Source organism: Pelodiscus sinensis, chromosome 21, assembly GCF_049634645.1.
Source record: "Pelodiscus sinensis isolate JC-2024 chromosome 21, ASM4963464v1, whole genome shotgun sequence".
Classification (NCBI taxonomy): Eukaryota; Metazoa; Chordata; order Testudines; family Trionychidae; genus Pelodiscus; species Pelodiscus sinensis.
This window is the reverse complement of record NC_134731.1, coordinates 7,307,365-7,522,679: the sequence shown is the minus strand read 5'-3', so window position 1 is coordinate 7,522,679 and position 215,315 is coordinate 7,307,365. Positions and strand designations below refer to the sequence as shown.

The window sequence follows — 215,315 nt, the reverse complement described above, 5'->3', positions numbered from 1 at the left end:
TCAGGGCAGGGGTGTGCGGGAGGGGGCTGGGGAGGAGAGGGTGCAGGAGTCTAGGCAGTGGTGCAGGAGGGACTCAGGGCAGGGGTGTGCGGGAGGGGGCTGGGGAGGAGAGGGTGCAGGAGTCTAGGCAGTGGTGCAGGAGGGACTCAGGGCAGGGGTGTGTGGGAGGGGGCTGGGGAGGAGAGGGTGCAGGAGTCTAGGCAGTGGTGCAGGAGGGACTCAGGGCAGGGGTGTGCGGGAGGGGGCTGGGGAGGAGAGGGTGCAGGAGTCTAGGCAGTGGTGCAGGAGGGACTCAGGGCAGGGGTGTGTGGGAGGGGGCTGGGGATGAGGGGGAGCAAGAGTTTGGGCTGCGGTGCAGGAGGTTCAGGAAGCAGGGCAGGGGGCTGGAAGTAGAGTATGTGGTGTGGGGGGCTCGCTGGGGCCGGATTACCTCACCTGGCCAGGGCTGGGCAGCAGTGGCTTGCCGAGGGGACAGGGTCACCGTAGCTAGATCGCGGGGCCAGGATTAGGGCCGGGGACAAGACGCTGCCCACTTGGGGCTTTGTTGGGCAGCCGCCACCAGCTTCCCTAGGACTGGAGTGTGGCCTGGCTCCAGCTCTGGCGCATGGCTCTGAGGAAACAGCGCTGTCGCCTGGGCAGTGCCAAGAACTGACAACCCTCATGCCTGGGGCCACCAGCCGTGTTTCCCCCCCTGGACCTGGGGCACATAGTGGCTGGTGGCCCCGCTAGGTGCAGCAGCAGGCTAGGAGTGGTAGTCTGGCCATGAGGAAGGGTGCAGGAGCTGGATGGGGGGGGGCTCCAATCTCTGTGGGGGGGCAATGAGTGGGGCCCAACTCCACAATCCCAAGCTCCAGAGGCTGATACCGTCTCCATTAAGCCACCCTCCCCCCTCTTCAGCTCCCTCCTTCAACCAGCAGGGCCAAGTGGGTTAGTTTAATCTTGGTCTTCAAGCGCGCTCTCAGCGTTGCCTCAGCACCAGCCTCTTGCTCACTCTTAAAAGCGCCACTCGGGTTTTAGCCAAGCAGCCCCAGTTACCAACAAGCTTTTCCTCTCGCACTGTTGCTTAGTGGGCGAAGCCACCCGAGGGACACCGCACCCGCTCAAACGCAGCGTCGCGCCGCTCAGTGAGGAGACCGGCTCAGCCATTCTGCTGCTGTTTTACTGAACGTTCTTCCCCCGTTGACAAGCATGGGCCAGCGGGCGCTGGAGCGGTTCTGGGGGGAGCTCTCCGGTGACTGCAGCAGGGCGCGGGCCAGCTCCTGAGGCGCCTGCGAGGAACAGGAGCCGATGAGGTTCACAGCCCCAGTGCACAGGGACAGGGCTGGGTGGGAAGAGGCTCTGGGCAAAGCAGGCCCCAGTGACTCAGACTCGGCTTCACTTCGTCCACGTCAAAAGTTCTAACGTGTGTGAGGAGACTCATAATGGCAGCCAGCGCTGGAAGGTCGGGACCTCCCCCCCCCCACCGCGGTGGCCACCTCCCACCTTGGGCAAGACACCTCAGGCCCACCCCAATCTCCCCCCTCACCACCAGAGCAAATGACTTGCCCTAACCCCCACCAGAATACCCCAATCCTCCTCACTGGACCCATTCCCAGCTCCCAAAGCAGATTGGGGCCTGTCCTCTGCTACACTCACCTCCCACACCCAGCCACAGAGGAAAGGGGAGTAGGGGCTGCGGCTGCCAGTATATATAGTTCAGGCACCTCAACAGGCACCGCCCCTTCTCACCAGCAACCAATAAAGGTTAAGTCCTACCACGAGCAACGGTTTGACATCAGCAGCCAGTCTTCATGGAGTCTGGCCCATGGGGGGGAGAAGGGATGAGAAGAAGGTTGGTTTACATTGGGCCAACTAGGCCCGAACTGGCACGCATGGGTCCCGCTTGGGCTGTCCTTGGTCAATCTACATCTAGCCCCCCTGAGATAACGGGTCAGGCTCTGCACCCCTCTAGGCTGGGCTCAGAGGAGCTGAGATGACCTAAGCAGCAGGGCCATAGGTTGGAGCAGCCTGGGTTGAACATAAGGGAGTCGGGTTGTGCCAAGCCTGAGTCAGATCGCCCTCCTGGAACCAGTGGGAGCTTGCTCAGATTTGCCAACTCCACACCCAGCGCTCTTTGCTCTCTTGCCTCTAAGCTGAGGCACTTCTGCCTGCCTGCCTTGTGTAAATGGGTGAAATGTCAGCCCGGAGAGGCTGGGAAATGGGTATTGTACCGGGCATGAGTTTCAGCATTATGACACCTAGATGAGAAGAGGCCTAAATCCCATTGATCAGCCCAGTATTACCCTGACAATTCTGAATTCTGCTGCCTTGATAAATATTATTCTCCCAAAGGCATTTTCCCTTTTTGCTCATTTCCCGTGAAATTACTTCATCTCTGTGGTCAGTTGCCATTTTGTTATCTGCTTACACAGACGTCTGGGCATTCTCTGAAGACTATCTATGACCAGGCCTTTACATGGCTGCTAACAGGTGTGACCTTCCTTTTGTATGAATTTAAGTCTCTACACAGCTCTAAATCAATGTGAAAAACAGGAAAGTGGTATTTTGCCTTCTCTTGCTAATCTGCGCCAGCAGCTGCATATGTTACAAGATTCTACTAATTTGGCTTCTACTAAAATGTCATTTTTGTGTGGAGGTCAAAATGTTGATTGTTGTTTCAGTGCTTTTTACTATGATGGGAAAACACCAGCGATCATCTGTCCATGTATTTTTTCCCTTGACTTTTAATAAAAAGAAGTTACTCACCTTGTGCAGTAACGATTGTTCTTTGAGATTCGTGTCCCGTGGGTGCTCCACTGTAGGTGTTGGGCTTGTCCCGGTGCCGCAGATCGGAGATCTTTTCTAGCCGTAGTCTGCCAGACCACGCATGCGCGAAGTACGGCTCGTGGCTTTTCGCGCCGTTTGAGCGTTGACGGTCCGGCTCCCGCCAGTTCCTCCTGCCTCTTGCTCTGAAAGACATAAAGTAGAGAAACTCCGAAGAGGGGAGGAGGGCGGGTCGTGGAGCACCCACGGGACACGCATCTCGAAGAACAATCGTTACTGCACAAGGTAACTTCTTTTTCTTCTTCGAGCAGTGTCCTGTGGGTGCTCCACTGTAGGTGAATGTATAGCAGTAGCTCGCGAATGGAGGAGGGTTCGGAGCTAGCATGCCGTAGCTGAGGATAACACCGCTGCCGCCACCGCCGAATCAGGTATTAAGAGATTAGGGATGGCATAATGTGTAGCGAAGGTTAGGTTGGAAGACCACGTAGCAACTCTACAGATCTCTATCAAGGGAACTCCCTTGAGGAATGCAGTGGACGTAGCGACCACCCGAGTCGAATGGGCCCTCAGGGTCGAAGGCAGTGGTTTCTTTCGCAGTTTATAACAAGTTCCTATGCATTGCACAATAGTGGAGGAGATGCATTGAGCGGACAATGACCGACCTTTAGAACAGTCCACCATTGATATTAATAGCGAGTCCGCCACTCGAAAGGGTCTGGTTCTCTCAATATAGAAGGCGAGAGCACGTCTGACGTCCAAAGTGTGCAAGCGCACATGTTCTGGTGAAGCATGTGGTTTGGGATGGAATATAGGAAGAATTATAGGCTCGTTGATGTGAAAACGAGAGATCACTTTGGGATGAAAACGCGGTTGCGTTCGCAATATCACCGCTTGGTGTGTAAAAACCGTATCGGAAGGAGAGACTGATAGTGCAGCTAGCTCACTCACTCTCCTCGCAGAAGTAATTGCCAGCAAGAAAATGACCTTCATGGACAGGTCATATTGATTGCATGTTGCTAACGGTTTGAAGGGTTTGCCCATCAGAGTATACAGGACCATTTCGAGGTCCCAAGGATCCACCGGTTGAGTATAATGTGGATACAAGTTGGACATTCCCTTCAAGAACCTTTTCGTTGTCGGATGGAAAAAAACGGAACATCTGTTGACAGGCTGATGAAAGGCTGCTATAGCAGCGACATGGACTCTAATGGAAGCACAGGTAAGGCCCGAATTTTTGAGGTGTACAAGGTAGTCCAGGATACACTGCAGAGGTGTAGAAACTGGATTCAGAGCCTTTTGGAAACACCATGATGAGAAGCGTGATCATTTTGAGAGGTAAGTAGTTCGCATAGATAATTTTCTACTGTTTAGTAAAATGTGCTTGACAGATTGTGAGCATAATATTTCTGACTGTCGGAACCAACTAGGTACCATGCCGTGAGTGCGAGATGGTCCACCTGCGGATGGAGAAGGGAGCGATGATTTTGCGAGAGCAGATCGTGTTGAATTGGTAGAGGACATGGAGGATGTATCGACATGCGATGGAGGTACGGATACCATGTTTGCCTGGGCCAGGCAGGGGCTATTAGGATTACTGTGGCCCTCTCTCGAATAATTTTCTCCAGTACCCTGGGAATCGGGTGTGGGTGGAAAAGCGTAAAGTAGGTGACGTCCCCAGTTGTATAGGAAAGCGTCGCCTTTTGAATTTCGCCCAATTCCTGCTCTCGAGCAATACTGAGGACATTTCGCATTGTGAGAAGTGGCAAAGAGGTCTACTAGCGGAAATCCCCATCGTTGAAATATCGCCGAGAGCACTGTGGGATGTAACTCCCACTCGTGATTGAGAGAAAAATGCCTGCTGAGGGCGTTGGCCATCACATTGTGGTGGCCCAAGAGATAGTCTGCGACTAAAAAGACATTGTGGCGATTGCACATGTTCCATAGATGTACCGCTTCTGCGCACAAGGAGTGGGACCTGGCCCCACCCTGCTTGTTTACATAATAAACGGTTGTCATATTGTCCGTAAGGACTCGTATGACCTGTCCCCGAATGATGGGAAGGAAGTGTTGACATGCTCTGTACACTGCCCTGAGCTCCAGGAAGTTGATGTGCATCAATGATTCGTCTGGTGACCATAGGCCTTGTACTTGTTCGGGGCCGAGGTGTGCGCCCCATCCGATGAGTGACGCATCTGTTGTCAACTGCGCCGACGGCTGAGGGCGATGAAAGGGTACGCCCGACAATAGATTGTCTGGACTTGTCCACCAAGCTAGTGATTTCTTGACCTGGGTGGGAACCGTTATTGTCCTGTGGATGTCGCGTACATTGGGGGGACAGATTCGTGCCATCCAATGTTGAAGGCATCGAAAACGTAACCTTGCGTGTTTGACCACATATGTTGTGGAAGCCAGGTGTCCCATAAGCAGTAGGCACCGTAGTATGGGAACCGTTGGACTGTTGAGCAAGATCTGGATCAAATCCTGCATCGTCTAGAACCTTTCCATTGGTAATGGCGCACGCTCGGTCATAGAGTCTAGACGAGTGCCTATACCTGTATTGTTTGGTGCAGTTCCAATGATGACTTTGGAACATTGAGAATGAGACCTAGCTCCTGGAAGAGCGTGTGTGTTGTCTCGGTAGCATTGCGTGCTTCCTGCAATGATTGGGCTCTGATTAAGCAATCGTCGAGGTATGGAAAGATCATTATGTGTAGATGACGAAGATATGCGGTCACCACAGCCAGGGTCTTGGAGAAAACCCGTGGAACCGATGAGAGACCGAACGGCAGGACCTTATATTGGAAATGGTCTGTACCGATTTGGAAGTGTAGGAATCGTCTGTGCGCTGGATGAATCGCAATGTGAAAGTATGCATCCTGAAGATCGAGGGATGTGAACCAATCCCCGTTCTGAAGTGCTGGGATGATTGTAGCTAAGGTAACCATTCAAAACCGTTGTTTTCATAAGAAACGGTTGAGGTCGCGAAGATCTAGTATCGGTCTCCATCCCCCTGATTTCTTTTCCGTTACAAAGTACTGGGAATAAAAACCTCTGCCCTTGAACTCGTCCGGAACAGGCTCTATTGCTCCGACAGCGAGTAGACAGGTAACTTCTTGCCTGAGCAAGAGCTCGTGAGATGGGTCCCTGAAAAGGGACAGGGCAGGGGAGAATGGGGGGGGGGGTAGTGATGTGAATGGGATGGTGTAACCGAGGCGAATTGTCTGAAGGACCCATTTGTCGGTGGTGATGTAAGCCCATCGATGGAGGTACGGCCTCAGACGGTGGTGAAATATCGCCTTCGTAGCACTCAGAATGGTAATGGTGGGAATGGTTCTCAACCCCTCGAGCGTCAAACTTGCTGTCTGGTACCCTGCTGGGAAGTTGCTTTGGGCGGTGGAAGTCTCCGCTGTTGCCGCTGTCTACCTGTTTGTTGGTCTTGAGGCCTATACTGAGGAGATTGTTGTAGGCGGGGGGAGCTCTGCCTTTGGTAGGGGGTGTATCGTTTTCTACGATATGGAGGAGTGTACATGCCCAGTGTTTTAAAAGTGGTTCTGCAGTCCTTCCCCGAGTGCAGAAGTTGGTCAGTCTTATCAGAAAAGAGATTCTGCCTGTCAAAGGGTAGGTCCTCGACCTTCGAGAAGAGGTCTTTGGGAGCAGAGGACTGTTGCAGCCAGGATGCTCTGCGCATAATGACCGATGTAGCAGTCGTGCGCGCTGCAGCGTCAGCTGTATCCAGGGCAATATGTAAGGCCGTTCCAGAGGCTGCGTAGCCCTCTTGTATTACAGCCTTTAAAATGTCCCGTTTCGCCTCTGGAAGATGTTGAAGCAGTGGCACAAGCTTGGAGTAGTTGTCGAAGTTGTGATTTGCCAACAATGCGGAATAATTAGCCATTCATAAAGTGAGTGTTGCCGAGAAAACTTTACGTCCGAATAAATCGAGATGCTTACTGTCTCTGTCTGCGGCAGTAGGTTTGTGTTGCGGCATCTTAGCCTTTTGCTGTACTGCATCCACAACCAAGGAGTTAGGCTGTGGATGGGTAAAAAGAAATTCCATCCCCTTAGCGGAGACGAAATACTTTTTATCCACCTTATTTGTAGGCGGGGCGGATGCCGGCAGCTGCCAAATATCATCCGCAATTTCAAGAATGGCCGCATCTAGTGGCAACGAAATCTTGGGCTGGTGAGTGTGTTTGATATTACGGAGGAGATGGTGTTGTTTTTGTTCCACGTCCCCTAGCTGCACCAAACCAAATGTTCTAAAAAAAGCCAACATAAAAGCACCCAAAAATGATGTATACCCCTATAACATTGTAAATAAAAAGCAAATTAACAACCCCCCAAAAATAAAGCAAACACTTATCAGTTAAAATAGCTATAATATAAAAAACCCAACTTCAAGCACTTGTCAAATGGCAATTAATTACAGCATAACAATACAAAACTTGAATTCCAATTAAAAACGACTATAAAAGGGGCTGTTTCGCCATGGTTTTTTTTGCTAGGAACCAGTTCTGGATGCCACAGGCCTGTCATACCACATTGGTGCAGCAGATGGTGCCATACTGCTGCTCTGTGGCTGAGTTTTCTGTTTGCTCCATGCCAAGCTATGAGGCTCAGGTCAGGTCTATACTAGACCTGGAAGGTTGGCTTAATGCATGCAACTCCAGCGATGTAAACACCACCAAACTCAGCTTACGGTAATCCATCTTCTCAGTGAGAAGTCGACAGGAGCAAACATGCCCATTGACTTTCCTTAGATGCTTACTGGTGGCACGATCAGTGTTTGATGTAGTGGGTCTTTACTAGATCCCCTAAATCAAATGCGAGGAGATCAATGTTCTCTCCACCATTAGAAGTTTTAACCATCTTGAAGAAAAAAAACTTTACTCCTTCAAGTATCCCACTCATTATAAGATTAGTGTATAATAAATCAAGCACATAATCCTCTGGCTTGGAGGATGATTGACTTTATCACTATGGTCTATCACTACTAAAAATTCATGGGGAAGGGGAGATATTTCAAGAATTTCTACCAGACTAAATGACTTCAAAAATGCTTTAATTAAAGGCAAATTATATGATGTATCCTCAGCAGTTATTTCCCTTGCAGCTCTAGAACACAAACAAGCATCACCGTTTCCTGAACTGATAATTCTCTCAAGTGCTTGGTTTCTTTTTTTTTTCCATTTTCAGAGGAAATGTCACATGAGGATAAGAAAATAAAACACTCAAACCGAAGCAATCACATGAAAATGTGATCCTCAAGCAGCTAGGACACCTGATGCTTTCAAGAACAAATAGGAACTGAATTTTAAACAGCATTGAATTAATGTCTCAGGGGGATAGGATAGCCTTGTTAGTCTGTTACTTTCAAAACAAAGTTTTTCTTTCCCCTCTTTTTTCTCCTCTTCCCCTCCCTCAATCCCTTCTCTGTGCTATTTATTTGAAAACTCAATTCCTCAAACTCCATTCATCTGAAGAAGAGGGCTGTGCCCAGGAAAGCTCACGATACCACCTACACGTTTTGTTAGTCTCTAAGGTGCTGCTAGACTATTTGCTGTTGAAGTTTTTCTAGTTACAGGCTAACATGGTGACCCCTCTCATGGCATCTTAGAGACTAACAAAAATAAATATGACATCATGAGCTTTCATGGGCAAAACCCACTTCTTCAGATGAGCAGAGTGAAGAGGGATTTGCACACAAAAGCTCACAATACTACATATATATTTTTGTTAGTTGCTAATGTGCTACAGGACTACTCATTTTTTATTGAATTAATGTGTCTTTTAGTTAAAGTGCCCTTAATTTCAATGGCAAGTTACAAAATAGCCTCAACAGGTTTCATTTTTAATCTTCAGTTAGACTTGTAGAGATTAAACTGGGGAATCTGAGGTGATCAAAACCTGTGTGCAGGATGTGTCTCTCTGGCAGCAGGGGCACTTTTTGATTTTTGAGAAAGCCTCATGTCCCCCCCCCCCCCCGCAGGAGCAAAACTTGAGGGGGGGAGGGAAAGGAGCTGACTGAGGCCGAAAAACAAAAATAGCAGCAAAACTTAAGAGCGGAATACTTAAGAGGGGAATTGACCGGGGCTGGGTCACCTTACACCCCCCCTGGAATTTCTTCACCCCTCCCCCCCAGTTTGGGAACCCATGTCCTAGATCTTTCATTTGAAAGAACCCACAAACCAAGTAACCTTGTGACCTGGCTCAGTCAGTCCCACTGCCACTGAGGCAAATTTGCCCTGCCTAGAGTCATCTCCATCTGGGGAGCAACAGACAGGCCAGACCTGAACATTCCTGTGCACCAGACTACAAGCCCAGGGTAGCAAACTGAGCTTGTCCCATGGGGCCAGGAGCCACCATTGCAGGGTGTATGTGAGATGGAAGAGCGTGACACAGACTAAGGATTTAAGCGAGTAGTTGATTAGTCAAATCGACTACTTGCATTTGCCCCCCCCTCCGCTGCCTCTGTCTCAGAGGCAGCAAGGGGGAAGGAAGCAGGAGCTGATGCTAGGGGGCAGGGAGAGAACCGGCTTAAAAACCGGTTCCTCCCAGCACCATCTCTGTGGTGTCACCTGCACCCCTGCCAGGTCTGGGACCTACCCCTGTTGTGGCTCTGCAGTTTAACTATAGTAAGAGATGGACTGCCTGCCCAGCTCTTACTACTTTGAACTGCAAAGCTGCAGCAGGGGTAGCTCCCCCTTCCTCCCTTATTGACTAATTGTGTAGTCGATAAAAATTCTATCGACTACACAATTAGCAAATGAGCTGCCTCTTAACATCCTTAGTACAGATTTGATGGGCAAGGCCCTGCAGTGACTGGAGAGAGGACAGGGATTGGCAGTGATGCCTGGGATCTCTCTGGGTCACGTGCTACATGGATGGATCATGGGAAGGATTTCTGGGGGCACTCCTGACTGAAACTAGAACCTCTTGCAGTGTATCATGAGTTTGTTTTACTCAAGCTAAAGGACTTGGCAATGTCTTCACTAAGGGGAAGATTGACACTGCCATGATTGATCTTCTGGAGTTGGATTTAGCAGGTCTAATTAAGACCTGCTAAATTGAACTCAGAGAGCACCTGTGTCAGTAGCCGGTGCTGCTGCTCGTCCTGTTAGGAGTAAGGGAATCTGATGGGCGCATTTGCTCCGGTCGACCTCCCACTGTGGGGATGATGGGGAAACTCGAATTAAGGTACGTTGATTCCAGCTACGTAATTGATGTAGCTGGAGTTGCGGATCTTAATTTGATCTTTACCATAGACCTGGCCTAATTTCCCTAGCTGACAGATGTAGCAGACTCATCTGTTTATGCAAATCAGACTCTAGAAAGGAACAAAGACCCATCTGGAGGGCTGGCAACAGTCTTTTCCAGGTCCTGGGAAATGTAGGAGGCTCAGTTCCAGGGGCCCTGGAAGGGGCGGGGCCTCAGATGGAAGGGGCAGTGATTCGTCAGCAGCGCCTGGACCACGCCATGCCCACCCCACCAGTCCTCAGAGCCAGACAGGCAGCGTGGCATGGGACACTGGCAGCAATTTAAAGGGCCCAGGACTCCGGCTGCTGCAATAGCAGCAGCCCAAAGCCCTGAGCCCTTTTAAATTACTGTCACCAGGCCCCTAGGCATCTGCCTCCTGTCCCCCTTCCATACAGAAGCAATGTATGAACACGTTAATATGAGACCTCATGACAGCGGTTCCACCCAATTCCCTCGTGGCTGTTACATATCATTCCAAGATGGCCCCTTCCATGGGAAGGAAATGGGTACTTCGCACTCTCTCAATCATAGGAAAGTGGTAGTCACATCAACACTTGCACCGGAAGCAAACTGCTCTGTATCCTTTATTTCAAACTGAATCATTAACACAAACAAGCTGAACTTCAGCAGCTCTGATTTTATTTTTGGCGTGGAAAGCCAGCTTTAATAAAGAAACAGAAGGCAGATTTTTTTGGGTAATAGATAAAGTCAACTTGCTATTGACTTCAGCAACATTTCTAGAAATAGAGGGATTATTCCCCTTTTTAGTCTTGCTGAAAAAAGGCCTCAGGGAAAATCCTAACATAGTATTTGGAGTTTTGGTTTCCGGAATAAATTGCTTCTATTTGCACCTATGGAAAAACATTAGTAGTCAACACTGCCGCCATGTGGTTCTAAGCTTGACTGCACTGTGACACTGATAAAAACTTTGAATTGACAGAAAACTTTGCATAATTATGTTAAATCCTATTTATTCTAAAACAAAGATTTTCAGTGCAAACACTTCCCAACTGTGGGAGCAACCCAACCATCATAATATTGTGCTAGAATTGTGAGACCCTGAAAGTGCCTAGAAACTATTAAATCTATTTTCATTGTCCAAAGGAAAACAGACGAGTAAACAGGGGCCCAGAATGTAGAGAGATTGGAGGCTCCTCCAGTAGCACAGTGGATAAGGTACCCACCTCTGGAGCCAAAGGGTCAAGAAATGCAAAAAGTAGATTACATACAATTAGATTTTTAATATTTCGCTTTAATAATCTAAGATAGGTATGGACAGGTATGGAAATTTACTTTTTAAAAATATGGTTAATCTAGCACATTCAGAAAATAAAAGGAACACTGTCAGATTAAAATAATCCAAAGTAATTAAAAGCAACAGAGAAAAACGTTTAGCTAATTAAATAATTGCATTAAAAATATTTCCGAGAAATACTCATTCCATTCAATCCATTCCAACTAATCCTTGGGATCCAAAAAACGGATAGAAATGCTTTGAAAAAAGTGCTGAAACTTCATAGTAGAAAAAATAAAACTTTCATTAAAAATTAACTCTGACAAAGAAATTATGACACTTGAGCTGCATCCACAGTATTTAATTTGTCTGAATAATATAGTTACAGATAAACAGGTTCACTCCATATACAATTACTGATACTTTTTTTATACAGTTCATATTCCAATACATCAACACTTTTATTTACATGGTATTTATGTACATTAACATCTTTCTAAAGTCAGTGCATTGTCAATATGTTTTATACAATAATTTACAAAGAGAATGTAGTTAACTTAATAAATTTCCTGCTAATTTATTAATTAAGTTAAAAATTAATTACAACCAAGGTAACAAACACAGAAGATCAAATAACATTAGTAGATTGTGCTACCTGCTTAAATAAAACCTTTTAAAGTAAATAATTTGAAAATCTTTCAAATTTTCATGGAGTTTGGCTAGGGAGATATAGACAAATGTGATCAAAACATCCCTACATAAGAAATTCCACTATTCATACCATTTGCTTTTCTTCAGCCTCACTCATTCTAAAGATAAAAGAACACACAGAAGGGAGACACCCCTTAGGTCAAAGACAATACTTATTACTTCCATTTCAGATTGAGGGGGGGAAGAGGGGAAAGAGTTGCCTGAGTAAAGACTGCACAATCAACTTAATATGGTTTCTTTAATGGATAAAAATAACCCCTTGCTGATTTGGCAGTGTGGTAGAACACACTTCAAGGAGGTTGAATGTTAACTAATTTTACAGATCTACAATATAATGTAAATTTATTTAGTAATTATGCCAAGTCTAATGAGGGTGCTTAAGGACATGAATGATGAAATTACTAACTTGCTGAGGCTCGGCTGAAGAAAAGGCTGAAAAGAGCGAAACATTTATCTCGATTCAGATATGCTAATAATTTAACACTGCTAAAACACTAAAAGAAATGCCTACTCATAAATAACCTTTTTTCCAGTCTTGAAAAAAAACCCCAATCCTGCATACCTTGCTCATGCAAAAGCCGCACCGACTTAAAAGTGAGTTTTAGCTGGGCAAGGAAAGCAAAAACTAGCCAGTGAACAACAAAAGAAATGCCAAGTGGTAGCAAGTTTGTTGACTGATGCTGTTAAAAGGTGGGGTTTATTAATGCCTAACCTGTTACAGTAAGAAAATATGAAAATGCAAACCAATTGAAAAACCAAACCCAGTTGGAATAATGAAATGAATAACACAAACCCTCCTTGACACAAACCACCATTGCTTACACTTGTTTTGAAAGACATAGTAGATAACAGTGACGCCCATTCACACTAGAGCCCTTACAGCAACAAAAACAAACAATGCTTCTGGATTTTAATTGTATGAATTTTTTTTTAAAAGTGCAAATTTAAAAGCTACACTAGTAAGGAAAGAATGTCTTTCTTTCCAGGAGTTGGGAGTGCACATTCATACACAATGCAACTAACCACAGATAGTCCCTCCAGCCTGCACCGTCTTTTTTGGAGACCTCTCAATTGTCTAAACGCTAGCGTTCCTCAGGCCAGACAGCCATTCCTGAAACTTGCCGATTTGCACACAACATGAGGAGAAAACAAATGATAAACTATTCAAGTGCCTAAATCAATCTGCTTTCAGATTATGACTTGGTTGTGCTCCCAACATAGTGAAAGCAGTGGCAAAACTGGACAAGTTCCATAACTATTCTTTAGGTTTTGTGCACTTTTCATCTTCTTACTTTCCCTGCCTTGCCAATAAAATAGGATAAAACTACTGGAAAAAGGAGGTAGCAATATCATGTTGTCAACAGACAACACTACATTTTTTTCCCCATCATCTTGAATCTAAGGAGAACCTTAGGATTTTGTTAGAATAATTGGTAAACTCTTCACTACTCTGTTTAGCTCTTATTTGGACTATTTCTTTTAGCTCTTATTTGGTCCTCGTTGGCTTTCATGAAACCATTTTATTTAAAGGCCGGTGGCAGTTTTAATCTGATGTCTAACACCAGAATTGTTTAGAGCATGTAGTGAGATATTACAACAAAAACAATGTTTATGTTAACTGCTATCTAATTCGGTTTTTCTTTTTGTGCTTTCTGATCACAGGATAAGACAACTAACATTTAGCTCATTCACTTCAATAACACTGTCGCCAAATGTGAGTTTCAAAGGGTCATCCTGAACACTCAAACTGTCCATGGAAGATCACTTATTTACTGTAAAACACAGTACTTTTTATAATCAGATTCAAAATCTTCATCCATGCTGCTTGTGTCTGCCATCTTTTTGCCATCTATCTTTGGCAGAAATTGTGCATAGTCTACCCCCTGCTGCTCATAGAAAAGAATGTAGGCAGAATCGGTGTCAATTTCATCAGGATGTAATTCCTGTAAAGCAAAACAAACGTTTAAGAAACATGCAGTTGTGCCATTGTGCTATCACCACTGAATTTATATACCTGCACTTACTATAGAAACAACCATTTTAAATGGATTGTTAGCACAAGAACACTCACGTTTTCTCAAGCTGATTTTATTCATCAGGGCTTAATTATTTACTTGAAAGTGAGTTGACTTTTATAAGGATTAATGAAATTACTTAGAAAATATTCTAAGCACAATCACCTAATCGCTTCAATTCAAGATGTCTAGCACAAATGACAAAACACACCCACACTATTATGAAGCAATTTTTTCATTTTGGTTCAAAACCATCAAGTATGTCTCCTTACTCTGATGAAAAGTAAGAGGTAGCCGTGTTAGTCTGATTGCGGTAAAACAAAAAAAGCAGTCTTGTAGCACTTTAAAGAGTAACAAGACGGTTTATTAGGTGATGAGCTTTCGTGGGGCAGACCCACTCCTTACTCTGATAGCAGCTGCTATCCAAATTTTAATATGACAAGGTTTTCCAAGTACAACTTCAGGCCACCATTTTAACGCTCATATGTTACTATTTTTCAAGCAAATCATATTCCTAAACAAACAATTCTCATGATATCCAGTTTGTGCACCCTCCCTCCCAAACTAATCAATCATGAAAATAAAATATTTACCTTACAGCTGCTGTCATTATAACAGTACCACTTGTTATTTGGGTTTTTGGCATAAGTGACATAATGACCTCCTCCCATAATTCCTGAATGGCACTAAAAAAAGATTTGGTATTAAAGATACAGCATTCATTGCGATTGAAACCAATCTGTGTACTGTTGCCCAATGGCAGTGGCTCAAGATGTCCCTTGAAATCAATGATCTTGAAATGCTTCGACGTTACAGGCTCTATTTGGTCAAAGCTCTTTCCCCTGAAGGGGTCAATGCAATCTAGAGGGGATTCTAGCCACAGTCTAGCTAGGACTTACCAATGGCTTTCCGTAAGGGACTGAGAGGTGCATCATGGACGATCTTCTTGCAGTTCCAACTCAATCTCGCTAAACTCCATTAAATTTGTCTCACCCCTTTCCTGCCTTCCTGTCTTCATTATAACTTTAGATTCTGCCCCCATTTCCCCATCCCTTTTATCCTTGAAATCACCCAATTCCTTTCCCTGCCCAAGTAGGACCAAATCATTATTTTCTACAATATCAAGGAAGTTGGATTCTTAATTGATACCACAGCTAAAGAACAAACCCGTCACCGTTTTCAGATCCTGGTCATCCTGCCCCTTGCTTTATTGCAGCCTTTCTTTTTGGGTCTCCCTGGTGCCTAGATCACTCGAGTTGAGTATGTTTCAAACACAGCTGCAAAATTTATTTCCTTTGTCTGTTGGTCTCACCACATCACCTCCTCCTTTGAGCCCCATCACCGGCTACTCCCCACCTAGCATAGGTTGCTTGAACACCTCAGGCCTGGAACAATTTTCACTAGTCTGCACCTTTTAGTCCTTGAGTGAAATCCAGGTCCATCTCAGTCAATGACAAAACTTCTGGTTGCTCTTAAGTAAACAGAACTTCTCCCCTTTTCCTAGTAGCGTCCCTAAGCATCTTTTGCTCCAGTAAGAATGCTATCCCCTCGGTGTCCCCTTTGTGTTTCTCTCACTGCTTCCCCATCATCTTCATCCTTCTCATAGCTGCACCACATCCTTAGACAATTCCTCAAATACAGAATGCCACGCTCCTTTCTCTCTGTGACAATCTGGAGAATCTTGCTGTACAACTTATGGATTCTGCTAAATATTGTCAAGTTATGAAATGGGTATGTTATGGAATTGCCTCTCTCTAGGTGTATGCACCAGTGGTGTCTCCCTAACCACCCGAGATCAGGCACGATGGTAAACTCAGCGACTCAGGGTGCAACATGTTGCGACAATGAGTTTGCTGGAGCTGAGAGGAGCCAATTTCTTCAATTTTTCTGCAGAGCACTGGCTTTCGGCATGGAGACTCCCCAAAGAAGAGAAACAATGGCTATTATACAGAAGAGCTCTCAAACCGAGTCAGGGAAAAGACTCTCAGAGCCACACAGGGCACTTTCGAAGACCAGCCAAGGTCTCCTAAAACACGGAGCCTTCTCTGACAAATGAAGCACTACCGCAGACGGGCCTGGAAGATACTCAGACTGTGACCACAGCCCAAAGAAAACTGTAAAATATCAAGGAAACTGAGGCAAGGGAATGTGTGCAGGATGTACTACCTGCGTATGCATTTTTGTATTCTGCATGTTATTAAGTGAAGAGCAGTGGTGTTAGAATACTGAGCAAATGGTGTGTGTGTGAGTGTGTGTGTGTGTGTTACACCCACCATGTAGGTACAATGTAGCCCCCAGAATACCTACACCACTGGAATTTTGGAAGAAAGTGTAATTAAGCTGGGGGGGAATCGAAAAGGTCCAGGGTCTGAGTAGAGGGCCAGGTGGTTCCCAGACTACAGGGAGGGTGCAAGAGCATCTGCACTGCCAGGACATGCCTAGAGTTCCCAAGGCAGCAGGTAGTTCTAGGACTTCGTTTGGACTCGGGAGGCTTAAAACACACGGGATCCCTTCGCAACAGTTTAGCAAGTGCCCAGTAGGGCAAGTGTGTCTAGACTTGATAGTCAAACCTTTCCTAAAGAATCATTTCTTCTGAAAGGCCTCCAAACACTCATGAATCAAACTCAGTAAGAGAAAATGTAGTGAGAGAAGGGAGGCGTTTAAACAATATCACACGGAAGTGCCACGCAATGTGCACAACAGCCCCCAATAACCAGCTCACCAACTTATTTCATCAACTCTCTACTGTCTCACCCCTTCATGAGGAGAATGCTTCTTCCACTTTAGATCCTGCCAGTATTAATAATGGAGGGAAATGCATCAGTTTGGGTATTTCTAGATTGTCAGACAAATTGATATTCCCTATGTCTATATCTATCTAAATACATACTCCTCAAACATGAATTTTGCAGGTCAGTCTCTGGGAAGCATTTTGAAAAAGTAAAGCTTTATGTAAAGATATATTAATCACTAGCTCTAGTAATAGGAGAGAATTTAAATCTGGCAAAAATCAGGTTAGATAGGATACATTTAACAATAATGTAACCGAATATACTCAAGGAAGCAGTTGAATCCCTATTATTAATAATTTTCAATAAACATTAGAAAAGTTCCCAGTGGAAGCAGAGTACAGAAAGATCTTATTTGATATAGCAAGTGGGAATAGGCGACTTCAGAAGTCTCGTCCAGTCCTAACTCCGTATGGAGTGTGCTGTATTTCACATATTTTTGAGTGTCTGGGCTTGGCATCCATCACTACATGAGGGGGAATGGAAAGAGTTTTCCCCAGGCCAGATGGCCAGGGACTTTCCTTTCCTCTACAGTGTGGAATAAAGGTTGCTTGCCAGGGATCATCCGGGTATCTCTCCCAATCAGTTCCCTGCCATGACAGGGGTCTCAGGCATCAATGCCCCACAGTCTCTTACCCTGTGGCATGCCATTTTAGCGGCAGGGTGTCCTGTGTAGGAGGGATGTTAATTAACGTTTAAAATGTTCACTTGGTTAACCGCTAGATTTAACTGGTTAAACCTGAGCAGCTCCCACCCGTGATGTGACAGGCCACAACAGGGGAGAGGAGCCTACTCTGGCCCCGGCCCTGCCACCACTACATAGGAAGCTTGGTCCAAATCTGACCAGGGATGGCAAGGGTTGCTCGGACCCCGGGCCAGGCATGGCCAGGATGTGGGGGAGGGCTGCTCCAGACTGGCTGCGTGGTCTGGCCCTGGCCCGGCCCTGGCCCCACCACAGCCAGGGTGGAGGACGCTCTCGGCCAGGCAGCAGGGTGGGGGTGGAGGAGGAGAAGAGGGGCGGAGAAGAAAGAGGGATTGCTTTGTTTAGGTCTGCTGCGGCTGCAGGCAGGGTCCAGCCAGCCAGGCCGGTTCACTGGTTATCTTGTAAGCAGGCCGAGAAGCTGCTTGCTTACAGAATAACCAGTTAACCTCCCAGTGTGCAGGGGTTAGTGGTCCTGTAATGCAAAGGTCAGACCTGATGATCCTGCCACCCCTAATCCCCCAGCTCGGCAATTCCCCTCTGGCTTTAAACTTTATGGCTGACTCATCTATTCAAGCAGAAAAACAGTGTGCAGAGATTAACTGTCCAGTTATGTTCAGCTTCACTGAAATTGAATTTACTGAGGATAACTCCATTTAACTCTCCTTTATGTTATTCTTCTCAACAGAAATCATTTACTTCAGGTGTATTGCACAGGAAAGTTTAAACTTAGTAACAAAACTGTGGAGTAAACATTTTATTTACACAAAAGGTCAACTTACCGAAATTGCATATAGATTGTAAATAGGGTTAGAACAGACTTCTCTTTGGTCATCTGTAATATCTTCCTCACTGTGGTTATCCATCACACCATTGATACTGCCATGACTATATGCATTCTGTTCACAAATGTATCCATTGGCTAACATCATCTCATCCTGAAAAATGAATAATTCACTCTGGCTACCTCCCAAAACGTGTCCTTTGCTCATGGCATCTCCTTGGTCAGAATTAAGTTTCTGTTCCTGATCGGTACCATTCTCTTTACTTGCATCCAAGTTTTCTTTGCTATTTGATAGTTTGTTTTTACCTATCTGTGGTAGCCGCAGCCGCCCTTTACCTCTTCCTAAAGTCCTTGGGCTACTATTTGGGCTACTGCTTTTACTTGAAGGACAGCTGGTTCCACTTTTCCTCCCTGGTGATGGAGATGCTGGAAAAAAAAAAAAAAAAAAGTTAAAACCTTCTAAGGTAAACAAGCTGAAAGCCTAGATTTTCAAATCTAGATTTCTTCCAATACCCAAAACACTAATGAATTAAACTTTGGGGATGGATAACAGATTCTTTTTAGCAACCAATGCATAGTTTATAGTTAGGACTACAAACTGAGTAGCCCTCACAGGCACATATACCAGTTGAATAACTACAAGCCACAGAAAACTAGAAATGCCAATATACACCAACCCTGAATAATTCAACTTTTTAACGAACTCTGCAACTAGCTTACGATGGAAGACAGTGTCAGAAATCAATATTTCAGAATAAGCAAATTCTGAATTTTTAAAACACAAATCACCTCACTTTTACAGTGAGTACCTGCTTCAATTGGCTTGGGTTGGAAGAGATCTCAGGAGGCCATCTAGTCCAACCACCTGCTCAAAGCAGGACCAACCCGCAACTAAATCACCCCAGCCAAGGCTTTGAGAAGCCAGGACTTAAAAACCTCTAGGGATGGAGATTCCACCCTCTCCCCAGGAACCCATTCCAGTGCTTCACCACCCTCCTAGGGAAATAGTTCTCCCTAATATGAAACCTAAGCCTCCCCCACCACAACTTGAGACCATTGTTTCTTGTTCTGTCATCTGCCACCACTGAGAACAGCCTCTCTCCATCCTCTTCGATACCCTGCTTCAGGTAGCTGAAGGCTGCTATCACCCCCCCCCCCCCAACCGCTTGCTTTTCTCATCTGCAAACTAAATAAGCCGTTTCCTCAGACTCTTCTCATAAGTCATGTACCGCAGCCCCCTAATCATTTCTGTTGCCCTCCACAGGATTCTAATTTGTCAACAACCTTTCTGTAGTGGGGCCCCCCCCGAACATGTTGCAACACTAAAAATTAATTCAAAGACAATGATGATTTTGAAGAAGGAACTATTATTCTTGCTAGAGGTCAATAACTGCTAATTTCTACCAAAAGACAGGGAGACTCTTTTCCTCTATGTATTCCCTACCTTTAATATTATTCAAGATGCTACTAGTGTTAAATAAGGATGGACTCCTGTTCAGCGAATCCCCTTCGCCTGATGCACAAGTGTTTTGGAGATCTGCTTTTCTAGGCTCCCCTTGCAGAATGCGTGGCTCAGAAAGATCATCAATCTGGGGGGTTAGTTGCTTCCGTTGACAATGACTTGGATCCCTTTGTACCAGAAAGGCACTTGGGTCAAAGTTTTCACGAGGAAACTTAACAATTTTCTGAGATTTTATCCAGCGGCCATTTACAAACTGAAATCGTTTCAGGTGAATTATCTACGGTGAAACACATTAAAGAAAACAAGGTGACCGTTATATCGCAATGACCCAAACTAAGAATCTAAATGGTGGTTTTTATCCTTCCGGAGATATACACGCTATATGAGAACAGCACAAATTATCTCGCCTTGTACAATGCGGGTGGTATCTGCGTCTACAGAGGCAATATCTATCAGCCAACAGCACATAGGAGATAAAGCCTTAGTAAATAAATAAATAGGAAAATGTGCAAATTGAAAGGCAGCAAACATAGATGCTGCATAATTTAAAGAGGAGAACAAGGCTGTGTCCCATAAAGGCAGAAGAGAAAGTGACAATGCAATGAATATTTTAATCCTTTGTTGCAGCAAAAAATGCTTTTACGCACAATGATAGCATATTTTTTTCATTTACATTACATAAAATGATCATGCATGTGTATGCAAGTTCAGGCTGGGTCACATATAAAAAGCCATGATTCTGTTGACACAGAAGCACACACTGATTACTCGAACCCAGGGATGGGCAAGATATGGCCTGCGGGACAGATCCAGCTCACCATGCCTTTTGATTCGGCCCACAGCCTGCCCCAATGGGACTCCTCCATGTGCTTCTAGGTGCTTTGGCCCCTTGCAGGGTGGGGCAGGAGGCTTCGCATGCTGCCCCCACCCCCACCCCAATCATCGCAGTGCCCATTGACTGGAAACTGGCCAATGGGAGCTGTGATGATTGGGCTCGGAGTGGGGGCAGCACATGAAATCTTTCCCCCTCCCCCTCGAATGGTGCAAAGAGGTGCACAGAGGGAGAAGCCAGTCGTTTTGAGCAACGTGGGGCTGTGGCAGACAGGGAGCCTGCCTTAGGGTCCCATTGGGCTGCTGGCCAGGAGCCACCTATGTTAAGTGTCTCCTGGCCAAAGCCTGCCTCTGGCACTCCAACTCTCAGAACCAGGTCACCCCTCCCCAAGCCCTCTGCACCCTCTTCCCCCAGGTCACAATGACCTCCTAGACACTGCACCTCCTCCTACACTCCTCTTCCAGGCCAGAATCCTTTCCTGCATACATACCCCCTCCCGGACCCTGCATCCCAATCCTTTACCCTGAGCTCTCTTCTGCACCCAACCTCCGACCCAGACCCTGCAACCTCTCCATAGAAAAGTGCAGCCCCTGACCACTTATCAAAATCTTCAAGTGATTCTCCCCCCAATCAAAAATTATTGCCCAGACCTTCTTTAAATATTCCCTATTCTGTGAAAGTAAGGGACATGAACCCAGCAATCTGAACTCTTGTAATGAGTGTACATTTTTACTCTTGTCCAAGAGAAAAAGATTATTGAAATTCGTACCAAAATAGGGGGAAGCCTCCAAAGGTCCAGTTTTTTAGTGGCCAGGCAATGAGTTTTGCACTTGGAACAGTAATACATCTCGTCTTCTCCCAGTTCCTCCTCAGTGGTAAAAGCTCTTAGACAGCTATCCAGATTGATGGGTTCCGCCTGCGCACGCCGGCTTTGCTCAACACTTTCATGTTCTTCTACAATCTAAAGAAGTTACCAGAGAAGATGAACTTTGCATCTTAGCAACTTTCCTAATACAGCAGAACCTCAGAGCCACAAACTGACTAGTCAGCAACATATCTCGTTTGGAACCGGAAACACACAATCAAGCAGCAGCAGAGACCAAAAATGAAATAAAATAAAAACAAATAAACAAATACAGTATAGCTCTGTGTTAAACTACCAAAAAAGGAAGGGAAAGCAGCATTTTTCTTCAGCTATGAAACTCTACTAAGCAGTATTCAGTTATTTTTCAGTTGTAAACTTTTGTAAGAATAACCATAAAGTTTTATTCAGTTACAAACATTTCGGAGATACGGACAAACTCCATTCGTAATTCTGAGGTTCTACTGAACCTGTAAAACACAAAACATACCTAGAATTATCTCCTCTTTGGGATTATCAGGTAGAGAGATGTTACTATGGATTTTTTTAAGAGATTCCCATTTCTGTCTGACTCCTCTGTTTCATTGTGTCAGAAGGAAATAAACAGAAGGCACATACAGTGTCTTACGTCTGAGGATTTAAAAGAAATCCTTTGCCTCAGACACATGAAGTACAAAAAGTATTACACATTCACTCTACATACAGGCAAATTGATGTACACTGAAGTCCATAGCAATTTGATGGCAACCATCATAAAAATAAGATCACTTTAGGAGATACAATTATTTTACTGTACTATGTAATTACTGGCTTTTCCAATCTTCTGTTAATAGAATATTCATTTTTCCTCTCAAAGTAATGAGATGTACAAATAGTTCTAAGGATGTTTTATTAAGTTGCATTTTTTTTTTTTTAGTTTATCCTCTAGAATTTACTCATATTCAAAACTAAATTTATTAGCTACCTTCTAAAGTTTCCCAGAACTTTTAGGAAAATTTTATCCCTCCCACTTGACATTCTATATTAGTGTTTCCTATGCTATGTTCACACATACCATGTCCTTTAAGTCTGGGCATGGTCTCCTGCTGAGCTCCACAGATGGACACCCACTGAACCATGGATTACATCATACCTACAGAAGCACCAGCTGCTCTTTCTAGTAGCAGCCGACAGCAAAACAACCAGCCTGCTTGTGCTAGGCCCTGGGCATGGGGGAGGAGGGACTTGGCTCATGAGGTACACTGGCGATGCAGCTCTCATGGCAAAATGTTTCTTAGCTGTGCTGCTGGAGCACTCTCCTGCCCTGTCACCCTTCCCCCGACTTCCTGGGTATTCCAAAGGTAGGGCTATAAAAGACGCTGTGGCAAGTCTGGCTACATCACTTCTGTCTCCACAGACCCTAGACAGTAATTAGGACCCCAAGGAAGATGGAAAGGTGGGTAAGGAATGCGCAAGTGCACAGCCCAGGCACTCCTGACATCTGCAGAAAGTGCAATGTGAAGTCCTAATTCAACAGTACGCTTCAAAAACAGCAGCCAATCAGAAAGCTAGGCCTAGTACACAATGTTTTATAAGCGTGTGAACAGAGCGTCACGCGGCAGCTCTTCAAAACTCTACAATGGGAATATACCTAAGGCATGCCAAGATATTTGTAATGTAAAGACCTGACCGAGATATGGAAATATGCATCCCATAAACAGGGAGCCCCACCAAACAAATCTTGGGGCAACTGGAAGAGATATATGGATGCTAGGGTCAACACGCAGGACCTGAATTTTCTGATGAAGGAATTGAGATTTGTGAAGTCTAAGATGGGTGAGAGGCATGGCCCCTGCTCCTGGGAGTGCTACTTTTAGTAGATTCTCATGGAAGGGACACACTAGCTCCTGCTGAGGTAGCAGAGCCGTGGTTTCCAACCAGTTCTAAAGCAGTAGCCATTATAATGGCTACTGCTATAGCAAACTAGCCATACTGTTCTGAAAATGGTGGAAGACTCCATCTAGAAGATGGGTAAAATTACGGAAAAGTGGCTTTAGAATTTAGAAAGATCTTCTGAACTTTTTTTTATTCTCTGAAAGTTTCTGTTATTTGATTTAAAAATTTTTTTTGAATGCAATGATTTTTGAGTTTTTATTGTTCAAGCCAACGAGCTGCACTCAACTGGCCAAATAGCCACATGTGGCTAGTGTGTTGGCCACCACGGTAGTAGAGCATGGAGATACTTTTCCATGCCCTGTGAGCTCTTGGAGTAAAGGTGTAGCAGACCACACACTGTAAAGGAGAGAGTCCTTTCACTACTCAAGCCAGACACCTCAACGAAAGCAGGGACTACAACAAGACACGAGGCACACCTCTTAAATCAGGGCCTTCTCCCCTTTGCAGCCACAAGAGGATCTGTAAGCTTTCACACCAACATGTGGGAACTAAGCAAATTAATACTTCAGAAAACAAAGAAGTTAAAATTTCTAACATTAAGTCTGCAGCGGAGGCTAGGTCCAAATTGTATCTGCCTGGAGAGGTTCCTGGTCTATCTGCTATGCCAGTTGAACGAAAGTTACCAGCACACCCCCTCCCTTTCATAATCTTGCCCTTATTTCACAGAGACAATAAAGAGAGGGATGGACAGGAGTGAAGACCCTTCCAATGGGCACTGCGGTGAAATGTTCCACTCAAAAGCTGCACTGTTGGGATGTCCAGTGGTCACTCAAGGAGGCATCTGCTCTCAAAACCCTACAATCCAAAAGTTAATTGCACATTTATTTAGGATTAAAATGACAAGAATTGTCAGTCAAGTTCTGTTTGTAAAATACTTAAACTATGCACAGAGAGGTAATGCGTTCTTGTAATTTACTAACTGAGCATGTGTACACACGCATGTGACCTTGGAGTTTATTTTGGATTTTTTGCTTAAAAGTAACCCATGAGGGCGCACAAATATTTTTATAGGAATAATTTACAAACAAATCACAATCCCACAATCACTTACACACGCTCTCTTTCGTCATGTAAGTAAGTAGCCCCAATAAGCAAACAAGACTATTGACATGCATAAAATTAGCTTATGTGCAAGTGCTTTCAAGATTGGAGCCTCTCTTTTTTGTGGGTTTTCTTCTATATTTAGCACATTTATGGAGACAAACGAATATCGTGGCATCGGGACACACAAGAGGCAGACACCTTCTGTCGTTATCAAAAGCTTCATCGCTGAATAAAAAGGTCTATGGATATGCCAATGTCACACAAACTGCCTTTTGCAGGCAACCTTTGTTTTAGCTCTTTCCATTATTGATTTTTATTCATTATTTCAGAAGAGGATGAAAAATAAAAGCATTAATGCAAAGCAACTAAATACTGAGCATCTGTTTCTAATCTTGCTCCTGCTGAGATGAATAAACGATGAGCACGCAAACACAATGTCATGGTAAAATGGGATATATTTCAGAGCGAATAAAATACAAGTAAAAACCACAACCTAACGATGTGCTGCTGGGTATTTTATAAATTATTTTACCCGTTCCTGTGATGTCTGGTAGCGGAGATGGAGGGCTGTCGGATCCCAATCTACGGCGATAGAAGCATTTCCAATATAAGCCTGGTCTTCTGCACACTCGATTTTACACCCACGGCAAAACCTAAATGAAAAAAGTCTTAGCAGCAATGGTGACAGATGAATTACCAATAACTTAGCTTCCTCTTAATTGGAAAGATTGTTTGTTCTCCTTCCCTGACCATCACCGTAATGTCTAAGGCTTTGTCTTCAGTGCAAAAAGGTGTGTTTTTATAGTAGAATAACCCACGCACATTAGTGATCTTCTGTAACAACCTAAGAGAGACAAGGGCACTGTAGTTTTTACCATCAGGTAGTTGGACAAAGTCAACATTATGTCCCCACCCTAGCTGCCCTGCCATTAAAAATGACAGTGCCCTATCTCCACTCAGATTTTGCAGCGGGATAGCTAATGCACACACTTCTTGTGAATGCTTTCCAACTGAACATTATGACCAGCATCTGCCACAAGTGGCTCTCTTCCCCTCTCCAAATTTTGTGTAGGCTATTGTATTTATATGTGATTCCGTGTGGATTACAAATTAAGGCAAGGTCTTCCTCTGCTATGACAGTTTCTCTAAGTTTAGGTTTAAATATTATTTGCAACACACAGGCCTGTTTTTTGTTTCTCTTCTTGGGTGCAGATGTATGGAGTCTACAAAGGACTTAGGCCTCAAGAGGCAGGATCTCAAGGTAAGCCAAGCACGATCCAGTATAGTGTCAACATGTCAATGCGTTCTAAGGGCCCGTCTGCAGTACCAGTACAACCACACACCAGCTGGGTTGTCTCCTACAGTCAGAGATGTACCTGTTCCAATACATTTCATTTAATTACTTGAGGAACACAGCAACATGCAGTTATACAATTCAGCCTTAGGTGAATAGTTATGCTGGTAATATGGACAGGTCCTCAGGTAGAGTTGTGTCTTAAATCTTAGAGAACATTTGGTAATTTTTAAGTGTTTCACACCCTAGGGACAAGTCAATTTTTGATGGCTTTTGGGGACCTGCAAAGATGTGGCAGACTAAGGGCTTGTCTCTATTTACCAGCAGAGCAACGCTGCAGAAATCAATCTCCCCGGGGTTTGTTTTAGTAGGTCTAGTAAGGACCTGCTAAATCAACCACTGATCGCAACCTTGTCAACTCCTGTACTCCACTGGGTTGCAAGGAGTAAGGGAAGTCAACAGGGGAGTTGCAGACCTGACTTAAAAGGTAGAAAGGTTTCTGGCAACTGGGAAAGACATTAAGGCTTTTGTCTACAGCAGTTCATACATGTCTTTCCCCAAGATGAACCGCTACAGTCACTGTCAATTCCTGCTCAAGCTAGAAGTCAATGATTTATATTGAAAGGGTAGGCCTGAACTACAAAGAAGCTTTCTCCATGCAGAGCAGCAGAGAGAAAGCAACCTGGTTGGATGAAGGTAAGTAGGAAGGGCTTTCTGGGTGGGCACTGATACGTTTTGTTTTGTTTGGGTCTTGACTTGTCCTGAGGAATCTAGTGGGTTAAAATGTACAGGCTGAACTTCTCTAGTCTGGCAACACCTGTGGTCTGGCATGATTTTAGTTAGCTGGACGTCCACTTATCATGGGTGCAGTCCCATAAAGTTTGTTAACAGCCACCAGTCCTGGCTCTCACTTTTCTGTGCTGTTATTTAGCTCTAATTTACCCCTAAATGTCTTCTAAGAGCCCAGTAATCAGTTGCATTGACTACTCGACAGGCACGTCCACATTCCTCCTTTGAAATGTGGAAGAGTCCGCACTGGCGCTATTGTACATTTCAAAGGAGGAATGCAGAACTCCACGTGCAGCCCGGGGCCAGTGGGAAGACCTGCTGACGCTGTACTGCATGCGGGTGTACAAGCTTTGAAGTGTACAAGAGTCCACAGCGGGGACTATGTGATAGAGACAGCAAGAGGGGAGGAAATAGACTAGTCAACTGATTATCCGATAAGCATTTGCTTATCTGATAGTCGACTAGTCCTTATCATCCTTAGTTGGTAATGCTGCTAGATAATATTGACCTCCCTTGGTCTGGCAAGTTCTCTGGTTTGGCACCAGTGAGGTCCCGAGGGTGCCAGACTAAAGAGGATCATCCTGTATTTGAAAACTTAGTGTGGGTCTCCTACATTGAAACTTGTGTGTGAGAATAGTTTTCAGCTCAGTAAGTCATAAAAACAGTTCTGCAGTGAAAGCCTGTCACTTGGGGATTTTGATTAAATTCCAAATTCTCATTGTTGGATATTACCCCTTCAAGTCCTGAAATCTATCACTAATCCATTATGATAAATTACATGTCTGCTTAAATTATCTCTTATTTCCTGGTTCAAGTCCAGAAAGAACAATTCACCTGTACCACGGACACCAAGCACAAGAATTTCCATCCTTCTGTACCACTCTAAGGGTAAATGGATACTGGTACCCCATGCTGTCGTCACTGAAACAGAACAGAATACACCAAGAAACATAAGTACTGATCTAGTCTGTTGTATTCCTTGCCATATACTTTTGCATAGTACTTCACTATGCCGTTGACATTTGATATTTTGCTTGGAAGGAACATTTAATACAGTAAGCAAGCGTGATGGTGCTTAAGACCACCGCTTAATGGAGCAGATTCCAAGCCATTAAGAGCCGCCTAACAAAAGAAAGATACTTCCCTGTCTTTGGAATTTAGATGACACACACCCTGTTATGTTTGCTTTGTACTGCTCCCCAGGAGAGTTACGTTAAACTGCACCATATTTTTGAGGGAGAAGCCCAAAATGCAGCAGGCATGATTACAAATCAATCACACAATCATACCACAAGCCTCCTTTTAGCCACAGTAAAATAAAGCTATTGGACCACTTCCTGAGAAGGACAGTAATAAACTACAGAGATGGAAATTCATAAATAGTTTTGAAGATCCTGCTGGAATAATAGATCTCAGCTTAGGGTTGTTAAAAATCAGTTAACTGAATAGTTAATTACCCTGATGAATTCTTAGTGGTCATTTAACTATTCTGTAGTCCCTGGAAGCCAGGATGGCAGCCAGTGTGCGCTGACCCCACTCCCAAGGAGCTCCCTGCCACATTGCGCTGCTGCCTCTATCAGAGGAAGCAGCACGGGGTGGCAGGCAGGAACTGGTCTGCAAGGGGAGTCAGTTTAAAAATCAACTTCCCTCCCGGTCCGGCTGCCTCTTGCCCCATGCTGCTGCCTTCGATACAAAGGCAGGAGCATGGTGTGGCATCAGCCCCTGGCCGGGGATGGGGGTCTGAGCTCCCAAACCCGGCGCAAGCTGGGCTGCCTGCCCACCTAGCTTCTAATACACTTGAAATGCGGAGCCGCAGAGGGGGTAGGTCCTGGACCTGGCATGAGCCGGGACTGAGCTGGGCTGCGTAGTAAGATCAAGGCCTAAAAGATAAACCCGTGTAGCACAGGCCTGGTCTGAGGCCTAGCTAACAATGGACAAAACATGGCTAACAAAGCAAAGCTAAGCTGTGAGCACTTTAAATGCAGAGCCACAGGGGCGTAGGTCCCGGATCCATTGCAAGCCAGGACTGAGCTGGGCTGCTGGCCAGCCTGCTAAAAAATTTGCTGGTGGCGGAGTGGGGGGTGAATGTGTGTAGTTTATAGCATTAAATCAATAAAATTTTGCTTATTGGTTAATCGACTACACTATTACATCCTATCTCAGGTAAGACTGTAAAGCAGAAGAATTCTCTCAGCATAGACTGGTGGATATACTGAGCCAATTAAGTACCAGTCCAGATTATCAGAGGTTCACAGCAATACATTAAACTGGAAAATGGACACTCATCTCATGAATTGCTTTACATGCTGAAATACACTAAAATACTCAATTCACTATATTAAAGATAGAGACTTGTTTAAGCACTTATAATGCAGCAAGAAAGCATCTGATGTGAACAAAGGGATATAGCAGAAAAATTGGTAGAGGCCACACAAAGTTGCACAGAGTCAACTGAAAGGTGAGTATGTATATATCTATGTAGATATGTAGATAATTAAATCTATACAAAACCCTTCTCTGTCACATTTCATTCCTCTTTAAATACATTTAATAAAAGCCAAACCTTCATCCTAATTCGAGTCAAAAGCTAAATTCCTACTGACTTCACAGAGAGTAGAAAAGCTATTGCCAGAGTACTCTTTTACTCACCCTAGTGAATATGGAAACAGACTCATTTGTTTAAATTCACTCAGCAATAAATTAATCTGCCACACATTACTTATGCAATTAATTACATTTCCTCAGTCTAAAAATCACTGCCACACAATGAAAATTTTTTGCAGTATCTAATTCTTAAAATAGATCAACTATACCCAGAGCTAAAAAAGTAGATTATTTTCCTGAGCCAGGTTGCACAATGAATTACCAATGATATCAAAGAATATGGAGTAAGTAAGAATTGAAACCTAAAAGTATAAGATAGACAACTATATTAAAAGGATACACAGCATCATTATTTAATTTGTAAAACAAAAGATGACTTGGTTACAAAAATAACCTACCAGATGGAATCTGCAGGCAACAAAGCATTAGAGGTAAAAATATATGCAATGGTTTCCAAAATAGTTGACATTTAGAGTTTAATTGAACATTAAGACCATATTTTCATGCCTTATGGAATATGTCATGCCAGCAATCAAATGGAAAAAGAAAAGTTAAGCATCAATACTTTTGAATCCTTACAAGGAAGTCTAGATCACAGTACAGGGTAATCCCAAACCATAGTTAAGCATATCCAACTCACCAGTCTTGTGCATGGTTACTAGCTTCCTGGGGCGGGAGAGGGCTGGCAAGTCGGGAAACCTGAATCCAGACGGCGTCATACAAGTCTTTTTTCCGAGTATGAACAGTGCATGGAACAATTAATGGCATTCCAAAGAGACTGGGACGATTCTTCTGAGATGACAGGAAATATAGTTCTGTCCGCATCTGTATTTGCAAATTAAAGGAATGAACACAGTGTATGTGTACGCACATTAACTGATATTATGACCATCAGAAAGCTGACTCTTCCCACTTGTCATTCAGGTCAGTATTTTCCTGTGCTCTGTTTGATCCTGAAAGCCACTTAATTCTATATTAAATCACTGAGCATCTCGGAATTGCGCTAAGTCATCATTACAAAAAAAAGTGTATTTTTTTATGATGAGCTACTGTCTGAAAGCTAAGTCACTGAATTTTATTTACTACAGCAAGTGTCGTATAGACTGACGGCAATTGCTAGGCTATATCAGCACTTCCATCACAACCCATATTAAAATTAATTTCTATTTCATGTTACTTTTGTCTTTCCATTCCCTGCCGACTGGCAACATTTAAAAACGTAAACAAGCACTTCTATGTAGAAGTGATCAGCCCCACTGTGCAAACCCTGCCCATTGTTTATCCCTTGGGAAAAAAGATGCCATTGGGAAGTCAGATTTGGTCTCTGTGGACACTGTGTGATCCTGGGCAAGTCACTTACGCTTTATGCCTTATTCTCTGCATCTGTAACAGTGGTTCTCAAAGTGTGGTTCCGCTTGCCCCTCCAGCAAGGAGCTCGCACTTGTGCTCCAGCCTTGCCCCCTCCCGCAAGACTGGGGTGTCAGCACCAGCTTCTTGCTGCAGGAGTGGGGGGGAGGAAGGGGCAGAGCCCTGAGCCTCGCAGGCCAGACCCAGCTCGCTGCGGAGGAAGCAACTCCGCATGCTGCTGCCCCTCCTCCCCCAGCAAGAAGAATGGCAGCACAGAAAACCTCTCGCTTGGTTTCATCATTTTGTCATCATGGGTGGCTGGCAGCAGTCTGCGGAAAGGTTTGCATTGAGCGGGGTGGGCTGTGGGCCAAAAAGTTTGAGAACCACTGATCTATAAGAAATGGAACAATACATCCTATGTAACAGATTTTGAGGCTTAATACATTTGTGTCTGTAAAATATATTGAGGTCCCTGGATTAAAAAACCCAAACAAACATTAGCCAACTGATCTCCAATGCCAAAAACAGGAAGCTCTAAGCATGAACTTTTGGTGGAGTTTCTGCAGGCAACCTGCTTTGCCTTACTTCTTTGGATCTGCTAAAGAACATTATGCCAATTCTCTAAAAGATCCCCTACCAACCGTTAAATGAGGCCTGTGGTGAGGTTACTGAAGAATGATAAAAAGGCCACATGCATATACCCGGTAAAAAGGGAAATGATGTAGCCTCCTAGCCCACACCCCACTGGCTGTAAATGTCAACAGTTTCCAATGCCTGAGGAAGTATATCCAGGACAGAGTTACGAGAGGCACTCGGTCGACCAGCACTGACATTTGCAAAGACCAGCTGACATTAGTGGAGTGACCTGCCAATGTACCATCTGCCTTAACTCTATCTTGCTTCTGTGAGGAAGATGATGCAGCTCCAGGTAAAGGGAAAGAAAAGAGTTTCAAGTCGCTTCTCAGATCAGATTTCTTCTGACCAAAGAGAGGATAATTGAAAGCAAGATAGACCGGACTACAAGGAATTGGGATTGGTCCTGCTTAGCAGGGGGTTGGACTCGACCTCTTGAGGTCTCTTCCAATCCTATGACTCTATAATTCCATGAATGGTCAAAAATGTGTCTTAGCACTAAGGAAAGATGCAAAGAGTCACTGAGGAGAGCAAAATGCCTGCATTAGACACTGTGGTTAAAGTTTCAAAGGTGCACATACAACCTCACATGTATGCCTGTGTAACAGGAGACTTGCACGTACAAATGAGCATTTGTGTGCCGTTCCTTCGACTGCAAATACACATTCATTCCCCACAGCTCCATCCAAAAAACCCACTGCCTGTTGCAAGAAGCCTACCCAACAACACATCTGCAATCAGTGAAGCATATACCAACCATTTTCCTGTGCACTGCAATGATGTAGCCTATAAAAGGACTCTCAGAAAACAAGGACATAGGGCCATTCATCATCCCATTGGCAAGGTTGTTCTCTGTTCCACATGGCACGACAGTATTTGGCATTCCATTTGGAATTAGTGTTGGTCTGGGGAAATCCCCATTCATCATTATGTTGAGCATTCCATTAGCTGATGGCCCAGTAGAGAAATCTGAATTTAAATACAAAGACATGGTTAGTGACTTATGATACTTGCACCATTAATATTTATCAACTATGATTCAGCTGCTTTGGCTACAAATCAATCTGCTCAAACTTGCTTGTGCAGTGTGATCCTGAGTAGCATGCCAGGAATCTATACACATGGACCATGGACAAACATTCACATCTATCCCTTAGTACCGCTTCAAAAATGATTAAGTCTTTGAGAAGCAGATGCAGCCAGTCCTGTTCACAATACACTTCCCACTGTTAGCAGCGTATCTACAGGTCAGTATGAGAGGGTACATCAGATTCGGTTCCCAGCTCTACCAAAAGATTCATTAGGTGACCTTCAGCAAATCATTTCTCTGTGCTTCTGTAATCTTAAATGTACCTGTTTTAAAGAGTGTGATATGCTGTGAAGTTTAATCAATGTTTATAAAAGTGTGTCAAGTCCCTGGATAAAAGTCATGGTACAGATACTAATGTCATTACTTAGGCCAAATTTAATTAAAAATGCACAATTTGGCAACAGCAACTAAAACTGGTAACAGCAGCTTTTTTATATAGAGAGAACATTTCTTTCTGCAATGAACAGAGTGTATGAAATAGTCTTTCCTCCTCCAAACCGTGCTCTTTCTTTAGCCCTGCCTTTTCCCCATTGTAAACAGCTAGCTCTCTCACATACTTCTCCATCTATACCTGAACTTGGGTCAATTTAAATGAACAGGAGAACTGATCATTTTGTTTTACCTGTTTGCACAGGACTAGAAGCTGAAGTAGGGGATCCTGGAACGGGTATCTCAAATGCACACAAAAACCCACTCACTGATAATCGGACTTTCTGGTTGTCTTGAGGAAAGTTCTGTAGAGAAAGAATAAAAGGAATAATACAACAACACAACAGCAATTAGTATTTTCAGCTGTGATCCTGGGGATGTTTTCTTTGTTGAAAATCTTAATAAAAATTGTCTGCTTCTGCTTTTCATTGAGTCTGCCTCTTGCGTCCTTTGCTGCAGAAAAAGAACCAGACCCATGTTTCCACAGACTACCACTAAGTGCTTTTGTGAACTACTGACAGTCCATTCACCAGTGAAAGCCCCCGCTCTCTGTAAATATAAAACAGCTTTAAAAATATTCTGTGATGGCAGAGCTGATTTTAAAGTATATACATTTGGTTTAGAATTCATAGGTTATTTTTCGTCAGACTTCAGCCCTACAATATTTGGTAGCATTTGAACACGTCACTGCTTGTCTGAGTTAGGCACAGTCAAATGAGAAACTTGTATATTGTTACCTAAAAATGTAATTTTTAAATCAACTAGCTGGACTTACCTGGCGTTGCTCGGGAAATCGGAGGAACAAAATTTAGGAAATGTAGGAAAGGAGGGGACCCTGAGCCAGGGGACCCCCAGAGCCACAGACCCTGGGGGCTGATGGCTCCTGACCCACACTTGACCCTCCAAGAGCAGCAGGATCCTTCTCCCCTCAGGACCGAGCAGCCAGCCCGCAGGAGAACAGTACACAGCCATGCAGCCAGTAGCAAGGGGACTTCTCTTTGTCCTGCCTTGGCAAGCAAAAGCTCAGAGCTCACATCTGGCTGGAACCAGACACAGAACAGCCCCACTCACAGTGTGAACAGCAGCCAGCTGGCTTCACAGCACTGTAACGCATCGAGGGTTTAACCTGGTCCCTCCAACCTGCACTGCAGCAGGCACACGGATTCCTTCTGCTTGGATAAGCCCAGAGAGCTGAGCAGAAAGACTGGTTGGCTTTGGTTTCCGGAGAAGGGAGCGGGAGTGGCAGGTGTGGAGCGACTCCGGGTGGAGAGGAGGTTACACACAGGAGGGGCGCCCCAGCTTGCACCCGGGGCTGCAGGTGCCGTGGGGGGCAAGGCGGGTGCCTGAGCCATTGTGCACATGGGGGTTGGGGGCACTGCGCGCTCGCAGGGGGAAGGAGGGAGGGTGTTGGTTATGTAACTTCACAGGCGGGAGGGGGCAAGTCCTGGGAGGCTACACATGGGAAGGGCACCCCAGCTCGCACCAGGAGCTGCAGGTACCGGGGAGGGCAGGGCAGGACCCTAATCGGGTCCAAAAGTACCTTAAAACCTTCTCGTGGATGAAAGGTTATCCTGTGCGAAGTTTGGTTGCGGTAGCTCTTATAGTGTCCAAGTTATTAGCGCACAACCTTACAAACATTCTCCTTTATATATCAGATTTAGTTTAACTGATGCAAGTAACTTATGGGGTGCGTCTAGACTGGCAAGATTTTGCGTAAAAGCAGTTGCTTTTGCGCAAAAACTTGCCAGCTGTCTACACTGCCCGCTTGAATTTGCGCAAGAGCACTGACTTTGTAATGTACAAAATCAGTGTTTCTTGTGCAAATACTTTCTCGCTCCCGCTCGGGAAAAAGCCCTCTTACGCAAGAATACTTGCACAAGAGGGCCAGTGTAGACAGGGAAGAATTGTTTTGCGTAAAAAAAGCCCTGATGGCTAAAATGGCGATCAGGGCTTTCTTGCGCAAAATCGCATCTAGACTGGCCACGGATGCTTTTGCGCAAAAGCAAATCTTTTGCGCAAAGGCACTTGCCAATCTAGATGAGCTTTGCGGAAATACTTTTAACGGAAAAACTTTTCCGTTAAAAGTATTTCCGGAACATCATGCCAGTCTAGATGCAGCATGGTGTTTTGGTCTGGTATAAGAGTGGTTTATTCAGGTTCAGCTTAGACCAATTCCAAATTAACCCTGGCTTAAAGCAAAATAAGAAAAGTTCACATGGGTCACACCACAAACTAAATTGATTGAAAAAAAATCAGATCTTCAGTTCACTTGGTGCAGTGTTCATGTAGATAAGATCTTATGTTGGAGAGATGTGAAAGAACTGTCACATGTTCATGTACAGGCTTCAGTAATTACTCTAAATGGTAGCAATTAAAGTATGTTACCTTGATATTAGAGCTGTGTACTTCTGCAAGAAGAATCTGTTCTGGTTTTAGCCCACAAAGTTCACTTAGCTGCTTTTTTAAACCTGTATACTTTTCATCCATGTTCAGTCTCAACCCATATCGAACAGGGGTAGAACCATCTAATTTAATAACTTGAAGAAAAAAAATACACTTTAGTCAGCAAAATGACAATGTTTTTGTGAAAGAATACGAGTCCTTTTTCCAGTGTATTAAAACACTATTGTTGCTTCCATTTTAAGACTTGACCTATTCACTAACTACTAGACACTCTTCTAGCATTTCAAGGATATTCTTTTATCTTAATATCTCATAGCCCCTTCACTACCCATTAAGTGTGGGAACAGCAGTTAAGAGCATTTTTTAACACTTCATTTTCATATTTTAAAATCCAGCCACAAACTATTTTTTTCCAGTAAAAGGCTTGAAGATAATGATGCAGGTCTACTCTGAGCAGACTCCCTCAGAGACTACTTGCATAATGCAAATTGCTACTGTCTTAAAAGTTGTCTAGAAGCCCACAGATTTTGAATCTGACAACTTCAGGCATTCAATCTTTCAGCTGAGACAAAACAGATGACAGAACCTGAGCTATTTGCTACGTAAATATTTGTTACTGCCAAATCTCTTTTTTTGTTCTAGTGTAAATTAAGCCACTGAAATGAGGTAGTTTTTAATACTGTAAAAGAGTGCATTTACACCAGAAGATTTTACCTCAATTCCAAGAATGGTCTAGCTCAGTGGTCACCAACCAGTAGATCGGGATCTACCAGCAGATCTTGGAGCCTCTGACAGGAGATCCTGACTGGTTTGGCCAGGAAGCTATCAAGTGCTGGGACTTTAGTTGCCCCTACACCCACTGTCCTGCCGCTCCTGCCCTCAGGAATCGGGGAGGAAGCTGGATGGAGTGAGTAGGGTGAGGCCTTGGAGAAGGGGTGGAGCAAGGTGGGGCCTCAGAGAAGGGGGGGGGGGAGGAGAAGGAAGCCGGGCAAGGATATTTGGGTTTGAATTAGATCTTACTTTGCACTTAAATTGAAAAAGTGATGTTGTGGTTAAAAAAGTCGGAGACCACTGGTCTAGCTGCTTTACTACAAAGTGCTAGTGTAAACAGGACTCTGACTGTATGTTCTGAAAACCTGTTCCGAATCATTGCTAGAATATGAGCATGTTTCTGGATAGGCAAGAATAGAGGGATTTCAATTTGATTACCCACCTGTAATTTCTAAGTGCATGTAGCTATCCATTGGAAGAGGCAAGGATAAAAAATTAAAAGGGTCAAATCGAACACTTATGTGCCCACATGTTTTGCATTTTACTTGGGACCTTAACTGCCCATGAAATAAATCCACTACGATTGATCTGTTTCTTCTCAGATGATTTTCCCAGGCCTGAAACAAAGAGTAAAAAAAAGTTAGGAATGTAGCACAGGTTCCTGAATTTGGCAGGGGGAAGTGTTTTAGAGAAACCCAAAATATTTATTAAACATATGGTGTTAATACATGCAGTACTATAAGTCACTTGGCCAATATTGTAACAACCAGGAACAACTTAGTTTTAACATTAAAGAAAATGCTTGTGATTTAGGCCAGGTCTATACTAAAGGGAAAGGTCAAATCAAGATATGCAACTCAACGTTCCTTGATTTGAGTTTTCCCTCCATCCCCACAGTGGGAGGCCAACGGGAACAAACTCTCCTGTTGGCTTCCCTCTTCTCCTCGCAGGAGTACAGGCCGCTGATGGGTGTACCCTCTGGCTACGTCTACACTGGCCCCTTTTCCGGAAGGGGCATGCTAATTTTTCAGATCGTAATAGGGAAATCCGCGGGGGATTTAAATATCCCCCGCGGCATTTAAATAAAAATGTCCGCCGCTTTTTTCCGGCTTTTAGAAAAGCCGGAAAAGAGCGTCTACACTGGCCCCGGTCCTCCGGAAAAAAAGCCCTTTTCCGGAGGATCTTATTCCTACTTTGAAGTAGGAATAAGATCCTCCGGAAAAGGGCTTTTTTTCCGGAGGATCGGGGCCAGTGTAGACGCTCTTTTCCGGCTTTTCTAAAAGCGGAAAAAAGCGGCGGACATTTTTATTTAAATGCCGCGGGGGATATTTAAATCACCCGCGGATTTCCCTATTACGACCTGTGAAATTAACATGCCCCTTTCGGAAAAGGGGCCAGTGTAGATGAGCCCTCTGAGTTCAATTTAGCAAGTCTTAATTAGACTCTCTAAATCAAGCTCCAGAAGATTGATCGCAGCAGTGTCAATCTTTCCCAGAATTAAGACATGTCCTTAAGATAATCAACCAGGGCAACAAGTTCTTCAAGTAGCTGTAGCACAGTCACTAAGCATCTTTTCAAGTTTTGCTATACAGTTTTTGAAAAGTGAATTCCTTAAGATGACATTGTGAGGTTCCATGTTTATAGTCTCCTCAATTTTTAGGTCAAATTTCCTCAGCTTACCAGCAAATAGGGATGTAAAAAGGGTTAAAAAATACTAACTGTGTAACTAATTACAATTCTATTGGCTACATGGGCTCCCAGTGCCACCAGCCTGCAGATGCTGTGGGCTTCCCAGTGGCACCCTCCCCCCCCCCCCCATGGGACTTTAACTGTTAACAGGAACCAATTAGCATCAGCTTTTCAGTTAACTGGTTAAACTCTTACATCCCTACCAGCAACTGTTATTTTTCGTATCTGCTTTCAAATACAACATAATATTTGAAAAGATCAGGCTGTGTTTATTCTGCCACTTATATCACTAATAATAAATATTTCACAATTTGAATTTAATGAGCAATTTTCTTAAAATACAAGGCAGAACATAATCCAGCTTGCTTCTCCACAGATGTATTAGCTCGGCAAGAGTAAAAATCCGTATGTGTAAGACAAAGAGGGAAAGTTCAGACACAAAGGAAGAAGACTGGCTGAACAGGAAGGTAATATTTGTACAAAAGTCAATGTTCTGTTCCTGAAATAGAGGTACAGTAATGGAAAGCCTGTTTGAAACCAGTCCAAAACATCCTTTCTAAATTTAGCTATGTTTGTGTAGATAAGCATAACATATATATCTATGTAACACCAACAAAGTTTGGTAAGCGAAGAAAAAAGGGGACAGTCTCATTAACTTTTATTTGACATCCATGTGACTGAGAAGTCAATAGAAAGAATTTAAGGGTCTTTCCTACAAAAATATTTTATCCCAGCATTTACAGTTTCTAACAATCCAAATATGATCCTATGCTCAGTTCAAAGGTGAACGCTGTACAGATCAAGTATGTATGTATATGAAGAAAACACACTAATAGTAATGAATGTTAGTGTGTACTCGTACACGCTTAAGTGATAAACCTTGACTCAAATTTCAGTGGTAACACGTTTACAAAAATAACATTTGTTAATATCCCTAGTAATAGTATTATAATGAAAAATATAACCTTGAACTTTACTAACAAAGAGCGCCAGTACTAAAATCACCATTAAAAAAGTATTTATCAAACTACTAAAATTATGTATAGCTACCAGAAATTCCACAAATATAATCTGTGGCTTTCCTTTTATAGTGCGTGGCTTATATAAATTTCATCATGCATGAAATCTGAAAGTTGAGGGCATGCTGCAGACTCCAGAAAATGAAAGCAAAGGTCATGGTTAGGAATGAACTACAGTTTACAAAAATATACTTTTGGGAAGTTAGATAATGTTCTGTTGCAATGTAACATTCATATGTAACATGCTTCAGTAAGGACAGACATTTTTAGGGCTCCTGTTGAAACTAACAGATAAAATCATCTCTTGCTAAAAGTATTGGGAGTAATCCTACATTGTATTTCAGTTGGATTAAATATTACTTTAAAAAAATCTTTATTTCAGAGGCTCTAAAGTGCTGCTAGAAAACTGTTGATGCAGATCCTACTGGCCCAGTTCATACATACCTCTGCTGCTACCTCCCAATCGGGTCGACCATCACTATCTTTCAGCTCAACATATGGCTTATCATGAACTCTATTCAGATCCTCATGAAGACCATCCAGAAGAAAAGCCAGAAGCTCCTGTGAATCCTGCTGCTGGAAACCATTAAATCTAGGAGCATATTTTGCTATCGTCCACTAGATTTTTCAAAAAAAAAAGGGGGTAAAAACCAAGACAATATTTGATAATGAATTATAGAAATCTTATAACTTTAATACCAAAAAATATTGTTTCCAGGGCAGAAATGAGGCCCACGAAGTTGTGCATGGTGTAGTGGTGTGCACATAAGCTAGAATTCCCATCAACTTAGTGACTGTTCTGAAACTACAGCTCCCACACTAGATTATGGCATAGCCCACAAAAAGGGCAGAACAATGACCATCACCCTGTGTCATATTCGTGACACATCTGTACGTGCTTGTGAGACACATCCTAAATTGTAATTGAATTCCCTAATAGATTTCTGAATTACCATTCCTTTAAGTGGGCACCTTACTATACACATGGTATGCTAAATATTCAAACTCCCTCCAAGTCCTATAACTCTCTTTTCTCCCAAGAGTGCAGGTACAATTTACTACTGGCATTACTGCCTCTCTGACACTTAAGCTGCAAACCTGAGAAAAATTTAGAAGGGTGAACATACATCTTCACTCAAACTTTCACATTCAAAGCAAATATGTTAATTAAACATGCTGAAGTATCATTAACGAAATTTTTCAAGAATATTACTAACCAGACATCATCAAGAAGCAGAAAAGGAAACACATTTGCAATTTTTTTGGACAGTAACATTTTGGTAATTGCACAATACTTTGCTAGCTATAAATAAAGAGCATTAAATCCTTACCCGTAGTTTTAATGGAGCGATGTTCTTTTGAGTTCCACTCCATAGTTCCTGAACCAAATCTCCATAGCACTTGGCCATATGTCCTTTCATTCCAATTGGATTTGTCCTAGAATTCAGAAAGGCCATTCATTGATGTTTCACATAAAAGGAGTCCCCCAAAGTATGGGGGGGAAGTGTTGTCAGGGTAGCTCGTATTGGTTTATCTGGTTCAGCAATAAAAGTCTCCCTTTTCAGGTACGTCTAATCTAGTATCTGTTCCCGAGTGGCATTTGGACAGGGCGGGGAAGGGGCAACTTTAATCATGATTCCAGGGGCTACTTAGGCACCTGAAAAATCAAGGGCTTTTTCCAGCTAATAGGGGAAAGGGCTGCAACCACAAACTGGAGGGGCTCAGCTCAAGCATTTGTAAACAAGGTGCAGGCAGGGGCTGTAGCTCCGGCTACAGTGAGAATAGTAACTAAGGGAATGTCTACGCAGCAAAGTTCTCGAAATAACAGCCGTTATTTCAAAATAACTTTACCAGCTTCTACACAGTCAAACCGCTATTTCGAAATTAAATTGAAATAGCGGAGGGCTTATTTTGAAATTGGTAAACGTCATTCCATGAGGAATAGCGCCAATTTCGAAATAAGTGCTGTGTAGACACTTATTTTGAAATGAGGGGCCTTCAGCCCTTCCCAGGGTGCCCTGGTGGCCACTCTGGACACAATTAAGAAAACTCCTCTCCCCACTCCATTCCTCAGAGCCCTGGAAGTGTAGACTCTGGCCACAGTGCCTGTGCCAGCTCCGAGCCTGCCAGCTCCGAGCCAGCAGTCGCACCACCTGACCCAGTAGCCCCAGCATGAGCTAGCCAGCCAGCCCTCCACCGCTCCCCAGGACCAGTTTGCCAACTCCCAGGAGCCTGCCAGGGGCCGGAAAAGGTGGGTGCCTGCCTGGTCCAGTGCAGAGATCAGCGACCTAATTCAGGTTTGGGGGGATGCCTCCAACGTCCATGATCTCCTCACTAAGTGGAGGAACGCAACCGTCTACAGGCGGATGGCTGTCAGCCTGGCCACCAAAGGCCACATGCGAACCCAGGAGCAGGTTCACATGAAAATAAAAGACCTGCGGCAGGCTTATGCCAGGGCCTCAGGGGGCAGCTCACAACCAGGGGCAGACCCAGACCCCTGCCCCTATTTTGATGCTGTGGACCGCGTCCTGGGGGGCAAGATGACCCGTGCCCCCCAAGTGGTCATCGACCCCGGGGCAGAGCTTGCTGCCTTCTGCTGCTCCAGTCCCTTCTGCCTCCCCAGCTACGGCTCGTCCTCCCACTTCTTCCTCTCCACCCTCCCCACACCCCCAGTGACGCCATGGTCCCCGCACTCATGGGGCTGGAAGACAGTTGGGCAGGAGAGACTCCCAACCCTGAGCTTCTCCTCCCTCTTCCTCCCCCTGCCAGCTCCCTCCTCCCAGGTTTCCCTCTCCCCTCTACCACTTTTTCCCCCAGTCTCACCTCAGTTTCATTCCCACCCCAGTATTGTTCAAAAAAGAGGCTTCGTTGTAATGAACACTTGTGTCTTTTATTGTACAGCAGGAAGAAGGGTAGGGAGGGGTAAGTGGAAGGATGTGAGGGAGGAATTAGGCATAAGCCCCAAGTGGGGCACACCAGGGAGACTGTTACTGCCTGAAAAACGTGCTGCCAGGCTTGCAGCAATACGTCCAGGAGATGCACCAGAATGCCCAGGGGCAGCTCTGGCTCTATGTTGCAGAGTGCTGTGGTTGTCCAGAGGGCAACCAGAGCAGGCAGAGAAAAAAAATGCTTTGCTGTCCCTCAGCGAGGTAGGCAAGCAAGCAGGGAAACCTTAGAACCGGCTGTCCGGGGGGGGGGGGGGGGGGGGGCATTTAAGCATAGGTCTCAGATAGCCTCAGGCAGCAGCCACAAAAGCTAACTCCTGACCTGATGCCCTGCCAGAACCGGTTCCAGCTGGACTTAAATGTGATTCAGTGCCTATCAGTGTGGACGCGCTATTTCGAAATGCATTGTGTGTCTAGACACGTTAGTTTGAAATAACGCTGTAGTGTAGACATACCCTAAGGGATGAGTGCATGCAGGAGGACAGGGATGTAAATGGTTAACTAGTTACCCATTCACACCCGTACTCCCTGCCTGCATTCAACCCTTACCAGGTGATGCTTACCAGTTACCGGTTACTGGTACTCGGGAGCAGCCCCTTGTGGGTAGAGGGCTACCCCAGCCCTGCAGTGGGGCCAGCAATAACAGCCCTGCTCATAGGGGAGCCAGGAGCGGGAGCCAGCAGCGCCGGGGTCTGGGAGCTGCTCCAGCCAGGCTGGAGCAGACCCCCCCAGGATCCTGTTTAATTGGGTTTAACCATTCAGACATCCCTAGCAGGGAGTGCAGGCAGGGGCTGCGTGTCGGTGTGCTGCTGGGGGGCCATTATGGAGATCTGTGCAAGGCGAGGGCTGGGGTAAGGGGTGTGCTCTGCCCACTCAAGCACACAATGGGCAGAGGAAGAGACACACATTAGCCTCCCCCCTGCCCCACCCCATACAGCAGATCTGGAGGCAGGCTCCTAGTTCGCAGCAGTGCAGCCAGCGTTGGCTCCATAGCAGGGGGGCATCTTCCCTGCTACTGCCAACTTCCTCCAAATACTGGACAAAGCAAGGAAGAGCACATCCCCACCCCTGGCTCCCCCTAATGGCACCCCAGGCCTTTTGGGAAGGGGAGTGCTGACAACAGCGCGACTGGACGCATGAACTCATGCTGCCTACTTCTGAAGGCAAGAGTTTAAAATTATTAAAACATTTACATGCCAAAGGTCTTCCATAAGCGTTACCTGTTGAGTTCATAAAGATGCTTTCCTGAGATGAAATACTGCGTTAAGGGCTGCGTGTTACTGACACACTGGATACTAGAATTCATGAAACACGTGTTACCCAGATTACTTAATCCAGTGGCACCCTTTTCGGTTGGAACTGACGGGAAAGAGGAATGGATAAGTCACATGACAGATTTAAAACATACTGAAGAAATACAAAAGATGACAAAATAATTGAGATGAAATTTCACCAGAGGATTCCAACCTCCCTGCCCTGCTCCCGCTCCCAATTACAAGATGACAATTAATGTAACGACAACAGGCCTCTGAGGCCTGGTCTTCACTAGGGAGCAACATCAAACTAAGGTACTCAACTCGAGCTACGTGGCGGCTGGAGTCAAAGTCCCCTAGTTGGAGTTATTGCAGTGTCTCCACTGTGGAAGGTAGTCTACCATTAACTCTCCTTACTCTTCTTGAGCCGGTGGAATTCCGGAGTCGACAGGCTCACAGAGGTCAATTAACAGGTATTTGCTAGGGATACTTTCCTGGGTAGCAGTTAATGGGAGCAGCCCCACTCCCAGCATAGGACCAGAAGCCAGCCCCAGTCATAGCCCCAATGAGATCCCGTGAGGTTAACCTAACATTTAACAAGTTAACCGATAAATTGGGATTTTTCATCCACAGTCTTTACTAGACACACTACATCAACCCCCAGGAGATCGATCCCCACAGCACTGATCTCCCACTCAGCGTAGGTAAGATGTGAGACACTGACTGTCCTACATTTTCACTGAAGTCAACAGAAACAGAGGGCGCCTGGAAACTTGCTGGAACTGGTCCTATTATAAACCATGGACAAGACACTGGTAAATCAGTGGAATCCAGGTTATGTTTCTGTATCAGTAAATAAATGATTTTCCTATCCTGCAGTAGCCGGATATCACCGTATCACTGCCATTTTTTGTGGTGTTATTCTTGTTCAATAGCATCAAAGTCTTCTTTCAACTTAAAAAAAACGTAAAATACAGACATATGCAAGTCTTATACACCAAGCAGAAAGGAAGGAACAGATTTTTCAAAAACTGATGACCTAATGTCAAGATTAGCTATATTTAGAGTTTGCTGAAAGCTACAAGCTTATTATCAATGTATTCAACCTCCCCGCCCTCCCCCCCCCGACCCCAAATATTTTTAGGAATGAAATCCACAGCACAGAATGCAAACAGCAGCATTGGGGTAATACATCGGTACCACTATTTTCTATCAAAACCAAAATGGCTCCACCACACAGAATATTTTATTCGGGGGGCCGACAATTGCCGGGCCCCTGGGCAAAGAGGTGGAGTCTCTGGCAGAAGAGGCAAGGCTAGGGGGCAGCAGGTCCTCCGCCCCGATCCCATCTGCCAGCCCTTAACACCACCTGAGTGTGCTTCCTGGGGCTCCAAAGGTGATTTAAAGGGCCCAGGGCTCTGGCAGCCACCATGTCTGCTGCAGTAGCAGCCGTAATGACCAGGAGTCCTGGGCCCTTTTGTATAACTGGGCCCCAGGGGGGGGGTATCCCTCTGACCTACCCCCACTGGCAGGCCTGATTTTATTCTATCATAATTGAATTACTGCCCTTGAACACTTACCTTTATGTCTGTCTATCTTACTACTGTTTGCAATAAATGACATTTCCTCTGGCCAGCTCATGTCTTTGTTTCGAACTAGAAAGAAACAATAAACCGAGTTTTATTTTTACCTCCTCCACAGAGCTGATCATGCAATTAAAGTGATCTCATTCATTTCCAGCTATGTGTTAAGGTTTAGAAACTGGTTAGTTATTTTCAAGTTAGTATTGGTTCTCAACTTTGTTTCCACTTTAATAACTATACATCAAGATACCATTGGCAATTTTGAGATTTCTTTCCTATTGTAAAAGCCAGTTTTCAGGGTTTATTGCCTTAGTATTGTCAATGGCATCAGCTAATGAGCTAGATTGATTATAGGTCCAGACGCAGTATCTTTATCTTTATCAGAAAGCTCATTTTTAATTACAAAGGGGTAATAGATTCAAATGCTTTATAGACCTCAGTAAGAGGGGAAATTATGACATAACATCATGCCTCAAGGTGAGAACACGATTTAATTTTCATCAAATTTTAAGCCACCGAACTCAGTCATACCCAAAATTAAGTTGAACATGTGCACATAGAGAGTACGTCTACATTGCAATCAGACACCCGCAGCTGGCCTATGTCAGCTGACTTGGGCTTGGACTCGAGGCTGTTTAACTGCATTGTAGACTTCCAGGCTTGGGCTGGAAGCCAAGCCATAGGACACTGATGTGGGACGGTCTCCAACTCCAGAAATCTACACTGGACTGAAACAGCCCTGTAGCCTAAACCATGAGCCAGCCATGGGTTTTTCATCTGCAGTGTAGATGTATCCAAAGAGCGTAACAAGCAAATATGTGGTTTTTCAAGTACAATAGCTCTGTCGTCATTTTTGTTCAAAAAGTTATTTCCAGAAAGGTGTTTATGACCAATTATAATCTGTGCTAACACATGGCTGGAGGCCAAGTGTAGCATGGATTAAGTTTATACTTGCTTTGTTCCCAAACGTAAGAGGATAGCTCAAAAGTCTGGCATTAGGATAGCGGACAGTTCACAAATCTGTAAGCCTTTCTGCTATTGACAAAGGCGAACTCATTTTTAACTCTAGTTTCCAGTAGTGCCCAGTGTGATGCTGCTAGAGCAGGTGCTGGTCCGTGCCAAGGCCGCTGACAAATACACAGCTGCAAAGCACCTGACTTGCCGATGTGTTTGTGATGTTAAAATGGGAATTCGATTTAGAGACATATTTGGACTTTATGAAATGCTTGAGAGTCACTCGATGCATTAATCTCACTTGCATTCATATCCCATGTTATAAGGTAATATTTGAATGTTTGCTCTGGAACCATAAAAGTGTTTGCGGAGAAACTCTTGTGGTCAGGACAGATGCATTGCCAAGTATGAAATTCTAGTTTATAACATGAGGTGTCATCTCCTGCCCCAAAAAGAGGATCTATAGACACCAGGCAAACTATTGTCAAATGACAAAAGACTATTGATTGTTCTCTCCGTACCCATGAAGAGGGGACACACACAAATGCTCATGCCATCATTGCTTGACAGCTTCTATTCTCCTTTGAAGACTAACTTATTTGTGTTTGCATGTTTACCTGCTTTAAGCTTGTAAATAGTTCTTTTTTGTTTCTCGTTAATACATCCTCCTTTAGTTTACTAAAACACTGGCTACATCTTTGGCGAGAGATATAAGGTAAAAATGACTTGGGGTAAGTGACTGGTCCATTGGGACTGGGTGTAACTGGAATACTGCTGGGATTTTTGGTGTCAGAGACAGGCTTGTCTGGGTAGCAAGATGGACCGGAGCGCTCCAGGGAACAGTCTGCGACTCCATGTTAATATTGCTCTAGGGCTTCTGGAACTCACCGTTGGTATTTGGTTAGTGAAATATAAAATTTGGGGTTGTGCCTTGGTTTGTAACAGTCAGCCCGGCACACCCGTTTGTGAACCACTCCAGACAGCTTGACACCCAAAACGTGCCAGGTGCTTCTGAAACACAGAAGACAACATGATGCATGCCCCGCAGAAGTTGAAAAGCTAACCCATTAGGGCCTGGAACGTGCATTGCTCTTTCATAGTCGGCTGTTTGTTATATATGCTGAAGGGACACAGAGTATCCCTCCAAAACTTTCTAAATAAATACTTCTCTGTGCTTTTTTAGGTGGTGCTGCTTGGGGATGTGGGGCTGCTTGGCTTTTAATTAGCCAAGCCTAGCCTGTCCCTGAGATTTTGGGCTCTTTTTCCTACAAGCCAATAATTGTAAAATGGATGTATATTTTTCACTGCCAGAGCACTACATGTGTTTGACAGAGAAATTACATATTTGTTTAACATGTATCTGTTGATCTTCATGCAGAAACTAATAAATGTCCATTATCCATTATTATACCTTCTATGACTAAGTGCTGCTCATCTTGGATTTTCAAATATTCTAACATATGATCTTCATCATCCAGAAGAGTAAGATAGTTCTGCAAAGAAGAAAAATCACCATTTAGCTCTAGTCTTTTTAAAATAATCTGAGGCAGGTTTACATTTTTATCTTAAAGCAACAGGACTTGTTATTTCAGGATACATATTGGTTGTCAGCTCCCCACTTGTATACGTTAATGAAACAGAGCTACCTCCTTGCATCTCCAAAAGTATCCACTGGCCTTTCAGATACAACTTAAAGCTATGTATGTTTTTTTCTTATCAGGAGGGTAGCGGCATACTGGATGAAACTTTAGCTAATTCATAATCAAGAGTAGGTTTTGAGAAATGTGAGCAAGAACAACCTTGTCTATGAAAAAGCAAAGCAGGAAAAAATGACCTCTCTCTAAGAAAAATGATTTCCAATGCTTAAGGGATTCAAGAGAACATCCACTAACTCTGAATGGGACTGGTGCTCCTAAATCCTTTCAGCGCATTTCAAAATGTTGCTGGCTTCCTAGAGCTGATGAGACTTCAACATGTGGTCTCAGAAGTTACGATCAGAAAACTACATTGTGTGCTTGAGAATAACTTCACCTATTTCTGCCCCCTCACTTAGCGTAGTTGACTTTTTTCGGAAACAAATCCTGCTGTGAAGGGCAGGAGTCAGCTTATGAATGGGTTCTTCCTGAGCCGTGGGAAGCAGTGTGGGTTGAGGGACATGCTGGCTGCAGGCATGGGAGCTGAGAGGGTCTATGCCTGCAGCTACCAGTAGGATCACAATGGCAGGCAGGCAGGGCAGACTGTATGGCTGAGCTACATGCAGCCAAGGCAGAAGACCATTGGGCGGGGCCCATTAGCCAATGGGAGCTGCGCGAAGCAGCACAGGCCAAGGGACATGCAGGCTGCAGTTGCAGGCACGGAGCCTCTCAGTTCCCATTGGCTGGGAACAGCAAACAGCAGCCAATGGGAGCTGAGAGGCATGTCCCTCAGCGTGCGCTGATGAGCAGGGACAGAGTCTGTCCTCTGGAGTTTGCTTATAAATGGGTCGGTAACTTTTAAACTATTTTTTCTCTGTAAGTTTGGGGGGGGGGGGGGGGAGGGAGTCAGCTTATAAAGAAATGGGCTTATGTTAAAATATATGTAGTAAATTTTGTTGTGAACAAAACATTTATTTTCTCTTGGGGAAAGGAGGTGGTAATAATCAGGGAGGGAAAATCAAAATAGAGTTGCTGAAAATAAGCAGCACATAATATAATATTCCCACTTCAGCATATGTTAAATACAAACTCATTAGTTACTATTACTTTAAAATGCTACCTACATTTATTTACCTTAATAGAACAGATACATTTGTTTTTAATGCAGCGACTGATCATTTTTATGAAAAAGTCTAACAAGGAGCAAAATCATGTGCAGGTATGCTCAGGATGCACTCAAGCAGCATTGACGTATATAGGGGAAAAATTATATTGAATGAGACATTATATGTTGCTGTTTAAGCAAAGAAATGCTAGTCTATTAAATTCCCTAGTTATCTGTGATTCACAAAATAGGTCCAATACATCTGGAACGTTAACATGAATAAAGCTCATTTGGTTTTGGTCTGCCTTCCCCCCCGTGAAATCTGTAAAAAAGCTATATACGCTGATTAAACATTTAGGATGTTATCCAGTAAAAAAAAGAAAAAGTTTTTTTCAACAATTACCTGAAAATTTTGGGTGGACTTGATTCTTGTGTGAAATGTGAAAACAGGCAATACGCCTACAAATAATTCCGTTTCCAGACACTCATTTGAGATAGTAAGAGACAAACAACCACTTTAGTCAGAGAAATCAATCTGTTCTTCTGCCTACTCCAGTTCTAAGCTAATGGACACATACTACCCAAAATCTAATGTAGGTAGTTCTTGCCAATCAAAATAAATATCAGAGCAAAAATGCCATATTAGTTAATTCCTGGGACAACATTTCTTATTGGACTGTCATGGTTTCTTATGTTCCTCATAAGCATATAGCTACACAAGGATCTCCATATTTAACATCACAGCAGGAGGCATAAGGGAGCTGTCGAAAAAGGCTTTCTTTCTTACCAGATCCCCCTCTAGACTGCCTTTTTGCCGACAAAGTGCTGAGTTGGCAAAACGTGGCGGCCATTTTTATGCAAATTAGACACGGCATATTTAAATCCCTGCCTCATTTGCAATGTCGACCTGCCTAATCTGCATCCCTCTGCCGACAGAGGGATGCAGTCTAGACATACCCAGTAGGTTTGGAGACAGCTGTGAAGAACTAAGTTCACTAACGTGACACATTTACAGACATTGTAGATCAAGGCAAACTATATTCCTCATTTCATGAACTCTTAATTCTTCTCTGACATATTCTAATGTTAACATTCCACCACTCACTAATTTCACTTTACTATCTACACCCCTATGTATTATGACTTGTACATAAAAATCATTTAAAATGCAACCACTTGTAGAAAGAATGGTACCTGGACTGCTGCTGCCATAATGCAAACAGACAAGCTACACGTAACAGGTCACATTGGAAGGAAACAAAGCTTTTAATCTACCTTTAAAGTGGGTGCTGTAAAACTGGAAATTAGCTCTAAAAATTTAATAGGAGGGCTGAGTTTTAATTACATCAGAAAGCACACCAAACTATATGTAACACCAGTCTCGCAAAGAAAGATTTGTTATATTCTTCACCAAGCAAATTGAAAGATTCCAACTTCGTAGCTGGGAGCACATATAGAAACTAACATTTAGGTGGTGGCTCAAAGTCTTTAGCATCAAAAAAAATTCTGGTCAAATTTTCAGACTCGTGTGTAAATAGTAGCTATAGCAAATGCCTCTTGAATTTGCATGTTTAGCAGTTTTCTGAAGAGTGAAGATATACTTAAAAGGTTAAGTTACCTCACTATTGTATAGCCACAGTCGCATATCCTCCTCTTTTATACGTAGCCTCTGGGACAGATATTCATGTATCTCTTTAATAGTTTGCATCCGACTAAAGCAGCCTGTGTAAGCCAATACTCGTTTTAAAGGAGCACTGGGAGAAGGTACATTCCCTGCATCACAATCACAAGAAAAAAGCAAAGATGTTCATAACACTTAGATCTGTGCATACAGTAAGAGGCAGATGAGTTGAATAAGGATATTCTAATACACACATTCAGATGAAGACATTTGGTGAAAAAGCAGTACACACAGAGCTATTCATGTTACTGTGTTAATATGGCCCATACTGTAATCTTAACAAATATTAACACTTGGGAAACTTCTCACACAAAACACACACACTACAACTTGGCTACCACCCATCCAGAATTGCCATAAACAGCAATCCCTCCCTCTTTGCTAAATATTTAATAGCAGTGCACTCGAGAGAGGCTATCATTGGCAAGACTTCATTACTTTTACAAAATACACAATTACCACCATCCTGTGAAGCAGCATAAATGAACTTATCTGCTTCTTTAGAAGACAAGATATGGAAGGCAAGAGGTAAATTATTTTTAATTAAACTTTAAAACATTCCTTCATGAATTTCACTTGGAAGCAGCACCACCTCACTGCACCTCTTCTATGGAGATGAATGTTGATCCATGAAGATGAAAATCAGACTGGCAGCTTCTGAACAGGGTTACTCTAACAGACCAAGTCTGCATAACACATTTTGTGAAGATACTTAGGAATTCAACAGTTTCTCAACATGCACTTACATTTGTCTACAAAACTAATTGACTTTGTCAAGGCAAAAAAGTTATTGCAGGTTGGACCTCTCTAGCCAGCACTCTGGTCCACCAACATTCATAGTCCAGTATGATTTTAGTCAGCCAGGTGTCCACTTACCATGGATGTGGCCAATTTTTCCCCGGTCCCATAAATTTTGTTTACAGCCACCAATTCCTGACTCTCAGTGTTCTGTGCTGTTATTTAGCTCTAATTTACCCTAAATATCTTCTAAGAGCCCAGTACACACTGGAAGTTTGGTAATGTACTAGACAATCTTGATGTCTCATGGTTTGGCACCGATCAGGTCCAAGAGTGCAGTATGAAAGAGGTTCAACCTGTATTTGTAATACAGTAATTCCTCATTTAACCCTATAGATGCTTTTCTGAAAATGTTCGTGCTAAGCGAAAATGTGCTATGCGGGGCCAATTTTCCCATTAAAAATAAAGGAAAAGGTGGGGGTTGCGTTTCAGGTGGTGGAGGCAAAGTCAATTTTTTGTTGGTGCTGGGTCGTCAACGTCAACAATAGATATCTAGCAACACAAGTCGGCACGGTTTGTTAAAATACAAAGATAAACACGTGAGTGAAAAGAGGAGCGCTGTGACTACGTGTATTCATCTTCTCATGTGTATTACCACTGTTTTCACCAACTTATACCGCTGCACAAAGTAGTCGGCCACTTGATTATTTTCGTGTTATTTTTGGGGATGATCATGTTATTCAAAAAAAGGCCCTAAAAAAATCATTCTATTGTGAAAATGTGTTAAGCAGGCACGTGTTAAAAGAGTAATTGCATCTTTGGATGATGTACTTGTATATCAGGTTTGAAAAATCATAACAAAGACTTTATTTTTCTGGAGCTTTTTCCATTTAAAATTAAAACTTTTTTCCTCAATGCATTTGAAACACATTAATGCGGTAACATCCGTGTCATAACCGTAACTGAACAGCTATATTACTTCAAGTAAACTCAAGGAGCAGCAGTTACAGATCAACTGTCCAAAGATTAAATGAACCAAATAAACAGCATTATGATATGAAATGACATTAATTACATGCTATGGCACTGCAGAGCAAAACTGAACCACAATCATTTTATATATCAGCAAAGCATTGTTTTACCTTAAATATCAAGCAAAAGAGTAATTTCTTTAAGAACACAAAAAAGCATTTTCTGCAATTAAAGATGAGAGGATTAGTTCTAAGATTACAGCAAGAAAGCATATTTGAAAAAACTCAAAAAGATTAATATTTGATTGAACAAATAATTAGTGCAGTGCAAAATAATTCCAAATCAAGATTAAATTTGGCATATCAGAAAAACCCATGTTTGAATTAGAAATGTTTAGGTACCAAATAAAACAGTTTTCCATTATATAAAGTTAAGTAGGAAAAAGAATTTGGATACCAGGCAGTTTCTATATCACAACTTGATCAAGCAGGCAGCCACTATAATTACACAGTAATTTTGAGTTTGTAATATTAACATATTTTACACAATTTGTCAAAACAGTGAAAAATCAAGCATCTGCAGGAGTTTTAAATAGACTCTGGCTAAATGGTCAATGTGCTTCCAGGTTCTAATTTCCAGTGATCAGCTCTTCTTGCGTATATACATACATTAATACACATGTGCATGCAAATCTCAATTTGCACATCTCCTGCCACACAGCATGCCAACACTGGAGATTTGCTGGGACACAAATTGTAGGAGCAAGAGATGCAACTGTGCATACATATCTGACAACTGAAAATCAGACCTCTATATTGCCTTCTCAACTCTGGCTGTAAAATATTACAAAAGTAAAGGCTACACATCAAATCCAGGACCAGTGTGATTTTAAAGTGACAATAGAAATTGTAATTATGATGTGTGAGCTGAAATCTAGATTATCCACTGATCTCACCTTTACATATCTTTGTTTTGCACAAATGTAGCCTTTGTTTGTAAACTGTATCAATTAGAAGATGCCACGTGTCACTGGCCCAATTACTTCTTCACAAGTATTAAATATTGTGCATCAGAGGCTAGTGACCTGGTTAACTCAGAATCAGTCCCAGTTTGCTGTCAACCAGCAGCTGGATGAACACTGCTGATTTATTACAATACAGCAGTGCATGTTAGGGGACTACATAAAATAAATTCAGATATAAATATTCTGTAACTACACAGAGGGCAGAGAAGGCTTTCCCCTGCTGTTTGTGTTAAGCAGTGCTTGTTTCTCACTCCCCCATCGCCAATCTGAAACACAAGTGAAATTACTTAAAAACTGCAAATGCCCTTAGTCTCTCCTCCTTGTGCATGATTTTTGATAAAAGCTCTTGAAAGTTTTACCAATCACACGTTCTGCTTTACAATCGATTAGCAGATGGAGAAGCAACAGTGGCCGCAAGCTTCTGTTGACCTGGGTCTCGCTTTTTAGAAACTGCAGAGTTGTGTTCTTGCTGCATTCTTAAGTTACCTCTAGGTAAATGATGAGGAAACGTTCTCAGGCTCATCATACCCATATTCACCCAGATGTTGGACTGCTGCATTCGGGTGGCAGGCTGCTGTCGCAGAAAGAGTAGATAGCAAGGAAATAACTCGAGCTCGGCCACGCCCGTCTTGCTGTTTTTGATCACCTACAGAAGAAATTTTAAGAACATTTCAGAGGGACTGCTCTTCTGAGGTTTCAAGAAGTCTAAAATGAATCTCTGTGGGAAGCAGATATGACGTGAGGCCTGGGAGATCCAAGGACTACCGTGAAAACGTGCAAGATAACAATGGACTTTTGGGACAATAAAAGTGTTGAGTAAATTTACTGGGGTTAATGCAAATTTCCCACTTCTGGGTTATAACAAACAAAAAAACCCAGCCTTTGGAAGCTACTCCTTGAGAAGTGAGTCACTGTCTACTGATTGCCTGTTTCCTAGAGATGAGATCAAAGGCCAAAGCCGTACAAAGAAAGCAACTGAATTGACCAGCGTTTAGGCTCTTGTTCTGAGACAGTTATGACCTTCACAAATCCAATTGTGGGTTTCGAAGGACTGTCACCTTACCAGAGCCCGATAGGAGGGCTGGGGGTGACCTCTACTAAAGCTTTTTAGCACGTGTGTGGTCTCTTTTCTTGTTTTAATGTTTTTAAGTCAAGAAAAATTGTGCTTGGTCCAAAACAGCGTGTTAACTTTTAACTGGAGGCAAAAGACTGATCACAGCTTCTGGAACGAGCATAATACACGCACTGGCCTTTTAGGAACGCTGTCTTGCTAGAGATATCACTGTGCAGGCAGGGAATTATGAAGCCTTAAAGAACACCTGGAAAGGAGGGAGTGAGCAGAGAAAAGGGTTGGGAGCTGGAAACCTTTAAGACGGTGCCCTCCAGCAGCCACAGAGGGCAGGGTACAGGTGCAGTTAATTTACGTGTGCCATAGTTAGACCGCATAATATAGCACTAATAGTATGGCCTGTTAAAAGAACGGCCATACTGGGCCAGACCAACGGTCCATCCAGCCCAGTGTTCTGTGGTTAATACCAGATGCCCCAGAGGAAGTGAACACAACAGGTAATCCTGATGTGACCCACCTCCAGAGAAACAGAGGCTAGGGACACCATTTCTACCCATCCTGGCTAACAGGCATTGATGGACCTAACTTCCATCTATCTATATTTTTTTGAACCCTGTTAAAGTCCTAGTCTTCACCACATTCTCTGGCAAGGAGTGTGTGTTCACACACACACACACACACACACACACGTACACACACACACACACACACACACACACACACACACACACACACACACACACACACACACACACACACACACACACACACACACAACACCGGTAGCTAAAGGAGTCTTGTGAGAACTGTATATTTCATTAAATGATTCCCTTCTGCTTCAGCAATACTCTTGCGGCATAGCTATTGCTAAGTTGTCACTCTGTAGGATAACAAAAGATGTCAACAACATCCGTTTATACTCAGATTTATCTGTGGTAGAAAGTTTTTGGTAATAGGAGGCTGGACTCATGGATCTAGAAGATCCCTTCCAGTCCTACAGCCCTATGCTACATTTGAAAGTAAAAGATATTTGAAGATACAAGGCAGAATGTAATTGTGTAGAAACTGCGATGTCTGAATACTGTATAGTAAACGCCACTGATATTTACACACACCTTTATTTCCTTCTCAGTTTAAGATTACATTCGGAAAACGTTTAAAAAACAGATACAGGAGGACCTTGCTGAGTAAGGGACACATCACTAACTAAACTTTTTACTGCAAGTTAGTAAGTGAACATATGCTATAGGAATTCCATGAACACTGATTCATCATGACACCAATTCATAAAAGACAAGGTTGCTCTCACCTGAAGAAAGAACAATTATTTCTACTGCTTCTTAATCATCATACCATAGTATGTTTGTAAAAGTAACTGCTTAAGTAATGGTGAAAACTCACTGCAGCTTTCTGCTATCAAGTCTTTGCCGAGGAATGGTTATGCTACCAAGTGAGATGCAAGAATGATTAGGCTGTACATTAGGAAGAGGGAAAATTAGGAGAAATAGTGGTTTTAGTGGTTGTTCATTTAAAAGAAAAAGGACATTACTGTTCTGTAAGAATCATTGATGGAACAAAGCAATTTCTACAATGTTAGCAGTTAACCCAACAAAAAAGAAATACAAGCGCTGACAGTGAACACAGGATCTGTTCAAAATACAAAGTGTTATTTATACTGCATCAGCACCTAATGGTTACAGAGAGGATTAAGAATCAGATTCTAACTTACACAGCCAATACAGCTGTTCTTTGGAGCAGGTGTTATAGAACAAGTTGATGGTTTAGTCTTAATTAGATTTTATATAAAATCTGACATTCAGATTTTCATGTTGCATAATACTGTGAACATTCATGAGAACAAAAAAGAACAGGATGTGAACAGTGACACAGCAAATATGATGAAAGCAACTTGATTGCATTGGCCGTCTAACAAGGACTACAAACACAAGGCAGAGACCATGCGTTCCCATGTTCTTTATAGTGCCTAACACAGTGGGACCCCCTAATTCCAATTAGGAATCTTTGGGTGCTGCAGCAATATAAAACAGCCCCAGGAGACCTAACTGTAGACCGCATGCATCCCTGTAGAGAAGGTAGCTGAAGTCTCTGGAGTGAGAGCAGTTTACACCTGTCTCCCACTTCACATCCCTTGCAAGGAAGGAGAGGCTGAGAGATTTGGGTTTATTTAGTCTATAGAAGAGTGTGTGCGGAGGAGGAGATTTGTAGCAGCCTTCAATTAGTTTCAAAGAGGGTGGAGAGAGGCTGTTTTCAATAGTGACAGAAGATAGAATGAGGAGCAACGGACTCAAGTTGCAGTGGGGAAGGTGTAGGTTGGATATTAGGAACAACTATTTTACTAGGAGGGTGGTGAAGCACTGGAGTGGGCTACCTAGGGAGGAGGTGGAATCTCTATCCCTAGAGGTTTTTAAGTCCCAGCTTGACAAAGCCCTGGCTGGGATGATTTAATTGGGGTTTGTCATGCTTTGGGGAAGAGGTTGGACTTGACCTCCTGAGGTCTGTTCCAACCCTATGATTCTGTGAGATAACTTATGGAAAGATAATGATAGCCATAGACTGTCTGATGGAAGCAAGGTTGAAATGAAGAGAAAATCTAGAAAGAATAACACTTCAGATTAATTCTGAAACCTTTCTTCAACTAGTTGAACATTGATATTTGCCCCAGAGGAAAAGATCAATAAGTGGATGTGTAGGCATAGAAAGAACCATTCACATATGATTTCAGAGTCGGTCCCAATAAACAGTTTCAACAATAATTACTTACCGGTCTTGGTAACGGCAGGTTTGCTCCATACCAGTGGTAAAGGGCTCTCCACACTGGTTCTGGTACCATTTTATAATCCCTCCCTTCCATCAACTGTGGAGATCGTTTTAATCGTCCTCCTTCCAGTGTTAATGATGCAGCCTTTAAGCAAAAAAGGATGGCGACAGAAAAGAATGGTAACAGATCTTAAACAGAGAAAACAGCCCACAGCTGCAAAGATTTAAGCTCAGGAACAGTAGAACAAGTTTTAATTATTGAAATATGCTAGCAAGTGGCAATTATCACCCGTTTTTCATACTGGAAGAAAGTATTCAATGTAACAAGTACGTTTAATTTTTACTAGTAAATACCTCTCTAACAGAACATAAAATTCCTTTTCGCCCCAGTTCTTCATTAATAATAGCTTACATTGAGGGTAGTAATATTTCAACGTTTATATTAACTGTGTGCTTGAACTGTGAAACTAGACTGGTCAGCTTAATTTTCAATATGCAATCTACTTCACTTTCTGATGCATGTGGACTGGTACAACAGCGTTATGATTGGGTTCACAATGCTGCAAGGAAATGTTTAAATACAAAAGTGTTTTCAATATAATTTTTAAATTATTTTTATGAAAACATTTCCACCTGTTTTATTATCTTCTGGAAAGCCCTTAAACACAGTTGTACTTTTTCCCTTTTGGAAGTACTTCACAGTGGCCCTTTAAGCAAAAAGTAAAATAATTTATGTAGAAAGAGTCAGAACACTGGTTACTACATTGTAAATGGTAGACAATTTTTTACTTTGTGGCTAACAAAATGGAGTGAATCATATTAAACTAGAAATGAAGTGATAACTGAGTGCTAGTTTTGTCCTATTGCTTAATTATCTAAATAATAAATTTAAGTTTTTACAGCTAGACAATTGGGATAAAGATTGGGATACAACATTTTCCCAAATTTCCATAAGCACATTGCATTTACCTTCACTGGATCTTGTGTTACTAGTGGCTGGTTATCAATAGCTCCTGGTCTTTGTGGGTTAAGTTGTAGCAATATATTTCCACTGGATCCAAGTAAACACTGATTATTATTGTCCGAAGTGTTATGCTGCCTAGCAAAACACATATCAGCTGCTGGAGAGCTCGAGTGAAGAAAACCTGTGGCAGAAATGAGTAATGAATCTCAATTTTAATTTTAAGTTGCATCCTGTGCACATCAGTTGGAAAATAAGGAGGAACACCTGTATTAAGGTTGTGGAGAAGATTCCCCTCAAATAGCGCTTGAATGGATCCAGATAACTGAGCACAAAACATGCCTCTATATCTGGAAAATTGGGACCTGAGTGTAAGATAATTGCACTCCCAAATGAGTATTTGGGCATACAAATACCGGTTTCAAGTCATGGTAATTGGCAGTTCAGGTAGGCTGTTAGCTAGCTGTGTGAATGGTAAGCGATATCTGTGTTTCACAATTTATGCCTGCGCATAAACCCATGCACAGTAATACTGTCATATTCTCAGCTTTGGACAAGGCGAGTGCCTGTATTTATAGAGAACCACCTACTGGCTGAATTATGCAATACCTAAATCATGAGGCCTGGGTTCTGGCTCACAATCACAAACACATGATTTGCTCTCTCAGGGGGTAGCCATGTTAGTCTGCAACTGCAAAAAGCTTAAAAAACAATGAATGGGTCCTGCAGCACCTTTGAGACCAACAAAAAACGTAGATGGGATCAAGAGCTTTCATGGGCTTTTCATCTGAAGAAATGGCTTGTGCCCAAGAAAGCTCATGATACCACCTACATGCTATTTGTTGAGTGGCTCCTGCATGACAAAGAGAGAGAGCATGTTCTGGTCCAGAGAATACACTATCTATAACCATCTTATTCTCGGACACCACAAAAGATTCAGTTAGCTTTCAAGAAAGAAAATTGGTTTCAAATTCTGTCAAGATTTTGTTACAAACAAGACAGCAGCATTTTTTCTGAAGCTGAACTGCAAACACTGAAGAGGGGAGAAAAGAGAGGACAATAGGTTATTCTGTTAATACTCCTAAAAAACAAGATTAGAGTATCATTTTGAGTGACTGTTGATGCGTTGGAATTGAAGAGTGGAGGTTTACAGCTTGACTGCCTTTTTAAAGAGTCAGTTTAGCTTGAGAGCTAGAACAGAGAGCAAGATTTTCGTCCAGCTAGACAAAGGCTTGTACTAACCATGAAGATGTTTACTTTTGCTGGGCGACATATTATGATGATACTACTACTAGAATTTTTGGAACTTAATTTTAGGTCCTGACATTATTGTATATATTTTTTAATATCTGGGTCTTTTTCTGCTCCTTTTCCCTCTATAGGGAAAGTGATCTGAGGGCAAATCATTGTGTGATGACAATGGGAAACTGAAAACAGTATTTTGAAAAAATACAATGATGGGGTGATTAAAGCAATTTTGAGAATAATAAATAGCATGTAAGAAGAAATGAATTATTTAAGTAATCCTGTCTTCTTTATCAAATAGACTCAAATGCACTATTACACCAACAGTACATATGCAGCTCATTTTATCTAAAACTTCAATTGCGGTACCTTTTACCCATGTAAAATTCAGGTCCCTTGAGACCCATCCTAGATTAAACCTCTATAGGAACAAGATTTTATGCTTACTGCTGTTAGTAGTCTCTGAGGCTTCTGATGCAGTAGAAATATTATCTGAAAACTTTTCTTCTGTGACAGAGAAGTAATTTAGGCCTCCTGTTTTGTCTTCTCTCTGTTCTGATGTATGGGTTGCAGCAGCTACTAGCGAATTCTTACCTCCACTCAAGACAGATGAAGGTTCTATCACAACAGGGTTAGCATCCTAAAATTGTTAGAGAAAGAGAAAGGTGAAGTACTGGACAACCTAAAGCTGAAAATGTAAAATCACTCTCAGACAGAGTTAATACAACCCAATACATGGTATCAAATTACTTTTAATGATCTCAAATGATTCTATAAAAAGATGTTTTCGCATCTACAAGATGAGGATAAGAGAATTATTCACCATCCAAATTACTGGAACATTTTTATTCTGTTGTATGTTACAGAGGACTATAAAACAGATAAGACTGTTTTGTTCTAAAAACCTGGAAATAACTGTAGCTGCTTAAAAATAGGCCATCAGCTATAAAGATTTTACAATCGTATCATTGATCATTGGTTCCAGAAGTTGTCTCTGTTGGGGGGATTAGATTGCTCAAAGCGCCAAACAGCAATGAAAAGTTCACTTCAATTAAGTCTGTGAATAAACGCAGAGCTTCTGAAAGTGAACAGTTAAACCCATTGGGTTAAGTCAGTGTTAAGCCAACTACATTGGCAGGTGGGATTAAACCTGGGACCTACCACATGAACTAAAAGGCTCTCAACTAAGGATGTAGAGAAGACTTTACTCTCTCTTTCTCAGTGGTCTCAGTGCCTCTGGATTACACAGGCACATATATACTCCCTCCACACCTACAGCTGGGAAGGAAATTGTTTTCTTTTTCTGTCAACATTTTCAAGATGAATACATTTTTTTGTTCCACACTGAGACACAACCAAAACATTTGGAAGTGTTGCAGAAAAAACAGACACGGACCAAGAACAGATCCAAGCTCAGTGAATAGGGGGAAACCCAAGTTCAAGTTCCTACACCGTTTGAATCCAAGCGTGTCCCCATCTTAGGTGAGCTTCCTAACCACCACTGTGTTTAGATGTTTTCCATTTTGAAGGTTTTGATTTTAATAATTTCAATTACACTTTAACATCTCAAAAGGCTGGGGAAAAGCAACCAGTGAAGGAACATATCAGAACTATTCTGAGACCATAATGGAAAATTTTGGATAGGAAAATAAGTAGGTTATTATGGCACAGTGTGTCTACTAGCAGCCATGGAAAAGTAGGACAAGCCCATAGTTTTACGGCTCTATAACAGATGCAGTTTGAGCCTACACTAATTTAATTCTAGATCACTTTACATTTCAATTAGATTTCTGGAAAGTTGCAAATAGAGTTGTTTAAATACGTGTTAGATTTTCCTTTAGGACAACTTTCTACTGTGTGGTCAAAAGCCATCTTTTATTAAACAAAAATATGGACTTGAATTCTCGGTAACAGTTTCAAAAGAGGACGTTCACTATATCTCAGTCACAGCTACAAAATGCACTAATACTACCCTAGACACCCAAAGAACATTCTCAAGAAAATGTAACTTCATTCCTTACTAATCTGCATTAGAGGTAGGCAAAAGCATGGACATCACAAAACGCTGCTTCACTACCCATTACAATACCCAGCAGTAGCAAAAGATTTTGTATTGGCTAAAGAGAACTGTCATGTTATGCTGGCCCAGCTATAAATCTTTTCAATGCCAGCATGACATGAAGGTTGGATTCCTTGCCTTGGAAAAGGCTATTTTGCTTGCCCTTGTGGGAAGGTGAAGGGGAGACCATATCGTCCAAAAGCAACACGTCTGCCCACTTAAGAAAAGGTATGAAAAAAGTCTCATTCAGTTCAGGACACTAATAGCCACAAGAGAAGATCCAGAGATTAGAAAGAAGAAAATAAATCAGCTGTTAAGAGGGCCATGGAATCCCCTTACATCCCCAACAAAGAGAAAATGAATGCAACAGACACTATAGAAAAAGAGGAGATCTACTTAAAGTTGCAGCTGAGTAAGATTTACTTGCAAATTCTTGGCTTGTTATATGGCAGAATCATGCAAAAGTAAAATTAACATAAAAAAGCAGTAAATTCAAACCTAAGTGAATAATCCAAAACATAATCCTCATGTATGTATCTGTAAAGTCCTATGTAGTTCTTGAATATGTTCTTTACTTGGCAGCAAAGTATAGACGGCCTGTAAGACACTACTTTGTATAGAGAATCTCAGAAGTGCTCGTGTTAACCAAACGATTAGGTACGAAACCTTATATGCCTCTGAATAAGCACACTGTAACAAAGATCAAATTACTCAGCGTGTCAAGCAAGCCAAAAATGTCCAGTAAGTCAACATTTGTCCAACTCTTCAGGAATGTACGACTAATTAAATCACTAATTAACAGTGAACACTTTCTGACCTTTGAACTATCTTTATCTATTTGCCTTTACAAGCAAGTTACATGTTTACTGAAGACAGCCTCATCTAACACTTAAAATATCTCCTCTTCTGAGGAGCAACTTTATTCTTCTCCATTTGTGGTTGAGCGAATTGCTAATTTTATTTATTCCCGTCTCAAACAAGTCTTAAGTAGATTTCCCTCTGCCCCCCCATGTATATGAAGTAGGCAAAGATGCTCTCATTATATGCTTTTATGGTCAAGTCTTCAAGGAACATAACCCTACCTCAATTCTCTTTTCTGAACACGAACACATACTTTGCCTACTTCTGTTTTTCCATTATTGCTACTTATCAGGACATTTCTATGTAAAAAAAAAAATCATAATCAAGCTCCCCCTTGATTCATTCAGAAAAGGCTCAATCTATTACTTGTGGCATGAAATATCACATCCATTACTATTAAGGCCCTACCAAATTCATAGTTTATGTTGGTCAATTTCATGGCCATGGGATTTCTAAAATTGTAAATTTTATTACTTTAATTATTTAAATCTGAAATTTTATGGTGTTGTAAATGTAGGGGTCCTCACCAAAAACTGAGTTGTGAGAAGTTGCAAGATTACTGTAGGGGTGTATTGTGGTACTGCTATCCTTACTGCTGGCCAGGAGCCTAGTTCTGAAGGCAGAGTCACTGTCAACAGCTGCACAGAAGTAAGGATAGCATGGTGCCTTTTTGCTGCCCTTATTACTGCACTGCTGCCTCAACTCAGCAGCTGCCACTCTCCAGCCCCCCACCTCTGAAGGCAGCAGTACAGAAGTCAGGGTGGCATGGTATGGTATTGCCACCCTGACTTCTGTGCTGCTGCTGGCAGGGAGCTGCCTTCAGAGCTGGGTGCCTGGCCAACAGCCACAACTCTCCAGCTGCCCAGCTCTGAAAGCAGTGCAGAAATTAGTGACAATACCACAACCACCTGAAAATAACCTTGCAATCTGTTTGCAACTCCCTTTTGGGTGAGGTCCCCCAATTTGAGAAATGCTGGTCTCCCATATGAAGTCTATATAGTATAGGGTAAAAGTGCACAAAAGACCAGATTTCATGGTCTGTGATGTGTTTTTCATGGCTTTGAATTTGGTAGGGTACTAATTATTATCCAATAGTTTTGTCAAAAGCCAAGTGGGTTGTGAGATCACCAAATAAATCAGTTAGAACAAGGAGGCTGTGCCTTGGCAAGAGGACTTTTCTTTGACAAGTATCTTAAAAAGCAGCAATGATTGAAAAGAAAATGCAGAAGAAATAGGACAGCCTGATGGGACCTTAGTGAAGAGCTTAGTATGCAACAGCAATTCTCTAAATCAATTTGTTTCCGCTAATGGATGAGGGCTATTTCATTTCTGGCATTCTTTTTTATTTACTTATTGGTTTATTGATTAAGCAGGGATTTGTTCTTCCCTTCCTGTTTTGTCAACACATGCAAAAATGGAATATCAACATGTTGAAACCTCAGTGTTAACAGGAGCTACTTACATATTTGACATATTCTTTCCATTGCTGCCACCATTGCATTGCGATGAGAAACCAGTTGTGCCCCAGCTGGAGACCATATCTGCTTTCCCGTTCTAACCAACCCCTACATACAAGAATTAAGAAAATAATACAATCAAAGTCATGTCTTGAAACAGGGCAGTGACAGGGAGAGAAAAGCCAAACACTAACATGGTGTTAATGCAGAAATCTATAAAAGGCATTTTTTTCCAATAAAATGCATACCTAATAATTTGTCCTTCCTCTTCTGGAGTAGCAGGTCTTAAACCCAAAACTATATGGCACACCTAAATAGAAAGAAAAGGGAGACAAATCTTACCATGAAATTGTAAGATGCTCAAGGAAACAGTAGGTAAGAAGTACTAAAGGCATTTTCTTCTATACGGAGACCTCTTTCAGAAACAGCATTTGGATGGTGATAGAGGATTTCAAATCAGTACAAAATTCAGAGCCAAGTTTAGTTTAGGTAGTTTTAAGCCAAGCAGGTTACTAAAAATCATATTCTCAACTCACAAACTCACTGGATCCTGTTTGTACTATTCAGCCAGAGGTAAGCCCCAACATGGATGCCCAAAGGGGAAGGAAAAAAGGAAGGAGTAATAAAAATGTTTTTAAAAGGTCTCTCTGCAGCCGTTGCACCACACACAGAAAGACAGATTCCAATAATCAACTGCAATATAATTTACCCATAAACAGTAACCAATTTTAATGGCCCAAAGACATCCAGTGACAGAATCAGAATTAGAATCCAGGTCTCCAATTCCCAGGCCAGTGACTGGTTAGGGCTCTAGACTATGCTGTTTCTCACAAAGTAAGGAAGAGGTGACCATTCTGCTGAGAGAAAAGTTCATAGTCACATGCATCTGACGAAGTGGGTCTTTGCCCACGAAAGTTTATGCTCCTACACTTCGGTTAGTCTATAAGGTGCCACAGGACTCCTCGTCGCTTTCATAGTATCTGCGGTTTATCCCATTCCTATTTATTTTAGTTGGCACAACAAAAATGTCAGCCTCAGCTTAAGTTTTCTGTGTAAGCTTGCCTGCACCTAAGGTTTCCCTGCAGAGAGATTTATATCCCTAGAGCTCCCTTCCTTCTATAATCAATCCCATCTCCCTGATCATCTTCCGTTGAGTAAGCTAGCTGTATCATACAGCAGAATTTCAACACCTTGCTCAACAGATGAATCCTGCCCACCATATTATGAGGGAGGAAAGAGGAAAAATCAGAGAGAAAGTAACTCAGTTTCAATATAGTGTCATCAAAATTCATTTTATTAATGTATATCACAATAATGCTGATTATTAATCATGTTTATTATAATAATCCCTAAGAACAAACCAAGAACGAGGCCTAATCGTGCTTGGTACTGGGTACACACAGTAAAAAATAATCCCTGCCCCAAAGAATTTACAGCCTAATCAGATGAGACACAGCATGGGGGGAAGTGGTAGAATGTGCGGCAGAAAGACCAATGTGAAATACCATGTTGGTTCCAATATTATTTCTGAGGCGGATTTGTTTGGTAGGGAGAAACTGCAGTGGAAAGAAAAGGGAAGGGAGAGAGGATGCTAAAGGGAGGCGGCATGCAGGACAGGGCAGGGGAAAAGGCTCCCCTCTGCAGTTTCGCCACCTGGCCTGTATTCTTTGTAAGATGAGCGCTTGAGAAGCCAACCAGGAGAGAGTCAGGTGCCACCCAGCTGATTAACAGAGCACCCACAGCAGGCACCATGTGTTTCTATTGGGCACACTGAGGCATGCATCCCTCAGTGCACATAATAACATTTATTCCACATATGGATGGAAAAAATCAGAGGGAACATTGAAGATGGTTGTTAGTTTCACGAGAGGAAGGGTTCCCCCTGCATCCTCAAGTGTGCTGGGGAAGGGATGGCTTTAGCTGGACCCTATTTTAATCCCCATTCCTCCCACTGCAGCAGTCGCTGATTTGGCTGCTCCTGCCTCTGCTCCTATAGGCTGGAACCTCTCTGCAGTTTGCTTCCCAACATCACTTAAGGAAAAAGACCACCTGGGTCCTCCTTTCCCTAGAGTGGGAGAAGGAATGGGTCTTCCCTGACAAATGGCTTGGTCTTCGAGCTGGCTTCCAGAATGGTTGATCCTTCTTCCGCGTTTTACATCCTCTTTTCATGTGTCTTTCGAGGGTACCAATTTGAATCTCAGTTGGAGATGTCTAATGATTGGTGGAGCAACTGATTTCAATTGGTATTACAACGAGAGCTGGTATTCTAATACTCTGAATAAAAGAAAGATCATTAGCTGCTGGGAAGGGACAGATTTCCCAACAACTATAACACAGCTGGCTCTGATGTTAGGTTTTGGGGTTTGTTTGTTTTTTTTTAAACTAATGCTATAGTGAACTAGCATCAATGTCTTCAAAATAAGTCACCCTTTTTGTTATTAAACCAATAGGTTGAACGGCTTGATTTAAAGTAATAAAGACTAAACAAATAAATACTTCACACTTCTACAGCACTTCTTCATCTGTACATCCTGAGGACGTCACTAAGGGTGATAAGCACTATCACTATTCTACACATGGGGAACTGAGGCACAGAGAAGTTAAGTGACTGCACAAATACAGCTATGGCAGAATTAGTGTCCTGGCCTCCAATCTAATGTCTTGTGCAGTGAGCATGCTGGGCTGGAGATTGTTGCTTACATAGTAAGTGCCTGGAGGTCCTTACAGTGGATTCGTGAAGAGAGCATGGAGGTGGCACAAAACAAAACTAAAAAAATATAATGATGGGAACGAGAGTTCTGAACATTTACTGAAGAACACACACAACTAACCTATTGCTAGAGATACTTATCATGGACAATAGTTATTACTTTTAGCTCTGATACACACATTTATTAGACATTATTTATTAGTTAAGCACTGACAAAGTGTTAGTGCTCTACAGACCTGCGAACGGGGAGAAGAGCTAAGGAGGCAATTGTCCTGGGGCCTGGAGATTCTACTATTCGGCAGTGGCGGAGGTGTCCAGAGCCCCAGGGCCTTTAGAATCGCTATGGGAGTGCTGCCACTCCTCAGCCCTGCACCATGCACTCTGGCAAGCGCTGAGGGCCAGGGGTGCCATCTGGGTGGTGCGGGGAGCCCCAAACCCCACTCCCTGCCCCCGAGGCTCCACCCTTTCCGGGGTCCAGCGGCCCAGCTATCCTGTCAGCTCCTCTGGTGCTATAAAAATAAAGACACCTGATTCTGAGGAGATTACAATGTAAGAAAGAGCGAGAACGTACTACAACTAATTATAAAACATTTATTTAGAAAACATTTATCTATCTATCTTCTCTGAATTAATTATTTTTACCAATGAATCCATCTGATAACTTCCAAAAAATGGGGATTGCAACATCTCCACCCAAATTTTGGTAGAAGTATCATCATCATCATATTTAAAATTACCTTGGAAAAAAATGTGTGTAAGAGATCTTGAAGAAAACGCTGACTCATCAGCCCAAGACTTGGCAGGAAACCTATCCTTTTCTTTGCTGCACCCACAGACTACACACACAGCCCCTATGGGAAGGAAGATGTCTCTGTACAATTGAGGCTGTGTAATAATTATGAAACTGCACTGAAACTCAGAATGGAGCCGCCCCGCCTCCCCCACCCCCAAAAAACAAATGGGGGGGGGGGTTTGGGGAGGAGGGCTCCATTACACAATAGGGACCAATCTTGAAATAGGGCTGTACTAAATTTTTGGAATTGGACGAAACATTCAATACATATTTGATCACAAGCTTCTGAATTCCAGGTTTACCTGCCTTGTAAAAAGGATGTTATATCATTGCTTTTTGGGCACTATTCTTTGATATACAGCAATAAAAGACACTTTAGATGCTGTCTACAGAACATGGCAGAAGTAATTACTGTATGCTGTAGCGGCAGATTTTCTCATTTCTTGTATCACTTCCTTAGGGAAGATATGGAACACCATTTCTAATGGAGACTGTAACTACTGTTACACTTTAAATTTCTTTCCATTTTATGTACCGTATACTCCATTTTTAATAGCTTGCGCTTTAGGCATCTCAGGACTCTTAAGTGAATAAGCAAGTACTGCATCATTCAGTCAAGGTAATGCACTTGTACAAAAACACACTATTTAAATAGACAAAACTCTACATGAGTTGACACAAATGCTGATGTTGCACATTGCGATGGTGAACAAAAAGCTGAGGAGTTAATTACCATACTGTTAAGGTTTAAATTTGCACTAAATGTACCTGAAAAAGCAGATTTAAAAATTCATTGGCAAGAGCACTCTTCACACTCCAGATCTGATAGTCTTCCAGAGTGAGGTGTCCAAGCTAAGTTAAAAAGCAGAGAGAGGAAATAATGAGCATTATCAACTTAACCTCATTTCTGTGTGAGCTGCACATAAATCCACCATACAGCACATGGACAGTAAGTGTCTGGGAAAAGATTAGCATACATCATTATTGCTTTATAACTTCATCATAGATCACAATAATGAAATGAAATCCCAATACCAGTTTTAGCTTATCTGTAGTCAAAGAACATGAGTGTCCCAAAAGAACCACAAAGAACTGAACCTTGTACAGAATGAGCCATGCAAAGGTACCAATCTTTGTTCCCGCCACAAAATCCTGTAGATTTAGTTTCCAATGTCCATCATAAACATGCTTTCTGAAGCTGTGACCAAAACTGCACTGAAAAATCCAGATAAATGGCCAGGATAACTATTTCCTGCTAGACTACGTTTCTGCAACCCACAGAAATGTCCCGCATTCATACAGAACAGCACAGAAGTCAACTGCAGGCAGAGGGTCTAACTGTCGTAAGATCCTAGTCATCTTAATCTACAATCTTCCCACAAAAACATGGATGGAATGCAAGGGGCTCTTAGGAGCTAACAGAAAGCACCTGCTTGACTTAAGTCCTTGTATGTCCAACCTGGATATGTTGAATTCTCCATTAAATTGATCCTAATAATTCTTTAAATCAAAACATAGATATCAATCACGTGGCAAAAGAGCAGAATTTCCCTAATGTCTGATGGTTTCAAACATTTTCAAGGAGAAAACAACACAGTTCCTTCTTGACAGTCAGGCTGACTGGGCCACTAATCGTGTCTCACCTACAGAATGTCTCTTAGCATGCTGGTGCAGTATTGCAGCAGTTCTCTTAGCCAGGGCTGAGCAAGAAGCAGCCAGCGGGCCAGATCTCGCCTGCCAAGCCACCAGATTCGGTCCACAGTGCTTTCCCGGAACCCTTAGGCAGAGAGCAGCTCACGCTGTGCTCTGAATGGTGGGGAGGAAGGAGGGAGGCTTTGTGCACTCCCCCCCCCCCCCCAGCAAAATCTCTCAGCTCTCACTGGCCAATTTCCGACCAATAAGAGCTGAGAAATTTTGCTGGGGGCTGCGGCAAGGTGTGAAGCCTCCCTCCTGCTCCTTCATGCCTAGAGCAGGGCCATGGGGAGCAGCCAGCCAGCCAATTAGCCTGGGACTACAGCAGACAGCCTGACTCAGGTTCCTGCAGGACTATTGGCTGGGAGCCACCAAGGTAAATGCTTCCCATCCAGAGCCTGCCTCTGCCACCCCAGCTCCTCTCTCCCCTCCAACTACCTGCCTCAAGCCACCACCCAAGCCGTCTGTACCCCCTTCCCCCTCTTCTCTCAAGTCACTACTCCCTCCCAGACCTCGCACTTCCTCCTAAAGCTCCTTTCCCAAGCCAGAATCCTCTCCTGCACCAAGACACAACCCCCTCCTTCACCCAAACTCCCCCTCAGACCCCACATCCCCCTTTCCTGCAGCCCAGTCCTCTACCCCAAGCTCCCTTCTGCACCCAACCTCCACCCCAGACCCTGCACCCTCTCCATAAAAGTGCAGCCTCTGCACACTTGCCAAAATCTTGGAGTGACCCCATATCAAACATTATTGCCCACCCCGTCTTAGCCAGGCTATGACAAATAACTCTTATCTTTCCCTTGGGACTAATCAGTCCTCCCCTTCCGAGCAGGAATTTTCACCCATCAAGCCCTCTTCCTGAAGGTAGGCTGTGGGGGTGTGAATGGGTAACTGATGAACAGATTACACGGTAAGCATTATCCTTAATGGGTGATGCTGACCAGTTAATAGTTAACCGCTACCTGGGAGCAGCCCCCAGCTCACGGCCCAGCTGCTCCAGCCAGCGAATTGCAGCCTCACAAAGGGCCAGAAGCAGCAGCCCGAGGGGGGCACATGAGGCTGTGGACTCCCAGCTGAGCCAGTCGCTCCCACTCCACCTCCACCCCTGGCTGCCGCTTCTTTGAATTTCAAAACCCCGTTTCAAAGGGTGGTATCTGAACTGGAATTTCTTTGTAAATTCAACACGATCAGTTTAATATTGCGTTAGGACCTCAACTGGTTAATGCATTACAAAGGCAACTTCCCCTCTCTGGATATTCACATCTCCACACCAAATACTATGAATGACCCACTTCCACCCTGACTTGATTAGCTTCATTAACACAAGCAACTTCTTCCGTGTGTGTGTGTGTGCGCGCGTGTGTGTGCGCGCGCGCACACACACACACGGCTTGACAAATTCTGGAAAACCCTACTCACCAGACAAAAAAGGGACTCGCCACCCTCCCCCCAAAAAAGTGTTTTCTAATAGCATAAATTCCTAAGAAGAGTAAGAACAGTAATTACTAATAAGTTATTAATAAATATCTTATAAACCTCTACCTTTTCACTCTGCTGCCATGTCTCCTCCCCTTGCTCCATCATCTCCCCTGGTGCCTGCTGCCCCCCCAACCCCTCACCCTCCCCTGCTGTCCTGACTCCTGCCCTTCTCACTGCCCTCAGCCTTCCTGAGACCTGCCCCCCTCCATCAGCCCTTCTCTCCCCCCTGTGCCCACTCCTTCAGTAGCCCCACTCTGATCATGTGAGCTATCCCTCCTCATCCCCTCTCCTAACACCTCCCTCTACACACCTGTCCTACCTCTCTCCTCTGGTGCTGGTCTCTCCCCTGCAGGTGTCTGCCCTCCTGCTTCATCCCCAGAATCCCCGGCACCTGCACCCTCCTGGTGCCTCCCCCTTCCCTCACTGCCCCTGCCCCCTTTGCTCTCTTTTTCCCTGATGCCCACCCCCTCACCACCCTCTGCTCCCGTTCCCCTCATAGCCTTGTGCCCTCACACATGCCTTGCTCCATCCCCGCCTTCCTCACACCCACCCCTTCTTTCTAGCCTTCTCCCAGCACCTCCCCTTCCCCCCTCTAGCCCCCAGTGCCCTTACCCCCTCCTCTCCCAGCATCACCCTGTCTCCACTGACATCTCCCCTCCTGCCCTTTACCTCAATGTCTGCACTTGGCCCCCGGTGTTTGTCTCTCCTGCACCCCTCTCCCTTGGTGCCTTCCCCTTTCTTCTTCTCCTGACCTTCTCTCCTCCCCTCCCCTCAGCACAAGCCCCTTCCCCATATTTTTCCCCTCTCCTCCCCTCCTCTCCCCACAGTCTAGTCCAGCCCAGCTCAGCCCCTTCCCCTCCTCCAGGGCCAGCTCTAGGTTTTATGCTGCCCTGAGCAAAACATTTTTGACTGCCCCCCCCTTTTTTGTTGTCTTTTACAAGTTTGCATTTTGCAATAGTTTTTTTTCCCATTTTTGTCACAGCATTTTAGCCCTATAAATAGCAGATAGCATTTTCATTTGTTTTTTTACATGAAGGCAAAGGTGCTTCAAGTGAACTCCCCCTTTCACTTGCTGCTGGATCACAGAAACCTTTTCCCTGCCCTGTCCAGCCCCTCCCTATGGACAAGCACCCCATCACTCCAGACCCACAGGAGAAACAGGGTGCAGGGACAGCACAGAGCCAGAGGGGTGCAGGGAACAGTGGTGGGGGATTACAGGGGTGGTGCAGGGAACGGGAGGCACAGAGCCAGAGGGATGCAGAGTGCGGGGTGTGGTGGAGGCACGGGGAATGGGACGCGGAGAACGGGAGGGGCAGAAGGATTGGGGTCTAGGGGCAGTGCAGAGAAAGGGCAGCACAGAGATGGGGGGCAGGGATCAGAGGAGAGCAGGGTGCAAGGATGGCGCAGAGCCAGAGAGTCACAGGGAAGAGGGAGAGCAGGGGATCCAGGGGAGCAGGGGCAGTGTGGGGAACGGGCGGCGCGGAGACAAAGGGATACAGGGTGGGTGCAGCGAGCCAGGTGGCCGGCCGGGAGCGGTCTCTCACCGGCGAGGGGGTTGGGTCTACGGCAGGACTGGAGCCAGCAGGGCAGGGCCTGGCTGCGCCACAGCCAGCTCCCGGGGTCACGCAGCCACCGAGCTGCCCTGGCCCTTTAAAGTCAGCGGGGCCATGTCACGCCAGCATCCTGGCATCTGCTGGTGTCCCACCCTCTGGCTTGTGCCCCACCTCCTCATGCCAGAGCTGCACACAGGCAGCCCGGCGCTGAGAATCACTGTGCTTCCCCCTTCCCAGCGGCACTCCGCTCCTCTGCCCGGCCGGCAGATCGGATGGGGCCGCGCCGCCCGTAGTGCGGGCTTTGGCCAGCCCGTCACAACCGCCCACCGGGGCAGTCTGCCCCTGCACTCGCCAGCTGATAAAATCTACTCGCCCTGGGCGAGCGCATTTGCCGAGCCGTGTGTGTGTGTATAAAAAATACACTCACTCACTCTCCTGATTCTCCACTCCAATTCATTTGATGAAGTGGGTTTTAGCCATGAAAGCATATGCTCTAATTAAACCTGTTTAGTCTCTAAGGTGCCACAGGACTCCGCGTTGTTCCTTCAGGCAGGACTTTCCCCTTTAGTCCTCTCTCTGACTCAGGCCTTAGATTTACCATTTTTATCCTTATTCACAAGTTCCTACTCCAGACCTTTCCTGGGAGCTAGGGCTGTGACTTAAGTTAGCTGCAAGGCTTTTCCCAGTTCCCTTCAGCTTAACATCTTTTCCAGTTAGTTTTCGTGAGGGGTCAACAGTGTCTGTTCTGCAGTGAGAGAGAAGGCAGCCTTTATACTGTTCCCCTTCCCCCAACTCCTTCCCAACTGTTTGGGTGAAGCAGGAACAGCAACAAAATGCCTTTGCAAAGCACTATTCATTCCTGGGGCTGCTTCCGCTCTATGCCTGTCCCCAGTTGGGGTCTCTATATCAGGGCTGTTTGTTTGCAGCCCGCGGAGTAATTTGGGTTTATGCAGGGCTCAACGTGTGGACCACGGGTGGGATCCTTTGAACATGGCCTCCACTGGGAACATGCTCCACAACAGCGAGGTGTCTTCCAGGTGGGGTGAACACTGAAATATGCAAGCAGATTGGCCGGGTGGAATAGATGGGTACAGGGTGTCGGCATTTCTAGCCCCCAGGGAGCCGGTGCCGGGAGCACCAGGGCATTGTGGGAAGTGCTGGCTACTTAGCCTTGTGGGCAGAGCCTGGGAGGTGCTGACTGGCTTACACTGGCCACGTTTAGGTCCAGCACCGTGGCTTAAAGCTTAATCTTTGTATTCATGCCCATCAGTGTGAAAGAAGCTATTTGCATATAATCACATATATATTTGCATGTATATACCATCACACTCAAGTTGCGGCCCTCTGTATGTGTGGTGAGTATCATTGGGGCCACTGGGGCTTCCAAAGTTGAGTAGCCTTGCTTACATCTTCTTACTAGGCCAGGCCAGGTTGTAGGATGCGCTGACCAGGAGACAGGCTACTCTATCACAGAATCCAAGTGCCACATTTTAAAACTGCATTACCATTTGGTAATGCTACACAGTTCTGCTTTGTTTCCCCCTCAAGGTTTTTACCATCAGTAACATTAATAAAGCTCCCTTTTCATGTCAAAATACTGCAAGTGATAAAGCAAAGGTCAAGTTGTAACACAGCTTTGCAAATGTCAGTTACACAAAGTATATTTTAACTGTCTGCCGTTGCTGACCACAGGTGAATATAAAATACATCCAAGCCAAGAGATTAACAAGAATTCAGATTATAAATATAAACAGGAAATGACAAAGTAGCATAGTATGACATTGCCCAGCTCCATTAAACTTTCTGATTTTTCAATTGCCTGATAAAAAGGCTCAATTTGATATGTTCATGCTGGAATGCAACTGCATAAACCCTTACACAGTAGGGGCATTAATAAATCTCTGGTTACAACCTTTTTTCCCCCCACAGTTCAAAGGCCAAAGGAAATAATGTATATAGGATTTCAATAACTTAATTATTGCATCAGCATCTTTTTCTACCACTATTTTTATAATCTATTGGGAGGCTCCATTATTCTACACGTAATCTTTGCTGAGAAGGTAGGGTCTCTTCCCTTTCACTGAACATTTTGGAAATGGGTCATTGATGTGCTTAGCTACAGACTACCCCTCAGTGGGGACCAAACCATAAAAAATTGAGTGGATGAAGGAAAGAGCATCCTAAAGGCCCTCTTTCCTATCATCAGAATAACTAAAGAATCTTTTCTACCGGAAGATGGGCCAACAACTTCACTGGAACACAAGTGGGTATGGTATACATTTGTTCAAAGGTAATTAAGCACTTCTTGGTATCTTGATAACTTTCATAAGACACTTTTACTTACACAATATATATGTGTGCGTGTGTGTGCGCACACACACCCATAGATTCACATATATATACACACACACCCATACATACACACACAAGTATATCAAAAGGAGGAAGTTACTTATCAAGTGTAGAACCAGTGTTAACAAGGTCAATTCAGTCAGTGTGAATGTGACTCATTCCCAGCAGTTGATGGGGAGGTGTGAATACCAAGAGAGGGAAAACTGTCTTTCTAGTGAGCTAGCCATTCTAACTCCTTTATTCTGTCCTAATTTGATCATGTTAAATTTGCAACTGAATTACAGTTCTGCTGTTTCTCTTTGTAGTCTGGTTTCGAAGGATTTTTTTGTAAAAGGATGGCTACATTTAAATCTGTTACTGAGTATCCAGGAAGGTTACAGTGTTCTCCTACTGATTTTTGTATGGTCACTTTTTTGATGTCTGATTTAGGTTCATTTATCACTTGGCACAGAGACTGGTTAGGTCCTGTGACAATGCCACTTGTATGGATGTGTGGACAAAGTTAGCAAAGGGGTTTGTTGCAGGGATGGGTTCTTGGTTAGTGTTCCTGTGGCGTGGTATGTGGCTGCTAGTGAGTATTTGCCTACAGACAGTCCCTCAACCTGAAGCAAGGACTGGCCTGCCTCCCCAACTCTGGGAGAGTGAGCCATCATTTTCCAGGATAGGCTGTAAATCATCAATGATGTGCTAGAGGAGTTTTAGGCAATAGCCTGTGGCATTCTGTTATTTTCCTTGTAGTCCGTCCTGTAGTGGGTGACTTCTGGGTACTCATTGGGCTCTGTCAATCTGGTCCTTCACTTCCCCAAGTGGGCATTTTAGTTTTAAGAGCTAGGTATTATTTTTATTATTTAAAGACTTGAGTGTCCCTGCTTAGAGAGTTTCAACCTGTACATGTCTCTGGAAAGATCTGATGAAAAACTGACTTTTGCTTAGTAGAGAACACAGTGACAGAGCTGTGCACTGAAGCCAAATGTGGTAACTTTACTTCTTTTTGTATTACTTATAAATAATCTGAAATAATTGGGTCTTACCTACTTGCCACGTATTTTCATTTGTATCCAAGCTAATCAGTTCCTACATCCTTCAGGATTCAACCTGAGCCCTTTCCCATGTGTGTGAAAATACCGTTGGGAAATCTAATAATTGACTGACTCGGTTCAGTAAGCTCTCACCTTCGTGGTGTCATGTGCATTCAGAATATCTTCTACAATTTCAGATAAGTTCATATCCAGCTCCTGGACAAACAGATTAGAAAAGACAGTATTAAGTGCCTATATATTATTCCAGAGTTATCCATGTAAAGAAGAGGAAAAGAGCAATCATTTCTATTTCAATTATTTTTATTAAGAATCTGAATTGTTTAAAATTTGGTGTCCCCATGTTAGACATATTTTTATATCTAAATATCTTTCTGTATCATAAGCAGCAGCAGAAATTACAGAGTGGGTAAATTAGCTAAGGTCATCTGCATACATCTCCTTTCTTTAATTCAGACATTTAAAGAGGATCTTTTAATGACATGTCTCCAAACACAACATTTGTACTTTGAAACCTAAGCCTATTTTTGAAAGGCCTCTATACAAAACAATAGCAGGTGATTTAAAACATGACTTACAGGTATCTTATCAGTACGGTTATCTTTCCAGACCTCTAAAAGTGCAACTACCATTTCTTTAAGTTCAATGCGAGACAAAACTCCATCCCGGTCGACGTCAAAAACCTTAAAGCAAACTGAGGGGGGAGAAAAGGGTTATTTTAGCACGTTAAAGCTAATCAAAAAGAGTGTTCTAATTAGGACTACAGAACTTGGTCAACTTCACTGCAGAACAAAACCCAAGGAAAAGTTCAATGATGTGACTTCACAATATAATTGGGTGTTTCTCGGTTGTAGTGGGAAAGAGGACCTCTCTGCTCAACTTACATTCAGACTCTGCCACTTCCTTTCTATCTGAGGTAACAGGGCATGGAACAAATGCGTATTCAGAATCTGTAGCTTTCTAGCGAAATGTTAATTTTTAAGCTACATAGATGCCTTAATTTTTTCAACTACAAAGGTATATCACAAAATACAGGAAACCCATAAGAAGCCAGGTGAATGAAACAGACAGTAAAAGCAAACTGGTTCATGCTAATTACAACAGAAAATAAATTAGCCAATGGGAGCTGCAGGAAGCAATGTCCTGGTCTGTGAAAATTCCTACAGCTCCCATTGGCCGAGAACAGCAAACCACTGCAAAAGGAAGCTATAATCACCTCTACTTGTAGAAGCTCAGGTAAATATAGTGTTGGCGGCTTGCCAGGATCTAACCCTGGTGAAATGCAGCCATTTTAGTGCCCACCCTTGCTCTAGATAATCTGATGCAGACATTAGCATCATGTACTCACTAATACAGTGTGTGCATATGAATAGTTAGCAAAGTTCAACTACAAAAATAACTTACTGAATACCAAAAGTTTTTTCTACAGAGGTTTATAACTGGAATGAAGCCACAGAATAACTCACAAGAATACATTGTATTAATAAATATTAACCATATTTACCAAAATAAAGCCTTCATATTCAAGATGCAATTTTCTAGGGCTTCCCCCCTCCCTCCTCCTCCGCAAGTACAAAATTGAACAGATTTTTTTTTTAAATTAGAATCTTAATGGGCAATATTTTGCACACTCACATTTTTGCCTTTCTGCCAACGGTCCCCTGCAACATGCTGACAGCCCACAGGAGATTTCCTTAAAGTCTATGTGATTGTCACGATTTTCATCAAAGGCATTAAACAAACCTACAAACCACAGAAGCATCACCACACACGGAGTCTGATCAGACAAACTCACAAACAATATTTAGCACTTACATAATGCTTTACAGCCAAATACAAACATTAGTTAGAGTAATTAACCCTCAATACCTGCAAAGCAGATAATTAAGCCCATTAAATAGAAAACCAAAAAAACATAATAAGTGACTTACCCAGGGCAGGACTGCACCAGGAATACAAAAAATTCAGGAATTCCTGGCCAGCAGTCTCATTCACAGATGATGCTACCTTCCTAATGTTCAATGAGTTACACAAGTCTCTTGTGTATCTGGGAAATAACTAATTGCCAAGGCCATTGGGGAACATTTTTCAAAAGTGTTCAAGGACCAGATTTTTAAAGGTATTTAGGCACTTCCAAATGCAGATAGGTCTCCGTGGGATTTTCAAAAATGCCTTGGTGCCTAACTCCCATGGATTTCCACTGGCCCTGCATGATTTAGGACAGGAGTTCTCAACATTTATCTTTGAGCCCCCCCCACTCCCGACCATGCTATAAAACTCCCCAGACCACCTGTGCCACAAGAACTGGTTTTCTGAATATACAAGCCAGGGCTGGCATTAGACGGGGTTAGCAAACAAAGCAATTTCTGGGGCCCGTGAAGCTACATTGTTTAGGTCTCAGCTTCAGCCCAGTGGGGCCGACAGCCTCGTCAGGCCCCTGAGAAAAATGAGGGACCCTGCTCTGCACTGCCCCCCGCTACCCCGGGAAGGGTGGGGCCCTCAGGCAAAAGGAGCGAGGCTGGGGCTAGGCAGCCCTCCATCCTGCCCAGAAAGCACCATGTCTCCCCCCAAGCAGCCCTCAGTGGCGCTCTGGCAGCAATATAAAGGGCCCTGGACTCTGGCTACCACTGCTGCCAAGACTTAGTGCCCAAGACTTCAGTCTGACGTGGTGGGGCTTTAGCTTTCTGGCCTGCGATCCAGCAACCCTAACACTGACTCTGTTTGGTGGCCCCCAGGAACCTGCTCACAGTCCCCATATCTTTAAGAGCTACTGACTTAGGACTATCACTGGGGTTTCGATACTTAAATCCTTAGGCACTTTTGAAAATCCTTCTCAAAATACAATCTTGACTGAGTGAATGAAGTGTTCCATTTTACAAAATAAAGCAAGCAGGTACAATCGTAGATCAGGACTGATGTGGAGAAGCCTAACTAACATTCCCACATGTGGCCTATCTGGGTTTTATGTATGGCCTGTGAGACATTTTATTTACTGTTGCCCACGTGCATGGTTGCCAGATTCCATTGTTTTCTGTTGACCTAGATTTTCCCTACCAGTATGATTAAAGTGACATGTATGTAAAGCAAGGGTATGTGAAGGGAGGTGCAGTGCATGTCGACTGCACATAATATTGACTGTGAGAGCTGTGCGCTCACTCTACCCAAAGTGCTGTTACGGTTTAATTGGCATACACTGCAAATTCTAGGTATGGAAGAGCAGTTAGCAAAAACTACCCTATCCTGGGAGGCCATCTTGGTTACAACAACCTTGCAGCTCATTGAGATGAAGGACAGCCACTATTATGGCCCACTCAGTAGCCTAGGTTGCCCACTGCTGCTTTACTTGCCAACACTTGTCAAATAGCAACAATTCTGGTAAAGTTTTTGTGATATGGACACCAGTTCATAAAGAAGGGGAGTGAGACCTGACCATGGAACACCCAACAGATATTAGATGGTTACAACCTTTAGTCACTACCAACCTGGTTGGGATTTGGAAGGGCCAACCTAGTTATGAATGGTTCTGTGTTCCCATTACCAAGCTTCTGAGCCAACTAGTCACTGTCACCCTCTTTATCTGGAGCTGTTATAAAGAAAGGTCACTTTAATTGACTATAGGACGACCTTTTGACTGAGCACACTGAAAATCCACTTTAAAGTTGAAATTACTTAGCAGTAAAAGAAAAAAATATCCCATATTCCTGGCTAAAGAAACAGAGGAATATTTTTTCATCCATTAGATAACTTCAAGAATGACAAAGAAATTTCAAGGAGTAAGGTAATGTACACAATATAGATCAGAATGTTTTCCAGCTTTCCTGCAAGTTCAGAAGTATGCATCAGAGACGAACTACTACTTCTGTCATTCTACATTTGTCAATAAACAAGCTTTCACAACTGCTTTCTATACTTTTTTTAGAGCTCAGAGAAATAAACCTTTTCCCCAAAAAAGCCTCAAGAAAAAGGCTGGTCTCAACAATAACGGGAATTGACGCTGAAGCAATCAATCCACTGGCTGTCAATTTATTGTGTCTAAACAGACACAATAAATCAATCTCAGAGTGCTCTCCCATTGATGCCGGAGTACTCCACCAGGCTGAGAAAAGTAGCCCGTGTTGACGAGAGAGCAGTCCCCACTCACCTGATTGCACATAAGATGCTGCAGTAATCATATCAACTTCAGATACTCTATTGATGTACCTGAAGTCACATATATTAGATTGGCAGCAGGGGTTATTGAGAGACCTTGGCTTTTTAGAGTTCTGTAAATAAGCACTTCTGGAATGAAATTAGCTAGACTATTGTAAGCCCTACAGCACTATAACTTCATAGAATGAATATTTTTATCAGTGTCCCATACCTTCACTCAGAGATGGATGAATGGGAGGGGAAACTAAAGGGCCAAATGTCTCTAAATCAAAACGTCCAGTTCTTGACTGAGCCTTCAAAAGCCAATATCGTTTTTCAAGATCGATGATGTCTGATTCTTCCACTGTATATAAAAAAATAAATCAAACAGAATAAGGTCTTTAAAGAAAACATTTAATTTGTACCAATACAAAGCAAATGTGTACACAACTCTGTTTAGATACTTATAAAAAAAACTTCTAGTATAACAACATTCATTTATCAATATAGCGAAGAGTTGTTAAGATTCCTGTGAAGTTTGTCTGCAAATGTTGGAATATTTTGGACAGATAAACTGTTGCCATTCATACAGGGAGCTAAACTTAGCCCAATGAAAACAGAAGATTGCTTCTTTAAAAAAAGAGAAACAATGAATCATTTTATGCCTGTTTCCCAAACATACAAATTCATAGTAACAATGGAGAAAGAAGCTGAATTTAGTTTCCTTACATACAGAATCATGGCACATCACCTCCACTACATCAGAGATTAAAAATCAATTACATTGTGATCTCTCTCAGTGTCACACATCCAAAGGTATGACAGAAGTCAATTTTTGCCAGCTGCTGAGTTTGCTGAAGTCTCTTGTTCTATGTGGTCATTCCCCCCCACTGATGTCTAATTCCACAGAGTGCCTATTTTCTCAATGCTAGCCCTCAACAGGACATCATACATTAGAATATTGAAATCAGGATGTAAAATGAGCATTTCTACACACAGTATCATGAACATCCAAGTATAGGACTTCGTTGCTCTACTTAGGCATTCACGTTTGAAAGCTGTACGTTAACACTAGAACAAATACCTGTACAGAGTACCATGGAATTAAAACAGTTAATGAAACTATAACTTAACCTTACATTTACACATGACAATATTTCAATGTTTATTATTTCCAACCCTAAAATCATTTGCCTTTATTTATTTTTCTTATTTATTGTTTTTATTACAAAATGACCTGGAGACACAAGGAGTGAGGCTCACTGCCCAAATTCAAATTTGAACTCTTTGGGGCAAGGATTATACTAATTTGACAACAGAATGCAGTCATGAATATAACAAGGAATAGGTAAGAGATGTAGAAGAAAACAGTCACAAGAATGTGCATTAACATAGGCCAGTGACATGTGAAACTAGCTAGTTTCTATTTTTTCAATTTTAAGATAATTATCAGATGAAAGAGATAAACATGCAAGTCACTAATAACCAATTCAATTTTAAAATAGCCAATGGGAGGAGTAAAGGGTTTCCACAAGAAAACATGAGTAAAACTCTTAAGCGCAAAACAGCAGTCTCTAGAAAACTGAAGTCTTGGATAAATTTCTGTGCTTGAAATAATAATCTATTCAAGAAATATTTTCACCAAAGTATTTTACCCATGTGTTGCAAGTGTGTCAACAGTGCTTTAGGTTGGTGTGAATTAAGTGTTTCTCAAATATCTATTTAATAACAAAGCCGTCTATATTAAGAAACACCTTGTGTGATCTCATTCCCAGATGGTTCTAAGCCCTTAAAACCATGCCAGCTTTCTAATAGGATTTAACTTCAGTTAGACTATAGAAACAAAACAATGACACATGGACTAAAAACAGAAGAAAAACAAAGAAGTTTTAACATGTCATCTTTGCCTCAACTCCAGGTTTTAGTGGATCAATATAGGCCAATATGTACAGGCAGTCCCCGACTTACGTGGATCCGACTTACGTCAGATCCCTAGATACAAACAGGGCTTTTCTCGCCGTGGAGGACTCGGGAGGCGGACCACCCAGACGCACTGCGGTCCCGCTGCCCGCGTCCTCCGCAGCGAGCAAAGCCGCTCCGCGTCTCCCTGGTCTGCTGGGGGCCCCCCCCAGCAGACCAGGGAGACACGGAGCGGCTTTTCTCGCCGCGGCTTTGCTCCGCATCTCCCTGGTCTGCTGGGGGACCACCCCCCAGCAGACCAGGGAGACGTGGAACAGCTTTTCTCGCCACAGAGGACGCGGGCGGCAGGACCGCCCGCGTCCTCCGCGGCGAGAAAAGCCTGGTCTGCTGAGGGGGCACTAGCTGCACCCCTCCCCCCAGCAGACCAGGGAGACGCAGACAGCGGGACCGCAGAGAGGCGCCGCGGTCCCGCCGCCCGCGTCCTCAGAGGCTTTGCTCCGCATCTCCCTGGTCTGCTTGGGGGGGGGAGGGGCGCAGCTAGTGTTTTCTTGTCGACGCCTGGGTTTTCTTGTCGACGCCTGGGGTAGAGCAGCTGGGGCGCTGCCGGGTTGGTCCAGTAGCGCCGAGGTGCGGCGCTGTTGGGACCTACCCGGCAGCGCCCCAGCTGCTCCGTCCCAGGCATCCAGATTCAGCCGCTGTTGAAACTGATCAGCGGTTGATTCCAGGAAGCCCGGGGCAGAGCAGCTTTGCCTCGGGCTTCCTGTAGTCAGCCGCTGGTCAGTTTCAACAGCAGCTGAATCTGAACACCAGTTCCGACTTACATACAAATTAAACTTAAGAATAAACCTACAGTCCCTATCTTGTACGTAACCCGGGGACTCCCTGTATTCCAAACTTAAGAATCTGGTTGACCTTAATGGTATATAATAAAGTAAATAGAAAGGAACAGTTCCTCATTCCCATTCTGGATTTTGACAGGCAACTTACACTGTCCTATGAATGCAACTGTCAGCTGCTCTTTGGTTTATGTCCAACCATAAGCAGCAATAGTTACGGATCACAGTCCCAGGTTAAGGTTGCTGGTCTGTATTTCTTGAACACCAATCATTGGTGCTTTGCATTATACTGAAAAGGAGGTGAATGACAAGAAAAATGTATTTGTATTAAATGTACTCTACTCAGCTCAGTTCAGAAGAGTAACAATCACATTAACATTAGTGTGAACACATTTTAACATCCCAGCAGGCATAAAGTCCAATGTACAGCAAGCTACTCGAAGCTACCTTCATCACTGCATGTTTGCAGAAAGTGTAAAAAGGCAATTACATTTGAAGCACAGAGGCTGAACTCCTGTCTTCTCTGGGTATCCTCCAACAAAATATTTAAACAAATTAACTAGAAAAAATGTGCAAAATGAAACTATTACATTTCTTCTCTCTACAGTGCATGTTCGATAAAACCACAACATTCCAATCAGAGCCGTTAGAATGAGCAGTGCATGACATGTGAGGAACCCATTACACTTTCGATGGAAACAGCTATTATATTTATACTGTCATTATCCACAATAAATACTGCACTGATGCATCCACTAACCGTCTAGTTATTCACCGTCCAAATGAGAGAGACATGTAAAAAGCAAAAAAGCAGAATAAAGCTTGTAAATATGATTATTAAAATCTTTTCAGTTTATTAATGTTTCAGAGTGTAGCAATAACAAACATAAGCTTTTTTTTTTTTTTTTTTTATAATGGGCTTTGATCCTGGACTGCTCTAATTTACAGCAACTTCTCACAGGTGCCCCCAGGCTACTCTGTGACCTACTGCATACTTCTATGTCTCAGGAAATTTCTTGCAGGGAAGCAAAAAAAATTTCCCAGGTTCTGGCTCCACTGCCATCTTTTTATCTTTACAGAGTTTCTTGGCTTTCATTGCATACACCCCAGGCTAAAGTCTAGGTTTTTGAAAAGGTAAAATTTAAAAGCAAAAAAAAAAAAAAAAAAATAGTGCTAAACTGACAATTCTGAAACTTAAAGAAAAAAATAGTTTAAAAAATATGCAACTGCACTATTATCCACAACATGGTACGGTCCTCTATAAATTCAGAAATGTAATAAATACCTTTAGAACTGCACGCTACGTATCGGCTTTTGAATTTAAGAATAACATATTACATTTCGGAACAGAAAATGTGTGTGTTCTTTCTTTGAATTTGCAAACAGAACTATCAAGGCAAAAATGTTTGTTTCTATAATTCATGGGAATAATTAATTGTTGCTGCTAGTTGTAGATACGAAACTGGGGACTACCCATGCAATAAACTAGGATTGCCAGATGGTTTCAACAAAAATACGGGACACACTCGACATTACATCACAATCTACATTACATCTTATTTAGAAAATACCGGACATTTATATTTTCTCAATTAGTTTTCCGAACAGAAAGCTCAAATACTGGACTGTCAGGTTCAAAACCGGACACCTGGCAACCCTACAATAAACCTTACATCCAAACAGGTCCCGTCTCTTTGCTTCTATTTTGGTGGCTATCAGGGATCTCCAGGGGAGCTGTCTGGCTCCACACAGGAAGGCATGACGGCAGGCGGCCGCCGGCAGCCTGTTAGCGCCAAAAAAACCTCAAAACTGTTTCTTAAAGGGGCCACGCTTTTTTTTTTTTTTTTAAAGCTTAACAACTCTCAGGATCCTTTCCCCCCCCCCCCCCCTACTTTGGTCTCCCCCTTTTTCCCTCAACAGAATTTTCTCCCCTTTTGGGGGAGGGATGTCAGTATTTTTGGTTAAACCATCTGGCAACCCTAGCAGAGCCTACACTGGCAGCTGGGCCTGCTGTGTGGCGGGGTGGGCGGGGGCCCTGCCCCAGTGAGGAGCCACGGCCTGCCGCATAGCAGGGAGCAGGGCCTGTTCTGGGGCCAGGGCCTGCTCCGGCACCTGCGCCTGCCACGTGTGGAGAGGCTCCGTCTGTTCTATCAGCTGGGCTGCTTTCCCATGGCTGGAGCCAGGCTGTGGTACAGCTGCTCCTGGGAATGGGATCCCACGCATCTCCATCCCCCCCTACCTTGCCTTCTCCCCTCAGAGCCCCCTGGTTTCCAATCCTCTCCCTCACCACTGCTCCACATTTTATTGCTCCCAACAGCACCTCACTCTCTACAAACCCTGGGCGCTGGCAGCAGCTTCCCTCTGCCCCAGGTGGGGGCTCATGCCCTCCTCCCCCCGCAAGAGGTAGCCCACGGCATCCCCTGCCCTGTACACAGGCTGCCTAGGGAGCACACGTCTCACCTTCTCCACACGAGGTGGGGGGGTTACTATCTGGGAGAGTCTCAGGGAGCTGTGGCAGCCATCTAAACAAGCACACGTGCCCTCATAGCTGGCGCACACGACAAAAGTCACTCCGCTCATGGATGGAAAATCTTAGAGGGAACACTGGTCAGGACATCTCTTAGGCTGCGTGGTAATGCCTCAACCTCCATGCCCAAGTTCACAGCCATCCTTTGCAGGAATTGTTCCCGCAAGGAGGGCGGGGGGTATGTTCCAGCAACTGCCACAGGCAGCAAGGAAAAACTGGGAGGGGAAAAGATTGGTGGCACCCTTTATACTGGCATGCGATTCCAGAGGGTGCTCGAGTCGACCCAATGGATACAACTGAAAGAAAAATCTCTGGCAACTGTGTATGAGGCACATACATACCTAACGTGGACTGGACGTGAGCAAGAGACTGGAAGAAGAAAGTGTACTTTAAGAGCTAACAAAACAATGATTATTTATTAAACCAAAATCTTCTCAGTATGCAGTAAGTGTACATTTTCTGTGCTCTGGGATTGTTTTCCCACCACTTTGGTAGATAAGCACACTAAGGACCCTATCCTTCAAGAGGTGGGAATTGAGGGTACTCAGCATCTGGCGTAGCAAAGGAAGACAGATGCGTAGAACAAGAAAGCTTAACAGGCATTTCTTCCATTTTTAGAATTCGGTTGTTCATGCATGCAAGGCAGACCAATTCCTACTGACACCTTATTGCCCATAAGCAACATCTATCATTGCGCTACCTCCAATTTCTTTTCCCTAAAACTCACATCCGTTATGAGCCAGTGACCCTTGCTTAACTACCTCCTGACTGTCAGAACTGAGCTTCAATCAAGTTATTTTTTCTTACAGTAACATTATTTAGGGCTTAAATATGTTAGGTGATTCTGTAACAATCCAGCTCAACTAAAAAACAAAAACAAGCAAGCACCACATTTCAGGTTCATGGCTTTGTTTTCTAATGCACAGTTTCACTAAAGTAGCATAAATGAGTGACTTAATGAAGAGTTACAAATTTTAAATTCCAAACTTACAGGCTGAAGATGTGGTTCATTAGAGTGAGGAGCAAAAGATGAACATACGCTTGAAATTTAATGTTGTTCAATTCAGACAATCCTAAAGCTCAGCTTGCAATCTAGAAAAAAGGGATATGCATATCTATATTCCACAGCAGACCATGAGATATATCTGGGGAATAAAGAGACGTGGATGACCTGAAGTAAGAGGATTTATCTTAACCAAAAAAATCCTAGTTAAACCACAAAATTGCAAAAGGTGACAAAGTTTTGACAGAAGAAACCCATGATTTACTTTCTTGAAGAAGGCATGCCAAAGATTAGTTTAAATGAAATTATTTGCTTTTAATGTAGGTTTATTCTTTCCCTATAAAAAAAGGAATACAATCTTTCTGTGGCTCAAAAATCAAGCTCCCTGGAAAGAGCAAGAGAATCATACCCAAACCACTCTGGGTTTCCAGAGGGCATTGTGAAAACATTTTGTATCCTGGGTATGAGCATGCAAAATGGCCGCACCTATTGCCCAGAAGAAAAACAGGATGCTCTGCATGCCTGATAAATGGTAAGAGCCTGAATGTCCTTCCATCTCAGAGGTGTTTCATAGTACAGTGAGTTTCTTTCTTCCAGGATGAGAGATTTAGGTGTGCCAATAAGTACAAGCTGTTTTCCCTGCAATTTGCTAGTGCCAATTCTAGCACACTTCCTTGTCTTTATCCTGTATATCACTTGAGTATAAACAACATACAAAAAGAGATTATTCTAGTTATGAATCAAGAGGAAAACAGGTAAACTATTTTCAATAAGACTATTGTAGCTGCAAGTAATTTCCCGAGTTTGCCTAGAATATTCACCTGTGATGAAACAAATAACTCGGAACTGGGTCATTCTAAAGAGCGATATTATTGGATTGTCACACAGTTAACACACCAAGATAGAGGTCTAAGATTATTAGAGATTAAACAGATGGGGGAATGTCAGAAGCACAGAAGATACAGCTGAGGAAAGGTGTACTTTTCTTACAGGTGTAAGTATAGTGGTGTACTGAGAAGAGGGTCTCAAAGTTACTTGTGAGGAATAGAGTACAGTAATTCCTCATTTAACACTATAGATATGTTTCAGAAAATGATCGTGTTAAGTGAAAACGTGTTATGCGGGGTCAATTTTCCCATTGAAAATAATGGAAAAGATGGGGGTTGCGTTTCAAGCAGTGGTGTCTGTTGGGGCCGGGACATAAGGTTGGGGGAGAAAGGGGACTGGGTTACAGCAGGGAGGGGAAGTGTTTGACTCTGGGAAAGGGAAGGGAACGAGAGGGTACGGGGATTGGGTTGGGAGTATGCCCCTGTGAGGGGTCTGCGGGGACTCATACTGTGTCCAGCGAGGAGGGGTTGCCGGGGAACGGTGCGGCGAGCAGCAAACCCTCCCCCGCACAGCCGCCGGTGACGGGCCAGCTGGGGAAACCCAGCTGCCGGCCTGCAAGCAGGGGCGGAGAAGAGGGGGCAAGGCGTCCTGTGAGGGGGAGTCAGTAGGGAACAGTGTGGCAAGCGGCAAACCCTCTGCTGCTTTGCAGGGAGGCGGGAGAAGCCCCATGCAGCCGCCAGCGATGGGCCAGCTGGGGAAATCATGTTATTCTGAGGACGGTCATGTAATTCAAAAAATGATCCCTAAAAAAAATCGTGCTATCGCGAAAATGTGTTAAGTGGGCACGTGTTAAATGAGGAATTACTGTATTACATTTTTCTACAGAAGATATGGATTAAGAAAACATTCTTGTAGCTTCAACACCAAAAATAAATGTTTGAAAGAAGAACAAGATTAGAAGAAATGTGCTACCCTACCGCTATGTCTAGACTGCAAGCCTCTTTCGAAAAAGCCTCTTTCGAAAAAGAGCATCTAGACTGCAAGCGGAACTTTCGAAAAAGCAAGCCACTTTTTCGAAAGAGAGCACCCAGGCAGTCTGGATGCTGTTTCGAAAAACCCGTTTGCATTCAAGAATGCCTTTTTTCGAAAGAGCACTTTCGAAAAAAGGCTTTCTTCCTCGTGAAATTAGGTTTACCGCCGTCGAAAGAAAAGCCGCGTTCTTTCGATTTAATTTCGAAAGAACGCAGCTGCAGTCTAGACGCAGGTGAAGTTTTTTCGAAAAAAGGCTACTTTTTTCGAAAAAAACCCTGAGTCTGGACACAGCCTAAGAGTTTTGAGCAAGTGTAGAAAATTGAAGAGTAAAATCAATTTATCGCATTATGTAATGTGAATGACAAGTTCTTCCTATGAAGATTTTTCCACATATACGTTGTTCCTATTTCTTTGTTAGCAATCACGCCAATACTATTTACCTAAGAAACTAAAGAGAGTATATAGATCAGTTCCCTTCTTTCAACCTACTTATTTAGAAACAAGGAAATACAAAAGGAAAACAAGGAGGCCAGTTGTCATGCACGATCTAATGGGTGGCTGGTAACACTTGACAATTACATAAAAAAAGATCAGGGAGTTAACACAATGCCTTAATCATCTACCAAATAAAGAAGAGCAACTATTGGCAGCATTGAGGCATCTACACCATTTATGTTTAATTAAGGGCTAATGGGTAAACTTGACTGATTAGATATAAAAATAAAGGAAACTTAAAATGGCTTATGTTTCATTTAATAAAATATGTTTGGCTTACTTGGTTTCTTCAAAGTTATCTTAATTGCTTGTGCCTATTTAACCTTGGGAAAGAATGATTGCCAACTCATTTTTATCAGCATTTTTGTCAAGCAGTGCTTTGAATAGCAAGGTCATTGAAAAGATTGTTTTGAAAACAGTCATCTTTAAAAGGATTGCTAATAAAATGAATATGAAACTGCTACACTGATAACACTAGCCAGACAAGTCATTGTATTGATTAAACTTGCATACATTAAATATTTTAGAAACCAAAAAGACAAAGCAGAAAACAATTCTTCATTTCCTATATAACCAAGCTTTGGAGAATTCCCCATCAATTTTGCATGAGTAAAACTGAAGAATGATTGATTACAGTACCTGAGACCCTTAGTTTCAAAGGCATAAGGAGTAGTTTGAGAGGGTCAGTGATTAGATCATTCCAACTTGTGTGTATAATCTTAAAAACCAACTACAAGGTAGAGTAGATCAAGCACAGAATAATATTCCATATCGTATTTTTTTTTCATCTGTGTAGTAATTTCAAGTTTGTTTGTTTGATTTTTTTTTTAAACTTAAATGCCTCCTTTGAACTATTTTTTTTTTAAATTGGGTGCCCAATTTAAAATCAGTTTTTACAATTATTGAGCACTCAGCCTCTGAAAACACAGCCTCTCTTCAAGGAGTCTCAAGTTGAGCACCCAAAAACTGGCACACCAAAGTCACCAGTAACGTCTGAAGATGCAGAGTCCTTGGCCATTAATTCTGTTTCATGTCCACTATTTATATTGTGCAACTTGCAGTACATCATCACTGTACTGTCTTTTGCAACTGAAAATAATGAACACAAAAGATTTTGTATGACATGTACAGTGTCTGAATCTCAGTGTCTCCCTGTAGAGGGGTGGAATGGCCGCCCTCTGAGCCGGAAGCAGAAGAAACCCTCTGGGAGCCATTTTGGGGCCAGCCTAGCTCCGCCCTCTCACCTGACCGGAAGTCAAAGGGCGGGGCTAGGACTATAAGAAGGCTGCCTGGGAGCTCAGTCAGGGGCGAGCCTCCGAGGGAGCCAGAGGCCTGGCTGGAGCTCCTGCCTGAGGAGGCTAAGACCCGGGCTAGGCCGCCCTCAGCCACCTTCCCAGAGGCGGGCCAGAGACTCCCTGCCCCGGCTACTAAGGCCTGGCCCGGCCCGTCAGCTGAACCACTCGCGGGCCCAGAGGACGGGACCGCACCGCTGGACCAGCTGGACCCCCGGTGGGTACGGGAACGCCGGGCTGGACAAGCCCCACGGGACACTACAAAGCTCCGACCTCTTAACCCCTGGGTTGGGCCGCCAGCCCCTGCGGAGACGACGTGGGCCTCAACTCCCCAACAGGCCGCTGGGGCTACAGGTACTGGGGAAGGGGGGGGAGACAAGGAGAGGCCCAGGGGGTAGCATGGGCTGAAAACAGCCCTAGGCCAGCAAGTTGCGGGCTGGAGCCCCTGCTGAGCCTGTAGCAGCGGAACGGCTGCATCCAGGGCCCCTGGGCCGGGGCGCAGTGGAGTGGGTGGGCCTGCGCCCCCTGCCACCCACTAACCGGGTGGCAGTCTCCCACCCCCCTTGCCACTGCGACAGCTGCACTGCCGGCCCCGCTCTTGAACTAGGAGCTCCTACAGACCTGTGGGTTTGTTTGCGGCCCGCCTTGCGTTGGGGTCTGGCCAGCAGTTGCTGCCCTGCCCTGCTCGAGGGCCTGGGCATCCGTATAAGGGTTTTGGCACCCGGCCAGCACCCGGATCGGACCTTTTAAAGGGCCAGGGCTCGGACTACTCTAAGGCACGGTAGGGCCATAGGACGGACTAGCCATCCAGTGTACCAAGGCGGAGGATCCGCCTCCTAAAGGCCGGCTGGCCTATAACGAACCATCCCCCGGAAGGGGGGGGAAAAGCTCAGGCTATTGTGGACATTGCCGGAGGGCAGTGTCCCGAAGAGACCGCGCCACCTGCCGGCAGATATAATTCCCTGAGCAGACGGCAGGGGCGCTGTGGTGGAGCGGAAACCCCGCTACAAAATGGTGGAGAATGTGGGCACTCCGACCCCGCCCCTGATGTAAGGGGCTGAGTGTGTGCCTCAGTGGGTTTAAAAAAAAAAAAAAAAAAAAAAAATGTGGGGTTAGGTTTTTTTTTTTTTTTGGTGGTTGGGGTTTGTTGGGGTTTTTGTGTTCTGTTCTCCAAAGCCAGGATGGAACTGGACAGCGTGGTGAAGGCGGTGGCGGAGTGCCAGAACCAACAATTGCAACAACTGGTGGCCCGACACTGGCAGATGGCTCAGCAACTGGTCACACAACACGGGCAGTTGGTACAGCAGCTAGGACTTCAGTTCCAGCACCTCCAGGCGCTGCAACACCAACACCTCCAACAATTGCTCAGTTCCTGGACTCAGCCCCACAGGTCAGTACCGGGACCGGCCCCTGGGCCCGCCTACCCGGCTGGAGGGATTCGGGCCCCGAGGGGTGAGGCGGCAAGTCCACCCGAAACTGGCATGGGGCAAATGGACGAAGTGGGGCCTAGCGACGTTACTAGTCTAGGGGCGTGCTCTGCAGCACCCCGACCCAGGACGCTCAGTCCCGCACCCTCTTCCCCGTTGCGATTCCCGACAGCCCCCGAGAGGGGACGGTTCCCTCCGAAGGGCTTGGACCAGGGGGTGACGGAACCACCCAAGGGGTGGCAAGGGAGCTGTCTGGAGGTAGGGTGCGACTACGGACCAAGGGGACCCGAGCAGAGTTACATCCTACCGGTCAACCAGGTGGAATTTGTGCTCCAAGCGCCGACGGATACAGATAAGGTGGCCGTCCTTCTGGACTCCGGCTGTGCGCAGACTCTGGTGCGACACGACCTCCTGCCGGAGGGCCTGAAGCCAGAGGGGGAGCTGTACCTGCGTTGTGTACACGGCGATGTGAAGGCCTATCCCCGTGCAAAGGTCAGACTTACCATACAAGGGAGGTCAGCAGAAATGATCATAGGGGTAGCTGCGACACTCCCATACCCGATTGTCCTAGGCCGCGACTGGCCCGGATTTGCAGATTTGATGCGCGAAGTCACTCGCAAGGGAGCGGCCGGTCACGGAAAGGTAGAGGGAACCCTGCTGGGAGAAACGCTGCCGGCGGACCAGCCCGAAGAGGCAGCTGCGGAGGAGGAGGAGGTCCAGGAGGCCCCGGCAGGTGAAGAGCTCGACAGGGCGCAGGCGCCAGTGGAGGCCAGTGCCCCGGCCCTGGCCCTGACAGACTTTCCCCGGGACCAGAGGGAGGACCCGACCCTGAGGGCAGCATATGAGCAGGTAGCCGCGATCGATGGCAGCGTGGTGGACCCCCAGAGGGCAGCCCAGTGGCCCCATTTTGAAATAAAAGGCGACCGCCTCTATCGGGTGGTACAAGACCCCCGGACTCAAGAGATCAAGACCCAGATCCTTGTGCCCCGGGTCCATCGCCGGGCAGTATTGCAATTGGCCCACGATATTCCTGCCGCTGGGCACCTGGGAACTGAAAAAACATTGGCGAGAGTACTGTCCCGGTTTTTTTGGCCCGGGGTGCACCGGGAGGTACGAGACTATTGCCAATCTTGCCCAAACTGCCAGTTAGCCTCCGACCCGGGAGTGCCGCAGGCCCCGCTCGTCCCCCTGCCAGTAGTAGGGACTCCTTTTGAAAGGGTGGCAATTGACCTGGTGGGCCCGCTGCCCAAAAGTAAAGCGGGGTTCCGCCACATTTTGGTTTTAATGGACTATGCCACCAGATTTCCTGAAGCCATACCACTGAGGAACACCTACGCCCGAACCATCGCCTCCGAGCTGGTAAAAATCTTTGCTCGGGTTGGGCTTCCTCGAGAGCTCCTCACGGATCAAGGGACTAATTTTACATCGCAGTTACTCCGACAGGTGTGTGCCATACTGGGGATCCGTAAATTACAAACCTCAGTATACCATCCCCAAACCGACGGGTTGGTGGAACGCTTTAACCGGACTCTAAAGGGGATGCTACGGCGGTTTCCTCAAGCAGAGTTGCAACAGTGGGACCTGCTGTTGCCTCCCCTGCTGCTTGCAGTCCGGGAGGTGCCCCAAGCGTCGACCCAATTCTCCCCCTTCGAACTCCTATATGGGTATCGTCCCCGGGGAGTCCTGGATCTCGTGAGGGAAACATGGGAGCAAACCCCTTCAACCTCACAGGGCCTATTGCAGTATGTTTTTCAGCTCCAGGAACGACTAAGACAAGCCGGCGCCCTGGCACAGGAAAACCTACAAGCGGCTCAGGCCCGCCAAGAGCTGAACTACAACAGACGAGCCCAGGAAAGAAGTTTTAAACCGGGGGATCGGGTACTACTCCTCCTCCCCTCAGAGGAGTCAAAATTTCTAGCGCGTTGGAAAGGACCCTATGAGATCACCCGCCAGGTTGGGCCGGTGAACTATGAGATTTATCAGCCGGACCGGAAAAAGAAAACTCAGATCTTCCATGTAAATTTCCTGAAGCCTTGGCGAGAACGGGAGGCCCTGATGATCACCCCCTACCCGTCAGAACCTGCGTTAGGGCCTGAAACCCCCGAACTGGCAGAGGAAAAGGAACCACAGCTTGGAGACACCCTCTCGGAGACCCAAGTGAAACAAGCCCGCCGTCTCATCTTTGCATTCCAGAAGACCTTTACAACCCGACCTGGACGTACCGTGGTGATAACGCATAGGATTCAGACCCCTCCAGGCCAGGTCGTGCGGGAAGGGACTCGTCCTCTCCCTCGCCGGATGCGGGAGGTAGTCGAGAAAGAGGTACAGTCTATGCTGCAACTGGGAGTGATAGAGCGCTCTAAGAGCGAGTGGCGTAGTCCAATTGTACTCGTACCAAAGCCGGACGGTAGTGTCCGCTTTTGCATCGATTTTAGACGGGTAAACGCTATTTCAAAGTTTGACGCCTACCCCATGCCACGAACGAATGAACTTCTGGACCGCCTAGGGACGGCCAAATTTATATCCACCCTTGATCTGACAAAGGGATATTGGCAGATCCCCTTGGATCCAGAGTCAAGAGAAAAAACGGCTTTTTCAACCCCCTCAGGACTGTTCCAATTTACACGAATGCCCTTCGGACTTCATGGCGCACCCGCAACCTTTCAGAGAATGATGGACCGTTTGCTAGCACCACATACAGCGTATGCTGCCGCCTATTTAGATGATGTGGTAATTTATAGCCAAGATTGGGAGGAACATCTCTTGCGGGTAGCGGCCGTCATGCGGACCCTTAGAGATGCAGGCCTGACCGCCAATCCAAAAAAATGTAAAATTGGCTGTCAGGAAACAACTTACCTGGGGTACCAACTGGGAAGGGGCCTAATCCGGCCGCTAGTGGGGAAGGTGGAGGCAATCCAAAACTACCCAGCGCCGACCACTAAGAAAAAAGTACGGCAATTTTTGGGTTTGGCCGGATATTATCGCCGCTTTGTGCCGCAGTTCGCGACCCTAGCGGCGCCCCTCACTGCGCTCCTTACAAAAGACCGGCCTCAAAGGGTCACCTGGACGGCCGAGTGCGAAGCCGCTTTCCAGAACCTAAAAGCGGCTCTTTGTAGTGAGCCGGTTCTATTTAGCCCTGACTTCTCCCGACCATTCATTGTCCAGACAGATGCATCGGATTACGGACTTGGAGCGGTGCTGTCTCAGGAAGTTGACGGAGAAGAACACCCAGTGCTGTATATCAGCCGAAAATTGTTTCCTCGGGAACGCAGTTATGCCGTAATCGAGAAAGAGGCCCTAGCGATAAAATGGGCCATCGAGGCCCTGCGATATTACCTCCTTGGAGACTCTTTTATCCTTTTTACAGATCATGCACCCCTACAATGGCTCCATCAGATGCGGGACACCAACAGCCGTATTATGAGATGGTACCTGTCCCTCCAACCGTATGTATTTACAGTGAAACACCGAGCGGGGAGGGACAACGCAAATGCAGACGCCCTGTCCCGCATAGAGAAAGAGCAGAAGCCCAGTCCCGGAAACCGGGAACTGGACTTAAGGGGGGAGGAGTGTAGAGGGGTGGAATGGCCGCCCTCTGAGCCGGAAGCAGAAGAAACCCTCTGGGAGCCATTTTGGGGCCAGCCTAGCTCCGCCCTCTCACCTGACCGGAAGTCAAAGGGCGGGGCTAGGACTATAAGAAGGCTGCCTGGGAGCTCAGTCAGGGGCGAGCCTCCGAGGGAGCCAGAGGCCTGGCTGGAGCTCCTGCCTGAGGAGGCTAAGACCCGGGCTAGGCCGCCCTCAGCCACCTTCCCAGAGGCGGGCCAGAGACTCCCTGCCCCGGCTACTAAGGCCTGGCCCGGCCCGTCAGCTGAACCACTCGCGGGCCCAGAGGACGGGACCGCACCGCTGGACCAGCTGGACCCCCGGTGGGTACGGGAACGCCGGGCTGGACAAGCCCCACGGGACACTACAAAGCTCCGACCTCTTAACCCCTGGGTTGGGCCGCCAGCCCCTGCGGAGACGACGTGGGCCTCAACTCCCCAACAGGCCGCTGGGGCTACAGGTACTGGGGAAGGGGGGGGAGACAAGGAGAGGCCCAGGGGGTAGCATGGGCTGAAAACAGCCCTAGGCCAGCAAGTTGCGGGCTGGAGCCCCTGCTGAGCCTGTAGCAGCGGAACGGCTGCATCCAGGGCCCCTGGGCCGGGGCGCAGTGGAGTGGGTGGGCCTGCGCCCCCTGCCACCCACTAACCGGGTGGCAGTCTCCCACCCCCCTTGCCACTGCGACAGCTGCACTGCCGGCCCCGCTCTTGAACTAGGAGCTCCTACAGACCTGTGGGTTTGTTTGCGGCCCGCCTTGCGTTGGGGTCTGGCCAGCAGTTGCTGCCCTGCCCTGCTCGAGGGCCTGGGCATCCGTATAAGGGTTTTGGCACCCGGCCAGCACCCGGATCGGACCTTTTAAAGGGCCAGGGCTCGGACTACTCTAAGGCACGGTAGGGCCATAGGACGGACTAGCCATCCAGTGTACCAAGGCGGAGGATCCGCCTCCTAAAGGCCGGCTGGCCTATAACGAACCATCCCCCGGAAGGGGGGGGAAAAGCTCAGGCTATTGTGGACATTGCCGGAGGGCAGTGTCCCGAAGAGACCGCGCCACCTGCCGGCAGATATAATTCCCTGAGCAGACGGCAGGGGCGCTGTGGTGGAGCGGAAACCCCGCTACACTCCCAAATAACTGCCAGATGGATAAACAACTTTACGTCTTGGTTCTCCAAATATAAAACATTATAATAAGACCTACTGTACAATCATTCAAATCAACAGGAATCTTTAATGGGTGCTGAATCAGGCCTTCTAGGAGTTGGTTCTACCAAATTAACAGTGTTGTTCATGATGAAACAGACAGGAAGTTATTTTTATATACAAAGAAAATGCAATATAGCACAATCCTTGAATGAAAATACAAATGCAAAATTTCTGGACAACACAACTATGCAACTTGCTGTATACTGTTAAGGTTGTTGTTTTTATAAATTTGTGGTGAGTCTAGCCTTATATGCTGAGATAAATCACACTGTGTAATAGATATGTAATATAATAAGATTGGTAGCATAGGTCAAATACTATGCATATATATTTTTTAAAGTATGGGACACATCTGGGATGAGACCCTCCCCCCTACAGTACCAGATGTTATACAAATATAAAATAAAAGGTTGTACCTGCCAAAAGAGCTTTTGATATCAGAGTCTCAAAGGGGATGTCGGAAAGCGTGTGTTCTCAGTTCATTATATTAAATACTTAGCTAAATTACTGAGGCCCACCTAAGAATTAGATGTCAGTACATTTAAACCACAGTAAGGATAAAAAGTAGTCATTGTTCTAGTTTACAGTTCTAAATTCTTTTGTCTTAATGCTTTTTATTTCTTTGTATAACTTTAAAGATGAATACTTTGTAGATGTTTAAAAATCTTTAAAAACCCCAAGTGACTTTTTAACAGCAATTCAACAACTACAATCAGAGTCAAGTTAAAAATGTCAATTGGCTATCAAATTGTAACCTTCATAGAGTATAAACTACTAAGTCACAGCTGATAAACTTAAGTCAAAACCCTTGCCACCCTTTATTATTCAAAATATAAAATTTCTTGAACTTACAGTAACAATACTATTGTTTCTTTACAATACATATAATCAGAAGATTAGCAGAATATTTTCTGCAGAAATGTGGTACCTGTAGATTTGTCAATCTACTATACACAGTGAAATAGTTAGAAACTGTACGCACATTATTGCACAGAAAAAATGTTAAGATCATATTCATCCAGTATTGTATTTACTTCTTAAATATTGTCTACAATTACACTAATTAGTCAGAGTTATAAATATTTCAACATGCACTGAAAAACAAATTAATTTTTACCCACCTAAAGGAACAATATTCTCTGGTTCACAACAAAAGCAGCATACCATATTCCCAACATTTTAACTAATGCTTGTCTTATGTTACTGTTTACCATAATACTCTCCAAGTAAAATCCAGCTCCCATCCACATACACAGCTCTTCATCTCCAAATAGCTTGGCTTCTACCTAAACAGCAGGTGACTGAACACAAGTATTTTTGCACAAACACAGTTGTTTGTCACTTTCAAATTAAGAGAAGATTCTAGGGCTTCCGACAGAGAGAGCAGCTTAAAGTGACATACAATGACCCAGCAACTAAGAGGATAACGAGGTGGTGAGGTGAAGATTAAACCACACCAGGGGGTTTTCATATTGGCCTAAAGCTTGCTTAAATATCCTTTCCTTTCTATTATCGAGCAAAATAAGATGTAGATGGGAAGTTCTGTTTTCTTTTGTTTGTTCTGTTGTGCCGGTTACCTTCATATCTAAGCACCTAGGTTGTAGATGCAAGTGCCTATCAATGGTAAGAGGAATGTAAATCCTCTAACTTCACAACAAACATGTCCTGACTAAAAACTGAAGGCATATGGCAAAATTCAGAACACTGGTTCACACCATAGTAGGAATGTTTTCACATTTACTGTGTTACTCGCCCAGAGCTAAATATATATTTCAAGGGAAACTTCATCATTTATAACCAGCATCCACTTGAGTATCATACAGAGATACTGATGTTACCAGTGGGGTTATAATAGTCAGAGAATAATGTATGTAAGTCTGTTCCAGACAGTCTTTAACTGAGGGTGAAGATGATGGATCATCTCATTTTCCTTTCCTGTTATATCTTTGCATAAATATTTCTAGGATTTTCAACCCACTCTCTCCAGAAACAGTTCCCTTTCCCAAACACTGTTTCAAATGCATGCTCTCTTATCTCCCGTTTATCAGTCATAGGTTACCTCTGGCTTCAACTAAGGCCTTCTTTTGTATATGAGCTAATTTTTTGGGTAGACAAGCTATTGCCGAGACATTTCCCAGGGCCAAGCGAGGATCTCAGTAATCATTCACTTTCAACATCAGACTCACCTGCTCTTATTCGTTCAGCTATCACATGGAGCACCACATATTCAAGTGCATCGCTGTAGAGATGGGATTATTCATGGGTTTAAATTTAGGCATGTACATAAATACATTACTGAACCGAAGACAATGTAACTGGCTGACTAGATTACCTCAGAATTTTTTTCCTGCTCCTGAGTCAATATATTTACTTATATTTATTCCAAACATGTTCAAGTTTTATGAATCCTGTATGGTAAACCCTAATTAAACAAACAAAAGCCACAATTTACATCTATAGTGCCATCCTGAAAACCCCCCAAATTGACTTAAAATGATGTTTTTACAGAACTAACTCATCTACTAAGAATAACCACTGCCATTGTGCAACGGCCATAGTAAGTCACAAGCAACTAGTGCACCTAGGTGCTACAAAAAATAGAAAAGGGACAAGTTTAGGAGGAAAGTAGGAAACAATTTCAGTGTAACTAGAGGAAAAATTTTAGGCAGTCCTAATCCTTGTACAAACACAGAGCACTAAAACAGTGGAGTGACAGTCAAAAGTGGCATTGAATGGCATAATGTTACATTAATGACCAATATGTAAGGATTTAGATTTCTATACTGAGAACAGCTAACCAAAAATTTGCCTTGAAGCAGCCTATGCTTGTGAAGCAAGAGGATCTCTGTTCTAACACTGCTGCCCTAGTAAGACCTTGTCTACACCTGCAAGTTTTGCTACCAAACCCCAGAAAGTGTTCACACTGCAACACAACAAAAGTTGCAAAAAGCACCCAGTTTTGGTGACAAAAAACATCCAACTCTACAAGGGACTTTTGTCTCTCCCCCTTCCTTTACTGTTAACAATCAAGCAGCATATACTACAATAGGTTTTTCATCGAGTTTATTGACATCCAGCATGTTTCCCAGAATGCCCGTTTAGCCAATTTGCCCAGCGCTTTGAATTCTGCTACTCTGCAGCCACCTAAACAGGTAAACAAATGCGCCTCTCCCATCTGCAAACCCCACGAACTTTAAAATCCATTTCCTGCTGGCTGCCTTATTGTGTAGTGGCCCTCGTGGCGTTCTTGGGGAAACGGGTGGCTATCGCTCCAAACGCTCTCCTGCTTGGAGCAATGCAGAGCCGTTGGATCTTAGCAGCATGTGGGGTGACGAATTGGTGCAATCACAGCTGCAAGTGACCTGTAGGAACTGGGACTCGTACAGTCCTATTTCTCAAGCCCTGTGTGAGAAGGGCTATGAGACACCTTACAGTGCAGAGCCAAGATAAAGGAACTCTGGTAGGCGTACTAGAAGGAGGCAGCAGCAAACGGCTGGTCTGTTGCTGCATGCAAAACATGGTGGTTTTATAAAGAACTGGAGGCAATTCTGGGTGGGAACCCACATGTCAATCAGGAGTCCTTGCACCGCAAGCCAGGGCCAGCTCCAGAAAGGTTGCTTTATGCATCTGAAAGTTCTGTAGCCACAGGTCTTCATCCCACACCTGCTTGACAATGCGATCCCACCCCTCAGTGCTGGTTTCCCTAGCCCAAAAGCGATGCTTTATAGTGCACATCTGTTCTGTGACAGTCCAATTCAATGCTGTCCCTGCAACTCACATGGTCATCTGCATCAGAGCCTTTGTCCTCTGCTATTAAGTGCATAAATGTTCTGATGCAATGCACAATGTCCTAACCACATTGAATACAACATGGAAGAGAAGTCTGGGATCGATAAATTCTCATAGCAGATGGACTGTCACTCAAGTGATGTGAAAGTAAGCTAGAAACCCCAAGAGGGCTGGGAAGCAAAGAGGTGGTTGATGGGATGTTTTGCACATTCCCAAAATGCATAGCGCTATGTTGGGCACTCCCACAATGCTTAGCAATTGAAGGTGTTGCTAGGCACCGTGGGATATCTACCCAAATTGCTTTGTTCTTTCTATCTGCACGGGTGCTAATAATGTGGCCATGAAATTTTGACAAAAGGTGGCAGAAAAACAGGCTTTGGCGAGTTTTCAGCTTTGGTAACTTTTGCATGTCAACAACACTTTCATCGCCAAACCTTTCCAGAGTAGAAATGGCCAGTACTGACCAGCCTGGGTGTGTCACATAGTGAAGTCTTATATAGCTAAGAATGCTTTTACTGAAATACTGTACTTGGTTCCTAGAAACTTCATTTGTAATGATGAATTATTTGCAGTGCTTTGAAGGATATTTCATTCTCTTCCCACTGAGCATTTGGACAGCATTATAAACACTGCATTTTATTCTGTTTTGGAGTGCAGAATAAGTATTATATACTTCCTCATTCTTAACGCTGCTTTGTAGACTATGGAATACAAATATTCTTTTAAATACAAAACCATGCAGTATTAAAGAGAGATATGCAATCATGTTAAACAAAGAAATACCAGTTGAGAGCCCTGTTAACCCTGCTGTTAAACGCCACTCCTGATTTATGGTGTCACTAAAACTCCCTGACAGGATTACAGTCTTGTGTATATGCTTATTAGCCTTACATTCAGTATTCAGGAAAGTCATGAGGTATGTAATATCCAATCTTATGCTGCACAACTGAGATGCATTTAACGTTTGTACTGCCAGCTGGGTACTCAGTAGGAGGAGAGTGTAATATTCCTCAAACCACTGTAAGTCAAATAATATTTCTCTCTCTCACACACTAATATACTAGGCTAAATGTTTCTCTCCTTCTCATCCCAAAACATCTTTTAAACACTTCAAAATTAAACCACAAAATTATTCTTCTAACTTTTAACTGAAGTAACTACCCTTGCAGAATATTTATGATTTAGGTGAAATGGAACAAAATTTGATTAAAAATGGCAAGTGTGTGCAACTTACTGTGACTTCAAAATTTCATTTATAATTGTGCCAAGGAATGTAATTAAACTCATCTGCATTCAAACAAATGTTATTTACAAGTGAAAAATTATAATTCTTTTTATGTTTCCTTGATATCGCAGCTCATTAAACAAATCTAAATGGATTCACTGATGCTTTACAACAAACGTTTGCTGTGTGTTTCTAAATCAACGTTAATAACTTGCACTATTTTTATCACAGCAATTTTTCATGTCTGTGCCACATGATTCTAGATGTTTAATGGAAAATAAGAAGGGCTGGAGTCTGTTTAAGCTAAGCACCTACAGTCTGTCAGCATCCAAGAAATAAACTAGTTAATGTTTATTAGAAAGATTCACTGAATACACTAGAACAGAATTTAAAATAAGCAACTCTACATTATACTTGGCTAACCGTATATACTTGTGTTTTTAAAATATCCCTTTCAGTGACTTGTTCTGTCAAAAGGCAAATAACCAAGCAAGAATCACCAAAGTCAGTCTCCACTCACAGAAAAAAACCCCCAAAAAAACCACATGCTCTCACAGCAGCACATTTTATAAGCACAACTATATTAACAACACATGGTTAAATAATCTCTACTAAAAAACTACAGAAGTTGAGTTGTGCTCTGTACATGTCAAACTGCAAAGAATATTCTCATGTGCTGATATAATCATCTCCAAACTGCTCAACCCCACTTGTATTTTCACTGATGCTGAATTAGTGTTGTTTACATCATTCAATGACATTTCTTTTTGACCTCTGGGACCACTACGGAAATCATCAATAGAATAATAGAAAAGAAATGGTGCACAACCATCAGCAGAAGGCAGAATAGTTTACCATCTTCTGGTTGTCATCAGAATGTTCCAGTCCATTTTCCACATTCCAATATTTGATGCGATATTTACAAATAAAATACGACAAAGATAGATTCCTAGACCTTAAGGCCAGAAGGGACCATTATGATCCTGTAGTCTGACCTCCTGCATAACGCCATCCATAGAATTTCAGCTAGTAATTCCGAAAATAAAGTCCCAAACTAAAAACTGGCACTTGATTTTCCTCATTTGCTACACTCAGTAGAATAAATTCGGCCAATTATTTTACCCATATTTCAGTTTTATCCTGAAACTACAACTTACTCTCAATAATTAGTAATTATGTAGAGGTACTAGATTAAATTAAATACAGCTTAACTTCTTTGCTACACAGCTGTGTGTTCTACAGTTTGAATCATTTTTATATGGTCAAAGCCATACACAGAGTTTTAAGCTGTATGATTCACATCTCAGGTCCTACATACGGCTGAATATTTAGAGCTACGTCTAGACTACATCCCTCTGTCAGCAGAGGGATGTAAATGAAGCATTTCAAAAGTGCAAGTGAAGTGGGGAATTAAATATCCCGTGCTTCATTTGCATAATCACGTAATGGTGCTTTTTTGAAAAAGTTATTTCGAAATTGAAACCACAGTCTAGATGCGGTTGTTTCGAAAATGGGGCACTTTTTTGAAAGATCCTGTAAACCTCATTTTTAGACTGCAGTTTCCATTTCAAAATAGAACTTTTTCGAAAGAGCGCCATTATGTGATTTGTGCAAATGAAGCGCGGGATATTTAAACCCCCGCTTCATTTACATCCCTCTGCCAACAGAGGGATGTAGTCTAGATATAGTCTAGGAGAGCATCACCTATTATACTTTCTATACAATTTTTGCTGTTTCTTTTAATCCTAACTAGGGGTGTAAAATTTTGTTTAAAAAAGGGAAATTCAATCAGTTACACAGTCAAACTCTTTGCAGGATTGCAGTGGCTGGGAGTTGAAGCAGCAAATAGGGATGAAAGAGGCTAGTCAAGTAGTCGACTAGTCGCTTCCCCCCCCCCCCCCCCCACTTACTGCTTCTACAAGAGGCAGCAAGGGACGGGAAGCACGAACCAGTGCGGGGGGGGGGGGGAGCTGGCTTACGAGCTGGTTCCCCCCAGCACCATCTCCGCCTCTGAACCTTTTAAAGGCTCTTACTACACTTAAAAGGCAGAGGTGTGGCAGGGTTAGCTCCTGGCCGCAGGAGCTAACCCCGCTGTGGCTCTGCAGTTTCCCCCCCTATCGACTGAACGAGTAGTCAATGAAAATTCCATCAACTACTCAATCAGCTGATGAAACGAAATGTAACATCCCCAATGGCAAGGATAACCAATAAGCTAATGCATATCAGTTAACCAGTTAACCAATTAAACTCTTACATCCCTAATCCTAATAGTGGAAATACGATTTTTAATCAGGTTGTATTGCTGGCAAATGACTCAAAAATTGGAAATCAAGGACTTGACCATGCTGCTAGTTATCCAGCAATTATTAATTTAGACATAAATGGTTCAGTTTCCTGATACTGCCTGCTTCCCACTGAAACACTCGGTAAAGGTTTACATTTCACAATAAATATCTGATGATGCTTTAAAACAGTGGTCCCCAACACGGTGCCCGCGAGCGCCATGGCGCCCGCTGGGCCATTTCTGTGCACCCACCAACTGATCAGGGCCGGCCCTGCCTCCGGACCCATGGGCGGTGCCAGCCCCTGGACGCACAGTGTACCAGCAGCCCTGCCCCCGGGTGCACAGCACAAGGGCTGTGCTGGCTCCGGGCGTGAGGCACAGGGGCAGTGCCAGCCCCGGACACGCGGCGTATGGGCTGTGCTGGCCCCTGGGCATGCGGCACAGGACCGGCACCAGCCCCAGGTGCGTGGCACATGGGTGCTGCCAGCTCCTGGGCACAGGAGCGGCGCCGTCCCCGGACATGCAGCGCATGGGCTGTTCCGGACCTGGGTGTGCGGCATATGGGCGTCCCCGCCCCAAGCATGCAGCACAGGAGTGACGCTGGCCCCGGGCGTGCGGCGTATGGGCAGCCCCACCCCTGGGCATGTGGCACAGGAGCAGTGCCGGCCCCGACAGTGCGGTGCATGGGTGGCGCCAGCACCAGGCATGCGGCATACGGATGGCCCTGCCCCCGGGCACATGTGCGTCCCCGCCCCTGGGCATGCGTGCAGCTCCGCCCCCGGGTGCCCGCCGCATGAGTGGCCCCACCCCCAGCAGCCACAAAAGGCTGGGGACCGCTGCTTTAAAATGCTGCTTCTTTTACCAGCAGAACTTTTAGCAACAGCTAACAGCATAAACTGCTATGGTGTAGTCAACAGAGCCTGAAAGTTCCTAAACAAAACTGAAGTCAAGGCTCCAGCTTCTCCCAGGACATTTGCTGCAATGCTTGTCTGTTAATATAAAAAACCTTCGGCAGTGAAACGAACATTAAAATTTTATCAGTATTAACTCTTTTGTTTAAGACGCAGAGAAGTTGACTTCAAGGTTAACACTTTCAGTCAAGAAAGCAAAATCATTAAAGCTAACAGACAAATGTCAATGCTTATGGAAAAGGAGGCTGGGGTGGAGGGAGGGATCGTGACTATCTACAAAGATGAAACTGGTAAATCGGAATGGAGATTGTGTAGCTGAACACCTGAGACATCTGAGAAGTATAACTTGAAGGTGAAGGGGACAAGAGCCAATAAATGGGAAAAATAAACTACTGCACTTCCTCTAGAAGTACAACCAACCAAACCAAATATCACATTGTTGTTTAACCTCACCCTAGTATGACAAACTTTCACAAGAAAAGCCCATAGACACAGGTACTTGTGACCCAGGGATTTGATAGAGGCCAGCAAATTAATTGTTAGAAATTGTGATTTTGATAAACAATGGCAAACATGCTGTGCATGCAGCCAAAATTAACATCAATACAACCAAGCGCAAGGCGAGCTTATCTAGACAAACTTTTCAAAGAGTCAGTCAAGTTAGGCTACCTACTATATTAATTTGATTTAATCTGCTCTTTTCTCTATCTTTCCTGTTCATCTTCTTAATTGCACTATTTGTGCATTGAACCTTTTAAGGAATTTCGTAGTTATCAGAAAAGTGAGTTATTCAGTCTACAATGATAGGACATGAAGGGAGCCTCAAACCAGGAATTTGGGGGGATAGTATAGTGCCAAAGGAGAATGGGGATCTGGCACTGGCAGTACCAAATGAGAGACTCATCAGTACTAAGGCTAAGGGCAATACCTAACCAACATTGAGGGGGGTAGCACTGGCCTCAGCTCCACCATGTGAGGCCCGAGCAGTGCAAGCTCCAGTGTGGACAATCCTGGTCGTTCTGTGATGGGGCCAGAAGGTGCGAAGAGCACAACAGACGATGAGGCAGCGGAAATATGGCACAAGCAAACTTCTGAAAAGTCTAGTACTGTCATTCAACACAGGTCTAATGCCACTTGGTAGGCTGCCAGCATTGAGACAGTCAGTGCTGGTACCAGTGACTATGGCACTGGACTCGATAGATGCCCTATGGCTGGAACCAACGTTACCTGTAAGCTGTGCACTTGTGCTGCCACTGAAGAGATATTCCAATGCCGCCCAGCTGATTAGCAGAGCACCCACCACCAGGTATGTATTTCTCCTGGTGGTGCACATTTGCACATGCCTTGAGGCACACAACAACATTTATTCTGCAGATGGATGGAAAGATTAGAGGGAACATTGGCTGCAACCTGAGTTGAACAGGGGAGCATTTCAGATGATCAAAGAATCATAGCACACTAGAACTGGAAGGGACCTTGAGAGGTCATCGAGTCCAGTCCCCTGTCTTTATGACAGGATCAAGCACCGTTACCATCCTTGACAGATGTCTATCTAACCTGCTCTTAAATATCTTCACTGACGGAGATTTTAAAACCTCTCCAGGCAATTTATTCCAGCATTTGACCACCCTGACAATTAGGAAGTTTTTCCTAATTTCTAACCTAAACCTCCCTTGCTGCAGTTTAAGCCCATTCCTACTTGTCCTATCATCAGAGGCCAAGGAGAACAATTTTTCTCCCTTCTCCTTGTAATACCCTTTTAGATACTTGAAAACCACTATCATGTCCCCTCAGTCTTCTCTTTTCTAAACTAAACAAGCCCAATTCTTTCAGTCTTCCCTCATAGTTCATGTTTTCTAGACGGTTAATCATTTTTGTTGCTCTTCTCCGGACCTTCTCCAATTTCTCCACATCTTTCATGAAATGTGGTGCCCAGAACTGGACACAATACTCCAACTGAGGCCTAATCATGCAGAGTAGAGTGGAAGAATGACTTATTTTGTCTCGCTCACAACAGTCCTGTTAATGCACCCCTGAATCATGTTTGCTTTTTTGCAACGGCATCACATTGACTCATATTTAGCTTGTGGTCCACTATGACCTCTAGATGCCTGTCTGCAGCACATGCTCCATTCCATATGCCAGAGAAAGTCTGATGCCAATCAGCACTCCTTTCAGAAGATGAAAAGGAACCTCTCTGTGCCCTAGAGTGGTCCTGACTTATTTCATGTGATCTCTTCCTCAGCGTACCAGAAGAAGGAAAAGAACCTCTCTTCCTCCTGGGGGAAATGCCCAAGTCCTCGCGAGCATGGCCACTCCTGCCAGATCCAGAGGAGACGCTGGCCAAAACAATGGCCTCGATGCCAAAGCAGGCCTCATGATCTGCTCCAGCAGATGCTCCTTCAGCAGCAAGTTCCTTGTCACCTGTGTTCTCTTTGTGAGTGACCAGACAACGGACTACTAGCCTCTTGTGTTCTTCGCTGAGATACAAAAAGCACCTCGTGTGGAGATCACTGGTAGGGATGGCCACTCTACATGACAGACAAGCATGAATGCTGGTGAGGGGATCACACAGGACAGCCAACTACTCTCAATCTATACTATATAAGAAACTTAACTCAAGATGCAACTAAATACTACATACAAGGAACCATTTCTTGGGACTGAAATTGAAAGCTGTGGCTCTAGCCATGGGCAGGGAGAAGGAACTGAGGGGCTTGGAGCAGCCCCACCCTTATGTACCCAGAAAAGGGGCAAGGCCATAGGACACCAACACCACCCCTATGGGTACCATCCAGAAAAGCTCTCCATCTCTGGTGTACTGGATGCACACACAGCTAAGTACAAATCACAACTGCATCCATTCAAAAAACTATTCTAGTTTGCTGTTCTAGTGATAAAGAATTCCAGATATTTATGATCATGGTGCACATAAAAGGGAATCAAATTAAGACTTTTAGTTAAAGCTTGTAAGAAAAAAGAAGGTACCAAATGGAAAACACATTTTGAACAAATATAGGTAGTTGACAACATCCATTTAAAAAATAAAAATCTTGTGACCTCCGTAATGTTTCCTTTAAAACAATTTTTTTTAGCATGGGAAACATTCCTCACCAGTAGAGATATTAAAATGATTTATTCTAGTAAACTTTCAGCGGTTATACATTTACACACTAGGGGGAGGTGGTTCTCTGGGAGTTGGCTTTTAAGCATCTCCCTGCACATATTGGCTCTCACGGAGCCGCTTGTATCCCCCGTCATGCTGCTGAATCAGAGGCAGCAAAGCAGAGGGAGAAGAGGGAGGGAGCCACACGTAACCATCAAGGTTAACCAATGAGCCCAAGCACGTCAGTTAACCGTTTACACATTTATGCTTTCGCATCCCTACTCACCAGTGGAACTGAATGTAGCTTAACTTAATAGAGCAGTATTGATCTGAAGAATGACCACAGAGAAAGGCAAAAGTTAAGCTTTATGAATTCAGGTTAGCAAAGGCTAGGTCTATAAGAAAGATACCTGTTTACACAACAAGAAATGCCAATTACTTACAGTGTGTGACTCCGGCTAAAGTTTGATAGAAGGTAGGGGTGTCGCTATCATCGGTGAGCGTTACATACACTCCTCCAGAAAGCAGCCAACGAGAGAACGTGAAAGCATTTTTGTTCTGCAATAACCAATTCTTAAACTTTTCATAGTTCACCTTTTCACCCTGCAATAAAAGGAAGGAAGACTGAGTAAGTCATACTCCTCTTCTCCTGGAACAGTAGTAAACATGAAATATCAAGCTTTATGAACGAGAAGATGTTGCAACCTTCCTCTAAAACACAGGTACTGAAAAAGTGTCCATGGGACCAGATCAATTCCTTCCACCTTGCCCTGAAATCTACCATAAGACTCAGAAACGAGAGCCATTTCAGCTCTGCTATTAACTCAGTGTGGCCTTGGCAAAGACATTTAAACATGGTTCTCTCTGTAAAATAAAGATAATGTTTTCCTATCATTTTCAAGATTTTTATCAACTTTAAATGTATTTTTATTGTAGCTGCTAAAACACTGAGCTCCCCAAATAATACATTGTATTAGTGCACAAACAATTCCTGCTACATCCATGCCATGAAAGTGTCTGGAGTCCCTTTATCAGCAGAAAACTGACAAATATTAATGGGACTACTGAAGTTTATGGGTGTCACTATTACCAACACATTAGATTTAGGCAACATCTTCTGATTCCAAAATATTTTGAAATATATGTACAAATCAATGTACACATCACACCCAATGAAGATCTCATCCATCACTGAAGTGCAATTACTTGCAAGTGTAACACAGCAGCGAGATAACATACAGTATAAACTCGACAGCGTACAGGGAGCAAAAATGTAGAAAAATACTGTCACTGAAACTACAGAGAAGGAGGTAGGCAAAATGTCACTATCCAAGCTGGAATCTGGTTAGGTCCCTTAGATTGATGCCCTAATTTGCAGTTCCTTGGAATCTTAATGACCACAAGCAGTCCAGATTTTTGGGTTCCTTAAAGGCTAGACAAATGGTCACTGACAATATAACTGAATGGTGTCTTCCCTATTATTATAGTCAATTATTTTAAACTAGTTCATTACTAAAAATAGTTTATACAATAAATAGCAAGAAAGGAGATTTAGCTGTAAACAGTGTCTCTGAGCTGCACGCTATGGCCTGGTCTACACTACATGGGAAGGTGGAAGTAAAATACGCAACTTCAGCTACATAAATTATGTACCTGGAGTCAATGCATCTTAAATCCCCGTCCACGCAGCAGGAGGTTGATGGGAGCAACCACTCCCATTGGCTTCACTTATGCCATGTGAGGAGGAGGGGTATCAGCACCAAAAGGGGTACCTTTCGAGTTTGAACTTGCACGTCTATACTACACCCACTAAATCGAACACCAGAAGATCGAGGTGTTTAAAAGGGAGTTTGACGGAGAGAGTCTTAATAGGGTTAGGAAGACCCACAACACCTGTGCCAGCACTGCTTCTGTCTCCTCCACCTGCGCCTGTAGCCAGACAGAACACGTACCCGCATTCTGGTGTGGTTTTGCAGGGACTGTGACTTGCAATTCACACTTACTGAAAAACCATGTGGGGAGACCATCCAATGTGAAAAGTGCCTGCTGGTGGAATCTCTCAGGAAGCAGGTGGGAGAGCTACAGGAGGAGGTGGCTAGGCTGAGGAGCATCCCAATCCCCAAGGAATTCCTTGAGTATTCATGAGGAGACCACTGAGGCTGAGGAAGCTATCCTACTACAAAAGACTGCTGACACACCACTGGTGGAGGATGACATGGCTCTGACTCGGGGGAACACTGGCAGCTGGTCACTTCTGGTGATAGCTAAGAGCCAGCATGGATGTGTAAGGAATAAATCATGCCAAACCAATTTGATAGCAAGCCTTGGAGATAAGGGAGAAGCAGTGCATGCAGTATACCTAGATTTTAGTAAGGCATTCGACATGGTGTTGCATGCCCTTCTTATCAATAAGCTAGGGAAATACAACTGAGATGGGGCTACTATGCAGTGGGTGCATAACCAGCTGCATAACCAGTCTCAGAGTAGTCACTAACAGTTCACAATCCTGCTGGAAGGACATAAGTGGGGTTCTGCAGGGGTCTGTTTTGGGACCCGTTCCTGTTCAGTAACTTCTTCAACAATTTAGATGATGGCATAAAGAGTATGATTATTAAGTTTGCAGATGATACCAAGCTGGAAGGGGTTGCAAGCGCTTTGGAGCACATAGTCAAAATTCAAAATGATCTGAACAAACTAGAGAAATGGTCTGAGATAAATAGGATGAAGTTTAATAAGGACAAATGCAAAATACTCCACTTAGGAAGGAACAATCAGTTTCACACATACAGAATTGGAAGCCACTGTCTAGGAAGGAGTACTGCAGACAGGGATTTACAGGTCATAGTGGACCACAAGTTAAATAGGAGTCAACATATTTAGAGCTGTGAGAGACAGCTGCCAAAAAAGCCAACATGATTCTGGGATGCGTTAACAGGAGTGTTTGTGAGCAAGACACAAGTCGTCATTGTTCTGCTCTACTCTGCGCTGATTAGGCCTCAATTGGAGTACTGTGTCCAGTTCTAGGCACCACATTTCAAGAAAGATATGGAGAAATTGGAGAAGGTCCAGAGAAGAGCAACAAAAATGATTAACCGTCTAGAAAACATGAACTATGAGGGAAGACTGAAAGAATTGGGCTTGTTTAGTTTAGAAAAGAGAAGACTGAGGGGACATGATAGTGGTTTTCAAGTATCTAAAAGGGTATTACAAGGAGAAGGGAGAAAAATTGTTCTCCTTGGCCTCTGATGACAGGACAAGAAGCAATGGGCTTAACTTGCCGAAAGGGAGGTTTAGGTTGGACATTAGGAAAAACTTCCTACCTGTCAGGGTGGTTAAACACTGGAATAAATTTCCTAGGGAAGTTGTAGACTCTCTATCACTGGAGATATCTGAGAGCAGGTTGAAGAGATGTCTATCAGGGATGATCTAAACAGTGCTGGTCCTGCCGTGAGGGCAGGGGATTGGACTCAATGTCCTCTCGAGCTCCCTTCCAGTTCTAGTTTTCTATGATTCTGTGACCACAGCAGAGTTGACCGTCTGTGTAGTGTAAACATACCCTATCTATATTTTTTTTTGAAGCAGGTAACTTTTGTGTCTATCGTGATTCTTACTAAACTTCACAGCATATGAATTCTCAACTAACTGCTGCTTAAAGCATATCTGTTCATTACAGACTGCCATTCACACACTTGGGGTGACTATCAACAAACTCCCATCTGTTGATCCAAGCACTTTATGGGTACATACTTTATTTTTAGGTCTATTTACACTGGCCAAATTTAAAAAAAAAAAAAAAAAAAAAAAAAAAAAACAGCCATGAGGATCCCCCAAGGAGGGCAATGTTTCAAGGTTAGTTTTAGGATTTTTTAGACTGAGTGTTAAGGCAAGAACAGACATCTTCTACTCCAACCTCCTGCACATGACAGGACATTAAATTTCAGTTACTCCTATATAAAACTCAACATTTTTTGTTTAACTGCTGAAGCACATCTTCCAGAAAGCCATCCAGTCTTGATCTGAAGACATCAAGCAATGGCAAATTCACCACTTTCTTTGATGGTTTCTTACAATGGTTCATCACCTTCATAGTTAAAATGTGTGCCTAATTTCTGTTCTATGTTTCTTTGGTTTTAAATTTCCAGCCACTGGCTCTTGTTCTTTCTTCGATAGATTACAGCGTCCTTTCTGAAATCTGGTATTTTCTCCCCATCAAGGTAATAAAATGCAATCAAGACATCTCTCAATCTGTTCTGATGAACTAATTAGATAGAAATCTGAGCCTTTTCATGTAAGACATTGTCCCGAGCCCTCACATCATTTCTGGGAGCCTTTTCTACACCTTTCCTGTATTATATATTCACAGCACAAAGTGAAATAAGCTAAACCCAATTAAGGTAATTTAATGCTAAATAAGGATTTTCATTCAAGCAAGGGGTTTAATGCAGTTTAACCCCCTATCAATTCACACCTTTAATTAATTTGGTTTAATTTTCCTGCCAGTCCCCATGGGCTCACGTGTGGTATGTCATAAACAAATTGAATCAATGTGACCAAGGAACTGAAAATAAATTTATAGGAGAGTGAAATATCCCTTGAAGAATACCTGCATGTTTTAAAAATAAATACTTTACATGCTATACTATAATTTCAAATCAGAACTGTACAAAAAACATTCACATTTTCATGTATTGTGTAGTCAGTGGTAGTAAGAAATATTTCAGCTGCATTACATGTATTTCCAGAGTTATGATCATTGACTAGTAAAACAGTCTTGTCACCTCAATTTCTCCCTTACGTGAAAATAGTTAATTCCCCACTGTGCCTCGCTAAAATGCACAAATTAAAGCAGAATGCAGCAGAAATGAAACAATATTATATTCTAAAATTAAATATGCCCACTTGAGAAATATTGAGTTAGTGTTAAACACAATTCACTGGATACAAGACCAAAGTGTGCAAGAGTTACACCCTGTGCAATCTTAATGATGTCAGTAGAATTATATTTTATAGCTTCCCCTCTCAAACATTTTCACAACAGAGTAAATGGAAAAAAGCCTGTAAATCAAACTAGTAAAAAGTTGATATAGTGCACGTTTTTAAATGGTACTTCTACATTTGAAACCATAAATCCTGAGTTCTCATTTCAATGTTTTTCAATTTACAATAAATCATGTACAGCAGTTAGCTTCTGAAGCTGCCTACAACTATTTTTAGCATAACAGGATCCTTCAATTTTCAAGAGATTTTATTATATTCACATTCAGTATTCACTGATTGGCATCTAGAAAGATTTGGTTTTTAACTTTTTGGCATCAGGTGGCCAAGTTTTTCCTCACCCCTGTAAAGAAAGGCAGCCACAACAGACAACACAGATAAAGCACAATAGATTATTTCTCCGTGAAGTTAATTTTAATGGGTTTGTCATGGCGAAATCCTTGTGCATTATGCCAAAATTTTATCCCTATAAGTCTAACTTACCTGTAAATTTGTATGAACATCATAGTTAAGCCTGTAACATGAACATTATGGATACAATGTTTTTCTTCAAAAGTAATTAAAATGGTTAGGGATGTGAATGAGTAGTTGAGTAGACAATTAACCAATAAGCCTTCTCGGTTAATTTAGTCCAGTGTTTCTCAACCAGTGGTACGAGTACCCTTAGGGGTAATCGTCTCGGGGGGTACATCAACACAACTGAAATTTGGAGAAAACTGAATTTTTGTTTTAAGTTTTACAGCGCTTATTGTTGTACTTTTTACACCCAAAAATTTCATCGCTGGCTACGACTAAGTTGTTTAAACAAATGTGTTGTAATGGTAGAAAAAAAATTGTGTGTCTGAAAACTGTAGGTACTAGAGGTACTTATAATTTTTTTTTAAAGGGGTACTCTATAAAAAAAAAGTTGAGAAACACTGATGTAGTTGACTGATAACATTTCACACGCACCCACCCAATGCCTCTGTATCAGAGGCAAAAGCACAGGGGAGGAAGGGAAGCTGCCCCGAGCTCCCCGTGGACAGAGGTGCTTCATGGCAGCCTGCCCCCCCCCCCCCCCTCTGCCCCCCAGAAGGCACAATTTAAGGTATAAACACAATACTCTTTGGAAAGTACACATACTGTAATATAGCTTTGTTGAAAACACAACGTAATTAACTGTCCAAGTGGATATTTAGAATAAATATATGAATACGACTTAGATCAGAACATAGTTCCACCTAAGCCGTGTGGCTGCAGTAGAAGAGATGTCCAACAGAGAGCAGACGCGGCTGGTGGAGGGGAGCCCCTGCCTGTTGGCCCCAAACCACTGCACCTCCTCAAGCCCTCCATCCCTGAGAACCTTTCTACACTCTAAAGCCTATACCACCAGGCCAGAGCTTGTACCCCCTCCTGCACTCTAACTTCCACTCCAATCCCCTCCCCCAAACCTGGAACTCCTCCACCGCACCCTAAACATGCCCAGTTCCACCTCAGAACTTGAACCAGCAGCCAGAGCCCTTGCACTCTAACCCTCTGTCCCAGCCCTGAACCCCTCAATCCGAGCTCCACTCTAAAGCCTGCAACCCCAGCCAGAACCATCACACTCCTACTGCCTAAACCTGGAAAACTGTATTGAGCCAGACAGATTCTTCTCCGGAAGCATTTTCATCAAGTATCCTAGACAATTTTAAATTAATTTCTTCATATACTTCATCATGCTTTACAGACAGACAATTTATAAGTAGTGAATAGCAAACTGGTCTTCACCATCTACATCTGTGTGGCTTCTGCCAAGAATGAAAAGCTTATGAATTAAGTATAAAGTCAACACAATATCATTGCCAGCTCAGTTGAGGCACACTCAGTCACAACCAGTTTCCTTCTAGGACTCCAAAAGCATTCTCTTTAATAAAGTCAGACAGCCGTAGGACACTCTTCTCTCATCGGGGCAAAATACAAATCACTTCAGTGAAATGTGACAAGTTGACTAAGCTTCACTATTCTGAAGTGATCTGATAGTGAACAGATGATAGTAGAGCAACTAAATCAAAAAATGGCAGATTAAGATTATTCAACATGGAGAAATAGAGACTAATATTTTGCTCCACAAATCCCTATTGTGTGAGAATCACCATTGGTTTTACAAAGATTAAACCTTTCAAACCACTTAGATAGTGGTCATATGTCGTACCCACTTTCATGGTGGGTGAAATGAAGCATAGAAAAGGTTAAAGACTTGCCTAACTAAGGTCATATTACAAATCATGAACTGGGAATGGCCACAACAGGGATAACTGCCAGCTCCCCATTTTAAGGAATATTTAAGGAGGGAGGTTATTTCAATTTTATCTTGATCCAGTAAGATGCTGGCTTTCTGGTAGAATCCAGAAGTTATGCTCTATATCAGAAACTTAAAACTGACCCAGTATTTGTTCAGAGCACATGGGGTTCCCACCAACAAGCAGAAAGACCCTGAGGGACACTGTAGGTACTTAATTTCCTTGTTTGAATCTACCGGGCAGGAATGAGTTTTTCAATGAAAAATTGAATGAATGAATAAAATTGAATGAAAAGAAGCAAAATATGAAGTGAGCAAGAGTTTCATATTCTTTAGGAATATGTCCTTATCATCCAGGGAAAGGGATGAGTCCATTTCCCTTCCAAGCATTCTTGAAAAAATAAAAATAATTCTATTTCTGGATTCTTCATCAGGAAGCTATTTCACTGAGTTGAGCATGTTATAGAATTTGTTGCTGGGCCTAAACTCTAAGGAGACAGAATTTTCTGACTAGGTTTTGAATTAACAGTGCTTGGATATGTTTTAGCAGCATAATTTCATAGAAATTTTTAGGTTGCTGTTGTTGAATGCTTCACCACCCTCATTAGAGTTAGAGTTGAGATAGGTTAAACTTTCCCACAGAGAGAAGATACGATTATTTTTCATGTTCTACCTGGTAAACAACCTCTACTCTTTACTGCATATTTATTTACAAGAAGGAAAGAAGTTATTACATGTTGATCTGCTGTAGTCTGGCAATGTGTGTGGTCTGGCTTGATTTTAGTTAGCTGGATGTCCACTTCCAATGGGTGTGGCCAAGTTTTCCACAGTCCCGTCCTGGCTCTCAGTATTGTGTGCTGTAATTTAGCTCTGATTCACTCCTAAATGTTTTCAAAGAGCCCTGTAAGCAGTTGCAGTGTTGGTAAGGCTGCCAGACATTATTGACCTCCCGTGGTCTGGCACCAGTCAGGTGCCAGACTAAAGAGGTTCAATCTGTAGGTATCTCTATCAAAACCAACAGGAACTCCGTGTGGATAGCTCTTAGCTTTCTGAGATGGGGGCAAAATTCATGCACTCAACAAGACACCTTTTGACCCAACAGGAAAAGTGATTAAAAGTTTCCTAAAGGAGCACAAATCACCACAGAACATGAGTGGGGGATAACCAGAGTAATCCACAGTTTCTGCAGAAAACAGGATCAGCTGAAACAGTGTGAGGGAGTGGGAAATAAGCATAGATCTGACCCATAAGACTAGACATCTAGAGACTGGGCTACTCCTAGTTTTAGCCCTAACCCTGAACTGACTTCCTAGGCATTATAAGGATGCAAGGTACTTCCAAGAGCATAGGACTACTTTTGGTACAGGGGTGTGATTAAAAAAAACAACCAACAGGAATCTAATCAAATCTGTATTGTTACACTGACATAACTCCCCTCCCCTTTTTTTTAAATAACTGCTGTGATGATTGCAGGATGAGTTGTCAGCTAAACATCTGTTGGACTGTCTATGCAACTTCTTGAATGAGAAATTCAAAATCTTATTTGGGAAAAAATCTAATATTAAATTGATATGTTTTCAAAAGGTTGCTTTTCAATTGCTTGCTCATTTCTGCAGCTAGAATAGAAAGAATTGTAAAGGGAGCAGGGCACACCCAGGAATGGGCCTTAGAAAGCTTTGCACAGACGACTGAATTCAATTTGCTTTTGGAAAAAGCACCTTTAATGCTTTGAAAAATAGTGAGCTTTCTATCAACTTTCAACCCTATATCAGAAATGAAAAGCAAAACACATTAAAAACCTAATTCTTACATATGAAAGAAAACGTGTGTCTTTTCTCCTACTGATTTTAATGAAAAGACATTTAACTGGTTGTATTCTTGAACATAGGGTTAGAGTTGTATCAGTGAGTTCAGTGTTAGTAATCCAAATGAAAAATATGAAATTTATAATACCTCTAGTAACCCACATAAGAATTACCTGTTATTCCCACCTTTATATATAAATCTATAATTACTAGAAATTTCTCTCGCATATAAGCCAAACAAACTCAAACAACTATTTTAAAAATGATTTCACCTCATCTCTTGAAAAAACTGGAGAGATGTTACATAGTATGGTAGTTCAATAGAACCCTACATAATAATGTGGTACCTGAATTTTCTTTTGTTCACAAAAGAACAAAGTTTTGGTCTCAAACCCAATGCTAGTGATGGCATACTTCATTATTATTTTAATTAACACTGTATTTTCCCCATAATAGACCAGGTGAAGATGAATACCATCCATTCTCTTCAGATGTGATCACTCTATTTAAAGGTGTGCTAGCTGGACCACTTTCTGACTCAGTAATGCAACAGACAAATCTTTATGCTGACGTATTGAATTCTCCAATTAACCAACATGGTTATTCTCAGCAGTCTATCTGAAACCATGCTAAAACCATGATTTTTAGACAGAGAAACACCGCTAAGTAGGGCCTCAATCAATGTCTTTGTGAGAAAGATTATACCATTGTCTTCAAAAACAAAACAATCTGTGCATGCCCTGGCCAAGGAGACCCTCTACAAGCAACATCTGTGTTCAAACTAGTCAAGAGCCTGGCTTTAACAACAAGTATTGACATTGTAAACATATATGTAAAGTTAAGCATGTGTGTAAATACTGGATGATCAGGCATGGGCAATGCTTGCATTTTTATATCTATCTACTACTATCAATGGCAGTTGCATATATAGATTTTAAATTTTTAAAGCTTATTAATAGCGTACTAGCAGATTTATCGGGCATTGCTCAGGACTGGAATTCAGGAATTCCAACCAGTGTTTTTTTAACTTCATACCTATAAATTCTTATTCACTATGTTGTTCTTGCTGTTTTTTGTTTTTGTTTTTAAAAGAGTTATAGTCACTTTGGTTTTCAATAATATTTTCTTCTAAGTTTTCAAACCATAAGCATTGATTTGGCTGTGACAAAACAGAGCACTACCGTAATTTACCGAATATAACCCACAGGTTATATTAGTTTTTATAAACCCCGCACACCCCCCCACAGGGTATATTCAGGTGCAGAGTATATAGGGTGTTGTTTTTTTGTTCTTTTACTCACCAGTGGTGTGTGCGTTGTTGTTTGTTTAAAAAAACAAAACAAAAACAAAACAAAAAAAACACACCCCTCACCGGAGGCTAGTGGTTCCTGCGGCTGTGCAGGAACGGGGGTGGGGGGGGAGGCTCCCCCGCCTGGAGGTTGGTGGTTCCTGCTCCCCCGCCTCTTTCTGCAGCTGCGGAGGAACCAGGGGGATAAGCACTCCCCCCGCCCAGAGGCTGGCAGCTGCGCAGGAACCAGGGCGGTGAGCGGTTGGCTAATTCTCCCTCTCCCTCCGCCCCCCACCCCCCCGGCACCGTAAATTAGCAAATATACCCCCAGCACAGAAAAGTCTTGTATACCCCGTGGGTTCGTGAGGTATACACGATTTTTTTTTTTTTTTTTTTTTTTTTTACTCAAATAGAAAAAACCACGGGGTATATTCGGGTGCGGGTTATAGTTGGGTGCGGGGTACATTCGCTAAATTACGGTACTCTCCAATTTCTCCAGTTTCTCTCTCTTCTGTAAGGTTTATTGAGAAGCAATGCTATTCCAGGTTCATCCTATTTTTCTGGCTTACCTCAGCTCAGTCTCTTTCAACGTTCGCAGTTATGTCTATTGTGAGGACTGTACGAGCTTTCGTGATTCTGTCTCGTTTCTGTTTAGTTTTATGAGAAGCAATTCCATTCCAGGCACAACCCATTTTCCTGGCAGAACCAAACTCTTACACTGCTCTAAGTGATGGTAAGAAGAAGCTGTATACTCAATTTGGTGATCCTAGCTCTAATGGTTTAGGAGGACTTCTTGATCAGACAAACTCTCTAAAATATACAGGAGAGTTAAACTTTTTTAAAATGTGTACATGCAAGTATATTGCTAAGCACTAAAGCAATAATACATTCAACACTTGTAAATTCTGTAACAAAAATTGCATGACATACCTCTAAGAAACATCTCTTGAGCGAACCTGGGACTTTTCCATCAACTATGTGAAGCATCCTCTCCATCTCCTCGCGGACAACATAACTCCCAGATTCATTGGAAAAGAGACTGAAAATGTCTGGGTAAGAGGAGACAGATCAAAAGAGATGTAATACAAAAGTTACGCTCATTTTGCACTGAAGCTTTCAAAAATTACTTTCCAATCTACCTTAGCATGCTAATAACTGTATTAACTCCATACATAATAACTGTATGGTAATTGAAGCACCAGTGTCTTATTTAGGTTCATTTCACCAAGATCTGGTATTACTCAATAAGGGTGTTAACAAATATTTCCTTCTGTGTGCTATTACTTGCTAGCCAAAGGGAAACCAAATACTGTCAAATCAAATTAAGAGGGAGACAAATAAACAAAACTCATTATGCAAATGGTTTAGTTCTTTGTGAAACAGATTTATTAGTCTAAGACCCATAGCTCTTTCTGGCTCTTCCTTAAGCACATATAAAATAGCCTCAGCAGCCTTTCAACAGGATTCAGACATGCCTGGGTGTCTACAATGTAACATCGCATAATTTCATTTTAAGTGCTACACACACAAACATTCTCACTGTGTATTGAGATCTGCATTGTTCAAAAAATTCTCAGTCTGACACACTTGAATTAAACAAAAACACTTTATTACAATATTTTCCAATATCAATATCATTTATTACAATATCTGTTACCTAGATAACTTGTGCTCTGATTTACACATACAAATCAAGACCTGCTTATTAAAAACCTCAACTTAATCTTAGCTTTATAAAAGCATGTTCTACATATGTTAATACATTCTACACACATTGTTACTCTGATTACACACACTTGTTACTCACATTTTGCTTTTTCTTCATCTTTGCCTCTTGTAAGTAGGACTAATCCCACTATCAGATTATTGAAATGTAGCCCTTTGGATGTTCCCCCAAATGAACAGTAAATCACCTAGAAATAACAAACAATCAGTTAGTTTCATTATTTAACTTACGGGAGAGAAACTGTAAGGGGAAGGTTGAAAAATAAAGCAACAAGCTACGTTTGGGAGCTGTTTTTGTTTCAGGCTAATCAACTTATATTCACTTTGAAGCTTTTTCTCATCTTTGTTGGTTATATTAGGTTTGTTGGGGTTTTTTAATCTCTCTCAATGCCTACAAAAGAGCCTTTCTAAGAAGGACTAAATCCAGGAAAGAAATTTTGCCTTGAGTCTTTATGGAAGGCACTTTGGCACATCTCCCCTTCACCAATAAACAACCATTTCAGAGAGATTTATGGACATGTTGCAAATCTATCGTCCAGGTTATTCAGAAGGGAGGTGCTGTTTCTATCTTCCTGGGAACTTTGTTAAGAGAATCCTGTGGTAACCTCCAATGCCAAGTAGGGGGTGTTGGAGCAGTAAATATAAGTCTGACTGGGGGTAACCCCTTCATTAAGCTAACAGAGTTTATCTAGGAACACGTGACAGAGCCAACAACCAACACTGATGCTCTGTGCACTAATGCTGCTGCTCTAACTATTCCGTGGGTAAACCTCTCGCTATGTTTTTAAACATTAATTTAAAATGATCAAATACAAAAACTTTGTGCCTTCATTTTCATCACTTGTCTATAATTTTGGTTTTCAAAAACAATGCAGAGTCCTGTGGCACCTTAAAGACTAAAAGGTTTATCTGGGCATTAGCTTCCGCAGTTAAAAACCACATGGTCAGATTCATCTGATGTCAGCTGATTCTGATCTGCATCATTCATGTTGCATCTGATGAAGTGATTTTTACCCATGAAAGCTTAGGCCCAAATACATCTGTTTGTCTGTAAGTGACACAGAATTCCTCATTGTTTTTGCAAATACAGACTAACAGCTCTGAGACTTTGGTTTTCAGATATCTTAAATAGTCCATCAGGGTAATATCCTCAAGAGAAGATGAGAGAAAGCCACAGGGACAACAGAAAAATTACTGAATACAAACAATTCCTGCCCATCTACCTTTTTTAAAAAAATTGAGACTAAATTGGCTATTTCCTTTAATAGTGTACAGAGAGACACAGGAAACCTGCATCAATAGTCCAGGCCTGTGTGAAGAGACTAATATTCGAAATGAGAAACGAGTGTAAAGCAAGAGTTGGAAATTGCTCCATGCTCTCACTGGGAAAGAAAGCACCATGACTGTCCTGATAAGGGAATTCATATTCACCCTCATTTAGGGCACACACTAGGGATGTTACATTTAGATGAATTAACTAATCGAATAGTCAATGGGATTTCCATCGGCTATTCAATAAGTCTATAAGGGCGCTGCTCTTTAGCCATTTTATGCACTGCTCTTTAGCTAGCCAGTATATTTAAACAGTGGTTGAATATTTATAGAGGTGATATTCATGCAGGAAGTCATTTTAGGACAAGCAACAACTAATTTTAGTAACCAAGAATCATGAACTCATTTATTCCAAATTGTCTCTAACTTCACCGTCCTTCCAGTTTCCCTTTGTTTCTCCCAACTCTGAGTGGAATGAAATGCGTTATGTGCAATCCACCACTTTCATGTCGGGGCATGTCACAAAATTCATGTGATAGTGGTGGGGCCATGGGGGTTTGGAGTGTGGGAGGGGGCTCAGGCCCGGGGTAAAGGATGCGAGCACAGGAGCGAGAGAGCTCTTGCCAGAAGTGCAGGCTCTCAGGAAAGGCCGGGGCACAAGATGGGATGCAGGGATTTGAGAGGGGGACTGGAAAGCTCTGGAGCTTGGCTCTCTGGTTGTAGATGGTGGGGGTCCAGATTGCCCCTGCCTTGACCAGGGAAGGGGAGGGGCAGGCCACAGCGGGCGAGGGGAGCATTTTAGAGCCAGGTTTCAGCCACTGCAAAGTCAGCGCCCTACCTATGCTAGATTTGGGGCTAGAGGTGGGCCGTTCCATCTGTGGCAGAGTCCAGGCTGAAGCCATTCAGCTCCAGCTGCAGCAAGTTGGAGGGCAAGTGGGCGTGGGTCAGCCGTCCCCCAGTTGCCACAGGTTCCCATCCTGCACTGCCTGCTGAATGGCCTATGCGGGACCTACTGGTTTCAAAGCGTCCCTCAGCGTCCCTTTAACTTTACTTTTGTAAAGGAAAAACTGAAGCTATGCATGAAGTGATTTCTGTAAAATACACTTCCAGCTGCACTCTTCTGAAAAAACACCCGCTGATTTAGAACACTCACCAACTACATTATCTAAAGGACACTGCCGCTATTAGGAACAGAAATCTATGTTAGAAATTCAGAAATGAACACACTCAGAATTTATAAGTGACACTCTCAGAGAAGTTACTTTAAAACCCACATTTCTCCTCATTTGTTTTTCTTACAGATACTGCACAGTGCAACTAACCATGGACATGAAGACTAGCTGATGGGGAAATATTATTGTCACAGACAGCAGAACAAATGATCTTGCACTGATCACAGTCTGGATGGCAAACTATGTTCAGCAGCAACTGCCTTAAGTTTCCTTTTACTCTGCAAAAGTTCATTACTTCCAGCCGCTGTATTTGACAGTGCTAAAGCCATCAACATTAGAGTTTAGCAGGTGTTATCTTCTATTAATATTTTAGTAACCTTAAATAGTACATTTTAGCTCATCAGCAATACATATTTTAAATAAACAACTTCAAAAATTAAATGTAATGCAAATTCAAATGTGCACAAACAGCTATCACGGACTTCAGAGAAGCCAAGAATGCATTCCAAACGTTAGAATTGTGCATAACAGCATCAGCATATATATCTCTATCAAATCAATGGAACTATACATTAACATAGAAATATCCTGTACAGTATAATTAACACGGTTGTGTGAACTGTTATATCCATCCATTTGTTTCCCAAATGGACAGCCTGTTACGTACCTCTGGCACGTGAAACTCAAAGAAGAGGTACAAGTGACCATATGAAACTAATACAGACCTAAAGCTACAACATACAAACAATTCAATGACAAAAGCATCTGTAAGATTTAGGTGTGAGCTAAGCATCTGCTTGATGCGAGGCTGGAGGTTCCCAAGTTACAGCTGAGTTGTCTGAGCCAACCACCCCAGGGAGGCAAAAAATACCTGAAAAAAATACTGGCAGTAGGGCATTGCTCTGTGTCAATCACTGATGCGGAAATGTGCCCTATAACTCTTGCGGGGAGATTTTATAAAGTCATTAAGAAAAGGAAACTGCTGTTCCACCTCCTGGAATGGCAGCTAGGTTAGTCCTGAGCAGTTTACAGTCATTGACAAATTTCTGCAATGCTTATAGCACCAAAGATAATTTGACCGTATTTTACCTGAAATAGTCTCACTAATTGCTTTGACAGCCCCTTAAGTCTCATCTACAATAGATTAGTGTGAGGTCTCTCTGCCGCCCTTCCACCAGGCACACAACACAGGGCTAGTCTAGCCAGAGGATGGGCTTTCACTTACATTTGTATTGCTGCGGTTTCTAGATCTACTCCAAAGAGGATTAAGTAACATGGTGGTAAGTGTGCTAATGTCTTCCTGGTATCAGTACCCAACAGGGGACCTGCACCAGATAGATGTCCAACAACAAAAAATCAAAACCTTTCTGAAGAAGTGGATTGTGCCCACAAAAGCTCAGGATACTATCTAAATGTTTTGTTGGTCTCTAAGGTGCTGCAGGACTATTTGTTATTTCCTATGTTTCTTCATTACAGTCCATGTAGCTAAGTTCTTTGCCATTCCCCACCCTCCATCTATTCTCTTCAAGTTCTCCACTGAAGTAGTTGAAGATGATAGGTATGTGCATTCTAGTGATATATGAATACAGATGGAGTTCATTCTAAGGAAACCGTTATACAGAACCTGTCATTTCATTCCACATCTTGTTGCATAATGCTATAAAACCAGATGAGCTTCCCAGAAGATGTTGGGCTTGTCCTCCCCTATTAAGGCAATTTAACCCCTTTCCAGATGCTCCAGGCAGTACATTATGAAAGCTAAACACGTGCTTTTTTGGATAACTCATTGTAGATGTTCCATGCACACTGCCATCAAGTTTGAAATCTCACACCTCCTACACTTCTTTGGTACCCCACACAGAGCTGCGCCTGTGCGGCAGGGTGGTGCCCCCCGCAAGGTGGGCAAGCTCTTCCACAGGCCATACCTGCAGCAGAGCTGAAGTCACCTTATAAACGGTCAGTGGCTTTTCACCATTTTTTCATGAGTAAGTTGGAGGGGGTTGGCTTATAAAGTAACGAGCATATGTTCAAGCTATACATGGTAGGTCATTTTCCTTTAGCAGTAAAAGGTAATAATTCAGAGCACTTAAGTCATCTGACTATGTGGGAGCAATCCTGGCTTTCAAATATGAACGTGTTTACTTTCAAATAAAAAACCAATTCCAGATGCACCAGGAACTATCAAAGCCCTGTCCCTCAAATAAAAATCACAATTACATTTTACAGGGACATCACTGTACCCAATTAAAAGCCGGAGAGTGTTTTTGTTTTTAAATAAAAAGCAAACAACTCTTTTGGATGAGAACCAAATATAATGCAAACAGCAAGTCCGTTAATAAAGTTCCAAGTGAAACAAGACACATGTGTACTGATGCTTCTCTCGATTACAAATTGAATTTGTTTTGGTAAGACACTCTAAGCTGAAAAAACCAAGAAAGGCAAGTTTAAGCAAGTCCAAAAAGCATGTAGATCATATAGTGTAGGGGTGGCCAACCCATTCTGGGCAAAGAGCCAAAATAGCATTGAATCCAGCGCGAAGAGCTGGGGCAAAGTTGTTGAGAGAAAAAAAAAGGACTGCGCCTTTAAAAGGAGCCCCCAGTCACGTTTGGTTGAGCTTCCGCCTGCCTGCCACCATCTTTATTTCTTCAGCGTTCATGGCCGCGCTGGATGGCTCCCCTGCCCAGGTCAGCACAGGGAACTGGAAGGAGAGGACCGTTTTGGGGGGCACGGGGGCGGCTTTCAAGCCATGGGGGTGGGGTTTTGCGAGCCACACCTCGGGGAGGAGAAAGAGCCTGATATAGGGCCTTTTCATTCCTAAAACCTTGTAGGTAAATGTTGGCCATCTTAGACAAAGTCAACTTTTTACAATTTGTAATTCCCATGTTATACTTTTCAAACCTGCTCCCTAACAGAATGAGAAGCAATACTTCTGGCAGAATCATGCAGGCTAGAACGTAAGAGGTAAGGTTCTGACATAGAGGAGGTGGGAAAAAAAAAATCACGTTTTCTCTTTCGCTACAGGTGATAAGTCTTCTCTCTCACCTTTATGTCCCACACAGGGGAAGACGAATGGCAGCTGATATGCACCAATTCAGACAGATACTAAACAATAACTAAGTATAAGAGGGCTGACCATAGTCACCTAAAATAGCATCCTATTAAGTGGATCTGTGGTCTCATTTAAGCACGTGGGTTGTGGCCTCAGCCATAAATAAGGGACATGGGAGTTATCCAAACAGCGGTCTGAGTAGTCCTGAGAAAGGAACATTGCAAGCAAACCAGCCTCAGCAGATGGCTAATTTCTTTGGCCCATTCTACACTAGACCAGGCAAGTCGGCTTAAGATACACAATTCCAGCTATGCAAAATTTGTAGCTGGAGTCGGCTGACCTTAAGCTGAGCATTGGCACTCCCATTGGCTTCCCTTACTCCTCGCTAAAGAAAGAGTACCGGATGCTTGTGGGGCTGCTCTCAGTGTTTGATTTATGTGTCTATACTAGACCCACTAAAACGAATGCCAGAAGATTGACTTCCAGAGTGCTGATCTTCTGATAAGTATAGACGTGGCCTTTGTGATTAAAGACAAAACCTCAGGAGAAGGGTGAAGTTTTGACTACACAGATTTATGGACTCGGTTTCAGAACTTAGTGGGAAAGGCACCTGCTCACACCAAGCAACTAATGTGGCTGTTGTAGGAATTACAATCCTTAACTACTGGAAGCTAAAAGTACTAAGATTTGGCAAACACCCTGGAGGCGGCAATGGACAACCCTGTTCTAGACCACTAACCACTGTATGAGCCTACTGGTCAAAGTACAAGTGTAGAAAGACTGGAAGCAATGCTGTCATAATTTGCATCAGAAATCTATAATGATCAAGGCCTAATTTTATGGACCGTCTCTGATTCCTTATCTGCTCTCTTCACACTTCTCAATGCCATTCTTTCCTCATTAAAACTTTTTTTTAAGCTGACATTTAACAGTAAGGTAACATGAGTGGACAAAATAGGAACATGTTGTTTCATCTTTCTCTAAGATAAAAATCAGCACACCACCTGAATAGAAGTGGGGTTAATTACTGAAATTATGACACTGTAAAGATCTACTGGAAGATATTTTTAAAGTACTGAAACAACTGAACTGACGTGTATACTGTATCAGCAATCCTCTGGGGTGACCTTCACAGTAAACAAGAATAACAGAGCATTTGCCCTAATGTCCATTGTCTTGTGAAGTAATTCTGTTCTCCTGTTATTTGTTTGTATACATGTCCAAGACATAAGGTGTAGGTATGTGAAGTATATTCTTCCTTTGCTGCAAGACACTCCTTAAAACACCATACTGTCATGAAGAGGTCAGCTCCTGAGAAAAAGGCTTACTAGAAAGTCATTTAGAAATACACGCTTCACTAGAAGAGTATTGGAGGAAGAATTTAATACGCGCTTTGTGTGTTGCCTTTTTTTGACGTTTAAATAATACATCAAAATATAGCACAGAAAGCCCTACAAAAATTACACTTTTTGCACTGAAGATCTCTTTGCAACATCTGCTTTGGTATCTTAGAATTTCATTTCTGCTTACAGGGATTAGATGTCTTTTGGTACCTTTTTGATAGTTACTAAAGTTGTGCAACTTTTTGCAGTGTTAACAGCTGTTCATTTGGGATAGAGGCAGCCAAACTAACTTGTTTTGTCTTGAGTGAGACCAAATACTAGTTATACAATATACAGTAAGTGCCAAGCTTTTTAATGTACAAACAACATATGCATTTTGCTCCAATTACCAATACAATACAGCTATATGTATGTGAGTATATACAGACAGACATATCTCAACACCATTAACCTACATCCTTGTGTAGATAGTAGTTAACATACATTAGCATAAAAAGCTACCATCTTCTTAAGATAATGGTAAAGAATAAACTTAATATTGTACATGAGAGGTAAAATTCCACTGAAGCCAGAAGATTTGTCCACAATTCCAACTGTAACTTTACGTATCATTTTGGTTTTAACTTTTCCATCTTTCCCAATAAGAACATAACATAAGAATGGACACACTGAGTCAGACCAAAGGTCCATCTAGCCCAGTAGCCTGTCTCCCAACAGTGGCCAGTGCCAGGTGCCCTGGAGGGGGTGAACCGAAGACAATGATCAAGCGCCATTTGTCTCGTGCCATCCGTCTCCAGCCTCTGACAAACAGAGGCCAGGGACACCATTCCTACCTCCTAGCTAACAGCCTTTTACGGACCTAACCTCCATGAATTTATTGAGCTTCTCTTTAAACTATGTTACAGTTCTAGCTTTCACAGCCTCCACAGGTTGGCTATGGAGTTCCACAGGTTGACTATGCGTTGTGTGAAGAAGAACTTTCTTTTATTAGTTTTAAACCTGCTACCCATTAATTTAATTTGGTGTCCACTAGTCCTATTGTTTAGGAACTACCACTATTGTTTTCACATTATACAATAAGGACATCTGGTTTTCCATTCCAATTTTAGTCCATTATACAACTTAGCTCTCTACCAGAGTTTATAAAGCAAATTAAATGTGGGGAACCTAAAATAAATACAGGCAGTCCCCGGGTTACGTACAAGATGGGACTGTAGGTTTGTTCTTAAGTTGAATCTGTATGTAAGTCGTAACTGGCGTCCAGATTCAGCCGCTGCTGAAACTGACCGCCAGTTCTGACTTACATACAGAATCAACTTAAGAACCCCAAGTGTCCCCAAGTCAGCTGCTGCTGAAACTGATCAGCAGCTGATTCCAGGAAGCCCGGGGCAGAGCAACTCTGCCTCGGGCTTCCTGTAGTCAGCGCTGGTCAGTTTCAGCAGCAGCTAAATCAGGACGCCTGGGGAAGAGCAGCTGGGGTGCTGCTGGGTTGGTCGAGTAGCGCCCAGAGCGGCTCTGCGGGACCAACCGGCAGCGCCCCAGCTGCTCTGCCCCAGGCGTCCGGAGAAAAGCCTAGTCTGCTGGGGGGGGGCGCGTAGTAGCTGCGCCCCCCCCACCCCAGCAGACCAGGAAGACGCGGGCGGCGGACCAAGACGCACCGCGGTCCCGCCGCCTGGGTCCTCCGCGGCTTTGCTCCCAGTCTCGGTCCGCCGCCCGCGACTTCCTGGTCTGCTGGGGTGGGGGGGGGGCGCAGCTACTACGCGCCCCCCCCAGCAGACTAGGCTTTTCTCCGGACGCCTGGGGCAGAGCAGCTGGGGCGCTGCCGGTTGGTCCCGCAGAGCCGCTTTGGGCGCTACTCGACCAACCCAGCAGCACCCCAGCTGCTCTGCCCCAGGCGTCCTGATTTAGCCGCTGCTGAAACTGACCAGCGCTGACTACAGGAAGCCCGAGGCAGAGTTGCTCTGCCCCGGGCTTCCTGGAATCAGCTGCTGATCAGTTTCAGCAGCAGCTGACTTGGGGACACTTGGGGTTCTTAAGTTGATTCTGTATGTAAGTCAGAACTGGCGGTCAGTTTCAGCAGCGGCTGAATCTGGACGCCAGTTCCAGAGACTGGGAGCAAAGCCTCTGAGGACGCTGGCAGCGGGACAGCCGCGGGGCGTCTGGGCTGTCCCGCTGCCGGCTTCCCCCGCGGCTTTGCAAAGCCTCGGGGAAGCCGACAGCAGAGCAGCCCAGGCGCGCCTGGGCTGCCTCGCTGCCCGAGCCCCCCCGCGGCTTTGCAAAGCCTCGGGGAAGCCGGCAGCGGAGCAGCCCAGGCGCGCCTGGGCTGCCCCGCTGCCCGAGCCCCTCCGCGGCTTTGCTCCGCGTCTTCCTGGTCTGCAGACCAGGGAGACGCGGAGCAGCAGCTTTTCTCGCCCGGAGTAAACGGGCGGCGGACCGCGAGGTCCCGCAGTCCATGTACTCTGGGGCAGCCCCGTTCGTAACTGCGGATCCGATGTAAGTCGGATCCGCGTAAGTCGGGGACTGCCTGTAGTGATAGAAATGTAGCCGTGTTAGTCTGGGGTAGCTGAAGCAAAATGCAGGACTTTTATCCTGCATTTTGCTTAAAATAAATAGATAGCTGGAAAAGAAAAGCCACAAAAAGAATTTCCTATGTGGCCAACTCTTTGCATTAATCAGGGCAAAAGCAAATCATACTCTAAGTCTTGAGGCAAGAGCTACATATCTGGGCTACGATTTGTTATCATCCCTCCTTATATTTTCCACTGGAAGCACAGTTTTAAAATTATTTTTTAAATGTTAAAGCATGGAGAAAAAACAATACCAATATACTAAAATGGCAAAATTGATGCCTTCATTGTGAAGCTATGATTTAGATGACAGCCATTGTAATTAAGGCAGCTTCCTCTGCAGAGAATATCAAACATCCCATGAGAGTAGGAGCAAAGTCTCCACCTTTCTCAACTAGAACCAAGCCTAGCAGACATGCAGATACCAAGGTCTTCCAGCCAGAGGCAAAGGACTTAAATAAAATGACAAATTTCACAATGAGACTGACATTAATACACACTGCACATCAGGAGACACAATCATTGTTAAATGACGGGAAACATGCACATGTCTTCAAACTAGAACTGTACATACTTAAGCCATGATTTATGTTTAGAACTAATTTCTAGACAGAAATCTGTTTTTAAATATTAAAATATATGAAAGGCTCTTAATACCTAGAGAGGGAACTTTAAAAGCTCTTGTTTTAAATGGTTTCAGAAGATGAGGTTGGATGCGAAGGTCAGATGCAAGCAACGGTTTCTTCGTTACAGGGCAGTGGTGTGATGTAGACCTGATATCAACATGATCTGGAATTGTTTCTCATTTCAGAGGGCCATAAATCATAGAACTCATACTGAGATTGAAACGCCAAAGGGGGTCATTATCCCCCAAATTTTCAAAGATTGCCTGGGGATTTAGCTTTCTAATTTATTACCATCAATGAAAGATAAATGGCCAGAACCACCCCAATGAAATCTCTGAAAACAGAACAAAGTCTCCTGCCAATTCAAGCATAGGAACCAATATAAATGCCTTGACATAAAGAAAATCCACCTAATACTGTGTGCAGTATGGCAATGATCATTTTTATCTTTAGTTAAGTGGATACCTCCCAGGTGCCAATGTTTTATACAAATTACTGTACTAGAGATTATTTTGAGTGTTACTCAGAAACTTAAGAATGTTGTTCACAAGTTATGAACTCTCCAGTATGTGCATCCAGACTTGATATCTTCATCCTGCACTTAACTACTAAATATTTATAAGCCCCAGGCATCTGCTTAAGAAGACTAAGAAAAAAATAAAGTTGGATGTAGTATCTTTTCCAGTCCCATTAGTTGTACACTTGAATCTCCATTCTCCAGATGCCCCTAATCTGGGAACACTCATGATACTGACCCTGGCAGGGGGAGGAGCAAGTGGCTCTGTGCGCTGCCACTGGCCCTCCTCAGCAGCTGGGAGAACAGTAGTGAAGGACTTGGCCAGAAGCTTTTTCTACCGCTCGCAAAGTGGCAGGGGACAGTGCTTGGGAGCGGCAGGGGGGAGCAGAGCCAAGTGTGCCTCCGGAACAAGGTGCCAAGTAAGTGCCCCATCCTATCCCCACAATGCATTCTCCCTCCCAGAACCTACCCCAGTGCCCTCTATAATCTGCAAAACTTCCTTAATCTAGCATACCCTGTTTCCCAGGATTGCTGGATTAAAGAGGTTCAAGTGTACTTGTAATGAAAGCATGTGGCATGCCTAATGTCGAACAGAAAAAGATTAGCAAACAAAACCCAGCTGGATCCTCTCCAATGAAGTTTAATTTACTAAATTATTTCTAAGTCTCCCCATAGTAAAAGCCACCCTGTCAGGTGTTTACTTAGTTTTTAATAGCATTTTGTATACCCCTTCCACTTCAGGTCTAATCAGAATCACTACTGCACCTGTATCTTTTGTATATAAGCAATTAAAAGGTGAAGACATGTGACACAGAACCCCTCTAGACAAATCAATACTACTTCTAGATTAGCCACATTGCTTGCTACAGAGAGGTACTTTGTAGCAAGTGAAGTCATAAACTGCCTGCTTACATTGGTTTCAATACATCACTCGTGGGTATGAAAAATCCCCCCCCCCCCCACCCTCAAGCACAAACACTACTGTGTCTACGGAACCGCTTCCCCCATCAACACAGCTAAAACCAATCCCAGAGGTGGACTGACAGGACAAAACTATCCCACCATTGGGGTGGTTTCATTATTCAAGCATTGCAGTCACACCATTGCAGCATTTAAGTGTAAACTTGCCCTAAACCAAGTAATCAAACCTGAGCTGATGTAAGTATTTGAGCCAATGGTCAATTTCATAGACCATTCACAGATATGCACACATTGTTCGACTGGCCTGAAGTCAACCTAATAAGCTATTGTTTTAACTGACACTATTAAACAGCAATAATTCAAGCAGGCGAGACTTCCAAAGATCTTGGAAGCTTCGCTGCGCTTCAGTGAATCAATTCTGAGTACAGCCCCTTGATCACATGACTCCCTCTAGGGTCTTTGCCAAAGAACACTTGTCTTTCATCTTAGAGCAGAGTTGAAGAGAAGGGGAGGACAGTGCTTAGAAAACCCCTCGAGCCTGGCAATTTCTAGTGGTGCTGCAATGGCTCCATAGTAACTAACAACATGACAGAACAGATGAGTTTATCTGGTTAGGTATTAACACCAATTTGTTAGTATTTAGATTTTCACCAGTTTTTGTTTTATCAATGTCAATTGTTAAAAAAAAAAACACTTTTCTAGAACAATTATTTACTAACTAATTAGGCTCCTGTGATTCTGCTGACAACAGCCATGTTGCAACTGGATTCAAAGCTAAACATGCTGTTAACCGGTAACAGACAAACATGTGCAGATGGAAGAAATATGAGCATCTGAAGTATGTGCACTTCTCCCCATCTCACGTGCTGGGGTGAATAATGATCAGGCCTTTGCAAACTTAGAGAGAATAATCGTCCCCCAAACTGAAGAGAGAGATGAAAATTGTGGGAGACGGGCCAAATCCATAGTCCCTGAAGGAAAGTATTTTATGTGTAGCGTTTTTAAGGACACACGAGGTGTTTAACCAGAATACAGAGTATGAGATTACAACTCAAACTTTACATGATTTTTTTTACATCCTAGGTGTGTTTTTGAAAGATGCCAATGAGCAGCCTGGAAACTGAAAGTTCTTTATTTAACAGCAGGATAGTTAGAGCACAGACACACTAAATTCGGCAATCATTCTCATACCTCAGAGTAACTGTCCATAATTAGTCTAAAATCAATTTATGGCTTCTCGGAGGAGACTGTCTGTCAGGTTGCATATTTGCACCAAATGAAATGGTGATTTTCCTAGAGTATCATAATGTATTTATGTTTTATATATGTGTACACACACACACACAAAATAATTAGACGTAGAGACCAAAAACCTTATTTTACTTAGATCAGAAAGTTTACGAACTTCACTGGCTCATAGGCAACCTTCTTTAAAAAAAAGTTGTGAATAAACAATTCAACCTACTACTTAACATACCACCAGTGCAAACATATCACAATTTGGGAATCCCTAATGTAGACAGCCAATGGTCCTTGTTAATCGTCTTTGTCTCCAAAAGCCTGATATTACGTAATGAGTTTCGCATTATTTATCTGCCACCACTCTAGCAAAAGACTGCTCTGCTATGCAGAAGACCAAGATTCTTAAGCTATGCTCAATTACACTTTGTGACATGCCCATGCTCTGGCTTTCCAGACTGGCAATGGATCATGCAGGCAACAAGTATGATCCATGGGCAACAAACTGGCCAAGCCACTTTTCATCCCTGCCCTTTTTTAAACAAAAATGGGACAAGTTTCAAGAACCCAGACCACATATTCTGCCACAGACGGGAAAAAGTTTGGGGAAGAAGAGAAAAACAGCACCAACGTGACAAACGAAAGATAAAAAGGAAAAGTGAAAACAAAAAAAAAGGAACAATGTCCATGTGCAACAAAAAATGAGAAAGCAAAACCGAGGCAGAAAATAAGGGTTCAGACAAAGCTTTCTCTTGCCCACTTAGCTGGCAGGGAGAAAGGATAGAAAGCATGTGCATGCACGGAGAATACCTTCATGGCAGTTAAGCATGAAATATGGGTTGTTTTAATTTTAAGGTGAACACAAAATTTCTGCAGCAACCAAGTAATGGTGACAGAAGAACATAAAAACAGCCATACTGGGTCAGACCAAAGGTCCAACTAGCCCTGTATCCTGTCTGCCAACAGCGGCCAAAGTCAGAGGGAGTCAACAACACTACAGAAACCTGAATGTTAAAAACCAGTAGATGCCTTAGGCTGAAAGAAAACTGGAGGAGCCAACTTCAATGCCTCCACTTCTCATTCAGCTTTGAAAGGCTACAAAAGGCTATTTACAATTGCAGGCAGAAAAGATGTGACTTCTGAAATAATATTAACTTATAAACAGCGGAAATTTTCAGACTACCCTGACAGTATTGAAAGGATATACTGCAAGAGCAAGCTTACGGCTCACAAAAGTCATTCCCCGGTGCCGTCACCACAATCACCAAGAAAATAAGTTATTTTTGCTAAGTGGTTTCTCAATAGTAGTCCTACCCAATAATAGTCAACACCATACCCACCATTCTGTCACATAGCTCATATTCTCCTTTAGACATTTTAAAAGCACAAGGGTAGACTGAGTGAAATGCTGGACAGGGAACCAGAAAACCTGAACTCTACTTCCAGTGAGGTCAGACAGTTGCTGGATGACTCTGAGGAGCACTTTATCTTTGTTTGCCTATTTGTAAAATAGGGACACTTTCCTAGGTCATAAATAGGTTGAGATCTAATTAATGAATACATGTATAGTGCTCTGAGATCCTCAGACGGAGACACATGAGAAGTAAAAGGCTACGTCTACACTGCAGGCTTCTTGAACAAGAACTGTTTTGCTCAAAAGGTCTTGTGCAAGAGTGCGTCCACACTGCCATGTGCTTTTGCGCAAGAGAGTGCATAGCAGTGTGGATGCTCTCTTGCACAAGAAAGCTATGATGGCTATTTTAGCCATAGGGGTTTCCTGTGCAAGAAACCTCTGTTGCACATCTATCTACACTGCCTTCTTACTCAAGAGCTCTTACGCAAAAGGGCTTATTCCTTGTGGGGTGAGGAATAACTCTTGTGCAAGAAGCTTTCTCTTCTGATGTTTTACTGTAAATTTACTCGCGCAAGAACATGCATGCAGTGTAGATGCTCCGCAAGTTTTTGCGCAAGAGCAGCCGTTCTTGCACAAAAAGCCTGCAGTGTAGACGTAGCCAAAATGTTTTATATCTAAAGGGAAAGCAGGGCTGAACCATGTGCGGATAGTAACTCTGAGGAAGAGAGGGAGGGATTGGATTGGATCAAAACAAATTAGCTTTTTTGCCTCAGAGCATGGGACTGCACTGTAAAGATAGTAACAAAGCTCCTCTCTTTCGCCTAGATTTCAGAGGACTGGATAGACTGAAAGAAAAGGAAGAAAAAATATACCTTAGATCAATGGAAAGAAATCCTAGCTACTAGGGATGTAAAATCCCACGTAATTGGCTAACTGGTTAAACCAGAAGTTTACGTCACATTTAACCGATTAACCAAATTCAAGGAGTGCAAGCACACCCTTCGCCGCAGCCAGGCAGTCGCAGCCCACCACTGTAGCCAAGGGCTGCTCTGGATGCAAGGAGCAGACCCTGTCTGCGCTCCCTCCCCCCAGGCCTCCCAGAAGCAGCTCCTGTCTGCAGTGGGCCCCATGAGGCTGGAGCAGCCCCTTGCCCATGGCTGGCAGAGAACTACTCCAGCCCCCACCAGTTAACCAGAAGCAATAAGCATCACCTGTTAAGGGTGATGGTTACCAGTTAACCTTTTGCATCCCTAATAGCTACGCTACAGAAACTACATTCACAAATGGGCACTAAGGAGTAATGAAACCAAAGGGCTACAACTGCACCCTTCATTCCTTTCCAGACCCAAGCATTGCTGAAGGGGACAGACATAGCTCCACGAGCCCAAGGGATGAGTATCACCCTCCCGGCTGCCGCTGAAAAGATCAATAGGCAGGTGAAAGTATGCAGGCTGCAAAGAGGATTTTTCAGAGGGAGCCTGAACACATCTGGGTGATGTTGCTCCGGGGACTGCAACTCTCACTGGCTAAGAAAAGCCCCTTGGCAGGGGACCAGAAAAACATCACTGGAGTTGTATTTTTTTAAGATTGGTCCGTTAAAAAATTAAAGTTGACAGCATCCCTTTAAACTTCATGTGAACTGTGGTTCATAAGTGTGAATTATTCTCTAGTTCCTGCTATTACTCACTCCTACAGCTTACCCCTTTTTTCACTTTACTCTTAGATCTTTTGTTGCCTGGCTATAAAGAGTAATTCAACTAGATGTGTAAGCGAGATGGGAAAGGCATGTTGCAAGGACATCACATTTATGTTACCCTGTGTGCCACGCCCTGTTCCCAACTCATTACAGAATATATATTGCAGCAGCAGGCTAGTATATTTGAGGGTGTATCATTAAGGAGGAAGGCCAAGAGGGAGGGATTGTCATTCTTTGATGATGCTTTTTCTGGAAACACAATCTACACAACCAGCTGCTACAAGCTGGGCTATCATTATGTTGACATTGTGTGTAGAAATATAGCTATTTGGTAAATGTAATAATTATTGCAAAAAGAAGACTGTAGGGCTGAGTCTCTGCTGTAAAAGAAAAAATGGATTAAGAGAAATACCGTATGAATCCCAATGTGCAGAGAACATAGAATAAAAGACAGCCTTTTGTTATACTGTGAGTTCCTCAACTCATAAGCAATATAGATTGAGTCTATGTAAAGTTTAATAAACTGCAGATTTAATCCTTCCCAATCCTGCAATTCACAATGCATGAGTAGACTGCAGTTCCACAGATCGTCCAGAGACCAGAACATAGGCAAATTACAATACCTGCATGCTGTACAATGCGGGACTGGGGGTCCAATTAAGAATTTTATAATATTTATATTTTAATTAGATAAAAATTGCACTTTTCAATTATGCATCAGATTCTCTTTAGCAACAACTCAATACACTTACACATGTATTATAATTATGTAAGAAAGGTGGTTTCTCCAAATGGCGCCTGAACATGCACATGAAATTTAAAAGGCTAAATATGTTACACAGTTAAAATATGCCACTCCACTGCAACGCTCATTTATAATCAGAGGAGGGTTTGAAAGACTAATATACTACAGAACTCTTTCACCCTCTGGGATTCCTGGGTGGAGGAACCATTTCTATGCGAATGTAAAAAAATCCCAATTCTTTCTGCTCTAATGCCTTTTTCTAAACGTTTTTTCTGATTACCAAGGTTTTTTCCCAGCAGTGACAGAAAATCCCAGAAATGAAGTATATGTGCAAAAGGGGGAGAAAATACATCATGCATACGAGAAGTGAAAATTTTATCACCAGCCATTTTCTCAAGTGAATATATTTATATGAAAGGCATAATTCATTTAGTTAGATATAAAGTTGAATTATTTTTCAAAGTATTAATTAGCTTGATGGGTGCTACACTCAAAACATTACTGAATATTTTTAAACTCATGACATTTAAAGAGTTCTAAATTCAACTCATATAGTTGTATACTTTAACAGAACTTCCTGCATTCATAGGCCACAGCTTTTACTTTGCCCTAAAATTAAGAGAAGTGGTAAGGCATTTCAGAGAGCTGACAGATCTTGAAAACCTATCAAATTATATTTACAAAACCTAAATAAAACTGAATCCCATATTACTGGATAATATTTTAGTTATTTTGATTCTAATGAATTGTACAGTAATTGCCATAAGGAATTAATTTTATGTAGGTTATATTGACATTTACTTAAACTACAGGGCTACGTCTAGACTGGCATGATATTCCGCAAATGCTTTTAATGGAAAAGTTTTCCGTTAAAAGCATCTGTGGAAAAGAGCGTCTAGATTGGCACGGACGCTTTTCCGCAAAAGCACTTTTTGCGGAAAAGCGTCCGTGCCAATCTAGATGCGCTTTTGTGCAAAAAAGCCCCGATCGCCATTTATGTATCAACCTGTATATATTCAGTGTCAGCAAGGAAAGGTTCCTTGTAACTACACTTCTCTTCTCTAACATTTCTTACACATCTTCATACATTTTGTACATTCCGCGTCAGTATCCTATGGCCATAATAAAAAAAAGGCTTTACTGGTGCAGAGTATCTGCTTCTCTTGCAGTAAGTAATCTCACTGCAAGAGAAGCAGATACTCTGCACAAGTAAAGTCTATTTTGCTACAGATAAATAGGCTGCTCTGAGCTCTCAATTTTACCTAACACAGGTATCTTTCTCAAGAGAAATCAATAGTTCACAAATCAAAAATGGCCTACAGGCTGAAATAGTTTTTAATCATTTTTTCTCAGCTTCTACACAATTTTTTGGACATGCAATGAAATTTTTTCACCTCAAACTCCTTTGGCCACTCTCTTCAGCTACTTTGAGCACACAAGCGTACACACAGCAATTATGTAGAAGAAAGCAGAAGCTCTCTGTGTGGTTTCTCTCTACCCACAAGACCATGCAACGTTGCATGAAAATGCACTACGGGCACCACTAAGCCAAGCATAGCAGAAACCAGGAAGAAACAGTTCAACACAAAAAGTTAAACTAAAAGGGGAACAAACTCTCAAGCAGAAAGATGGCAGAAGTTAAAGTGTCCATAAGCGTCACATGCACATAATCTCTACAGGCTTGTCCACAGCATAAAATTTTATGTTTTAACTACTTGATCACAAATAATCAAGTCTGCTGCCAATGTTGACCATGACTTGCCAGTTAGTGTAGGCCTGTTAGACTCAATCATGATCCACTGATGTTACCCTAAACAAAATCTGTCCTGGGTCTACGTCGAGAAATAAATCACGGTCATCGGCATGCCAGTTAACTCAATTTCTTATAATTGTGTCCACAATTCAGTAATCTAGACAATCTTTAACCTCAGTAGGAGTGCAGCCTCACTAAATCTTGCTCAGGTCTTGAGAAATAGTCTTTCCCCATCTGTATCCATTAAGAATAGCACTGGCAACATTTCCCTGTTACCTTCACATCACCCCTTTCTTTGCATCCCTCTACTAGCTCCCTTTCTTTATAGCATCAGACAGCTGCAGAGAGAGCTGGGGGGGAGGGGGGAAGAGGGAGGAGGCTCCCCACACATACCAGATCCTGCAGCCCTCCACTGCTGCCTCTGATAGAGAGGCAGTAGTGCAGAGAGTGAGGGGGCAGGCAGATCTGGTGCTCGTGGGGAGCCTGCTTAAAGCCAGCTCCTCACAGGCATCAGCTCCCATTTCCTCCCCCTATTGTTGCCTCTAATACAGAGGCAGCAATTGGGAGGGAGTGTGTGTAGTGGACAAGATTAAATGCTAAACCCAGGCTTACCAATTAATTGTGTATCCAACTATGCATTGACATCCCTACTATTGACCTCCATCAGCAAAGGTAATTTATTCAGTTTAAGCATTTGTGAATGAAATGTTTAAAAGTGTTCATTCTAGAATCTGGAGAACTGCATTGCAGTCCCCGGGTTACGTACAAGATAGGGACTGTAGGTTTGTTCTTAAGTTGAATTTGTATGTAAGTCGGAACTGGTACATACTGTAGGGGAAACTCTAACCAAACATTTCTCCAGAGCTCAGTTTTATTCTCCCACACCTCACTTCCCTCAGTTCTTTATTCTCAAGCTGAGGTGTCTGCTGAGAAAAGCCGCTCCGCGTCTCCCTGGTCTGCTGTGGGGGGGGGGGAGGGAGGCGCTAGCTTCGCGTCTCCCTGGTCTGCTGGGGGGGGGGCGCTAGCTTCGCGTCTCCCTGGTCTGCTGGGGGGAAGCAGCTAGTGCGGGGTTGCCTCACCCTGTTTGTAAGTAGGGATCCGATGTAAGTTGGATCCATGTAACCCGGGGACTGCCTGTATTACCAGGCTTGCCTAACTACTTCACAGGGTAACACACTGGCTTTACTATTTCAACAAATGTACAAAGTAGATACCTCCAGACACAGACCTAGATTTTCAATGCTATGCATTGCATTTGATCTATCCAGTTCACATTATCACTAATGGGAGCTGACTGTCTAGATTTTTGTTATGAAAATTTTATCCCCAGAGTCTCACTACATTTCTCTCTCATGCGAAATATTCTGTTAGCAAACAAAGCAAGTTAAACTCTTGTTTAATAGGTTTAAAATTCAGAGTTTGACCGAGAGTAGAGATATTGAAAGCCAATAATAGTGGAGAAAGGATATGTAACAAGTTAAGAGAATTAATGATTGCAAGAGGTGTGATCACAAGGTTAAAAGAACCAAGAGAGATTACTGAAAATTCATCATGAGAAAGATTTAAGATTAGCCTTAAAGCTCAAAGGTAAAGGAGTTGCAAAACAATAAAATTCAAATTTGATTCAGTGTACACCATTAGAATGTCAACATTCAGTATAGCTTTCTTTATTCTAACATTCCCCTACCTAGTTGCATGCAGGCAAGGAAATTATATTAGTCTATTAATTATATATTTCTTATCATGGCTTGAATACTTCTGTTAAACCCAGGCTAATAAAACTTCATTATATTTATTTCTTATGCCCGTATTACTCTTCATTTCTGTAAATATTTACTTCCCATTTCTTTCCAACATCTACAAGAGAATAAATCAACAACTTCCGTACCCACATTTTTATTTGAATCTTCAATAATATATCTGATCATAATAAATATGCATGCAGACAGTGTCACATATAATAGGATTCCAGCTACCACTGAGCATCAATATGACGAATTTCAAAAACAGAGAGCGCAAGATTTAAAGTCTCCATTATTCTTTTCACATAAACCTCTTAAGAGTCTTTTACAATGGTCTGTTTCAATACTTTATTTTAGTTCTCTCTAAACTAACACTTCAGATATTTCTTTTAAAAGCTATTTTAACAAAACCTGATGCCTACTCAGCCCTTATATGGTGTATTAGCCAATTACCCCTCTTAAATGTGGTAACCCTTTAACCAAATAACATTTTTTTACCCAAATCCCCTTTATCTGTGATCTTCTGAGAAAATTAGGGAGGTGAGAGAAGACAAGCTAATACTGTAAAGCTTAACAAAATACAATAAAAAAATAAAAGATTTTGTCTATGAGCAGAAGTAACGCTCACTTTCAAAGTTCAATTTTTGCTCTCCTGGAAGACTTCCCCCCCTCCCCCCCTTAACTGGGCAAATGAGGGTCAAACAACATGTTTATCATGTAGTCAGACAAATGCATACATCTCTTCACCTCTTATTACATTACTACATTTTTTAGTGGTACCACAGTGCAGTGTTTGGAACATCCCAGATCGGGCTGTATGGGTAATGAGAAAACAGCTGAAGGTCAAACTCAATCTTTTTCTCAAATTTGTACTTTTGTCTCCAACAATTAGTAATGTCCAGTTTCTGTACATCATAGTATCGGTTATATATTTTCAAGAGTGAGTTTGTTTGTGCAAAACAAAATCATACTTCAGGATTACCTGCAGCTACAAAATTTTGCATAAACAATCCTGCCTCAAATTAGCTGAATGCACTACTTTTTACACCAGAATATGCTGGGTGAAAGGTTTAAATAATTATTTTTGTTTTCCATCAGAAAAAAGTCAAGACTATTATGATTTGAGCTGATAAAAAATACTTGCTAACAAAATTAAAATTGATTAGCTTATTCACTTGTCGTTTTAGTGCAAAGAAAAATGTTACTGTTACAAATCACAAAATAATTCAAATTAGTTACAGAAAGAGTAATGGAATCTTTACAAATTTCTGATTTAAATTTATTACAGTATGTATAGTAATTAATAAAATGAATGATGTTTGAAGTTGAAATCCTACGCATTTAAAACTGTTCTTTTACTTCCCTTTTGCAAGCACATTAATAAAAAATTCTATGACATGTATTTAATTTATTGAACTTTCCTATAAGTGTAATCTATGCAAAATGACTTTGTCCGGTCATCGATGGGCCTTACCTGATAATAGGTTATATTCTCTGGACAGTTTCAAAAAGGCAAAACCATTTTACAAATCATAGAACACCAAACAACCCTGACAGCATGCTATTTATGAGATTGCTTTAATCACTAGTCCATGCACCTATAGCAGAAAGTCATATGACCTTCAGAATGAGTCTAGTATGAATATGAAGTCTAATATCCACTCCTAATGGAAACAGCACCTTACCCATCTCATACTCCCAATAGGGATGTAAAAAGAGTACTCAACTATACGATTAACCGATAATCCTAGGCTTCCTGGTTTATCTAGTTGACTACTCGCATTCCCCCCGCCCCCTTGCTGCCCCAAGCTCGGGGTTGCAGGGGGGAAGAAGGGAGAAGAGAACAGGACCCGGTGCTGGGAAAACCAGCTTAAAAGCCAATTCCCTCCAGCATTGGCTCCCCAGTGCCGCCCAGCATCCTCCACACACTGCTGCCTCTATCAGAGGCAGAAGTGTGTGGGGGGAGGAAGAGGTGTCACAGGAGGCTGCGGCAAAGCAGCCTCTGCCCGGGGGGATTCCAGCTCCAGCCTCCCCCACCTATCCCCACCAGCCTCCTGTATCAGAGGCAACAGCGCAGGGTGGCAAGCAGCTGGTCTGTGCGGGGAGCTGGTTTTTGAACTGGCTCTCCTCACAGACCGGCTCCCAACTGGCACCCCATGCTGCCGCAATGGTAGGGGGTTCCTCAGGAGTGGGGCTGGATTGTACTGGCTGCCTGCCTCCCCAACCCAGGGACTATAGAATAGTCAAGAAACCACCAAGATTTCATGTAGTTACTTGACTATTCTATTACCCAATAGCTAACATCCATAATCCCCAATAATATTTTTATTACTTAATTTTTTGGTAGTTTAGTTGCATCCATTGAGGGCAGGGAAGTAGAGCAGTGGTCCCCAACCTTTTGAGCCCCGAGCACCTGGTGGGCGCATGCAAATGCGCCCGCAGGTGCCATGGCGCCCGCGGGCACCGTGTTGGGGACCATGGAAGTAGAGCATTAGAAAAAAAATTAACTCAAGAGCAACTTTTAATCAGAAGGTTCAAACACTAAGATGTAGAATAAAACAGTGAGTGTACAATGTAAGCCCAACAAGAGCAAAGAAGAGGATCCTATAGTGGGTGTGTGGCATAATGAATCACAGAAGTCCCCTCGGGGCTGTCCCCTTGGTGTGCTGATCTCACCACTGACACCCACCTTCCTTGCCTGTGGGGATCCCCACCACACAGTCCTGCTGTACTAGAGCCTCTGGTCTTCCCCAGCCAAACCACAGAGTTTGGTTACTGCTCCCTTGCAGAGCCACACGGACACACTGGATAGTTCAGCACCAGGAGGGCTCAACTGTAAGGGATCAGCACCCAGGAAACTAACCCTTACAAGGGACCAAAACCCCAAATAAATGCAGCTAGCTCTGTGTAAAAGCTTTGCACAGTGAAAGCTCATAAGATCTGCCCACTTTAATTAACAAACGAGATATGCATGGTGGTTGCTAACCATCCTCCAGGTAGTAAATGATTTACTCTGGGCTTGATCATAAAGAAGTGTTTTTATTAAGTAAAAAATAAGGATTTAAGTGGTTGCAAGTGAAACAATCAGATCAAAGTAAGTTAATAAATTAAAATGAGCAAAAAATACTTAGCTAGTTCTAATCCATTAAGCAACTTGTTACATGCAAATTCTTACCCTGAAGAGCTGCTCTTATCTCAGTTAAAAGCTTCAAGCCAGAGTTGATTTTTACTCTTACTTGGGTCTACATGTTTTTCAAAGTTCTTTGTATCCTCTTAGGGTGGCCCAGGCAGTTTCAAAGGACTGATGGTTTCCCGCTGCTTAAATAGACTTTACCCCTAGGGGGGAAACCTTTGTTCAGCACCCCCTATTCCATGGGAAAATTCCAGGTTCAAGATGGATTCCAATACCAGGTGGCATGGCCACATATCTTTCTAGGACCAGCCATAGTTTGGGATACAAGATAAACACGACCAAGCACAGGTCACTGCTATAAGTACTGAGTTATGTTTCCAAAGCATCTCTAATGACCCTTACTAGCACATTTAGGCTACGTCTACACTGGCCACAATTTCCGGAAAAGCCATGCAAATCAGGTAAGTCAGGATAGGGAAATCCGCGGGGGATTTAAATATCCCCGCGGATTTAAATAAACATGGCCGCCGCTTTTTTTCCCGGATTGGGGAAAAGCCGGAAAAAAAGCCTCTAGACTGGCGCGATCCTCCGGAATAAAGCCCTTTTCCGGAGGATCTCTTATTCCTACTTGCAAGTAGGACTTACTTGCAAGTAGGAATAAGAGATCCTCCGGAAACGGGCTTTATTCCGGAGGATCGCGCCAGTCTAGAGGCTTTTTTTCCGGCTTTTCCCCAAGCCGGAAAAAAAGTGGCGGACATGTTTATTTAAATCCGCGGGGGATATTTAAATCCCCCGCGGATTTCCCTATCCTGACTTACCTGATTTGCATGGCTTTTCCGGAAATTGTGGCCAGTGTAGACGTAGCCTTAGAATTACAAAGAGATTATCACTTCTAATTTCTAATTTCACATACAAGAATGATACATGCACAAACATAGGATATACAGATTCAACAGACTGTAACTTTACTTCATGGAGCACATAAATTTTATTTTGTCTAAAGCATCTTCAAACTACGCATATTCATAAGACCATTTTCATAAAGCACTGGGGGGGGGGTCCCATGACAGGGTGAAAATTTAAGTTTCTCAAACAAACTACTATGGGATGGGAAGTTTGTTTTAAGCTTCTTATACAAGGTTTTAATCAATGAGGGTGTGACTTGGCATCTGAAAGGTCATATGGTAGTTGCTAACAAGACTTCCCAGGTGATAAGACTTCCTAGGAATCAGTACAAAATTAAGTTTAAGTTTCAGGTGTGTACACTGTTATAAGAAAACTAGTGAGACACACTGTGAGCTGATGCTATATGGAGAGCAGTGTTCCTGCTAGTTTTTCCACGTATGTGCAGAATAAATTTTGTAGTGTGCACTAAGGCACATGCTGATGTGCACCATCAGAACAAACACATGATGCTGGCTGTGGGCACTCTGCTAATCAGCTGGGCAGCATTTCAATCTCTCCTGGAGGCTGCCAAGAACTCAGCTTATATAGAACACTGGTAGACAGGTCTGTTAATTCCATGGCCTGTGTATACAGGCAGTCCCCGGGTTACGTACAAGCTAGGGACTGTAGGTTTGTTTTTAAGTTGAATTTGTATGTAAGTCGGAACTGGTACATATTGTAGGGGAAACTCTAGCCAAACATTTCTCCAGAGCTCAGTTTTATTCTCCCACACCTCACTTCCCTCAGTCCTTTATTCTCAAGCTGAGGTGTCTGCTGAGAAAAGCGGCTTCGCATCTCCCTGGTCTGCTGGGGGGGCGCTAGCTTCGCGTCTCCCTGGTCTGCTGGGGGGAAGCAGCTAGTGCGGGGTTGCCTCACCCCGTTTGTAAGTAGGGATTCGATGCAAGTCGGATCCATGTAACCCGGGGACTGCCTGTAGTAGAATGACACCCAGCAAAGTTGAAACCTTATCATAGGCATGCTTCATACAGGACTTCCAAGAAAGCAGGAAAAAGATAAATACTAATCATGGACAAACATTGTTAAACAAATTAAGTCAACTATTTAATGAGAAATGATATTCTGCTCAACCTGACTGCCTGAGGTTAGTTTTTTTAGTATTTATAACAGTATTTATTTAATGACTAATGTAATATCAAAAAACATAATTAGTAGGCCAGAAGAAATCTAGCCAGATGTCATTTTGTAGTACTAATCAATTAATATCATTTTAATATAACTGAATTTTCCTTGTTCTACTCAAATATTTTAAAAAAATACTTATAAAAATTGCCATTGAAATGCTTTACTCTCAAATACATAAAAGCTGTATTTCTAACATTAACTTTTTTTTTTTTTTTTTTTTTTTTACACACACACACACACACACACACACACACACACACACACACGGAATCGTTTCAATAATTTAGCCAGTAGTAAGTTGGTCAATAATTTGATTGTCTGCCTTCGGTTTTTCATCTAAGCACTATTTAGTTGCAGAGGCCCTTCATACTGGTATTTCCTAACTTTTGAATGCTTGACGTTGCATTCTTCACAGAGCTTTTAAAGGACTGTTTTTAGGTGTCATTTTCTAGGTTTTTAAACTACCAAACTGAAAACACAAATTCCAGCATGTGGAATTAGATGGAGACCTACATGGTTCATTAGATGGGTTAGAATCTTTAGAGAGCATTTATACAGACTGCTGCTACTTGTGCGAGTGGAGTAATTGATAGTCAAAATACTGATGTCAACTTTCACATCATTTCTATCAATGGTAACTAATCATTTTGCTTGCCTTTCCCACTTCGAGCCATGAAAGAGATAACTTCTTTAAAATGCAGGTTTAACCAGGCGCTGATTTTGTTTGAAGAATCTAATCAAGGCATTCAGTTCACAGAGATGAGTCACAAGTGTATCACCTAAAGTATAATTGCCATTCAGGCAATAGTAGGCATATTTGGACATTTTAACGCAACATAGTTTAGAGGTGCCAAGGTTTCAGCATTTGTCATGTCAAGTTAGCCAACATAATCCCAGTTCCTGCATTGATCTTGGCTGGTTCACTGACTGAAACCTGAGAATTGCTGTCAGGTGGCAGGCAAGTTAAAATAAGATAGTCATGACGCAGTCTGTGCCAGTGAGCAAAGATTTAAAAAAAAAACGAAGACAAGCAGCACACATTATTTGAAAACAAAACCCACTGCCATCTGTGATCACGGAGCTCATCAACAGGACAACAGTTTAACTCTTAAGAGTGTACTGTAAAGGGAATGAGAGGTGCAATCTGACAAAGCAATTTTTGGAATATTATTTTAACCCAGTAACTCATAGGACAAGATACAGGTTTGTTACTATCCAAACACTTTATAGGGTATTAATAGTGAAAGCATCCTGACTATATATTTGGAAGTTAGGATTAGAGAGCTATTTCAAATGAAGAGCAAGTCATACACGTTTTTAATGTGTATTATGTATGTAACTATTTCCTCTCAAACATTTAACAATTTGCATAAGAAACTTCGGAATATACCATCAAATTGAATAAAACAGTCTGGCTACGTCTACACTGGCCCCTTTTCCGGAAGGGGCATGTAAATTTCATGAGTCGTCGTAGGGAAATCCGCGGGGGATTTAAATATCCCCCGCGGCATTTAAATAAAAATGTCCGCCGCTTTTTTCCGGCTTTTAAAAAAGCCGGAAAAGAGCGTCTACACTGGCCCCGATCCTCCGGAAAAAGCACCCTTTTCCGGAGGCTCTTATTCCTACTTCAAAGTCGGAAAAAAGCGGCGGACATTTTTATTTAAATGCCGCGGGGGATATTTAAATCCCCCGCGGATTTCCCTACGACGACTCATGAAATTTACATGCCCCTTCCGGAAAAGGGGCCAGTGTAGACGTAGCCTCTATGCTTTCATCATTGGGAAAGAAAAGAGAGAAAAAAAACAGATTTCTCAGGGTACGTCTACACTGCACACTTATTTCGGAATAAACCATCTTGTTAGTCTTTAAAGTGCTGCATAGTCCTGTCTTTTGTTTCAGCAAGACCAGACTAACACGGCTACATCTCTATTATTATTTCGGAATAAGCTATTCCGGAAGATATATTCCAAAATAGTTTATTTTGGAATAGAGTGTTCACACTACAAGGAAGCCTCAAAATTAGTCCGAGGCAGGCTCCCCTAATGTGGATGCACTCTCTCGATTTAGAGCCCCAAGAAGCACTAGGGAGTAATGACTTACAATGGCCCTGGTGAGGAGCTATTTCAAAATAGCAGCAGTGGAGTGTCCATACTGCAGCTATTTCGAAATAGCTATTTCGGAAGAGGAGATATTTCTCATGAAATGAGATTTCCAGAAGTCGGAAAAAGCTGCCCTTTATTTCAATATTATTTCGAAATAACAGAATTGCAGTGTAGACGTTTGCATTACTATTTCGGAATAACGCTAGTTATTCCGAAATAACGATGCAGTGTAGACGCACCCTAAGAGAAGAAAGCTGTTTCTTCATGAATATGGGGATTCTCTTGGAGTAATCTTGAGAGACTGATGTAAAAGAAAAATCTGTCATATCTGACAGGATAAATAAACCTTTTGCATTAGTATATATTACCATGCTAGACAAATGAAAACAGGTTCTCTAGTCGGAAGGGAAGGAGAACTAAATTGATGACACCAAGAGGGCTGGGCTGTTGAATGACCATTCTACTTAAGTCTACACACACAAAATGTTAATAGTGACCAGCTAATCAACACAATTAATATTAACAAGGGGGGAGGAATGCAAGCCAAAACAGAGAACATTTAGGTAAATTAGATCAATTCACATTGGCTAGGCCTGATAAAACTTCTCTTAAAGTACTTTAGGAACAGGCTGAAGCAATCTCAGAACCATTAGCAATGATCTTTAAGAACTCATGGAGAACAAGAAAAGGGCAAACATACTACCCCATTCCTAGAAAGAGGAACAGAGAACCTGGGGAATTTTAGACCAGTCAACGTAATCTTGATAACTGGAAAGAACAAATTACTGAAAAATTTGTAATTGCCTTGAGAATAACAGAGTTTCAAGGAAGAGCCAGCATAGATTAGTCAAACACAAATAAGGTCAAATCACCCTATTTACTTCTTTGACACAATTGCTGAGGATAGGGGAAAAGCAGTAGATGTGATAGATCTTGATATTAATTATACTTAGAATCATAGAACCATAGAGCTGGAAGAGACCTCAGAAGGTCATCAAGTCCAGCCCCCTGCTCTAGGCGGGACCAATTCCAACTAAATCAACCAGCCAGGGCTTTGTCAAGCCGAGAGACTTAAACACCTCTAGGGATGGAGACTCCACTACTTCCCTAGGTACTCCATTCCAGTGCTTCACCACCCTCCTAGTGAAATAGTTTTTCCTAATATCCAACCTGGACCTCTCCCACCATAACTTGAGACAATTGCTCCTTGTTCTGCCATCTGTCACTACGGAGAACAGCCTCTCTCCATCCTCTTTGGAACCTCCCTTCAGGAAGTTGAAGGCTGCTATCAAATCCTCCCTTACTCTTTGCTTCTGCAAACTAAACAGACCCAACTCCCTCAGCCTCTCCTCCTAGGTCATATGCTACAGCCCCCTAATCATTTTGGTTGCCCTCCGCTGGACCCTCTCCAATGCGTCCACATCCTTTTTGTAGTGGGGGGGCCCAGAACTGGATACAATACTCCAGATGTGGCCTCGCCAGAGCCGAATAAAGGGGAATAATGACATCTCTGGATCTGCTGGCAATGCTCCTCTTAATGCAACCTAATATGCCATTAGCCTTCTTGGCTACAAGGGCACACTGTCAACTCATATCCAGCTTCTCATCCATTGTAACCCCCAGGTCCTTTTCTGCAGAACTACTACTTAGCTGGTTGGTCCCCAGCCTGTAACAATGCTTGGAATTCTTCCGTCTCAAGTGCAGGACTCTTTACTTGTCCTTGTTGAACCTCATCAGATTTCTTGTGGCCCAATCCTCCAACTTGTCTAAGTCACTCTGGACCCCATCTCTGCCCTCGAGTGTATCTACCTCTCCCCTTAGCTTAGTGTCATCCGCAAACTTGCTGAGGGTGCAATCCATCCCCTCATCCAGGTCATTAATAAAGATATTGAACAAAACCGGTCCTAGAACCGAACCTTGGGGCACTCCGCTAGAAACCGAACGCCATCCTGACATGGAGCCGTTGATCACTACGGCTGGGCCCGGCCTTCTATCCATCCTTCTATCCATCTTACTGTCCATTTATCCAATCCACAGTCCCTTAACTTTTTGGCAAGAACATTGTGGGAGACCGTATCAAAAGCCTCGCTAAAGTCAAGGTATATCACATCCACTGACTTTCCCATGTCCACAGAGCCAGTTACCTCATCATAGAAGCTAATCAGATTGGTCAGGCACGACGTTCCCTTTGTGAATCCATGCTGAATATTCCTAATCACTTTCCCCTCTTCCAAGTGCCTCAAAATGGATTCCTTAAGGATACCTTCCATGATTTTTCTAGGAACCGAGGTAAGACTAACAGGCCTATAGTTCCCTGGATCATCCTCCTTCCCTTTTTTGAAGATGGGCACTACCGTATTTTCCGGCGTATAAGGCGACTGGGTGTATAAGACGACCCCCTAATTTTTTAGTTAAAAGATAGGGTTTCGTCTTATACCCCAGCGCCCCTCTGCCTCCTTTGCTCCCGGTGTCCCTGGTGTGCTGGAGACGGTCCCCAGCAGACCAGAGGCACCGGGAGCAAAGCCGCAGCAGCGGTGGGGTCCCGCGCCTCTGAGGCTTTGCCAGAGTAAAGCCTCAGAAGCGCGGCACCCTGCCGCCGCTTCGGCTTTGCTCCCGGTGCCTCTGGTCTGCTGGGGACCGTCTCCAGCACACCAGGGACACCGGGAGCATAGCCTCTGAGGACGCCCCATCAGCAGGACAGCCCCGGCGCGCCTGGGCTGCCCCGCCGCCAGAGCCCCTCCGCGGCTTTGCAAAGCCTCGGGGGAAGCCGGCAGCGGGGCATCCCAGGCGCGCCTGGGCTGCCCCGCCGCCGGAGCCCCTCCGCGGCTTTGCAAAGCCATGTAGGTCTCCATCTAATTCCACATGCTGGAATTTGTGTTTTCAGTTTGGTAGTTTAAAAACCTAGAAAATTACACCTAAAAACAGTCCTTTAAAAACTCTGTGAAGAATGCAACGTCAAGCATTCAAAAGTTAGGAAATGCCAGTATGAAGGGCCTCTGCAACTAAATAGTGCTTAGATGAAAAACTGAAGGCAGACAATCTAATTATTGACCAACTTACTACTGACTAAATTATTCAAACGATTCCAAGTGTGTGTGTGTGTGTGTGTGTGTGTGTGTGTGTGTGTGTGTTAAAAAAAAAGTTAATGTTAGAAATACAGCTTTTATGTATTTGCGAGTAAAGCATTTCAATGGCAATTTTTATAAGTATTTTTTTAAAATATTTGAGTAGAACAAAGAAAATTCAGTTATATTAAAATGATATTAATTGATTAGTACTACAAAATGACATCTGGCTAGATTTCTTCTGGCCTACTAATTATGTTTTTTGATATTACATTAGTCATTAAATAAATACTGTTATAAATACTAAAAAAACTAACCTTCTCAGGAGGGGCTGGGAAGGGGCTTTGCAAAGGATGCCCCGCCGCCGGCTTCCCCCGAGGCTTTGCAAAGCCGCATACCCGGCATATAAGACGACCCCCGATTTTGGGGGGATGTTTTTTAACATCAAAAGTCGTCTTATACGCCGGAAAATACGGTACATTTCCTTTTTCCAATCATCCAGGATTTCTCCCGACTTCCACGACTTTTCAAAGATAAGGGCCAAAGGCTCCTCACTGACATTTACCAACTCCCTCAGTACCCTCAGATGCATTAAGTCCAGACCCATGGATTTCTCTACTGCTGATAGTTCCACAACATTCTCATAAGCCAACAAAGGAAATGTGATCTAGATAAAACTACTAGGAAGTGGGTCCACAACTGCCTGATAACTATTCTGAGTACAGTCTATCAAAGAGCTTGTTGTCAAACTGATAATGCGGGTCAGATAGCAGAATGTTGGTCAGAGTAGTCAGTCTTGAATCTGGGACTACTCAAAGTTTTCATCTGACTTGGTAAGGAGAGAAGAGTATATTTATAAAATTTGCAGAGGCCACCAAACTGGGCAGAGGGGGTTACAGACACTTTGGAGGACAGGTTTAGGAGTCACAGCTACGACTTCACAGCAAAATTATTTCAAAGTAACAAGCATTATTTCAAAAGAACATAATGTCGAAATACTGCCAAGCTGAAGGACTTCTTACTCTGACTCCAGTAACCCTCATTTTGAGTAGTTATCACTCCAAGTCGGAGGAAGAGTGTTCTATTTCGAAATAAGTGTAGTGTTGACTAGAGATGTGAACCTCTGCTTATCGGATAGTCGACACTCTAGTTGACTAGTTGCTTCCCCGTCTCCTTGCTGCCTCTATCAGAAAGAGGCAGTGGGGGGGAAGGAGAGGGTGCTTCAAAGTGGCAGCGCCGCATGGAGCCTGGGGTCAGCCGGGGACTCCCGCACTGAACCCAGGCTCCATGAGACACTTCCGCTTTGAAGCACCACGGGGGCCAGCAGGGGACTGCTTGAGTCCTTTGCTTGCCCCATGCTCCCTGCAGTGTTCTTGCCTTTCAAGTGTAGCAACAGCCCTGGGCTGTTGCTACACTTCAAAAGCGGAGGCGCCCTTATCAACTAATCGAATAGTCGATGCAAATTGCCAATTAATTAAAATTTTACATCCCTAGTGTAGACAGCACCAAAGCTCAACATAAGCTACACAATTGACGTAGCTCAATTTGCATAGCTTATTTTGAATTAAGCCCTGCTGTGTAGGCGCACCTAAAATGCCACTGACAAATTAGAGAAAGGGTCTGACATCAACAAAAATTTAATAAAAACAAGTGCAGAGAACTACTCTTAGGAAGCAAAATCTAAAAGCACAACTATAAAATAGGGAGTAACGAGCTAGGAAGGAGAATTGCTGAAAAGGGCCTGGGGGCTATAGTGGATCACAAACAATTCAAATCAACAATGTGATGCCACTGCAAGAAAAAGGCTAACGTTCTGAGGTGTATTAATATGACTATCATATGTAAATCATGGGAGGTAAGTGTCATGCTCTAGTCGACACTTTTCAGACTTCAGCTGGAATATTCTGTCCAATTCTGGGCATCACACTTTAAGGTGTGGACAAACTGGAGAATCCTGAGGAGTACCATAAAAGTGATAAGAGACTTAGAAATCCTGACCTAAGAGAAGAGACTATTAAAACTCGGAATGCTTAGTCTTGAGAAAAGAGGTCTGTGATAACAGTTTCCCATTATGTTAAGGGCTGTTATGAAGTGGACTGTGATCAATTGTTCTCCGTGTTTAGTGACAGCAGGACAAGTAGTAATGGTCTTAATCCATAGCAAAGGAGATTTAGGTTAGCTATTATGAAAAACTTTCTAATATAAGGGTAGTTAAGCCACCATCATTGGCCCTCTTAAACAACAGCTTGGATAAATACCAGTCAGGAACGGTTTAGGTTTATGTGGCCCTGCCTCAGCACAGAGGACCAAATTTGATGAATTCTTCAGATCCATTTCAACCCTACATTTCTAGGATTTTCTCTTTTTTTTTTTTTAAATGAGCTTATGTACTGTCTACTATGTTGACAAAAAAAAGACATATTAGAAATGACAAGAAGCAAGACTCAGCTTACATTTCTGGCTAATTTTATTCTTTTTCCTCCAGCATTCAGTATTTTATTAATTTCTCTCTCAAAGCACTTCAACACTGTAAAATAAAACATTGTTCTGAATATGCACATTAGTGCACAAGACGGCAGTATGGTGTTTGTTGTGGGGAAGAGAGCTTACACTATTTTTATATATGAAACACTTTTTTTCCTGGCTACTTTCCTGTATTATGCATGTGTGTTTACAAATACAGTTAAGTCATCTTCTTTGATTAATAATGTTTTAAGATACCTAAGTTGCCAATAGAATTCTGGAATAACCAGAAATATGGGTACCTTTGAAAATAAAGAAAATCTCTTTGTCATGAGAGCCCTAAGGGTTAAGCTCCCCACCCAAATCAACATCAGTCTAGTATTTTGACTCCTTTTCTAACATGTGGTTTGCCGAAACATGGAAGGTCAATATGGTCTAGTAGCATTACCAACATTTCCACTGCTGCTAGAAGACATTTAAGGGTACATTAGAGCTAAACAGCACAGAACGGTGAGAGCCAGGATTGGTGGCTGTAAACAAACTTTATTGGACCACGGGAAACTTGGACACACCCATAAGAGGACATCTGGCTAACTAAAATCACGTCAGACCACGGATCTTGCCAGACCAAAAATAGTGCTGGATTAGAGAGGTTCAACCTGTACCTCATTGTCACTTGACAGCTATTGCGCTGGCTTGATTAAGCAACAAGGATAGTCAGAATTCTGGTCAGATACCAATTGCCCCCAGCCAGAAAAAATGAGTAGTAAAGTTTCCATTGAGGAAAACAGTAAACATATAAATATAGATAGATTATAATTACCTCTGCAACTTTTGGAGGCACTCCATCACCAAGCACTTCCTTAATGAAGCACTGCTGGCTCATGTAACATAAGAGTCCACAAGTTCTCTTGAAAGCATCTCTCAGACGCTTTAGCTCTACATCTGTAACTGTATTAAGAAAAAGAAATTACAATTAAGGAAGATGACCAGGAAAATGTAACATCAGTGTTAACATCACTATCAAGAATTTCTTTCATAGAGAAGTCAAAACTTCAAAAGCACATCACTTTGTCTTACAACGAAAGTGCTAGATAAAGTGTTTGCACAATTTCTTTAATTTATTAGCTGTCATTAGACATCTGGGAAAATCTTGCAGAAAAGGAGTAAAAATCATGCAGGACAAAAAAAGAGTACATAAGTCATTATAACTGAATATTCTCTGAACACAGTAGTGTGACGGGGTATGGTCCTCCTGGCACAGCAGGACAAGGTGGTGAATATCAGTGGCTTTATCAGCACACCACGAAGCAGCCCCAAGGGGTCTTCAGTGACCATGCCCCATAACAAATAGTATATTGTAATTGAATAAATAGTCTCTGAACACAACAGAATACTGTAATACTTATCATAGAATCATAGAATACTAGGACCGGAAGGGACCTCGAGAGGTCATCAAGTCCAAGCCCCTGCCCCCGCCCCAGGACCAAATACTGTCTAGACCATCCCTGATAGACATTTATCTAACCTACTCTTAAATATCTCCAGATATTTTACTAAGGCAACACTGATAATTATAATGCTACAGGAAAACAAGCTGGCATGATATGCAAATTTGGTCTGAGTAGAAGTGATCTGTAACTGATAGTTGCAAACATGTAGTAAGTGTGACTGAGCTAGTCAAATGTGCTTCATGTAAGCACCATTTTCATTTACCAAAAAGATCTGCTTTCGTGCTATGTAAAACACATTTCTTCATAATATAAACCTGTAGGTGATAATTTAATACATAGACCATTAATCAAAAAACAGATCCAACGATATTATGGTGAGGTTTTGGCAGCAGTGGAAAAATCAGTTTTTCCTCCACAGCAAAAGTTACCAGCTGATGTCTCTACTGCAGCATATTTACACCTGTCTACCATGCATGACAAAAGGATTGATGGGTCCTCTTTTTACATGCACAGGGGCTTTCTCTCCCTTGAAGAGCTAGTCTTTGATTTTAGCATTTTAAACTTCCAGGGTCTTTCTAATGAAGTTCTTCAAGATTCTAATTCAGCTTGTGCTTAACTCCTGTGCTCCAGTGCCTCCTTTGAATGGAAGCCAAAGTGGGCTGACAAAATGACATCTCAATACCCTGTAATTTACCATTGGAAAAGGTTCAAGTTCAGAAAAGGGCAACAAAAATTATTAGGTGTTTGGACTAGGTCCCACATGAAAAGAGATTAAAAAGACTTGGACTTTTCAGCTTAGAAAAGAGGAGACTAAGGGGGGATATGATAAAGGACTACAAAATCATGACTGATGTGGAAAAAGTGAATAAGGAAACGTTATTATTCCCACAATATAAGATCTAGGGGTCACGAAGTGAAATTAATAGGAAGCAGTTTTAAAACAAACAAAAGGAAGTTTTTCTTCCCTCAGACCACAATAAACCTGTGGAACTCCTTGCCAGAGGATGTGGTAAAGACTAGGACTTAACAGGGTTAAAAAAAGAGCTAGATAGATTCGTGGTGGTTAGGTCCGCTAATGGCTATTAGCCAGGGTGGGTAGGAACGGTGTCCCTAGCTTCTGTCTGTAAATGGGTGACAAGAGAAGAATCATGTGAGGATTACCTGTTGCGTTCCCTCCCTCTGGGGCATTTAGTATTGGCCACTGTTGGCAGACAGGATACTAGGCTAGATGGACCATTTGTCTGTCCCAATATGGCCATTCTTATGTATTCTATATCCATTTTCTAAAACTGACGTCAGGCACAGAAAAGGTCCATTGGCCAAATCCCAAAGTGGGTGAATATGCATGTAGCTATAGCCCTGTGAGACCCAGGATATGACACACAAAAGGCAGGTGAAAGAATACCTGTTAATTGACCAACTGCCATTGGTTGGGGATGTGCCTGTGCGCATGCATGTGCTTCTCTCTCTCCAAAAGAAGTTGGTCTAAAAAATGGTACTTCAACCTCCTCTCTAAAACAAGTACATTGCGAAGGCGGGAACAGAATTATGGCGTTTTGATTCCTACTACATCAGTTTCTTTACCTTAAAATCATCTGAGCATTACCCCCACCTTAATCCTGAATTTAAATAGCATGTTAAGAATTCCTGCTTACTTAACTAGTAAAAACCAATGGAACTGAGGGAATGAAGTGTTTTGTTTCTATCCATGAACAAATTAAACTAGCCCATATCTAAACTTGATAATTATTGTATCCAAGACCATTCCTTTGTCAATGTAGGAATAGTTTTAGCAGATTTTTCGAAAGCACATTTATTTATAAGCTACAGGTTGAACCTCTCTAAACAGGGGGTATGTCTAGACTACATGCCTCTGTCGCCAGAGGCATGTAGATTAGGCTACCCGACATAGTAAAATGAAGCGGCGATTTAAATAATCGCCGCTTCATTTAAATTTACATGGCTGCCGCGCTGAGCCGACAAACAGCTGATCAGCTGTTTGTCGGCTCAGCGCGATAGTCTGGACGCGTGGGTGTCGACATCAAAGGTATTTGTCGACCACCCAGGTAAATCTCCTGGGATGAGGTTTATCTGGGTGGTCGACAAATACCTTTGATGTCGGCAGGGGAGCGTCCAGACTATCGCGCTGAGCCGACAAACAGCTGATCAGCTGTTTGTCAGCTCAGCGTGGCAGCCATGTAAATTTAAATGAAGCGGCGATTATTTAAATCGCAGCTTCATTTTACTATGTCGGGTAGCCTAATCTACATGCCTCTGGCGACAGAGGCATGTAGTCTAGACGTACCCAGGGACTCTCTGCTCCAGCAACATCTTTTGTCCTACCCAACAAGATGTTCGTGGACCACAGAGTCTCAATGGAGGGCTGGAGACCAGAGACCTGTGAAGGCCGGGAGTCCGCTGCAAGGGGGCTGGTGGCCATGAGCCTTGCCATGAGAGTTTGGCTGGGCCGGCGAACGTCAGCAGTCTCTGGCAGGGCAGCGTGCTGCCATGGCAGGGCCAGGAGCCTAGTCTGGCATGGCAGTGGGCTCCCTCAGTGGGGCCAGGAGTGCAGCCCAGCATGGCAGCAGGCTGCCGAGAGGGCAGTGGGTAGCAGGGGAACCAGCAGCCCCGTTGAGGTGGGGCTGCAAGCCCGACTGAGGCAATGTTAGGAAGGAGCCAGCTTGGAGGCCGGCAGCCAGCCTAGGAACAGAGCTGGGCTGTGGGGCTGATGGCAGGGGTGACAGAAATGACCTCCCATGGTTCAGCAAAATCCCTCATTCAGGATCAGTCAGGATCTAAGAGTGCTGGACCAGGGAGGACCAACCTGTATCACCAAAATCCTGAGTCTCTCCTCACCCAAGTATGTGTTCTAATCATTCTCCATTTACACCCTAAGAGAGAAATAAAACTTTAACTGCAATTCCCATCCCTAGGCCGTGCCAGACGGAGACAGGTTTGTGACCCTATTCTGCCATTAAAAGACTACACGACCCAGATCATGCATCAGTGACATTGTACTGCAGAAGAGAGCTATTTTTCACACTGAAGGCACAACACAAAGTATGCAGCACTGAATGCAAAACTTTACCACTAGGGCATCTTTCATCAACTTCATAAGATTGAGCAATCTCCCTTCTTAAAGGTCTATAAATCAGCAAGCTAAAAATAACATATATGCCTGAATAGTTATTAGGGTTGGGGCTTGTGTGCATTAAAAGCATACCGCACACCACAGAAATTTTAATTCCAAACCATGTCCCTGAAGATTACAACTTGTCCTTAAATCACTGAGAATTCACAAACGTATCAAAATATTTCTCACCAATTTAAAAATGGTCCACATTTCAATTAAAGCTCTACCCCTTCATGAATAACTCTGTTGATGAGAAGTCACCACTTTGCTTTTATTTTCATATACATTATTGGTTGAAAGCAATGCTTTTTAAATTTCATACATCTTGTTTAAACTAAAAACAGGGTTTTAAAGGAATGAGAAATAAGGTGATAAGGAAACAAAAGAAGCTGTTTTGACAGCATAAACGCTGCCGTGAACAGATAGTTTTGCTGTAAGGATTTTGCTTGCTATGGCCGCTGCGTATCATACTGATAAAACAAGACCTGACATATAATTAGGTGGTCTACTGGTGACGGCATTGTCATCTGGAGCATAAAGCAACATTTAAATTTCACACTTGCATAATAGTTGCTGACTACATAGTCATTCCCAATTTTTATATCTTGAGAGAAAGCAGGATTCTGTGGAAAGCCTCACTAGAACACTACGGTCTCATTAGAAAATTCTCTCCTAAACATTTATCTGGGCACAGCAAATGGAGCCCAAGGAATAACCTCCACAGCTCTAGAGTGCCCCCAACCTCCATAAGAGTGCAGAACAGGAAACAAGGCAAGAGATTCTGCATACCTGACCCTCTGTCCCACCATCACCTTCAAACATGTAAGGAATTCATGTAGAAAGGCTCCATAGAAAGCAAGGAATTTCACCCCTTACCTGCCTCTCTCCCCCAGCTGTTCCACACACAGTATCACCATTGCTTCTGTTAGATAGGTCACTACAACTCCAGAGGAGGGAGCATAATGAACAGTTACGTTTTTAAGTATATCAAAGAAGGGAAACCTGCCAAACAGGCAGTAGGGCCCAGTGGTGTAGCCCAGAATAGACATTTGGGTGGGTCTCAACTTTTGAATGGGCGGGCCACAACAGACTGTGCCTACTAGGTAAATTTCCATTCCTAGCTAGTCCACTGGCCTGTAGGCTGGGATCTGGCAATGGGGGAAAAAAAGGGGAGAGAAAAGGAACCAAGGTAGAAGCAAGCACAGAAGCAAGGAGAGGAGCAGATAGGAGTAGGCCACACACATGTGTATCCCAGGCTTCCCTCTGTCATGTGCCGCTGTGTGGAAGGAAAAGCACATTAACGCACCACCACCCAAAACAAAAAACAGCCACTTTTTATTGATGTTTTGCAGGCTTTGGGAAACTAAAAGCAACTATCTACATGTCCAGTTACTCTGCAACACTGACCGTTTTGTGGGGTGATAGCAGATAGAGTCAAACTTTCAGTGCCACTGACCTGGCAGCTCCCTCCATCCTGCCCTCACAGTGTGGGTGGAGAATCTTGTGACACAACGACAGCTGGCCAGGGCAGGGCAGCCCGGGAGAGTAGATGTGCACTCCAGCGAGCGAGAGAGAGGAAGAGGAAAAGAACCAACCTGGGCTCAACTCCTCCCAGTGTGTTGTGCTGCTGCTTGCCTGACGGGCTCCGCACCTCTCCCACCCAACCCGCCCGACTGAGAACAGAGAGTTGTCAACAGGGAGGGAAGGACGCAGGCTGCAGGGTGTTTACTACTCAAATCTGAGTGGCTCTGAATGCTAAGGGGGTGGGCCATCGCCCACCCAGGCCAATCCATAGCTACACCCTTCGTGGGGCTGCGAGAGGACAAAGTTCTTGAAGGAGCACCCAGGAAGACAACACCATTGCAGAGAAGCAAATTAATTCTTTGCATCAGTTCTCACTACAGACTACATGAGAGCCATGAGAGCTATTCTTTTTGGGAGAGCAGGGGGTAGGAAGAGGCCTGGCACGACCTGGGGGAAAGTGCGGAGGGAAGGGGTAGGGGGTTTGTCCCAGACCCTGCACCTGCCTAGGGATGGCTACACTTGGAGTCATGGTGGATAGTTCTCCCAAAACAGCTGCTGCACATTGAGTGGATAACAGTCTTGAGAATCATTAGGAAAGTAATAGCTAAGATGACAGAATATATATTGCCTCTATATAAATCCATGGTATGCCCACAACTCAAATGCCATCTACAGATCTGGTCACCTTATCTCAGAAAAAGAATACTGGAATTTGAAAGGTACAGAAAAGGGCAATAAAAATTAATAGAGGTACAGAGAAGCTTACATATAAAGAAAGATTTATCTGATTGGGATTTTTCAGCCTGGAAAAGAGATGATTTTTGGGAGATATGACAGAAGTCTATAAAATCAGGAATAGTGTAGAGAAAATAGACAAGGAAGCATTATGAGTGGTGAACACCTCAAGAACTAGGAGTCATCAAATGACATTAATAAGCAGAAGATTTAAAACCAAAGAGAAGGAAATATTTCTTCACACAACACACAATGAACACATGGAACTCTTTACCCTAAGATGTTGTGATAGCCAAGACAATAACAGAGATCAGAAAGACCTAGATAAGTTCATTCCCTTTGGGGCACCTGGTATTGGCCACCGTCAGAAGAGAGGATGCTGGGCTAGATGGACCACTGGCCTGACCTAGTATGGCCATTTTATGGTAAAGGTGAGCCAGGGATACAACATACTTGGATTTTCAGAAAGCATTTAACAAGGTGCATCAACAAAGGCTTTTAACCAAGCTAAGTATTCGTGGTATAAGAGGCAAGGTCCTTTCATGGATCAGTAACTAGCTGAAAGATGGGGAGGGAGGCGGATAATGGCCAGTTTTCACAATGGATGAAGGTGACTACTGGGATCCCCAAAAGAGCTGTACTAGGAACTGAGCTATTCAACATGTTCACTACAGAATGTAAGAAAGACCATAATGAAGGTCAGACCAAAGGTCCATCTAGCCCAGTATCTTGTCTTCTGACAGTGGCCAAGGCCTGGTGCCCCAAGGAAACCAACCGAGCAGATCATCATCAAGTAATCCATCCCGTGTCGCCCATTCCCAGCTTTTGGAAAACACAAGCTAGGGATACCATCCCTGCGCCATGCTGGCTAATAGTTATTAATGGACCCATCCTCCATCCATTTATCTAGTTCTCTGACTCGGCTCCAAAACTGCAGATAAACTTTAACACTGATAATTCAAAGAGATGCACATTGAAAAAAATAATTCCCACAATTCACATACAATGATGATTTCTAAATTAACTCTTTACCACCCAAGAATAAGTGCTTGGAGTCATTGTGGCTACCTCTCCAAAAACATCCACTCATTGCATAGAAGTGGTCATTAAAAAAAAGCTAACAGGCGGTTAAGAATTATTAGGAAAAGTGATAGAAAATAAGACAGAAAATATCACAATCACTATATAAATCATGGTGCACTCAAATTGAACAAGGTCCAGTTTTAGTTATCCCATATCAAAAATGATATAGAGGAACTGGAAAGTGTACAGAGAAGGGCAACAAAAATAATTAAGGCTATGGAACAGTTTTCAGAGATTGGGGCTTTATGCAGATGGTCAGTATTTACATAAAGATCAGCTTCATTAAAAACAACCAGAGGGGTAAATATGAATTACTTATATTGAGCTCTTTTCAAATCACACTAACAGGAATATATATTCTGTCTACTAAGCAGAAACAGAGCAAAGGAAAGAACTCCCAGTCCACCAACCTAGTAGTTACCAAGATAAGAACCTTATCAGCGGTGGTCTATAATCTATCATGAAGGACTATAAGCTTCAGGCCATATTCCAATCCATTAACATTGACAAGAGAATGCATTGATTGAGAGCAATATTACATAGACTTCTGATTCAATAAAAAAGCAACTTGGTACATTTCCAAAGATTTAATTTTCTTTCTTCCTTCCCTTTCTCCTAATGCCAATATTAGTATAAAGTGTCAAATGAGAACTTCAGGGTAACAGCTTTATCTTGTAACTTGCTGCAACTTCTCACTTCCCTTCTATTTTTTTAACTACATCTCAGACTTATGCTTCCAAATCCCCTCATTTTCTGTCTTCCCAATTTGTGTCCTTCTTCTCTATCGCATGACAACTCCAGACACTTATGAAGAGACTAGGATCACGCAATTCCAGTCTATTTCCAAATGCTTATATTGGTGCTTCTGCAGGTTGCACCTCTGAAAACCGGTACACTCTGGTCCAGCAATATGCATGCTCCAGCAGGACCACGGATGCTCCTGGACCAGACAGCCCAGGAGCCTAATGGCAGGAGGTCCAACCTGTAGTTACTGTAAAAGCACCACAGAAGAGAAACACACTCAAACCCCAATGAATTATATTTAAGATTTTCCTGCTTGGTTAAGTGAAAAAAAGGCAGCATACCATGCTCAATTTAAATCTTCAATTACTGTGGTAACAAGAAATTTCATTTATCTGATAAATGTAAATTGGCTGCATATAATATGCTAGAATTAAAGTGACTTTACATTTGACTAAGAAAGTACTTGGACGAGTATTGGCTGCTTTTTCATAAGATTTACCTGCTTCAGTAATTAAAACAATTTATAATTTGGCAACCTTAACTACAGCCGCCATTAGCACTTCTGCTATAATTTATATAGCATCTTTAAGAGAATGTAGAGGAAGATTTGGCCTCCTTCCACCATTGCCTGAACCTCCTCTTCTCTCCTCAGGTTTCCTCTCCTTCCACCCGCCTGATACCCATGTCCCTGTCACCAAACCCCTCCAAATTTGAATGAGTGGTATTGTGATCAGGTGCCTGGCATTAGAATGCTACTCTCTGTCAGCCCAGCCAGCCCCATCACAGCCCCCGGCCTCCACAGCTTTTGGCTTTCATCACAGAGTGATCTACAAATAATGTATTTATAAGAATTTAGGAAAGTCTGAATTTGACTAGGAAAGCAGGAATAAAAATCTAACACTTTAAACAGTGTGGTGAGATATTAAGCTGTCTACACTACCAACATTTATTGACAAAACTTAGGTTGACAAAACAAAAATTGCCAGAGGGTGTTCACACTTGCTCTCTGTCAGCACATTATGTCTACACCATCAAAGACAGCATGAGTAATGCATTGTGGGTATGCATCCCACACTGCAGTGTTGTGGGAAGGTAGATCTGATCCCCGGGTTTCTTGGGATTCCCTCCTGAGTTCTCCTAAGCTCATGGGACCAGCATCACGAGTAGCTCTTGTAGTAAGTTGAGGGTCAGTAACGTGGAGTCTGCAGGCCTAAATAGAGGCCTGTATCATGGAAACAGCAACAGGCCTGCAATCTAGTGAGCAAGACTTTGGTTCAGTAACACAGGAGCCAAGAAAGAAGCCCTATTGATAATTGTGTAAGTTAGGTCGAGCATGGAAAGACACAGGGAGGCACTGGGTACAGACTGTAAGCCAAAGGGGAGTAATGGAACATCTTAATAAGAAATGTCTTAGTACAAAAACGAATGCACATACCGACCTAGGTTCGGGCCCAGGTCAAAATTGACAGCATGAAGGATAGTAAGCAAGCCCCCCTTCCATAAGGTGAGGGGTGGTAACTAGTCAACAGAGGGTGGCAACCTGGTACGTAAAGAAATGATGTAAGTTGTTTGTACCTGTCTATAAAAGGACACCGCCGAGGATGCTCTCCGGCCGACCTTGGGGGGGTGGGGGGGGCACACTAGGCGCCTGAACGGCAGGTGTCATTGCCTAAACTTACAAAATGCATAGTAACTTAACTTTGACTAAGTGCTGTTAATATCTGATATATGGCAATAGGCCTGCCCGGTGTTGGTACCTTGTCAACGCGGGCCATATTGCCCAGTGGTGTAACATTGTACTGATCTCTGTTACCAACTGGTAGAGCTTCGCATTTGACAATAAACCTGCTCGATTGATTTCAAACCTTGCCTGCATCTGTCGTTTCCGGGGCCTCTCAGAGATCTCTTGTGTTGACCCAAGTGCACAGGGTCTAACACTCTAGATAAAGGGAGTACCGATTGTTACGCACGCAGCCGAAAGTTTATCAACAGAGCAGAGGTCCTGTCAGGAATGCACCAGGACGACCCTGACCAGACAACGCTGACACTGACAATCCAGACCACCGAAGGTACCGAGGTACGAAAACACCGAGGTACAACAGCTCTCAGAGCTGAGGAATTTCAAAGCAGCACAGCATCTGTCTCCTGCCTCCTATGTCCTAGTGCATGACAGAACAGGAGCAGTCCAATGATTTTTTCTTTGTTTCCCCAACCAAACAGCTCACTGAAGCTTTGAAAGGGGAGGAGCACACACCTGCAGGGCAGCAGAGATGACAAAAAACTGAGCAAAGCCATCATGTCAGGCATTGTGGGATAATAGTGGAAGCCAGTTCTCTCAACAAAACAAACAGCAGAATCTACACTGGCTCTCTCTCAACAATCAAGGGAGGGGCAAAGATAAAAGTACCTCTACACTGCAGCTGGGAGTGAGCCTCCCCAGGCAGGAAGGCAGATGCGCCGCTGGCCCTCTCTGAGCTACTCCTTTCGAAATAGTAGTGTGAATGCTGTGGCACATGCAGGGGTTTAGACAAGCCACCCAAGCCAGCCTGACTCCCTGGATTCAAGTTTGGGTGGTTAGCCAGAGTCCCCTCCCATGCCACAATGGCTGCCCAGCTATTTTGTGCCCACTAACTTGAGAGAAGTTAACAGTGGGTCTGTCTGCCCAGACTGGGAAGCATGCTCGTAACTTCAGTGCAGGCATACCATAAGTGGTCAGGATCTCTGTTCTAGATCTCACTCAGAAGGATACCTGCAGCATACAGACACCTAATGCCATGAAGCACAGAGGGTAGGTCAACACTTCAGACCTCACAGCTACACTGATACAGCTGCCTGGTTGCAAGATTCTCCTGTAGCTGTTCTATGCCAATGGGTGAGATCTTATGTAAGCTTGAACTTAAGTCTGTAGTCACTGTATCAAATAGTTAATCATCTGGAGGTATAAACACTCTGTCACAAGGGTCCAAAATGCTACCATGACTTAAAAAAAATTGGAATTTTGGATTACTTTTTCCCCCCTCACTGTGTTTGCTGTTTGGCAGATACATTGCCACTGCCCATTCCTGACTGCAATATGAAACTGAAAAAGATCAAAATTTCCTCTTGCCTTATTGATCCCCTACACCAGTGTATTTCTCTACTACTGAAAAAAAAAGACAAATTTAACACATTTGAAAAAGCTCTTCCATTTTAAGGGCATGTGGACAACAGTTCAGTTCAATAACTGTTCTCCTTGTAACATGCCTATTCCTCCTCTATGCTGCTTAACATCATGCATAGTTGCACACCTACTGAAACTCTTAACATGTTGGACACAGGCCTGAAGGCCCGAGAAATCTTCAAAAGAGTGAAAACAGTGCACTTAATCTGCTCCTTTTACATTTTCTCTATGGCTTCCTCTTGCTTTCTTCTGCTGGCATTTAACCCCTGGTAAACAGGAGGGTGATTTTAAATGTATTATTTGTATTACAATAGTTACTAGAAATAGCCACGACGCTGAGGAGTTTACTATGCAAGTACTACTCAAGACGCTGAGGATTTTACTGTTTTTCTTAGGCTATATCTACACTGGGAAGGTTTGTTGCCAAAAGTGAAAACCAGTCAAGCTGTTTTTTCTGCTTCCCACTGTCAACATTTCACGGCCATATTGCTGACAAGTCAAGACCACATTGCTAGCACCCTTTCAACAGACAGAGCAAAGCAATGTGGGTAAGCAACCTACACAGTGCTGTGTTGCAGGAAGGCAAAGCTGATTCTCATGTTTCTTGGGATTCTCTCGTACGTCTGTGAGCTCTCCATGCTAAAGAATGTCAAAATAGCACTGCAGTTTCTCCAGCCCTCCCCTTGCAGCAAAAGTCTGCCTGCCACTGTTCTCCTAGTGCAGGAAAGAACAGGAAAACTCCAAAGATTTGTTCTTTGTGTGTTCCTCAAAGGGAGCAGCTCACTCAGCTGTCACGTGCTTCCCAGAGCTCTGGAAGGGGAGGGGCATATGCCTGCAGGGCAGCAGAGATCACAAAATACTGGGCACAGCCATCAGGCCAGGCATTGTGGGATACTGGCTGAAGCCAGTTCTCTCAACAAAACAAACAGCAGAGTCCACACTGGCTCTTTGTCAACAATAAAAGGAGGGGAAAAGACAAAAGTCTCCTGCAGGGGTGGAAATTATCATCAAAACTGGTTGTTTTTCCCTGACAAAAGTTGCACTGCAGTGTCAATGTGCCAGTGTATACAAGGCCGTAGGCTCTCGTAAAAGATGCCCTTTCAAATCTTTTGCTCTATTTTTTCCGAAGATGTTCTAGAGGGTGTTTGGTTCTGCCATGATGGCAAGGGACTGGACTTCATAACCTCTTGTGGTCTTTTCCAGGTCTAATATTCTATAGTGCTACGTTCATGAGACATTGGGAAAAATTCAGCTCTAAGCACCCAGGAATCATCATGTTGGAGCTAAAGGTTCGTTTTTATTACTTTATAAATATTATCTCGGGCATACACCAATATTTGTTCTAACATACTCACAGTTAAGAATTGTGCTCTCCTTTATTTATACCTGATCTACTTATCCTGTCAAGTTGGCCTAGGTGAAGTAATGAATTTTTCTTTTGCTAATAACTGGTTTTGCTTTCATTAATACACAAAATATATTGTGCTCACTCAACACTAATATATCAACTATTTAATTTGGTTATTCTTCCCAACTTAGTGACTACAGCCTGGGCCAGATGTGTAATATTCCTTCGAAGACTACTGACACGCTTCAGAAAGCGATCATTTACTATATCCATCATCCGTCCACATCTCAGCACACATCTAAAGGGCTTCTAAATACCAGGCATGTTCAAGTCATGCAGTCATGATCTAGTTATCTAATCTTCAAAAGTCTTGTGAATTCTAACTTATGAGATACTGGAAAAACTTAAGAAACAACAAATAGTCTAGCAACTTAATATACAACAAATAGCCATTTAAGTTTTTTCCAGTTACAGACTAACACAGCTACCCCTCTGAAGCTTGTGAGATACTGTGTTTTGTAGTACTGCTCCGCAACACGCCAAAACAAGTATGAGTCCATTGATATAACTTTTCATTTAATATTTTCACAGGAAACCCAAGAAAATAATTGGATAACTTCCTTCTCCCCAGAACATTTATTTTGGTGTCTCAACAAAAAGCTGTCTGTTTCTGCTTTTACTGAATCTCTAAGAGGAGGAGAACAGGAGTTTTTCACCTGCTTAAAGATACTCCAAATCACATACTATCTGTTTAGTTTTAAAAAAGGTTACCAGGAAAGAAGTGCTCAAAGTCTCCTTCACACTTTTATACCAGATGACAAAATAATGCCTATGTAATTTTACAGGTAAACGCCATACTAGTGGCTCCACGGTCTCTCTTTTTAAAGAACAAAAGGAAAGGAGGAACCTCACAACTTATTTCTAGTATCATCCTCCCCTCCCTATCTCCTTCCATCACCAGAACAAGAAAAAAAAAACCTCAGAGCCCATCCACCTTTTCTGGTGGCTTAATGTCAATGCTCTAGGACTTCAAGAGTTAAGAGCTCTGACAAATCAGAAAGCCTGTACAAGCCCAAGCAGTTAAAATTAATTTCTTCACAACTGGTTATTAAAGCTCCTGAAATCATTGTAATTTCTGCTGTGTCCAATGCATCTCAAACCGTATTTTATTTTCGTCTTGCTGGAACATTGCACATTGCTACATTTTAAGAGCTTTTTTTTACTTCAGAAATAGTGTTTCTATAATTAAACAAAAATAGCTGACACCGAGCCACGGTTTGACATTTGAATTAAACCAGCACAAACAAGTGAACAGAAAGCAATATATGATAGATACTACCATCTCCTTTTCTCACCCAGTTATGCCTAAACCCTGGGTGTATGTGTCAATATTTTGCCACTGAAAGAGGTACTTAAGGTTACTAACCCCCAGAGTTTCACCTAACTTCTATTTTTTTATGTACTAGCCAGTAAGAGTCCATAGAGTCTATTTAATTTATAGTGTACTTATTTTCAAATACTTTCATACTTTTTATTCCTTTAAGTATACATTTCATGAAGTCACTGAACAATCAACCAATGTTGATAAATCTTTATTCACTATTAATTTGGGTCAGATTTCCATCAGTCACCTAGAGATGAAAGGTTCTAGATGTTAATCCTGAGCCATCCCATTTCAAAACTTGATACCCCATGAGGCACAGAAGTTATTGTGTGTCAAGGAGATAAAGGGAAACCAGTTTCACTAACACCATTCTGTACAAAAGTTCTATGCTTGATACTCACTTCAAACAAATGCAACCCTAACACCTGCCATAGACTCTGATCTTCGATTTATTAATGAGAACTCAGATACCTCTACCTACTCAATGAGATGGAAAAATACTTACTAAACTACTACATATTTTGCATGTGATAAAATGATCATCCCTGACAGCACACAAATTAGTTACGCCTTTCTCATCCTGTCTCTTACACTCCCTTTCATTTGCCAGGTTTTCTTACACAGTAGAAACACATGTAAATTAAGTAATGCAGCATGACTTCATGAGAACGTCTTTTTTAGATAAAATTATATAAAATTGGTGCATTTTACTAACAAATGTGAAAGATTTTGGATACTTTAATTGCGCATCTTCAGCCTAGTATTTTTGCACTTCTCAAATCTGGAATAAGTTTAACAAATCTATTTAAATGTCAAACTTCCAATTTCTCCTTACTATTTGAATCTGAAGTGCCGCTTCACGGGGCTGCTGCTTTAACAAGCAGATAACATTGTATCACAACTCCTGGCACTGAATGACTAATTCAACATGGAAGTTCTTTACACAGATGATCTCAGTCCGAGATTCCAATGTCCTTGTCATTTAAAAACAAAAAAAATCTGCTCCTAAGGAATAGCTGATTGCTAGCCCTTCTGAGAGATACTGATATACTGGTCAGCTAGGGCTTCAAGGTATCCTTACATAAAGTGAGGACATTCTATACCTAAGGCTTCTTCTCCCTCCTTAGCTTCATAGCCTCAGGCTCTTTACCTTGAGAGAGCTCCATTTGAAAAAGTTATGGCCCTTTCCAAGGCTGGCTTCAGTGGTAACGATTACGGTATGTGTGCAGGAAAGCATTAATTATGTAATGCTACATTATTCAGCAGCCCTGCGTAGTCTGCCAGATAGAAACCAGAAATTGAGAGCAGAACAATCCATCTCAATAGCACGTACCGCCTGCTTGTGATGGCAACTCAGTGTGACCCTTGGAGTTGTTGGAAATAAAACTAATTCTGAATCAGTTTTGAGGTCTATGTTATAACAATTTATTCTAATTTTACGTTATTGCCAACTTGTGTTCACCTTGAATGAATTTTGACATGCACAATCTCTGGTTATGTCATTCTCAGGCCTCCACGTAGACATTCCCCATAGTACTGAAATGGGCTAGTTATTTGTTATGAGAAAGGGAAGTGGAATGAAAAGCAGAAATGATTTTCATTTTAAATAAGCACAATTGTGTACATACTTAACAAAAATTTTGTGTTGAACATATGGTAAATGAGACTGTATATTTAATGTCTGCTACATAGAGTCACTTGTTCAGAGAGATCCATTTTACTGGGGAGTTCATGAAACCTACAGGCACGAAAGGAATGTATACATTACTACACACATCTGTCAAGTAATGCAACATTAGTAGACCATAGTGGTAACCAGCTCACTCATCTCCTCAGGGTAGAAACACAAAGGTAGTGAGTGACCGTCCTCAGACTAATGCTGACTGAGATTTATGAATGTTTATACAATGATTTGGAGTTGAACTATTTGCTTTCTGTAATGTACATTCTCATGTTAAGCAAATTAGCTTTCAAAAACAACCAAAAATATTTTCTCAGTAGATAATACAAGGACTATAATACACTTTATATACACAGAGCATGCTGTGTACAGATATTTTCTCAAGTATATTGTTAATGAACAATTGTACAGTAGAAGCACTGTACAGCACAAAAATCTAGCATCGTACAAGCCCTTAGACTAAACTCATCTTAGCCAACACTGTAATATTATTCAAGCGAGTGGTATGAAATTTGAGTGTTTTGCAACGGAACTCCTATTACTGTTAATTTGGAGATGCACATACAGTTCCTTACATGTCACACTATAAAGTTATTCAGTGTATATTTGAAATTGTAATTCAAATAAATACAGATTTATATTCAGATACTGTACCTGACATAAAATTATAGCTCTCTCACATTTAGCTGAATCCAAAGTAATATCTTATAAAAAAGATTACTCCTAAATTACACTGAAATGAAATGTTCCCGAACAAAATGCTAAGTCACACAAAACTCTTCTAAGAAAAGCCATCCTAATACTGTTTTTTGCTGGCAGATTTGCTATAATTTAGAAGACAGTTTAACAAAGGATTAGCACTGCATCCCTTTTCTGGCTCTCTGCAGGGAATGCTGGAGCTCTAGTCCTTTGGAGTTTAATTAAATTGAAGTGAAACTGCATAACCTCTGTTAAAAATTCTATTCTGAAATACAGCAGTTATAGCTTCAGTCAACCCAATTGTTGGGAGTATTTTTCATTCAACAGTTTAATCTCTCTCAATATAAAAACATTTCCTGTGGGACAACAGAATGACATCATTACATCACTCTGTGACCAGCCTGTCGTCTCCCTCTGTCCCCACTCACCTTTCCCCAGTGCTTGGGAGCCAGGGCTGCAGCACCATGGCCTGCCTCCTCCCCAGTGCTCGGGAGGTGGGGAGCCAGAGCAGGTGAGGCCTTGCCCCCCCCTGCAGCTGGGGGGGGGGGGAACATGGGGCCTGGTGAGGCCTCAGTCTACGCCCACCCCCCTTCCACTCTCTCGTGGCCAGGGGAAGAGTGCGGAATCTGGTGAAACCTCGGCACAGCTCCTCCTCCAGGGCAGCCTATCCCCAGAGAGGAGGGGGTTTGCGAGTGTAGTGAGCAGCGGGCACAGCCTCCTAATTTACATGACAAACTTGGGATTTTAGGCTACGTCTAAACTTCATTGTTAAATCGGAAAAAGATAGATACACAATTTGCGTATCTTTTTCCAACTTACTTTCAAAAGAGGCTCTTTTGAAATTTGGCACATGTACATGGTGCCAAATTGTGAAAGGAAGTGCTCTTTCAAGCCATCCCTTATTTCTCATAGAACGAGGTTTATAGGGATGGCGAAAGAGCACATCTATTCTTTCGAAAAAAATTTGAAAGAGCAGATGTGTTCCTTGGATGCGGCGTTATTTCGGGATACCTCCGATAGTCCAAAAAAGCAATGCAGTCTAGACATAGCCTTAGAATCATAAGTTTTCCGATCTGTAAATACCTAGCTTTAGCATTTTTAAATATTTCCTAGAGTGAAAATTATTGTAAAATAAATGGAGAAAATCCCAAGCGATCCCCCCACATTTCTTACTATGGTGTCAAGGTTTGTTTTTTAAAGGGAAAAGGTCAGGCATTTGACTTAGAGGGCATGGTCACCCACAAATCCAACTTATAGAAACGAGAGCTACAAGTACTAAACATCTCAAAAAAAAAAAATCAAGCTACTTCTAGTGAAGAGCCTGATGTCAGATACTAAGATGCTAGACCAAATATTTAACAGCACAGGGGGAAAATTAAGTTAACAATTTAAATTTCACTGTTTTTCTTCTCATCTTATGTAAGTTTATTTTGATCACACAGGTATAAAGACAAGTTCACAGCCTAAAACCTCATTCCTGTGAACATAAATAAGTGTGTAATTTTAATGGAACTGCTCATGTACTTAAGTCAATAGGACAAGTCAGATGCGAGTTAATGTGCAATGTCTGAAGAACTGCATGGAAAACAGCTATTTTAACTTACAGGATTTCATCTTCAAGCAACAGATATCAAACTTCAATTGCATACTCTACAGCAGTGGTCCCCAACACGGTGCCCGCGGGAGCCATGGCACCTGCCGGGGCATTTATGTGCGCCCACCGAGTGACCAGGGCCAGCCCAAGCCATTCTTGCACCCCGGGCACGCGGCACAGTCACTGCCTCACCCTCGGGCACGCGGCAGCCCCTAAAGGTTGTGGACCACTGCTCTACAGTATCAAAACTATTTAAAATAATCTCTACATGCAAACATCATTTTCTTTAGAAATCTAAATCAACGTCTAACTAAAAATCAGAAGACAACCATTCTTACTGTCAAACAGAGCGGAGCAGGTTTTGAAATTAAAAAAAAAAATTGTCCTAACATTTTAGAAACTCTTCTCTTTTCCTTCCAGCAACCTGCATTTTTACCCCTCCTCTTTTGCCTTCCTTTGAAAAGCTTTATGATGAACCAACTGCTGTTCAGGATGTACTGCCCCTTTTTAACTAGTGGATCTCAGACTGAAAAGCCTGGACCCACTTTGGCTCAGTCATATCCATGAAAGCCCACCTAAGTGGGTTGCACGTACCAATGACAGCACGTTTACTCTATAATTTTAAAAATAACTTTTTAAAGACTTTGATTATAAAATTTCAAAATATTTTTAAAAATCTTCATCTTACCACCTCTGCTGTTCATTTTTACATTTCACTGTGCCTCAATGGAAAGAGATTAAGTAAATTAGTAGGTTCTTACATATTAGCACAATCTTGTCGTGAGTGGAACACTATAGGATGATACTTAAATCTATACTAGAAGCACTACAGCAGCACCACTGTGGTGTGACACTAAGGGTAAGTCTACACTGCAACACTACTTCAAAATAACTAGCGCTATTCTGAAATAACTTAGTCCATGTCTACACAGCAGGCAGTTATTTCAAAGTTCAAAATACTGATAAACTGGAGGACGTCTTACTCTGACTCCTGTAACCCTCATTGTCTGAGGAGTAAGGGAATTCGGAAGAAGAGCGCTCTTTTTCCAGATAAGTGCTGTATAGATGCTCCCTATTTCAAAGTACGTCATTCTGAAATAAGCTGTGCAATTGACATAGCTCAATTTCCACAGCTTATTTCGAGTTAAGCTCTACAGTGTAGACGCACCCTACCTGTAATGATGAAAGTGGTTCTTCTAATACCGCAATAAATAGGTCAATGGAAGAATTTTTCCACTGACTTAGCGGTTCTACACCAGCACTTTGGTCAGTTTAACTGCTTCACACAGGGCCTGACACTCTGCACCGCCCTGAGCAATGAAGTAAGAAGATCTCATGTTGTAGTGTAGACCAGCCTAAGTCAATAGATATCAGTGGAAAGATCATGACAACTGAAATTAATCCCAAAATTTTGCACTTCAGGTGCACTATAATGTCTTTTTTAAAAGATCAAGGTCCATCTTGCTTGCTGTTAACCATGAAAGTCAAACTACTGAAGAAACAAATGTACTGTAGCAATACCTGAAAAACTGAACTCTCAATTTTCTCCCCAAAACTGACCTGATATCATGAATGTAAGGTGGTCCAGACCATGTGATAACACCAAATCATGTATTTGAGCATTTCTGGTAAACTATGGCATTTGTATACTGATTCTTGGAAAATATCAGTGACAGAAGCTCTATTTTCCTTATAAATAACAAACAAAAACCATGCTTAGTAATTCTGTCCCAGAGATTTTTTTTTTAAATCTTTGAAAAAACCCTAACCTTTATTGGCTTTTATGAAGCCCTTTGGATTATTCCAGCTCTTCTGTTAGAAATCTAACTTACACCTATTATCATCCTGGTTTCAGACACTTGAAGCAGAGAGGAATGTGTTGCTGATCCACTGTGGAAACATTAAACTGCATATACAATTTCAAACCTACACAAACATTCGAACTCTAGTCTATCAAACCCTGGCAAATATCCCAGCCTGTACGATTTCAGCAGTTTTTGCCAAAAAGATAACTGCAGCAGCTGACAGAGAGTCCTTAAAATACAGACAATATTTTTATAGCAAGTTAACAAAGATGACAAACAAAGACAATCTATGAAGTCATGTTGGGAGAAGTGATGTCTGCTAAAAATGCTAAGGATCAAATAAACATTTTCATACACCACTGTTCTCTGGTTGATGCCAGTAATCATTTTACATCTAAGTTAGAAACACCGATACAGCCACTTGTACTTCCCATTTTTCAGCATTTGGCTGCTCTACAACACCCTTGCAAAGAAGATTAGATTTTGCACATCTAAGGCATTTCTAATGGATGGAGAGCATCAGAGTGTAAGACCAAGTGCTGCTACTAAAAATGCTAAGAAGTCATGCTTGGACAACAAGCACCATAGCAAAGAAAGATCAGGTACAGAGAAATTCTGTATGGGGTAAAAGCACTGGATAGTCAGGATTAAAGGTCTCTACCGTAGTACACAGAAACAAGCCCATGCTGTGTTTATGCATAGGTGCTGATGGTAAGCACCACAGAAATGACTAAAATATTAACTTTAATCTGTTTTTTTAAGTGATTTAGTTTTACAGGTTCAGTATCAAACTTACGGATCATACGATTTATCTCTAAATAAAGAATTATCTTCCCAGTAATCACTTGCTTGGTATTTCCCTCTAGGAATCTTTGTCCTACTTATACACCAACATTTTATTACTTTTTTCATTATCCGTATTTGGACGCCACAGCTGTTATGAAGTTGTCAGGAACCAAATCAATTACAGAGAGGTTGCACAGTGGCAAAATGTTCAAGTTAACAAAGTATTTTGGGGAACAATCCCAATCAGGAAAAATAGGGGCTGTGCCCCCTGCTCGCTGCACTCACCAGTCGTCGTCCCCCATCTCTGTGGCTGCACCAGCCTCGGTCCCTTCTCCCTCTGCGCCCCCCACCAGTCCAAGCCCCATCTCCCTCCACTGCTGCGACAGCCAAGGCCCTGCCTTCTTCCTCATCCCCCCGGCCCTGCCAGCCCAGATCACTTCTCCCCCCCTCTCACCACCAGCCCATGTCCTTTCTCTCCCCCTCCCCCACCAGCTGCAGCGCATGGCAGGCCCAGCTCTAACCCCAGCAGGCGGGGAGTTGGAGGGGTGCCTGCTGCGCACGTGGGGCGCAGCGAGGCACAGGTAGTGCGTGTGCATATGGTGCTGTGGGGCACTGCAGCCTGCTGAGGTAAGCAGCAGCGGGGGGGGGGGGGGGGGCCGTGCTGTCCCAACCTCTCTCCAGTGCAGTCCTACCTGCGCTGCTCGCTGCCCCAGCCCTACCTGCAGAGCCCAGCATCGCCCATCTGCCCGCCGGGAAAAGAAAGGAAGGAGCAGACAGGTTGGTGCAGTGGCTCCCCCAGGCGGCTCGGGGGTGCTTTGGCAGACGTATATGGGAGTGAGTCTCCGTGGGAGACAGCCTGACTCCGGACAATCAGGCTCCTTGCTCTGGCTTCCCAAGAGCCCACTGCTGACACATAAGCCTAGCTGGGAGCCCTGCTCATAGCGCCTGTCCCTGGGCTGCTGTCCTGAGCATTGTGCCCGCTCCTCTCCCTGAGCTGTCACAGCTGCGATATGGGGTCTGCGGGCTACTGTGTCACGTTTCTTGGCATTCAAAGCCCTGTGGAGTGGGGGTGAAGGAAGAGGAGGAAGGGCTTGGTTGAAAGTATAAATTCCAAGTGACACTGTCCACACTGCACAAAGTCAAAGGCAGAACACCCACTAATTCAAACCATAAAAGATCGATAGCAACAGTTTCAATCTTCTCTGTAGTATACACAAACCCAAAGTACTTAGAACTCTGTTTAGCTGCATCAGAATGAAGTAGTAAGAGGAACGGGCTAGCTACTATGGACAGGGCCAAATCAAGCGACAAGAGGGGCCATCAGTAAGAAAAAAATACCTGGCTAAGAATATTCAAGCCATATTTTGAACTGTCCTTGACTTCTATGGTAGTTGATGAGTCAGATCTTCCCATGAATTTTGCTGTATTTCTTGGAATTCACAATTTCATTTTAAAATAAGACTTTCACACCCTATGGCTGTGATGCACATTCTGAGTATAAGTAGATGCACTGTTGGTTTGGTGAGCCTGCAGCCAGATCACAGCAGCAGCAAAGAGAAAAGTGTGAATCTTCTTTTATTCCTTTTACTGAAGCGTTACTTTAAAGCCTAATTACTATCATGGAACTGTTAACTGCTTTTCTGCCAAATGAGATTCCAGATATGTAGCAAGGGCCTTTGTGTACTGAGACTGGAGATATTCACTATGCCCTAATGTTCTATTGAACTATTACTGAAATAAACGCACATTAAAGCAACAACAAAGAAAGCTGTAAGAAAAAAGAGCTGCAACCGCAGCGTACCTTTGACAAATAACACATGCAAATATGAGATGAGAAGGACAACTGTCAGCAAAATACAACTTAAAATAAACACCTACACACTTAATATGTGCTTAGATACTATAGCGATTAGAAGCATCAGAGGGATTAAAAAAATGAGAAGAATGAAGGTACAGAGCGCAATTAAATGAGAACAATGTGTATGTTATTTACTTGTCAGATGGTTGTGCAAGTGTAGAAAGTGCACGACCTTTTAACAACGTATCTACCACGAATGGAAAATTTAGGATTCACTTCTATCCTTAGCCTTTCTTTACAACCCTCTATATAAATCTATTGAGAAGAAATCTCAAATGGAAATGCTGAAAGAATATCCATTTTATACTCAAGACACATTTCAGAACCCAAGCTAGTTACATTAATGTTACGATGGCCAGGCCCAAATTTGCAAGGGTTGCAATTCTGTTAGGGAGCCTTAGGGTGAGGCTGAGGAAATTAAATCTCAAGTACTGTAAAACCATTTGAGAAGTCAGTGGTGAAATTCTGCAAATGGCTGATAAAAAAAGGCAAGATTTGAACTGGACAGGATAAAAACTGATAGCAAACAAATAACTATTTGAAAGTCTATTTCTGCTGTTGCATTTCCTGTTCTGAGTGCCCCGCTTTGAGCACTGTAACATTTTAAGCAAACATTGTGCAATACAGCAAAATGTGGCCCAAGATTAGCTTATTATCAAATATAGCTAAAAACATTCACTGTTACAGGTACACTGTTTTTAAGCCCTCAGTGTCCAGCTATGCTTAGCATGTGAGCAAGCACACACAGATCCTGATGCAATTCAAGACACACAAGTGCAGATCCCGGCCCCATCCAAAAGACCTAAAGAAGGGAGAGAGAGTCACCCATGATCAAAGACCAAGCCTGGGAAAGAGCAAACCATTGATAACACTTTCTTTAAGCGTCAGGGGGTAGCCGAGTTAGTCTGTACAGAAAAAACAACATATGGTCTGGTAACACTTTATAGACTAACAAAACAAGTAGATGGTATCATGAGCTTTCGTGGGCACAGCCCACTTCTTCAGATGAGGGATGGTATAGCAAGCCAAATTTTTCATCATGGGGAGTAGAGTGGCCCTGACACCAATGCTACTTTCTCCAGAAAGAAAGGGGTGGGGGGACAAAATATCCCTGGAGCTATTAATAGGACTATGAAAAGTATGGGAAAGGGAAAAAAAAGACCACCAGAAGAGAACCTGGGGGTAGTAGTCTGCTGGTAAGAGGGCAGATGAAAGGGAAAGAGAATGGAATGTGAGGGAGAGATTTGATGAGGAAGAGAAAGGAAAGGAGGAGTGTGAAGGGAGAAAGCAGGAAAGGTAGGAAGATGGAAACAATGAACAAAGTACAGTAAAACTCCATTGGTCCGGCATCCAATGCTCCGGCACTCCTGATGGTCCGGCACCATCAGGAACCCAGAAGTGCTCTGGCTGCCGGACAATTGGAGCTGCTCTGCGCCAGGCTTCCCCGATTCAGCCGCTGCTGAAACTGATCAGCAGCTGAATCGGGGAAGCCAGGGGCAGAGCAGCTGGGGTGTTGCCCCTCGGGGCTGCGGGACCAACCCGGCAGCACCCTAGCTGCTCTGCCCCAAGCGTCCCGGATTCAGCCGCTGCTGAAACTGACCAGCAGCAGCTGAATCGGGGATGCCTGGGGCAGAGCCAGACTATCAGAAAGGGGGGCTATGAGGAGTCTGGGGTGGCATCCCCCCCACCGCACCCGAGACCCCTCACAGCCCCCCCTTCCGATAGTCCGTCATATCTGATAATCCGGCACCCCCTGGGTCATAAAGGTGCCGGATTATCGAAAGTTTACTGTAACTGAATTAACATGAAAGGGACTTGGAAAAGAATGAATGAGGTTATCTCGACTGAATTTAAGAGCAGGACAATAAGTAGTAATGAGTAGCCAAGAAAGTGTATAAGAAGGGGAAATGAAGGAACTGCACTCAAAAAAATTACTCTTGCATCCAGTCTAGGGATGTTAAGAAGCGTGTAATATGTTAATCATGTAGTCGATAGAATTTGTATCGACCACACAATTAGTTGATAACGAAAAAAGCAGTTAAAGCACTCAGTCCTGTAGGTCCCGGACGTGGATTGAACCAGGACTGAGCCAGGCTACCTGCCCACCCACCCAGTACCTAATACATTTTAAATGCAGAACCACGGTGGACGTAGGTCCTGGACCTGGCGCAAGCCAGGACTGAGTCAGGCTGCTGGCCAGCATGCTAAAAAATTTACTGGCCGAGGGGCAATGCATATAGTCAATAACATTAACCGATAAGCTTTTGCTTATTGGTTAATCAACTACACTATTACATCCCTAATCAAGTTTACATGTCACTCTATATGCAATTAAAATTGCAAGCCCAGAAGGGATCACTGTGACCTAGTCTAACCTCCTGTATAATGCAGGCCATAGAATTTCCCCTCCAAATAATTCCTAAAGCACGTCTTTCAGAAAAACACGCAGTCTGGATTTAAAATTTGTCAGTGATGGAGGACCCACCATGATCATTGGTAAACTGTTCCAACTGGCACAACATGAATTCCTCATATCGAGAGAAAATCCTCAAGACTTACAGGACAAGGTAATCTATTAACGTCACGAATGAAGACAAAGAATTTCTTGCCTTGTATCCTTAGTAGAAGTCAGAAAGAACTTCTGTTTTCTTCCAAGTGTATCTGATCTTCATAAATAAAAGTTATTTAAGTAACTAAGCATATGAATCAAAAAGGGTAGGAAGATTTTATACTAATGCTGACAAATTGCACTACAACAGAAAAATAGTAATTTGGGGAGCATGATTGGTGTCCCCTACGGCTACGTGGCATGGTTTCCATTTTTATTATATGTGTCTTTTTAATAGTACAACACTAAAGATTTTTATCAATAGTTTGAACACAAGATAATCAGTGAAATAATACTTCACCCAGATCAACATAACAGAATAGGGGTTATTTAGTAGCCAGGCCATTAAGTTGGTAGAAGTTAAAAAAAAGATCTTGTGACAGTCTGCAGAAAGTTACCATGAAATACCAAAAGCAATTAGCCCCTATTATACAGTTTCACCCATCATCTACCATTCTTTATACCAATTACCATAAAACACATTAGAAACAAATTTCATCAAATAAGGTATAATGACTCATACTAATGCACCAATTGCTTGACAATTATTTTTCCCCCCGAAAACAATGCTATTTCATTGATACCAACTGAAAAATGCACCTAAATCCACAAATCTTGTTTTTAAAAAAGTCACACTTGGAAATCAAGGAGTCATACCACATTTTTCTTAGCTTTTATCAAATGTTCTCTCTCTATATATATATATATATATATATATAAGTTTTTATCCAAATGCATCACTGACATACAAACTGCTAGAAGCAGGAATTATCAGAGAAAGTGCTGATACAGTTTAAAACATAGATGCACGTAGATAACAAAATCTTATTTACACAATGGACTTGATTTGTGAAATTGAAGGTTTTTTTACACTATTATCTATCCCTGTGTTTTTGTTCCATCTGCACATGCTCAAACTCACGCATAAGCCCAACATAAAATGTTTTGCTTATTTTTCCAAGTTAGTTTAGGCAGGGTTTCACAATTTCTGATATTTCCAAAATTAGCATTACCACCATGCTCATTCATGGCAATTGCCATAGATTCAATTACAGTACACCTTTCTTTCAAAGGCTGTTAAATTATTTCTAGAGCACTGAAGACGGAAGTCTTTCAGAATATGTAGCTGGCAATGCACCATGAACCTTTGGCCAATACTTACAGTATCTTTAATGTGAATGAAGTCTGAACACCCCTGAAGCTAAAAGAGATCTACCTGTTCAGCTAACTAGTCATGACTGCTAGTGAAACTCATTTACAATTCAGCTACCAAGGTATCTATGTAAATAAATAATCCAAGAAAAAGAAAAAAAGGCAACACTGAATTTTCATCTACAATGCATAAATAGTATTTTAAAGACCACCAACTAAGTACTAGAACATCCTATACAATAAGGATGAAGTGAAACTCATGGTATGAGGACCAACTCAAGCACTTCTGAGACTATGCTCAGTTTTTAAATGGCTCAAGAACACATTTAATTCTCTCCTGTACTGATCAGATTTTTATTTGTTTGAATCTTCATCTCTCCTTTCCTTACCCTTCCCTGTATCTGTTACTAACAAAGAAAATTATTTTGAGTATAAATCATCAAGTTTTGGGCTATCTTTCCAATCTCTGTCACGCACCACACAAATTTACAGCACTATACTTATTTGAACTTTAAGAATAAAGCCCTGCCTTTTACTGGTTTTCCCCCCATTTTTTTCCCTGTTTTTCACATCTTAATAGCAATTATGACCTCGAGGTCAGCTATACTTTGTAAGTCAATAATAAAAAAGCTTGGATTTTGTACAGCATCAAGATTCACTTTGGAGATAAACTGAAGTTCTTCTTTTATCCAAATGTTCTGTCATTTTTAAACAAGAAGCCTGACGTTACTTAAAAGGTGGATGAGACAGTTTCAAAGGATTTGGGCATAAAAGGGAAACTATGGGTTTTCCAGTTCTGAATAATTATTTTCAAATTAATACCTTGAAAAGTATTTTGTTCTTTCTTTCCTAGACAGTTCATAGCTAGAAGCAAGTTCTCCTCAGATGTGTGACTTCGTATCTTGATCTTCAAGGTAAATTACAATCTACTTTTCATTATAATACATAAAACAAACCTGACAAAAGATTATCAGAGGGGAAAATGGAATAATGTTTTAAGGTAAAGAGAAATTGTTTCTAGTAGGCTAGAAGATCCTGCACCCAGATGAGGATTAAGACAGCTAGCAAGATCTGAGGCTAAAGGAAACTTCAGCTCGGTGTTCCAGTTGGGCAAGTCCCATCCACTGATTTCCTTTTCAACACATGAAACCACAACATCATCCTTGAGATAGCAACTCAGATTGCTGGTTCACAGTTCACCCTGCTTCACTGAGAAACCCACTAATCAGCACAGCCTACAAATTCTATTGCAAGACATAGGTTTGTTTTCTTTGCCCCTGAATCCACAAAGAGGCATGCGACACTTCTGTACGTTTGCATCAGTCCAGAGGTTTACTGTGTCTGATAGGATAAGGGAGGCAAATGTTTGCGAGGTGAGGGATTTAAATCCCTTGAGATAATTTTGTATAACAAGTAAAAGTCCTAATCGTGAATGGGTTTGTAATGGCTATAGAGAAGATAGTTCTCTTTGCCATTTCTACAGTAAATATTCATTCATATCATTATTTGGATAGAGCCAACACCAGCCTTCCCTGTAACATCTGGGATGTTTGAGACAATTTTTCACCTTTTCATATTTACAAGATATACAGAAGCCTCCCAGATCCAGAGAGAACTTCCATGCAAATGGTTTAGTAGCAATTACAAGCCTCTTCTTTTTTTTTAAACCAAAAGACATTCTACAAATATGGATCCCTTATTTAAGGCTTTGAAATCATGCCCCATTTCCAACACTTTGGTTTTTACCATACTCATCATCCTTAGTAGGGAGCAGATATTTTTTCCTGACACTATGCAGGGTGTTCTCAAATAGTATAAGCATAAGAACAGCTACATTTTTAATCCAAACTCTGGCTTTTTAAGCTTTTTTTCCATGCAGAAATTTAATTTGTTTAAACCGGTGTAAGATGATTCAGGGTTTTCAGGTAGGTAATCTTTTATCCTTCCTCGGACCATTTCCCACACCTGTGGAAGAAGAGCTAGGAACTAAGCTCCCTGTCTCATGGAGATGTTAAGATTCATAAGATAAAGAGGAAAGAGCTATTGAAATGTATGTTTTATGAAACCACACTGAAAAAGACTAAAGCTGAAGAAAAAATAGTTTCCAACTAACAAAGCAAGAGGTCACTGAATTAGACACAAAAAGGTAAGGCACATTTTGCCACAATTTGTGTAGGGTATTTTTAGACTATCACTGACTGCTAAAAATAACATGGCGTTAGAAATTTTGTGCATTAGACCCTTTCAAAATCTTTGGCAAAAATCTTCCTTTAATGGGTTTCTCTTATTTTACTAGAAGGCTTAATTGTTTTAATATATGTTACCTTTTGAGATGAAAACAAAATGTTAAGGATTCTTTTTTGTAGTTCTTCAGTACTGCAATTATCACATGGATATTCCCTAAACCTGAAGAGCTCCATGTAAGCCTGAAAGCTTGTCTCTCTCACCAACAGAAAGTGGTCCAATGAAAGATATTCACACTCTGCTTTTCTTTAATGGATATTCTAAGTCATTTACATGACTTTTATCAAAGAAAAAGCAAGCAGTTCAAGAACTACAGTAACAGTATAGTGAACTGCCAATTAACTTGTTAGAAAAAGCTATAGACTTGCATTTAACAATGATATTTAGAACTCAAACTCCAAAGGTTTATCTTCTGCTCTTGAACCTAACCTGCCAAACCTTTCTTTTTATTACAGAGAAAAGATAAGGTTCTACTAGGTGGTTCTGGAAATATATTCAACTTTTATTTACAAAGCCAGGTAAACACACACCATGGCTTTCCTCCCAATGTTTCACGCCACATCTAGAAAGCTGGTTCTCTTTGCAGCTCAAACATAAAATTCAGTCTCTCAGGCAGCTCAGTTCAGGGCTCACCTGAGCAAAGCTTCCGATTTAGCTTACTGGTAATTATGAGATTGTTTTGTGACGCAGAATGCATGCCACTGGGCAACAAACCACTCTTTATTTTCCAGCTAAAAAAGCAGAAGGAAGTTTGCTCACTGCAATTCAACTATCAGATAAGGACACATTAAAACTGTTGCCTATTTATGATAGAAAATGCCTTTTTCTCCCCAAAACATCTTATCGTTAACTCACCTCAAGGTAGTAACATGTAGAACAATAGTGGGGAATGGAAATGTTGCTCAAAGATATTAGGGAAAACCCAGAACTATTCAGAGATCAGACAGAACTTCATTTCTGAGGTCTCATCAGAAAGATCTATGCACACTGCATACAAAAACTTCAGTAGGTTAACAGCCTCAGCCAACCTTTCAAACAGTGGTCACCAACCAGTAGATCAGGATCTACCAGGAGATCCTGGAGCCTCTGACAAGTGATCATGACTAGTTCGGTCGGGAAGCTATCAAGCGCTGGCACTACAGTTTCTCCTCCACCCACTGTAATGCTGCTCCTGCCCCCTGCCTTGGAGCTGCCCCCTGGGAGCCGCCTGCTTGTTGTGCAGGGTGTGGGGGGGGGGGAAGGGGAGCACTGATGTCAGGGTGTCCCTCCTCCCCCCACTCCTGTACCTGATCTCCACACAGAGAGAAGGGGATGGATGCAGCTTGGCAATGTAAATCTCTGACACTCTTACACAGTGTGAGTGTCTCCATCATTTCACAAACACACACTGTCCTTCACTCTACTCTCCCTACCCACCACATATGTGGGGGGTTGTTGTTACTTCTTTTACTGCTTACAAAGTGTGTTATTTGTGGTTTTGACTGGTCTGTGCATTTCATAACTTTCATTTCTCTCTTACGCTTAAATTTAATTCTTTGAGTATTGAGTTCTAAAATGCCTGACCTGTCATGGCTGGAGTCACTATCCCTGTGGAAATTGCTGCTCCTGGAAGGGGCTGGCATATCCCTGTAGCCCCTGAGAAAGTCAGAGCAGGGGGTCTCCACATGCTGTCCTTGCCTATGGACACCACTCTCCTGCAGCTCCTATTGATCAATAATGGACAACCGTGGCCCATAGAATCACAGAACACTAGAACTGGAAGGGACCTCGAGAGGTCATCGAGTCCAGTCCCCTGCCCTCACAGTAGGACCCAGTACCATCTAGACCATCCCCGATAGATGTCTATCTAACCTGCTCCTAAGTAGCTCCAGAGATAGAGATTCCACAACCTCCCAAGGCAACTTATTCCAATGTTTAACCACTGACAGGTAGGAAGTTTTTCCTCATGTCCAACCTAAACCTCCCTTGCTGCAATTTAAGCCCATTGCTTCTTGTCCCAGCCTCAGAGTCCAACAACAACAATTTTTCTCCCTCCTTCTTGTGACACCCTTTTAGATACCTGAAAACTGCTATCATGTCCCCTCTCAGTCTTCTCCTTTCCAAACTAAGCTGTGGAATCGGTGCCTGTAGACAAGGGCAGCACATGGAGCCACTGCTGTATATGCCAGCTGCTTTCGGGAGTAGTACAAGGCCAGGGCAGGAGTAAGCTGCTCTCTGGCTGTTCCCAGGGTGAGATGGTGCTCAAACTCACAACCCTGTACTCCCCAGAACATGCCCTATTCCCTAGGCCACTCAAGAACCCACCCCCTATCTTCAGAGGGTTCCTTATCCTGCCTTCCTAATACGGGAGCCAGCTCCATCCCTGAGGCAGCCTGTGTTGGCCATCCAGCTGCTCCCAAGTGGGTGGAGGGGGTGGCAGGACTCAAGTCCCCAACCCTACGCTCCTCAAGCAAATGTTGTATCCCCTATGCCACTCAAGAACCCACACCACCTCCCTACCTTCAGGTCGTCTCCTCCCACACTCCAAACCCCTTGGCCCAAGACCAAAGCCTGCACCACAAACCACTACCCCAGTATGGTGAAAGTGAATGGGATTCGGGGAGGATGGAGTGAGCAGGGTGAGGCATCAGAGAAAGGGTGGAGCAGGGCCTCAGAGAAGGGAAGAAGGAAGCCAGGCAAGGGTATTTGGGTTTGAGGTAGATCTTACGTTGCACTTAAATTGAAAAAATGATCTAGTGGTTTAAAAGACTGGAGACCACAGGAATAACCTATGACCACGAAGAGTCCAGAACTTTCAAAATCTGATGCTTCAAGCATTTTCTTTTTCTATTTTCACATCTTGGATTCCTGGCTCGACTTATTCAAAAGTGATACTTTGTTTTTAAAAAAAAAAAAAGATAAGATAATTGGGTAACAAGAATAGATACCTACCAGAGGATTTACAAAACCAACTGATCAAGTACAGCAGAAATCAAGTTGCCCTTCAACAGCAATTCTATTTTAAACTTCTAAATTGGCTACATGCCTAAATTATAATTTCTAAATGATTCCTCTAGGATATTGTCAGATTCAGGCCCCAGCAGATCAAATTTCTCACAACAAGGTCTTAAAGAACCCCAAATGAACAGAACTATGTCTAAGGATTTGCTGTGCTAATGCAAAAGAACCAGAAAGTGAAACCAACTTAAAATACTTCTAGATTACACTAATATTTAACATGATTACCCACTCAACATAGAACTTCTTGAATCTATATTTTTAACATTTGTTCCGTCACTAATTACTCCCTTTTTTTAATCCCTGTATTTCTCTGGCAGATCTCTTAACCTTTTTCATTTTAATCTCTAATAGCAACTTCACAATGTTAACTTTCATGTCATCAGGATGTTATCACTTACAGACTGATATTATGCTTCTGAATAGCAAGGACTCTTCTTGCATTCACCATATCAATTACAACCAAACGCATTTGCAATTTTTTAAAAGAAAAAAATCATTTCTCATTTATGAAGTACTTGCCTTGCCTTCTTACACTTTGTCTATGCTAAAGCCTTCCACACAATTTGTCTAGCACCATTCATCACATGTAGCACTGGAAGAACTGTTCAGATGCTAGGCAACTGAGCCAAGAGTCCTAAAGAAAATGCACCCTAAGTAACTTCTTTTGTACAAACACTTACCATGTCTGGAGCATCCATTCATCTCAGAGCACCAAGCATTTGGAGCAAAGGCTACACAAAGCACCTGCAGTTCCTACTGTTTAATTTACTCCTCTAAAACTGGAGCTGTAGACAAGCAGAAGTCCAAGGAGGAGGGAGAGGAAGGTGGTTACTGTGTATACACAAGACAATACACCCTAACTACAACTGCAGGCTAGAAATCTCTTTGCTCTGAGAATAGTCTTTATATATCTTATTGCCTCTATATAAAACCATGGTACACCCACATCTTGAATATGGTGTACAGATGTGGTCACCTCATCCAAAAAATATACTGGCAATAGAGCAGGTTCAGAAAAAGGCAACAAAAATGATTAAGGGTTTGGAACGGGTCCCATATGAAGAGAGATTACAAAGACTGGGACTTTTCAGCTTAGAAAAGAGGGGACTAAGGGTGGGGGGAGAGAATAGAATAGAGGTCTATACAATCATGACGGGTGTGGAAAAAGTGAATAAGGAAAAATTATGTTCTTGTTCCCATAAGAACTAGGGGTCACTAAATGAAATTAATAGGTAGCAGGTTTAAAACAGGTTTTTCTTCACATAGCACATGGTTAGCCTGTGGAACTCTTTGCCAGAGGAGGCTGTGAAGACCAGGACTATAACAGGGTTGAAGAAAGAACTAGATAAATTCATGGAGGTTAGGTCCATCAGTGACTATTAGCCAGGATGGGTAGGAATGGTGTCCCTAGCATCTGTTTGTCAGATGCTGGAAATGGATGACGGGGAGAGATCACATGAGGATTGCCTGTTGTGATCCCTCCCTCTGGGGCATCTGGTATTGGCCACTGTCGGCAGACAGGATACTGGGCTAGATGGGCCAGTATAACCATTCTTATGTTCTCTTGTGGCAATTTATTAAAGACTCCTGAAGCCACTGAGCTCAGTGTTGTATTGCTGCTTTAAAACCATAACAAAAAAAGGCTATCCTCCCAAAAAAGCCTTAGGTTTAGATGCTAAGTTGTCAAACACTGAGTAGTACCAAGTGAGTTTATGAACACCAGAGAGCAGATTTATAAACAGAAACATTACACAACCATGCATTATCTCTCACACACAAAATGAGAAAAAGCCCCGGAGCCCTCAGTGACCATCACCCGGAATGATGTTTAACGTGTCTCAGTACAACATTTATCAAAACTGGTTAGATTATATCTTCACCCTACACCAATGTCCAAAAGCTACACCTTTCTAAGTGTCTGCATCCTTGGAACAGGTAAGAATTCAGGTGAGATTCAGTCAAAGCCTATGATACAAGCTGCAATGAAGAATTATTACGGATTTAGATACAGGACAAAATCATCTACCTGGATCGAGAGATCTGGGTGACCACTTGAAAAGAAGAGAGCTTTCTGTGAGACCATCAGGAAAAAGCGTATACTATTTTCTAGGTCCCAGGAAAAACAACTAGTATGACCAGAACCCTGTTTTGTCAGATGGACAATTAGTGAAATTAGTGGGCGGGAAAGGTATAAAGCTCTTTGCTCCAGTCTAACTGGTACCTAGTATAAATTGTCTTGAACTGGAGCAAAATCAAAGGCACTCTGCATTGCGGCTTGGTGCAAGGACTTCTACTTACATCAATAGATCTACCACAACCTGTTGTACAGAATATCTGTTCTGGTCCTACAATCTACAGTTTAGATTGTGGACATAGTTCCTTTTCCTTTCAAAGGGAAGGCCACGTGATGCACCCAATCAGCCCAGTTCCAGTCCCACAGGCAATTATTGCCCAACAGAGTAGCCTGTCATAAACCAATGCTGTTGTGTCAAACACCAGTACTTGGATCATTCAAGCCTTGCCCAGTGCCAAAGTACTTTAGATGATTCTTAGTATCAGAACAGTTACAAGAAGGTTGGCTTCCCACATAGGCACCACAGTGCACCATAAGATCCCAACAGTGAACCACCCAGAGCAGATAAGATACATCACGGATTACAACCACAGGAGATACCCATATGCTCCTACCAACTAAAGGAGCTGGGCATTGAACACCCATTCTCTGTCTTCACTAGTCATCCTAACACTGCTGCTAATAGTAAAGCTGCAATGGAAGGAGATTTGAAAAAATAACAGTTTATATGCAGCTTAGATGTCTCACTGTCACTTGTGGTAACTTAAAAACAATGCATTCATATGAACATTTCCAGCTCTAGAAATGTACATAAAAATGTAAAATGAACTTACAATTTAATACCACAATCATCTCATTAGCCTTGCTACTGTTAAATCCCCTTTTTCCTCGGTCAGGATTACTGTGAAGACAACAGCATTTCGTCCTAGAGATGCAGGCAGAAAGGCCATTTTGCTTTGCTCTCTAAGGGTGTGTCTAAACTACATGGCTCCATCGATGGAGCCATGTAGATTAGGCTGATCAGCACAGGGAAACGAAGCCACGATTTAAATAATCGCGGCTTCATTTAAATTTAAATGGCTGCCACGCTCTGCCGAGCAGCTGGTGATCAGCTGTTTGTCGGCAGATGGGGGCAATATGGACGCGCCGCTGTCGACAAGGAAGCTTTTGTCGACTGGCGCAGGTAAACCTCGAGGCTTCCTTGTCAACAGCGGCGCGTCCATATTGCCCCCATCTGCCGACAAACAGCTGATCATCAGCTGCTCGGCAGAGCATGGCAGCCATTTAAATTTAAATGAAGCCGCGATTATTTAAATCGCGGCTTCATTTCCCTGTACTGATCAGTCTAATCTACATGGCTCCATCGACGAAGCCACATAGTTTAGACACACCCCAATAGTAAAAAAAAAGAAGGAAAAAAACCCAGGATATTCTGATAGATCCTCCCTCAGACGCTGAAAATAAAAATCAGACACCACCACTTTGCTTTGGCACCAGAGAAAAGCATCTTGGAAATACTCAAGTTGGAGAAAGAGTTTTTAGAAATAAGTTAATAAGGATTACTTTTTAGAGCTTTTCAGTACTCCCAATATCTCACAATTTGTCTCGAATTACATCAGCAGTCATTTAAGTGCATGTAAGTTTTTGGAAGCATATGCTTTTTTTGTTTTTTTCTGACTACAGCTTCCTTGTCTACAAACACCAAACAATGAAACAGACAACCTATCAACAGCTGTTCATCTCTCCAAATAGTGTGCTTGCCGGCCACACTGTGATGCCATTGCATTTCTCCCTCGCCCCCGATCCCATCATAAGGGAAACAAATTTATTTTCGTTTTAGAATTGTCTATGCCTATGCATAGCGAAGTTAGCTGACTAAATATTCCAACTGTATAGAAGCTGTAAATAGTCACTGTCTTAACATGCTCTTGCTCTTTAAAAAATAAATTGCAGTAATAGTTTTGCCTTCCATTGTCACAACTTCCCAACTTATTAACAACGTTAAGTTAAGGGCATCCTACAATTTTCCACAAGTTAATCAACATGAACAGTTATACAAAAACAGATTTATGAAGGAACTAAATCAATTGGAGAACAATTAATTCATCCATCTGCCCATTTCTCTGCTGCAGAGTCCTTACTGCCCAGATGGCTTTAACATATAGTAACAACAATGAAATTATTATATTTGTGTACTTAGTAGGGATGTTAAATATCGGTTAATTGAACAGTCGATTAACCTCATGCATTCTTATCTGTTAGTTGACTATTCTACAGTCCCCAGGGTTGGGGCCAGAAGCCAGTGTGCTCCAGCCCCAATCCTAAACAGTCGCCTGCCACTCCACACAGCTGTCTCTGTACCCTGGTGGGGTGCCAGGCGGGAGCTGGTCCACAAGGAGAGCCAGTTTAAAAACCAGCTCCCCTCATGGACCAACTGCTTGTCACCCTGCCTGCTGCCTCTAATACAGAGGCAGCAGCACAGGCTGACAGCAGCCCCTGTCCAGTGGAGAGGCTGAGCTCCCAGACCCAGCACAAGCAGGAACTGAACCGGGCAGCCTGCCTGCCTCCTAATACACTTTAAATGCAGAGCCACAGCAGGGGTAGGTCTCAGACCCACCACAAGCAAGGACTGAGCTGGGCTGCTGGCCAGCCTGCTAAAAAATTTACTGGCAGGTGGGGGCGGGGGGAAATGTCTGTCATCTATAGCATTAACCTATAAGCTTCTGCTTATGAATTAAACGGTTAATCAACTACACTATTACATCTCTAGTACTTAGTACATGGGACAAGAAGAGAAGTTTTACAGTTTCGTAGTTTTTCCCCCCAATTCTTAGAGGGGTCCCCTGTGATCTCCCAAGACGTTACCCACATAGGAGAAATCTTAAAGACAGTCTCACAGACTGGAAAATATTTCGAGGAGACAAGGACAAAACTTGAATTTTGGATCTGTTTTTTATCTTAACCAATTTAAAATTTGGGAGACAAGCATGAATGCATGATAGATCTACAACCTACCACAACTTTAGGGGAAATACTAGTCCTTGATATAATCAATGGTCATTTAAACTTTCTGCTTATGGTTTATGCTGCTGTCAAAACCACTTTGCACCTTGTACAATAGGTCCTCTGGAGGCTACTTAATCATAAATAAGGATTTTTTTTTACAGTTTAACAGTACTAGTACAACTAGGAAAATACTGGAGATAGTATTTAGTACTCTTTAGTCCTCAGATTAATTCACAATAGCACTCTACATCCAGGAGCAAAAACACACCTCAGCCTCTCACACTCTGATGCCCAAGTGGCTGAGTGGTCATTAAGCAGATTTTCCTTAATTGTATTTTTGGGAGGAGAGAAAAAATAAAGTTTTCACCACCAAATACCCAGCCACAGAAACAGACTTTTCCCTTTTTTGTTCTCTATTTAACAAGGTACCAGAAGGAATCAAACTGCTGCCATTCATAATTTTATTAGTTTGAATTAAACCTCAAATCTGCAATTCTCAAAGAACCAAATGAATATTTATTTCTTGGAAGAAAATAGTACTGGACACATTATAACAACTTAAACTGCAAAGTACTGTTTCTATAAAACGTACTTTTAACAGCATTCTGAGAGATTGTTACTTTTGCAACCAAAAAGACGTGTAGTCTAAACAGATTGTGTAGATTTAAAAGAAGAAGATTAATTTATCACTGTTGAATAGCTGAATAAAAACGTTGTAAGGTTACATATAACCAAACAAAAATAAACTGTTATAGACTTTTTTGGTGGTGAAGGCGTAGCTATGTGTTTATAATTCATTATCCGTGGTTGCAATTCATCCCTACAGAAATAGCACCGTATTGATACACAATACATAAATGAGGATAACTTTAACAAATTATGTTTTGATAACAAAACTGCTTTGCAAATACAATAAGTCACTAGATAAATAAACAAATCAGTTGTCTGGCAAAACATCAATTTATAACAAAAGAGCCTAGAACAGCCTTTCTAGTCTCCAAAAATGTTACTGAATTCAAAACTCACAGGGGAGGAAAATTGAGGAGGAAAATTAGAATCAGTTCACCATAAACAGATTGCATATCATTAAGCTCAACATTAAATAGTTAATATAAAATGCTTAATTTACAGAAATAAATCTTTCATTCATGAAGTTACTTTTAAAATTAACTTTGCCTTTGAAGGTACTTCACAGATTTAATTTTAAAAGGTTAAGAGCTCAAATTAGTACTATTACTACGTTTTACAAATATGAAAAGTTTCCACACACAACTTGATCAAATGAATTTGTTCCATCAAACAGCTGAACTCAAACACTTCCTGCTCAACTGCATATTCAGCCTGTCTCAAAATCTAAGCAGGTTACATTAGTGATTCTTCCCCATGGAGACACATTTAAATACCAGAAGTTATAAAAGGACTTCACATATTCTTAACAGAAGTTAAATAGATTTCTAAATCCCAAAAACTTAAATCTAAACTGAAAGTCAGTTCTCATACATTCATTCCTTCTTACTTCATACCATTTAGGGTATATTATTTTGTTTATGGGGTTGCTTCCCTAGCAATTCCCAAACCTTAAAAATGCTTTTCACATCTTCAATCAACCCACAATTTTTCAGACACTCCCAGATCAATCACTACTTACTACTCTGAGTAGGAAGGAAAGAACTAAGGAACCATATTTTTCTGACACTAGACTAATCCTGTGAATTTCGTCAGTCTTGTATATATCAAACAGGTGCACTGCCTAGGACCCTCAAGGTCCTATTTATATTACATCACCAAAAGATGCCTACAGTCCCTCAATAACAAACAACATAAAAATTATCATAAATACAATGCATTTAGCACTGAATATTATCATCCCTCTTTGTCCTTGGACTTGGAAATCAAATCTAGAGAAATGCAGATGACAGGGCATACTTAGTTCATTGTTTTAGAACCCTGCTAGCTGTCAGTATTCACCATTTAATAAGAGTGCTTTCACTTCTCTATTCTGTCTTAATATCTTCCGAAAGGGATTCAATAAAGATTAAGAATACAACAAACATTATAAGCATTAAGAGCCACTCCTACCTTCCAACCTAAATAAGTGTGTGTGCAATATCCATTTTGGATAATAACGTCAAGTAAATGTGGGGTGGGGGAAAGAGATGTATGTAGAAACCATATTCCCCATCTTGGTCAGCAGCAAGTAATGGTGCTAATATACATGCAGGGTTAATATATAGGTGAAAACTAGGAAGTGACAGGCAGTGCCATGAAAGGAAAAGCAAGGTAGCTCCTATCACATCAGAATGCAGAATTCTCTGACATTATACACTGTAGATGGGGGAGCTAAGAAGTGACAAGCAAAGGAGGTGCTGACTGCTGCATAAGAACAGTAGCCTGGCAGTATCAGCAGCTGTCTAGACCCTTTGCACATCACAACACAATCTGTGAATGATCCAAAGCAGCAAAACCCACACAGAACAGTAAAGGGGGGGGGGGGAAGAGAAGAGGGGAGCGCAAAGGACAGTATGTTTCTCCTAAAACTGACAGGTGCAGTAAGACACAGGAAACAGGCTTGACCAGGAGGTATACAACAGCTGCCGCTCAGCCCTTTGTAAAAAGGAAGAGTAAGCAGCAGCCATGGTACAAGACCCAGTGTATGGGAGGTGTAGAACTCCGGAGTCAGGAAAGCCAGGCACTTCGGGCCACTTTCCCGACACACTGACAGCTCCAAAGACAGATATTGACAGCTGCCCCTTCCTTCCCACTGCGATCCCTCTCCCTCGACACCCCACACCCTACTACCCTGCCCCGCCACTTCCTGTTTTCCCATGCAACAGTCACCGGAGTATTTACATAGCCACCCCCCCCCCACACGGTATTTACACCCCTAGAGCCCTGCCTGACACCCCCTCTGTCCGCCCTCCAACAGCCCTCTGGCATTTACACCCCGACAAATGCCAACACCCATGACCGCTCCCGGAGCATTTACACCCCAACACCTGCCTCCCCACCCCCGTGATAGCCCCCGGGGTGCTTACACCCGTACACCCCCTCCCCTCCTGACAGCCCCCGGGGTGCTTACACCCCGACACCCCCTCCCCCCGTGACCGCCCCCGGGGTGCTTACACCCCGACACCCCCTCCCCTCCTGACAGCCCCCGGGGTGCTTACACCCCGACACCCCCTCCCCTCCTGACAGCCCCCGGGGTGCTTACACCCCGACACCCCCTCCCCCCGTGACAGCCCCCGGGGTGCTTACACCCCGACACCCCCTCCCCCCGTGACCGCCCCCGGGGTGCTTACACCCCGACACCCCCTCCCCTCCTGACAGCCCCCGGGGTGCTTACACCCCGACACCCCCTCCCCTCCTGACAGCCCCCGGGGTGCTTACACCCCGACACCCCCTCCCTCCGTGACAGCCCCCGGGGTGCTTACACCCCGACACCCCCTCCCCCCGTGGTATCTGCATCCGCCCCGCCCCCTCACTCACCGCCCTGCCCCCCCGCCCCTCACTCACCCCTCCGCAGGGCCTCGTCGTAGCTGAGGAAGCCGATGCGGGACTCCTTGGCGCCCATGGTGCGTCAGTCCATGGCCCCCGCGGGCCGGCCGGCTCGGAGCCCGGGACGCGCCGCTAGCGTCTCCCGAGCAGCAGCAACAGCGGGAGGAGGAGGGGGGGGCCGCGCGTCGTCTCCGCCACCGCCTCCATGCCGAGTCACGTGACCCTTCCCCCCGCCCCGCCGCCGGCCCTCCGCGGGTCACGTGCCGGAGGGGGGGGGGGAAGAGAGTGTTGTGGTTCGGAACGGGCGCCGCCCCCAACGGACGCGGCGCGCTGAAGCCACGCAGGGGACTCCCCCGAATGGGGGCGGGGCCGGAACCACCTGTGTCACGAGGTGCTGAGAGCGCCCCCCCCCCAATCGGGGCGGGAGCCGACTCCGCACGCTGCGCGAGTGGGCGGGCGGGGGAGACGCGCGGGTACTTGGAGTCCGGCTGTGGGGGAGGAGCGAATGGGGGGAGGGGCGGCGCTGACTGAAGGGAGGCGCGGCCCGGGAGGGGGAGGGGCTTCTTGGGGGGGGCGGGGTGCAGTGGTTGGGGTAGGGGTACTCTGGAGGAAATTGGGGACGCTGGGTGGGGGGGGGGTTGCTATTCAAACATAGTGATACTGGCTGTGTCACTCCCTCCCCCCCCCACACACACCCCCAAAATTTTTTTGCCCCCCCCCCCCCCCCAGGTGGTAAATATTGGAGTTTTTCTAGGGAACGGTTCAATTTCTCTAGTCCGGCACCGTCAGGACCTGTCCGGTGCCAATGCAGAGAATTTGCCGGACCACGGGAGGTCAGTCTTGTCTAGCGGCATTACCAACACTTCCACTGCGCACTGGGCTGGGAGAAGACATTTAAGGGTAAATTAGCGCTAAAGAACAGCAGTGGCAAAAAATATGCAAATGAACTCATTTGCATGAGTTGTGATCTCATTTACATATTTTCTGCCCATCCCTTTTTGCACTGGGGTTTCTGCACAAAAACAAGCAGCGTGGGCATTTTATTTTTGAGCTAAAAGCCCTTTTTCTGCAAGATCCTAATGCCCCAAAAAAGGTTTCGCGATCTTACAGAAAAAGGGGTTTTGTGCAAAAAGAAAACGTCCATGCTGCTTGTTTTTGCGCAAAAAGGGATGGCAGAAAATATGCAAATGAGATCACAACTCATGCAAAGGAGTCCCTTATTGGCATATTTTTTGCTGAGAAAACTTGTATTGTAGACATAGCCTATGGGCCGGGAGTGGGGGCAGTAAACAAACTTTATGAGACCTAAGGAAACTTGACCACACCCATAGTCAGTGGATCAGGCCAGGCATGTTGCCAGACCAGAGAATGCCAGAATAGAGAGTTTCAACCTATAGTGAGCTCATACCTCAATACAGAGGGCAGGAGTGGGAAGAAACACTGAGCTAGACTGGATTCTTCAAAAGTGCCTGGGAATGATCATAAGCTGAAAGAGGACCAAAATAATAAGGGAAGGCTGGCTGGGAAGAATAGAATCTAAAGAACTATACAAGACTCCCCATTCTTCATAGGATTTTCCTTCCATGCAAGTCTATCCGTTTTGCCGTGTCAGGCCTTAATCAGTCATTCAGCATCACAATCAGGTTTTCTGCAACACATGTTTATCTGCAGGTTGTGGAAGGTATGGGGGCAAATTAAGGAGACCACCCTTCTTGCTAAATTAGTAAGGGACAAAAACTTGTGTCCATGGAAAGGGGCCATTCAGCAGAGAAAGCAGAATCAGGCCCAGACAGATAAAGCAAACAAGCAAGTGAGAGTGGGTAAAAGGTTTGGAGCCCGGAGGGCATAGTGGCAGGAATATAGGCATTGGAGATTTGAATTCTTGCAAAATTACTTGGAATGGTGATGTCTAAACTAATGAAGTTTTCATTTGAACAACAAAGCAAGTGATTAAGGGAAAGAGAGTGAGAAGTTAACTCTGCGGAGTCTGGAAGGAATTGAGCAATTGTTGTAATATGCTAGAAGGAAAAGTGTTATAAGAAAATGTATGCTAATGTTATTATTTAATCCTGGGATACATTTAATGTTTATAAAGTAACCCTATAACAATTTAGAATGATTATGATTTTGTTTTGGAAAAGGAAAACCCTTTGGCTATGCAAATGCAAATATGCAAATGAGGTGAAGCATGCAATATCGCTGCACCTCATTTGCATAATTAATGAGGCTCCATTTTTGCACAAGAGGCTCCTTTTCAAGCAAAAAACCCTGCTTGTGCAAGGGCCGTTCTTCCACATTTTTTTTCAGGAAGAACACCTCTTGCTCAAGTGGGGAGTTTTGCACAAAAGCCTATTGCGCAAAAATGGAGCCTCATTAATTATGCAAATGAGGTGCAGTGATATTCCACACCACCTCATTTGCATATTTTTTGCGCAAAACAGGGACAGTGTAGACATAGTCTTTAAGTATGATGAAATGGTAAAGTATACCACCTTATTAATTTAATGATCAAACAGTGGGATAATTCATCCTCAACCCATAGAGGGAATATTTATTAAAACTTGGTCTGCTTATAAAACAAAATTATAAGGAAGTATTGGGGATCTGCAGGCAAATAAAAGCATCAGCAAGAATATCTGTAAAAGAAAGAAGTATGTTAAGACATAATGTGCCACCTCCATGGTGGTAGAAAAATGTTTTCCTTTGTCTTTCAGAACATCAGAAAGAGCTGGTACCAGCTGAAGAACAAGCAAGGATAATACGGATTTATTGTTGCAACAAATTGTTTCATATATTGTTGTCTTTTATCTGTTGTGGTGTGTTATGTTTGTTGTTTTGTGTTGTTTGTCTCAATGCTAGCATTATTGTGTATTGTTTTGGGAAAAGAAGGGATACTGTAGTAAGCAGAAAAAAAATCAATTACTTCCTAATCAGACCTCTTCCTTTCCTTACCCACCTCCTGCCAAATTGTTTATTAAATACCCATGGTGGTCCACCTAAAGAGCAAGGATCGGGCGGTGACATGGTTGTAGCAAACTTGCTGTGTTTGGCAAGCTACTAAACTTGATTCTGAAACTATGTAAGTAAAGCAGAAGTTGGAGCAGGTAAGTACAAAAAAGAAATTGTGTAGTAAGTAAAAAGGATGCAGGCACAGGAAACTTAAATTCCTGTAAATGGTAACAGCCTAGTATGGTAATGGTTTAAGTTAGTAAGTAACATTTTAAAGAATAGGCAGTTACCCAAAGTGGTATGAAACATAAATAACAGATACACCACATGTGGAGAGGTGTCTCTCTTTGTAAAGAACACGCAGGGGTGATAATGGGAAACAACACATACCCCCTCTGCTGTAACCCTAGGAAAGGCTGCTAAACAGGTTGGCTGTGTCTACACTGGCCACTTGCTTTTCCAGAAAAGCAATGACTATCTACTGTAAAATTGTCAATGTTTTTCCGGAAAAACTATGCTGCTCCCGTTTGGGCAAAAGTCCTTTTCCGGAAAAACTGTTCCGGAAAAGGGCCAGTGTAGACATCACAGTAGTCTTTTCCGCAAAAAAGCCCCAATCGCGACAATGACAATTGGGGCTTTTTTCCGGAAAAGCGCGTCTACATTGGCCATAGATGCTTTTCCGGAAAAAGTGCTTTTCCGGAAGAGCATCCTGCCAATGTAGATGCGCTTTTTCTGGAAATACTTATAACGGAAAACTGTTTCGTTGTAAGCATTTCCGGAAAAGGGTGCCAGTGTAGACATAGCCGTTATGTATCTGAATCTCCAGGCTAATGCTTGGAGAGAGAGCGTCATCATTGCCATGGGTGCAGGGCACACCTATTGGGTCTTGATCCTTTATAACAACTTACTTTTTGTGCCAAGGTATATTTAAAACCCCAAGAATAGTTTTGCATTTTCTCTGCAAATGCTTTTAATCCTATGCCCATGGATGGTGGAAGTGTTTGAAGGTCAACATGTTGTTTGAACAAGAATACATGTAAAAACAATTGCTGCTCCACATCTGATATCTGTCAACTTGACCTGTCCTCCCACGGCTCAAATACTGTATGAGGCAAGAACCACTCTCTTCCATTATCAACCATCTACTTATTGGGTAACTTCGACCACTGACAGCATCTCTAATGTCACCTTTAGAGTAACAGGCTGTATTCAGGTCCATCATCACACTCCCAAATTGAAATGAGGGTATTCACATCCCTAGCCGAGGTAACCTTATCTTTGAGTTCAACATCTCAGTCTGAAATAACATGAACTGGACATTATGGGCAAAAGATACCGAATATGTTACTGAAGTAGTATATTATTTTCTAATGCAAAAGGAAAAGGAAATTGAAATAGATGCTACTAACATTCTAGATTTTGATTTTTCCTTGGGAATAGATTGAACCAAATTGTATGGATGGGTCTATAAAAATCAGCACATCAGCAAATTGATTAAACTACACGACAGAAAATTCAGGCTAGAAGCATCAAGGAGAAGAAATACTAGAATAGCAGACCAGGCTCAAAAATTAAGTGTTGATGTATTTGGTCTCCCACCTGGACCATGGCCTTAAACATAGCCTTACACCCCATCATTGTTATACCAATACTGATAGTGATTATGTTTATCATTGTGTTGTTGGATCAAAAAAATGTGTTAAATTGAAACCACGAGTCTATGTAATGTCTTAATATATTGCCATGAAACAGTAAAAGAATTCTAGGCTTCTTTGCAGCCTTTCTGAAGGAAAAATGGGTCCCTTTTCCAAAGGACTGTCTGTAAGGAATCCAGGTAAAACGACAATTACAAAATATTTTAAAATGTGACCACTCAAAAATAGTTCTTGAGGGGTCAAAAGGGGGACAATGTAGTCTTGTAATTGTTTAAGTACTAAGTTAGTTACAATGAATGTATGTTATAGCAAAAGGTTTGGATTAAACTTAAACATGGAGGCTGTGTCTACATTGGCATCCCTTTCCAGAAAAGGGATGCTAATGAGACCAGTCGGAATTGCAAATTCCGCGGGGGATTTAAATATCCCCCGCAGCATTTGCATGAACATGGCTGCCGCTTTTTTCCGGCTCGGGGTTTTGCCGGAGGAAAGCGCCAGTCTAGACGGGATCTTGCGGAAAATAAGCCCTTTTCCAGAAGGTCCCTTATTCCTACTTATTCCTTATTCCTTCCTTGAAAGTAGGAATAAGGGATCTTCCGGAAAAGGGCTTATTTTCCGCAAGATCCCATCTAGACTGGCGCTTTTCTCCGGCAAAACCCTGAGCCGGAAAAAAGCGGCAGCCATGTTCATGCAAATGCCGCGGGGGATGTTTAAATTCCCCACGGAATTTGCAATTCTGACTGGTCTCATTAGCATCCCTTTTCCGGAAAGGCAACCAAAATGTAGACAAAGCCAAGATGTTGGCCTCAGACACGCCAGGCAGCTTTGTTAAGTTAACTCCAGCTCTGTTTGATGTTAGCATGTTCTGATATTAAAACAAAGGGATGGAATATTGTAATACATAGTGATGTTAATATTAGGTAAGGCCTTGTAACAGAAAAAAGTTTAATGTTGAAAGACTTTGTAACTTGGTTAAAGTGACTAGAAGTAACCTTTTGTCCCACGCTGCAATTGTGTAAATGTATTGTTTGTGTGAATGAGAGAGAGAGACTCTTTTAGGAGAGATAAGTGTGAAGGCCACTGCATGCTCAAATGGTCAGAGGAGGGGCTGGAGACTCAGAAGCACCAAATAATTATCAACTAAGTGAAAGCACACTGAAGATTGATGAACCCTGAAGTTAGTGGCAAGCACCCCTTGATAGGGAACCAATAACAAGTTTTTCCAGAAGACAACACCAGGAGGGGTCATCAGTATACTGATATCAGATGACTGTGAGAACAACCTCCAGCTAAACATATGTTACAGAAAACCTGATTGTGATGCTGAATGACTGATTAAGGCCTGACAAGGCAAAATGCATAGACTTGCATGGAAGGAAAATCCTATAATGGATGGGGTGTCGTATATGGTTCTTTGGGTTCTGTCCTGCTAAGACCATGGAGCATCAGTCCAGACTGACAAGAACCTGGCTCCCCCCTTGTACTCAACCTATATGGCCCATAGGTTGGGTCAAGCAACAGACTGGTAACTGTTTCACCAGCAGGACATGTGTATGTGTGTGTGTGTGTGTGTGTGAATGCATATGCTACTTTGTTATATTACCAATAAATGTGGCATGTTGCCTTATCCCTCTGAAAAAGATCCCATGTGCTGCTTTTAGGCATAACACACACGAGGAGTACGTCTATACTACATCCCTCTTTTGAAAGAGGGATATAAATTAGACATATCGAAATTGCAAATGAAGCAGGGATTTGAATTTGCCGTGCTTCATTTGCATAATCACATCAAGGCGTTTTTTTCAAAAAATATTATTTTGAAAGTGAAATTGCAATGTAGACGCGGTTCTTTCAGAACAAAAAGCCTTTTTTGAAAGATCCTGTACTCAAAAAATTAGGTTTAAAGGATCTTTCGAAAAAGGCTTTTCTTTTTGAAAGAACCTCATCCAGACCGCAGTTTCACTTTCGAAATAGTGTTTTTTGAAAAAAATGCTGTGATGTGACTATGCAAATGAAGCGTGGGAAATTCAAATTCAGAATTCATTTCAATATGTCTAATTTACATCCCTTTTACAAAAGAGGGATGTAGTCTAGACATAGCCCTGGAGTATTGCATCCAGTTCTGGGTCCCCCACTATAGAAAGGATGTGGATGTATCGGAGAGGGTCCAGCGGAGGGCAACCAAAATGATTAGGGGTCTGGAGCACATGCCCTACAAGGAGAGGCTGAGGGATTTGGGCTTAATTAGTCTGCAGAAGAGAAGAGTGAGGGGGGATTTGATAGCAGCCTTCAACTTCCTGAAGGCGGGCTCCAAGGAGGATGGAGAGAGGCTGTTCACAGTAGTGCCAGATGGCAGAACAAGGAGCAATAGTCTCAAGTTATGGGGGGGGGGGTTACAGGGGTTGGATATTAGGGAAAAACTATTTCAGTAGGAGGGTAGTGAAGCACTGGAATGGGTTACGTAGGGAAGTGGTGGAATCTCCATCTCTAGAGGTTTTTAAGTCGTAGCTTGACATAGCCCTGGCTGCGAAGATTTAGTTAGGGTTGGTCCTGCTTAGGGTAGGGGGCAGGACTCCATGACCTCCTGAGGTTTCTTACAGCCCTAGAATGCTATGATTTTCAGGACAGGGACTATGTCTTATTCTCTGTAAAGTGCCAACCACAATGGGGCCCTGTTCTCAGGAAACCACTATTCACTACCATATAAATATGATTTTTTTCAAAAACCTGTTCTTCCACCCCTGTTTGTGTAACTATTTAGACTGTAAATTCTTAAACACGTGGGCTGTGTCTACTGGCACCCTTTTCCGGAAAAGGGATGCAGATTAGCCAACTCGGAATTGCAAATGCAGCTGGGATTTCCATTTTCCCTACTGCATTTGCATGAACATGGCTGCCGCTTTTTCCCGGCTCGGGGCTTTGACGGAAAAAAGCGCCAGTCTAGACGCGGATCGTTCGGAAAATAAAGCCTTTTCCGAAAGATCCCTTATCCCTCTTAAAATAAGTCTGTTGAATAAGGAGAATCAGGAAGGGTGTAATCTAATCATGGAATAAAGGCTGGACTCAGAAATGTGAGTTCTAAGCCCAAGTCACTGTCAACAAGTGATTCCTCTCCTGTCATCCATTTCCAGCCCCTGACAAACAGAGGCTAGGGACACCATTTCTACCCATTCTGGCTGATAATTATTGATGCACCTAATCTCCATGAATTTAGCTAGCTCCTTTTTGAACCCTGTAAAAGTCCTAGTGTTCACAACATCCTCTGGCAAAGGAGTTCCACAGGCCCACCGTGTGCTGTGTGAAGAAAAACTTCCTTTTGTTTGTTTTAAACCTGCTACCTATTAATTTCATTTGGTGACCCCTAGTTCTTATGTTATGGGAACAAGTAAATAACTTTTCCTTATTCACTTTCTCCATACCTGTCATTATTTTGTTGATCTCTGTCATATCCCCACCTTTAGTCTCTTTTCTAAGATGAAAAGTCCCAGTCTTTTTAATCTCTCTTCATATGGCACCCGTTCCAAACCCCTAATCATTTTTGTTGCCCTTTTTTTAACCTTTTCCAATGCCAACATATCTTTTTGAGATGAGGCGACCACATCTGTACACAGAATTCAAGATGTGGGCGTACCATGGATTTATATAGAGGCAATAAGATAGTCTCTCTCTTATTCTCTATCCCTTTTTTAATGATTCCTAGCATTCTGTTTGCTTTTTTGACTGCTGCTGCACATTGAGTGGATGTTTTCAGAGAACAATAACTCTGTTTCTCAGTTTTCCATCTCTAAATGGGAAATAATACCACCTGCCCTCTTCATGGGGTGTTTTAGCATTAATTGTTGCTTATAAAGTACTCGGCATTTGCACATTTTTGTTACTTTATGATTTAGTCCATCCCTACAGGTATGGATGATCAGGGCTCGACAAATCAGTGAATCTACTCGCCCATGGCGAGTAGATTTCAGCCGGTCGCCCCATTCACCAGCAGCGCGCGCATGCATAATGCGGGTCTTGCGCATGTGCAGTGCGGGATTGGCAAGTAGATTTCGCCACGGTTTGTCAAGCCCTGTGAATGATGATTGAAGAAAACATGGGTATCATTTAGGATTTGTATATAACACCACATAAGTAGAGATGGCGCTTCCAAAGAGAATACAGTCCAAGATAGAAGTCCAAGTTTTTTGGAATGTCGTAAAACAACTTAAAGTGAAGAATTTTTTTCCTGCAGCTGATTTCCATTTGCACAATTTTTTTTTACGCGTGTGGCTTAAGAGCTGACAATGGGAGGACTAATAACAGATCAGTTCTTACAAGTGTCAATGACTGTAGTGCAGAATGGATGTATACAGCGGTGACTTACAGCAAGGACGCCCTGTACATCAGTGATAGAAATGTAGCCGTGTTATCTGGTGTAGCTGAAGCAAAATACAGGACTATGTAGCACTTTAAAGACTAACAAGATGGTTTATTAGATGATGAGCTTTCGTGGGCCAGACCCACTTCCTCAGATCCTTTTGATCTGAGGAAGTAGGTCTGGCCCACGAAAGCTCATCATCTAATAAACCATCTTGTTAGTCTTTAAAGTGCTACATAGTCCTGTACTGTACATCAGTGTCACCCATGGGGTCGTCAACATCGATGCAGAAGAGCAGTAAAGAGACCCAAAGGCACAATGAACACTGCTATGGCTGCTGTATCAGAAGAGGTGGCGAGACAGATAAATACCTACAAAGAGACTAAGTGGTGTTTTCATCTAATGAATAGATGAGGAATTTAAGATATTGACAAGATCCAGGGAACATGAGATAAAAGAATAGGAATACCCAAACCATCACCACTGATACTAAAGATCAAAGACAACAGTAAACAGAGGAGCTTTTCATTTCTACACTTAAACAGGATACTGGGGGATGGCACTGAAGATTCTCTTGTTTCCAGGCATTCCAAGGTATTCCCCTTGATGAGTCTAGTATGGGAATTTTTTCCTCACCACTCCAGCACAAGTGCATCCAACTATCAAATATATTTGTGAATAGTATCCACAAAGTGGAGCTTGGGAATTCTGAAAAAAATAGTGCTGTAAGGTTTGATGTTTCAAATGTCCCAGGAGTTAAAGAGCTTTTAGATTTTCCTCCCTTTCCACTAAATAAACCCTTCTTCACTGTCTCTACCTTGATCAATTTCAGATTAGATAAAATCAACACACAAGCCCAGGAATCAAGCTGCCTGATCTTTGCAGCCTTTTCCTTTTACCTAGGTAAAAGTCATTAAATGGGCACATCAAGGTACTTTGGACTTTAGACCCTGGCACTACCTGTACTTTTAATAAAGAGCAAGTTTGTGATATGACAAATGCTGCCAAGAGCTCTTAAACTCGCTCATGCTGAAAATATGAAATGACCTGAATGAAACAGGTGCATCAGAATTCCATGCTGCATCATGCTTTGCATGTACGGATTAGGGATGTTAAATATCAGTTAACTGAATAGTCGATTAGCCTCATGAATTCTTACCAGTTAGTTAACTATTCTATAGTCCCCAGGCGTGGGGCCGGCTGCCCATGCGCTCCAGCCCCATTCTCGGGGAGTCCCCTGCCATCCCGCACTGCTGCCTCTTTACCAGAGGCAGCAGCACAGGGTGCCAGATGGAAGCTGGTCCACGAGGGGAGCCACTTTAAAAACCAACTCCCCTCACGGACTGACTGCCTGCCACCCTGCACTGCAGCAGCCCGTCCGGGGGTGGGTTTGAGCTTCCAGACCCGGCACAAGCTGGAACTGAGCCAGGCTGCCTGGCTCCTAATACACTTTAAATGCAGAGTTGCAGCAGGGGTAGGTCCCAGACCTGGTGCAAGCCGAGACTGAGTCATGCTGCTAGCCAGCCTGCTAAAAAAAATTATTGCAGGGGCATGGGGAATGCATGTAGCCTATAGCATTAACCTATACGCTTTTGCTTATTGGTTAATCAACTAGACTATTACATCCCTAGTATGGCTACAACATGCAAGAGAGACTAATTTAGATTTCTCTCAAAGGTTCTAGATGTTGTAGAGCCATCAGCTGCTGACTTCCCCTCCTCATACTATGAAATCAACTAGTTACATTAATTCATAAGGTATCTTCACTAAATGCTGAAAGAAACCCTTTGCAAAACACAAACTTAAAATACTGTTTGAGATCCTTTTAAAAATATCAAGTAGAGGTGATTAATGAGGAGAAGAAGCTGTTATTTAAAGATCCATTAGGATGTAGTTTAGATCCACAGTTAGGATTTGAAGAAAATCTTACAAAATGTGATATTAAACATTTTTAAAGATCTTTTGAAATGAACAAGCTTCCCCGCCCCCCCGCCCCCCATTGGATCCATGCTGAAAGTGTAACATACCAATCACAGATAATGCCTGGAGAAATGGAGAATGGTACTTTCAGAATGATTTATGCTGTTCTGAAGCACGTCATATTAACTTTTATTAACCTTAATGCTCTTAAGTCACTTAGGATGCATCCACACTGCCACACTGATGGATGTGTCAAAATAGACTCTTAATCCTCATGGAACGAGGGTAACCGGGACATCCAAATAGCGCGCCTGTTATTTCAATTACACTTCAAAATAATGGGCACGCTGTCAAGACACAGAAAATGCTATTTGTGTCCTGAAATAGCACCGCAGTGTAGGCGTACCCTTAGGATATATTTACATTGCACTTAAAGACCTGCTCGCTGAATCTCAGAGCCCAGCTCAGCTGGCTCCAGGTTATGGAGTTCAGGCTGTGGGGCCAGGAGTGGCCAGAGGCCGGCTGCAGCAGCTGGCGCCTGCGCGATCAGTGGCCCCGCCTTCATGGCCATCAGTGGCCGTGACGTCATCATCGGGCACCTGGGCATCCCATGACGTCATCATCGGGCGCCCTGGGTGCCCTGATGAAGGCGGTACCCTAGACGACCACCGCGTCTGCCAATGCTCATGGGCAGCCCCTGTGTGGGGCTGTAACATAGACAGTGCAGCTAAGGCTGGAGCCTGAGCTCTGAGATCCTCCCCCAGTTTCAGAACCTAGGTTCCAACCCAACCTGCAGCATCTACACTGCTATTTTTAGCCCCATAAGCTGGAGTCAGCTGACTTGAGCTCTGAGACTCGGTGCCACAGATTTCTTTTTGCAGTGGAGACATACTTCTAGAACCTTTGGCAAAAACACAGCAAACAAAGCTATTTAAATCCCCCCAGTCTGGAAAGAAACTTGACAAAGAACTGGAGGCATGGATGATTATTATGATAGTTTGTATTACTTTTGCCAGGAAAGGAGAGTGGGACAGCAAGGATGTGTGTTAACATAGGCTATCTATGTGCATACTGAGAGGGTTTCATGTTTTTAATGATCAGATATAATGATGAATGAGGTAAATATGTCAACTACCTGCCAATCTAGTCTAAGCATGTTTCCTGCAAGAAAATACGAACAAAACTCCATAGGCAAATATTAGCATTTTGCAGCACATTCCATATTCTCCAGGTGATGAATGGTATTGCACAGAAATCAAACAGTGAAATCCACCACAGTGATACATGTGACTAGGGCCAGGAAATAAAAAAAAAGAGCCTCTTGCTAGCGTTACTATGCGTCACACCTTTATTACATAAACATTGCCTGGGTACTGTTTGCAATCTTAATATTGCAGCATTGTGCTGGTACAGGAAAAAAGCAGAAAAGGAAATGCTAGTACAGAAAACTTCATTAATGGTGTAAAAATACATTTCTATTAGTAGAATTTAAATTTTAATAACTAATTGTTATTAGGAAATAGATAAATTGGGTTTTAAAAATTAGATTATTTTACAATAAACTCTGTGTTTTGAAATAAGGTTTCCTGTTACAGTATTCAGATCTTTTATGTACTTATTAACCATTCTCCCATGTTAAAAACAATTTTTTTCATTAATCTAGTGTTCATAGCAAAAAACAAAGAGAATGGTCTCCAAAGTATTAAGTGTTCTGGTGCATCCTTCTAGTTGCTTATAATTCTCATTAGAAATCTTTTTTTTAATTATCTTAAATTTTAATTTGTGATTTAGTTCAGGGTTCGGACTTACTGTATTTCACTTTAACAAGATAAATCATGTTTGCATTTGTGTTCTTCAGATTTCCTCTGGATTAGTTTGTAGGTATTTTCATGGCAGGCTTAGACAGTCAAAATGTTTTGTATTTCTCCATTTGGTACATCAACACAGCTTCCATTAATTATAATAGAAACTATATGAATTAAAAAAACTCTTAGCTGCCTCAGCTTTAGTGGTTGATAAACCTCTGCTACACAACAGAAGAGACAACCCACACTTGAAGCTCTTATTCACACATTTAGTCTTCTCTCATAGGAGTAAGCGTTACACAATCAAGCCTAGAGGATTTGCTAACATGGAAGATAGCAATAATTATTCTTTTCTTACTGACTTTGCAAATGTGTTCCTGTACCAAAAGAAAGGTGCAACAATTAGTAGAGGCCACAAGGCAAGAGTAATTTACATATTAGCAAATTATGTAGCTTTCACATTTGCTTATTTTGTAGCAACTTGCGTGATTATAACGGGTGTGCAGAAGTGCTCAGCACTGTGATAAAATTAATCAGGCTGCTGGAGTGAACTCTGTGGGAACAGATGAACTTGGCAAAGCTGTTGCTAATAAAATTTCTCTTTTCCCTGACAAAGGAGAAAATGTAGTCCTGAATCCAAAAGTAAGACATTCATAAAGTGAAACACTCTGGAATTTATCAACATAATTGAAATGGATGGGAATAATGGATCTCCCAACTTGACGTGTGGTCTTTGTGTAAGAGAATAGCATTCTCTCTTGCCAAGAAAATCTGTGATGTAAAAAAATGTTTAATAAAAAGCAGTTCCGTATTCCGTCTGTCATACAAAAATACTGCGTCACTAGAAACTGAAGGATTCCTCTATAGTAACATCCACAGCCACAAAAGAGGAAGTGCTGTGAAGAGAGGAAGCGCTGGTAATTAATAATACACGATCACATGGAAAGATTTAGTACAAAAATGACTGAAATGTCAACTCTCATCTCAAAAGAGTCAAGCTGCAACTCAACATCGCTCCTGCAGGGCAACATCACACTCTTCCCCAGCAGGCCCTGGCTCACCACAGTGCACAACAGGGCCACCTCTTTCCATAACAAAAGAAGTAACGTCCCCCTCACATCCACCCCTGCTGGATGCCAGGGTTGTAAAAAAACCTCTTGTTTGTTTTGAAGCAAAAAGTTTAAACAAAACAACAAAGTGGAACATTTTGCTAACAGTGGATCGAGTGGTAGGTAGGATGAATACAAACTTTCCCCTTCATTGAAAGCCTGTTGGGGGCTTTTGGAGCAAAGTGTCCTTCCCTCTTGCCTTTATCTACTGGGCCCGGTCTTTTACTCCCCTAAAATTAATAAAACAGATTTTCATTTATCAGTTGTCTTTGCTAAATCCAATTACTTTATAGATCTGAAAAGACTGTGGCAAGCTTGGGCTAAGCCCCCTGGTGGTGCGCTTCCTAGTGGGTCTTTGCATGCACCTCAGAGGCTCGCGGTGTCCCTATCACTGCCGAGAAGGCAAGGGTCACCCATTACCAGAGCCCTTTTCATCATCAGCCAGTCCAGGGTTTTGGAGGTCAGTCCCTCCATTAGTTCACAGGGTCTCCCCTGTTCCTTCCCGGCAGGCCTCCATCTGGGAGGAGGGTTGGGGGGAACCTGGCCCCAACAACTTGCTCCGGGTTCCAGCCCAGGGCCCTATGGGGGGGAAGTAGACCCAAGTGAGCTATGGGGCTTGGCCCTTGCCCCACTGAACAGCAGCACCTCCCTGGGCCACTTCCCCTACCATTCCTGGGTTCCTCCTCCTCAACACCTTGGAATAGACCTTATTGCTGGGTCAGCTGGGCTGATCCATCCCTTTTCTTCTTCCCCTTGCCTTGCCTGAAGGAAGGTTTTTATTGTGTGCTCACAGCCTTAACTGGGGGCAGCTGCTCTAATCAGTCTACCCTCCAGATGGGCTTCAGGTGTTCTAATTGGCTTGCTGGGCTGCAGACTCTGGAAGCCTCCTCTAGGAACAAACCCACACACCCAGCTGCCCGTGTAAGTGCCTTCCACCTGGCTTCTGCAGCCCCCTGTTCTCGGGCTGCCACAGGGCCTACTAATGCTCATAGAGCTAACAGGTTTGGAAGTGCATTTGCTGCCTGAGGTAGGCCTCCCTTTTCCAGCTTTGGTACTGTAGCTGATCATTTCTGTGATGCGTCTCTGCAGCTGAACTCTGGAGAGTGTGAGGTTCCAATGTCCTATAAATCAAAATTTTTAGATTTGCCTTGAATGTGTCTCTTGACTGTGAGTACAACCACAGCCTATACAGAGCCAAAGAATGCTTTTTCTCTCCTTAACAGGTGAATCTAACACTTGATAAGGGTGCCCAAGTGACAGCCCTGTGAACTCAGAAGGCTTCCATTTAGTACAGCATCAGTGCAGTCTGACTCACGCTACTTCACTAATGAGCATAAGAATCGTTATTTAAGGGTCTCCATAGCACAGTATCTGGTCTAAGAGGTGTCTATAGCTAGACCGCTTGGAAATAGTGACCATAATATAATTAAATATAACATCTCTGTCATGGGAAAAATACCACAGCAGCCCAACACTGTGGCATATAATTTCAGAAAGGAGAATTACACAAAAATGAGGATGGTAGTTAAAGAGAAATTAAAAGGTACAATGCCAAAACTAAAATCCCTGCTAGTGGCATGGAAACTTTTCAAAAATACCGTAATAGAGGTGTATCTTAAATGTATATCCCAAATTAAAAAATACAGCAAGAGGATCAAAAAGATGCTGCTATAGTTTAACAACCAAGTAAAAGAAGCAGAGAGACATAAAAAAGCATTGTTGAAAAAGTGGAAGTTAAGCCCAGCATGACTGTGAACCACTGATAACTCCATGGGAACTGTTATCCAGCCAGTGATACACGCGCCTTATAATAGTCCCAGCTATGTATTATTTCCCTACTTTATTTATAAGAAAGTCTTGTGAGACTATATCAGATGTCTAGGTATACCACATCTACCGCTTCCCCCTTATCCACAAGGCTGCTTATTCTATCAAAGAAATCTGTCAGGTGGGTTTGACATGATTTGTTCTTTACAAATCTTGCTGGGTGTTACTTATCACCTTTGTATCTTAATACGAAGTCATTCCACTAAATGACTGTTGACAAAAGATAGATGGAAAAAGAGCAGATGTACAAATTAATACAAATACAGGCACAGTATTTAATTTTTCTTTGCTGGTAAATAGATTTAGAACAGTATTTACAGTAGTTCAGAGCTGAAATTTTGTTCCTTCTTTCTGCTCTGCCAAGCGGTAACTGATAGCATATAATGTTTATTCTTTATAAACAGACAAGCAGGTGTTTAAAAAGCCTATGTTTCAAAAGATTTAATGGCAGAGTTACATAATTCATTCCCCTCTCACTAGTGTAACACTCATTTTCAAATCCAATCAAATAAAGAAAAAATATTTTGATTGTTTTTACCTTGTGGCTAGTGGACAAACTAATCAGTTAGGCCATGTCTTCACTCTGGAGAAAATCCATGCTGCTGCAATCGATCTTCCAGAGTTTGATTTAGTGGGTCAGGAAAGACCTTCTAAATCAAACACAGAGGGTGCCCCCATAGGTGGCCAGTACTCCTGCTCCTGCAAGGAGTAAGGGAAGCCAATGAGAGTGTTTGCTCCCATCAGCTTCCACCTGTGGGGGTGGCAGGGAAGCTCAGTTAAGGTACTTAATTAACATACCTGCAGTTGCATATAGTAATTTGACCGTCCCCTTTAGTGTAGATCTGGCCTGAGTTAATCCCAATGACAAACCCCACACATGCTTAATCACAGCTGAAGGACACACCATAGCAGTGCCCTAAGCTATAGTAGCAAAGATATTGAAGATCTGGACAATGGCATCTTGGTGGGAAAACTCACCGAGAGACTACCTCTGCTATGTCTGATTCTAACGATAATTTTACTGTTTATTTTTAAAAGGACTTTTGAATAAACATGTTTTTCCTTGAATAAGATATGCCTGTCATATGTATGCTATAAGCAGTATAAGTGCACCTCTTTCTTACTAACATCTTGTGAAAAGTCATAAAAGCATTTAATATATTATTTAAGCCTATATAATTTTCAATTCTTGGAAACCATCAATTAAGCTACCTATCACAACTTCAATAAGTAGCAACAATTTTCCAAATCCCCATATGCCTACCAAGGGATCATATTTAGCATTTTCAGGCTGGCAGGAGGGAACCAGAATATTGCACAAATTACGTGTCAAACAGTGTTGGTTCCTTCTGCCGATTGCAACGAAGTGTACACTACACTGATATTACTATAGTCACTACACTCACAGCAATATTAATACATCAGAGTAAAATAGATCTAATAAAAATATGGTTTACCTATTATTTTTATATGGCACCGGGGTGTCAAGAGCTCTACATGACACTGAAGAAAGCAAGGTTTGCTTGCCTGAATCTGAAATCCAATAATTCTGTGACAGCTTGTCTTTTTCCACTATCCGAAATTGGTCCACTAAAAGATCCACCTTATCTCATCCACCTTATCTCTCCAATCTGAAAGAGATGGACACTACCAAATGGACACATTTGGAGGTCCAGGAGAAAGTTCCTCTTGTTAGGCCAGGTCTACACTCATAGGTGTTGGGAGTGATTTTAAGTGGTTTTGATTGGACAGTGTAATCAGGACTCCATCTTGGATTACTGCCTCCATTTTGAACTTTAAGAGGACAGTTTGAGGTAAACAACTACTGGTTTGGACTGGCTTTTCCCACCAAAAGGACAGGTTGGTTCCATGTACCTCAGAAGTTGGGTACAGCTGGCGCCGTCAATCACTCTGCTTTCCCGCCATGAACTAAATATAAGAACTGCCCCCTTGGCATGTCTCTCTCTCTCTTGCTCACATTGTCTGGGAGCCCATGAAGAAGCAGACACATCAACCCTGTAGTGAAGACTCAGGACCAGCCAAGCTGCTTCATTCCACCCCAAGCGTGTCAACTGAGAGTGTCAACAACTCATTCCTGTTCAAGATCACTAGGGTGCAGTCTCTCACAAATCCATAGTGAAAGCTTGGATTCTGTGGTGGGATTCTGCTACCTGCAACGCATGCTGTTTACCATCTGCACTGAGAAACAACAACTCTTCCTGGTGTCCATAGTGAAAACTTGGACTACCTCCAAGGAACTGTACTGTTCTATGTTCAGAACATCTACCATCAAGTAACATCACAGACTATCTGCATGGGAATACCTAGCATTCCTCCCCGAGAGCTCTCAATCAGCGTAAGGGTAGCAGGTCCTAGGCTCCTCAGCTTGTCAGCTTTTGCCATCACATCAAATTGTAAAGTTACTTACCTTGGCTATTGGGAACTTTTCTGTCTTCTTTCTTTCAGCGGGCGTGGGTTGTTTTATACAATACCGAGCATTTTGGGGTTATTGTTATCACTATTTATCTTATGCTGTGTTTCAAATTTCACAATATATATTTGTTAAACTATTTTAATAGTCTGTCATTATTGCGTTAAGATCTCAGCCGGTGATTGAGATATGGCATATCAGGGGAACCGCACATCTGGGGCAGAGACATTTACCATCCCTCAGATTCAAAAGGCAGCTAAATTATTTATAATTACTGGTGTTGCTGAGTCTCTGGTAACATAGGGGAACGTCGAATGAAGATACACAACTCCAGATACCTTAATTATGTAACTGGAGTCAACATACCTTGTTTTGCATTTCCCTGCCATCTCAAGCGGGAGGCTGATGAGAGCAAATGGGAGCTCCCATTGGCTTCCCTTACTCCTTGCACAAGCAGGAGAACCATCTCCAGAAGAGGGCGTGGAATGCTCTCTGAGTTCAATTTAGCAAGTCTTAACTAGACTAGCTAAATCAAATTCCAGAAGATTGATCACAACAGTATCAATCTACCATCTAGTGAAGATATGGCCTTACTGAGGGCTTGTCTTCACTATTTGGTGGATCAACACTGCAGTGATCAGTCCACCATCAGTCAATTTATCGCGTTTGCTTATATGCAATAAATCAACTTCCGAGCACTTTGGTATTCACCAGGATAAGAAAAATAGGCAGAGTTGATGGGAGAACAGCCATTGCCGACCTTTCCAGATAGACACCACTGCAGTAAATCCTTCAACTTCAGCTGCACTGTTCACCTAGCTGAAGTTGCATAGCTTAGATCGATGAGGGGAAGCGTAGTATAGATTTAGGTTGAGTTAAGTTTATCAACTTCACAGAGGAATACATTTTAAACTAGAATTTAAATGGGGTGATGCCTAGTTCATTGAAATAGGCACAGTATTCGAGGTATAGGGGACAGTATCGGGGTAGCTGGTTATAATTCTAAAGAAACTACGTACAGAACAAATACACAGAGAACATAACAAAATGGAGAATGACACCAATCTCCTGTTCCCACAAGCTTGATTGTTCAGAATGAATTTTCCAAGGCATTGACAATCCCCATCTCAATTCTCTCCCTCATTTATTTCTTTTCTCATTAGTTCCTGTGTCCCCCAGTTCAGGGGCCTTAGGTCCTTTGTTCCTTTCACCTCTTTCTAGGAGTTACACTTTTTCATTTAGTTAAACAAAAAGTTAAAGGTCAGAACTCTGCTACCCAAAGTTGTCCCTTTCTCTCTGGCACCATTTCTCCACTGACATTCTCTCTCTTTCTTTGCCCTCAGGCTTTTGCCTTCTGTTGCAAAACTACTAAGAACTCTCTCGCTGACTCCAGAAGTTCACAGGCCTCCTTTCTGCCCTACGGCTTTTCTCTGCTCTTTCACTCTTCCTTCCATGCAACTCAGCATTTAATTCTCTCCCTCTCTCCTTACCACTCCTTTTGCTTCCTACCTCTGCTTTTCTATTTCCTAGCTGGCTTTCATTCTTCATGATGTTTCTCTGCACATCTTCCCAATCTCCACCTCTCCTGTGGACAGGGACACTGCAGGGACACTGCAGCCTTTTCTGATATGTTCAATATGTTTTCAATTAGTGATTCGGGTTCACCCCTAGTTCAACTCCCATGATGTCAATGGCATTGTACCCATATCCCCCAGGGCTGAATTTATCTTCTGGCTTTCAAAATATAAAGACAGTGCAACTCTCTGTTTCAATGGTTTCATTTACACGTAGCAGAACACAGGGCTAATGTGGGTTTAATATTAAAGGGACACCAGCAGACAGGTTAACTTCGGAATTTCAAATAAGAATAAAATCTTTAAATGTATTTTAAAAAACCTAATCTTAACAGAAGTGTTTTTATGATTTTGTAATTTAAGTTTCAAAGACATTTCTCTATAATCCTTGCAACTCAAACACTGCTGCACTGTGTTAAGGTGTAAGAATTTGAAAATGAAGTTGGCTAGCACATAATGAAATTCACTTGTCTGTTATCTCGGAGCGGTAACTGTGTTAGTCTGTAACTTTAAAAACAACGAGTAGTCCTGTGGTACTGTCAGGGCTGTTCTCCACTCTGGCACTCTGAGTGCAGGAGATGAGGCCCACAAGAGACCTTTAATACTTTGCCTTTCATTGGCTTCTTTTACAAAGACTCCTCAGGATCATGGATTCTCTGGCCCTGGGAGATAGGCTGCCACCAGCAAGTGTAAAAACGCCTTCTTCTGATACCCAGGAGAAACCACTTGAACATCTTCCAGAGGAGAGCCCCCAGCTCTTTTACCACAAGAGAGCTTAAAACAGAAAACAAACTGCAGTCTCTCACAGCTGACCTCTCAGTCTAGGCACGCATACACATTGCTCCTGCTGCTTCCCAGGACACAAGAATGAGATCATTGCCTTCAAAAAAGATGACTTTACTAACAATACAATACACACACACACACACACACACACTAATAAAGCATATTTGGTTGCTGGGTGTTACAGAGCAACTAAGCCACAGAAATTAAAACAGAGAAACTGTCTCTAACCTGCAGCCCAGAAAGACTATGAATGAGAGAGGGGGATGTATGTGGATTAGCACAGAGAAGTTAACCAAACAACAATACAAAGAAAATAACCTGATTGCATCTAAATATACATTTTTCCCTATTATTCACAATCCACTTCACAGTCCAGTCCATTTCCATGTCCAGTATTCCTTGGAGGCATGGTAGTCCTGCCTAGGTTTAAAACAAGCTGCTTCCCCAGGTCCTGGTTTAAATGTATACAAAGGGGAAAATGGCAGGCTGGTATATCTTTACAATTTCAGCGCTGTATTCCATTGGTTCTTCTGGCTTCCTGCCAACACCTCCTAGGTACCTGAGTTTAACCCTTTAGTCACCAAATGCTGGCCAGCACTCCTCCTATCCATCACAGGCACTATAGAGACTAACAATACTTTATAGGGTGTGCTCGAGGGGAGAAAAAAGGGCAGAAGCAGAATTTATAACAAAAAGAAGGGAGGGGAAAAAAGTACTTGTCAAATGTAATGCTGGTGCTAATGAGGCTAAATGAGTGGACTGGAAGTGTCCTATGCTTGGCTTTTGATGCCAATGAGGTGTCAAATGTAAGGAAAACTGGTTTTATAATGGACCATACAGTTAATATATTTGTTCATGCCTAGGGAAACAGTGTCAAATTTGATATGAAGGTCAATTCAGCATTCACTCTCTGTAATTGGCTGGTGAGAGTCCTTTGCAGAAGAATAGCCAGTTTTAAATCCATGATTGAGTGCCCACACAGGTAAAAATGTTCCCCTACAGGTTTGTGTGTAAGTGTGGACTTATTTGTAGGTAAGGTCCCATGGGAAGCAAGACTGAAGGGAAAAACAACTGAGGAGACTTGGAAGTATTTCAAAGGGACGTTGTTAAGGGCCCAAAAGCAAACAATTCCGCTGTGTAGGAAAGATAGAAAATATGGCAAAAGACCAACTTGGCTTAACAAGGAGATCTTGCATGATCTCAAAATAAAAAAGGAGTCCTATAAAAAATGGAAACTAGGACAAATAACAAAGGATGAATATAGGCAAGCAACACGGGAATACAGGGGCAAGATTAGAAAGGCAAAGGCACAGAATGAGATCAAACTAGCTACAGGCATAAAGGGAAACAAGAAGACCTTTTATAAATACATTAAAATCAAGAGGAAAACCAAGGACAGGGTAGGCCCACTGCTCAGTGAGGAGAGAGAAGCAGTAACAGGAAACTTGGAAATGGCGGAGATGCTCAATGACTTCTTTGTTTCGGTCTTTACAGAGAAGTCTGGAGGTGTGCCTAACGTAGTGAATACAAGCAGAGAGAGGGTAAGTTTAGAAGATAGGATACACAAAGAACAAGTTAAAAATCACTTAGGAAAGTTAGATGTCAGCAAGTCACCGGGTCCTGATGAAATGCATCCCAGGATACTCAAGGAGCTGATAGAGGAGGTATCTGAGCCTTTAGCTATGATCTTTGAAAAATCATGGAAGACAGGGGAGATTCCAGAAGACTGGAAAAGGGCAAATATTGTGCCCATCTATAAAAAGGGGAATAAGAACAACCCAGGAAACTACAGACCGGTCAGTTTAACGTCTGTCCCAGGGAAGATAATGGAGCAGGTAATTAAGGAAATCATATGCAAACACTTGGAAGGTAATAAAGTGATAGGGAATAGCCAGCACGGGTTTGTGAAGAACAAGTCATGCCAAACTAATCTGATAGCTTTCTTTGATAGGATAACGAGCCTTGTGGATAAGGGAGAAGCGGTGGATGTCGTATACCTAGACTTTAGGAAGGCATTTGATACGGTCTCGCATGATATTCTTATTGATAAACTAGGCAAATATAACTTAGATAGGGCCACGATAAGGTGGGTGCATAATTGGCTGGATAACCGTAGTCAGAGGGTTGTTGTTAACGATGGTAAATCCTGCTGGAAAGGGATAACAAGTGGAGTTCCACAAGGGTCTGTTTTGGGACCCGTACTGTTCAATATCTTCATCAGTGATGTAGATATTGGGATAGAGAGTATGCTTATTAAGTTTGCAGATGATACCAAACTGGGTGGGGTTGCGACTTCTTTGGAGGATAGGGACATAATTCAAAATGACCTTAGCAAGTTAGAGAAATGGTCAGAGGTAAACAGGATGAAGTTTAATAAAGAGAAATGCAAAGTGCTCCACTTAGGAAAGAACAATCAGTTCCATACATACAAGATGGGAAGCGACTGTCTAGGAAGGAGCATGGCGGAAAGGGATCTAGGGGTCATAGTGGACCACAAGTTGAATATGAGTCAACAGTGTGATGCTGTTGCAAAAAAAGCAAATATGATTCTAGGTTGTATCAACAGGTGTGTTGTAAGCAAAACTTGTGAAGTCATTCTGCCGCTCTACTCTGCACTAGTTAGGCCTCAGCTGGAGTACTGTGTCCAGTTCTGGGCGCCACATTTCAAGAAAGATGTGGAGAAATTGGAAAGGGTACAGAGAAGAGCGACAAGAATGAGTAAAGGTTTAGAGAACATGACCTATGAAGCCAGGCTTCATGAACTGGGCTTGTTTAGTTTGGAAAAAAGAAGATTAAGGGGGGACATGATAGCGGTTTTCAAATATCTAAAAGGGTGTCACAAGGAGGAAGGAGAAAATGTGTTCCTCTTGGTTTCTGAGGACAGGACAAGGAGTAATGGGCTTAAAGTGCAGCAAGGGAGGTTTAGATTGGACATTAGGAAAAAATTCCTAACTGTCAGGGTGGTCAAATATTGGAATAAATTGCCAAGGGAGGTGGTGGAATCTCCCTCTCTGGAGATATTTAAGAACAGGTTAGATAGACATCTGTCAGGGATGGTGTAGACAGAGCTTGGTCCTGCCTTGAGGGCGGGGGGCTGGACTCGATGACCTCTCGAGGTCCCTTCCAGTCCTATGATTCTATGATTTCTGACTGATGTCTGACTGAGGTCCTTTGTTGTAGAGATTGTCCTGTTTGGACCCAAGGTAAAGGAACGCAGTAAGTAACCAGCAGCACAAATGGTGTAAAGTAAATTCCATCTCTAACGTTTCCGTTTTTAAAATATGAAGCGCTGCTGCTAACATCAGCAAGGACTTTTGCGTTTTAAGACCACGAAGCCACGTCGTATTTGCCTATAACTATAAAAGCATGGAAGCCCATGGACTTCAGAGCGCTTGACTTGTGGTAGTAAAGCGAGCAGGATTTGGTC

At 43.0% G+C, this 215,315-nt stretch overlaps 1 protein-coding gene, 1 long non-coding RNA gene and 1 other non-coding gene across 6 annotated transcripts; 1 reads left to right on the top strand and 2 right to left on the bottom strand.

The window, feature by feature from the left end:
• Window positions 1–978: 978 nt before the first annotated feature.
• Window positions 979–1,113, bottom strand: LOC112543975 (small nucleolar RNA SNORA76). The gene has a single exon (XR_003087270.2). It is a non-coding gene; the product is annotated as a small nucleolar RNA SNORA76 (small nucleolar RNA).
• Window positions 1,114–11,597: 10,484 nt separating this feature from the next.
• On the bottom strand, window positions 11,598–191,703 carry USP32 (ubiquitin specific peptidase 32). 4 transcript variants are annotated; one of them, XM_075904739.1, is made up of 34 exons: window positions 191,497–191,703; window positions 151,735–151,862; window positions 118,147–118,252; window positions 117,270–117,388; window positions 106,435–106,594; window positions 78,749–78,880; window positions 76,024–76,131; window positions 74,967–75,082; window positions 74,524–74,586; window positions 67,044–67,127; window positions 63,021–63,082; window positions 62,778–62,880; window positions 58,843–59,035; window positions 57,159–57,334; window positions 56,194–56,334; window positions 52,829–52,988; window positions 49,546–49,700; window positions 46,600–46,681; window positions 44,232–44,306; window positions 42,619–42,757; window positions 39,785–39,890; window positions 38,898–39,071; window positions 36,188–36,362; window positions 34,957–35,108; window positions 32,765–32,876; window positions 31,810–32,021; window positions 29,713–29,897; window positions 27,303–27,389; window positions 24,918–25,038; window positions 21,314–21,505; window positions 19,695–19,989; window positions 18,249–18,676; window positions 14,571–14,663; window positions 11,598–13,905 (listed from the first exon to the last, which is right to left on the bottom strand). In XM_075904739.1, exons 1-34 carry the CDS (start codon window positions 191,552–191,554, stop codon window positions 13,732–13,734), a joined length of 4,866 nt encoding a protein of 1,621 aa, XP_075760854.1. In that variant the 5' UTR covers window positions 191,555–191,703; the 3' UTR covers window positions 11,598–13,731. The 4 variants fall into 4 exon arrangements, with proteins under 4 accessions (XP_075760854.1, XP_075760855.1, XP_075760857.1 ...); XM_075904740.1 differs by having other exon boundaries at window positions 52,871–52,988; XM_075904742.1 differs by having other exon boundaries at window positions 58,990–59,035.
• Window positions 191,704–191,775: 72 nt separating this feature from the next.
• On the top strand, window positions 191,776–196,547 carry LOC142819249 (uncharacterized). The gene is made up of 3 exons (XR_012897064.1): window positions 191,776–191,869; window positions 192,233–192,378; window positions 194,193–196,547. It is a non-coding gene; the product is annotated as an uncharacterized LOC142819249 (long non-coding RNA).
• Window positions 196,548–215,315: the final 18,768 nt, after the last annotated feature.

Bases quoted from the DNA above. Each gene is read 5' to 3' on its own strand.
- USP32 (XM_075904739.1), bottom strand. From the start codon at position 191,554: ATGGGCGCCAAGGAGTCCCGCATCGGCTTCCTCAGCTACGACGAGGCC. The intron at 106,595-117,269 runs GTATGTCATGCA...CTTTTATTGCAG, and splicing joins TCAAGAGATGTTTCTTAGAG to GGTGAAAAGGTGAACTATGA. The intron at 52,989-56,193 runs GTAAGTAATTAT...TTTCTTCTGTAG, and splicing joins ACCTGCCGTTACCAAGACCG to GTGATCAAAAACAGCAAGAC.